Source organism: Trachurus japonicus, chromosome 12 (assembly GCF_045865225.1).
Source record: "Trachurus japonicus isolate A0001 chromosome 12, Traja_1.0".
In the NCBI taxonomy this organism is placed as follows: Eukaryota; Metazoa; Chordata; class Actinopteri; order Carangiformes; family Carangidae; genus Trachurus; species Trachurus japonicus.
The window spans coordinates 19,704,652-19,993,009 of NC_140918.1; the positions used below are offsets into that span (position 1 = coordinate 19,704,652).

Here is a 288,358-nt window from a genome sequence, read left to right on the forward strand (position 1 = left end):
CCCAGCACAGCGCGTCACAGCCACAGTAGTACTCAGCTGCAGTGATTCATTAGCTGTGGGCGGTGAGATTGCATGGCATCGTGGAGAAGCCTTGTATTTACCATGCAGGAGGGAGAATCAGGCCTCAGACCAAGCTGTTGTCAAGATGGGACCTCGGTCCCTTTTAGCTTGATGACTAATCCAGCTGGCCTCATCATCAGCACACACAAACAACACACCGACATGGACACACACATGGTCTTAAGGTCCAGGCCTCTGTGGAAAAAGGGATTGAAGGACAAGATGATAGGGAGCTTTTTTCAAGACAAATTCTTCCCTTTGGGAGATAAAGTACAGAGCAAATCTAAGCTGTTTCTTTTCTGCATTGACCACAACTACATCCTCAGGGGTGCTCCTGGAAATGTTCAAAAGCAGTGAACTTAAGTTCAAGTTCTTCGAAATGTTGAAAAGGAGTGTTTGTTCAGTTCTGTGTTTACTGGAGAGAGTACAAAAGAAGGCATCAGAGCACCAGTGGTACATTTTACATCTTAGGGAATAGTACATACTGTATATTTACAACTTTCTCGCCTCTCACTCTCTGACTCATTCCCACCTTGCAAGGCGAAAAAGCTCACGTATGATTATGTGTATTTATGTTACTGCTTTCCTTTTGTCTTGTAAGGATCCATTAGTGAACCCTATTTTAACATTTGTTGGATGCTTCACACAGAGATAGCTTTTAAAGAGTGTTATTTACCGTTAGTCAGCTTTAGACCATCAGGAAATATAAACATAAAGTGAGAAGCATACAGCATGTCTCTCTATGTTTTTCTCTGTCACAGGGGAGCTGCTGGACGGCCAGCGAGGACTTGTCCCTTCCAACTTTGTGGAGTTTGTCCAGGACAAGGAAAAACTAGCAATTCAGGCTGGGGACGGAGGGGAGAACCTGGGCCCATTGGACCACACATCCCTGGCCTTGGTGCCAGTGGATGGAGGTGCCTCCCAGGATGGCCTCCTGGGTTCAGCTAATGCCTTGGTTCCCTGTAGCAATGGGACCGGGGGGCCGCTTGACCCTGAGGACCTGGCTGAAGATGTTGTGCCTTATCCCCGAAAGATCACCTTGATCAAGCAGCTGGCACGGAGCGTCATTGTGGCCTGGGAGCCTCCACTAGTGCCTTTGGGCTGGGGGAACATCTCTGGCTACAACGTGTTAGTAGACGGTGAACTTCGTGCTAGTATACAGTACGGTGGCCGGACCAAGTGTTTGCTGGAGAAGCTGGACCTGGACGGCTGCGTTCACCGCGTGTCCGTGCAGAGCATCACCGACCGGGGCTTGTCAGACGAGCTGCGGTGCACCTTGCTGGTGGGAGCCAACGTGGTGGTGGCTCCGTGCGGCCTGCGGGTGGACGACATCCAGCGTGACACTGCCGAGCTCTCCTGGTTGCCTAGTAACAGTAACTATGGTCACACCGTGTTCTTGGATGGGGCAGAGCACGCTGTGATGAAGCCAGGAAGGTATAGACTACGCTTTCTCCACCTGAAGCCCCTGACGGTGTACAAAGTGACGGTGGCGGCACAGCCACACCAGGTGCCATGGCAACTGCCGCTGGAGCAGAGAGAGAGGAAGGAAGCTGGTGTGGAGTTCTGTACTCAGGCCGCAGGTCAGCAAAGCTAATTTTTACACATACAGATATAGTATCAATAATATATCCATAGCTCCATGACAGACTTGTCAGTTGTATTTTATTTGTGCTCTTTGTGTTTAACAGTTCTGTAGTCTGTATGTAGGACAGATGGAGACTACAGACCGTTACCACTCTGTTTATGTCAGTCTACTGTAACGTCAGGTCTTATATGTAACGTAATGTCGGATCATATTTAAGTTGTTGCACTCTGCTGCAGTAACACGTTGCCTTACCATGCCATTGTTGTGTATTGTATTTTGTCTAGGTCCAACACCATATTGCAGAACAGGTCAGAATGAAACATCAGTCCTTGGCTGGGTTTCTCATGTGTCTCAGCACTTTCTACAAAAAAAACAATAGGAAGAGATGACATAAGTGCTATTGCACTTTTGAAAAGAGAGTCATAATCATTACAAGACTAATTAGATTCATTAAGGGGTGTGGGCAAAATGGCATTTTGTTATGGTTTTGAGATTGAACAACTTTTCATCTACTAACAGTGTTGTCATTCATACAGTATCTAATGAAATTCACACACACTTTGTTTTTTCAAACCAAATTCAAATGCAATTTTGCCCAAGTTTGCTTACTGCACCAAGCACATCACTAATTAGAGAACAGGCCTGCATCACAAGATACAGATCAGTTATTATTCTGATGAGTCATTTACTCAGCCTATAGCCTAGCCTAGAAAAACCAGTTCTATATAAAGCAGTGCCCCTCCACTGCTCACTGAAATGACCATTTTGTATCAGTGTGCATTTGCTTCTGCTTGAATGCAGTTGTGCATGTTTTATGCAGTGATCCAGGAGAGTGGAAGACAAAGACTGGGCTGTAGTTAGTCTCACTGGGTTGTGTCCTGCATGCTCAGACCACAGTGTTTCTCAATGAGACCCACAGTGAGACCCATACGCCAGCACTTTTTAATTTTAGCTTACCTTTCATCTTTTAATAAAATGTAGAATACGCTAGTCATGGTGAAGCAAGGAAATATTCAGTGTACAACGTGTTGTAAATGTTTATGACATTTTATAAACACAATGTCTTGTGAATGTCCACCACTAGCAATGTTGCATTATCACAAGTATCCGCATGGACTGTGTTTATGTACAAAGCACAAAGTAATGATAATGTCATTATTTCACACATTTAAAAATGTAGGGTAAAGTATGAATGAACCCAGTTTGTTGTTTCCTGAATCCTCCCACCCACTACCCCTTCTTGTATGTGGTGATTTCTGTGCATGGTTGTGAGTGTGCCCGTTTGTGCATTTGATGAATGCATCACACCCTCTCCTCCCCTCCCTCTTTATATGTTGGTGATATCTAAACAGTGAATCATGTTTTTCTTACACCTCTCCTCTTACCTCCCAGGCCCCCCCATGCCTCCCCTCGACGTACAGGTGCTCTGTGGGCAGGCTCCAGGGGTCCTACAGGTCTGCTGGAAGCCTCCAATCCTCTCCCCCACAGGCACATCTAATGGGGCAAATGTCATAGGCTACGCAGTGTGCACTAAAGGACAGAGGGTGAGTTAGCAGGTGTTAGTATTACCAACCAGGACTATGCCCTAATTTCAGCTCAGTCTGTTAAAGGAGATGTGGTGAGGGATGGTGGGGAGCTCATCTCAGGGTAAAGGCCTCACTTATGGCAGAAAATATGTGTCTTTGTACAGTATCAGGCATTTAGAGGAACAGAATTCACAAGCATACGGGGTCCATATTTCAAAGGCCTACATGCAGTATGTGAATCACTGTGTGAATTGTCTGATCCACTTCAAACATGAGAACATATCACAGATGGGCTCCTAACAGTCTCTGTCGTTGAATGTGGCGTTATGTCATCAGGGCTCTCGACACACACAGCAGTGCCACCTACTTGTGATTCAGTATCAGTACAAGTCTCTCAGTGTGGGACCTGTAAAATGTCTTGGAAAGGTCTCTCACTCCCTCTGGTGACTGCCAGAGTAAATCAACACACAATATCTGAATGTGGAAATCAACAGTGGGGTGCAGACTGCTTCTGTGCTGCAGTCAGAGTCCGAAAGTTAAAGTGTTTTTAAGTAGCGTTTTGCCTCCATGAGTGATGAGAGGGCAGGAAATAATTAAAGTTAGGTTCCTCCTTGTTACATGGTTATTTCGGTAAACTCGAGTGCGGAGGCTAGGAATTAAATGATAGGAAATGTATTATAAAAACAGATTATTTGTTGAGAATGGCCAGTAAGATTGAGGAAGGAGCAGATAAACTGAAGAGGATAAGGCCAGAGGGATGACAGGTGAAAAGAGTCTGGAGAACTAGGCTGGTTCACTGTGGTGTCTCAGCAGAGCAGGGGAGTGGCAGAAATCAGCCTGACTGTGTTAGGAAGTATAATCCAGCACTGTGAAGGAGAAGCAGCCTAGTAATTAAAGCAGAGAAGATTAGTGATGATTCGCAGCTTGTCACCTGACATCTGCAGACCTGTAACCAGAGCACAGGAAAGAGAGATGGAAGCAGAGGGCGTGGTGAACCTGTGGGGATGTGATGATATTGTTGTAGTTGTAACCAAAATGATTAAACTGCCTGTGTTGATGCTGACATTTTATTTTCTGTTCCAATGCAGATAGCTGAGGTGTTGTACCCAATGGCGGACTATGTTACTGTGGAGTTGACGAGGATTCAGTGCCTGGAGGCCAGGGAGGTCATCGTCAGGACGCTGTCAGTACAGGGAGAATCCCAGGACTCCCAAGTCGCCACCATTCCAAACAACCTGCTTGTGCCTCTACCTCCGATCCCCCTGCCACCGCCAATGCACCCCCACCCCGGCCCCCCGCCACACCCTCATGCTCAACCCCACGTCCAGTCCCCTCACCTCCCTCACGCCCCGCCCCAGCTTCCCGCTCCGCCCCAGGCACACGGACAGCCGCTCCCACCCCATCCTCCCCACCCTCAACCCCATCCCAGACTTCCCCATCCAGGCGGACCCCCGCAACCCCAACTTCGGCCCCCGCATCCTCAGCCCCAGCCCATGCACCTTCAGCCCCGTCCGCCCCATCAAGGTCCCAGGCCCCAGCACCAACTGCCTCTGCTGCCCCACCCCCAGCCCCACCCTATACCTCAGAGACCAGTAAGTGCCAGAGACCTGGATGCCAAAGAGCATGCGGCCCACCACGGGGGAGCTATTCCACCTGGCCAGCCCGGTTGGGACCCCACGCGCTCGCCCTCTTCCCAGCCTCCTGTGCCCATGCAAGGCCACACCCTTGAAGCCCCTCCCCAAGGAAATCCACGCTCCCCCTCCCCGCAGAGGATTCTACCACAGCCTCGAGGCACGCTCATCCCGGACACCATGGCCAAAGCCATTGCCCGAGACGCGGCACAGAGGGTGGCGGCAGAGAGTGGCAAGGTCTGCTGGGAATGGTCATGCTGAGATCAATCATCATATCATATACATACTGATAGATAATAACGACAGAGCAGATTGTGTTGTCAAACGTGTAAAATCTAATAATCATGATTTCATCAGAATTACTGTTAATAAAAAACACAGTCATTTCCACACCTCTGTCAACTTACATCATTTGTCCTATGTTTTCAGGGGGAGAGGAGGCAGGGCAGGTACGGAGAGCAGGGTCATTCATTCCACCAGCATCACTCTGATGAGGAAGAGGAAGATGAGGAAGGGTTTGCACGCGGCCGTAGGAGAGGACCTTCAGTCGACGAGTTCCTCAGAGGCTCAGAGTTGGGGAGGCCGGTAAGAACAACACGATGAGACTCGACCTTCTTTCCAGCCTCAACCTCCAAATGTGTTTTTCAATGGAAAACCTCCTTATGTGTGTGTATGTTTGAACGTGTGTGTGCATGCATGTCTGGGTGGTTGCATGCATACACTCCTGTGCCTGTGCGTGTGTGGGTGCGTGTGTGTGTGTGTTTACCTATCTATGTGTGTTTGGTGTGTGCATGTATGTTATGTATGTGGACTTAAACAATTGCGTCTGTGTGTTTGTTTGTTTGTGTGTGTGTGTGTGTGCGTGCGTGTGTGTGTGACTACCGAAAGCCTCACTATAGTCACAATGAAGATTATCACAGCGAAAGCAGCCGGGGCTCTGACCTGTCTGACATCATGGAAGAGGATGAGGAGGAGCTGTACTCTGAGATGCAGCTGGAAGAGGGACGTCGACGCAACTCGCACAACACACCCAAGGTGCAGTTCTTTGCACTTATTCTAAACCCAAGAGTCATAACCACCCGAATTGATTATTCTTTAGTGAACTGCACAGGCACAGATACTTCAACTGAGTCTGCTGCCTTGACTTGTGCTTGATATTGTGTTGTTAGTGTGTGTGCTGAGTTTAGATCGAATTTATATCAAAACCAAGAGAGGGAAAAATAAAGGGTTTGGTAGTGGTAGGCAGGAGGAAGTGGCTTTGGCTGTTTCATGAGCACAGAGATGAACAGCAAAAGAATGGGATTGCGTTTGAATGTTTCAGCAACACACAGAGAGAGACAGACTCGGAGTAAAGATCTTTACAGACGGCTTCCATTGTTGTCAGTGCTGCTCTTATGAATACACAAGGTTACTGGCTGCTGAGGTGATGGAGATGATGGTGGTTCAACCTTTTCTGTGATGGCTTGACGTGAGACCATGGCAGAAACTACATGTACACTGAGAAGATAAGCTTATTGAATTGTAGAATTTGAGCTGCAGTATGTGACATTAATACATCAGTGGTGAGAAATGATGCTGTAGCAATAGATAACCAGTGGCTAATAAACTTGCTTTTGACCATGTCATATTGCTAAGCACTGCTCTGTTTTAAGCTACAACTCTCAGTACTTAGTTTTGTGAAGAGGTTTTACAGGCTGTGCTGCAGCCTGGTTGTTAGCAGGATCGGAGATAGCCTGAAGCTGCTCGATGTCTGACAGCAGTTTTTAATGTTTTGGCACCTTGGGGAGAAACAGAGAGATTGAGTTTGAGCACGTTGGAGAGAGACATAGTAAGCAACTATGTTTGTCCAGTTTAGTGTTAATGATGGAGTGTAGAGAACAAACTCACTGATGTCGTAGACACATCCTTTTACCTTCTTTGTTTATTTATTTTTTTTCTAAGTTCAAAGTGAGTAGTGTATTATTAGTATTTGCTTGATTTGGGGAAGTTAAAACTTCCTGTGGGCTCGTGAGTGTTTGAGTGTGTGTCTATGTGTCCGTGTTTCAGCGTGCCTGCCTGTGAGTGCTGCATGATTGTGTTTACATACAAATGTGTCAATGTCAGTTTTTTCACACCCTGTTGCAAGTTTGCCCACACGTCTGTGAGCAACTCATGAATGTCTAATGTCTGCAAATGGTCTGTGTGCTTATGTGCATTTCAGTCAAACGCTCCTTCTGGAGGCGGCCATGACCGGGAACCTGGGAGAAGAAGCCATCATTGTGGTCCCCAACCTCAGAGGCGACCTCTAATGGTCCCATCCATTGGTCAGTATGAGCAGGAGGCTGTGGGGGAAGAGAAGGGAGAATTTCTTAGATTTTTTTTTTTATGTTGTCTGTGCATTAGTGCAGTAGTGTTTGTTCCTCTGTTAAAGCCTCCATGAGCTTCTGTGTGTCTCCAGATCACCTCTGTGTCTATGAACCATGCCCATTCCCTCAACTACATCAACACAAATTCAATCTTTCAGAGATTATCATAACTGCTGTACACAATTGCACCACACAACAATACTAAAATATTCTCTGACACAGTAGTTCTTCACAGCTGCTTTCATGTGTACATTTGTTATGACTTGTGAGTTTTAGGTGGCAACACTTAGTTGACCTTTTTGGGAGGGGAAGTTTGTGCTTTTGCATTGTAACCCCATTACCCTCTAACTGGTGTTTCCCATAGAGGTAACCTCTGAGAATAACAGTGAGGGAAACCTCTCCCCCATCACCGAGGATGTTTACTATGGCAGAGTAGCTCGGCACAGGACGCGGTCATCCCACAGGCACATGGGCGGCACCAGGTCTCCCCATGGTATGTGCCTGCAGTCCTGTTTTTACCACCACAGCATGGCAATGGAAATGCCACCAGCAACTGGCAAATGGAAAACAGTAGCTGTGGACACTTGCAAGTGCCTGTTTCTCTGTCTTAAATAATACTAGTTATTATTATGCTTCCAGTTGAACAGCATGACTGCACTGCACTGAAATGGTGGACCCACTGGCAAGCCATACATGGGGTCCAGGATGAACGTTTTCACAGTTGCCGATGATAAATGATTGATTGACTGCTCAGAGAATGCCTAATTCACTGCACTGAAGTACAGATGCCTGCTAAACCCCTCCCCTCTGTGGTCCAACCACACCCACTACACTTAGAACGGGAGCATTCGTGCATGAAAGGTTGAAGCGATAATAGTGATAGACACTGAAGAATGACTACACTGTCTTCATTGCTTTATGTGTTTTTACATGTTTGAGTTTTTTTTAACACTTGACTTTAATGTGATTTGATCAGCTGCTGGAAATGCAGCTCTGCCTCATACTTCAACACATAAAACAATAACACAGTTACTGAGTCCCAGACCGGCATATCCAGACCTGGAAGCAACACCACATCATGCTTGTATTTTCAGGCATTTAAAAAAAGCACTGGCTCAACAGTCTTATACTTTGCAAGCTTGTGCATTTTTCTAAACATCCACAGCTTCCACAGCAACTCTGCCATTTCTGCTTTAGATCTGCTGCTACAAGAGTTGGCAAAACGTGGAACAATAAATATAGATATGTGCTTTAAGTCTTAGAAAGTGTTTTGACATGAAGTGAAAATAGACATGTGGAGTCGTTATCTTTAGAAGCACTTTTTTTTTGTAGCATGCACATCTGAGTCTTGTGTGTTTGTTGTTGTCACATCCCTGAATCACTTCTGTGCATTGCACCATGTTTTGTCTTGCTCCCCATTTGTCTCTCAGTGCATAGGCAAACTTATGCAAACTTATAAATATAGATATAAATAAAAATGTAAAAAAAAAAAAAAATACATGTGGGGTGTGAGAGTGTGTCTGTGCGTGTGTGTATTTGTGAGTGCATGCAACAGTTAATGATTTGAAATAGTTGACTGAGCACAGATTTCTTCCTGCATGCACAGGCACAAATATGACTAGACAAGAAAATCTAATCTGTAATGCAGCACTGCATGAGCAAATCAATGAGACTTATTAAGATGAAAAATTTCCTTTCATTGATTTCCTCTGATTGAAGCATGGCAAAGATACATCACTTAGACCAGTGGATTTGCTCATTATAAAAGTGGTATATATAGAGGATGTATATTGGTTATCAACTGATTTCCAGGTTTTGTCACTTAGCCCTGAAATCTGCTCCAAATTCATGGCCTGAGATAAGAATAAGCAAGATAAGAATAAAAAAAAATCTCTGATGAAGCAGCTGTTTTGTTGGATCATGTCTTGGCAATCTTGTCTAGAGATGTAGGATGACTTTTTTTCTGGGTTTCTGTCATGTTTTAAAGATGGCTACAGGGATAGGGATCGCCGCTCTCCCACGTACTATGATGAGTCCGAGTCTGAGGAATCCTTCAGGATCTTTGTGGCCCTCTTCGACTACGACCTGTCCATGTCCCCGAACCCAGACGCAGCTGATGAGGAGCTGCCCTTCAAAGAGGGGCAGATCATTAGGGTGGGAGTTTAAAATCCATCTGGCCAGATTACACTCTACACACATACAGACTCACAGAATCTCAACTATGAGCCTCAGAGCGAAGCCAGTCCCACCCAGCTGCCCATTAACTCCAATACAGGATAAGGAGCTGGCTTTTGAAAAGCAGCAGTGTCCCCTGTTTTTAGCTTGCAACACTGTCCACATATTTAACTCAACTAAAATGACATGAATGTGTTCAGGAGGGTCTTATGGCTCTGAGCATATAAACTTTTGCTCATATTAGGTACAGCTTTGTCTTAAATTGGCAGGGTTTGACGACTGCATAGACCTATGTATCCCTGTGTCAGTTCGTAAAAACTAAGCAGTTAAAATCACCATGGCAACATCTGAGGGCAGGCTGACACACATATGGTTCAAATCAAATTATTAGGAACATCTTGGGTGTTTGTGGTGTTTATCATCTACTTTACTGTCACACACCCAAGCAGACACTCACTCATGCACTTACATATACACACTCACACAAATGTGAACAGACAGGTTGACAGCTCCTTGATGTCATTGTTTAGAGATGATCATGTGCCTGTCTGACTAGCTCTGTCTGTACAATATGTGACTCTTGATCGGGGGGTTGATTCCCATGTTGACAGAGATCATGCCCCCTGTGGCACTCTCAAAATTTCTCAGAAGAAATGCTCTAGTTGTGTTTTATCATTTAAGTAACAATAAAAAATGACCATGATAAAGCAGATTCTATGTTTTAAAGCTGGCGGCGTGTGAACTGTGCTCCATTGCTGTCTTTGTTCCCAGGTGTATGGTGACAAAGACACAGATGGGTTTTACCGAGGGGAGGTGCGGGGCAGGATGGGGCTGATCCCCTGTAACATGGTGTCAGAGATCCGAGCAGAGGACGACGAGACCATGGACCAGCTCATCAAACAGGGCTTCCTGCCACTCAGCACCCCCGTGGACAGAATAGGTACTACACCAGCACACTCTTACAAAACTCACACTCACAGACACTAGCATAACAGATCTGTGGGTTCAAAGAGAGTCAAACACAATATTGTAAAAGACAACATTAGATATATTCTTGCTGTTAAAATGTCGTCTATTCTCCCTTCCAGAGCAGAACAGAAGAGTACAACGTCGAGATCAGGCCTCGAGGAGGATGGTGGCTCTGTACGACTACGACCCCCGAGAGAGCTCCCCAAATGTTGATGTTGAGGTATCGAAGGATGGACTGCCAACAACCACACATTAACTAACTACTACATACCTTACATTTATTCTCAACCTTTTCACAATGTTAGAACCTGTGTGATATGTACTGAATATGTTTTTGGACTTAAAACTGTCCAGGACAGACTGTTTAGAGATAATATTTATAAGTACAAGTGAAGGACTATAGATTTATATATAGATAGATTCTTATTTGATCCTAATTTGAAATCAGAAGCATTACAATAAAAACCAACAGCAACTGTAGAAGAAAATAATCCATCGCATTCCTTGTATATCTGTGTCTGTGTCTCTGTCTCCTGATAGGCTGAGCTGACCTTCTGTGCTGGTGAAATCATCGCTGTGTGTGGAGATATCGATGAAGACGGCTTCTATTATGTGAGTGTTGTGTTTTCCAGTCTCATACTGTACAGTGTACGGCATGTTGTGTGAGATTCAGCGCGTTCAGCCTCATTTATTTATTCCAGCGTGTCATGTTTACTGCTCTTCCTCGTTTCCGTCCCCAGGGTGAGATCAACGGCCACCGCGGTCTGGTTCCCTCTAACTTCCTGGAAGAAGTGCCTGATGACGTGGAGGTGTATCTGACCGATACCCCGTCCCACTACCCCCAGGAAGAGCCTGCAAACCGGCCCCCTGCCAACTGCGCCGCCAGCGTCTCAGAGGGCAAACGGGTACATCATCATCGCCGCTCTCAGCGCTAGGCCCTGTGTCCATCCATCCTCCGTCCTCTCTCTTGATTTTCCGTCTCTCGCTTCCTCCACTTGCCGTCTGTGTGCTGTTCATTGTGTGTGTTTGTCCATGTGGTGACAGTGGTGACTCTATACAAACTAACAACCCCCTCCTACCCGCCTCCTCCTCTGCCTCTGCCTCTGCCTCCTCCTCCTCCTCCTCCCCCCTCACCCTTTGGAAAAGGGGACAAAAATCCAGTGTTAACACCTTTCTGAGTCTCAGAGAAAGGAAGAAGCAAAGCCTGACATGGACAGAGAGAGGATAGACTGTGGGAGCTCTGCGGGTGATTTATGCATGTAGCACTGGTTAAGGAGGACTTGAAAAAGGCTCAACTCATTCCTCACACACACATAATTTGGTACCTCTTTGCACTGAAACACAAAATCAAATTGTGGTTATTGTGTATAATAATGGTAAAAAAAAGAAGTGCTTTATTAACACATAAAAATTGCTACCCAATGACACTGAAAGAAATTATTTAAGAAGAAAAGTTTAAAGATGAAACAGAGATAAAGCATGCCTTTTTCAAACTTGATACATTTTCTAATAACTTTCTTGGCTCGACTTGCTGTATTTCCTTAAAGAGGCTTTGTTTCTTTATGTATATTGCACACACATCAAATCTATTTTTCAGCCATGTTGACAGTGGATAATGCCATGTTTGCTCTGAGCTCAAGAGACAGAACTAACCGCAGCACTGAGACATCCATACTGTATTGTTACAATGGAACAATAAAAGAAAAAATTGGATATTAAAAACATTCTTTTTTTGTGCTCTGTGTTCATGTGTTGGTGGTGTTGTTGACGTTGGTGTTGTTGTTTTCAGTTGTCATAGTGGTGTGGGTTGTTTTTCTTTAACCGACGGTGACAATGCTGCCACATCTGATTTCTTTTTTGTTCTTCCTCACCCGCTTGGCAAAACAAAACAAACAAACAGAAGAAGATTGTTCATTTCACACCATAAATGGCTCTGTCTGCCTTGTACAGTAAGTCGGCAACTTGAGATACCAAACTCGCGACCTCTAATGCACACAGCTTGTGGTCACAGAAAAGCCTTTTATAAAAAGCCACGTAATGGAAGCACTTGTGTGTTTTGTTTCCTGATTAGATCACATCCAAAATGTATTCCCCATACTTTTGGTGTTACCAAAAACGATGTGGTACATTATCAAACTTCTACATTTTATTTTACGACATATCTGTGTCCAGTTTGCCTTCCAATTGCTTTATATTTATGGTCCATTATTGACTAGAGTCTGAATGATCCAGACTCAAACTATCATCTTAATGTGTACAGATGCATCACTGTGTATCGACTGCTGCATTAGATGAGAAGCCTGGTATCTACAGTTGCGTCCCTGGGTGTTGTACTGTATATGATCGTACTCTATGTTCCCTTCTGGCCTACTGATGGTGGACCTCTCCAGCTCTGTGGTGTGCTAATGTCGTGCTCAGCATTTGATGGCTTCCTCCTCAGTGTTTCTTCTACATATGTGCTGTGTGTGTGTGTGTGTGTGTATGTGTGAGTGTGTGCGTGTGTGTGTCTATGAAAACATGTGAAAACTGTCAATTTAGCAGAGACTAACAGGCAGACGGATGATAAATCTAGTGTGTTCTGTTTAAAATATTAGTTATAGTTTGAATACTGTTTTAAAGGCCTGATTAGAACAGGTTACAGAGTGGACTTGGATTGTTTGAGAGACAGAGGGTGGATATCATCGCCAAGGCTAAACAGTCTTATTCCAAAATTGTTATTTCATATTTTAATCGTCAAAAAATGTTATTTAACAATCAAAATCACAAGTTATCTCCTTCACAACGACTGTCTAACTAGCTGACAGAGGCGTCTATCAGAAAACACACTGCCCAACTCGTGACTCGTGAACCTTGTCCATTTAAAACCAGTGAGAAAAACAGTGAAGGAAAACTAAATACAAGAACATTTCATGACAAATAACTAAAACTATTTGTTTTTAATAAATACTGAGTTCATGTAGGGCACTGTTGTTCAGAGTAAGAAGCTGATACAGAGAAATATATTTTAAATCCTTCAAAAATGTAATAGTTTGCCCCTGGCCTGACCTTTGAACAATTTGAAGCAGAATCTATTTAAAAGGATTTTCAGGGACTAAAAGCAGCTGCATTACATTGATTCATAACACATTACCACACTCAAGTACAAAGGTACAAACTGCTGCCTGCACCGAAGGCCAATCCACCTTGAAAAGTACTAGTCTTCTGTATAAGAGTCTTGGTTCTGTTGTAATACGCTGCCCCATGCCTCCACACTTCCTCCCCACCGCCTCTCTCCTCAGGTCACCACAGAAACCACAGACACAGCCGACAACGACGCCACACCCGTGCGAGCCCCGTCCCCCATTGTCCGCCCCCTCCTGCCGGGCACCATGAGACCCCTCAGCCCTTCGCGGGCCCCCCACATCCCGCTGGACCCCCGGGACCCTCAAGACCTGGCAAACAAGAAGAAGAAAGGACTACTTTCCAAGGGGAAGAAACTGCTGAAGAGACTCTCCCCTGTGAAATAATGAAAACACAAACAAACAAACATAAGAAAAAGCATAAATGTACAATATGTGCACATGCCAGGCTCTGTATATCGCATCCATACAATCAACTCTGATCCAACAACACATGACAGAGAGGATGTGAGCTTTGTCTCCTGGACTGCATGAGCCTATTTGAATATAACCGGTGATTAAAAAAAAAAATCATACATGTTTGGTGATGGATACAAATCAACTAAATTATGTACAGTGCAGTGCCAAAATCAAGAGACCTGCAGACACAAGAAACATATTACTGTGATGTATTTTAAATCAAAAAAACTTCAAAACAAAACAAAAAACTAGGATTTTCATGACATGTATTTTTTTTCCTCTTTTCTGTATCATTATAGCCAGGAAAAACTTTACATTTATTTCAAGCAGGGTAGCTGTGAAAACAAAGCATCTGGTTACATTTAAGTTTCCAACAGGTTTTTCTCAGCCAAAAAGAAACAAAAAAAAACGATAAAAAATAAATAAATAAAAATAAAATAAAAAACATCACTTTTTCCGGAGTATTGATGTCACTACAAGGAACCAGACATCATACTCCTCCAAGGAAAATCTCAAATAGACTACACTGTTATTGAGGCATTCTGTGAAGTAATGCTGGCTGCTAACACAAAGGCTTTATTCAGTGCAATATCATAGAGGTGGTAGCATATGTGGGGAGGAAAGGAGAAACATCTCCACATGTACCTGTGATTCAGCAGACAGGCGTTTTTCTGATGATGAAAGCAACAACAAACAGGAGAGCAGATCGGCAACAGGGCATTAATGTCAGAAACACCAGGCGAGCTTAGCTGTCTCAGTGGCCTTTCTCAAAAACAGCAACAACAATATGTGCACGACATTCCTCGTTTGATTACAAGGCTGATTTTACACCAGGTTTTTGTTTCTGTGATGGTTTTCGCTCGTGCTTTGTCACTTTTTGAGAATTAGGTAAGAGCGGAGGTATTTTGCTTGTCCAAGCTGTCAAACTGTCATGAAACGCCTAGTTCAAGACTAAATTTGGTGTCTGTCTTCCTATTGCACAAAGGTGGGTGTTTTTGTCAGATGGTTGGTGAATGACATGTTCTGTGTGCCCGTGTGTGTGTGTGTGCGTGTGTATGTGTGTAAAGGCAGTATGCGATGCATTCATGTTTTGCACCTTTCATGTTTCTTGTTCACTAATTTATTTTATTTTATTTCATTTTATTTTTCTGACGGAGAGGCCATGTAGTTATTGGTCCTGTGATCTTGTGATGTGCTGCTACCTCCATTGCCTGTGCACTGTTTAGTTCTGTTGTCCCATGTTGATATAGAGGGCCAATGCTAAAGCCTCATATAGAAACTCTAATCAAAATGGCAAACGCGTGGATTGTGCTCTGGTTCTGTTGCATGTACCTGAGGTCTGTGGAGACAAATACTAACTTATTTAACTTGAGTATACATTTTGTATCTGGAAACATTTATGCTCTACATGACTTGTATACTGTAAGGTCTGACTCTATACCATACAAAGCTTGTATAGGGAATCTGGTACGGATCAGATTTTTTTTTTTTTTTTTACTTCATTCCTATGATCTTGGATAATCTTATGAATTATGTGCTGTAGTGCCACTATGCTGCTGTTGCTCCATTGACTAATTCTTGATATCAAGTCTTGAGAAAAGAAAAAAAAACCTATTTGCATAATGCCACTAAAAGAATTGCAACAGAAAATATGATCAGATCAGGAGGAATTATGTCATATTCAGTCTGTACACTGTCTATGAAATCTGTTTCTTATTCAATTTATTGACAGTGTAAAAGCTCCAAAAAATGTGTGACAGATCCGGCTGCACTGAGAGTGAAAATACAGCACCCAAATCTTAATTCAAGCGTCTATGTGATTAGTGACACTGACTCTTAGCATTTCAGTTCTTTGTTTTTACAACTGTTTGAAAGTCTATTAAAGGTTTGGCACTGATTCAGGTGATAAACCTTATTTGAATTCTGTAATTCAGCATGAATTGGCACATTTTCCATATCTCACACACATACACACGCATCCTGCCACAGCCAGGATTTCAATTTCAGCTACTGAGAAATGTGTTTATTTATTTATTTATTTTTTTAGGTAAACTGGAAATAAAATGAGAAAATCTGCAGCCTGGAAAGTTCACTCAATTTTGTACAGAAACCTGGATGTGACAAAAACTTGTTTTTTTCCTATCATCATTCAAACTGCAATGCTAATCTTCAGTCTCACTGATCACATTGAATGTGTATTTGTTGAATAGCTGAAACACAACTTGCTTGCCTCTTATTTGGCTAATGAGGAGGCTGCTATTATCTATTTTATTATGTAAGATCATGGGAGTACCATTTTTTATATATAACTTGCATTACTGAGAGGAAGAGTCTGCAAACTGTACCAACATTTTGTGCTGTGGTGTGGTGGTGAATAAAAGCACTCAAGAACTCAATTACGAACAGGAGGGATAGCTTTAATAATTTAAATATTCTCTCTGTTTAGTTTTGAATGTCCAGTTTATCCTGTTAATCTCCAGTTGTCCTTTCTGTCTTATTGCACTTGAAGGATGAGTCAGTTCTGAGTTTATTGTGTGAATTATTTTGTTTATATTATTGATGAAATGACAATGATGAGAGAGGGTTGCCAAAAAGGAATGTAGGAAGAGTTCAGGAACAGGTTTACACTGATTATGTTTCCAAAGGTGTTTAGTTTCTCATTCAGTCTCTCACGCAGTTGAAACCATATGGTGTCCCAATACCAAAATCATTCTCTTGTGAATGGGTGTAGTGTCTCTAAACACTGTAGCTCTTTTGTACTTTGATCCATTTGTAGGTAATTTATAAATGTTTCTACTTGATTTTACGACAGCCTTTTTTTTAGTGCACTGAGATTTTTCCTCTCCCTGTAAAAGACTGCAAGCATTCTCCATAGTGTCCTTTGAAATCAGATGTATCAGTCCACCGTATGTGCTTGCTTTGTGAATCAAAGTTAAAAAAAAAGTAAAGAAAAAAGAAGACAAAAAAGAGAAATCATTGGACAGTATTTATGGTGATTAATTGTGTGTGGGTGTGCATGTGGAAAAAAAATACAACTTTTATATCTAAATTAAATTTGATATTTTTTAGAAAATAATTGTTCATCTTCATTTGTGTGTCTTGTTTCTTCAGTATGTTTTCACTGAAGGGACCACGTCACTTAATTGCTGTACATATTACATAGTATGGATTTATTTAACAACCTTTTTATGGAATGCCATTTTTAAAATAAAAAATAAGTAAATAAATAATTAATTCAAATAAATTAATCAGGTAATAAATGTATACATATATAAATAAATGTATTGTTTATTCATTTTCGGATACTTTTATTTCTTACCTCCAAATTTAAAGCAGAAGTAAGCGATCCGTTCGTTTTGGCTAACTTTCTGTCAGCCGATGGAGTTAGCAGTCCCCGACTCCCCGCCCTCGTCCCTACGTCACCACATTCACGCACATTCACGCGCATCCCTTGGCTGCACACACAGAGAGGACCGCCCCTTCATGCCGTTCTCTCTCCTCATTGGAAAGTTTTCTCCTCGGCTTACAGCAGAGCAGAGTGACTGACAGACCCGTGTTTCAGTCCAAACACTCTATATAAGTGATTGCTGTCGGAAGATATAACTATTTAAGACTTATATTAACACAAATATTCCGCTTACTTCTGCTTTAATTCCTAGCTCTTTTTATTTCCATCTACAATAATGAAATGAGGGGGCGTCATCGTCATTGAGAATGTGTGTGTTATTTATCTGCCATAAAGTTAGTTTCAGCTAAAGCAAATAGTAATTCCTTATATGGATCAACATGGAATCAGATTGGTAAAATCTTAAGCTGTAATTAGTTCATAAAAGTTTCTGCAAAGGGAGAAAAATTTCATGTTATGTCTTCAAATCCCTCAATGATGGGCTGGGATTTATCTTAATTCTCTCCAAATCACACAAATTAATGGAGGTAATATTTTAAAATGTGCATTAAATACTTTATGTATCTCAGTCACATACTGTAATCTGGTCAGCCAGCTACCTGAAATGATGTACGAACCTGAGCCCTATATACAGTACATGCTTTATTACAAACATATTTTGTTGTGTCACGGCTTATTTTTTTGTGGCATCTAATCACAGCCATCTGCAGAGTAATATGCTTCTTGTCAAATAAATGAACAGAGAACTGAGACTTGACCGACTATTAGTGGCTCTTATGGGCAGAGGGCTTGTCGATAGAAGCTATGTTCTAATGGGTGCACTCAAATGTATTCCAGCTGTTTCTCTCTCAGAGGATTTTCTGGTAATTGAGGCACATTCACTACATAAAAAGTTTGCTCTAAATGTGTAGCCCAAAAATGGAAGAGTGCACTTAGGCCGAGTGTTTATCACAAATACTTTGCTTTGTCATTGGTTGCATATTACACTTCAGGAAATCTTCTGTGGAGCTTCACAACCAGGATGATGATGAAAAGGTTTCTGACAAAACAGTTCCACACATTACAAATCATCAATTACAGTTTGATGTTACAGTTTTTTTTACAGTTTTTCATTCAAACCTTACTGAGTCTCCTGCAGCAGTCCCCTCACCCCCTTTTCAGCATCGCCTACAACTGCTGAGGGATCTGGTAGCAAGTCAGTGTTAAGCTGAATGTTAATAACTGTTTTCTGTGTTTTGCTGTTTAGTATTCAAGTGCTATTGAAGGATTCAATTTTGTTGGTGAAAGTGGTGTTTCCACTCGCCCAGCTCAGTTGTGGTTGGTTTTTGCCTACAATTGTGGCCTTGATTGTGGCTCCAGGGGAGTGCCCTTCTGCCCAGTGTAAGGTCGTGGATGGCTACATCTACAGGGCCTACAACATGGTAGCACATGTTGGTCGCCTTGGGAACACTCTCTCAGGATGCACAAGTGGCTGGATGACATGTTTGGCTGGCACAGCCACCTCTAATGAAGGCTACTCATAAGGTCTTGTGCCTGGTGAGAGCGGAAAGCTGGGAGATGGTGGGATCTGCTGCTCTGGAAGTACCGGACCACACTGCGAAGGCAGGTGGGGCCAGGCGGCGGCTCGCAAAAGAGTCTACTTCTCTTTTCCACCTACCTGTTGATCTCCTCCACCACCGCCTCTCAAGACTGGCCAGTGACTTTCTTCCCTCTTTGCACCACTTAAGCCTCAGGACTCCAAGCCCGACCACCGTCCTTCCGACTCTTCCAAGTGCCGTGGGCCACGGCGCTAGGGCCACGTGGCTGGTTGTTGGGTGCTTCTCTTGGTGGTATAGTCGCCACCTTGACTCAGGGTCATGAATTGCAGTTTTGACACCGGCTCCCAGTCTTCAGCTGAATCAAGAAGACAGTCATCAATGATTTGGCCAAGGCCCTGGCCTTATCCCAGGAGATGTTCGCCCCCCTGGACAAGGGCGCCATCATATCAGTGGACCTCCTGTTTCAGCCTGGGGGGTTTCTACTCGACCTACTTGATTGTCTACAAGAAAGACGACGGACTCCACCACATCTTGGATCTGGAAGGCTTTAACAGGTACCTAAAGCTCCTGCCATTCCGCTGACCACAGCAGACGCTGTGTGTGTGATAAGTCAGGGCAAATGGTTCACATCCATAGATTTAAAAGATGCAGACCTGCATACATCGCAGATCGTCATCATCCCTTCCTGCGGTTTGCCTTTTGGTTTGCATTTCAGGGCTGCCACTTCAGGGTGCTCCCTTTTGGGTTTCAGCGTCTCTGGCACCTCTGCAGGCAGGAGGCAATGGATTTTCTACCATATTTGGATGACTGGCTTTTGCATGCCTTTCCTGCGTCCAGGTGGTCCAGGATATGGCTCGTCTTCTGATACATGCGGCCTCTTGGTCAACACGGAGAAGAGCTGCCTGGTCCCAACCCTGGACTCAGATCCTATCGGGGCCTACCTGTCAAAGAGACGTGTGACAACATCCTCTCCTTTTCAGCTGTCTTTCGTCCAGTTACTGCAGTTGATGGACAAGGTGACAGCTGCATCAACTGCCATATACCCCTTGCCTTTCGTCATTATGCCCCCTCCAGATTCGGCTGAAAAGCTTTCACCCGGACCCCAACTTACACAGGCACAAGCTGATCAGGATGTGAGAGAAACAGGGCATTCCTGCCAGGGATGTGCCTCTGGGTGCTATCCCTTCCTTTCCAGAGACTTTTATAATAGATGCATTCGCTCAGAGTGGGGTGTAACTAACATTTTCCATTGTAACTGTGGTTCTATGAGTCCTGAATAACAGTGCTCAGTCAATCAGAATCCTTGTGCACTCGTGAGCAGATTTTGGGAGCCAAAATCACCTGCTGACACCTGGAGATAAAGCCTCCCGGAGGTCATGCAGTGGTCACTGGGTGTTGATATTCGTCCTCGACATGGGCTAGCGCGGGTGGAGTTATCCAGTGCTTAAAGCACTGCCTCTGGCGGTCATCTGGGACTCATAGAACCTTAACTTTCGTTAAGTGGTGCTGTAAGCTGCCACTCAGGACAGAACATAGATAACTTTCAACAAGGCATTAGACAAACGAGGACTCAATGCAACAACAAACTGAACTGAGAGTGAACTGCTGTTAAATGAGATCTGAAGTCTAACAGATGGACCGGGTTGTGCTGACTCTCATCCATTACTCTCTGACTGGAGGGGAAAAACTCAGTCTTGGTAAGATACAGTGAGTGAGCCAACATGAATCAGTTCACAATGAGAGATCCAATAGTTTTCTTTGACGCCATCAATTTGTGACATTAATAGAAATCTGAAACAAGACAGACACATCTGACAACTGCATGACTGTTCATCTTTAACAGGTGGAAAATGCTGTATGAGCAAGATGCCACTTCCTGTAATGTAGTAAGGTGCTATTATTTATTTTCTGAGTGCTTCCTCTCAGATTATTAGAACCAGAATAAAACTAAAATAATAATATCATCCCCTATATTCAAAATATAAAAGTGTAAAATATACCCAGTTAATCATAAACAATATAGTGAAGTTAATATCCACATGCCATTTAGAGTCATTTAGTGAATTATGTACAAAATGTTTATCAAATAATTATAAAGGTGATTTTGATTGCACATGGGAAGAGTGAAGGAAAAACAAATACATGATTATTAGTTATGGTGTATGATGAGAAATACACATTCTCAGGTCTGCTTTAGCCTACTAACATGGCCATATATTTATAATTCTCTCATTACAGTATATCTGTATAAAAAGCCAAATTAATTATTGTTTTGTAATTAGGGTTAAGATTAGGGTAAGGTTGATATCACCTCACTCTCCTTGTGTGCTATTTACCGTAAAATAAAAAGTGTATGAAATAAACGACTATCAAAACATCAGCTAAAACATCTACACATTTTATTTTCCACAATCTTGTTATTTCAGTCACCCATTGGTGGCATTGTCTTGCTGTTACACCACAGTCCTCAGGAGGGCAGCAGTGCTTTTCAGTTGTGTTGTGTCGTGACAGTGACTGAGATTGTGAGGACTGTGGTTTACAGTTTTTCTCAGTCGCTTTGGTGCTTTTCTCACATCACTCTTAACATTTGCACAACAGTTAGTGCATTTCTCAGAACAATTATCACAAACTGCAAAACCTAGTGGATAACCTGCAAAAGCGCGTCACTTGCTCAAAATGGATTGTCCATCCCTCAAAAGCAAGTACTCATGTCAATGAAACTGTCAGTGTCGTCAAAATGAGAAGCCCTGACACCATCGTTTATGAACAAGATAGTCAAATGGCTTTGTCATGTTTTCATTAGGACACTTTATTCTCTAAGTGTTTTCCAATGCAAAAAGTGATGATACTACCTGAAAATGCTCAAGACAGCACTATACACTACTTGTAGCCACGTGAAAACTACAGTAAAGTTACACATTACTGTATTTAGTGGAGATACTGAATATGTATGTTTCACATTTCTACTGCATATGCTCTTTGCAATTCTGATTTGTTCACAGCATTGTTCAAAGGAAAAATACACTACAGTCATCTACAACAAACATATAGTAACTGAACCTATAGAGTACTGTAAATCATTCCTGCACATCCAGACGTTCCTGTCACATTTTCATCTACATCACTCTGTCAACTGTAGCGATTGAAACAGATTCAATATTCCCAAAGATACAGTAATGTCATCCTTACATTGTATCTCTTTCAACCTTATGCCATTGTTTGTAATGGGCTCAGTCTCTTCCACCTCTGTGAGGTTGTCTTGTAATCCTATGTGATGCAGAGTAAAATTACAGTAATGTACAGTACATGTAGGCTACTGCATCAACCATTATTACTGTAGTGTATAATACTGTAAAAGTGCTTCCTACTTGTAAAATACTGTAGTACAGTACCGTACTGTAAAGATGGGAAATCTTTACTGTGGTTGCTGTAATACATTACAACACAGTAAATCTGTTCTCTAGTGAAGCTGTAAGTCTAAATGTAAATGTAAAAAAGTTCTTGTCCCACTGTATCTTACAGTAATGCCTGACACAATGACAGCAGTGCAGATTGTTTAGTGCTGAATTACTGTCCAATACCATACATACCTGTTGTTCCTTACTCTAAATGTTTGAATAATTGAATTCACAGTGCTTCTCCCAAAATTTAAAACTAGTTTGACAGATTTTGAAAACTAGTTCAAGAATTTTGTATGTAATGACTCAAGCAATGAAATGAGGACTATTAGTTCTATAGGGAAAGACCATTCAGCGTTCAAAAGTATAGTTCATTTTGACTGACATGACATAAACAAACGATAATGTTGTAAAACAGCAGAGAATTGTATGAGAGCAACTGATACATGTCCAAAAGCATTTGCAATTTGTTCAGAGGAAGGAGAAACTGCTACTATGATGTGGACAAATGACTACATGTTGTGGAGGTTGAACTAATAGTTATGAGAACTTTCATTCTGATCTGAGAATAGCACCAAAGCGACTGAGAAAAACTGTAATAATGAGGGAAATCACGTATGCACTACTAGTGTAAGCCTCGGAAATATATTTAAGTGTCTGATTTAAAAGAAAAAATGTGTTGATGTCACAGTTACCACAAATTTCACATCACAAAAACTCCACAGGGCTGAACTTGGAGAAAAAAAAAGTCCCTACATTTCTTCTTCCTCCCTCTCATCCTTCTCCTCCTGCTTCTTCTTCACACCCTCCTCTATATGCATATTTGTTTTTACCATTTGCTTAATTTTAATGTTGATTTAAGCAGGGAATGAACCTCAGAGACTCAGAGCGGGCCACAGTGAAAATAAGAAAACACTGCAGTCTTTCAGCTGGGTGAAGCTCAAACACCCATTCTGTTCTCAGAGAGGTAAGAACGAGGAGATTGCATTTGTAAATCAATGAATCTTTGTTTTCTTGCCTCTAATACATTTGCACGATCCTCTCCTCTCCTCTCCTCTCCTCTCCTGTCCTTCCTCTCCTCTCACCCTCCCTCCCTTCCTTGTCCCCCCCTTCCCCCCCACTCCTTCTCTTCAGCTGGCTCCTGCCCTTATTTTCCCCTCACTATCCAACAGATCTATATTGAGCTGTAAGTCTCTGGGGTTCCCGAGGGCCAGAGGATGTTTAAAATTCTCGCCAGTTGTAACCTCTCTATCTTGCTTTTCGTCCCGTCTGCCACGCCACCAGAGGGGGGCATGAGGAGACATCCATCTTCTCCTGGCCTTTCTGAATATTTCACAAAACCTCGGAGTGCCAGTTAAACACTCAACATCTATTTGACCCCCCTACCCCGAAATCACAGCAGGGGATCTCCTAGGTAAAATATTTTAATTCGACTTTGATATACAGCGGGAGATTTCGTTTGAAGTCTCGGAGCTTGAACAATTTAGAAAACATCACAAAGTCTATAGAGAGGATGTGTGGTAAAGAGGCTGTGTATGGTATTCTATTGCTTATGATAACTGGACTCTTTATGCTTCTCTGGATACCGACAGGGCTGCGTTAACCAGCCCCAGGGCCTCGGGGGGGCCCCGGAGCCTCCTTTTCTTCCACTTTGTGTCGGTCTGCACTGAGAATGATTTTTCTTACCTGTAACCATATTTTACACAGCAGGAATGGCAGCTTTATAACAGCACGTCTTCCCTAGATGGCTCACATCAACTAGTGCTGCTGCCAGGATAATCTTGTGCATTAGATCATGGTAATGTGATTGAACACACAGTAATGGAGTTTCTAAAAGACATGGACATGTCTCGTTCATAGCAGGTGGTAGATTTAGGCACATGCAATTAATATAATTTCACAATTTAACACTTAACATATGAAACTGTAATTATCACATGATGAATTCTCGTGCAGACACACATGTTCATTAGAAAAATGACATAATAGAAACATTAACATTTTAAGTCAGTCCCTCAAAAGACAGAGCCTGGGGTGAAAATGGAAGAACTGCCTTAAGACCTCCATCATTTCACTTAATATTGCGATGTGTATTTGCAATTAATGAAATTACCACAAACTAATTGCCATGCAGTGAACCTGCAGCCTTTATGCCCCCTTGAGGGTAGGAGGCCCTGGGGCAGTTGCCAGTTTTTACTGCTCGGTAATCCAGCTTTGCATACATAAATACAAATATTTTCTTTTCAGACGTCTATGAAAACAGCAGCAATAAAATATAACCTGATTCTTTGATATGACCTGGAGTTGAGTAGAGTAGAAGAAGAAACAAGTTGGATCACATTGAAAAGTTTACCTGCGTCCATCCATCCACACCAACATTAATTTGTTTCCCAACAGGCAGTTGGAGGCGAACCTCTTAGCTGTCCATCACAGTGGTGTGAGGGTGGACTGTTTGGTGGAGAGATACACCACCTGGCTCCGATGCTCTTTCGAGGCATCCTGCAGAGGTGGAAAACTAAAGTTTACGACGGCCAAGCTCCACAATGAGCCATCATTCGTCATCAGCTGGAGGATGCCGGCTGATGTCAGCGAAGGGAAGCAGCTCAGGGCGCCGGCCTCGCCTCGGTGATTCATCTTCAGCTCTGACCACTTGGAGTGGGAGACGTCTACGGGGCACGGCTCGGCTGGAGAGCCCTCAGAGCTCTAGCACCATGAGTGTTGAGAGGACGAGCTGCCTGACTGGCTGACTGCCTCCTAGCTGGTCATGGTGCTAAGTGTTATTACACAGGTGAGATGAACCAGCAGCTTCATGTTCAGAGAAAGGACTTCAGCCTTTGAGATCAGGATAGGGAACAAAATGGCTGTTTGCATACAGATGCCTTTATAAACACTTTGTCTTGACTCTTCTTGTGCCGCTTTCATTGTCATTATCATCCATTCCATCCATGTGATCGTCAGTGTCGCATCAGCACCATGAACCTGTGCTGAGTTGACCTGACCCCTGTTTGATGGATTGATGAGAGTTAATTTTATAACCATTTGGCTGATGGGGAGTAATAAGAGGTTTTGAGGAATTATTAAGATGGAGCATTTCTATGGTTGAGTATCCATCACTGAGCTGGATTGCTGTCTGTAAAGGTTAATAGATCCACTAATCATGTGATGACCCCGGTCTGCACTGAGCAGTCACAGGCTGGTTATAGTTCATCTGGATGTCAGCGTCCAGGTGAAAGGTTCCTCAGCCGATCCTGATACAACCTGTCCTGGCTTTTTTGCACACAGTGATGAGTGTGTATACAGTATATCTATAATATGGCATATTTAATGTATCCTGTAAAAAGCAGCTTTTTTCGTTTCAAATCAAATCTATGGTGGCCCTGAGAGCTCAACGTACTAAAACACAAACCTGCTACAAATTCAGGAAACAACTTCACCAATTTGACACATGCAAGAAAAATTGACAACGCAAGTTCAGTGTTTCTGACACAAAGACACAAAGAAGTGACAGACTGTTGGGCTTTTGTTCAGTGCTTCTTGACAGCTACCCATTAGTGATGTTTGAAAATAGGGTGAGTTTGTTTGGTTTATTATAATTGATTGAGATATTATTCCAAACATGCAGTGCTAGTGTAGCTGTAGTCTTCGTCCTGGAAACATGTCAAATTGATGAAGTTGTTTTTCTGAATTTGTAGTGCCACCAGCGCTGTGCAAACCACAGATTATTATTAGTAGGCTATATCATAGTATTGAAGAGCACTTTTTAAAAAAAATAACAGCTGACCAGGGCTGTGTTGTACAGCTTTAAGATTTATTGTGTATAAATCCTTTGTAGTTTTCAATTTCTGTATTGAATTATCCATGTTATCATGTTTTGAGGCCAAAACGCTGTTCAGCAGACTAGGAGCAAGTATTGTTCAGATTATTCCGTTCTTTGGGTCATGTTAGGTTATGAGTCTCAGTCTGTTTGAGACTCAAGAGTTCACGTAACACTATAAACATAAAGTACTGCTGAGGCAGATATTATATCAAAAACTATTGGACACATTAAAACCTTAATCTGATGGTGGAGCTAAAACAAATCACCACAACACAACAATCTGAACCAAGGTTCATGGCACTGAAAAACAACACTTTCAGCCTCGTGGTAGCACTGAGGGTAAAGTCATCGGGTTCATCCTCTCAGGACTGAGAATGTTTGTGCAAAATATTAATTGAAACCCGTCCAACGGTTGTTGAGATATTTCAATCAAACTTCTCCTGTATCCCTGACCGAGCTGGCTCTGACCTAGACGCACTGAGGAAATTTCCTTTCCTGTTTATCTGTTGTTCAGCTCAGTCAGGCACAGCTTCCTATTTAAAAAAGAAAATGAATAAATAATTACAGGGATTTGGGTCTTGACCCAGCTTCCTCCACATCAAATGACCTCCAAAAATCTTTGAGCCACCTGGCTGCAGCTCTGTATTGAGTATCGGAGTCACCCACAGTGCACCCGACCACCTCTGTCATCTGTAACAGCACCAACAGCATGCTGCATTTATGGAACAACAACAACAGAGATCTGGAGACGTTCCCAGACTCAATAGTCGGTGGCTTCTGCCTCTGTCAGTTTTAATAATCATATCCAGCCAAAAACATAGACAAACTGCTTCATTTAAAGCTCAGTGACTTTAAAAGGCAATGCATGTCCCATCCCTGCACTGTAAACACCACAGCAAGGTGTTCAGTAAAAATCAAGCTCCTGTCCTGAATAATGCAGACTCCATTAATTCTTCAAAGTTTTATTGGCAGTTTGAGACCCCCAAAAGTCTCTATAAGGCACGTATTTATTTCAATCAGCCTCTGCTGTCAGGAGAGATGTTTATTCGCTAATGAAGTCTGCATGAATAATGCTGCCATCCTGCTCATTCCACCTTGTATTAAAACAGGAAACGAGGCGGCAGGCGCTGTGGTTTGGATGGCAGACGTCTTCTGTCACATTTGTTGGAGAGTATAGGTATTTAGTGCGGTGTGGGAGAGAGGGGACAAGCCCGGCCACACTCATTAAAGCCACTGTACTGCAAATCTGATGTCAGCACTTAGTCACATGTCTCAAGAGTCTCCCGAGCCACAGTGGATGGATGCCACAGTGCTTAAACTGCATCACCCCCTCAGCTCGCTCTCAGTCACAAAGCTGCTCATATTATAGTCTCCCTGGTTGTAGGGCACACTGCAAACAAGACAGCATGTTATTTCAGTTATGGCTTTGAACTCTCACTGATGCTCTGTGTTCCTCATTATAATAAGTGTATAGAATTTTTGTCAAGGCAGACAAAATGATGCACATAAAAAAAAAAGAGAAAAGGCATTGGAAATTAAATGTGGCCTGCAGCTGCACAGAAAGAAGTACATTTTTAATTAACCTCATATACAAATACTGCATTGACACAAATTGTAAATAATTACATCCACATCATGCTGTCCATCAGGAGCCATACAAGATTAAAATAAAGGAATCTGCACCCATGTTTGTTGCCAAATGTATGGCGGTGCTGTGGTGCCACAGGGCTTTAGCTATAGTATATCCAGTATCCATCTGCTCCATCATACACACCAAGTATGATCTCATGTGATTCTATGGACTGGGAGTATGCAGCTGACAGCTGGCCAGACCCACACTAAACTTTTATCATCAAATAGTTTCTGTAGTAATCACAAAGCTGATACAAAGGCCTCCTTTAGGAATAACTTTAGATACAATAAGAAACTAATACAATGAAAATCACATATATAGATGAAGAGATAATGTTTTAATCAATTGGAACTACTATCTAAACTACTATTTTTCATATTTACAGCAAATCTAGCACTTATAATCATCATGGTGCCTCCAGCCCATAGTATAATTTCGCCCTTTGGCCTAGAATCATATAGTTAATTTGTTAAATCAACATTAAAATGACTCGTGGAGACTCCACTGATCCTCTTGACCTCATGTGCATTTAATTTGCGCACAGCTCTTCCCCTACCGGCGATTACCCACGTGGTCCTCGTTAATCTGACAGACGGCACATGTTTACTGATTTCTAGCATGGGAATAGTTGAGCCTGTTGCTGTCCCACCGTGTCAGCCGGAGCCGAGGTACCGGAGGAAAACATCCCTCTCATCAGTGGGAGAAACACAAGCCAGGACAAGAGAAGAGAAGAGAAGGCTCTAGTGTGGATGATTTTTAATTATTATTATTATTTTGCTATTGCTCGTGCTTGATCCTTTAACAGTCAGAGGGAGTAACTTCATCGGACATCAGACAATGTAATGATTTGTTTCCAGCGGTTTCCTCCAGCCGAGTTGAGAAAGTCACCAAAGCTTAGCCTGGTGCGCCCTCGGAGCGCGCAGCAGAGTGACTGACTGACCACAACCTCCAACTTTGCTGAAATGAAGCTCAACTCTCATCTTCGTTTGCGGCTCCTTGTTGTCGCGGTGGCTGTTCTCACAGCTGTTAAAGGTGAGATTTGTGTCTGCTCCTCAGTTCGTGCTAAATAGCTTCTGCTGGTCTGAATCGCCTCATTTGTGTTGGAGCACACCCAAAGAACGTGCCAATTGTGAACGCCTCACATATATGAAGATAATTGCACTGGACTGGGTGTAGCTCAGAGGCTTCAGCTGTGTTTACAAGGCAACGTTAATCGAGATGAAATTTGTACATATGCTCTTGTATTTGCTTTGATGATCTAAACATATTCTGGATATGTCAGATTTGCATTATTGAAGTTGTGGTTTTGGCTTGATATCAAATGTGCACAAGATGGTGTAGCAGGCTGCTGTTTGACTTCAGGCTACAAGTAGCACAAATTTTAAGGAGGCCCTTTAAAAGATTATGTGGTTGGGTAAATTAAGTAGTGTTTGAGAAGTGAGCTTTAAAAATAGAAACAGCTCAGAAAAATGTTCAAACTGGGAAAATGAAATTCATTGCATGATGTGTTCAGGTAATATACGACTGTTATTTCTTATTTTTCTGGGTTTTTCTGGTTACCACCCAGGGCATCGGTCCATTTCATTGTCCCTCTGTGTAAATGAAAGTGGCGCCATACTTTCCACTGTGCATCTGTGGGAATAAAGAGGCCTGAAGCTGAGGTTGCACAGCTGTTTCCCTGGTTGTTTAAAGATAACCTGCACTGGAAGCTGTCTGTCTCTCTATGATACCGATGTCATGCGAAAGACTACTTTCTGAGATTGCCTGGGTTTATGTACAGTATCTGCTCATGATATCTGCATGTGCATTTCCCACCATACAGTACACATGTGGGACTGTCGTCTTCCTGCCACTGGAGGACTCAGCTGTGCAGCTGTGTCCTTAATGCGTGTCTAAGTGATAGGGTTCAGCCTTTGATATCTTCTCTGCTTGGGAGCCATGAATATGCATGGCAGCCTTATCTTCCAGTCCAGTCGCAAATGTACCGCCTGTTGTGTCAGTGAGGCTTTTTGAGGTTGAACTAACATTTACAATAGTAGTCAAAGTATCTCAGATTCACATTTTTCTTGTAGTATTTCAGGTCAGGAAATTAATATGTAAACAATTTCACTGATATTTAATTCATTTTTCGCAGCCTGGTGTTTACGAGCAACATGTGAATGTGATCACATTCTCACTATGAATCATGTCCTTTCCCAGATGCTTTATGATCACACATGATGCCGACTTGTTTTGAACCAGACAGAATGATATTTCCCACTTTATGTCCTTTTCAGTCCGTTAATTGCTTTGACCTGCAGGAAACTGCCATGTTATGTGGGGCCATTTAGTACAAGGGTATATTTTAAGATGGATTTACAACCTTGAGAGAGAGCTCAGGTCGGCCTATTCCAGCACTCAGCTCTTTCCTACAGGAAAAAAGTCCTAAAAAAACCTAGAAAAGGTTCTCTTCCTCACATCTCTCATCCTCTGGAGCAGAACATAGATCACAGAAAACACCAAACTTGACATTTCCTAGATGTTTTGACTTTATATACAGTACGTATATTTATTTTATTTTATTTTAATCTTTATTTATCATATTCAAATCAAATAATTGTTTAATAATCTCAGATATGAATCAGCATAGAAATCTAACTAGTTCTAATATAATAAAAACACCCATGGGACAGAAACGATTTTAATATAAGAAAATAGAAAGTGAAGAACCTCTGGTTTGCTTTAAATCTGCAGAAATCATGGAGATATGATGTGCAGTGCACCAGCCAGTATCAAAATTGGCCCTTAATGCGAAACTCCTTACCACATCATTGTGATCTGTAGAATATATAACACAGCTTCCTGTGTGCTTTTCTGAATACTACATTTTTAATATTAACTCTGACATCTGTATTTTTTTTTTTCACGCAGACTTTCCTTTCCCTTCAGAAAGATAATTGATTTACATATAGATGTTTTCATGAAATATGGTTTGAAAATCAGAAAAAAGAATGATACATAACTCACTCACTGCATTTGCTTTTAGATAAGTTATTTTTGCAAGGAGATGGGGAAGTCAAATAACAAACATTAATTCCAGAGCGCTTCAACATGGAGGATGGCAAAGCACCAAGTGTCTTTGGCAGAACGAAGTGGGAGCCGTCACACACAGCTTTCTGGAAGTTTCAAGAGCCTTTTTAACACCCAGATGTCGTTCTTTTTTTCTGCATTGCGCACAAGTGGTATCATGTAGAGAGGAGGAAGCCTAATTTGTGTCAGTGGACAAGTGTAATTTTGACTTTTTGAGCACAGGAATCAGCGTGATAGTTTACATAATCTACTGTTTTATTTCCAGGAAAGGAAACTATAATGACAAATAAAACGAGTTCAATTCTCTGATAAAGAGTCATTTAGAGTTTCATTTGGCTGAGCATTTCATCTGCAACCTGTAAACAATAATACCACTTATTGCGACCATCTGGTTACTTTGCACAGGCTAGAGATAGAAATTACAACACATGTTTTTTGTTGTTGTTGTTTTCTCCAGCTACAATTGAGTCCCATCATTAGACTGTTAAATGCAGTGGTTTGCTGAGGACAAATCAGCCCCTTCACCTTTGAAGGACAGGGATAGCCAGTGTTTACAGTTGCTTGCAGTGCCCAAAATACGCTGAGTATACATAACTATGAAAAAAAAGTTCATCATTACACAGCAGTTTTGATGATCCTAAAAGTTAATGTTCGTAATTATGCAGTAATTGCTTTTTAAGTTACTTTTCCGCAGATGTCTGATGTGTAAAAAGTTCATCAAATCCAGCACCGTGCAGCACAGCTTTACGAGACGGGATTACAGTCGCCTCCATCTCATTCAATTTTCTGTTCCAGCCTGTTCAGACGTGCCTAACACCAAACACTCCTCACGTTCCTCCACAGTAAACATGTTCTCTGTTTTTATTTGCTTTATCCTCTTTTTTCAATACAGGAACAACATAAGGGGATGGGTCAAATTTGATGCATCATGCATCGTGTCATTGCCTTTACCCTGATTCTCATCACCCTTGGTTCCTTAAGATGACCCTTTTGGTGACAACTCACCCCTCCGTCCTCCATCCTCACCTGTATTTCTCCAGCTGTGATACCTTTTTTAACCTATCATCCTCCTGTCATCCCCACAAAATGTTTGCAATTGCAGTCACAAAATGATTTTGTAAGTGACACATATTCCAGATTTGACACCTAAAAGTAAAATGAAGTCACTGCTCTAACCTCTCTTTGTAAATTATCTCCCTCCCAGTGGCCGAGAGTCAGAAGGTTCCTGAAGATCTTGGGATGTCCTTCACACCACCGCCAGTTTATCCCACTGTGAACTTTCGGGTCCTGAATGTGGACCATGTGATTTTGAGGCAGGACAGCCCAGAGCAATCAGGCAACTCCAGCCTGAAGGCTCAGACTCAGACCTTTCTCATCACTGAAGAAGGCACTGGGATGGCCCAGTCTGCTGTCAACGCTTCATATGGCCCCCTGAGAGTAGACGCCCCGATTCCTCCAGACCTGCTCCTCAGCGGACGCAGGATCCTGCCAGTCATCTTGGGCCGCCAGGTTCGTTCCTCATCTCCCGTTGTTAAGATCCTCTTCCACATGCCCACGGAAAGCAACATCACTGTTGGACAGGAACGGATGGATTCTGGAGAAGATAACGCGAAGAAAAGTGGTGGAGGCAAAGCAAAGGATGGAGCTCACTGTGTGACGGCTTATGCATTCTGGGAGACGAGGGAAGTACGTGGAGCTTGCCTGGTGTCTCCAGGTGGATACTGCGTGGCACAGCTGAAGCCAGAACCGGTCTGGTTCAGCTCCGCCAGCCGATCAGGAAGCTCTAGCAGCGAGGCTGGAAAAACCGAAGGAATTAAGGGGCTTCAGGGAAACTTTGTGGAGGTCTACTTCCAGAGTCGTAGGGACCAGACGGGCCAGTGCACCCCGCAGGATAGCCTGCAACGTGTTGGAGTGGGCAGAGGAAGGGATTCTGGTGGATCAGGGACACCCATGAGGAGGATAGGAAGTGTTAATCTGCTCAGAACTCCACCAGGAAACCCCACCTTCCTTCGGCTGAGGCTGGGAGGCTCTGTGGTGATCCAAACATCTTCCAAGCCCCTGAAGACCACAGATGTGTCAACTTTTTACATTTTCCTAGCCAGCACATCTACTCTGGAAAGTTTCACACTCAGGTGAGAGATCCTCCCTATTTTTGTAATAGATTACTCAATGTGGTATGGTTTGCTTCTGTTAGCCTCAGTCTGAGCTGGGCTTCCTGTTTCACCTAGTTTCCAGTCTGTAGGGAGCGTTTGATACATGCAGCGAATAAAAAATGCACCTTCCAAGGCCCTGTTCATTACTCTGTAGGAAATTTAATATATTTTTCTTGAGCTGAGCACCTGTTTTACACTGACCCATCCTCTCACATTAAATTATACCCTGGCCTCTGATAGTGAGGGTACATTGCTGAGCTGCTATGAGGTCTTTCGGGGCAACACCAAGCCAAGCCTCTGGTTATTTGAGTCGAGTCCAAGCCAAATCTCAAATCTGTCAGTGCAGATCTGAAGTCAAGCCTTAAGTTCTTCAGGGAAAGCCAAGTCACAGTACTCTATGAGCAAGTTGAGATCCCCATCCTCCATGCTTACAATTAAGCCGAGCATTTATACTCTTCTTTGAAAAGCTTGCGTTGATTTTACATGTATGTGTTGTTCTGTAGAGGTTGGTCTGACTTTAAGAACATATTTTATTGGCTGTTTTGCATGCACTGAAAAGATGTTGTTGCCTGATTTGGGTATCTATTTGGGTATCTTGTAAACCTGTCTCTGCCCTTTTAGTTAGAGATTAACGAATATTACACTTAAGTAGTTTAAACACATGCTGTAGCAAGTATACTAACATTGCACTGTGGCCCTTCAGATGGTGTTTAGTAAAAAAAAAAAAAAGAAATCACTTTAATAAAACATTAGAATTATTCAGCTATGTTGCTGAGTTTGCAGAGACGAGAGTTAAGGTGGAGACACATAAAAATTAATTATCACTGAAACGTGTGAAGCAGAAAAAGAGACTGAGACCCAGTTGAATCATCATGATGTACAGTATATTTGAGCATCTTCATGAGGGATAAGCTCCATGCATTTAAATGGTTACTTAAGGCACTTGAATACTGATATGGCTCACCATCAAGGCCACACCGCAAAATGCTTGAGCACCAACATGACTGGTGTTATCTGCCACTTTCTCTGGCTTCATAAATTACTGACATGTTATATCCTGTCTGCTCAACTTCTCAGTTAGTGGGGGAGTTATGGAGAGCACTCTTCCATAAACAGGGAAATAATTGGGAAATGATTCACCAGTTTTCATATCTCAACATCCCACTAACATTTCAACAAGGTTCTCTGGGTATTTGACTTCATAAATAATGCATCTATTTATTGGAGCAGGAAACAAATAAGTATCATCCCCCCGACTCCTTTGGAGAAAAGTGAACTTAATAAAAAAAAAGCAGCCCTGTCACATTGAAACACATGGCTCAGTCTGCTGTGAACATTTCTACTTGCTGCCTTTTGATGCACATCACTGAGTGGAGCGAAATTGTTTTTATCAGCATGTTTCAGATCAGTAAAGTGTAAAGCCACTGCAGTGAGGTTTCCGTTTCTAGTCTTTACTCAGCTTAATGGTTTTGTTTGAAACGCAAGACAAATTTCTCTCTAATCCCATGATTTAGTGATATCATGCTGCAGACGTACCAGTCGCTCGGTAATCTGCAGCGGGATGCAGGCAAATGGAGAGAAATGTTAAGATATGTGTATTAATCCATAGGACACGCAGTTAAACCTGTGGCTGTGTGTCCGGTCAATCCCAGTGCTCCTCACAAATATCACAAACAGTGCACACACACACACACACACACATACACACACAAACACACAGACCCAGTGACCTGAATGGAGCTCTGCTAGCATTGTTGAAATTACGTGAATACAAATCGGTAGAGAGACGCTGACCCTTTAACATCTGCTGTTGTTTTGACTATTTGGGAGGATTTACAGCCTCTTCACCTGATATTCCGCAAACCTGGGCTCACTGACCGTAGCGTAGACGTTCACCCCAGTCAGGTCAGTGATTTCAGTCTGTGTATTCCTGACCCACTGCCACATCCAGAATGAGATTGGACAAGAAGTGGGGACTGAGTCCAGCACTTAAGTCCAAGTTGAAGGCTAGCTCTGAGGAGCTTGGCAAAGTGATTGATTCCTCCTTGGAGAAATCCCTGCTCTACTTCACTCTTTGGCCCAAGATTGAGTCCACTCCAGCAGGGTTAGGCCAGATAATCTGTGGCCCTGATTGAAAATGAATCAGGAGGGTTAACCCTTTGGGGTAGAGATGATCAGGGCTGGCTGCCAGGATTAACAATGTACATCTGTGTGCGTGTGTGTGGTGCATGTGCATGTTTTGCAAGGCCAATATACCCACCTGTTAAGGACACAGGCAGTGCATAAACCCACTGTTCTCACATGCATCATATCAAACTGAATAATAAATATTTTTGCCATCTCGCAAATATGTAGATACAGTATAACAGAAAAAGAGACAAACTATATATTTCTCTACATTAGACTTTCACATTGAATAATGAAAATAAACCATGCTGAAGTGTCAGCAGGATGTTTAGATTCAATATGAGGGACACATAAAGTGCTCTCCGATAACAAATAACCAGAGAAAAAACCTTTCACTTCTGCATGAATGGCTAATGGAATTAACAGGCAAACAACAGAGTTGGGAGCTTTCCAGCTTTCACAGTTTTAAACTAAAGAGATTGAACGAGCTTGGTAAAATAGTACTGAAGGGTTTATGGGTCGATATCCATTCTGTCCCCCACCTGTGGTCATGAACTCCAGGCAGTGACTGACAAAGACAAAGAGTGAGTAGAGAAGTGCCCGAAATGAGGTTTCTCCACAGGGAGGCTTGTGTGTGCTTCTGGGTGAGAAAGCCAGTGATCCGGGACAGGAAGATCCTGGCATTGAGTTAAAGCCCCTTCACACACAACAGGAGCTGGCTGAAGTGGTTTGCACCCATGGGAGGGGGCTGGTCATCAGGTGCTGTTGTGACCGTGACTCAGAGCTCAACTGGCAGTGACACGATACTTTGATCAGAGAAAAAAAACTTGTTATCACCTGTTCTGTATTGTTTTTTTTAGGGCGCAAATCACAAATTATAAAAAAAAATAAAACTGAGTTCATTTTTGGTTTATTATCATGATTCCTTTTTTCCCCCCCAGAGGTTTCTTTATCCAGCATTTTCTCAATTGTCAGTTTGCCAACTTGCTTCAAAGACCAGTTGCACTTTGCATGTGTGTGTTTCTATCCTAAGCTACTTTTGGGGACTAATGCTTGACTAAAGACCAGTTAAATGGGCTCAGCTTGTCCAAATGGGGACTGCAGCTGTGCCTCAGACTGAGGAAAAAAAAATCTGATTTCTTCCTGTCAGTGGTAAAGATCAAGGAAAAGGTTTTGTTTGGTTAGCAAATGGTTGTGGTTAGTCTCCAAGAAATGCATGCAAGTCTATGTAATGTCCCCAGAAGTGACCTATGACTACAAAAACATTATTTTCCTGACAAAATGAGGACACTGGTCCTTTCTTTCTGACACGCCCTCAAATGCCTGTTTGACAGTTATGACTGAGGTTACTGGTGGTTAGGGTTATGAGAAGGGTCTTGGAAATGCATTATATTACGAGTGTCCTCACAAAGATAGAATTACAAGTGTGTGTATGTGTGTGTCTAGAAGCGTGCATGTTTGCTCATGCATGCTGTATTGTGTCCATCAAACAACTCTGACCTTGACCTCAGTCTCAATGGTTATTGATTAGTCTGGTTGCTCTTTGATCACAAATCAGTATTTGCGAGCATGTGTATTTAGACTCGTGTGTGTGTTCTGAGCATGGATATGCATACTGACCCTTATTCTAGTATAAATAGATTTTGTTTGCAAGTGTCTTTCCATCTGTCAGAGTTAATGTTCTTCAGCTGTTTGTAGACAAACAACAGGTTGTTATAACAGGAAATGAGATGCCTCTCTGTAAAATAACCAGACAGCCATGCAATACAAAATTATAATATGGTAATTATGATATATATAATATTCCCAAGTGTTCAGTTTTTAGCTAAGCGGTAGGCTGTATAGATTTAATCTCTCACTATCAGACCATGCGGGGGATGGGCTGGTGTCACAGCGAGAAAGTAGCGTAGAAAAGTTGTTCTAATAAATCCAAAGTTTGTGTGTGAACCGGCTGATGGCAGGAACAATCTTTGTGGTAGACATAATGAAAGTGTGGGTCCGTCCTTCCTGGTATCTAGAGAGGAGACAGGTGACGGAGGTTTAATAGCATTGTGAATGTGTTTACCTCGACTTTCGTGGACAATAAGCATTCTTTCATGGCCGCCGTCTACTTTGTGTGAAGTGCATACTTCCAACACGTCACACTGCCTCTCGAGACTATTTCAGCGACATTAATTCAAAGGCATTCACAGTGCGCAACACCTTATTGAGGTGGAGGTTTTTCAAATTATTCTCAGCATAAATATCCTGCTGACAAATCTGCAGGTGCTGAGTGAAACTCTCCAGAAAGCAAAGGCTGAATTCTCCCTGGATGGTTTCCAACAACTTGTTGAATTTTTGCCATGAAAAAAAAAGAAAAAAAAAAAAAGAATTGGCCTGTTCCGAAACACATGAGCCTCCCACCCTGTAGCTAGGTGTCTGTGTGAGTGCAGATTTGGGAATCGGAGCATTTTAAAATGTGGTTTTATTTTTTAACACTCCTATAACAGCTGCATGACCACATCCAAGGATATTTGATGTGACATCATTATCATTATCAGAGGGCTGTCTGCTTAAAAAAAAACAAAAACAAAGCTCTTGGTGATTATTGGACCACCGGGACTGTCTGGTCTATTCACATCATTCATAATAAGCGTTTTGTCTCTCGCAGCAGACTGATGTGTGTGTCTGAATCAGACATCTGATTAACTGATTCCCAGTTCTCCCTAGGGCTAATGGGAAATAAATACCCCCTCTAATTCTCAGTCAGCCGGCAGCCTGTGCCACATTAGTCTGTCAGCGACTCACCTTGTTTGGCACAATATAAAAGGCAAATTAGGCAAAAACAACATACATACAAAACATTTAACATGCATACACAGAAGCATAACGCATTCTTTTGCAATCAAATGCATGTTGCAGACACTGTGCAGCAAGCATGCAGCAGATACTGTACAAAGTGATGGCTAACAAAGCAGACATATCTGTTCAGTGGACTATACTGTATTGTACAGTGTTGGTGTCATTTGGTTGATGATAATGCATTGTTAATGTATGATGCTTCATTTAGTCTTGCATGAAACCTGAGTTAATGAGATTCCCACTAATAGTCATGATTAAAATGTATGCTCTACTTTGTACTAACTGGATTGTGTATGTGTGCGTATGTGCTGCAGGGCGTCAGTTAAAGCCGGTCTGTCGTTCAGTGCGGCGCGGCCCAGTGACTCAGCGCTGTGGGACATCCTGGTGGAGCCCGGCAGAGGAGCGTCCCCCAACACGGTCTCCGTCCTCTGCCACAGGAAGGTCACCGTCACCGCAAAGAGGTCAGTACAAACTCATGTTCAGTGTATAGCTGCACCATTATGTTTCTTTTCACCAGGCCCTTCCGAAACTTCTTTCCCTTAGTTTAGAAAACAAAAAGTCAATTTCAGTCTTTTATCATGTCTCATTGCCTTTGTTTTGTGAGATTTCAATAATCCCTGCTGCGTAGATGCAGGAATTTGATCAGTTTTCATGAAAAAACACCCCCAATGTTACCTTTTCTCTACATTCTCTTCACAGAGCAGAGACAAATGGACAATGAATACATTCTTCTCCAGTAAAAACAATAATAATATATATTTTTGGCCTTGTTCTATTGTGTAAAATCAGCATTATAAGAAAATAGTTTTGTATTAGATATGTGCCTGCTGCTCTGCCTGCTGCAGATTTCATGCAGAAATGAAATGAGAGAAAAAAGAAAAGACTAGAGACTGACTGACCAGCTCTACACACAGCTGACGTCTAACAATGCTTTCTAAAGTCAGCATGGGGTCTGACTATTGCAGAATATTAAAGCTATAGTGCGTGATTTTTTCATGCCCATTAAAGCCATTACTAGATGAGATGACACAACACAGTTTAAGCCAATCAGCTCTGCAAATCTCTTGCAGTATTTTTCAGTATTTGTTGTTTTGAATTTTCCCGTCGACAGTCGACATTTTCGCAGTGGTGCACAGGAAATGGCGCGTTTTACCTCACAACAGGATGGGAGGGAGAGCAGGATCAGTGAGTCTGCTAGTATAGTAGAAACAAGCGCCCCAGACACGGCGGATTTTCCTACACAGGAAAAGCATGATCGTTATACAGTGACGAGAGGAGAAGACATTTACATTGGTGTTGTTGAAATCAGACTGAGGGCAGACACAGATGTTGCTTTTCTGCCAGTGCCAGCTCTGTATGAACTATCTCTTGGTGTGTAGTCCCTTGTGCCACACAGTACAGCACAATCTAATTGTTGATTGACACTGATTTGCGCTGTGCATTCTGTAACCTTTGGCAACCCTTGCCCGTGCAGTAAAACGGCTGTGAAGTAGCAACATGTGTCAGGAGCATTTCCTGCTGTAGATGTTTAAAAACAACACCTGCATTCATGTTTGTTTGTGTGACCGCAGACTATACAGCCAGACACGACTGGAAGCACCAGTGTAGAATTCCTCACAGGGTCGACAGAAGTTATGCACTATAAGATGATAACTGCAGCAATAAGAACATTGTAAAACCTCAAAGGGAGGAATAAATCCATATCATCATGTAACTATTTTAGTACAGTTTTTGTGTGTGCTGTTTTAATCCTCAATCCCTGGATTTGAAGTTATTTTGAGCCGTATGGCTGTGTTTAGTTTTCACTTGGATGCAGTGAAGCTGATAATTGGATACAGCAATGCTCAGAAATAGGAGATTGATAATTGGGGCCTCCTGTTTTCTCAGCTGGCTCGCAGTTCTAGACACATCAACGTAGTTTGATGTGATGCAGCTGAGCTCTTCTTCGTTGCATCTGTTCCCTCGACTTTCTGTAAAATGATGAATTGTTAATTTTCCTAAAGAGAATGAAAAGAAATCATAGCAAAACCAAAAACAAACATCCACACATAAGAAGCTGTCATAGTATGATGAAGTCGTCTCCTGCCCCTAAGATTGTTAGTGTTGCTCTTCAGATTCGCTAAACTTTACATATCAGCAGTAAATAAATCAAAGTGCTTCTGCTTTCTTTGACATAATCGTAAATGGATATGAAATTTTCATAGCAATTTCGCTGCCTGATACACACCAGTTGATTTCATCAGTCCTGGTGCTGTGGTGGCACACACCAGCAGCCACCTCTGCCCAGCAACCTCCCGCCCACACAGACAAACATACATACAGTACACACACACACACACACACACACACACACACCACCCATCGTCCGTCCGACCCACTTATCCGTAATCATCCATAATCACGGCTACGTTATCCAGGCTTAAGCGCTTGCACGTTCAGAAGAGGAGATTAGGAAGGAGAGATATTCCAAGTTGTGTCCCTTGTACTGAGCTCCCACCAGGACACACACTCACATGCAACACATAAGCACACGCACGCACACACACAAACACACACACACACACACAGATTCTTCTACCACTGTGCTTTGAAGTGATGATATGTCCAGGGGTTTAAAGTCTCCCCTAATACAGTAGACGGATTTCCAGGAAACAGGGGCATTAACCCCTTCTATGTTTCTCCGTCTCATCTCAAGTATACACACTGTTTCCAGTGTGTGGATCACTGTTCTCTCTTTAATACTGTCTGAGTCTTATTTAAGACAATACTGAAAGACAAGTCCAAGAAATTAAGTTTCACTTTCACAGAAACACAGATTTGACTTTAATTCCATATACAATATCTCAGTAGAATTACTTTCTTATGCTTTTGTCTAAATGTTAAGTACATTAGTAAACATGGGGTTCTTGAAGGAACAACTTTGCATCATGGGAAGTATGCTTAAACACTTTCTCGCTACAGGAGTATACAGTATTTGTAGCTACTGTGCATGTAGCTTAGTGTAACATTACTTTAGTGTAGTCTTCTTACTGGAAACAGTGGAAACAGCAGGTTTGGCCCTGTCAGCATTACCGGATCGCATCACAACAAAAATGTGTTTTTGCCAGACTAGCTGTTTTGTTCTGCTTCCTGATTTTACGCTTAGCTACATTAGCGAGTTGCTGCTGTTTTCCTTATATCCAGCAGAAAGACATGGCTGTGGTTTCAGTCTTGTCATGTGACAGTCATCTATTTTGTTGTTTGAGGAGAAATAATCTTTACCAGCTCCTCTGACAACCACGCTAACCCCTCATTGTATCTTTGTGGAACTTTGTATTGCCGGGCCTCTTTTAATGGCTTCATGTGGGTGAGGAGGATCTGAGCCTCAGAGAAGAGTTTTCATAAGCTAAGCCAAAAAACGTCTTGATTGGACTAGTCTTGAATTGTGAGTTTGCAATATTAATCAATCTATGCTACTTTCATCTTTAACCATATGAATACACACACTTGTAAGTGACCTACAGTGCCACCTCCTTTATGTTACTTTTTGTTCATTATCACAAAGAGTTCATTTTTGATAAAGCCAGGCTATTTAAAAATAATAATATTTCCTTTTCATATTTCCATACTTGTGTTTGTCCTTGCTGCTGCTGATTCCAACATGTGTGACCTTTTATTTAATAACATTTGTTGTGACCATGCAGAGGCTCATTGTTTTGCTTTATGCAAAGTTTTACTCCACTTCAAAGTGCCACAGCTCCATTCACATTCAGCTCTATTTTCCCTTTGATCTGTTCATACTGGCAGGTATGCCTACACACTCTCTCCAGCATCAAATAACATCAAATGGCATTTCTTTGACAATCCTTTGACCAGAATACTTGGCTGAAATCTCTGCCAGCTCGCTTAATCTTCCCTTCACACTCTCACCTTATTCTTCTGTTTGCTGATGGAAATGAGACCTCTTTTGTATTGCGTTTGCTTTCGCTTTAAACCCTGCCGTTTGTTTTGCATTAAAGTCGGGGCAGTTTTCTATCTTTCTCACTTTTATAGTCAGTGTATAAGTGTCTTTGCAAATACCTCAGCCCTTATGCATTGGTTGTACTGAACTGCTTCTGTTTCTTGACTCAAGACAGTTCTCTGTGGAAAATTTCAAATACATTTCCTGTGGTTTAATCACAAATATTCAGTGTGTTTCCATAAAAATTGTCTCCGGTTATCTAACTTGAAACAACTTTAGTGATTAATCTAATAATAACAAAGATTACTCTAAAGTGACTCCCTTGAATTGTGTTAACGATCTATAAGCTCACAGTTATTATTCTCCAACTGAATACTGCAGGTGAACATAAACAGCAGCTACTGTCAATCTCGACGTGTATGTGGGTGGACGTGAAGTGAATTATTAATTAACGCTATATTACTCTACACATTTAATACTTGATTCAAATTCCATTTAGTTCTGTCAATTTTATATACTATGCATGCGCAGAAAATCAGTATTGTATGTCAGTGAATGGTCAATCTAAAATATAATGTAGTTTTACTTTTAAAATGTAAATATTTGAATGCAACCTTATGCACTCAGCATATATGGTGGCTGTCAGCATATAAACTCTGCAGTCTCTCTCAGCCTCTTTTATACCCCTGCCACTGCCATTACCCCATAATAGCCACATTCTGGCCTTAGTGGCTCTTCAGCAAATGATACCAAGGCTTAACTTGTCTAAGCTTATTATGTTTATATATTTTTTATCTTCAAACAGGGGTCTTCTGGAGATTTTGCAGCTTGACTTTGTGCCGAAAGACGTTTCAGAACAGGTTGAGAGTCAGACAATCACTTGGCGTCTGGAGTTGCCAGGGAATATCAAGGATGTGGGCACGATGCGGATCTACACCACTCAGAAAGACTACGTGGGGCTGGCACCTCTGGTCATGGTGAGGACAATATGTGTGTTCATTCAAAACGATGGCATGTGTGCTGCATATGTCACTTATACTCACTTATATGAGTCATTGTTTTTGATTACCCATGTTATTTGCATTCATTTGTGCCTTATATAGTTGGTGTTTGTGTGTTCATCACTCAGATTTAGAAATACTGTCTCAGCTGTAGCATCCTTCATTGTCTAACTGATCCATTCTCTCTATTGTAGTGTTACTAATCCTTACATTTGTGGTCATGTGGTTTAGTCACAGGTAGAACATGAGGACAGGGCATGCAATGTCCTACTACCTCACTCAGCCTTAAGGAGGCTGGAATTCATTGCCTCCGTAAAAAGCAATTTTATACACTTAAACTTCCTGATGATTCCCCCGACGTACAAACTCGGCGAGATGGTATCATCTGGGAGGATGTATCATAAATATGCATTATGAATAGTGCAGTCCTGCTTGAGAAGAAAACAAAAAAAAATGTTGTAGCTATGTGCTGGTCTTAGCTGCACAGATGTTCCAGCCTTTGTTCTACCATCTGGTAGTGTTTGACGTTGGCCACCTTAAAGAAATGTCCACTCATTTGCGAGATTCTGGTTGCTTGTTAATTTGTGTTTTATATGATGTGTTCTGCTTTTCATTTCCTACAGGCAGAAGTCTTAGAAAGGAGTAAAATGAATGTCTAACTTTTACCACTAATCATTTTTTTTATTACCTTAAGTACAGCTCCATGTTTATCACAGGTCTGCACCATACTGTTTCACTAAGTTTCAAGTCACGTATGCCTGTTTGCAAAAGACACACTGTGATCACAGCATTATGTGTGAAGCATCAATATTATTCTTGATGCTGAGACTGATCCCCTGCTGCTGTGTGTACTTGTCTCGAAAACCTTTATATTTTGAAAACAACCACCAGAAATTAGGTAGATCTGTGTTTGTCTTTGACAGGAGGTTTATCTTCCGCTACAATAGTCAACATGAAGCAGACAAACACCGGAGAGCAAATATGTTTCATCTCAGTCACTTACAGGAGTCACATGGGGAAAAACAGTGAAGTGAAAAGACCTACTTCATAAGTCGGCTGTGCCACTTTTCCTTTGCACTGGAGCTTTATATTTATAGAGAACACACGTTACAGATGTGTGATGTGAAAGTCCAACACCTCTGGATGTAAACAAATCAATTGGATGTCAATCACAGTAGAACTGTTACATTCATTACAGGGATGAAATGACAGTGGTGAGTTTGATTATCTGACCTTTCTCTGTGTGCTGTCTGTATGCTACACATTACACTCCTTACAGTACATGTGACACTGTGTAGGACAGTGGTTCCCAACCTTTTTTGGCTCATCACCCCTTTTGACATCACAAAGTTCTGGTGACCCATGATCACGTACAGTCATGTGATCATGGCCGTCAATCGTACATCAGCTCAGATATTTTTATATGCTGCATTTTATTTGAACGTGAAAGAATAGAATATAGTTGTTTAAGATTGTGTGTGGTGTTTTCAATCATAAATTTAAAAAGAATAATAATAATTAGTTAAAAGATTATTTTTTATCAATTACGAGACATTTCAGGCGACCCCATTTGAATTCCAGGCGACCCCATGTGGGGTCCCGACCCCAAGGTTGAAAAACACTGGTGTAGGATCTTAGGAAATTAATTGATTAATGAATGAACAGATGAAACCAAGACAAACTACAGAGTGTAAATATAGAGGCAGATTTAAAGAGGAGCTGAACTACTTGAGCTGAACCTGATCGCGGCGAGCGAGATTACTGCAGAGCTTGCGGAAGCATCGGACATCAGGATCTCTCAGTGTGGCACTGGCAGCACCGCAGAGCGTTGATATTGCTTTCTGATTTTGTGCTACCCCTGATCCAGTGGCTTATGTTTGGGCCAGTGTCGCAGTCTGAACTAGAGCATGTCCTTTTGGAATTGCGGTCAGCAGCTGTCAAGCCGACAGAGTTCAGAATGTGAAGCTGCCGGGCAACATCTGCCGAGTGCTGTCTGATGCTTTAGTCCACAAGCATCAGGAGGAAAAACACACACACACACACACACACACACACACACACACACACACACACACACACACACACACACACACACACACACACACACACACACACACACACACACACACACACACTGAGCTTCTTATATACACACACACATAGAGACACTGCGACTACTTTTAATAGATTAAAAAGACGTTTTTAGAGATTCTTACAAACTAAAAGTCGTTGTAAATCCGTGTCGAAGGAGGAGTGGTTTGTAAAAATACAGCTACATCATGCTTGATGACAAGTTGGAGCTGGAGCATGTACAGTATATGAGCTAAGCTGTTGCTCAGCTTTGACGTGGATGTACTGTACAATACAAGGTGGGGGAATGGATTGGAAGATTAGAAATGTAATCAGGTTTAGGTGTTAGTGTGAATTTGAGTCTTGATCTGTGGGTAATACGCAAATAATACGCTTATTTTCATCCAGGTGTGTGAGAGACAGACACGGACCGTATATTGTCATCATCACAGAGATATTACTTTGAGTTTTCTAGCACATCTGTCCAGTTTTGTGTGCCGAGTGTTGCATCAGTGTGATTTTAAATGAATCAAGTTTGTCAGCCTGCTAGTGTTTTAATCCCTGTTAGTCTTGCAAACACCCACTCTCTGTCTGTCATCCCTGCCCCCATACAAATAGTGATTATATTGTATAATGTATTAGTTCAGCTGCTTATATACAAAGTTTTTTTTTTCCCGACACACTGGGCCTGTTACTGTTGCATGGCAATATACCAAATGTGTTCCTTTACTCTGATGACAGGCAGGGGGCTATAGTTTGTTTTTTTTCTATGTTTCATACTCAGAGTTTTAAAAAAAACTTTGACTTTGAATAACCTCTTTCTTTATTTCTCTGAACATACAACACATTTCAAATGTGTTTCAACTACATATTCTGCAGCACTGAGGGAGCCAACAGTATAGCATTAAAAGATTGCATCCACTTGAAATTGTAGTTGGAAAGTGAAATATGCAGTGTAGCTGGAGTAGACATTCATCTTCTGCATATAAAATATTTTATTTTAGCTCACAACTAGCACATGAGCTGGATTTTTAGTCGTAGCTCTCAATCATCAAACTAAATTCATGAAAATAAGAAGCATCCACATGTTTGTCTTATTCTAGCCAATACAGTCCAAACCCTCACTATTATTGTGCATGGTGGTGAATAAACCTGTGACCCTGGCCTGGTGACCTTGTCCTAACCAACATCACTGACCCGCTCTTTCTTTGCCCCTCTCCCTGCACAGACCACCGATATCTTGAATACTGCAGTGCTGACGGGAAAAATGGTGTCAATCCCTGTGAAAACTCTGGCTGTGGAGGCTAATGGTTCAGTCACAGACGTGACCAACTACACCAGCTGTAGGTCCACAGAGGAGGATGTGCTCAAGGTAAGCCATTCCAACTGCAGGCCCAGTCGTCCTTGGCTCTGCACAGTCACTGCAGTCGTTTCCATCCTGCTTGTGATTTTCACAGTCCACACCCTAAATGTAAATGTGTTTTTTTAATTTTTAATTTTAGCAAATGATAAATGAACAGTTCCTTTCTTTTATGCCAGCTATGTAATTCTCCAGTGGGTTTTGCCAGAATTCAGTACAAGGATTTTCAGCAGACCTTGCCTTTAGTGCTTTAGTGCCACACCATAAGATAATCTTAACTAATGTGAAACTGGGCAGCATGGACATTAAGTATTCACTCTGTACGCAATCTGAAAAGCATGCACAAATAATATATAATCCCTTAGTTTTTAAACAGACTAAAACAGCTTTCATATTTTATAAAAACCTAATGCAGCAATTGTTTCTTTCCTATTTAACACCAGTTTGAATTTAATATATCATCCATGTCTAATTTGCATACAAAGCAGGACTGCTGAATGTTTAATGGTAATTAAACAGAATTTGGAGGCATAAAGAAAAACGAGTTATATTCTCTTATACAGTATGACTCCTAGACAGTGCCTGTCACTGTGCCATCATGCTGTGTGTGTGTGTGTGTATGTATGTGTGTGTGTGTGTGTGTGTGTGTGTGTGTGTGTGTGTGTGTGTATCGTGGATAAAAGCAGCCTCTTCCATATGGCATTAGAGACTGAGCTCATGATCCCACCACTCAGTCCATAAGCACAGTGTTTTGACCTTTGTGTAATGGATCCATGTTACTAGAACAGTAGAAACAGAGAGAGAGAGAGAGAGAGAGAGAGGGGTTGTGAGACACAAAGAAAGAAGAGTAGAAGAAAAGGAATTATATTATTTTCCATTAGACAAGACTGCAGTCGCTTATTTTTTCCAAGTGTGTGTTTGAGTGTGTGAGCTTAACAGAGGGAAAAAGAGCCAAAGAGCAGAGAGTGTATTAGTAATGATTTCCTGTATCAGTAGAGAAACATAATCCAATTATTATTGTGTCTTCCAATGGACACCTTACACTTCCTGCTCTCGGTGACCCGTGTTCCACCAGAGCCACAGACCAGATGAAGTTTGCGCCTGAAACCACAGACTTTATCGTTCCCACTTTAACTGCCACAAGCCGAACTGATGCACGCACCGTCTGGAGCCCTTACTCTCAGATTTAGTGACATACACTACTAGTAAAACATCTCTCTTGAATTCAGGACCTGTCCTGCCTCATGTTTTTTTTTTGCTGCATGTGCTGAAAGTCTCTCCTCTAGCATCTTGCTGCACTTTGCCTGAACATTTCCACCTCTCTGCGCTCCTTCCTGGTTGAACAAGTGTTTGGCTTATTCGTTTGAACTGACAGTAAACAAACCAAATGTGCAGTTGAGCCCAGAGAGAGAAAATATTGAGAAAAAAAATTATTTGGTAATCTTCAAACACTTTACCATTAACTGACAATGGCACACAGTGCAGAAACCTGTTTTCCTGCCTCGTTATGCTGACGTAAACTACTCAAACACAGAAAACAGAAAACTTTACAGGAAAAAATATACGTAACAGGACAGAGGTAAAAGTCTGATATAGTTTACTATGAATAAGTGAACTGAATAAATATGTCTATGCACTATACAAACTAAATCTATTGTTTTCTTCATTAACTTCTTACAGAGTAGTAACAATATTATAAGATGAATGTATACGAACACAATAAGATCCTAATTAATGTTGGTTTTTAGCTTTAACTGGCCAAGCACTAATATGGCTTCTCCTCCACTGCAGTATAGACAGGGAATCTCAAATAATCCATAGGGTTGTATGAACATGTAAAATGTTTTATTCGTATGTCTCATTACTGAGCAGTAAAAACACATATTTAAAGTGTGTACATTTAATTTTTCTGCTGTCCTCTGGCCTTACTGTACCTCAGTTACAGTGGAGAGCTGCACAAGACATCAGAGGGTCTGGTTTGAACCAGTCAGCATTATAGGAAGAGGTCTTCAGAGATTGGCCTCCTTCAAACATTTCCACAGGAGTTCAAGTTGACTTACCTTGGAAGTCTTTCCTCCCTCTGCTTTTCCCTCACTTTCCTCTGCCTCCCCTCTTTTCACCTCCCTCTCTCCAGTTCTACACTCTATTCTCCAGTCTAGTGCTCTCCAATTACCTCTGTGGAGCCACTGGTTTGTTAAGATAAGTGAGGCGGCAGCGAAGATAGGCCTCCAATCTTAAATAAAACACACCAACTGCTGTGTCTCACCTCATTGCTCTCACTGGTGGTGACTGTGACGCTCCCACCTACAGTACAGCAGCACTACGGGAGCAGTCGCAAGGCAGAGCTCATTTATATTCGGTAACAGTTTCATAGAGACTGCTGTTGTGAATTTACATGACATGAACAGAAACACAGTGCAATTCCCAGACCAGCCTTTGGAAGTTGTAGGAAATGAATAATACGTCTGTGTGGTTACAGCTTATTTGTGTTGGTGCCTCTGTTCACATTCCCCTTTCTGTCAGTTTCTAACTTAAAACTTACTTATTCATTTTCCATGGGGCTTTACATGGAAGAGCTTCAACAAGCGTGGGTCTGGAGAAAGTCGAATCCAAATCTCCAGACTACAGTTCAGTCCCAGTTCTTGTCCAGTGATTGAAACATGATTCAGAACTTTTAAACTTTTTTTTCTCATCCAAAATCACGACATTTATATTGTCAGTATTTTTCTTTATGAGCCAGATTCAAAGAACACTCTTGAGCTGCTCGTCTCTCTCGTTCTCGTCTTGTCCAGGTGTCAGAGGGCTGTGACTATGTGTATGTCAATGGAAAAGAGACACGAGGACAGACCAGCGTGATGCTCAACTTTACCTATGGCTTCCTGAGTGCCCAGCTGGAAATGAGTGTGTGGATGCCGCGGTTGCCCTTGTTCATTGATGTGGCCGACCCCGAGCTCAGTCAAATCAAAGGCTGGAGAGTCCCTGTTACTACTGGCAACAGGAGGTAAGGCCCCTATTACCCTCGTCTTGACAATGCCATGTGATGAAGAATTCATATACAAATAACTAGTTGTCAGCTGAGACACAAAACAGTGATATTACACTGTGTAAATAATATATAAAATACAGGCCAATCTTCTTCCACAAGGTGGTGGAAACTTGTTTTGAAAATATTTAGTTGACATAAACCAATAACTTTGTACAGCGTTTTTCATCAAGTACTGAAAGTGAAGGTCTGAAATCAGAAAAAGTAGTCCCAAAAGATTTTTTAAGTTCAGATTTTATTGACCACTCAAAGTTGTTCAAACAGGCAACCTGCCAGCTACTACAGTATGTTGCTACCCTGTGATCAAAAGTGTCACGACCCCCTCATCCATCAGGCAGTTTTGAATGCAAAGAACTTTACTGCACCGATTCTGATGAAGATTTTTGTGACCCATGCAAATTTATCTACTTAACTCTCACATGCAGTAGCTAAAATGTAATGAAGATACAGCCAGCAAATAAACAAACAGAAATGCTAGAAATTACTGCATTACCATTTTGCTGATGTTGTCACATCAGGTCTAAAGTCACACACATCTGCCTAACAAAAGTAAATAGGAGAATTTATAATAAGAATAACTACAAAAAAATCCTACATTCATTCATATCCTCTTGAAATATTGTCATATACTCCTCTAATTAAACATGTTCATGTGGCATTTTAATATCCAATCAACCAAGTACTGCTTTATGCAGACGACCTTGCATTGAGCTATTTAAAAAAGCTTCATATGCAGCCCACCATCCTACTGTATCTTTGCAAAGCTTATTACCGTTTTTTGTTGACACAGAGTCTGGGAGATGTTGACTCAACTGTATGGTAATTTTTGAGACTGTAGTTAGTGGTGGCATTGAATTGGATTGTATTATATTGAGAGGTGTCTCATATAAATTCTAATATCCCTCTGAATACTGTATACGTAGTTAGATTCTGTTTGGTGCATTAGTGAGTGGGGCACTGTAGAAGAAACACAGTTGCCCTGGAGGTGAAGGCTAGTGGAATTTCACTCAATACTTACAGTAAAGTCATTATTTTTCACTCAATACTAATGATGATGGTCGACTGATGGGCTGTTGGTTTACTCCAGGGTAAAAACTCTTATGGGCTTTCATTTCCCAAAACATTCAATAACCGGCTCCAGACAAAACCAGATACTAGGTCAAAAATATTCTGTGTTGAAAAAAAGCACTGAGTTTTGTGCCATGCCATTATGTTGGACACTTGCAAATGTGTCAGAGAAGCAGCTCAGATTTCTGTGTTATTGGCTGCAGCACAGACAGGTGTTTAATATAAATATATAAAAAATAAGCCACTAAGTGTGGATCCATGAAATATTCTCACATTTTTGTGCTTTTTTTGAAAGGGCATCACAATATGCAGTAATGTAAGTTTTCAGTGTTATTTTATCTCTGCAGGTTTTGAAAAATAGATTGAAATGAACACTTGCAATTAGTCAACACCAACAGAGTTTAATTAATGCTAATGATAACACTGTATTCATTGAATGGATTCAGCAGCCTGGTAACACAACAATAGGCATGATGGCTTAAGGGTCATCAAAGTACTAATGAGGAAGTTTAGTAACCATGGCAAAGACACTCTACATAAAAACATCAACCTTTGGTGCTGAAGTGTTTTGGAAAATGGATCAGACGCTGGAAAAAAATTACTTGAGCATGATACTATGTCTGCCGCTGTAATCCAGGATTGAAGAAAGAGTTTGTTTGCAGTCTGGTGTTGAGTCACTGATTTAATTCAAGCAGCATCTCCATCACATGTTAAGCTCTGACCGTAGGCTATATAATAATGATGTGTGTTTGGATTGTAGTTCTTGACAGGAGTTTTCTGCCTGCAGTGTGAAAACACATCCAACAATCCTTCAGCCCACCTGAGGTGTAGTGCGTGGCAGGCCAGCTGTGCTTATGATAATTATATGATCATTACTAAAGGGTTTAAGGGTGGTTCGCAACTTAACCTCCATCACCCATAAACAAACCAGTCAGCCGTGGGATCCTGGTTAATTCAACTTAAATTCATTTAGAAGGAAAGGTCATTCAGCAGCAGCAAAGTACACCACAGTTGCTCTTCACATTCACAGTCTCTCGGCCAGCAGAAAACCAGAAAAACGACATGACTTTGCAGCGTCAGTGTTGGGAGTTTTAACAAGGTGAGATCGACTAAATCTTAATAAATGAGGCTCAGTTCATTTTACTGAAAAATAATTAAATTGATTCAAGGACTCATTCAAGCATACCAGTAGCTCATACCCAGGTGAAGTGTTTACAACAGGTCTTTCACAATCACATCACCCTGAATTTTTATACCTCGGTATATCTACATTGTGAATGATTGTGTGTTACAATTTCTGAAGTAACATTCATATTATGGTTGTACATTTTGGAAAACACATTGGTCTCTCTTGAACAACTCTACATCACTATGTTCATGCCTATGTTAAACAAAGCTACAGCCAGCAGACGCTTAGCCTAGTTTAGCTGTTTGCCTGGCCCTCTCCAAACTTGGACAAATTAGATAGGCCTAAAAATAAAAATATCTGTGACTTATTTATCACTGAGCTTTAGAGGTGCTGGCTTGCAGATTAAAACAAACAAACATTTGACCCTGTTTTCAGTCTATGCTTAGGTAAGCGAAACACCTGCTGCTTTAGCGTCATATTTTGCATACGGGCATGTATCAAGCTCAGCAAAACAGTCGAACTGTGGTTGATTTTAATCGTGTTTGTTTGACTTTGTGCGTTAGGTCTACGTGGGACAGTGAGGAAGAGGAGGAGATGAGGAAGGGCAGGGGCTGTATGTTGCAGTACCAGCACTCTACACTCAGGGTGCTCACACCTTTTGTGGCTCAGGCCGGTGCTGAGGCGCTGCCTGACCTGCTAACTGGTGCACAGCCTGTCGAGTACTTCCTGGGTCCTGACTGGCAGGTAAAGAAATGTTTCAAAAGTCACAACACTGTAGCTAGACACTGAGTTAGCTGTGAAAAGAATTCCTTAGTAAGTAATTTTAATGTAAAGTAATGTTTTTCTTTGATTGACAGGTGGATGTGACCAATCTTGTTCGCTACTCTCTGAAAGTAGCGGACCCTGACGTGGCCAGGTTGCAGGATGGGGTGGTGCTGCAGGGACGGGCTGTGGGTGCTACCACTGTACAGGTGAGTCAAGAGATGTGTGTGTGTGTGTGTGTGTGTGTTTGTGTGTTTGTGTAGCTATCCATCTGCAGCGTGATTGAGGTTGCACTTGTTGCAGGTGCTCTCCCCTCTGACGTCATCGGTCCTGGCCGAGCGGAGCATCAGGGTGGTGGACGACAAAGTGAGTGTGACAGAGCTCGGAGTGCAGTTGGTGTCTGGACTCTCTCTGTCCCTGCAGCTCAGCCCGGGGAGCAACAGGGCCATCGTCGCCACGGCAACCACGCGGGAGACGATCACGCAGCTCAAACAGGTAAATAACTGGAAAATTGTTATACACAAAGCATCAAAATGTGGGGGCACATATCGGCTGTCAGGGCCGGTGCTCTTCTCCTCATATGCCTGTTATTTTTATCATTACTCATTTTTAGCCTCGACACATAACTAGTGAAGGACCTTTCAAAAGAATGTGAAAATCACAGAGGGCAATGAAACCAACCTCTGTGTATGATTGTAAAAGTGTGTTTGCGCATTCAGGGGTTGTTTCAAGTGTCTTGTGATCTAAATGGTGTTTCCTTATCAATTTTGGACCAGTCAAAAAAATATTTGTATGGTGACACAGAGACACATTTGGATACTTTTGTGTATAGGTAAGAGGAAAAAAATGTCTACATGCTGTAGCCTTCATTAAAGCACCAGTCTTTGTCAACCTATAGACTCTGATTCATCAAGGAGCATAACAAAGAGCATTTACACAAATCCTGTATTCATGTTTCTATAGGCTGTGATTAAATATCAAAGGTGAAAACATACAGTCTGTTTCACAGTACTTATTCTGTGTAATTATTTTTACCCTCTCAAACAAGCTACAGTATTTCCCTCCTACCACTGCAGCCACGCATTTGCCTACATGTGAAAGTCATAAAACATCCCTAGGTTGTTGTTCTTTAAAAGTGTGAGCATTTAACAAGCAAGCCCCTGGCACTGACAGTTTCCCTCCTTTTATTACGCACACCACTCTGGAAACACTGATGCATGTATAATAAAGCAACAGCATAAATAACATCAGCATCTTCATAGACCCACGTTTTAACACCAACGTGCTTCTTGTACTGTTAGCAGATTAGAAATAATGACTTATGTTGCCTGTCTTTGATTTGCCCTTATGCTAATTAAACTAAGTATAAAAGACCCGAGCATTGGTTTTAGTTTTTAAATTACAGATCTAGCACTTAATCATGTCCTGATTAAAAAAACAGCTCAGGTGCAGCCAATGGATTCTTCATGTTGATTTACTTGTCTACTAAATCTACTATGTTATACACACGTATGTCCAATCATGTTCCTATTAGGTAGGCTACATTATTCAGAATTAACTGAAATAAGGATTTGGGGGATTATAGGTTTAAGTCAATGCTACGGAACAATAATAGAAAGTGTTCCTGGTTTCACTCAGCTTCACTGGATAGAAAGGGGAAAGGATCCCATGTCATAGTTCATTGAGGTTTTTTGGAGGGGAATCAAGCTACACTTTAGCTTTTGGTTGGACAGACATGGAAACAGACTTGCTGGTCTTTACATCTGGTCAGAATAGACATTGAAAAGTGACAACTGGGGTGCAGGGAGTAGTTTCAAGAAAAATGTGGCGGAGAGTTGGGAAAGATGTTGAAAAACCTTGTTTCTTTGAAGAGGGATAAAGGGAGATTTTGCCATCTTATAGTTACCACTGATCTCTGTTGAAGTATATAAAATATGCAATTTATCTTTGGGAGGTTCATAGAGGAGTCATGGTTCAAGTTAGATTATCTTGAATATAAAATATTTTTCTTATATTTGGACTAAGAAATACAATGGTGATCTACCACATGTACCTTTACCTTAACTCCTGCTGTTACAGTATTTTGTTTGGTCTATTAATTCTCTTAATCTCTGTTGGGGTGAATTTGGCATTAAAGAGCATTACTATTTGTAGTACCGTGGACCATTTAAATGAAAAGGCAGTGTGCAGACTTTGTGTCTCTTACCAAGATGCTTTTCAATTACTTAAAGCACAAAAGTCTACGTTTCAAGGACCATAAGCACAAGAGCAGGAGAACGGAAAATCTCCTATGTTAGAAAATAACCTATTCTACATTCATGTTGTTCAAGTGAGGTTCCATTGTTCAAGCATGCAGAGCAGGAGCAGTGTATGCACCACCACAAACAATACAATTCAAAAACATGAAAAGGGAGCTTAATATAACACTTTAAACTTGCCATGAAAAAATTGTGTGTTATTAAAATACAGTAAATGCTATAATTTCCCAGCTAAGATATAATAGGCTTTTACAAGAGAGGATTTGAATTATAAAAGCTGCCACAACAGTGTTCATTTACGCAGCAACATCAGAGGTGTAATATTGTGTGTTTTTTCTTTGCCTCAGAATGTGAACTTGCTATGTTCACAGCCGCAGACCATCATCCATGGATACCATGCTGCGTGAAAGAGCAGGGGAGGCAGGCAGGGCGCACAGATGATCATTTTGAAAAACTCACACACATTTAGCCATGGCAGCGTGCCCATCTGAATCCAGGCATGGGGCAGCAATTAGGCGGTCCATAGTTGCTGCAACGACAGCTCACTTCACCTACAGCACGCTGCCACTGTGGCTGCTCTGCCTCTGTCAATAACAAACTATTAGAACCATGCCAGTGCAGATGACCAGCCAATTGTGTCTGTGATGGCAAGCTGTTAATGTTCTGCTCAGGGCGATTCATAATGTATTCAAACCCAAAATATAGGTTAGGTCTGTGGCGGCCCAGTGGCTCACATTAGCAACAGGAAATAGGTCATTGTGTATTAATGTGATTGGACTGGCTAATTCTGCTCTTAACATGACCCTTATCGCTGTATTGTTCCCGTTTGAAAGACTTCTATTGTGCTCTCTTTATCCACTTTGGTTAAATTATATTTCATGCCATTACTTCATAGAGTATAAGCTATGGAACAGTAGCAGTAGCACCCTACTGAGTGTAATCATAAAGGGATTAGCAAAGGCAATTTAGTGCCATTAACAATCATAGGTCTGTAGCTGTGAGTGAAGGCAGGGGGTGGAGGGTGGGGGGGTGCTGATTTGCTGCATTTGTTCTGACCTGCTTCTCTGCATATAAACAATGTTTCACTGTGTGGCTCTTTCTTTCTTTCTTTCTTTCTTTCTTTCTTTCTTTCTTTCTTTCTTTCTTTCTTTCTTTCTTTCTTTCTTTCTTTCTTTCTTTCTGTCTTTCTTTCTTTCTCTCTCTCAGGAAGCAGTGGTCAGCTGCTGGGTTCAGTTCAGCGATGGTGCCGTCATTCCTCTGGAGCTGTTTGACCGCAGCGTCTATTCTCTGACGGTCTCCACCCCAGACGAGGGTGTGGCCACAGTGCGCCGCACCCCCCTGTCCACATTTGTGGTAGCACAAGGTGATGTCGAAGGACAGGGGGCGCTGGTCAGGGTGGAGCTGAGGATCTGTGAGGAATGCCAGAAGTCCAAGAGGAAGAGCAAACTGGCAGTGGGCACTGGACTCTTCAGAATCAACTTCCAGAGCAGCAGCAGAGCTACAGCAGCAGGAAGAGGCGGAGGTAGTGGCACTGATGGGAATAAAGATTACGACGGTGGTGCATCAGAAGCTTTAGGAGAGCTTAAAATGACGGTAACATCACAGCGTGCCATCACAGATATGAACAAATGGTTGCTAAGAAGCATAGTACCAGAGCAACAGGAGTCCAGCGTGGAAAAAACAACCAGCACCAACACATTTTCTACAAGATCTATGCAGCCGCATGTTGTGTGGATTGGAACAACCAGAGCTACAAAAGGCACTACAAATACCGTCCCTCCAACAACTGCCACTACAACTATGAGCACACAGAGCTTAAACACACCGACTATGAGCACTGCCAAACCTATAGCAACCACTGTGGGTGTTGCGCTGAAAGTTGGTGATGGGCTGAGGAGAAGCTATGGAAACATGCTCGACAACCCCAATTCCCCCCCTAACAAAGACACTCCCAAAGCTGAGGTGACGCCCAAGAAGGAGCCTCCGAAAGCTAAAACTCCAAAAGTCATAGAGAGCGACCTCATCCGCACGTTCAGAGCCATGTCAGACTTGGAAATCGGCATGTACGCGTTGGCCGGGGTCTCCTGTGTAGCGATCCTGGCTTTTTTGCTGAATTGTGCTTCGTATAACCTCTGTTTCCGCAATCACAAGACGCCCATACAGGCCGGTCCGGCCCCCAACAGGGACCCCAAAGACCACAAGCATGACTGGGTGTGGCTGGGGAGCAATAACCAGAGCGCTCCTGCCCCAGGTGCCCCGGTTCAAGTGTCCACGCTGAAACGCGAGCCCCATCGCCCTCTGGAGTCCCGTCATTCTATAGACTCCATGGGCCACCGCACCATGGAGAACACCCTGCCCACTGTGAGCGCCCCCGCTGTCCCCGAAAGAACTGCCACCTTGGGCCGCAGCAGGACCAGCTCCCAGCAGCAGTTTCAGACGAAGGCCATCGACCCCATGGCGAATCGCTCGGCCACGTTGCTGGCCAGGCCCCACCGCAGCGAGCCGCTTCACTCCCCAACCAGTAAAAGGAACCAGGTCCAGTTCACCACCTTCACCACGTTGGACATCAAGCACTTGGCTGCTCTGAAGAAGAACGGAGTGGACTTAAACTGGGCCAACCAACAGGCGCAGCAGAACCAGGTCCTCTCTGAAGCTCCGACACCTTTACCTGACATGCCATGGCCTGTCGTGACGCCTCTAGGAGAGCAACAGTGAGCTTGTTCGAGTGTGTGAATGTGTGTGCATGAGTGGATAAGTCAGAGCGATAGAGCGAAGTGTAAAAGTGTAGATACAGAGCATGTTCTGGTGTAGAATCTCTTTTGATAAAAGATAATTCACTTTAAAGTATGTATTTATTGAGATTACATAAAGAACATTTTATACGAAGGCCTGTAAATAATGTAGTAATTTGTCCATGAGAATGAACATGAGAGATGAGGTTTTCTTCTGTTTGAGGGGGGTGTGCTACAGAGATCGAGTCCTGTAAATACACATATATCTATACTGTTACTCATTTCTACATTTGTAACTCAAAACAAGTGAATTTTCATTTCCTTTTACTTTTGTACAATTCTGTTGCCCCAGTAGAAATGGCTCCAGACGTTGCTAGTTGTCAGGGTAAATGCAGTACCACAGGGATTATTTCATGTAAGTAATTCTATTCTTTTCCAGCCTTTTGTACTTTTTTTTTTTTTCTAGGAGTCCTCCAGAGAATACCTGAAGAGTCTGTGCAATTTGTCAGAGAATATGCAACATTTATCAAGTTATTTGGAGCAATCTGTCACCGCAGGTCTTCACCACATACTTATTCAAATCACATGCATGCTATGCAAATATAGTCTGTGCAGAGTTTGATGTGGACATTGTTTCTGAATTTTTTACAAAGTTACCTTGGGCTTCGAGCTTCTCCTGAGGGCCCGGTTCAACAATTTGTAAAAATGTCTAATCTTAGTATCTTGACTCAGAGCAATACAGTACATATTCAAGTGTAAGATTTTTCATGTGTGAATGAAAAATGATGATGCCTTTTCTATGTAACAACCTCTTACTTTAAAACCAAAACGTGACGTGTATTTCCTACAAGATCCTATTAATAAAGACTAAAGAGAGACGTTTGTGATAGTTTTAATTCAATTTCGTTCACTCATTGTTTTGAAAGCCTTTTAAAAAGAGTTAAGAATCATTCATGGTAAAGCACTGTGAATGGTTTGGATTAAAGGCTAAAGCTCTGCTATGAGTCGGTGAGATTTAATTCTGTATAATCACTATTGAGTGTGATTTAAGGCTGATGTCATCATTCAACGAAATGTGATTCTGACAGCAACGTATTTGATCTGCCTGCCAATACTGGGACTCTGTGCTGCTGCATAAACTGTTCCACAGAGAGTAGATGGGGAAACGAGAGAGTGATCCCTGTTTTATGTATTTTAACAGAGTCCCCAAAGATTTACAGGTGTTTTATCAAAGGCGGAACTTGCACAGCATAACTCATGGCTCATTTGTCTCTTTTCCCTCCATTCACCGATCCCGTGTCTCTGAGGTAACCACGGCTACACTTGTCAAAATCACATTCCAGGAGCTGTGATGCATAAACAGCATCGCCAGCTTAAGGAAACCGGGATAATCTGATGCCCTGCACCTCAGGAGTTGGCAGCCGCCGATATGACAGCATGCATCGTCACTCCCTGCTTCACAACAGCATCGGATGGATTTACAGTGTTGATAAAAGCGAAATTTTTAATAACTTTCTTCCAAAATTCTTCACCTACAGGCTCAAGAGTTTTTTTTTTTCCTCTGCACGTATAAACTCTCTCCCCTTTCCAGTCGATTTATCTGTCCAGCAGCGGTGAGAGAGGTAAACAAACTCGCCTTGGAGATAAGCTGTGATTCAAAGCTGTCTCTGTGGCGCATCATGGCCCAGCATCTCTTGATTGTGGACCTGCTGTATCATCCAGGACGCAGAATTCAGAACTCCGAGTTCAGACACTAACGATTAAGACATAAACGCGGCACAGTTTGTATGACTGGAGCGCTGTCAGAAAATCTCAGTGTGCTTTGCCACTGAAACACTGTTTTCAATACTCACTTTTTTTTTATTACTATGTGAAGTATCTGGCTCTATCACAGCCTTGTAAAGCTCTCCAGTTACTCATACAATGTTAGGTAATACAATGTTTTTTTGTCCTGAGTGGTTGGAGAACAGCACACTCAAGTACAATCATCGTTACTTTATGTTAGCAGTAAACCACTGAAATACAACTCTATAGCCATAGCATAACAGCTACTTTTCATATAACGAAGTGTGTAAATTCTGAACTGTGTGTTTATCTTGGAAAACAACAAGACAGAAGTCGGGTCACTCCGTATCATTACAGCAGGATTTCTAATCTGGAGCATCAGCTTCCCTATTGACAGATTTAAAGGATTGGGGTCATTGTGTTGGAGGATTAGTGTGCATTAGTGGACCCTCTCCATGGCACACTCCCGATAATGTAGGCCAAAAGAGACAAGGTCACTTATTTCACAAGGCTGTTTTCCCACAGGTTGGACACATGGTCACAGATGGAGCCAGGTGTTTATGGGAAGGTGTAGCTGCAAATGGAACCCCAACCCCTAAAAAAAAAAAAAAAACCTCGACTTGTGAAGATGTACTGCAGTTGAGAAAGCTATTTATAGATACTGCAGGGTCTTAAACATAGCAGGGGTAGAAAGTACTGTAACTCAATGTTTAAAAGAAAACATTAAAAGTAATGTTAAAAGTATTATATAGGCAGACAAAGGTACTGTAGACAGGAGAAGACAGACATGCACACACACGCACACACACACAAGGAAGTAAGTTCTAAGACGTACAGGGAGATGATAGCAATAACTCTCACATCACAGGTGGAGGGGAACTCAAACTGAATGGCAGCTCATTAAAACAAAGTACCTCGTGCTTCCGTGCGACACTCGTCGCTGTCATTGCTTGTCAGCACAGTGTCAGTGCTTGGTGTGCATCATATGATAATGTCACCAATTTTACAAAGAAGGGGACAAAAGGCAGAAGAGGAGTTCTCTGAGCTAATGAGACAGATCACAGAAAACAGCTTTGTCAGTTCAGAGGAAAGTCGAACCCTCGTAGACAAAGGAGGACTCTCTATTAGATGAAGCAATGTTTTTATTGCAGGAAATCGAGCACAGACATAATATTTGTTGTGTGTTTTTTTGTTTATTTGACTGCGGAAACAATACACACAAAAGCACTTAATGTTCATCGCTTTGCGTGCAAGCGTAATGAAACTGTAAAATGGGAGGGGAGGAAAAGAGAAGTTTAGAAACAGGCAGGGAGAGAAAGACAGGATGACTCATGACTGCCTGCACCTCAGAAAATGTTTGAATTTTTATATGATCTCAGCTGTGATCTTGTGTTGTGGGTTGGTGAAGGAACTGTACAGGAAAAAAAATTGTTTCCCAGAGTTAATTTTGAGCTTTGCCACTTTGTAACTTCCCTGCACACTGATCCAGATCCTTGTGAAGGGATTGTCTCATAAGCCCAACCATTTGAGCCTCTATGGATATGCCTCAACAATAATAACTGATTAGGTTGTGTGGGTGTATATTCTATATAGTATATAATAAAGGTATAGCCTGTACCCGTATTACTTCTGACGTGCGACCATGGTCACAGTAACCACATTAATGTATTGCTAGTCATGTTTATCTTATTAACTGTCTAATTTCAGCATGTTAACAAGAATTACAGCAGAGGCTGATGGGAATGAAAGCTCTGCATGTATTTAGTGATAAATCAAATTACTGGATGAAAAGAATCTGATGGCTGGACTGGATGAATAGTGAAAAGATTAACAAAGTTATTACATTTCATCAACATAAAGGCTTGCATAAAATAGCATGCCCACTGGCAGAGCAGATGTAGCAGCTTCTTTTTTTTTTTTTCAAAGGCAGACCAGCCAGTTGAATCAGATCCCAGGTTTACATTCTGAAAAAGGGTCAGGACTGTGTTCAGAGCAGGACTGAGGTGGGATTTCTGTCGGAGCAAACAGACATTCTGAATATTTCAAGGCTGGGTGTTGCTCAGGTTCTGCCTCCATAAATAAAAGCTTACAGAAACCCTGGGCTCATGTCACATATTTCTGTGGTTATATCTGTTCCTGTGGATGTGCTGGGTGATAATTTGTGTCAGTCTTCTGTGTCTACCTGAGACGAAACCTTTATGTGGGCATTACACATAATCATAACAGAGAATGCAGTGGAAGTTATTCTTAATGGTTTAAAAGTTTTGCACCACATGTTGATTACAGCGTCTGTTTAAGAAACAACATGAGGTGTAATCAGTTGTCAATTATAAAACAGCTTCTTATTCATTCTTTTTTTTTCTCTTTTGTATTTTGCCATCATACAGTACGTATGCCAAACACACCTGCAGCACATTAAACTGACAAAGAATCAAGATGACTTTGGTGCCAAGGAAACTCTTTCTGAGATTGCTACGGATTTCAAAAAGGTACACATTATTCTCTGTACTCACTGCAGCTGTGTTCACATTTATAAAATCCATGAAACATACAAAAGGTAGATCATCTAATAGTGAATGATGATCCTTGGGATTTTTACAATTAATTTAACATCCAGTTATTATGAAATAAAGTTTGAATAGATCACATCTTTTATTATTTGAAGTGTTTTGCACATTCCTGCAGAGTAGGTTTCTTTCACCTTTAGCACCTTTCCTCTGTAATCTGATTTATTTCCTAAAGTTGTTCATGCACTGCACACATCTAAACTCAGTTTGGAAACAAATGTGAGGGACGATTTTTTAAATGCTCTCTCATTAAGAAAACATATCTGCTGATTGTTATTTGGCCCTTCTTATTAGAAAGTTGCAGCTACTGTAGAAATAATAGCATCGGTACCTTCAAGAAAAATGAAATGATGGGACCGCATAGCAAGTCAGACATACCATGGCGACATTAAAGATGTTTGTAATGGAACAGTTGTATTCATCCCTGAGATAGCTGCAGGCACCCGTCTGGCTTTGCAGTTTTCCACCTCATTCCACATCTGAAGAGCAGGTTGTGCGTGTGCATGCGTGAGAAATATACACATCTGCATGCATACACACACGAAGCAAGCGCACGCTTGACTGTGCGTGTCTGTGTATGTGTGGGTTAAGGATGAAGGTAAAGAAGACACAACTAGTCTGTCAGATGCAGCAGAAGTAAAGAAAACACATGACAGGTTTGCAAAGTTGCTATAGAAGAGTTTGATGTTTGAAATATCTATTTTTGTTAAGCTGACGAACATTTAGCGTTTCATATAGTGTGCCCATTTGTTTTGAAAGCAGTAGACTTGTATACAGTAAAGAGTTCTCTATTAATCCTTGACAACCATTATCCCCCCCCCCCCATTTGCTCTTTGCCTCTCTGCCTTCTTCTCCTCTACTTGATTCCCCTCTTGCTTCACACTTTACACATTCATCTTGCCTACAGCCCTTAAACAAAGACTGCCTGTCTTGCTATTTTTCCTCACGCTCTTTCCTTCCCTCACACCTGCCACTCTCACTATATCCTCTTGATATTTGTTTCCCCTCAAGTTTTCTTTTTGCTGACGCTGCGTTTTCCTCTGGCTCTGGAATATCTCAGTGTCAGGCACAAGGCAAAAGTACAGGAACGACAGGATTCATTCAGGGCTGAATCTTTAATGGATCTTCAACTGCAGCTTATTTCTTGAAGTTTGCTTACAGTGAAGTCGTGTGCTAAATTAGGACACTGTTTCAAACAAGTACAGTAACGATTAATAGTAAATATTTTTGATAATGATGGTGTCTGACAGACCAATGCAAGATATTCAGTGGGGTGAGATACAGTACTACTAAGACATTTTGCCCTTTATGGAAATATCTGCATATATAATGTCCATCTATTCCTTTATTCATTTGTTTCCTTGATTTGTTAACACTTTGAATGCTATATTCTGATTTCAATTGTAGTTAGTGTGCTTTGCAATTGACATACTTTGTTTAGACTGGGTTATTTTAGGAAACTTTTGCATAACTGCCATAGATTTCTGATTTAATAATCTAAGAACAAACTCTGCATAAAACATTGTATTAAGTATAGATTCCTTTTGAAAAACTAAAGCCTAGAGATGTTTGCTCTTTCAGACTGAAGCCAGCAGCCAATAGCAAAACTGCCTCTGCTTTGTTTGTGTTGTTTCACAGACGAATATGTCGAAGTGGCGACATAAAAAAATGTACCCTGGGAAAAAGGGTGTTGCAGAATAAAAGATACAAATAAAACAATGCTACAATGACAAACAACCTGCAATAAAGCCGAGATGAGCATAATAAAATAACATATTTTCTTTCATTATTTCATAATAATAAACTTACTTCACTTTTTACAGAATAATGGCTGTATTGTAACTTGAAAGGCCTGAAGAAGTGAACTACCCAAAAATAGTCCACTTCTCCCCACTTATCTGGGGACTTTGATCAACAAGTATCCAACTGCACAAGGTTTTCTTTTACTAAACAACTTTTTAAATTCCTTGTGGAAGATAAGTATTCTCCCTTCCAAACCACAAAAACAACAACAATATTGATATATTGAAAAAAAAAAATCACAAAATCAAGGCTAGAGAAAGCAAAGTCATTAACATAACATTCAATGCAAATAAGGCACCATAACTGATGAAGGGGGAATCACCAGTCCAGAGGCCCCACAATACAAAACTTGTGAAAACCGCAATTTATTAACTTTTTGCAACTGCACATTATGTCCTGAAAGAAAAACTTCTGGCCAACATCTGTTCTATCTTAAGTTCTCAGTCTGTTTATTGCACTTGAATCATTTATAGCCTAGGGGAGAGCGGGGTAAGTAGTGCCAATTTTTACTTAAATTGCCTTTAAAGCAAGGGGATTATAATAATGCCCCCAACTAATATATGTACATATAGTTTAGGATGTTGTGCATCCCTGGGAACAATCACTTTGAATCTTAAATAAACTGTTTCAGAAATATAGCTTTAGAAAAAAAAAAAAAAATCTGGCACAACTTGCCCCCGGTGCGGGGTAAGTTGTGCCATTGGAGAGAATTCACTGGGGTAAATTGTGCCATTGATAATTGAAGTAAAACAGATAATTGTAATCTCACAAATGTTAATGCTATATAAAAGCAAGACATTCAATACAAAATTAAAGCCAGAAGCGGCGATGATCGGGCCCTCGCTTGTCCCCATGCAGTCGCGGAGGCCTGAGGCACGCTGGGGGCTGTGGTGCAAAGAAACGCAATGTTTTGTTCATCCACCAGGCTACGAGCACAACCAGACTGGGCAGGTGTGTTCAGGGGCGGTCCCTCATCACACATGTTAAGTTTCAAGCAAATCCGTGCCCACTGCCATGTTTCTCCTATACACAGACAGCACTGCCACTGGCACAACTTAACCCAGGCCCTTTGGCACAAATTACCCCAAGCCCAGCATTTTGAGAAAAAAGGATTCCCCAGCTGTTTTGAGCTGGCATCATGCTAACTGTATAGACTCATGGTGTAGCTTAATAAAGCACTAAAACATGTGTGAACTGTTTTCAAAGTTATCTATAATTGTTCAAACATGGCAATCAAAAAACCTTGATCATAGAAATTTTACTTTGGAGGGCAAAAACTTGTTTTTTGAACATAAATGTGCTTTCCTCTCAAGCCATGTGTCTCCCTTCTTGATAGGATGAGTGAAATGGATGCCCCTTCAAAAATATGTGGTCACATGACCAACTTCTTCTATAGTTTTCTAGATAACAGGGGTGGAACTACTTGCCCCATGGCACAAATTACCCCACTCTCCCCTACTCTTTACTTGAATTGAGATTTCATATCAGATATTCAAGCAGACAAAAATAACTTGTATTCAAGTACCAGGAGCTTTGTATTTGCTGCGGATTATGAAAGTTTGATACTTGATGTCGTAAATTGAAATTGTTAAGCACTGAGTTTTTTTTCTTTTTCTTTTAGTAGGCTAATTACACATGGGAAGAGAGAGAGGGGCACATAGTTGCATTAGCTAGTAGCCTATGTACGTAGGCTAATTCTTTATATTTTAATTTAATTTAATAACATTTGTGATGATTTAATTGTTTCCTATTAATTTATTTAATATTGTACACTTAGGGCTTCAATACAATTTGATAGGCTATTGAGAGTGAGGAGTCACGTGCCGATTTGGTCTAATCTGGGCGGGGTTTGAGCTTTTTACAGTCCGGTCGGCCATGATGGAAGGAGACGCTATCGGTTGCCAGGGGCAACGTCATCAGAACAGCACAGAGACGGACTAAATTCTAGCTCTTTTTTGCGCCAACAGATCAACAAATTACAAGAAAGAATAAGGAGAAAGTAAATCACTGGAGCAGTTTTTAACACAGCAGTGATTTCCAGGCATTGTAAAACAGTAAATTACGGAGTAGACGATTTTGTTTTGCCCATAGACTAGTAAGGCTTTTGCCACCGGAATCCTTCCATCATGGCGGAGAAGGGGGGTGGGGCTCTGAGCTGTGACGACAACTCCTCACTCTCAATAGCCTACAGTACAGGTAGGGCAGCTAGCTTCACTTGAGAAAAAACCTAAGCTGCCCCCAGAGCGCCATTTTAAAAATGGCGGCATTCATGGTGACGCTTCCACTCACCTGCACCTGTGCACCTGTGGAGTAAAACGCGCTGCATGGAAACACGTACGTTTCGCTGAAATGGCGCCCTCACGTCACGTTTTGTACACAAGCTACGGTCTCCACCACTACAGCCCTTTGTCAACATGAACTGTGGCCTCCTTCATCTTAAACCCAGGAGTCAGTGCTAACTTCACCGAGGTAAGAAGCAGCTAGATGATGATAAAACGCTTTTACTGGCTTTGTGCGTTTGTTTGAGTGTTTGTCATTGCGGCTTTGTGTTTACTGGTTTAAGTGCGTATTGCTTCTTGCTGTTTTTTTTTTTTTTTTCTATTTCACGATTTGTTTGTTGGAGTTTGTGATGTTGTGTTACTATGCTGTGTTGTACTGTATTGGATTGAACTGGTTATCTCCCTTAGTTTCTGTCTTTTCGTGTGTGCTTGTGAGCAAGGGCAATATTGTGCATTTGCTGCAGTAGACATGTAAACATGGATGCTGTCTGCCTGCAGTCTTTTCACTCTGCTTTAGGCTATTCTTTCCCCTGCAATAGGGTACTGGCTTCATGATAGTCAGACTCGCATTGCCTTCAAACAGTGGATGCTAATGGAGAAATAATTTGTCTTTAAACAACAGGCTTGTTTAATGTTTGTCATGTTTACTGCTGATATGTAGCTACCTGTTGTAGCCTACCATTATACTCATTCTTTACACTGTGCTGCACTTGTTGTGAGCCTTAATTGTGCTGAGGGTCATATGAAGAAACAGTTTCCTCCGTCTTTTAATAAATTAATTTATTTTTCATTTTTAATTCTGTTTAAATTATAATTATCTGCATAGCTGAGGTTGCATATGTCTTGCTGGTTATGGATTTAACCATGCCACTTCACTAGATGGCATATTTGTAGTCTGTGATGCGTAGCAGGTGAGCGTACAGTGGTTGTACTGAAATATAGCATTGGATTGCAACTTGTGTTGGGCTCTGTACTGATGTGATTCTGGCAGAAAGTTTACAGATGTCCTCAATTTGTTGTCTGCATATGTGGGTGGTGATGTGATTGGAACCTAGATGCAAAATAATTTTCTATGTTTTCACATAACAGACATCTGTTGTTAAATGCAAGTTGGCTGACTGAAAATGAGCTATTTTGCTGCAAAATCAAAGAAAGCATTGAATATATTTTATTCATATTCAAGCATTATTCATCTGAGCTTGTTGTGCACCGCTAACCAGAAGGCATGAATGCATAAAGTTGATTTGTAGGTTTACTGCTGCTCAGTCTCTTTCTTCCTCTCGTGCTTTATCTCTTACTTGCTCTCACATTCAGCTGGAGGCCACTGTTAATTGTGCCACAGTGCTAAACTTGTCTTTTCCAGGTCAAGAAGAAAAGGCAATTCTATTTAGATAATACTCATTCAGCAGCAGTCTGTTTACCACAGCAGTGGTCTTGTTTAATTTTTCTGCTGCACTGAGGTTGGCAGTAGCCTACACTTTTATGGCACTAAGGCAGAAAGTCATAGCAGACATGTGGGGATGCACAGTCCAGAGGATGAGTCTACATACAGTACACTTTTTTATTTTTATTTTTTTTTAACTGTAGCACCCTGTAACTCATCAAATTGCACAAACACACTCGGACGGTTACTGTATAAATGCACTTCTGCTTTACCTTTATGGTAACTATGAAAAAAAAAACTATCTATAGAAACATTTTGACATCTTGTTCACTTGCTAAATGATCTTTCCTGCATGTGATACCTTGTGGCTAATGCTGGCTTTCAGTGGCAGGAGAGACTAATACCCCGATTACAGTCAGGACCTGTGTTAAGATTCCATTTCCCAACATCGGGCTGATCTATGTGGGTGTATTTTATATAGTGTCAGTGACCCTCCGTATCCCTGTGTCGAACCATTTATACAAGAGCGGTGAGTCGGCACTACATCATGTTGTTGTCAGCTCTGTGATCATGCAGTCACTTAATTATTCACGCCCTGGTGTGCCTTGTAATATTACAGTATATATGAAATATGAAAGGGACCTAAGCTCAAAGTGGGTGTTTTTTTATGTGATGACTGACCTGTGTTGGCTGCTGGGGCTGCTCAGGGTGAAAGGGAACATAACAGTTGAAGGAACCTCAACAATCCCACACATAAGCTCAGCCACTGTGTCTTTGATCTCTCAAGCGTAACATTTTAATTTTTTCCCCTAATGTCTATAATTAAACATACACAATGTGCACATGCAAATTCCAGTGAGATCTCTCAGTGACAGTGAAATGACTGTTTTAAAACATATTATTGGCATTTCTGTACTTATATCAGTCAGTTTCAAGTTTCTTTCAATAAAAGAAAGTTTGTTTTTGCCCCAGGGTGCAAGTAAAATAACATTAAGAGATGTTATTAGTTCAGAGATGGACAGAAAAACAGGTTAGGTACAAAGTACTGTCAGTTAGATTTACAAACATGATAAAAGTGTTCTGTGTTTGAACACAGCTGTGAAATTCAGGGGTGCAGCTAAAACAAAGACACAGTCTCTTCAACAGAAGAGTTTATTCAGGAGCCCACATGTTCACCTCAGGCTTCCATCTGGCAGTATCTGCATCAGTGCACTTCTCACCAGAACTGATGGGTGCGCTGTCCACGACAGCTTTTAGATCATGAGGATGACTGTGTCATCTCGAGACACGGCGCTCACTAGATGTCTGAAATCGCGCAGGATTGGTTTTGCAGCGACGTGCGGGGGTGCACCCAGCAGGTGGTTGACTTCCACAGCTTTCTGATGTCTTGACACCCACAGGACGTCTGCGAGCCCGGTGCGTCGGTATCAAACGTTGCTACCCCGGATTCAGTGGCAGAGCTATGTAATTACATTGTGTTGCATGAAATATGAAACGAGGGAGACACAGAGAGAGGGAGGTAAGAAGAGAGAAATGGAAAGTTATTACCTTAGCAGTGACGACTCACTGGCAGAGATGGAGGGCCTTTGATGGTGGGCCCAGTGTGTATCTTTTTGATGTCAAATTGGAGATCTGAGGATCATTTATTCATGAGTCTACATGTCTAATGCTTACCTGCTGCCTAAGTTGTTTGTTTTGCTCGCTGCAGGTCTGCGGTGGTTAAATTGCTCCTGAATAAAGAAGATGTATAGCCATTGTTTCAGGTTTATTTGGGTGCAGAGGAAGAAATTGTCACGCTCGTTTGTTCTTCTTGTTGAATCTCTGACCTATTGTTCTCTTCTCACATACACACAGTTGAGTTGTTCCAATTAGAAACAGCTCAGGAATCGCTATGTGCACTGATCCAATATCTTGCAATGTATTGATAAACTTTCAAGTAGTTGTTGGAAACATGGACATTCAAAAATTGATTCATGTCCATGTAGTTCATATATCTTTGAGCAAGGGGTAGCAGCTAAACAGGACATGGACTCTCCGGACTATAAAGTATAGCCTTTATGTTTGGTGGTTGTTCATGCACCTGTTAGTATTTTTTGTGACTGACAGCAGAATAGCAGTCAAACCTTAGTTCAGTTCAGTTAAATAAGATTTTTACAGATGTACAAATTGCTCCTCTCCAACTTCAATAATTATTTTTAAAAGTAACAGGAATGAAACACTTGCATTTGTAAAACATTTTTTTTATCAGATGTGCATAAATGTACTTGAAATAAATAGTGATTCTGAATATTTCTGACCTTCCCCATCTGCTCATGTCTAAACATGAAGAGCTCAGTTTGTTCAGCTAATTGGTGGTAATAAATGAAAAAACATCAAAATGTTCCGAGTTGCTACGGCAGCTTCATCCTCTGTCTGCATCTTCTCCATCTGTCACACTAACCCAATCACCTGCACGTCCTCTGTATGGCCTTACTCTTTTTTTTTACTCTTACCTGGCAGCTCCATTTTCGGCATCTTCCCAAAAATATCCCCACAATCTCCCCTCTGCCCAAACCATTTCTCTTGCTTCGCCTACAAACCGTTCAACCCCAGCTGTCCCTCTGATATACTCATCCTAATCCTGTCCACATCACCCCTGATGAAAATCTTAGCATCTTCCTCCCTGTCACGTTCAGTTCACAACACAACAGAGCTGAAACCTACATTTTTTAAGAGGGTTTTTTGGAGGTTTTTTTTGACAGGACAGTTAGAGAGACAGGAAACGGGAAGACAGAGACAGGGGGAATGACATACAGCAAAGGGCTGCCAGGACAATCAAACCGGTGCTGCTGTGGCTATAGCCTCATATGGGGCGCCTGTTCGACCCAATGAGCTATACGACACTCTGAAACCTTTTTTTTTTTTTTGTATGTGTGTGTTTTGAAATTTAATACAACTTAAGAAATTGAATCTAGCCAACATCTGAAATAATCTTATTAGAAATGTTACATTTCATTGAAGCTGTATTATCTGATCTTTTCTGAAAATGCAAAGTGAATTCAGGACTCCAGTGGGTTTGTGTCATCAGTTGTCTTGTATTCAGCCTACACCTCGTTTTAGACAAAGAAATTGTATCAAGGACATACAAGTCTTCTTCTGTGAACAGAATGTTGAAGTTAACAGGCTTATGTGATGTCCCTGTATGTTCTTTAATCCCCCGGGATTCATAATAAAACATGACAAGTGGGAGCAGCTTGTCTCTGCGATGGGTGTCAGGAAATCCCGCTGACTTCTAGTCATGTACCCGCTCTGCCTGTTTCAGTGGGCAACGTTGGCTTCCCCTCTGCTGAAAATAGTAGGTTCACATATGGAGATCAAACAGCCGAGAACACAGAAGATGCCAGATTTTAATTGGCGCTCTTCTTCATAGTCTTTGCGCGTTTCTCTGCAGCGACGACTTTGTCTAATTCACCATATCTTTGTGATAATTGAGCCCAGCTGAATGTACACTGGATGCAGATTTCAAAGAGTCGAGGTGGGTTTCATGTTGCACAGACAGTGGTCTTAATTTCACACTGCGGTTTCAGCTGAAATCGCCACCAACTACATTTTGTCCCGAAAAAATATCAACCCAGTGCCCAAAACGAACATATGTCTGTCTGGATTGTGAAATTGCTTTACACTAGTCCTGTGCTTTCAGTCTCTGATGTCAGAGTGGGTGGAAGGAGGCAGAGGACACAGTCATTCTCCATCTGAGACAAGCCTGTGTAAAATGTGCATATGATTGCAATAGTCATGGTGGCGTTGTCAGGTGCTGAATCACTTCTTCTTCCCTCGGGTGTATAATTATCTCACTCAAATCCTAGAGGCATAGTAGGCACAGTAGAGACACACCCGATGCATCGGTGCTGAAGTCGCTGTGAGGCAACTTTGTTTGCTACACACCTGTTGAGTTTTTGTGCTACCAGTGGTATATACTGTACACTGATCAATTAAAAGACGTGAATTTAGATCAATACTGTAGGTTTTTATGTAGCTACATATCGTTGTGCCATCACCTCATCAACAAGCTCTTTTGTTGTTTCTGAACCAAAATTTCATAATATTTCTTTCCCGCTTCAGATGCCGGCTTCTAAAACAATTTGGCCGTGTTTCAAATTCCTCCTTAACACTGCCTCTCTGCGTCCCATGTTTTATTGCCATATGCCACATCTCTCTGGATGCTTTCCACAGCGCAACACATTTATTCAAATAGAAATGGGAAAAATGTGATTTCAAGTCAAAGCTTGCCACGACTTGAAACATAAACACAGATTATGTATTTACGTAAACTCAATGTTGTCTCTCTGTATCTTTTCAAACCGGCTTTCTTTCCGCTCCCTGCATTTTGATTAGTCCCCCAACACACCAGCGGCATGCCCACACAGGTATTTTCAATAACTCTCACTTTTCCCTGCAGTGTGTGGGCATGTATAGCGTCTGCTTGATTGACATCTTGCTCACTCTCCTGTTGCACCCGTGACATCTTTCCAATTGTTTTGTTGAATTTCATCTAGTTCTCAGCATGGATCTGGCCTTCCTCAACCACCAGAGGCTGCAGCACGATGACTGAACACACCTGTGTGGGTGTGCAGGGCCGTTCTCCACCTATATTGTAAACATGTGAAGAAAACTGGTTGGCAGTAGTTTCAGGACATACAACCTCATCTTCATGTAAACAAAAGTTATTCAAGCTCAGCCACCTCATGTCAGTAAACCCATTACTGCTCTCTTGTGAAAATGTCCACACTGCAACACAGCAGAGCCAAAGTTAAGTTAATGATTTTTTTGTTTTTAAATTTATTCAGCTTGTAGGAGAAACACTATGATATTAGCCTATCTGTTTTTCTTCTGCCCCATGCCACTTTTTCATTTCCTTGGAAAAATTAAACGCCTTTCTAGGGAATTATTTCAACAGCTGTATGTTGTGTCCTGAGGAATGCAGTCAGTTTTCTTGCAGAAACATTGTCATTTAGTGAAGAAATGGGTTTCATACCACTTGGCACAGGAATTTATTCATGTGTTGGCTCAGGGCAAAATGATCTACAGTATTTCAATCACCAGCCTTTCTTTGTTTTATAGTAGAAAGAGACATTTTGTCAGTGGGCTTGTTGCATGGTAGCCACAGCGTAGCAACAATCCGATTCTTCCTGCAATGTCAAAACAGAGTCATCAGTACATTCTCCTTTGGCCGCACAGGGCACGATTCTCATTAAGAGAATGAATGACTAAAAATAAATGCTGTATCAACTAAACTATCAAAACTATCCAGATAAATCAAAGTCACCAACAATGAAAAGAGTTGTGGGGCAGCACAGTGTTATATTCTACGACATTTTTTGTTGTTGTTGCCTGTGCCAATATTCGTTCACTTTAAGATTCCGTAGAAAATACTTTAATAGTTTATTTATATGTGATTCTTTTCTGCGTAGTTCCCAGCCTGACAGGTGGACCAAACCATTTGGAAGCTGGAGTACTGGGGCATCTGGTGTGATAGCGTAACACAACCCTATGTAGCCCCACACAGAAAATTGATCATGAGTCATTAAGGGAGCCGATAAAGAATCAGACTGATAAGCAGAATCTATAATGGCATTAGATCAATTAAATCTTATCAATTCTCATCTGAAGTATCTATCTTGCATGCATTGTTATAAACATCAGTTAGATAAGAACCCAGGTGCAGATGAAGACAGAAGATGTGACAAAATAAAGCCAATATGCCAATCTCTACTGGACGTGGTGACAATCACTGTCTAGCACAGTTTAAATGGTTATTAACTATAATTAAGTTGGACAAGGAAGCTTTAGTTAATACTCAGCAACCATGACACATTAGTGCAAAGTACCTTCAATACTGAGAACGGGAATAATGGCAGTCTGGAGCTGTCTGCTTGTCTTCAGTATAATGTTGGTGCAGATCAACACTGGTACCTTGGACAGCTCCCCCCTGTGCCGATAGCAGCAACCAACCAGAACCTTGTTCCTACATAAGTTTTTACCTGCTGTTATCATGCAGCCCTTTATCTGTATACATTATGTGGATAAGGAAAACAAATGGTATTGTTTGCTGTAAATGCAGGTAGAACACGCTGGGATTAGAAGGTGATGGAAGCAGTCACATTTGGATCATATGTGATCAGACCTCAGCAGGTGCAAATGCATGGGAATCTCAGCCATGCACTCCACATGATATGAATGTTATCTTATACCAGTGTATTTATACAGTATGCTATAAATTATTGCAGCCATTGTGAAAATATATGAAAATATGTGTTAAAATCTATCTACATAATTAACGATGAATACTTCATTCATCATGTTTTTTATGGTTTAGGTTGGAGAGGTTTCATATAATCAGTTTCCAAAACGGCATGACATTTCTGAAAGGGTGATTCAGCATTGACTCTAATCTTTTGGATTGTTGTCAGTATTTTGCAGTAGTGTGAGAAAATTACCACTCTCTAGCAAGCACACATCCTCTAAACCATAATTCTGGGACAAAGCCAATGACTGCTGTTGTCCCTCCACTCTGACATGAGGTGTGTAGTAAAAGAGTCTCCTGTAAACACCAAAATTACCTATTGTGGGTTGTGTCAATCTAGGACAGCTGGCACAGGCCTGCTCTAGTTCATAGTACATTTGTGTATATTGCAACACATGTGAGGCACCCACTAAGAGTAGATGACTCATTCATGCATATTTTTCTTTTATCAGTTGTATAATTAAGGGAGAAATGCACACAAAAACTCAGCTGGGCCATTTAAGCCCATATTGCAGACAGATGAAACAGTTACTAGTCTCGCGCATTACCATGGTTAAAATGCCAGATGGTATTACAGTTCAAATTATCACCATAATGGTGGTCGATTACTGTGGTAAATTTTTAGTACGAGTATACCGAACAAGCTTATTTGACACTAAAGTTAGGGGTATACGTGTTTTTCAAAGTGGGTAAAACGAAAAAATGTCACTGTCTTCATTTACCCCGTCAGATGTTTGCCTCTCTTTTCAAAGTTGTATCACACGACCACATGACAACTTTCTTCCCAGTGCCTCGCTGCCTTTTCTGAAATATAGGTTATAGCATGGAACATGATGATGATGATTATGTTGATTTTATTCATTTTTGATCATTTCAGCACATTTTAACTGCACTGTGATAATTCAGACAATCATGTTCATTTTGGAATAATCTTGATATAAAACGTTTATCTTTAATTACAGGCTTTAGATGGGAAAACACTAACAGTAAGACACAAATAAACACATATCTCTCTGCAGCTGCCTGTATTGATGCGTGCAGGCCCCATGGTCTGTATCATGCAGCCTCCCTCCTCTATCACAGCCTCCAAACTTCCTGGTGAGATCTCTGAACGCATCATGGCGCTCTGAATTTCACCAGTCAAGCAGAGGGGCCGTGGTGAGAGGGCAAAAGCTACGGAAATATAAATGAGAGAACACACACACATGCATATTAACATACAGTATACAAGAAATTAAACATACAGTAAGAAGTCAACAACAGAGGTGTATGTAAATAATGTGGTGTTAATTACTTTTTACATAACTAACATGTACTTGTTAATTTTTTTTGTGGGCCCCTGAAGTTACAAATACAGAGTAGCCACCAGCTGGTTCTCTTTATCCCATAATGCAACCGTGTGCTGTCAGTATCTGACTTGTGGAGCTCCGGCATCTGGATGGATGAGGGGAGGAGAAGGAAGAAGAGGGGAGAAGGAGGAATTTGCTCCTGTAATGGGGGTATTGTGTCCCCACATGCTCGTTTCCTTCTCTCCAGTGACTGGAGGAGGCATGTGTTGCGCTGGGAGACAGATGGTTTCAAGCAGATTTCTTTCGGAGCCAGGAGGGAGATGGAGGGGAGGTAGCGGGGAAATGAATGAAACAAGTGGGAGGGCAGAAGGAGAGAAATGGAGAAAAAAAAGGGGAAGAGATTATGCTCTTCGTCCGGAGCTCGCCATTGGAAATCCTTTGATTTAAAAACACACAGTAAACAGTAAACCTTGCATGGCGAAGAATCAATAACCTTGCTTAAATTGTTAAAGATGATTAATTATCTTTAAAGGGTCAACAATGGGCCCATTCTTACTACTGGCTGCAACGAGGTGTGGAAGTATGTCTTTGATATCCATTGTCATGCATGGAAGAAAAATCAAAGCATCACCAAAGTTAGAACTAATCCCCTTGGGAGGGTGAATGTCTGCACCTAATCAATATGTCATGATATTTTAATTTAACCAACAGAACATGTCAACATGATGGTGGAACCAGATTTATTGACTGGTTTTTCAAAGAATCGGCTGGTATTAGTGTTCACTTTGAGTGTAATACATATAATACATTTAGATATGCAGTTAAATTAAGGCAACAATATTTGTATGATCTAATATTAATTCACTGGAGTTCATTCAAGCGCAGTAAATTTTCAGGTGGAAGTAGAATAATTGCCTGTAAGGAATTGATACCCTGACCTTTCCAGGCGTTAATAACTAGGCTTACTCCGGCCATCAATAATGGTAATTCCAAGTGAAAGGTGCTAACCGTTGCCAAGTTGAAAAAGTGCTTTATCTAAAAGCCACCACTGGCCAGTATCAGGCCCCTGATTCATTTTCTAAGCTGCACAGCAGATTGTTTCAGTCTCTGGAGTCGCTTAATCGTGCACTCATTTGCTGCATAAGTAAAATGACATTTCGCTGCTGCTGCTTCCTCCCAGGCGCTTGGTAAAAGCGGCACCCAGAATTATTTTCACATTTATAACACTTTTTAATTGAGCTGCCACGTGCTCCAGAAAGCGCCTCGCCCGTCTGCTGCGGAAGGTCCGTTTTTGGTCGTCCATCTGTATTCCAGGGCACATCCGCAGGTTTCCGACGCGTTCACTGGCGAGGTTAAACGTCTTGCGATTTGAGCTACCTACTGTAAGAGGGTTAATTGAATCAGTAATCTATTTACACTTTGCCCTCAATTACAGACTTTATCAAATGCTGAGTCACCGTGGATGTCAGCTAACACTCAGACAGAAAGATAGCACTTATTGGATTCAAACCACAGTCACTCACTTATCAAAATAACAAAAAATTAGCTGCACTTCATCCACTCTCTGACCTACAGCAACTCTAAAACATGTCTTAAACATGGTATGGCTATAAGAAGTGTATTAAAATTGCATTACTTGGATATTAAAATTTTCATAGTTGTCTTTTGTCTTGGTAAAGGGGTCACAAGAAGGTGCAGGCAGCCTTGCAAGCTACCAAGCTGCAGAGTTAGCAGTACAGTAAGCCCAGCTCACTGACAGAGAGGCAGAGGGGGCTTGACAGGGTATGTCAGGGCAGCAAATAAATGTTTGAATGTGAGAGTGAGCCCTAAGAAAGGAAGAATGCACTCGCAGACAGGCTGACACCACCCAGATAATGGAGCTGCCAGAGCCTCTCCCACATTACAGTTCACCTCTATAAACACAATCGCAAAGAAAACACAACCACTTGCACATGCAGACATGGTCCCACGCACAAATTACGTGCGCACACCCTGCACATGTGAGACTTGAATGTACCTGAATGTAAGACCGGTAGAAAGAGAGAAGCTGTGAGTAGAGGATGCTTCATTGCTGAGAGGTTAAGGCATAGGGGCTCAACTGAGAACACCCCCCCTCATGTGTGGGTAATCTCCCCTGTCAGCTCTTAGAAACAGGCTGTAATTTGATAAATCGCGGGGCTCAGATGAAGTGAAAATAGGCTTGACAGTGCGGGGGCCTCCCATCCCCTGACACTGATCATCTGATCCCTTTTAACAGCACATTAAATATAGAGCGCCTCTCTTGCATGGCTTCATGTTAAGAGACATGCTAACACTTTGTGTTGCCAGCAAAAGAGTGGGATTAAAAAAGCAACAGGCTGTGGCTGTCATAACAGAATGGCAGGAAACTACAGGTCTTTTGACACAGCTTTAATTGTTGTGAAATAAAGAAAAGAAAAAGAAACGGCAAACTACCACCTTTGATCACATGGGCTGTCGAGCTAGGTACTGTAAAGATGACATCAAAAGTGTTTACAGTTACTGTAGGAGTATGAGGCATGGATGTAATCCTTCATAACAGTTAATTTGATTTTACATATTATTTTGTCCATCAAAACAAAATAATTTTTTTATGGATATTACACAGTACTCTTTGTCCCAGGTGGGACATAAGGCTGCGACGGTCTGCCTCCATTGGAACCTGTTGTGCGCTGCATGTTGTGCCTTGCCTTGCCCCATGTAAGGTTCATCTCCTTTAATTCGGCTGTCACGGTTCGTCGCCAGGTTGTTTTGGGTCGGCCTTGACTCCTTTCCCCAGCTGGGGTCCATCTCAATGCGACCTTCGGGATACGATCTTGGTTCATTCTGAGTACTGGCCCAGCCATCGTAGTCGGCGGCGTTTAATTTCCATCACAGCACTGGTGCACTTGGTCATCCTATGAAGTTCTTTGTTGAAGATGCGACAGATTTTGCGGAAGCATCCATTATGGAAGGCATCAATCTTTTTCATATCATATGTTGTTGTCACTCGCCAGCATTCTGAACCATACAGCAGCACTGATTTTACGTTGCTGTTGTACAGTACAATCGGACCTTTGTTCTGAGGCTATATTGGTTTGATTTCCAGATCGGATGGATGGAGTCTTGCAAAAAGCATTTTGTGTTGAGTTGTCTTTGCTGACAAGGCTTCCTAGGTAGGTGAATTCTTCAACATAGTTGAGGGTTTCTTCCTCCACTGTGATTGGTGTCTCTAGAGTGGCATTAATGCACATCACTTGTGCTTTGGAGGTGTTGATGGTCAAAACCTGTCGGTTTTCTCCTGCAGGTGGGTGGATTTAGAGGAGAGCACAGAGAACAGCAATCAGGATATTAGACAGTAACTAAAATATATTTCAATTCTTTCTAATCCACTGATTTAAATACTATCTGACAAATTTAGAACTCATCAATTTGATACACTGTAACACTAAAATGCCTTCAATGGGCCAGTACTCAATATTGAGAGGGGCTTATACTTGAGTGGTTCTAAATGTTAACATCAGTATATACATGTTCTCAATGATGATGCTATCTGTCCACCTTAGTTTAGAGCAGGGCTGCCCAATTTGGCTTTGGCCCGCAGCCGATTATTTTTGGCCCGCTGCCAATGCTCGAATTTTTAATTTGAAATTTCTATTTTTTTCCCACTGTGATGTACGTTGCATGTACGACTCCGACCACTAGGTGGAGTCTGTCACCAGTGTTGTGGTTAACGTGCTGGGAGTGTCCATAGAAGAAGAGGCAGGAAGTAAACACACAAGTGTCCAGCAGCCCCCCCCCCAGAGCTCTGAGCTCCAAAGAGCTTTAGCACCTGGAAAGATGACGGTGACGGCACCGGCACCGGTAGCGGCAACGACGACGGCCAGTGCCGTCGCCGGGAGCTTTAGAACTTTCTCCAGAGCTCTGGCGAGCTGTGGAGAGGAGGGGGGGGGGGGGGGGTTATTGGGGGCTTGCCGGCCGTGCAGCCCCCAACACAGGGTGCTGTGTGTGGGTGAGAGGAGCAGGGAGACTGGGCTGACAGGGCAACGGCACCAAATTCACATGATGCTACTCTGCTTTTCTGGGGACGACACAAGTAGCAGAAAATTCTCTACCAGAGTACCAGTAACATTTGCTTTGTTTTAACAGCAGGGCTCCAGACTAACATTTTTCACTACTAAAATTTTAGGAGAGCAAGCAGGAAATTTAGGGGAACACACTTGTAAATTGATTTGCAGGGCAAGTATTCACAATACTCACACACATTGACCTGCCACCTGTAATTACAAACATCAGATTTTTTGAGTCTCCCCTTTCATGTTTCACCAGCGTTACAAAACAAAAGACAGGCAAATTCACTGGTTGCACATGTGCACAAGTAGATGAAAAATTTACTTGCACTGTCCCAAATTTTTGGGGCAAAATGCCCCCATTTAGGGGCAGTCTGGAGCCCTGTTTAACAGTGAAACACAATAATCAATAGTGTTATTTAAAAAAAAATTGTATGAGTGTTTATTTTGCACAATTAACGTTATAGGCATATTTAATTTGAATGTTTAATTTTGGCCCGCGACCCTCTACCCCGATTCGTTTTTGGCCCTTCACTGAGAAGAATTTGGGCACCCCTGGTTTAGAGTGTTGCCATACTAAACACAAGGTGCAGCTGAGTGGTGGTAGGAGTCAAAATGGACATTTTGGTATACAGTCGTGGCCTGAGGGCAGCGTTACTGTCTGTATCACAAATAATGGCATTTGATCTCATGTTGAGTCATTTCACTTCATAAATCCTGTATGATCCACCATCTGGGAACTATGAATGCCAGTGTAAAGAGTTGTACCAATCCATACAGTAGCTTCTGAGATATTTAAGTGCTGGACTGACATTGACCTCCCTGGAGCTGCTTTTCAGTCTTACATCATTGTAAATTCAATATCCCGAGCAACACAAGTACAATGCACTGCACAATACCATCACATCACACAACTGTCGTCTCAAAAGTGCCCATAGTGTGAAATCAACACCCCGCTGACAATCTTTGTGGGGAAACAGGGAAAAGAAAGAAACTTCAAAAGCTTTAAGAAGTGGCATTGTTGCAAAGGTATTGCATCGGATTGCATTTATTTTGTGCAGGTTTTCCAGTAATAATTGTGTCTACCTGCGGTATGTTTGCCATTGTCTACATGCTACGGTAGGGGCCATGGTGTTCTCCTTTGTATACACCATAGTAGTATCAGAGGAGCCTCATGTAGAGCACAATATGATATCTTTTACTTTAAAGAAGTGTCCGCCGGAGTGTGTAGATATGCAGAGTGCACTCAGCCGCAGCAGTGGTCACAGTCGTGGCTGAATCTCCATAGTAACTGTTGCAGCTAATTTTGTGTAACTTGTGTAGTTAAAATGTTTGACCAGCTTGCAGAACCATTACTCAATCCTGGTAACGTGTGAAAGGAGAACAAAACGGAAAATACAGAGTTAGGGCAGTTTGCATTAGCTGGATCGGCTATCGGATGAATGAGGCCGATCCAGCATTCCGATCCAGTCATTTCTTTTTTTATTAATATCATACACAGCAATTCAGTTACAGCGATCTAGTGTTATTTATTTATTTTTGCTGCTAATGTACACTTTGTTATTTGTTAATAAATAATATTCAGTATATTTATATCTGTGTTAATTTGTTTCCTTTTTTTAACAAGACTAAATGTTTATGTCAAGCCTGATGCCTTCACTCACATGGCAAGGTATACGGTTCATTCATTCAACAGTAGTATTGGATCGGTATCGGCCGATACGCTCAGCCCAGGTATCGGTATCGGATTGGATTGGAAAAAACTGGATCAGTGCATCTCTAGTTTGCATGTGTTAAAGGACAATTCCGGGCAAATTCAAGCAAGAAAAGCTTCCCTTATCCCAAGCTCCCCAGGCAGCTTGGCCACAAAGGCAGAGGAGAGCTCCAAACCGGTTCAGAGACTTTGTTGGTCCCTTGAGTGGTGGAAGTAGTGAGACCACATGTTCCTGACAGGGCTAGAATGCGCCCTGGTCTCACTGGAGGGGCCGGTAGTCAACCCGGACCTTCCTAGAAAAAATTAAAAAAGGGAAGGTAGTGTTGACCGTTTGCCCAGTAATGTTGCTTATGCATTTGTCTTCCATGCATAGTGTTGTTAGAATGTCTATTAGTTCTGAGACTAGGCAGTGTAACCCTAACCCTTCCCGGTTAAAAGCCAGACCCTCCGGTCTCTCTGTCAAACGCTGGACTGCAGGTCAGGTCAATCAGCGTGCGGGCTGCTGGTTGGTTTGTAGAGAGTGGGGTGGGGAGCACAGTCTCAGAGTCTGGGAGTGAAGAGCGAAGTTTGTGTGTTGCTGGGTGCTAAGAACATGACCGTTGTATTTAGTTTTCATGAAGTTAAATTAAACGTCTACATCAGAGTTATTCCTCGTCTTGGAAACTTCTGTGAAATGTTACAATATGTGGTTTGTGATATGGCCTTGTTTTGGGTCTCCTGTGTAAATTCTCTCCATTTGGGACAGTTATGTTGGTACAACATGCTTCTGTACTGAGGTCAAACAGTCGACTGAAAAAATACACATTTTTACTACTGAGTGGAGAAAAGGATGAAAACACTGTCTTAAGATGTTTTTCTAGTCACAATCACATGTTCCTGCTCACTCACTATGGAGAAAAAAATATTTGTTACTTTCCACAGAATCCTCTCATGGAAAACAAAGCTTACACATATGCTCTCCCAAAAAGTGCTGATACAAAAAAAAAAAGTGTATGTGTGTGTGTTTATGTGTGTTTTTCTTTCTCCTTCTGGCATTGTTTATACTGTAGGTCTTTTACTGGGAAATTGCTGGCCAATGTTTTTCTATTCTTCTGTGACTACACATAAAACCTAGTTGTACAATGCTGCCTGCTCAGCGCATGAACAATAACAGACAGACACACACAAAAACAATGCAGAACACATTTTGTGTAAGAAGCTTTGTCTCATTATGTTAAAGGTACCTGCTGGCAATTGTATGTAATTGTTTTAACCTGAATTCATCCAAGGAAAAATTAGATAAAAAACAAACTGTGCAGAGTTTTTTTTATTTATTTATTGAAGTTAAATTAGAAGCAGATTTTGAGATACTTGTGTCCATATCTAAATGGAAAATACTGAAACGGAGCGTGTTCAAGGGTTATTATTCTTTTTTTTCCTTTTCTTTTAACCTTGGGTGATGCTTTGCATGAATAACACACCCACTTCATGATGATAAAACATGCAACACAGGGCAAGAGGTTTCTCAGCATTAGGCTGACAGTTCTGGGGAATATATAATTTTAATTATTAAATGTTTTGCAGGTTTGTGGAAACTAACTCTACTTTTTAGAATTTCGACTGACGAACGTTAAGGAGACGCAGGGATATGGGAGAAATAATTGTACAGTATGTCACAGGGCTTGAACACCTGTCTGTAATAACTTTGCAACTTCTCTCATCCCTACTCTGTAAAGTGCATTGTGGTCATGCTTATGTTATTGATTGTGTGCTACATAGAGGCAATAGTGAGAGTTATTTTAAACTAAGCATTTATTGTGCTGCCTGTTTAAATGCAGGATTGGCAAAGCTATGCAGCGTCTTTGCTGACTTCATATTTACAGAACCGAAGGGAGGCCAGTCCTTCCACAGTCCTTTTCTCCACATTCATTTGAATCTGTTACTGAAACCTGAACCAGTTTACCTGAAACAAGCTTTCCTACACATCAGCAGCAGTGAAGACTATTTCCAGGAAACTCTTTTCTGTCTTTCTTTTTTTTTTTGCAGCAGCAGCAGCAGCAGCATGGGACCTCCATCATGGTGAAGTCATCAGCTCTGAGTAGTACTGTAGATATGAGGTGTTGGGTTGAACTGCTCACTGTCTTGACAACCAGACAGATTGAACTTGGGAACACAGACAGACAACAAAGAGTTTCCTCCTGTCATTTTCTTTGGCAGCAAACAGACCAAAAAAATGTGAGCGGGCAGGGATGCTCGTCAAAAATTCATGCCACAAATAATTTAGGAAGTGGCTTTAATTAACTGTCACACTCACTGTTGTTTTTTCTTTTATAGGAAAAGCTTTAAATTGTATTTCTATGTCACTGCAACTACTTTATATTTTAATGCTTCAACATGCAGTTGTGAAATGTGCCAAGATAGCCCGATATTCATTTGCAGAATGATTCTCTAAAGGGGTTGCTATAGGATAAACTACCAAGGCTCTAACATTAATGGTGAGAGTCCAGATGAACACAATGCTCTCCTTGCTCATCAAGTGCAGGCACTCAAACTGTGTCTCAGCAGTCCATTTACTCCGTCTCTATGGTTTCTAGTGACAGAACGGCTCATTTAACCACGCTGCATTAGCAGGTTACTGTGTGTAAAGGCAGGCCAACTGGGCTTTGAAACCAGGCCAAGCAAGTTTAAACCTCTGAGGAGTCACTTGGACTCTGGCACACAAATCCGCACAAGAGGATGTCACAGGCAGTGGAGTACAGGCTTAAGCCAGACCAGGACCACAGACTCGTAGTGAAACCACAGTTCACCAGCTGCAGGGTCTCTACACTCATCAGGATTTAATTCACTCGTGTAGTAAGCGCTGTCATCCTTACCTAATGTGATACTTCTCAAACATACATGGCTTCTGTTTCTGTTGACATCCCAGCATTAGGGCCGTCGCTCACGGCACTCATCACTGAGACCCCCACATCAGGTTGCCCATTTAAGCCTCAGCTGTTGAACTGACTGGGCAGAGGTGGACCATCATCAGCCTATTCATTCTATGTTACTGTCCCTCTGCTGCTCTTGTGGGGCATCGAGCTTATTGTTGTCCAAAATAGAGGCAGCCATTGGCAGTGTGACACTGGTTTTACTAACTGGTTCCATTAATGTTGTTTATCATCCCTGACCAGATAATCACACTTTGAAATATGATGTTGCTGCAGTTCAGTTTCTCTCTTCAGAGATGTGTCTGTTTGCTTTGGTTTTATCACTGAGGGCAGTGAGATAAGACTGGCTGTTTTTATTCAAAACACTGCAGGCAATAGGAATGTGAAATGTGAACATCGGATATCTCCATTGAATTAATGAATGGCCAAAAGTTAAATTTAAGATATCTTCAGTGTAGTACTGAATAATTTTGACTAAGTTTGGTATTTAACTTAAGTTAAAATTTTATCATAGATGATCAGTTCCTTTTGTGTGTGTGTGTGTGTGTGGGGTGGGGGTTCGCCTTTAATGGAAAGCACAGTCAAGAGAGAGACAGGAAATGGGGAGGCAGAGAGGGCGGGGTGAATGATATGCAGGAAAGGGCCGCTCGATGCAGGATTCGAACCGGGGCCGCCTGCAGTGAGGACTGCCTTAAAACATGGGGCAGCTGCTCTATCAACAGATCTGAACGCCGCCCTAGATCGGTTCTGACCAATCAGAAGTAGATATCTTGAATTTATGTTATGCCTAATTATTATTTGAAGGCAGATTATTATTATTATAGAATTGTGCAAATTTTTGAAAGGCAACATTTTACTGTAGACCTCTCTAGGTTATCTCATTCTCCATATTCATATTCTTTATTACAGTACTCATTATGTTTTTTCTTTAAACATTTTGAACATTTGGCAAAGTGTTAACATTAACACATTTGGTGTTCTTTTTTTTCTTTTTTTAATTCCTGAACATTTCCTCTACAAGACTACTGTATTTCCAAGGGCAGATCTCTTAGTCTGGACTGTCAGTGCAGCATTGTGCTGCAGAACAAAGAAACCCGCGAGCAAGCCATCATTATCACTTCAGGGACCGAGAATACGCATTCCCCCTAGGACAATGGAAAGCACAGACCTAAAAACAAAAATACCATCAGAGATAAAGTAAGCAAAAATTAAATTCCAGATGAGAGTAGAAATGGTGCTCTCTGTTCAGTTGAAGGGGGTGTGTTAACAGCTGCAGCCCCATCTCTTCTTTGAGCTCAATAAGGCCATCACCACAGGGAATTTCCAATGATCAACTGCACATAGCTAAAAATGCCATCGTTAATTTTCCTTAATGAACTATTCATTGTTTTCAAGCCTGCATCAAGTCTCTTACTGCGACATTTTCAAAAGCCTGATGCATCTCGCCCAGTTGTGTACAACTATTGACAGAGCTGGGTTGAAAAAAAAAAAAACATTCCAACAACAACAGCAACAAAAAAAAACAGTCTTTGTTTGCTGTCTTTATCCCGACCAAGAGCAGTGTTTCAATGTCAGCAGAAAAAAGAAAACAATACCACATTAAAACCTGCTTTAATTGCACTGGTCTAACCCATAAATCACATTGACGCACACACACACGCACACCAGATAATTCTTCTCAGTTTATCTACACTCACCCAATGACAAGAACGGGATGCCAACAGGAATCCACCCTGGCCAGTGTACTGTGTACACACTTGTGTAAACAATTGTAATTCTTGCAGGCACTCGTACCTCTAATACCTGCTACACCAGACCCAGGCTTGTTTCCAAAATAAATTTGGCTTAAATGAATGAACAGGGCAACAATACTCAGTCATCATGTGTGATACTGTATTTGTGCAAACACACTTAAATGCACGGTTTGGTCGAAGGATGCACATGGAAAGTCGGCAGATAATAAATTGTTTTGTCAGAGTAAAAAGAAGAGTTTTGAATCAGTTTTTGTTTTAATGTGGAATAAAACTGAATCAAAACAGGGAAACCACTGGGAACATGGATGTCGTTTTTTTAATGACTGCATTGGAGACTAGGCCTGACTGCGTTTGGTTTTGGGGGTTTTCTTTGTTTTTGTGTTGTGTGGACTGTTGGTTACCTTAGTCTTTGATATAATCAACACTACAATACAATCAGCCAATCATATCTATACATCCGGTTTGCCTGTTCACCTGCTGGCTTTAATTAATTAACATCCCTTGTTTTCTTTTAGTTTTTTAGTATGTTTTTTATTTGAACTTGTCTTATGAGTATTTTAAACTATTTATTGCACTCCCCGCACTTTTTCTTTTTCTCTCTTTGATATGTGGGCCAGTGTTACTACTGTAATGTATGTATGGTGTATGTATGTTTTTTTATGTAAGTACAAAGCAGCTGTATTATGCCCATGACAAATTTCCCTCCCGGGACAAATAAAGTTTATTTGATTTGATTTTGATAATGTCGACCATAGATTGTGCAATGTCACTCGGGTGGTCCAAAGTCCAAACTATACTAAATATGAATGAATTTCAATGCAGCTACCCACGATGCTCAGAAATATGCTTTGATTTTGCTGGTCTGACATTTCATTTCTTCCAAATTTTACCCATTCATGGTTCCTAGATAATGACTCCTATGACTTTAATATAATTGCTCCAAACCTATTGCGACCTTGGTTTTCTGCAAATGTTCTTTTTTCCCTATACAGTAGAATAGATCAATACATAATACTACAGTGTGGATGCTTAATTGGACAGATTAATAGGTACCAAATAGTGTGACTTTATATTTATATAAGTCTGAAAATTAAGAGTTGTGGGAACAGTTAAATCCCTTTATGAACGAGGCATTCCAGATAGAATAAATCTGCTGTGGACATTTTTTTTGTGGACAATCTCCTTGGGGTTTCCAGACCTGTCCTTCAGAATCATTTTTCTAGGGTGAAAAGCTACATTATGGACAGGGTAATGAGTGCAGCGTAAACCCTGGATGAAGGTCAATTCTCTGCAATCACATTTGGTGTTTTGTCATTTTGTGTCAGTTCGTGAGACGTCACAGTTTTGTCAGCGCTGACAGAGATGGCCTTGAGGTTGGGGATTGATAGGGGACATCGGCAGTGTAATTGCCGATGCTCACCCCAACCCGCATGTCAAAGGAAAGAAACTAAAAGGATAGAGAGTCTCATTGAGGTCTGTTGGCATAGCAACGGTAGGAAAATTTGTGAAATGGGATAACTAGTGTGTTTCCACAGAGTGAATGTCAGTAGAGATGGTTTGTAATGGTGACAGGGTTTTGCTCCATTATACCTGATGGGAGCTGTCAGTTAGTTAGGGTGCTCGTCTGTGGACTCGGAGAACCATGTGTCAGCCAGAGAAGAACCTGGCAGCTCAGTGTCCAGGACACATGCACATTGCACAGGTCTGAGATCTGCAAGAGTGAGGACTGATAGGTGGCTTCAGCAGTGTGGAGTGCCTCAGTGACGGGAAAGAGAAGGGATCAGGGAGGGGAGTTTGTGGTCTGCTGTGATTAGAAGGTTCACAGAGATGTTGGTGAGATGATTTTTGGAAAAGAACAAAAGAAACAACAAAGAGGTTTAGGTTTTACATGAAATACATTCAGGTTGGTCTTTGAAAGATGGGTAAGTGAAGACTACAGGCAGGTAGGAAAGGTATTTAAAAATAGTAGACTAAATTGAGGGCAGCAGAAGACAGTTCTTAGACGGGTAAAAAGAGGATGATGACAGTCTGTGGGGTAACAAGAAGAGACCAGAGGCTCTCTAATAGTATCTGAGTCTTTCACCCTCTGCTTCAACTGAGTCTCTTTATGTATTTCAGACATGCCACTTGTAATTAATAATGAATACCACCAGAAGGCCCTGTAGCATATGAAAGGAATATGCATTGTCCCTTTTCATAGATATATTCACATTAAGAATAATGTGAACTATATTTGTTTGACAGCATCATTACCACTAAAGCCTTCTAGAGTTACACAATTTTTTAATTTTGATGGTGCACAGACTTTCATTTTTTACATCTGCTGTTGACTTCAATCAAAATTACCGCTCTCCTGAGGCAGAATTGTAAATTGTTTTTTTCCCCTCCAAAATAAAATGTTTACAACCTTTAGACTCTCCAGGTAACCTGGGGACATCTCCCGTGCACATGACCTCGGGTTTGCTTTAATTAGTGTGCAAATTTTTACTTCGTAGATTCATACGTACAGTAAGTGGAAAAGACAAATTGCATAGGAAATGCCACATTAACATGTAATAAGACTGAACTAAGTAATCTCTAATTAGATTGCCCTTTTACAAAGGGTGCATGTCTGTGATCCTGTAGATGAAGACTAATTGTCTGAATGGGTTCCAGGCTTTTTCGGGTAGACTTGGCCTGGAACCTTTTTAACAGCAGATTAAGTTACACAAGTGATACTCAGAGGTATTATTACAAACGGTAAGAATACTGGTTAGAACATCATTTTTGAATAGAAATGCACTTGACTTCTTGTGATTAGATTGTTTTTCATTGTAGTTCTCACTGCTTCCTTTTATCTATTTGTCGGGCTCATTAATTATTGAGTAACTCGGATGACAATTTAACACACCTAAAAACCTGGCTCCCATTATAAAGATCATGTAGTTGGCATTTTTGCCTTTTATCAAATTCTAATCACAATGTGAGGTGCAACATCTCAATAATAGATACCTCTTTCCAGACCATTTTCTCTTACGTAGATAAATACCCAACACAAACACACATTCTAGGAACTACAGGTATCTGTATGTGTTAGTGGTTCATAATGGCAGCATGATAGGTACGAGATAAGTTATCTCTTCTGCCTCAGCTGGCAGCTACATCGACTGTCAACAACAACATGCACTTCATTTTGATATTTGAGGAAGCCACTGTCTGTGTTTGCACATAGACCAGGCAGTCAGATTAGCAGAACTGGATGGACAGAAGGAAGAGTACATCAGACAGATCAATGAATCACACAGCAGCATGATGAGAAGAGTCACCTTCAGTTTTAATTAGTCCAGCAGCCAATTTTTTAAAACAGATCAAAAGGACGGGCTTGACTAATACTGACACATGACAAACGTAGTGAAGAGATCAGATTTGGGCTTTCATTTCACAGTTTGTGATCATTTTTCACTGACAATCATACAGTAACTCCTTTTGTGGCAAAGTCAGAGTATTTTAAGAAATGTGTGAACTTATCTCCACCTAATTCAGGCCATATTAACTGTAAACTGGACTGATTTTTATGGAACTTTATAAATGAAAGAATCGATTCATAGATTATTAGTGATTGTCTATTGATTGACTCTTGATGGTGATCGTTGTTTTACTGTTTACTAACTCGCTCTGATTAAACTGTAATAGGCCGTTTGGATGTAAATATAAAAAATCTAGTTTTTGTGAAATATGCAGCAGAATCAAAGGGGGTCGCATAAATAATAACAATCACCTAAGAGGGGAAAATGAAGGGGCTAACAAAAGTTTGTAAACCAATATCAACATATCGAAACCAACCCAAAACTCAGCTCCACGATGAATGAGTGCAGTAATACTAAACTGACATGTCTCCAGAGGTATTGGTAATAGTTATCTACACACTTTCATTTCGAATGCCTGATCAGCCTCCTCTTTAATAACATCATGCATGGATCTGGTCTCTGGAGACAAAACGGAAACAAAACTAAAAAACAAATCCAAAACATAACCAAACAGCACTTTTACAAAATGTTACTATACATATAATACCTCCAAATCAAACTCTGCATTTATATACAATACAAAATTGCTTTGAACTCTCTCCTAGAATCTATAATAGCTGACAAGTGGTACAGAGCATACAGCAGCTCTATAAAAAAAACAACAAAGCGCAAAAAGTACAACAAATACAACATTAAAACATGATGATTAAAAAAAAAAAAGTAAACATAAAAACAAAGTACATGGCGCATAGAAAAGGAAACTGAAATAGAACAAACATTTAAGTTAAGCAACAACTATCAAGTTCACATTTTCCCCTTTTGTAGCTATTCTGTGGTGTTGTGGCAAATCATGTCTCGTGATAGTCTGTTTCTTGACCCACTCCGAGTACTGTCATGGTAACAACAGGGGCTGAACACACTGCCGTCTTGTTGTTGTTGATGAGGTACAGTTTAACAGCAGCCCCAGTCTGTTTCTGCACCCGCCATACTTGATCCTTCCTTTCCTCCCTCCAGCCCTCATCCCCTCCATAATCTGAAGGCATTCAGGTGAGTTTCTCTTTAGTTCTTTGAAAACACCCAGTACCCCCTATGCAATGTTCTTAATTGCATTCTCATTCAGCTTTTCCATGTAGTTCCTCAGATCCTTTGAGTCCCCAAGCTCAATATCGGGACATACCCATTTTATCTCACTGGTCTGCACTAGTGCCAACGGGCTGAGCACAGGACAACCATTGCTGGACTTAACATTGGAAAAGGTGGTGAACTTCACTCTCTTCCTCTTGGTGGTGGGCGAGTTAAGCGACTCATTCCTGTGATCTCTCCCACTCGAAGTACACACTCCCACACCGGCATTGCCACGCTGGATGCCTCCATTTAATAGCTGACTGCCTTCCTCAAGGGTGCCAGTCAGCTCATCCTGCTGCTGTTGCTGCAGACAAAGCCCCTCCTCTTGGCCCAGCCAGACCCAGTCGTGAGCATGAGGCATGGCCTCTGGGGCCTCCAGGGACAGGTGCTTGCTACGGTATTTGTATGCGTAAGAAATGCAGTTAATAAGAAAGACCAGAATAGCCAGGCAGAAGACTCCCAGCAGAGCGTACATGCCAATCTCCAGGTCTGTTAGGCCACGGCGAGATGGCAACAAGTCCTCATCAGTGCTGCGGCTCCGAGGCAGCTCAGCCTGGTCTGAATAGTCGGAGAAATCGCCAGGGACTCTGGTACCACTGTCCGCTGATAGACGGCCCCCATTAGGTCTGACTGGAACATGGCCTCTTATGGTAGTTGCTCCACGGTTGATCAACCCAGTTTCCATGTCAGAGATAGATCCGCCATAGTATGGAGGATCAGGCCTTGTTCGCCGATCTCCTGGTTGTCTGTATTGCTCCTCTGGCTGACCAAACCTTACCTGCACGTTTGCCATGCCGGTGGCCAAAACAGTACGTCGCTTGCCCCTCTGGCACACCTCGGGCGAGCTCATTTCGACGCGCACAAGCAAACCTTGACCTTCACCCTTGGCAACAATGATGGGCCACTTCCATGCTGCACTGCGCTGCACTGCCACAACTTGTTCATCCAAAGAACTGGCCACTAGATTAAAATGTGCAGTGTTGTAGTTGTCCAGAGGAGTCATGGATCCATCGCTGAACTGAAGCCAAGCACTGATGAGGGACTCCTTAAGAGCAAAAAAACAAAAACAGATGCATAGATAAACAGGATTGTTGTAACGGCAGTAGCCCAGTATACATAGCCCTGGAAATAACTCCAAAAACAATAACCTGCACATTTTCTATTAATGCATAAAGATGACTGTAAACAGAGGAACATGGTGAGAGTGAAATTGAGGCTTAATTACAATAGAAGGACTCATTGAAACAATTGGATAGAGTGGATTTCAAACTATTCTCCTGAAAGCCAAATATTCTTTTCTCTCCAAGGGAAGAGACAGTAGCCTTCCTCCATTTGAAATTATAATTACAGGAATAACAGAGCGGTTCAGTGGTAGGATATGCAAATCAAAGAGATGGCTTCCCTATATCAAGAGTGAATTAATTATACAAGAAAAATTACAATGAATAGACTCCATAATAACCCTGGTCCAACCCTGAACTTGTAATCCAAATACAATGCACAGTACAATGCTAGTACAGTTAAGATTAGACTTTCTCTCCTCTCATGCATGGCAGGTTAATGATGAATAATGTCAAGTGCTGAACGATGTTTGGATGTGTGGCACTCGTACCTGTTTGAGGGATTCACTGACTTCCTGTGTGGCTGCAGTGGCGACGATAGCTCTGTTGCTCCCCGGACTGAGCTGCAAGGACAGCGATAGTCCAGACACCAACTGCACCCCGAGCTCTGTCACACTCACTTTGTCGTCCAGCACCCTGATGCTCCTCTCAGCCAGGACCGATGCCGTCAGAGGGGAGAGCACCTGCAACACATGCAAAGACTTGCTGCTCATGGTAGTCTGTTAAAACCACAGATGACATCGTTTCTGCGAATTAGAAGGAAGAGGTCTTTTTCTTGTGGCTATTTTCCTTGTCAAGGGTGTCACCCTAGATCAGTGGTCACCAAACTTTTTAAGCCCAAGATCCCTTACCTCAGCCTTGGTGACAAGAAAGATCTACCTATTGAAGTGTTGAGAGAAAAGATTGTACTTGTAATTTTACTATTGCGCGGACTTCGCGTACATGCACCGGTGCCACACAAACATTGATGTGCCCAGTCGATAACTGACGGCCACACTTTGCTCAGAGCAACTGGTGACAAGAACCCTCAATGTAACAACCACTCTGTGTGCAGCGCTGATCGACTCTGTGGGGCTTCTCTTATCTCATTGGATGCTTTAAGCAGCACCCGTCTGCTACACTGAAAGAAAATACAAAAGCTGGATTGAAAGAGCAAACCGAACATCAATCGGGCATAATGTGTTTCTGAATTTATTATTCTGTTATTTTCGAGAGCTACGGGGAAAGTTTTCAAGATCAAACAGTCAATTGCGATTGACGGGTTGGCAACCACCGCCCTATATGATGACAGTCAGTTTGTTGCTCAGTTTAACTTTATGCTTTGCACCTTTTGATTGAGACTCATGAGTAGTGTGGCCACATTTAAAAGGTCAATGCATGCAGGACATAATTTAGCTCAGTGGGTAGAGCAGGCGCCCCATATGCAGAGGCTATATTCCTTGCCGTAGTGGCCCAGTTCGATTCCACGGGTGGCCCTATGCTGCATGTGATTTCTCTATAGCTGTCCTATCAATTAAAGGCCTAAAAAAGTTAAATGCATGTTGTTTTCGTGCATTTGTGGAAGCAAGGACAGCTTCCCTGCTTCTGGGTATTGAGTCAATAAAAATGTGAATGGGGAAAAATATACAAAACACATTTTCTGTATTCAAAACTATTGTATTAATACCACCTACATGCCATGTAGAACTACAGGCATGTACAGTAGTTCTGCATACAGTGTGATAGCCAAGCATACTAGTGCAAAAATGGTCCTAAACTAACATGCAAATGTATAATCTCCACCCTATCCACCCCTGAGTTGGCAGAAGTGTAAGCATGTAAATTGTTGTGATATTGTTATAAGACGAGAATCCCTCCCTTCCGCTCCAATTAAGACTCCAGTCTCTTCTCCAGCCGCCCCCACACAGCCGCATTTACCAGCCATAATGAACTGTCAGCACCTATCACTGCCTCATTTGTACAAGCCCTTTTGCCTGTTTTCTTCCCTTTGGTTTGCCTCTTCTTCATTTTCCCTTTTGGTTCCCACACGGAGGAACTGTTATCCTTGAATGATAAAATGCAGCCAGAATCATTGCAGTGTCGAGAAGAAATGGGAACTGTAGTTTATCCTCATCTCTGATATGTAGGAAAAGGTTAAAAAATCAGACTGGTGCTGATTGCATAGTTGAGATTTTTATGTTTACAATTAAGTGTGCCCACTGATTGTTGTTTATTTCTTTTTTTTCTACAAATAAAAAGGGAGTAAAAGAGGCAATGGCACAAATTGTTGGTTTTAAAATTAGCTCCATAGGCCACTGGTTTGTTATGAAATGAAATATGGACATACAGACAGGGTAAAATTAAATAATACAGTAGAGCAGCTGCATACCTTCATTTGGCAGTTACACTTCAGGCAACCAGTGATTATTCTAAATCCAGCTTTGGGGTCTCGAGCTTGTATCATTACAGGTGAGTTTTGTTAGTTGAGAATTCATAAGATGCCACATGCTTTACTAAACTTGAACTTAAGCTAGTGAAATATAAACAGGTAAATGGATACCTGAGTATGAGCAGGCAGTTAAAGAGGTGAGGTATCACATTCTCTTAGCGGGAGCTGCTAAGCTCTCAACCTTGAAAAGAATGTCTTTCTCTTCTCAAGATACCAGATTGCACGATCTATAACCTTCCCACAGAACTGTGCACAAAATGTCAGGTGCGCTTTTTGCATTCCTCAAACAGATCAACACTCCCGTCAACCTAACCCCAACATACTAACAAATGTTCAGACTTCCTGCTGCTTTCATCTCAAAGATGTCAAGGCTCCTTTGCGTGATTCTGTGGAAGTAGTGGGTCCCTTCTCCTCCTCTTTATCAGAGTCCTTTGTCCAATTTTCAGAAATGTCATGTCTCGCCTCCACCCCATTACTGTAGGAAGACTGCAGGTGCAGCCTATAGCCCTGAATCCATAGTTGTGAGATTCCCCCCCACTAGACTTGTCAAGTCCCTTCCTCACACCAGTTCCAGAGTTTACAGCCTGCTTCATTCCTCCTCCAGGGATCAATTAAAGATCCCTTCCAGGCTTCCCCCTTCCCATTCAAAGCTGTCAGAGTCTTGTCTTGTATGATTTCTGTCCAAATCTCCAAAGGCTTCCTCTACCTGACCCTACAAAATCCCATTTGCACCTGCATCTAGTCTGGTGCAACCGACAATATTACCTTGCCCAGACCATGTCTCTCTGACTCATCATACTGACACTTTTGGAAAGGTTAATAGCTAAATGTGTTTTGCATGCAAGTAGTCTTTCCATAACATGTCAGAATGATGGTATTTAAAAGGACTCATTCCTTTCTTCAAATACACAATTGAACTTGCAGCCTGGTGTATTAATGATCAAATTGCCAATTCTAGGGCCTCTATGGAATCTTCTACTATATCATTGGCCTTTTGAAGTCCTTGGCTTCCATTTAAATGTTAAATCCAAGTTCTTAATTGCAATTATTCACAGTTTAGTCCAAATACAATCCCTAATATATTATGCATTTAAATCCTAAATACATTTAAGCATAGATCAGCTCTATTAGTGCAGCTATATTTCCTGGATGGCTGACAGTGATTGAGGAGAAAGGACAGAGACAGGGAAATAGCTGCACTCAAATTCACAATATCCATTTCGCAGTGTCCATATTTGCTCATTGTGTGTCTTCTGGGTTTGACTCTCTTGACAGCGTAGCTCATGAAGAAAGTGCCACCTCCCTTTTCAGATTTCGGATCCTTCCAACCAGCACATGAACACACATGACATACTGTAGGTAAGCAGTACAGTCCAGAAAACACTCAGCGGGCACTTTCAGCTTGCACAAAAGACTAACACTGAAAAGGTATACTTCAAATACCTTTAATCTTATAAGACATTGGTGATTAATTTTAGAATTTTGTAAAAAAAAAAAAAAAAAAAAAAATGTTATTTTTGAATTTCAGTAATTATGAATGTCTCTTTCTAGATATTTTGCTCAATGTTTGAATAACAAAATGATATAGAAGAGTGAAAACAGACATTTAAAAATATAAAATAAACGTTTATTCTTCTTACACATTATTTGTGCTTTGCATGATTATCATAGTCAGACCCTGGATTGTCCCCAGTGCTGTTGCTGGAAGGCCAGTGTGTACCTGCATAGATTTTGCTGTATTTTTAATGGCATGACTAAGATGCTTACATGGAGCCAATCAAGAGAGGAATGTAGCTTTTCTTCACACCAACTATGAATTAAATAAAAGGGAAATAAAGGTCACAAGAAATGGTGATATTTAAATGGCTCGCGCTGTTTTTAGGAAAATTAAGAAAGCCACTCGAACATGTAACCCTGGTGGTCCACGTGTTTTGCTTCAAGTGTTTACATGATTTCTCTAGATTAGGGCCAAAGCCGGGTCCTAAATCAAGAGCATGTTTTCATTCAGAATGACTTAACCTTTCCACAGACTACCTGAGCAGCATACCAAAGGCTATGCTGAGAAACATTTTACTTGCACTTTGATGGCAAAATGTTGATTAAATAGTAAAAAATAAAAAGTCACAATCAAATCATCACTACATTCAATGGTACAATTAACCTTTATGTTCATGTAATTTAAAAGACAGTCACTAACCTATTACTTGTAACAGGAATTAAAATTCACTAAGTGAGATCTAACTCAAGCAGCACTGTAGATAAGAAACAAAAGCTTATTTAAAATGGTTCCTTAATTGCTCTAGAGAAACAATATAACACATTTCGTATGGCTTAACACTCATATTTGTATAGGCTGTCCCTGGTAGCTGCAGTGATTATACTTCGATTGCAGTGTCAACAATTGGAAGGCACTTGTGTTTGAAATTGGACCTAAAATTGATCTGAATCAAACAAATGTCTTGGTCTCCTTAACACATTTGTCAATACTCTTGAGTTTAATTGATTATCTAAAATGAAGGAGGTGATGGAGAGAGCAAATGCGGGCATACACTTTATAGTAAGAGAAGGGTGAAAAGGACATAAAAAGCCTGTTTCACCACTTACATGCACTCTGTAGACATATTTAGTCCATTCATCATGAAGTACTCTGGCAATCAAATGGTTTTTGACACTGGAGATGAAAATCTAAAGCTAACGAGGGAAAACGATCCAACGACCCCCCCCCAAAAAACAAACAAACAAAAAAACCAAAAAACATTGTAAATAAATTGTAAGTTAATCTTTATACTGATGCAGTCCTGGCTCAAGTATAATCATACGCATATTAATTTACTAGTGAACTGGCTTGAGTGTTTTATAATCAGTGGTGGATCTATAACTGAGTTACAGCATTTGAGTTTTTCTTTTAAGTTGCTCTTCATGTTTTTGAGTTGTGGTCAATTCAACCTGCACATTGTGAACATACAGTAAAGTGCTCCATGGGTTCACTTCATCTTTTATCATTCCATGTTAGTCTGCTTGAAAAAATATATAGACAGAGCCAGCTGCTTGTAATCATGGTATTAGAGCCTATGACAGTCATATGCTAGGTTTTGACCTGGTCTTGTTTCTGTTTCAATATTGAGCTGAATACAGGGTGATCGCTCACATCTCTCTTTGTGACCTTGTGTCTGTTTAAACAATGTCCTGACCCACCAGTGATCCAGCCCTGTGTTACATATAATCACTCCTGCGCAGTACACACGACCCTTCAATTGATAAATAAAGACTGAGAGACTGATTCCAGTCCACTGCTTCTACAATGTTGTTCTGTGTTGTGCTATCTTGTAAATGCCAGGTTGGTGTTGATTTACAGTGAGTGGGCATGCGTGCCGTCCTGAGTGAGGACCTGGCTGTTGTATTAGATAAATAGTTTTTTGAATATGTGTGTGTGTGTGTGTGTGTGTGTGTGGGGGAGAGGGAAGGAGACAGAGAGACCGCAGAGGTGCAGGCTTTTGTTAGACGTGCCAGGAATGCATGTTTCTCTGTCAACTCATGATGGGGCTTAAGTGTTTGTGCCATGCTGCAAATCAATGTACTTGTTTTTCCAACTCCTTTTGCTTTCTACTGCCAAGCCTGCTCTTTCTGACTCCACATTTTCTATATGCGTAGCCTCCTTCCACCCTTCTGTCTTTCTATTTTTCAACTGTCACTGGCCAGACATGCAAACAACCTAAGCTGCATTAATTATTGCGGCTGGCTGGCTATGTGGGAGCAAAAGAGCCAAACAACTTGAAAAACAAATACTCCAACATATTTGTCTTGCTACAGGATGAAAGTGTAGATGTATGTCCATCCTCCATTTATACATCTATGTAACTGTCTTCACCAATCTCAGTAAAAAATACCATTTTCTGTCTGCTAGACAGGTATTGGGCAGTTTTGCTGGGAAGGAATGATTAAGAATGGGGATAGACTTGTCTTGTATTTGTATTTGTCTTGTGTCAGAGTCAGAAAACTCGTGGTGGGGACTGACTTAGCTTTACAGCTTGCAGTGATAATAAATAAAACAGCATATCTCTTTGACTGACATGATGAGGATCCGGTAACGTGCCCCTAACAATAACCCCTGATCAAGGCAGATGTGTCAGTCACTGCGGACTGGTGATATACTGTAAATAACAATGCAGTGTCATTTTCTGATTGCACATGCACAACATACACATTTATATAACAACCTGTAGCTTGGTGGTTCCAGCGCTCAGTCCGATTAAGACCTGGCCGTCCATTAGCTGGGCAACCCTCGGGTCGTCCACCCTCAGAGAATCCTTCACCAGTTGTGTCACTTCCACTTGCCAGTCACTGCCCAGGAGGAAGTTCTGCTGGCCCAGCCCGTCCTCATCCGAGGCTCCTCTGACCTCTCCTGCATCCGCCACGAAGTGCGTGAGGACACGCAGGCTGGTGCTCTGATACTGCGGCGCACAGGCACTCTCTGTCCTCTCGTCTGATGGATTGCCATTATCCTTATCATCCGTGACCCTCTCGTACCTAAGGGAGCAGGATAACAGGGGCAGATGAGCACTGGGAGTAAAACCAAGTCCGGTTAGTTGCAGCACTGAGGAGATGGCATGAGCATACTTGAGTTTGTTTCTGGGGTGAAAAGTACTGAGAGCCTTTTTGTTTTTGGAGAGGTGTTCAGTAGAAAAGACACTTTAAAGGTTAAAACTATAATTATTCAAAATTTTCAAGGCACATTTTTCTTATCACCATTAATGCCTACATGGTCTAAATCCTCTGATGGTATTAACTGGAGTCAAGGCCTCTACTGTCAGCCATGCTGCAGTCTTTATGGTTTCTTTTCTGACCTCCCAAAAGTCATAGTGTTTTTCAAAAATCCATTAGAACAGCTTGCAGAGACAAACTACTGCCTTGCTTGCTTTCTCATTTTCTTTAAAAGGGCAGCTGATATTTTGCTGTATGACTGCCATTTATTTGGCCCACGGCAAACACTTTGCAGATATAGCCATCTCAGAGGATACGTCAAGTAGCAAATGAATGTTTGTGAACCCAGAAGAGGAATCTTGTGACACATTTGTCCTGTTCTTTTCCTCCTATTTAAGTGCGGCCTGTACGGTACTTTATCACATTAAAAGATCCACATTAAGACTGCAGGCGGCAGGGACGGAAGGAAAGAGAAAATGACTCTGTGTTCCAAAGGATTAGAGAAGAAGGCTAATGGGTACCTGAGTGTGCAAGACAAGACAGTGATATACAGTGCAGCAATAATATGGCACCCAGATGTTTGATACAAATGATATTCTACTTTACAACAAGCTAATGGCTTCCTATAACACAAAATTAGACGTAATATCTTAGATCTATCGATTCTGTTCTGCTCCACTGTGTTGTATTTTCTAAGCAGTTTGTCCTGTTTCACGATTAATGCGCCAAAAGTTCTGGGAACCATTTCTTCCCAGAAATACATTAAAACTGCTTGTAGACACAAACTATGCCCTTGGCTACTGTAATACATCATAGTAAACAACAACATATTGTATTTTTCGGGGCTCTAAACTGAGCTGTGGGAGCTGCGATGAAGGGTAAGACCCAGACTTCGACATAGATCCACTCCAAAGTCTCAATGACGATGAAAAGAATAATGGCCCTGGCTGTTAGTTGCGTATGTCACTCGATCCATCCTTCGCTCTTTATCACGGTATAGGTCTATTATGTTGCTCTGTGCATTGTCACTGTCATCTCTCTCTCACACTCACACATTGTAAGTCAGACTCTCACTCTATATTTCTCACATCAGTCCCTAACATGACTTTCCTGTAATCTATTTTTCTACTCTCTCACTTTGCTTGTTCTCTCCCCTGCCTCTCACCTTTATTCTCTCACTCTTTCAACTCGCTGCCTGCATCTGTCTCTCTACCAGTCAGGTGGCCGGAGGGGAGTGACAGTGACACTTTCCATTAGGTTTAATGAGGCATGGCCGGTCAGGCAGAAAAAGGGGCTGACAGGTTAACATGCTGGGGCCCAATGGCTTGGCTTAGTTCCTGTAACTTCCCCTCCACCGCCGTCCCCTCCCCACGTCGGCGAGGGGACGGCAATCTAAAACCAAGGTGACATTTGTGGCTGGCAACAGAAACATGAGGTCAGGTCATGTTTGTAGCAGTGAGTGACAGGTCAGCCAAGGTGTCGGATTGTAATGAGCAGGCTTGCACGGTTGTGTGAATGAGCGCACGCATAGTCTGAGCACGCTTACACTGATGAGCCTGTGCCAAGAAAACATTTTTTTATTTATGTATTTTTCAATTTGGCTCTCCCTCTTTGGGTTTTTTTGTTTTGTTTTTGTGCAGATGAGCTTCGTGCAGCCTTCAGTGATGCACATGACAGACATGACTGATGTGATCAAGCACAGATAGCAGGGGGCATTTGTGTTAGAGTGCCACCCTGTGGGTTCTTGTGCTAATGGGAAATGACACTGAAGTTTGTGACTTTGTGGCAGAAGTGTAGTTTGACATCGCTTTGATTTATGTCCCTTTTATTAGCATTTCTAAACAGTATATGAACACTTAAGAAATGCTTTAGTATGCTATAAAGTTGCTGAAGTTACAGCTGCAGTGTGGGTGTTTTATGTGTGTGTCCACAACCTTAAGTCGTCCTATGGCCACCAATAACCAGATGGTGATGATAATCAATCACAATATAGTAAAATACAAATCATCATATAAGATTAATGTTCATATTAGAAGTTTTAGTCGTAGACACATAATCTACATGTATTAATGTATAGAATTGTCAATACAGTAATGCTAAATAGATGCAGATGTTCAATAGCAGATGACAGTGGTTCTTTGGACTGTAGTTAAACATCAGCTGGTGATCCTACATGGGGTTTTTGAACCTGAATCACCAGTGTTGGAACCGGTGAACCAGGCTGATACTGTATATCAGCTGCTATTAGCTACAGTGATCAAAGGTTGTATATCATGAATATAAACTAGGTTCGAGGTCATTTAGAAACGTTGTGTCACCATTTTGTAGTGCCATTTAAATGTAAATATCCTGCTTAATATGTATCTTGGTCACAATGAAAACAGGAGCAAATAGAAGCAGTTTGTATATGAATTGTTTATGTAAAAAAAAAAGAAGTATTAAATGATGTCTGTATTAGCTTAGAAAGCATTGAAATATAACTTACAACACTGCAGACACTTGTAACTTGCGCTCTCACTCGTTCGTGTGAAAGAATCGCCAGCAACTAAGAGGATGTACGGCCACGTCACGTAATTACTCTTTTCATTTCCCCTCCATCTACTGTGCCTGACAGGTCCACACGAGTAACAATCTCATACCTTTTTTTTCCATCACCGACTCTCTGCCATCTCTTACTTTCTGTATGATCACTGGAAACAATCATGATAATAGCTATTATTAAATGTAAATTAGCAAGTGTGCTTCACTGATCATCTATATTAATTTGAGCAGGATTATTTCTATTCTAATTAGCCGCTTTCGTATGAGTCGAAAAGTCACTGATTTACATATTTTTATTAGAACCGTCTTGTGCAACTCACAGACCAGTGTGGACTGTGTCACTTTTTTAGCCTCAGGAATTTTGTCCACGCTTTGTAATGCTTAAAATTATTAGTCATTTCTTATTCAGTAAAAGTACCTTTCGGGAAGCCGGTCTAGTGAATTATTAGACACTCATTATAACTCCTCTGCAGCTGCACCTGCATTTTATGCCTCATATGACTGCACCAACAAGCCAAATTATTGTAGCCGCCAAGTGAAGAATGTGACGCTCATGCAGGCGCTGTTAAAAACTTCTCAGGTTAATGACCTAAATAAAGAGATTTGGACTTGTCTTGGGACTATTTTAAAATAGCCAAACTCTGAGGGATATGTATGTGAGGCACAAGAACCGCTCTGCCTCTGCCTCTGCCTCCAAAGCTGCTGATGTAGTACTCCAGTGTTTGCATTATTTAGAGGTTGGTGTCAATTTAACAACAATGCATAACCCAGCACGCTATTAGTGTAAAGATACAGCAGTCAGGTCTCACCTCCTGTTGCCCATGCTAACTGGGACCCTCCAGCCTTTAATCTGGCTGAGCTCGGGGTCGGCCACGTCAATGAGCAAGGGCAGGCGGGGAATCCATACGCTCATCTCCAGCTGAGCGCTCAGGAAACTGTAGGTGAAGTTGAGCATCACTCTACTCTTTCCTCTCGTCTCCTTCCCGTTGACGTACACGTAGTCGCATCGCGGTGACAGCTGGAGAGAAGAGGGGAGAATATGAGAGATGACAGGGTCAGGGGCAGACGCAAAGAAAGAAGAAACAGAATCAGTGTCAAAATGAATACTTGTACAAAAGATGACTAAGTACAGTATGTCTTTCTATAGGAAGAACCATGGAAGAAGTCCTATAAATGAAGTGTGGCTTGAATCAGATTCAGTCATTTTAACTCCTTTGATGACGATTATCTTCTGTTCCTTTGTCCAGCTGAAGTTTATTTTTTTTTATTTTTTTTTTATAGTCAGCAGCCTCTTCTGATGCTGAAGGGTGGAAAGATTTGGCATTGCTTCAATGAGAGTCTCAGGTCTCCTCAGTTTCCTTTGTCTGTGCGTGTGTGTTTTTGCAGATGCATAATTAATGCAAGTGCATGCAGGATAATATGCACGCAAGTAATGTGACTTTGGTCCAACTTAACAGATGGAGCTGAGAAAGGACACAAACCTGCTACATCCAAATGGGGAACAAAACACTCGCTCAGACTGAATTATGATTGGCTGGATAAACAACAACTGCAGTGAGTTACCGAGCTCTCTCAGATGCGTCTCCAGCACACAGAAACGATATAGCAGGAACATTAGAAGTGTCTGTCATTATCTTCAAAGTACCACAATCTCCTCATCAAACACGTTTGCCTTGCGACAGCCAAATCTATTTAACAATCTGTCATCAAATTTTGTTTGTAAATCACTCGCATTTTCAATTCATTTCAATCTCAAATACCATCATAAGCTTGACTGGCACAAGTGATAATTTCAGCACATGTCTTCCACTACTGACAATTGCTTCTTTCTAACAAACCAGTCACAAGAAGACTGTCATCTGTCTCCACTTCTTTGCATATAGCTTGGCAGCTTTACTCACAAATGATGTCAGACCAACCCCTCACTCGAAGAAACAAAACTGACAGCTTGGGATCTGTCAGCACTCTCCTCCTCCTCCTCCTCCTCTTGCTTCCTCTTTCTTTTTCTTTCCCACTCTTTCACCCTCACCCTCACTCTACTGCAGTGCTACTGTACTGTACACCCTACGTGTTAACTCTATACTCCTGTAAAGAGAGCAGGCTCTACTTCAAAAGGGACTGTTTCTTTCACACTGGAATTAACGAGGGTGAAGGCTTGAGACTTTAACTCTGTTTTGTTCAAAGGACTCAGTTAAATAAAGGTCGCTTTCGATCAATAGTTATTCCAGTGTGAGTCACATGAGGAGTGGTTGTTGTGAACATAATCAGTTTAAAGTTTCCTTGATTAAATTGGTGTAATGTGAAGGTGTTGCATGCAAATCATTTCACCAAATCATCAGAAAATGTAATCTTGGGGGGGGGAAACTGATAGTACTGTATAGGCTTGTGATTGAAGTTATTTATTACAGAGAAAATGCCTTCATTCACGCTTTCCTGTGTGAAGATTCTCTGAGTCTGTGTTATTTTTGTTCAAGTGTGAGTCCACTTCTAAGCTCGTTGGCCACTGTCACATACTGTTGGCGCTGCAGGGGAGCAGCAGAGTAGCATTGAGGCAAGGCTCTTGGCAGAAACCATGAACCTCACAGCGTTTGGATTTTCTTGAAAAATTAACTCTCGAGTCCCTCACATAGAAATCAGTTTCTAGGCATTTGTAGCCAACTGCAGTCAGTTGATACATTTTTGCAGGTTGCATTACAATCTGTTCACTCATGGGCAATACAAAAAATAAGTGATTTATACATGTAAACAGTTTCACATTCTCATGCTCAAAAAAGAAAGAAAGAAACTAGCCTGCTGTTGTTTCCAATAAAGTCTCTTTTGGTGTGTATACTCCACACATTTTTCCAAGTTTATTAAGACAATTGTGTTATTTTAATGAAATACTGACTTTATTGAGTCCATATTAAGTAAAAGAAAAAGGTTCTTAACAATTAATTACCACTTAAAGATTTTTTTTTGGTGTACCTTTTAATAATCAAGATGTCATCTAGAGCTTTAATGAAAAACCAACGATTTATTAATTGTAAAAGGAAGAAAATTGACATCATAAAAATCAATGAAAGTACTGTAATCGTCAGCTGCCTGCATGCAACTTGTGTGTTCATATAAAACCAATATAGGTAGTAGAGGGGAGATAATGTAATCTAGAAGAAAGGGGGAAAAAACACATTAGAGTTATTAAGTGTTCAAGAGTGTGAAGGTGCCAAACTGGGGTGAGATGTATTTTTAGGTCAGGAGTGGAGCATCCTTAAAGAAATCCAAAGTGTTTATTACACTCATGTGTCATGTAGTATTTTACAGTGCAGCATGCTATAAGTAGACATGTAAACTGCTATAAATTTAATGGCATACTTATAAAAGACAAAAAAACTAGTGTTTCTTTGTGTGAAGAATGGGAGCTGTCAGTTTGGTGCTCACAGTTAATGCCTGTGGTGCGATGAGAAGATAATTATGGATGATATACTATATGTAAATTAGTCCATTTATGAGTACACATGCATGTACATTAGAGGCACCAATGCACAGGGTTTCCTAAGGCAACCACCCAGAAAGGAGCTGAAAGAACCCACTTCACTCCTCCTTGAGTGTCTTAAGCCTCACTACTATCCATGTCCCTTCTTCCTCATTCTCTCTCTTTCACCCTGATGCTGAAATCAATTTATTTCAAACCGTCTCATCTCTAGTTTTTTTTTCTTTTTCTTTTTTTCTTCCCACTTTGTTTCTCCACTGTACAGCCATCTTTATCTTTCCCTCTGAAAGGTATCGGAGATGATAACCGTAAAGATTTAACTGAGATCTCTGGAAGGTGACATCTTCTGCGCTGCATGAAAAATTTAGCACTTGACTGATCTCTGCAGCCGCCGTTATCACCATGAATTTGTCATGAAACCGCGCACAAATCAATGTCACTTCGCCATGGAAACAATCCATTGTGCTGCTAATCATGCAGGCACAGAATTTATCCGGAGTGACACGCACAAACACAGATAAGGACACTGCAGAATCCAATTGTGGCGTACATGGGTGGGTTTATGACTGAAACCATGGCTGACTAAAAGTGACTGAAAGTCCTGTGTAAGAAAGAGTGAGAGAGAGACATTCACTTCACACAGTGCACTGGGACCTTCCTGCTGTGAGCATTTTGTAAAGTTATGTAGATTTTTTTTATTTGACTTAAAAAAGAAAATTTCTTAGCTTAAATTCAGGGCTTTGAGCATACAGTGTGTGTGTGTGTGTATATATATATATATACTGTATGTGTGTGTGTGTATATACACACACCTTGTTCTAGCTGATGGCAGCAAAATTGATGTTTAATTTCCATCATTCAAAACTTCTAGTGTGAGTCTCAGTGGTTTATTGGATACACCGTAGGGGTCTACATCACTGAGATAAAATGAGAAACATCTAATATCGAGTCATTTTACAACAGAAGATCAAAAAACATCTTTTCTGTTTGTAGCTATTTGTCTATGATGAAATCAATCTGCCTTTGAGAAATAAAGATAATTGTAGTCCCTACCTTTCAGTTCATTTGATAGACATAATAACACTCCCCTGCTGTTCATGCTTTTCCACTTTTCATTTGCGCTGTCAAACAATATTTGCTTGGCCAAGTTGTGAAGCATGAACATGAGCTGGAAGCCAGTGGAAAGCAGTGTGGGTCCACTGAGCTGTGCTGAGTCCTAGGGCCTCACCTGTTAAGGTACTGAGCACCTCCTGACCCTGATATTGGGTAAGAGCTGAACACGAACAGTGACTCCCTTAACCAAACTCATCAGTATGGATCAGAGGAGGAAAGCGGTGTGAGCAGGTCCTATCGCCACTACATCATGGAAGGGCATTTCAGCAGAAAGAGGGCTGGACTTGCCACAACAAAATGGGCAATCTGTAAGATTGGCTGTGAATAACGTTACAGATTGTAATGCATTTGCAGGGAGGAAGCCTTGTTTGTCTTTGCATTCAAGGATGGTGGCCAAGTAGAAGTCTTCTCGTTATGGGATGTGGGCGAGTTATTTTTATTCTATCCACATTTTGTGTGTGATTTTTCTCCAGTAGCATATACTGCCAGTGCCTGGATAGTGAGGCTTTCTTGAATGTCACAACAGAGACTACTTTTCAAAGCAGTCCCTGGTCAGCATGACAAGATCTTGCCAGATGATCTTGTAACTTGTGATCAAAAATTTAAAAAGTGAGCATAAACAAAAGTACAAGTTCTCACTGTGATGGATATGTATGAGTAGGGTTTTCAAGAAACTTTCTCACGCTGCAACTTTTTGTCCATGCCACTGTGCTACAAGAATCTACTTAGGAAAGTCAGCAGATGTTAGGAGTTAGTAATGATTTTCTCCTTTGATTTTTTTTAAAGGAAATAATTAACTTTTTCTAAACCTATTTTGAGATACATTATCACTGAGAGGTGAAACCTGAACAGGAGGGTAACAAGCAGTCTGCAGAATCATTTTCTTGGTGTAAATTATAACATCTTAGGGAATAGAGACAACCACTTCTTAAGCGCTTAAAATATCATAGACTGAGAAAAACAACAGATATTTTTATCAGAAAAGATTAGACAAGATGATTAAAACCATTATCAGAATGATCAACTGGTTGATTAATCAGCTGTGACTTTTACAGTCTATAATAAAAAATGATAGTATGTGATGATGATGGTAACATATCATTAGTTGGTAATCAAAAGAATGGCCTGGTTAAAGTTGGAGTAGCTTTAGGGTACTGACATCCTTGTGGAAATGAGGGACCTCACCCTCAAAGTCTCAGTGGAGGAGCGAGGCAGGATGGAGATACCTCCCAATCAAACAGCGTTTTATTTTGAGTTCCCTTTGAAAACGGGATGGAGGGAGAGAGAGGGGGGGGCTGCGGCTTACTGTTCCCAAGCCAGACGGGTGGGCAGGGGAGTATGCTACCGAGGTCAGCGTCACAATGTGCAGTACTACTTCAGTGGATAATTAAACCCTTTGAGAGATCTGCCTCTTCTCTTCTCTCTGATATGCATGTATGGTACACAGAAACACGCCAAATCAGCGTCTCAATATAACACAGGCGCGCTTGCAACACCGTTCTTTTCTTCTGCCACACACTCACAATTAAAAACAAACAGTTTATTTTCCCCCGGTTCTCTCGTGACATTTTTTTTCGTCTTGTTTTCCTTCTGCACAACAGGGACGTGTTGAAGGGCAGAAATAAAATCATATGTTGTCACAGTTTTTACATACAATACTATACTTACGTACTGAATTAATAGTAAGCCTTTTTGTGTTTTTTTTCAGCAACACATCCCGTGCAATATTTCCCACAGCATTCAGTAGGGTTTTGTATTAATTACCTAAGCTCTCTGAAAGCCAATGAAAATCAAGTTACAGAGGTTTGAGACTGGCTTGAGACAGCAAATCAATGATGGCGAACATGTTGTCAGCTTTATAGTTTGTCAAAGTTGTGTTATTGGCAAGTGGTAATGAAGCTGCAAACAGGGGCTTCTTGTTACAGCAGATTTCAAATCACAGCCCCTTTAATGCAAGAAATTGCCATAACCAATACAGCGTTTTTCATCAACATGCTATGTGGTACATGCTATGCAACGAGCATTATACTAACATTAGTCGCTGGATATTCATGAAGAATGAACAGTCAGCAACAGAATCTGGGCTGCTGTATTTTGGAAATCAAAATCATTGATGTCAGTTTATAAGATGATGAAAAACAAGCACAGACTCGTAGAGTTGATTTTTTTTCTAGTGTTTTCTCACTTCTCTTACAGCTGCTGTTCCAACTCTTTTTATATTCAGTTCCTTCTCTCTGGAAATACCACTCATCTTTTTACTTATTCACCCTGAACATTGAAATTAGGGCAAGAATCATGCATAGCTACATCAATATGTGTACACCGTGTCGATGTCTTGCACAGTTTACATTCATCTTCTGTGTTATAATCAGTGTTCTCTGTCTACTGGGCCTGGCAAAGCAGTTGTAACTCTAATCTATGATGTTCTAGCCTTTGCTTTATCAATACATTTCCTCTCACAGTACATTCTTCCTGTTCCTGCAGAAACGTGCAGCCAGTAAATGAGAATCATTGTGGCAAAAATGCATATAAAGGTCTGCATAATGGGCCACAGGAGGGCACACACACACACACGCTCAACACTTACTGCACGAATACAGGGAACACTCTCTCTACCAGCAGTATGGTCAATGAAGATATCATTAACCCAGATACCTGCTAATTGTTACAAATTTTGTTTAGACATATTGATCTTTGACCTGAGAGAAAAAAAAGTTGAACTCCATGTATACCTTTTAACAACTGCAACAAAAAAAGAATCCATTTTGCTGGAGGAAATTCAGAAACGGTTTCCTCGACTGCAATGCTCAAACCACTGCTACACCAGCGCTAAACTTTGTTCATTCTGTTCACTCGCCCACGTACCACTACGGAGCAGAAGGCTACAGGGATGAATTGGGAAAAGTAAAATAAAAGCATCTGCTCAGAACATCTGCCCCACTAACCTTGATAACCTGTTCATCTGTTGACTTGCACTCCACCGACTCCGTCACATCAGAGACCGTTCCGTCTGTTCCTACGGTGACCACCTTCACCGGCATGGCCACCGTACGGCCAGTGAGGACGGCCGTGTTCAGGATTTCATTGTCCTGCAAGGGTAAACACAAAACACAAACTCCTACTTACTGTGGTACATTTTTGAGGTTTGTTAATATTGGTATTTACATTTTTACAAAAATGTGATTATATTTCAACCAGTATGCTTTTCCCCCACACACATAAAGATCCAGGCTAACCTACACAGTAATTTCTGTTGAGGATTTGATTTTGGCACATTTCGTTGTTATAAAAAGTTATATAGGCTAGTTAGTTCTAGTTAAAGTTATATAAACTATAATCTCTCTTGTGGGGAAACATTGTTATGGTGAGATTTGATGTACAGAAATACCCAGGATATTTTGCGTGTATTTGGCAACAATCACAACATAAACAGCATGAATGAAAGAGATTCTAAGCATTTACATCCTCCAACATGCTTATTTGGCACAGACTTCCACAAAAACACACCACTGGCATTGTTGGACCCATTTCCTCTAATTACAAATCTGTCACATTCTAAAAACAACAGCTGCAAAAACTAATGCAGTTTCTTTTTCTCCCATAGTTGTTGGAAATGTCTCTCACCCCCGCTAAGCTGAAGGCTGTCATTTTCTCCGGTCTAAAATCTCAGTGGTTGTCCTCACCTTGATGCCTTGCGCATTTTCTAACTTCATGTAGCTCAAACACCTCCCCCTGTATTTCTGTCACAATGTGGTGCTGCTCTGATAAGACCTGAATAATTATGGGAGTTGTTGTGTTGCACCAACATTGCTGTCATTGCAGTCAGTTGCATCTGGTTAGGATCCCTTCAGTGTCAATCATTCAGGAGGTTTTTACTAGGGAGCTGAGTTATCCACAGGGGTCTCCTCTTCTCCAAAACAAACAGACCAGGTGATTAAATCTGGTAGAAACACTGACTAAAGCAGCTTTGTGTTAAAAAATCGGCCTGGAGGGGGATGCAAGCCGAGCTGCCACTAATGTATGCTCAGCTTGTTTCTCTGACAACTTATGGCCCAGGTGCTGAGGAGGTTTGTTTTTTTTTTTTGTTTTTTTTTTACCAGGGGCCAAATTATCCACAGAGGTCTCCTACTCTCCAAAACAAATGAACCCAGTCATTAAATCAGGTGAAAACAAGAATTTCATCTTTAAAAATGTTTCGTTGGTGCTGGTCAGGACTCTAGAAGGGGTGTTATGTTGTCATTAAAACCCTTAAACAGCCAACGTGCACCAGGAGATACACCCACTTTAACATCCTGTGGGGGGTGTGCTGGGAGGTTTTCACTAATTAAGTTTGCATTTATCAAAAGTCTTGTCTGGTATTAGCATCTAGATGATATGATTTGGTTCAGGCTATCTTTCATCGTTTCGTCAGCCTGATCTGAAAACATCATGGCTGCCAGTGGTGGAGAACCTGCTTCCTTCCGTGGAACTAATCATATATTAGTCATACTTATTTTCAATAAAACAACAGTATAAATTCCTAAAATGAATTAGAACAGTTGTCTAAACATTCTCATGAAGAAAAAATGTTCCAACTGTGTTTGTGGTGTTACTTAGCAGCTTTTGAAATGTATGTATCCCATGAGATACGTTGCCAGATTAGGGGTAGAAATTTGGTCAATGTTCATTATTCAAAATGTTGTTTCAAACTGGAAGGCATGCTAATAATTACTGCAGTATCAGATATTATCATGCACAGCTTTGCCCATTACAACAGTATAACTGTATTTTACTTAAATAAATATATTTATTTTCAAGCAGGGCATCTCGGCTAGGTCATTTTATGGGAAAAGAAAGGATGTGGTCAACTGCTGTCACAGAACCAGTCACACACAACACAACAATAAATACAGACTATAAATAGCTAAAAATAAATAATAACTGGTGGTATGTATGTAGTTAGGGGTGTAACAAATAGTCAATTCACGATACTTTACGAAATACGACATAGGACTCACGATATGAAATAGTCACGGTATAATGTAAAGTGTGTGTGTGGGGGGGGGGGGGGTGACAAATTTTTGTTGATGAAAAACAATTTGACTGCAAATGGACTTTATGCACAGTTCCATAAGCCAGCTCGTTTATTTCCTGTCTTACATTATTGGACCCACTAATTAATCCAGGTGTGTCTGACCTCACAACAATGGTCAGACACACCTGTATTAATCAGTGGGTCCAATAATGTAAGACAGGAAATAAAGGAGCTGGCTTATTTCAGGAAGTAGTGGAACTGTGCATAAAGCCAATTGGACTGCAAAAGTTGGAGAGAGTGTTTTTATTCTTTCTTTGTGAAGCAAAACACTCCTGCACAGATTTATCAATCTCACTAGTTCGTTTTTATTATTTCCTATACATAGAAGTTTTGAAAGCTTTTGACTTGGGGCCTTTATACTTTTGGCTCAAAATGCACAACTCAAAATCATATCTCTTAGCTTATAACAATTATAACAATTCTGTTTTTAACAAGTAGATCCCTACCTTGCTGAGGCTGAAACTACAGCGAAAAAGACATTATCTAAGACACAAACATAAAACACCTGAGTCAGGCAGCCCACAAGACCTGGTCTTTTTGTTTTTCAGTCTTTTCCCAACTATGTGCACAAAAACAAGCAAGTATTTTTGCCATCTTCTGCCATTTCCCATGTGCAAAATGTTAGAATACAATGTTATTATGAGGTTAATTTAAGATTAGTGCGAAATACAAACAAAAAATTCTGTCTCTCTAAAGGTAAATGCAAAAATATAATTTTTTTAATTTCTCCCTTATGCAGACTTAGAAACATACAAAAGTTTGTTGCCTGTCTTCACTATAAAACAGTGTTTCCACTAGGATTTTTTTTATGGAGTAGCAGCAGTGGCGTGTCACTTCTTTATGAGACTGCTTTCTAATGAGATTACAAAGTTGGATTGGAAAAAATTAATAAAATCAACTTTAAAAGGTCTATGTGTAATGTAAATGACCAAGGAATATAACAATGTATAACTTATCTTCATCAAAATGAGCATTAATATGTTTATCATTTGGGCTCTTTTTATACCTTAATAGGGCAACGTATCCCGGGAGATACAACTCATAAAATCCAAAATATTTAATATATATATATTTTGAATTTTGAAATATTTTTCTTAGGGCCTAAAGAGATGAGTGATAACATTAAATTATTTTTTGCAACTTATTTTCCACTCCTGCCTGTTTAAGGGTTTGCTATTGAATAAAACAGACTCATACCATGATTAAAATGATCGATCTCCCTTTGTTTGGAAATTGCTGTATAGTAGCCGTATCATATTTCTGAAATGAACATTATGGGAATTGAAAACCTTACTGCACCAACAAGTCTTAACAAAAATGGTAGATTTCAGAAAGACTTCTCTTTTTCATTTTGTGTTGTGGTGATGTTTATCTCAAGTAGAGTTCATAGACTCTATAAATCTATGACAAGGAAGTAATGAAGCTGTTTTCTCACCTCGAGGTAAAACAACATCTTACTTAGACATTTTATGTTGGTTTTCCTATTAATTTGTCACCCATCTTTATGTAGCGGGACAACCCAAGCTCTGTAAACAGACTTTGATGTGCATTGGGGTTCCATTTTTAATCAATGCCTTACACTGAAGTAGGATCACGCTACAGTCATTTTAGTCTTTTTATAGATATTCTCCAGAACTCATTTGAAGTGGGAGGCTGGAAAAATAACTTTGACAATAATACTTAATGTCAAATTGCAGGCGCTGACGCTATATCAGAAGATCCATTTGAGAGTGGAATGCCTTAAAGAGGAACTGGAAGAAGATAATGAGATCAATTAAGACAACTTCTGGTAATCCTTCAGCTCTCAGTGTGTTGGCTGTACAGAGGCTTTGCTACAACAGTGGATCCTGTTCATCACAGCTTAGTTTCAATAAAACACTACTAAGAGGCCTAAACCTTTTGAAAGGCAAAGGGAAGCTGGTCTCCAGACAGCTCTTTGTTCATCAAACACGATGCCACTGTTTTGCTTTGTTTCTTCACCCTCGTGCTACTTGTGAGAAAAAAGTTAAACTTCAGATAAAGGAATTCAAAGGCTGTTAATAAGAGGCCCTCTCTGCCGCGGTTCTTTCTTTCTTGTATCATCTGATGTGATAGCTCTCTCTGACATACGTTTGGGTGTTGTTTTAACCAGATTGTCAATATATTTAAAGAACTTTTTTCTTCTTTTTTTCTTTCACGCCTCTCTGCTGAAAGTGTGACAGTTTTTAGTGCAGAGCATTGCTGTCTCATTTTCTTTCAAGAGAAACCTGATATCCAAAATAATGCAGGCGCTATAAATAACAATGGTTACTACAGGCAGTAAAACCTCCGATCGTATAAAAGCAAAAGTGTCTAAGTTGTGAACTGAAATGAAGACCAAAAATATGTGGGCACTGAGCTGTCACATATTGAATATGCCAAACGAATTTAATCACCACATTTTTTAAAAATGCTAAAATGAGTGTGTGTGAGAGAGGGGACAGCACTGTGCCCTTTTTCACTCGAGGCAAAATTTTGAGAGAAGACTAAAAGAAACCTTAGTCATGCTCTGGCACAGGTGGTGTTATTAACCGGCCTCCGTGGCTTTTATATAAAAATCTATCCGGGGTATTTCAAAGTAAACAATGTCAGCCATTCTTAGAGTTTCACTGAGGTTTCCAGGGAAATGTTATTTTGCCTTCAACATGCAGGCAAACCCATCCGTTCTTCCACATTTCACATATTTTAAATGTGTGAATGACTGTCAGTGTTTATCGCCGAGCTTTTCTATCAGCATCTGCGAATTTGTTTGGTCTGCCACGAGGGAAACAAAATCCGCTCCTGAACATTAGGTAGTGGCAGGGGAGAAACGAGGTATTCTTGTGTTCTGGCAACACCGAGCTGTTTAGTGCTGTAGTCTGTACATAGTCAGAGGCAAAATCATTACACGTCTAATACATTTCAGGTTTCGTAATGATATCTTACAAGCGGCGTGGGTGTCTGCTAGATGTCTTTCAGATAATGTGTATGTTTGGAGTTTGGGGAGAGAGAAAAAAAATGGCAAGAGGCAAACACAAAGCCATACGATGCATGCCTCCCTTTCCAGAGTCGAATTGGAGAGTGAATCACATTCTTCTCCCAGACTATATGCAAATGACATTCGCACATTGGCATGCTATAAAGCCAACACTCACCATCTGAGACCTTCGCATTGAGTCTCAGCCTCGTTCCTCAGTGAACAATGAACATCTCCGCTCGTAATTATATGATAAGACAGAACGTACAGCCTCTGGTGACAAATAAAGCACCTATAAAAAAGTGTTGTGTGCGTGTTCTGTACTTTTCTTGGTGTGATGGGAAGAGTCTGCTTTCACTTAATGAGCCATTAACACTGGAACTACATTATGAAAAGAGAGATCTTAATGAGCTCCAGCAACATCTATTATGGAGACTGTTTGTGCCACAAAGAATTGAATATTGAGAGAGCTCGGATATAATACACGCAATTACAAACACACAGTCTCTTGAGTGAAATTAAGTGAAATTTAATGAGACAGCTGGAGTGACGCACGAGGTACAAAAGGCAGAATCTTTTTTCCACGAAATTCCCCCAAGTCTCACCGAGCATCTCGCGGTTGCCCGACACCCTCCTGGGCTCATCACTGGCAGAAACGCACATCTTATTCATGTGGCCAATTTGTACACAACTGCAGATAAACATGTGTGTCTCTGAATGGCTGTTGTGCTAGCCTTCACCTTCATGCTACGTATACCATTCCCCCCGTGCATATGCACATGCAGACATATTAACTTTGACACAAGCACAAACACTGCCACCCAGCTTACAAAAAAAAGGGAAAAAAAAAGAAAAAAGCCATGAATCCCTTCTCACGCAGCAGCTTATCTTAACAACCTCTCATTGCAGTGCAGACAGCAGAGCAAGAAAAGAGAAGAAAGACACAGAGCAAAAGAAGAATCGATAAAAGGCCATTACGCTTCTGTGCAGCCGCGGTACAAGGGTGGAGTGTGTGGGGGCTGATATGGTTGTGGATGAATGATGTGTAAGGTGGCAGACAACCGCCACGAGCTTTGCTTAAAGAATAGTTACTGTATGTGAGCGTCTGCGAGCTCAAGGACAAAATCTGCTTTTGGTCCACAACAGAGCAATATATTCTGGTGGCCATGGCGGATGTTTGAAAGCACTTTTAGATTTGTCTCTTGGTTGGAGCTTAAGAGCTTTGGGGCCCTCAAAACAAACTGCTGCTATTGGACGTCCCCCCTATGCCACTACAAATTTTAATCTTTTTTTAAAGTAGAGTTGAACTGGAATGAAGCACTGTGGGTTGAAGGAGTCCTTGGCCTGGATTCATCCATTTAAAAACAAAAACCCAAATGGGAAAATGATCACAGATGACTCATTGGGCAGTATCAACTTAAAAAAAAAAAAAAAAAAAAAAAAGCTTAAGGCTGCAGTTTGTTTTTTGTCACCTTAAGCGTCTTTGTGTCTCTTTCAGGCAGCTTCAACTTGCAGTTAATTCTGTTTTCACATTTCTACCATTATGTGTCCTTGTGATTCTTCTGACATTTAACTTCAGTACAAAAATAATTTTACTGTTGTGACAATCCATCTGTCAGTCACTATGTGGAAAGGCAATAGATAGCAGTGTTATGCATATGACATTATCAGCTCAGTTGAATCCTTAGTCTTTGATCTCACAGTAAGCAGACAGTTGATAGAGATTTACACATATGAGCAATGTGGCACTGTCAGGTAATAAGACCTGTGTTTGCTCTTCATGATGAAACTTATGACTGTTTCATACTTGATCTGTTTGGTCTGCTTTGATATCACCAAACTCTTGAGCTTTTACTTAGTTGATAGAGGCCACTGGACCGGGGCCGGCTAAAAAGCAAATGGACCAACCACAAAACTGTGTAAGAGCTGAAAGTTGATCTAAGCACGATTTGAAAGGCCAAACTTCTCTGTAATCCACCTAAGTATATTCATAACCCATTCAGTAACCATGGTAACACATGCACTACCTTTTGTGTATGGGGATTTCCCCTCATATTAGAAATTGATAAGGAGATATGAATAGGAATGGGCACAGTTACATGCTCATCAGTTAAAACCCATGGGCCCAAGTTGGGCGATGTTGCGATGGACATTGAGATAAATTACTTTTGTGTTTGAGTCTAGATGAAAACATGCTTTGACTGAATGATAAATACTCCAATCAAACAATCATTTTTTTCTTTATACAGTAAGTCAGGCATAAGGAGCTATTACAATAATTAGAAACCCATCCTTAATTTCTCTGGCTGACACTCCTCCTAAATATTCATCAGCTCTACGGTTCAATCTGATCCCTGAGGGAATCCCTGTAAATAAGTAATAAATAAGAGATAAGTAATAAATATATAATTTTGAATATATCATATTTTCTCCATCCTCTGCATTACCATGTTAGCGTGAGGATTTTTCCTAATATACCAGTGAAGTTTAATCAGAGGTGAGTTAACCCACCTTGTATCATTTCTTTAATAAAAATGAGTTGAGCGCGGTGACCGCTCGGTAATCTCCCTGTAATATTACAGTACAGCTGCCTCTCTATTTGTCTGTATGTCACTATTGATGATATATAAGGTTCCGTCCTAACCCTTTATAATTTCCTTACGTTCCCTTGACAGCAGAGCAGATACACGTACAGTAAAATGCCGCACAACATCCTGTCAGTCATCTGGATTGAATTTCTCCCACGTGAGTCTATGTTGCAATCTTGGCTCAAGGTGAGATCACCAGTGTTGTCCAATTGGCGAGCTACCTGTCAGTCTGAATTACTTTCTTATAGCTTACAATTTTTTTTCTTTGTCAAATGAAAAGCCAGCATGAAAGCAAGTGTGGGTGTAATTTAGCCACCAAATGAACACATGAAGGCCTTATGAAGGCCTTTAACAGTGGTATGAAGACATTACTTATAATTGTGGCAAAATGTGACTGTGAAGGAGACCAGCAGCTATTGATACTTATTCAGAAGCAAAGAGGGAACAAAAGGAGACAAATGAGTTATGTTTAGCTTAGATCAGGGTCGCTACCTTAACACTGGCCAGCGATGTATTATTCGTTCACCGAATGGATGCATCTGACCCCAGTTGAACCACAGCTGCACTATCCACAGAATCGTCTGAGATTGACAATAAGCGTAGTCCTGCACTGTGTTGGCCTACAGCGCTTGAGAAAAAGGATTTACAGCATATTTCCACTGCAGCACTCTCAGCTATTCAGTTCCTATCAATTATCAATAAAAAATCAGTTCCCTCCAGCACCTGCACACCCCGCCACTTGCAGACATCTGAGCATCTTGTTGCGAATGGCGGGGAGATAAAACGAAGGCAAGGGCAGGGGAATCAACACCTCCAAGATTTTTATTTATTTTTTTCCACATTTTCTTCTTTAGAAATAGCGATACAACAGCAGGAGAAAGATGTGTTCGTAGAATGTAATCTCTTTATGGTTATGGCCCAGGAAAAAGGCACAGGAGTTATTCTGCACTGCGAGCTTGAAGTTGGAGAAAAAGTCGGAGCAAGGTGCTGATAGCTGAAATGACGGGGGATGTGACAGACCAGGCAAAAAGATGGAGAATTACTTTTTTTTTTCTTTTCCCTATGAGGAAGATGTCTTTGCACATGCAGCTGTTGAAACTTTTTTTTTTTTGAGATTACTAGCTGTGAAAGATAGGGAGGTGAGCAGAGATGAATTAAACACTATATTATATAATATTTACTAAATCATTTAGCAAGATCATTTGGAGTCACCTGTGCTGCACCTACTTAATTTAAAAAGAAGTCTTCTGTGTATGAAACAAGCTGAATAATCAACTCCCGGGTCTCCACTTGGCCAAGCAGCTACAATTGCAGTACTCCGCCATGACCAGGAGTAAGAAATACCACTATTGATTATTAAATCAGGACCTGCAGTGATTTATACTCTCCTCATTAATTAGATATTGATTTATTACATAACCTGTTGGCCTGACAATCTGTTGGATTTTGTTATCGTGTACTGTGTGCTCTAAATACTTTTAGTGAGATTAAATATTAAGCCTCTGTTTTTTTTTTTACTCCGCCTCATACTTTCTCACTCTTTAACATTAGGAGAGCAAAAGCCAAAGTCAGCAGTGGCGATAAAAGCCTGTCCATATTCTAAAGGACCCTGCTTCTTTCTCTGGAGGTCATTTGATTAGGGAGAAACCAGAGAGCTGCTCTGTGCTGGACCCTGGACCTGGCTGGGTAAAAGCAAAAAAAAAAAAAAGATTCTCAAGCCAGACTGACAGAATGGGGAAAGGGTAAGGGAATGCAAGCTGATGAAAAATGAACAGACACACAATAACAAATTACAGAATGTGCAGGCTTAGCTTCAAAGTAAAGCCTGACTGACACACATAGACGGCTGCGTCCTGGGTCCTTGGGAGAGGGAAGAGGGAGATGTCGGGTGGCAGGAGTGAGGTAAAGTTGCATGCTACATGTGTTATACATCCAGGGAGTGCTGTTCCCTCACTGCAACACTGCCTCATGCTCACAGTTACACAATACCATGACTTGTACTCTGGCTATAAAGGAGCTACAGTGGAGTAAATGGTGGTTACTTGCTAGAAGGAATTTGGCCTCATCTTTTTAAGCAAAGCTTGTAGCTAATCTATGCAGGCTAGAGTCCAAGCCATACATTGGGTTGGGGGTGTTCTGCCTTTAGCCTGCACATTTTTTGTGCAGATCATCTGGAGTCACAGGGGCTGGATGCTGACATGGTTGTTACTTTATGATTTACATATCTTTACATAGTCTGCTGACATAACTCTGTGTAAGTGTATGAATTCACCCAAAGGAGCTAGCCGGGAGGCTACACAGGCAGGGGTTCCCTGGCTCCTGACACACATTAGAGTGGTTGCAATCGATTTTCTTTTATTATTTTGTCTTAGAATAACAATGAATGTGCAACATTCAACAAATTATTATGCTTAATGTGAAAAGAGCCACTTGTAGTGATGAACTCGACCAGTAATTGCGCTGGACTGGAGTTCCTCTCAAGTTTTTCCTTCTGCTATTTTGCCTTTTTGACCCATGACTGCAGTGTCTTACACAATACTAAATTAGCAACTGTCTGGTGAATATACTGGAGCATTTAGAGGCTACAGAGTCACACAATTCCTTCAGAAAAGAATGGAGAGAGAGAGAGCTTAAATCAAAGTGTGAGTAATTGGATCTGGGGTTCAAGAGGCCAGAAACATGGCTACAAATTAAAATTTATATTACTGCGTATTTGCTGGATATGTAACTATTAGCTTAAAAATGTTATGTCAAGAAAGTTTTTATCATGATGTTTCAGTTGACGTCAAATAGCTAAAAAAAACCACAAGTATACATACAGCCTTTACCATCAGAAGATGAATATAAAGCTATGTTAAAGCAGAAGTAAGTGGTCCGGTCGTTTTCGCTAATGCTGCGTTCCAGGCAGGCTTTTGAAATCGTAAATTACAGCTTCAAGTCACAACTTACGACTTTGTAGCGTTCCAGGCAACCCACTCGTGTTTTTCCGACCTGTTTTACCTGTGAAAGTCACTATAACGGCCACTCGTAACTTCCGACCGGTGAACTCGTACCAGATCGAACTGGTACCACTTCACGGTCGGAAAAATACGAGTTTCCTTGAACGCACCATAACAGTCCTCGTCCCTACGTCGCCACATTCACGGCGTCCCTTGGCTGCACACACAGCCCTGCATGCCGTTCTCTCTCCTCATTGGATAAAAACTGTAGGATACGATAAATGTTTTCTCCTCGGCTCAGAGCAGAGCAGAGGGACTGACAGACCCGTGATTCAGACCAAACACTCTATATAAGTGATTGCTGTCGGAAGATATAACTATTTAAGACTTATATTAACACAAATATATCACTTAATTCTGCTTTAATAATTGATTCCAGCTTGTTTTTGTTTTTTTTCAGCCAAATTGATGGAATGTTTCACATTTTATAGATCAAACAATGTATTAATTAATTGATCAAGAAAATAAACAGCAGGCTAAACAGTGATAAAAACAATCAGAACCATTGGCTCTAATATCAATATAGGCACATCATTTGATTGATACAAAACAAGAAAATCAAAGACTATCGCTTTGATCCACAACAAAACATTTGATTTGCTTATTTTAAACTTATATCTGAGCCATCGTCCTCAAAACTCACAGGCAAATATGAGGGAAAGCCAAAAACAACAGCAACAAGAGCTACAGACTTCTACAGCTAAACAAACAACAAACAAGTGTTGTAGGGCTGAGCAGAGTTTCCTCATTCTGATCTCTCTCTCTCTCTCTCTCTCTCTCTCTCTGTTTCTGTCTCCTTCTCAGACTTGCAGAGCAGGATGATCAAGACAGGGAATGAGAAACAAGCTGGTGAGGGAGGCTCAATCCGGCAGGGGTACGAAAGAAAGGGAAAATTAATGGTGTCAAAATGCACAGGAGAAACATCGAGCAGTAAATTAGGGGCCCTCATAAATATACACCGGAGAACTTAATTAAGCTATAAGGGGCATTGTGGCTGCATGCAGATGCTGCCTCGAGAACACTTAGCATGCCAATGGATAACCTCGCTGCACAGCCTATTAGTGCTCTGCCAGGCCATTTCCAAATACAGTTCCTGACAGTGTGAGAGCGTGACTGATGGCAGCCTGCTAGAATACAGCTGGCTGGTCCTGATGCTGCGATAGCACTGTGTGTAAATTACAGATATGAGGACCGCTTTCTTTTATCTGTTCCTCTCGCCTACAGAGGACACAACTCCTGATTTATTCTGTTGTCCTCGTTGCCTCGGTCTGTCTCTGTTTGTGCGGCGCAGCTATGGAGTCAGGTCTGGAGTGAGCAACATTTGGCCAAACCCTAATTATTCTAGACAAAGGCGCTCACCCGTGATGGAAAAAAGAAACATAGATATAAAAAAGCCAATGTTGAGCTTCCTGCTAATGGCCCTGATTATAATGTTGTGTGACCGTGAGCACAAAGCTAATGTTATTGAGTTTGAAATGCAGCGAGTTTCAGAGGCAATGAATAAAATGCTAATGATAGCATTTGGGATATACTGTAAAGAGCTATGGGGGCCACACTGGCTGCCTCTTCTAATAAGAGAACAGAGAGGCACAGCGTGGCAAGCGAAAGATCAAAAATTCATGGGAGGATGCCGTAAATTAGTATTGCGCTCTCAGTCGGCATGTTCTCTACATGTACTGTCTTTCAAGCTCGCTAATGAAACACTTTTCAGCGCCTCTCTTCCCGTCTATCCTGTTGGTTCCAGATTTCCACTTTGTACAGTTTTAAGGTTTGAGTTTCACAGTCTCCTTGTTTTGATTCTCCCCTTAGAATCCAAATAAACAGCATTATATTCAGATAGTTCAGGTGTTTGTCTTCAACTGGAGTTCAGTGATCGTAATATCAAGGTGATGCGGTAAGAGGAAAAGAGAAAAAGAGGGAAACGATGTAAGTAAAGAGAACCTCCTAGTCTATTCTCTCCTATCATTTCCACTTTTGAGAGTTTTTGGGCTATTAAATCTATTGATTTTTAAAAAATCCCAGTAGCTCAAACTGAGGCGCAGAAGCTTTGGGGGTAACAGTCACTAAAAGACACTACAGTGCCGACACGCTTCATCTGAAGACAACACATTGTATCCTCAAAGCGAATCAATGGAGGACTCAGCCCATTTCAGATACAAATCAACTTGTTCTTTCGAATTTCCCAACGTAGTCCAAGTGCCATTTCCTGATATTAGCGCAGTATCACTTATTCTGTCCAGTTGGTAGATAGTGATACATGAGACATCCTTGAAACAAGGGGGAATTGCTTTGAGAACCAGTGTTATTATCTTATCCCAACTTCAGCACTCCTCTTTCATTTCCAGAAATAGTTTGAAGTAAATTTGAAATTACTAGTTGAGATAAATGTTTTGTGCAGCATAGCGAGCGCCGGGCTAGCATTCTAAAAGATCCAGTCCAGTCACAAAAGACACAATATAGTGAATCATTGATTGGACTACAGTATAAATTGCGCTGCTTGACATCCTGGGAAAGGACCTTGAAATGATGTGCTTGATCTATTCCCACAGAATAAATAGTTACTGCTGTTTCCGACTTTTATGCAGTGATTGCAGGAACATGAATGAGTCAAAGAAATGACCCTAATCTTACCAACCTACCACAAACACACACACATATATTTACACACACATACCGTTATTGTCTCTTTAAAGCTACCGTCCTCTCGACTCGATGTTTTTGTACTGTACTTCAGACTCTTTCACTCTGTCCTCTCTTTTTTCTTTTTGAGATCTTTTTGACCTCAGCCTTCCTCCATTGTTTGTGGCAATTTGAGTCATTTAGGATATTGATGACGTGCATGCATTGCCAGGAAAGATCCAATCTATCTGTTAAGACTGCAGATGTATTTGCTGATATCTGATTTGTATCTGATTTATTTCCACATACTGTATAACTGAATCTGATCTGACAATATCTGATTCCATGCGTATTTGTCACCTTTACACATTCTTGCTACAGATCCCATCTGAAGAATAGAGTCCGCACACCAGAAGCTGCTCCCTGAAAATTTAATAAACGTGATGTTTCGGGCACCTGCCATTCATCAGGCATGAAGTAAAAGACAGAGAGGAAAAACCACTTGAACCTTGAAGTGTAAAGACAGCCTTATTTTCAGTTTCACTTTACAGCCACTGTTGAATCAATAGACATGTAAAAAAAAAAAAGAAAATAATTCATATTTGAAAGGCAGATATTCTATGAGTGTGTATATGTCAATTTCTGTGAAGAGGTTGGGGCCAGAAATGATTTTTATAAACACATTCTTCAACTTCTTAAACCTGATGTCTTTTGTCCACTCAACAAAGATGACAAGACGTCTACTGTAGTGTCGTGTTTGTAAAGCTCTATCACCTCATTGCTGTTGTTATTAGACCAGACTAGATGACCTGGAAATATGCTGTTTCTCAATCTTGAATAAAATGTGAATCTCCAGCCACAGTGAACACTCTATTTGGGGTTTTGAAATTCCACCATTTGAACAATTCCATTCAACTGTAGCTTTACAAAAAAGTTACTTTAACTGTGCAAGCAAGAATGAATCCTCTTTAATGTCTTAGAATAACAATTACAAGAAGTAACTCAAAAAGTACAAAAACAAAAAAATTGTGGCAATGTAAAATGAGAAGTTATTCTAAGTAGGTTAACAGGAATGTGAACTGTGAGCTGAGAAACTCGCAGATAAAAGTACATTTAAATAGTCTCCAATGACATGAGGAAATTTCTTAACTTTCTCTTGCTGAAGGTGCAGAAACACACTCACTTCCCTCCTTAATTCTAGATAAAAAAAACTGCAGTGTATTTCAGATGGAGCTGCGTCATCTTCACCTCTTCAAAACGTATGTTTCTCAGCAGTCATCTACAAACCTTCAGGCAGACAACGTGTTGATCTCTTCAGGTAGAATTGTCTGTCAGCTGTGCTCTGTTGTTGTTTTTATATCCTATTTAGAAACCTATTTATTTTCACTCTGTGGTCATTTCTATTCACTATTATAAAAATGACTCAGTCCCTTCTCATACTTTGAGGTTAATAAACGTCAGCGCAAGTTTACCACTGTTTGTCTGAGTGGCAGGAAGCAAACGTGTTTTATCTGGAAGCTTTTCAGGAGCTTCATTTGGAGCAGTGTTGTTAGCGTCCTAAAAACAAACCGGCTGCTATCAATGCAACAGCTTTTATGACCCTGGATGTCATGGCATTTAAAGTTGTGATAAAAAAAATCTAATTAATGTTCAATTCTAAGGATGTTGTTATACCAGTAACAACATCTGCAGGTGTGCAATGAAAGAACAGAATATTGATGTTGTGATGGAAATACACGTACATGTCAGATATTTGGTCTTGTTGATCCTTTTCGTCTTCAAATTTTGTGTCTGTTGCAATAATACTGTTTCTGTGACTTCTTTGGGCTTCAGCAGTCATGCAGTGAAAATCTAATATTAGTTCAATGAATGAAGTCTAATCTGATCTCCACATAGATCAGATGATCTGGACATACTGCATGTCTTTCTATGCGTTGCTGCACACCATGTCATTTACTTAAAGGTGGTTTGTAATTATCATGCAAGTTATAAATCTAACCTGGCTTTCTAATTCAACACTTAATCAATTACCCTTTCTTAACCAAGTGTATATCAGTAATTATTGAATTAAAAAACACTTAGTTTGTTTATTAGGCTAATGAAAATAGTTTTTCAATGCAGACAATGAATGATGCCTTTTTTTTTGTTAATCCATTCAAAGTAGAGAAATGTGGTTGAAGTCTCAAGGCTACACCACTGGCCAGAAACCATAAATCAATGTTGAACTGCTGCTTCCCCCAAATTGCCACAATGAAAGTTTATAAAGTGCTTGAAGGCATCAGATTTTTTACGTGGTCATTATCAGAGAGAAAAATTAAAACTCTACTTATCTATTCTCAGCATACTGAATGGTTTTTCCTTTCAGTTTGGAGAAAACAATTATACAACAATTTATCACGTTTACATAGTAATTATCATAATGCAATTAGCAATCTGAAGCTCCTCGCCAATTCATCCATATTTGGACTGTCTAAATCCAAACTCAATTAACTTCCCAGTCGGCCAGCTGAAGGCCGGCAGAGAAGAACTAAGAGCTGACAGATTATGGACAATTTAAAAAGGGCAAGCTTCGTGTTAAAAATACTTGGGCCAGACTATTTTTAAAGGGACCACTAGATTGTAATAATTTATCATAATTTGCTTCTGTCACCATTAGTAAAAGTCTAAATGCTCAGTCAGAATAATGAACAGTCCATTCTGCACCAGATTTGTCTCAGTGCTTGCAGAAATCCACAACAAGCTGTGCGATACCACATGGTGCAGAGGCTAAAAAGCCGTCAGCAACTGAGTAGAGCATGGTTCTCAGACAAAAAATATGTCTGCTGCTTGTCCCTGAATTTATTTACTGCAAACATACACAATAAAAATAGCTAAGTGAGAGAATATGGTCCTGACACAAAGTTGTAATATTTGTTCACTATCTCTGTTTATCTCTCTGTTATGGTAGTTATTGTAGAAAAATGTAATATAAAAACGTGGGAGTGTAGTGTCTAAATTGTTTAGCTGCTCTGTTCACTCAGTCAAATCTGAGGTTTCCTCCACTTTCCTTATCCTTTATGCTTCTGCCTCTGCAGGAGGTCAGGGAGTCTGAGGTAGTGTTGGCTCTGTGGAGCACCCTGGATTTGAAATGAAACAGTGACTATCTTAGATTTAATCTGCAGGTGTTTAGAACCACATCAGATGATCGGTATAGAAATCATGGATCTTTTTTTTTTTAACCTCCTCCCCCAGTTCTGGCGGAGAGACAATAAGTCCAGACATCAACAGCTTTAAAAATAAAACAATCTGGTGTAGTATTCAGTAAAAATGATTCATTCGGTTCTAAGGTCTGCGATTGCTAGATATTGGAAGACATTGGTATCTTCTTTGGTTTTTGCCTTCAGTCTGGTCTTCAGGAAGTGAAATTATGTTTGGTTACAGTTACTTCGGCTATGATTAGGTATGCTCTGAAACGGCATAACAAAGATTTCATGTGTACAACACTGTTCATCAAGTAAGGATTGATCCACCCTCAATGGATGTTTTCCAATATGCTTGAGCGCGTCCAAAAGACTAAAGTGCTCTGTATGTTTTGCTGACTTGTCTCTGTGATCTTTATTTGGTGTCTTAATGGTTCCACTTTAACCAAGACACAACCCAAATTATATTCACCATTTTGTCCCATTTAGTTGCTGCAGGTCTGAGGTCTGTGAGTCCCTGGTCTGAGTGGACTATCCATCAGCTCTGATTGTGTTCTGTGTCATAATCATCACAGAAGGAAAATTGGATTTTAGAGACTAGATGGAAAGTGTGAATTGTGAAGTGCAGGGAAAATGATGTATTGAAATGTGACTCTTTCGCTTATTCCCAGTGCTGGTCTTCTCTCTGAGTCGGTTTAGATGGATCAGTTGTAGTGATCTTTGGTTAGGATTTTTATTTCAGATGTGTTTAGGTTCTCCATAGGTCCTGTTTGTCTGGACTGGGCCTAAAATATATATATATATCATATCGATATTTGAGTACATAGACTACTACTGCAGTCTTTTTTACTGTATTTACTTATATGTTAGAAGAAGGATGAGGATGCTTTATCAGAAGTGTCCAGTATTTTCAAAATAAAGTGTGTCCAAGCAAATTTCCGTCGGTAGAATTTCATGATATATTTAACATAGAAGAATATTTATTACTGAATGGCCCCATCACTAAACTTGTGTATCGTGCCATGGGTAGGCTGTACAGTGTTAGAATAAAGGCTGAATTTAATTCATACAAACTGTCACAACATTACTATTTATCGTAATGATGGAAATTTGCTTGGACACACTTTAAGACACACTTTTAACCTTCTTGATGACAGACTGGATGGGACAGTCATTGACACACTTAAAGCAGAAGTAAGCGATCCGATCGTTTGGCTAACTTCTTGTCAGCCGATGGAGTTAGCAGTCCCCGCCCTCGTCCCTACGTCACCACATTCACGTGCATCCCTTGGCTGCACACACAGAGAGGACCGCCCCTTTATGCCGTTCTCTCTCCTCATTGGATAAAGGTTGTAGGATACCAGGAAAGTTTTCTCCTCAGCTTACAGCAGAGCAGAGTGACTGACAGACCCGTGATTCAGACCAAACACTCTATGTAAGTGATTGCCGTTGGAAGATATAACTATTTAAGACTTATATTAACACAAATATATCACTTACTTCTGCTTTAAAGCAGAAGTAAGTGATATATTTGTGTTAATATAAGTCTTAAATAGTTATATCTTCCAACGGCAATCACTTACATAGAGTGTTTGGTCTGAATCACGGGTCTGTCAGTCACTCTGCTCTGCTCTGAGCTGAGGAGAAAACATTTATCGTATCCTACAGTTTTTATCCAATGAGGAGAGAGAACGGCATGCAGGGCTGTGTGTGCAGCCAAGGGACGCCGTGAATGTGGCGACGTAGGGACGAGGACTGTTATGGTGCGTTCAAGGAAACTCGTATTTTTCCGACCGTGAAGTCGTACCAGTTCGATCTGGTACATAGACTGTACAAAAAGACGTACTGGTACGAGTTCACCGGTCGGAAGTTACGAGTGGCCGTTATAGTGACTTTCACAGGTAAAACGGGTCGGAAAAACACGAGTGGGTTGCCTGGAACGCTACAAAGTCGTAAGTTGTGACTTGAAGCTGTAATTTACGATTTCAAAAGCCTGCCTGGAACGCAGCATTAGCGAAAACGACCGGACCACTTACTTCTGCTTTAATGTCACACAAATATCTTCATTCACCCCCCTCTCTTACCATAGCTAGCGGCACAATGCCACCCAAGTCCTGCGGTGCCAGTTGAATGAGGGTCTGCACCTCGCTGGTCAGGGTGCGGGTGAGCGGATACTCCACCTGCCACGTCACCTCCCTCACCCCCTGAGTCACCGTCAGCCCGTTCACCTCCAGGTCCACCTGCAGCACTCGCTGGTACCCAGCCCCCTCCATTCTGCAACAGGAGAGAGGGAGAAGATGAGTGTCAGGAGTGGATTTAGATAAAAGCGAAGGAGGGAGAATGATAGGTAGGTAGCAATCAGACAGGCACAAGCGAAAAGGATAACGAGAGGGGATAAGGTGGGGAATAGTTACAACGGAGTGAGAGAGTAGCTGGGAAAATAGATGAAGGAAGGGAGTGGAAAAGAAGAAGCAAAGCTCAAAACAAAGGGATTATGTAAACACAATCAGAGAGGACAAGAAATGGAAGAAGATAAAGACATTCAGAGCAGGAAAAAATAGAGAGGGAGGGAAGATGAAGTGGGTTATAGGAGGAGGAGAGAAAGAGATGGAAGGAAAACAGAAGGGAAATTGGTCTTTATCGCCCATTAACAGGAGTGTTTGTTGAAAAGGGGGGTGGGGTGGGTGTGTGGGAGGGACGGACCGAGAAATCAATTATACATTTCAATCAGGTGTAAAGAAAACATGTAAGACAAACAGTTAATAGGAAGTGGTAATGGTTCTGCAGTGTTACATACAGATACAGTGTGCTATATGGAGATGTTGGCTTTTTTTTTTTACCCCTTCCTCTAAAATCTAAGCAACGCATCCCTCATCTCAGCATCTGATATGAAACTAATCGCAGCGCTATTGAAATTCATTCTCACATCCACACGGAGCCATGATGCTGGCGCAAAAAAGCAATTTATTTTTCCTCTTGCAATATGGAGCCCCTCTTGCAGAGATTGCCAGGGCCAAGCAAATAATTTTCTCTCAGCTGATGGAGATGCAAACAAAGCAGAAAAAACAATGAATGCAAAATAAAATCCCCCAAACTTATTTGATTTGCTGAGTGTTGGGTTTGATCAAGCCACTGCCTGTCTCCCTCTCTCTCTCCCCCTCTCTCCCTCTCTCTCAGGTATTCTCCGTCACAGTCACAACGCGCTGCAACACCTTCCTCCAGCAACCAAGACACACATACAAATACGCATGCTGTCTTGGAAAAACACAATTCACACTTGGGGAAACACCAGTGGTCCACAGAGCTCAGCAGAACATGTGGTGTATAGCACTTTGGCAAAAACACAACTTAGAGGCGATTTTAAAGGCAAGGGATGCTTGTCTGTATATGTTTGAACACGAAAAGAGAAATCTTTAGTATGAAACACTTTTTAAAGTATGCATGGTTTTTACATGTCTGTCTTGAGCAGTATGTTTGTTGTTGGGTTGTCACACAATTAAAACAAGGCTGGAAAGAGCCCAATTTGAACATGAGGAGGAGGAGGAGGAGGAGGAGGGGGAAGCTGAGGGGGTAAGATCCAAGGTTTCCCTTGAACATATTTTGGCCGAGCCTGCATTTAAAACTCCCCCATCTCTCTCTCATGTGTTTGCACTTCAGACACTAGCCTCACTTCAAAGTGCAGATTTAAGGCTCCACTCTGGTAGAAAAGTGTAAGAAAGAACAGTTATGGGAAGCTGGAAATTAGTGTGGATGAAAACAGCTTGAATAGCAATTCTGGGTCGGGCAGAAAAGCTTTTCACTTTCAGTGGGTAATGTTCTGAATTATACTAAATATGTTTCCAAATTACCGCTGAGAAGCTTCGGCTCAGGATGATCACGTGAATATTGATGTGAACGTGGCCACACAGTGAGTGCTGTTGAGATTTCAATTCCGCCGTTGAATACAGGGGAATTATACAGGTATTGCTGAGGTGCCGTTCGGCCCAGCTTGTGCCGGTTCTTTGTGTTATTGTTCGTACTGTTGAAAATGTTCCTGTGACTTTTCTCGCAGTTTTTTTCTTTTCATTCAAACACACACAGATAGCACTTCTTTCCCACCAACACTTTTTCATCACACTGGAATATTTTTCATCCTAGACTAAAGGATAAAGGTGGTGAATGTGATGAGATTTTTGTTTTCATCAACAAAACCCACAAGTTCAACTAATGTAGCGTATTCCTCACCACTACTCAACTGCTAAAAACACATAAATGAGCCACTGTTGTGCTGGGTAAAATGGCTCTGCATTCTGATGGACAAGGACAGGGCAGTTCTGAAGATAGGCTACACAAATGTCATATTCACACATCTTTAAAAGATGTTGAGGATTGAGAACTTGGCAAGTATTGAGCGATAGAAAAAATGGTTGCCTGTTTGCAACAATAGGTTTGTGTTGGATGTGGACTGTAAGAAAATTGTGCCAAAGTGTGATGTAGTCTAATGTTAAGTGTACGTTTAGGATAAAATCAACCCAAAACCTCAAAATATGTTGCTTGAATTTGTAGAGGGTATGTCTCGCTTACCATATCACATCTCCCTCTATACTGTTCTCTACCTGCTGATATTGAACCATTGGCTCATTTAAATTACCAAAACTTTCTTTGGGGATTTATGAAAAAATATTAAAATATTCAAAATCCCAGCAAAGTATTCCTGCAAAATCAGTCATAATGGAAAAACCCAGTCCAAACAAAAAAACGATTCCATTGGAAGCACTTTGTTGGCACTTTTTAAACCATGCTTTTACATAACGTGCAGTTTAGCACTTTCGAGGATAATTTTTTGCTCTTTGAAATCATTTCCTTTTAATCAAAGTTAAACTTCAAAAGCGAAACAGAGGAAATAAACTGCCGAGAGCTAACATCTAACGCAACTCGTACTGTAGATTAGATTCATGTGGTTACTCACATGAACTGATTTGTCGAAAATCCATAGTTTGGGGGGTTTGTGGCTGTGGACTGTGAGAATCAGTTGTTTACTGGAGCTCAAATTCATCCATCACTTTCGTTTCCTGGCGGGTTTCTCTCTCAGACAGAAATTGGGAGGGCTGCAGAGCCACAGTGGGACATCCTTGACTGGCTGACAGCATGCTGGGCTCAGGGGTAGTGACTGCAGTGATTATGTGGTTTACGCTTATGGTGTACAATTATAGCCAGATCAATTATCTGCAGCAGACAGTTCTGCTTTACAATGAAGCTGCAAACAATCAGGGCTTTAGTGCTGAACACTACAATACAATTCCCCCTCTGTGATTTTTCTTTGTTGTCTTTATTATTGTGTCTTTCTCTGGTCGGTGCACTTGCTCTGTCCATCCCTGCCTCACCTGCAGTGTTGCATTGCCTCCAATAGAGGGTGGTGCACCCTCTCTCACCCCCCAACCCCTTCAACCAGTGTGTGCTTGGGATGATAAATGTCCTCAGCCCACCGGTTGGAGAGGTCAGCCCGCTTCCTCCATGTCTCATTAGAAGCACATCTGCACCGTGTGCCCTTTTCTCAGCACAATTACCATACAATTCAATACACTCACTGGCAACCGTCACTTCTCCTGCCCTGTCTCATGGGTGGGAACGAGAGCAAAGGGTGAACACAGAGACGGAGACAAAAAAAAACAAAAAACAGAGTGGAAACAGGGTTAGAAGGGGCTACAATAAAAGCAGAGTGTCTGCCGGGATCACAGAACTGACTGTGCCACTACAAAAGCAGCACGGCGACAATGCCGCGGTATCATAGCAGGTTTGTTGTGGTGAAACGAGGTGGAAAATCGGTCATGTCATTTTGAGGAAGCTTTTGAGGGTGTCTCCATTTGTCAGTCCTATTGTTGGGTGTAAAAACACGAACAGAACAAGGTAAAAGAATACACTCAAGAGGAAAATACGTACACACTTTCAATTCTGTAAGATACATTTCAAGCACACCCTTGTAGCAACAAAGGGAGCCGTGAGTGGGATGAAGCGATGTAACAGCAAAAGAAAAGAAAAAAAAAAGAAATCTTTTATTCGAAAACAGGAAAATAAAAGTAGAGCTCCAGAACACAAAGGCCTTGTTAAACATGCAGCCATCTTTTTTTCTTTCTCTTTTCACCCTTAACACCTCTGTGGATATCTGGCTCAGAGAGAAAGTAGTGAAAGAAAAGTCTACTGTCTCTTTCTGAGACCCGAGGGGGGTTCCTTTCATGCAGAGCGGTGATTTGGTTAGCACTGACAACAATGATATATCAAAGACCCGAATCTGTTTGAACACAGCAAATCAACAGTGAGTCCAGCAACAGAAGGAGAAAGCCAGGGTGTACGCACAGAGATTAATCCCTCAATCAGCTCCGCTCAGGTAAAAGTGGATATATTTTTGTCCATTATTCGAGCCAGAAAACAATGTGATTTACTTCAAAACCAACATGTCTAACCCGTCTCCTCCGCCAGTGTGAAGACGTGCTGTAAATAAACATGTTGACTGTGACTGCACTTTTTTTTTTATGTGCGGTCAGATTTCTGTGATGCTTCTTCATGCCAGTGCGAGTTTGTTTGTTTGATGTGCTGCGGATAAGATGTTTGTTTGTGGTCCCGCACACACATTTTTTCCTTCTTTTTTTATGTTCAAGTGTGTTTTGTCGACTGTGGGTCAGGCAAACAAGACAAAAGGACATCTGCGTCAAAACTTCATTCCAAGGCGAGCGTGTTAGGGTGCATACAAACGTTCCCAGCTAGAGATTTCTCACATTTTTATGTAAGTGGCACTTTGTTGCTTTTCTTATCTGCAGCTGGAATATCAGATGTGTTTTTATCTAAGGTCAACTGCTGGCACTTTATCAGGTCTGTAAATGTCTGGCATTTTACCTTCAAAAAAAAAAAAAAGGATTAATCAATTTTCTGTTGTTGTTTCAACCCCCACCCCCACCCCCTTTATTGAGTAGACTTTTTGATGCAGGGCTGTTGGCAACTGAGAAGTTTTAACAGATGGAAAAATTGTATGGACAACAGTATGCACAGCTGCCTTGGCCATAATTGAATCCTGACATGTGAGCCCAGCAGTAATTCAACAAAGCAGGTGTGACCATGGGCAGAATGAGCAACTCCTGTCGGCCATCTGTCTTCACATAAAGATCCACCTTCTGCTTTGATCTCTCCTGTGTTAGGCAAATTTTTCCAGAAAAAAAGTGTGGAAACTTAATTAGCAGTCATTTGCAGGTCTAAATACTGGAAGGGAACCAGGAGCCCCCCACACTGTAGGTTGCATATGTTATTAGGAAACAGTACTTTGCTGATAGGTGGACCTGTCTCTGGCAGATTTCAAGGTAAATAACTGCAAGTTGTAGAGTTTTATTCCAAACATATTCAACGGAAAGCTACATTAAAGGAACAGTTTTTTTTACGCTTTAGGAAATAGTTTTTATGGATGGAGGGGTCGTGTACTGCAGTTATTTCTGTGCATATAACTTTGAGTGAAGCCTCTATACTCGACTAACATAACTGGGTCTTGGGTTTCACTTCATATATACAGTCATGAGAGATAAGAGAGGCCTTGGTCTTCAAACCTTCGTCTCGGCGAGAAAGTAAATACAGTAAGAATATAGTTTTACTAATCTGTGAAATGATCCCTATAGTGGTATCCTCACTGTGCAGAGAGGGTGGTTGAGTAATTGCTGTTCTTTCTTGTTCTCTGAGCGTCCAGATGATTTGCTTTTGCAGCTGTTTTAATTATTTGTAGCTCACTTACTCTCCAGCTGTGCAGCCGTGTGTGTGTGTTTTCTGGATTTCTGTCTCTCCCAACAGAGGCGCATCTCAATTCTAATTGGTTCCAAGACCTCGAGGGGAATAGGATAATATCTCCAGTGGCTGAAACCTGGTGTCAACAGGATCTCCATCTGCTGCTTGCTACAGTGTAGTTGGAAAGGTCACATTAACAGTAAAGACTACCTCTGACTCCGCTGGCAGAAGAAGCTCACCTCAGAATGAGTGTGTAATGAGGTCATTTAGCCTGTTGTAGTCGGGGGGTCATTAGAATATTACAATTAATAAATTAGGATCTGATGTAGCAGAGACCATATTTTGTGTGTGTGTGTGCGTGCACCTCAAGGGAGCACAGGCTCCTCTCTAATGAGTTTCACTATCTCAGGTCTAATATCTGTCTCTTCTCTACGATGATGCTAATGAGATCCTATTGAAACTAACAGAGCCCCCCCCCTTACCCGACACTCGCCTTTCTCTGCACCGGTGAACAGGGGACCCCGGCATGCAACAGAACGTAATATAGTTTAGAGAAGCTTGTTACAGACAGCAGGGCCATCGGAGGCCCTGTGGGGGTCGAGGGTGAGGGGATGAGTGGGAAAGAATGGCAGAAAGAAGAGGGTCACATTATAATACAAAGTGCTAAAATAGCTCAGATGTTATGTGCAAGTAATCACCATTAATTCATGGTGAAATGGCTGAAATGCCAATTTTTTTCCCCAAAGACATCTCACTCAGCGTCATCAGTTATGTAGCAATAAATATATGACGCTGTACTGTAGTCCCTGCAGTCCTGACCTTGTGCATTCTGGGGGCTGGATGAGGTCGGGGGTTGTGGAGGGGGGTGGGAGGGGGGCGAATGGCAACTATCCATCCAGTGACGGCTGTTTCATCTGTGTGGCGATGGACGTGTTTATGGGGCGATAAACATTGACACATGACAGACAGATAATGAAAGAGATCATAAAGCGAAACCATGTCAAGAGGCAGATGAAACGTAGAATAACCAATTTATGTATGCAGGAGATTTCCCCCAGGATCTATCAAACCCTCCTCACCATCCCCATGTCCCTGTCTGCGCAGATTAGTTTGCTTGCACAGTGGGCCCGCAGAGTGCAAAAGGGTTGGGGGGCAGAGGGTAAGAAAACTGAAGGAGAAATATTGCAGTTCTTCCAAATTGCCTTTTTGGTCTGCCTCTCCTCCGATATTTTCTGAAATGACCTCCCTCTGTTTTGTTCTCCTCCTTCCCTGACCTCTTGTTCTTCCCCTCTCCTCTGCTCCCTCTCCCTGTCCTCCTCTCTCCCTGCTCGCCTCCTGACCAGTCCTCTCCTCTTTCTTAACCCATCTTGCCTTTCTCAACTGCCTGCTAGTCTCTTCTCCGTTTTTTTTTTTCTTTCCTGTGCCACATTTTTCCCATATTCCTCTCAAACGGTGTGTGAAATGAGAGGATTCGGGCTTCCTGCATGAAACAGATGTGGCTCCATGCATCAACCAATCAAAAGGCAGCGTCGCCACTCTGTAGCACATCGTAGCAAAAGCCAATCAGAGCTGAAAAAGCAGCCGAGGAAACACATCTCGCATCTACCAGGAAATTGGAGATATAAACATGGTGCTCTACGGTGTGCTCATCTATATGAGTTGAATCCAAGTCTGTGTTGAAGCAATAACACTCTTCTTCCTCTTCTCTCCTTTCTTTTGTTTTAGCAATGTGACCAACATACTGTAGGATTTCATGTCATTTAAATTCCTCACACTCTCACAACAACAATTTTCAAAAAAGAAGTGTGAAAAATGTAGCAATATTTTCCATCAGCATACTGTTTCAGAAATACTCTGCTTATCACATAGCAACAGGGTGCAAGGAAATGTATGTAAATTGATTTTGAGAAAAAAAAAACATACACACACACACACACACACACATATCAAGGGACAGTTCAACTGTCTCATCAAAATGTAAAACTCACAAATAAAGGGTAAAAACTTTATCCGCCAGACACGTTTCACAAACAATCCTGTCTTACAAAAATGACTCTGTGTAATTTTTCCTATTCATAAACATAGTTGAGATGTTTTTTACTGGCTTTATTTGAATGATGTTCTCTGACAGTAGCCTACATTTTATATACTGTAACTTCCTTTTGGCAACATGAGTAACATTTTATTCTGTGCTAGAATCTGGTTTAACATCACCTGCTGAACATCATAATTCCAGCATTGGCACTAGACTGTTTTCAGTTTATTGTGGAAGTACAGCCTCACACAGTCTTTTTCACGGCTGTGGAGTCTGAATTTTGTAATGATTGTGTGGTTACCGTAAAATAGTCTCTTGACTTGAAGCACAAGATAGAACAATATTTCCTATAAACTTCAATGTTTCCTTAAAGGTCCCATATCATGTAAAGTGATAATTAGATGTCTTGATTATACAGCAGCTCCAGGTTCCATATTAATAGTACAAAAGAAATAAAGTATCAAAGCGCTCAGTCCACAGAGAAATGCACACAGCTTGTGATCAGAACGAGCTGTCAGGACTTCTGTAACTTTGTGATGTCACAACAAAGCAGCCACTGCTCTCACAGCCCACATGGTCCCACCATCAAACCTCGCAGGATTTGGTTTGATTCTTTAGAAAACAGTTAGCCAGAGCCTCATGTTTTAGCCTATAGAGCTCCATGAAGCCAGAAATGAGAACTGAAACTAAACCCAGATGTTTTTTTGTCTATTAAAAGAAGAGAAACTTTTCCTTATATCAACAAAAACATTGTGTGTATAATATGGGACCTTTAACCACAACCAAGCGTTTATGTGCCAAAACCTTCTGCGCTTTGTGCCTAACTATCTCGTCTGTGTTATATCTATTAATTAAATCCAGTTTTATCTGTGTAGCGCCAACCCTAAGACGTTTCAAAGATCAGGATCAAGACCTCACAATATAATGGAGAGAAACCAACAGTTCCCACAATGAGTGAGCTATTGGCAACACTGGAGAGGAAATGTTTGCTGTTACACTTGTTTAAAGACTGGTATCCCTTGTATGGTGTCACTGATGTGCTGTTAAATTTTGCACACAATTGAAGACAGGTGGCAGGTAAAGATGCTTTTTAAAGAAAACACAGGTGAGGCAAATGCAGCCTTTTAAAACCCTTTGAAAACAAGCCTTCCCCTCAGAGTCAGCTGCACTTTACTGGGAGATTAAAGACTGTGTGCAGGTGAGCGAAATCTCTGCGAAATGAGATTTTGAGAAATCGACTTCTTCCCGTCTATCTAGATATGTCATTTTTTTAAACGAGTGGAACACTTGACGGTTTAGGTGTTTGCAGACCACACGTCCGCTTGGGAGCTGCCACCGCCGCCGCCTTTTAACTGCTGGCCACTAAACTGCTTTCACGGACCGGCCGGCAGTTACGAGCCACGCTTAAGACAGTGAATACAATACTACACAATCAGTCGATGCATAAACGCCACCTCCAATTCCCTTATTGATTTCTGTGAGCTGTAGGAGTGTTAGGAAGATTCTCCAGAGGGCTATGATGCTCATCCTCTTATCCCGGACAATAAGATCAACTCAGTGTGACTGGCTAATCTCCCCTTGGAGTTTAAACTCTCCACCAGAAATGACACTTCTTCTTTTCCTTGTTATATACACACAGATGACAAGGGATTAGATTAAGTTGTCCTTTCCATTATTTGCTGCCTGCTACTGTTAAATCTCACGATGTGCATGATTTTTTAAGGCTTTGCGTGTTGCGGTCTGAGGGTTATCTACTGTATTTGATCGCACTTGCTGGGGTTTTCTGGGGTTATACTTCCATCTTTTCATCTCACTTTTTTGCTCTTGGCTTACAGCTCCCCTTCTTTTATATACCCCCATCTCTTTTTTGTGATTTTTCCCTCCTGTTTTTAGTCAATAATGTATTTCTCAATGTGCCATACGTTGTGGGAACAGAGCAAATTTGCCATGTACTCATTACTGCCTTACCCATTTCACTTGCCTTGTCCCCTCTGCTCTAAAGGGAGGGCAGCAAATGTATTCGGTTATACGTACTGTACAGTAACATCTACACAGCAAGGCCAAACAGAAATTTTAAATTAATGAAAAGAAGTCATTTTACCCCCTCATACCTTCGGTGTTTTTGTGCACAACCCCGATCTGTGGAGTCTGGGCAGAATGATCATTTTGAATAGGTGCATACCTCCAAGTCATTATAACTTCTGGCTTTGGAGAGCTTTTTGAATCATTTTAAATTTTAAGACTTCAGTGTTTACTTTTGTAGAAGGGTCTTGCCATTTCACATTTATTCTGCATTAGCAATGCAGGATTATCCAACTAATTCCTTCGGGGGGTGTCATGGTGAAAAAAAATAAAAAAGACAGATTGAGGAGCAAGCTGAATATGGCAAATGCAGCCTGACATGTGGCAAAAACCGTGGCTGAATATTAGAACCAATGAGATGCAGATCCTCTCGTGGCCTCTAGCCGTGGGCGTCGGAGTGTGATCCTCACTATGTTGAAGTTGTAGTGAAATCTTGGCAGCAGTTTTGAATATTGTTGTCGACAATAGTGTGGCGTGTTTTTTTGGGGAGGTGCCTGTTTACTTTCCCATCCTGTTACACTCAAACAAGGTCCCAACCCAAATTACAACTTTCTGCCTTCAAACTGCCAAAATGCTGAGTCAAACCCCACACTATGAGTTCACAAACACTCTGTCCATATTTTCCAACAGTCTGTGGAAAATACGTCATCACAATCAACATACCTAATCACAAATAACATTCATACACACTGGAGAGCACAATGTGTGTGAGGGTGGGGGATATATACGAACAAGTGAGATATGACAACATAACACTGCATGTTAATGAATCATTGCTAGTTACATGCTAATGTAATAAGCCCTCTGGCTATCATGTAAATCAGGAGGCTGTAGGGACTTGTGCTGTGAGGAAAGTATTGTAGCACACTTACTGTGAGCTTGTATTGCACACAGATACTACTGGTATCCCTGTTTTACCTGCAGTAACCCTGCCTAATGAGAATTTTCAATTACTGTAGCCTCCATGATTTTTTTTATTTCCGGGTTTTCATACTGGTGTAGTTCACTGCTTCTGAAAAGAAGATCATGTATCATGTATATATTATTGCATTTGACATTTGACCTAATTAGCCAGTCTTCTTTCACACAAATTTCTGTTGCCAGAATCTTGTTGTTGAGGTCTTATCCTGATGTCCTTGACATTAAAAACACTTCCTTTACTGTAAGATTTGGCAGGTAACAGCAAATTTTTCATGTTCAAAGGGAAAAAAAGAATTTACCAATTTTCTGTAAAAATGAATAAAATCTGACCCCAGCATACCACAAAAGAGTTGATTAAAAAAGAGCTCTTCGTTTTTACAAATTCAGAAAAAATCACATTGAATGATTATCTTGATTTGCTATATTCAGATTACAAATGGTGCCGTCTGTTGTGCCCTTGCTGTAGTGCTCTGTACCTTTGAGTTTTTACTGTTTGTATAACACTTCCAGTGAGGTCCCTGTTCCTCTTTCATTCAGGTTAGGGGCTGTCAGTACTTGCACTCATGCATTGTGGGTTATTTTATGATGCTAATGGGTCATTGTTAGACTGTTTTTTTGTACGTATCTCAGTCTTTGTTTTACTTGTTTCACCGTTTCTGGCAGAGCAAATCAATATAACAGCAGCACTTATTTTCCTCAGAGATCGATTCTGCGGTGTTGTTCTTTTTTTTTTTTTTATTCATTACACTTGTATCACCACAAAATAAAATTGAAGTGCATTTTTTGTCTCTAAATTGTCACTAACTGGACTACATAATAAGAAGGCTGGTGGTGTAGAAATCGTTCCACATCATTAAAATCTGCCTCACATTATTGTAACCTGTGGTGACACCTGCGTGATTACTGCCAACAGATCTACATATCTGAGTCTAGTCACACAAATAACTATAAAAAAAGGCAATAAACCTGCATGCATGTGCACGCCCCAACACAATTCTAAAACAAACAAACAAAGCTGTCCCTCACTGAGTTTATTAAATTAGTGTATCTGGACGGGGTTAATAAGAAAGACGACCCTACCGATGACCCATCGCTGACCTGCAGCCTCACCACTGCTCCCTCGGCTCATTAATCTGTCAAGCAAACGTAGCCCTCTTCTCCTCACCCTTGGGATGAGACTAGGATTTGATGAGAGATGGAGAGGCGCACAGAGTCTTATTTTGCCATCCCTTACATTTCTCTCCATCTGGTGTTAAAGACAGTTGAGCAAACAAACTTTCTATGATGTCAGCCCTGTGGTTTATCTCCACTCTTCACCCAGTACAAACACAGATACACACACACACAAACACAAACATGCACTCAATACTGAAGTCCAAACAATATGTTGAAGACATCACCGCCAGATTCCATTAACACCTGTACGATTTTGTGAAAAATATCCCAGTTTAGTTTGGATCCTAATATTAACCTCACCTCACATGGTGTGTTTAAATTGTTGGTGTAGAAATCCCATAACAAGTTCTTGCAGTACCTCAAATATAAAGTACACCTCAAAGCGAGCTCTAAAGCATTAACAGGGGCCAAGGATTCAGCGGATGATTTATTAGAAGATGAAGTGGATCAGAGGGTCTGAGCCCAGGGTCCCAAGGCCAATAGACCTGCCTTATCAAACACCAGCAGGCTTCGTGGCCAATCTCCAGCATGTCTGTGGGCAACTCCCCACCAGTGCTGGCTATGGTTGCTGATAAAAGTCAGATTAACTACAGAGCTTTGTTAGGAGGAGAGGAGACTTTGCTTTACTTTTACTTCAAATGTATTAATATGCTTAATTCCTAAATAAAACTTAAAGAAATGATAAAAGCTTTTTTTTTTTTTTTAACTGTGCTATACAGGATAAAGCACATGGGAGCGTTGGGACTGCTTTGACACAAACCTTTATGGCCGGCTTCCATATCTGATTGTGCGTTTCTGTTTACTTACTGCTCGCTTGACAACATCGGCAGACCACTTATGAATGTGACCCCAAAACACAACAGTAAAGAAAACCAACCAAACAAACAAAAAAACAAAAACACCACCAAATCGCAACAGACTGACATGATAGATAAGAGAAGACGTTAACCTCCTGGTTGGTGTCCAGCTGATTTCATTACGTCAGCGCCTTTGGCTGGTTTACCTGGATTAGCTGCAGGGTGAAGGCCAGATTCACCGTCCAGAGGGCTCAATCAAGGATGTTTTACTTCACACAGGCAGATATGCTAGTTCATCGATAACATGCAGGTCAAGGATATGATAAGAATCCACAGTAAATGTCTAATTCATGTCTCCAGTTGTTAAGGGAGAAGGTTAGATGGAGGAGAAGGCAGAGCATCTCTCTGAGTCGGGGAGGATGTGGTATAAATCATCCCCCCCGAGATCACATTCATTACATTTCATGAGTGACATCATGTGCATTTTGATTTCCATTAATGATGACGGGTTGGAGGGAATGAATAATATTTGTGTCTTTATTTTGATCATATTAGAGCCAGGGGGGGGTACTTCCTTTATGGAGCCTTTATGATTGAATAAAGCACGAGAAGCCCCAGCAACACATAAGACTCACATGCCACTCATGCAAATTAAATTACGGGCGATCAATACTGCAGATCCATCTAACGATCACATAGTTGCCTGTCTTGGACCGCTGTAGAAATGTTTTCTAATATAAGGGAGGCAGCGAGAACGCATTTCACCAATGCATTAGTGGCCCTACGGGTAAACACACTAAAATAAGATGTCTAGATGATTGCTTTAAAGGATTACAGAGTGGATTCAAATATTTTTCATACCAAATAGTATGCTACCCACACCTGTGATAAGCCAATTGAAGAAAACAGTAGTTCACAAACATACAAATTAGACCACCTGGGAGGGTAATTGCTTCTCCTCACCTATCCATCATCTGTAACATTGTACTTTCAAAAGACTATTGAAACATTCAAGGACATGCAGGAAAATACATTCACAGACACACACACACACACACACACACACACACACACACACACACACACACACACACACACACACACACACAGACCTGCAAATATGTATGAATGTATTTATCTTTTTTCTTTCTTACTTCACATACCGTCTGAATCTCTCCATTTTGTCTGCTAGAGTGCATTGTTTTGAAGCAGTGTTGTTAATTAAGCCGGTTATAACATGAACTAATCACAGCTGCCATGCTCTTCAAGGCCCGAACTAATGGTAGTCCATTCTTTAATTTCCCTCTTAATCAAATACACATAAAAAAGGTGCATCAGTGGGCGCACACACGCACACATACACACACACACACTCACGAAGGCGGCAGAAGTCGGGTCATTAACATCCATGCATTTCACTGATGCATGGAGAGTTCCTCCATCGGAATCAGATTGCACTGACGGGACCTTTGATTTAACTCAGGTTGTAAATGCAGTCCCAGTGGCCTGGCCGTGCTCCGGCCATTGATTGTATGTGTTCATTCCCTATGTGAGCTAAGCTTGGTGCAATCAGAAAGAACAGCACAAGGCCCTCTGACCTCTTCCCTGTGAAGTGAGGAGGAATGAATATTGAACTTCTTTCTCATTCAATTTTCACTCATCATTGTTCTGTCAGTTACTCCGGCTCCTAACGACTCTCCAGCATGGAGTAAAGCTGCCTTATAGACACATTTTCACTAACCCAAACAATGGACATTTGCATGGACTCACAGTTCATGAGGTGTAGTTAAATGTCAGCACCGAATGAACAAACCATTATCTATTATGTCCACACTGTAGCTCTGCAGGCAAATTCAAATACCAAAAATTCCCCCATTACCCAACTGGCTACCATATGGAATATAATCATTATATCCAGTATAGGATGACACCATTGCTCATAATAACAAATGCCTGTGTGAGTGACAAATTTCTACCATTTTCTAATGACAGGATTTCCATAAGAGAAGCCTCATAATAACTGTCTTGCATTTCATATGAAGGGTGGAGAGAGTGAGAGAACCTGTCATGGAGATGGGGCGAAGAAGTGATGAGAGCAGGAAAAGATTGCACCCCATACAAGGCTTCGGGCTATTATTACCATATCAAGAGAACAATCAATCAAATTGGGTTAAAATGTACATGCTGTTTCAGAGCCACTTAGACATGCATAATGAGATCATGAATGCAGCACGGCTTCCGTATGTAGCGCAGAGAGGGGCTGTTCCACTGCCGGGGCCCCAGGTAACCTATGTGTGATTGAACGCAGCATGTAATAAAGGGACCAACATACCCTCATGTGTTTGTAATAGTGAATGTTGTTGTTCACGTTCAGATTCTGGCTGTAAAACCCTGCCGGATGAATTGAAACATGATTGAACTTTATTGTTTCCATTTTAGCCGAGATATGGTCGTCGGAATTATTATCACTACATATCTTCCAATATAGATTTACATAGAAGATGTATGCGAACTGAAACAGATGTTCAAACAATGAGCTGTGCTTGTGCCTGATGTGCTTGTGTTTTACAACAAGCAGCTTTGTTCATGTGGTTTGCCTTTTATTCTTTGTGTCAATATGTAGCACTACAAAGTGTATCTGCTGGGTCTAGGGACTACCCCGGTCATCAGCAGAATGTTTGATTGTGCACATCATAAACATGATTTAACATGGTGACACGCTCAGCCGTTACTTTATTGTTTGCTCGAAAATTGCTGCACCATCATAGATAAGTAGTATTGCTTTAAAACATTTCCATTGCATCCGCCTCTGACCTCACTTCCTGCACCATTCATGGGCTTATTTAATTCCTAAGGAGGACATGCAAGGGCCTAGTTTCTGCTGGGGATGACAGAGACCCTCGGTTTTCAAAATCCTATTTTTTCCTTCAGTTTTATTTCTTCAGCTTGAAGGAGCATTGTTCTCTTCGTGTTCAGCTTCCATAGGCGAGGTGAAAAGAGATCAGCAAAAGATCAGAAGATCTAAAAATGTTGATACACTTACCTGACTTCACTTATTACCTTGTGCACTGGGCACTGACCTTAAAAAGCAGCAGTGAGTGGTGCATTCAGGATGTTAGGGTTATATTCAACATGCTGTTGTGGCTGTTTACAGCCTGAAAGAAAATACCTGCAGACATAACAGCAGAAAATGTCATGTCAACTTTGTCCAACCTAACGACAGGTCACTTTTGTCGACCCTCTGTGACCTTTGTCAGCAAGGTTTTAAAAGTCGAGCTGATAGATCGCTCTCAGATGGGTTAGATTAAGGTGTGTAGATGTCTCACTTAGGTTCAAGGAATATTTGTTTTTTGCATTGAAATACAAGTGAAGATTTAAGGTTGTAGAATGGTCATGGAGATGAAACAACAAGTACTGGTTTCAAACAGGCCTACAAAAACCTTGTGTTGACCCACCCATTTCCTCCTGAGCTTGACTTTGTTACTGGCTCTTTGTACAAACGTCCTTCTTTTCCTGTGCCATACTTATCACAGCCACTAGAGGTTGCCTAACAACGTAAAGCAACAGACAGACAGTCTTGTTTGGGAAAAAAAAGACTTGAATTGAATATTTGTACTTCATGCTCTTTGTAGTAGATATACAATTACAGCACTATCTATTGGGAAGTGTTAGACATCTAGAAGCATCAACAAATACATTTACATAGCAGTTTCTATCTCCCCCTTCCCCAACTCTGAAACTAAACCCATTCCACACAGCCAGCAACTAAAGAGCACAGGAATACATGAAAGGCGTGTGTAGTTGAAAGCAAGGACATTTAATATCCATTCATCCATCCATCTAACCAACCAACCAACCAACCATCCGTCCATCAGATGTTGAGAGCTGTCAACCTTTTGGTGTCTCAAGCTGAAAAGTCAAGAGATCAAAAAAATAATTGGGGTTCATTCATCTAGGGAACATTAATGTCTCTACAAAATTTATGACAGTTCATCCAATAGTGGCTAAAATACGACAACAACCTACTGACAGCCCCAACACTGCCATTCCTAAAAAGAGAAAAACTATTCAAATTTTTTTTTTTGTTTTTTTTTTTGAATTCCAGTCTGCTCAGAATCATTGATCTGGACAGCAGTAACATGATGAGATCCTATCATTGTTATGGGTTTCAGCTGGAAGTTGATAAATGATAGTGTTGAGTTATAGCCCAGCCCTAAGGAACACAACTGTTTACACACCTCAGCAGGTAATCTCACATAACAATAAAAGAGGATGTATGGTGCACTTGAAGGAAATGTTGCACAGCGCTATAACAATGCTTAGCAGAGGCATTCTTATCTAACTAGAATCTTTATGGACTATTTATATGGGAATTGCAGCTTTCTTCTTTCCAGAGCACACAGCAGAGTATATGCTAATCATCTCAGTCTAAAACAAGCGTGGGGTTTCCATTCCCCTCATTGATGCATGCTTCCTCTGTTTCACTGAAAGACCCTCAGAGAGACTCATGTCACCTCCCTCAGCAGATGGCTGGGGCAAACGCAGAGTGACAAGCCTCGATTTCACTGATGCTTAAAACATGATTTCACCTACTGCTGGAAAACAATTTGAATCTTTAACCTATTTTCGCACCGGGACTTGCACACTGAGCAGCCTTTCCTCATCAAAGGCACAGCAGAGACTCTCAGAGACTCTTCATGTAACTTCTATGTAAGATTTATTTATTTATTTAAATCCTATGCTTAAAATAAATTTCACCGCGGCTGCAATAAGTGGAAACATGATGAAACACGCACTGGAAAGCATATATTGTTGGTTCAAGCTCAGCGCCATTTATCTGTGCTGTGGTGTCACTCAGATGCAACTCTATGGGTGGTGGTGTTTTTTAGATAAGCAGCCCCGGGAACTTTGCTCCACATGGCTTTGCATCATTGTGTAGTTGTTGTAAGGCTGTCTTGTCAGTCTTGTAGAGTAAGCCTGACTCCTACTCGTTCTCAGCGGGTGTCCTCTCTAGCAACAGCAGACAAATTGACTATGGTGGCATGTATCATGATCTCGTAGACTTTGAAGGTGAAAAGATGCCGAGGGGAGGTTTTCTTTTTCTGTTCATTTGTTTGTTTGTTTGTTTGGGTGTGTGTGAGTGAGTGCGTCAGACAACACACAGATGGCTCTCATTTAATATTTACAGTAAGAAAAACACTTATTGAATATTTCATTGTATGCATAGACTCTTTCAGACATGCAGGTGATTATAGAAGTGTGGTGGAAGTTTTACATCTTGTGCCTCATTAAGCATCCTTTCTGCACAAGTCAAGGTTAGTGCTCAATACTGTAGTGGGTTTGTTGCACTTATACTTGTGGCACAAGACTCGATTAAATACAACCAAGTTAATGGAGAGGCTGCATTAGCACAAGGTTAATTTAACAAAGTCTTGCTCAGGCTAAAATTGCTGCAATAAAATAATCACTTATAGGAAATTAAACGATTTTAATAAACCATGAATTGTTGTGAACGGACAAACTTAAGGTGATGGCCATCATTACTACATCAGTGCGGCTCACTAAACTTAAAACTTTCGAACTTGCCAGCAGCTCACAGTTTGATTATCCAGCAAAAAATTCAGCATGCAAGCAAGGAAAGGGGAAGGCTGGACGTGACCGTAATCACAACCTATCTGTCTTGTAATTTTTTTATTATGCTTGGCTGCTTTCATAATATTGAATATAGAATTCTACTGCCTGTCTAATAAATGATGAAATTGATGAGGAAATGTAGGGAGCTCACCAGAGAGAAGCATTGATGAGAGTTCTCTGCAGCTACAGAGGTCATAATTAAGTCTTGATATTAGAGCTGTAACAGTTAATCAATGGATTGATTAATCTATCAGTTAAAAAGGAATTTGAAACTCTTTTGTTTCCAATTCTCATTGTTTCATTCACTTTTAAAAGGAAAACAACAACAAAAACTCCTGAGAGTTTTTTCTTTTTTTTGATAGTAAACTGAATCTGTTTAGCTTTGGTCTGATCATAAACTACCAATGACCAATCACAAAATAGAATAAGGGATTTGAAGACACCAGCTTATAATGAACAAATCAATCGAGAGAATGTTCTGCAAATTCATTTGAATAACACCAAAAACATTATTAATCTTATTAATAAAGATTAATAATATCATTTTATCAAAAAGATTAAATCAGTAATGTCAAGGGATTGAGAAAGGCCCTTTGTTTGTCAAATACTTTATTGCTTGTGTCTCTGTGCATGTGTTAATTTGAGAGAGTGGAAGCAGATTAAGAAATGTTGGCCCTTAAATTCTGTTTACTTTAATTAGTTGTTAGATGCCATGCCTCACATCCTGCGATTGCAAATCGAACTCCCATCGCAATTTGGACAAGCTACCGGTTGACATGGAGAACGTAGGGCCACAGAGCCGCTGCCGCTGTAACAAAACCTTCATTTGCTTCCTTTTCTCAACTCTTCCCCTCAGTCAAATGGGAACTCCGAATTGTGTTAGCTTCTATTAAAAAAAGAAATAAAGGAGCCAGAAGCATCTTGAGCACCTGACGTGCATGGCTGATGACTTTCTTTTTGATTTTGCAATGTGATTACCCTTTAGCAACAACTCCATTTACATGGAGAACCCACCCACTACACTCGCTTCGACATGGCAGACACAGGGTGCATGTGTATGTGATTCCCAAGTATGCGTGTTGCATTCCCATGCTTAATTAAGCCAACAGCTGATGGGGATTTTGAATTCAATAGCACTTGCGGAAGAAAAGTGAATATGAATTAGCTTGATTGTACTGAAAAGCATTCTCTCCCTCCATGGTAACAGAGTGCTGTGAGGGCTGTCTGGTGAAGGACACCTCTTAGCATTGAAGTGTCCTAATACATCTTCATAACAGAGCAGACAGAATTGTCTTGATGACCACTGTGCCACTTTGATCTTGCATCAGTCAGCTTTATTACAGCCTGGAGACTTGAACGGACATGCAGACAGTAACCTATCTGTGGCTAAATCTGCTCAACATGGACTGGTGATAAGAGGTGCTATGTGTTTTCTTTTCTTTGATGTTTTATAAAACTGTGTTCAGTGCATTGTTCACAAGAGGAAGACACGCCATCTGTTGAGAGCGGGGGCCGTGGTGCGCCGTGGTCGCTCGCTGCACACAGCACACAGCACACAGCATGCTGCCAAATAGCCTCAATTTGGAAGAACCTGAATTATTTTCTGCTGTCAAGGCACCAAAGGACGATGCTGCTATGTTGATGAGATATTTTTAGGAAAGTTCACTTTAAGTGCATCTCAGTCTAGGATTTCCTTAGAATATTTAGTAACCAACTTTGCAGTCCTTTCTGATTGCATAATTGTTACAGAAAAATGCAACATGAAATGAATTCATGCAAATGTCCAACTAGTTCAACTTGGTACATTTCTCAACCATAGTAACGTAAGGAAACAAATTCAACACCATAAACAAAACTGAAATTTGGAGCTCCTCATTGAAAAAGTGGAACTTAGGAAAAAAGACTCCAGTACTCTCGCATTAGAGCAAGAGCTTGACTAAGAGTCTTTGAAAAATACAATTATACAAAGTAAATTTACAGGTTGAAATTGAAAAGTTCTTGGTAAAATAAAAATACAAAAAAAAGTCCCAATAAACCTGCCACAGATTAGTTAAATTAAATTAAAACAATAAGAGATTCTTATTCCATAAAAAAACACTCTGCTGATCTGTAGTGTTTGCTTTGTTGTGTGGATGAAACAAAATCAAGTATGACTGTAAATGAAGTAGATCATCAAAGCCCTCTTGTTGCAGCAGCTTGTGCATCTTGACTTTTTTCAGTAAGCTATATAGCTAATTGGGAAAGTCAAGTAGCAGATATACTTTCATTTCACATGTTTTCATGTCCAAGGCTTTTTCACGTTCAACTCTCGGCTGCCACTTTATTTTAAGCACATGGTAAAAAACATGCAGCCTAATTTGTAGTACAAAATGTGTGTGTCTGTGCAGTTTTATAGTTCTACAACTGTCCCCCAAGTCTCTGTGTATAGATGATGCATGTCTCCTGTGATTGGCTGATAGAAGTTTAGACATCAAGCCTGTGTCAGTGCCTCTGCCCCCTGATGGCTCCACCTTTGGCTATAAAATCTTTCTACGTACTGTAGAGTCAGAGGAGACCTGCCCCTCTCCTGCTGTTTGTCTTCCTGGTTCTGGCAGTGATGCTGTTTTAATGGATGGTAAAGTGAGCTTCAGTTGACATGAGGAGACATTTAATGTTTTAGGGCACCTATCGTTTCACACTCCTTGGCTTACATCTCCACATATTTCACATATTACCCCCATTGAAATTCTGGCTAATGAAGATCTTTTACCACTTAACCTGACTGATGGGAAATGTTACCCACGGGACAGCAGCTGAATAAAAAGACTCCCCAAGTATGGATCTATTACTGGTGAATAGGGGGAAGTGTGTCAAAAGGGAAATCCTCGCAGGTACCTGGGCGATAAAAGATTAAAATAATTTGGGAGATTACTTTCAAGGCCTTCAGACAAAATCCAAAAAATCCAAGTAAGCGCACCTTTATATTATTCACCCTCCTTATTGTACAATGTCTGAAAAATATATCTGCAAAGAATCGACAGAGCCCACCGGCTGAGCCGTACATGATGAGACTGGGCTCCTCTCACAACTCTTTGTTTTGGTATAAGTGAAACAGGATTTTGCAACCACTTATTAATCTCTAACAACTAATTCAAAAAAACTATTTCTCTGGCCTAGAAAAAGTCAAGAAAGCTTTTTTATTGTTGTTGTTCTGTATTGTAAATCAGAAGCACAAAAACTAATGAAAGCTCAAGAAAGCTCAAACCACAGGGTCACAGCAGGTGTTGCATTATCATTTCAATACTTCAAGGTGGTCTTTTGTCGAGCACAGAGCTGCGGAGATTCAACATGTATGACCTTGATTTGATCAGTCCTGTATAATTCAAAGTCTTCTCTTCTCAGCGGGGCTGTGAAAGAGATGCATGTAAATGATAGATGAGTCGTCATTCATCACTGTCGTCACCTTGACACCGGGGAGGAAATAACAGCCCAGCTGGGGTGTGTCACTTCCCGTGTGCGGCTACTTTGTCTTCGCCTGAAACCATTTAGCTACCGAGTTGAATGTCAAATACGGACGCAGTTATTATTCAGTATTGGACAAACTGTTATGTAAGCGGCAATTATGCACACATGAGCACATATGCTGTACATGCTTCAAATTGCTTTGTCATGATTAGAGAGTTGCAGATGTTTCTTGTGCTTCCTGATTCCTTTATTTTTTAAACTCTAGATTCAGCAGCGTTAGAGCTGGAAATTCTCATATTATACATGACTTTATATAAGTGTCTCAAACTTGTGATACATTACGCTACACTTTCTGCCCTCACTTATACCCAAAGGATGACTTAGTGGCTTTGGTATTTCAGTCTATAAACTACTGTACATATTAGGTGTACTCTGTGCCTCACATTACTGCCAAACATTTTCAAAGCATACTGCACCTCAGGCTTAGATGGATTTCCTGCCTTTTCGAGCAGCCTTTTCATTTTTTTATTCTTTTTATTTTTTTTACAGTAGATATTTCATTTCTTTCTGGTATGAAAAACAACTTGCTTTAGATGTTTAATGCTCCATAGTAAAGAATTGTCTCAATTTTTATGTCAACATTTATTCAGTAATGCAGTTATATGCCACTGGACTCTTTTCTGAACCCTGCTGCTATTCAAAGTCTCCCTGTCAACACAGTTTTGGGTGTCAGCTATTGAATACCCTCCTCTGTGATGAAACAAACAACCAACAACCAATCGTCTTTTCACAAAATACATATAGGCTTATTTTCTTGTCTTTTTATATTTGATTTCTCACAACGTAGCTTATTACTGTAACGGCTCTTGAGTGCCTGGATATTTAAGCATCCTCCGTCATCATGTAAGCATCCTTACACGCATCACCAGTTTTGAAAAAGGTTCCCAACTGCGCTTACCACACCATGATAAAACCCCACAGCGATACACACTCTGATGGATCACCCATCCCAAGCCTCTGCTGGCTGATTTTCTTGCTGCACTGAAATGAAGTGAAATGAATGGCTGTGCAGAAGGTGAAGAATCAGTCTAAAGAGAAATGGTGGTGTGCAATGAAAAATGTTCAGCAGCTGAACATACATGACTTGTGCTTAATAGGATAAAACATGCATAACTGTCAGTAGGGCACTTACTAAGATCTGAAAGCTCGATTTGCGGGACCACACTTTCACTGGCTGCTGTTCTCCTTAAACTAACAATAGTGACACATGTGATTTATATCGGCAGGTCAAATAGTGGGAAAATTCTAATAAGGTGTAACTTAAAATGTATTTAAAACTTTAAGGATCCTTATTTTACATTTAAAGTAACGATTTCAATTGAATTTGATTTAACAGTGGAGTCTTAGGGTGGCATAATTGGTCAGCTAGGTTGACTGTCAGCAAGAGGGTTTGATTTCCGGGGTCTTTCTGGGTGGAGTTTGCATGTTCTCCTTGAACTTGGGTGGTTTCTCCAACAGTCCAAAAACTTGCACATTAGATTGATTGGCATCTCTACATTGCCTGTAGGTGTGAACATAAGTGTGTGTGCATTGTCTCTGTATGTTGACCCTGTTATAGACTGGTGACCCTGCCTTCACCCTATGTCAGCTGGGATTGACTCCAGCAGTCCTCCGACCCTGCACATGCACAGATGGGCTCTATAGCCAGTGGATGGATGAAGAAATTGAACTTTTTTTTTCTTTCTACAGGAACGATTTGTTCTTTTGTTGGACTATTTTCAACCTAAAGAGTCCCACAGTTTGAAACAGCACTGAGGTGTATGTGTAGTTTATGTAATACACTGATAGCTCATGCTGAAGGCAATGAAAGAACAGGTGAGCCAGGGCAACAGTGTGACTTTGTGATGTCTTTTAGTTTGCCGAGCAATAAGCTGTATCAGGCCTCTGGTTTGGTGACAGTAAGAAAAATATAGACTGTTACCAGACTTATCTTTGAAGTGCAACAGAAAGGCAACACTTTGTTCCTTGAACAATACATTTTATTGACTGCACTTGGTCCTGACTGAACACTTGTGTGAATGGCAGAGGCAGGGAGGGAGTGGGTCAGATGCTGAGTCATGTCCTCTTTTATCCACACTCTTTGCAATCGCTCTCCACTGACAGCTGCCCAAGAAATGGACAAGTGTGCTTCTGCTTTCTGGTTGTTCAGCAGAGTGGACCTTTCATAATATTTCATTCCAACACTGATTAATTCTCCAGAAAAAGAGAGGCGGACGACATACCTTTGACTAAAACTGTTGTCCTTCTTCCGACAGTGGAGCGTGACAATTCTGTGACCTTCACTTCTGACATCCTGACTCACCGTCCACAGGACCGGGTTACTGGCTCTGGCTCCCAGGAACGCCACGCCATCCTTCAGCTTGACCCTGAAACACACACATTTGCACAGGTTAGAAGGGGAAATTAATCAGAAATTACAGCCAGAACAGTTCACAAATGTATTTTTAGAGTCTCAAAAACACACATGGTCTCTTTCACTCGTCTTTTTATCCTCACTGACGCACGCAAACATGTCAAAAGAAAGAAAATGAGAAGTTGCTTTAATTGCTCCTCACAGAGGTCACAGAAACTCATTGTCTCACACAGACACTCAACTATGTGATGAACAAAAACATTACATTGGACTGTAACAGATTCATCAAAAATATGATTTAATAATGTAGAAGCATAAAACTAGAGCAAAAACAAAGGAGAAGAAAGTTTGCAGTTGCTAAGTCTGGAGAAAACTACACTTTTCCTGGTTCATGAAAAAAGAAATCTTTCCTACTGAATTGAACGCCATTTTGAGGTGCATACAGTATATAATGACCAAGTGAGGAAGATGGTTTAATTTAGCGTCAGGAAAGTGAATCTGGCAGGTTCAAGCCAAATTATTTCATTAGCAGTGATGCAACATAGCATCAGGACAACAGATGGCATGTTGGCAGAGCTGAAACAAGCGTCAGGGGGTAGCGAGTTCAAATTAACCTCTGTGAAAGTTTGTTTATCACAGTGAGTGTACATATTGAATGAATGAGTAAGCCTGACATAACAAGTCCTGTTGAACATCCTGTAATATCCCAGCATTAAAAGCAGCAGTGAACTCAATTTCAGACTCATGTTCCTCCACACCTAGGGGGTTTTAAAGGACTCTAATCACCACTGCCCCCAATGCCCCCGCCCCACCCTCTTTGACCTCGTATCACTTCCATCACTCGTCGTGGTCACAGTCTATGGGAGGCCATGCCCTCCTCTGCCTCCAGTAGACTGTTGCTCTCCTTCTCCTCTGTCAGATGAAATTACCATGAAGCACATGAGCTTCTCTCAGTACTTCCTTTTCTGACACGACAAACCGCTCTTGTTCAAACCACTGGTACAAATGGGGCAGAATATTTTATGTGGGAGAGGGAGGAAAAAAAAGGAAAGGAGAAGGCAAGAAAACACAGATCTAAAGTAAAACACCTACAGCACAAAAAGGTGAGGGAAAGAAATATTTCTATTCGGTAAAGCACGAATGATGGGTAATTTCCCCCCACATCAAAATAATTGGAGACCGTCCTCATTATGAGACTGTGAACGACTTGTAAAAGATGAAGAAAAAAAAGAGCATTAACATGGGGAAGGGGGGGTGGGGGGGTAATGACATGACAAACCATGCAGCAGTCCTTAGAAGAGCACAGTCATTTCATCTTCCGTGTTCAACCGGTCTTCTTTGATCTTATCCCGGCCGCAGGGCCAGTAATAACTCGCCTCGTGTTGGTCGCTGCTCCTGACGAACCGAGATAAAGGCCACTGGTGTGGTAGATGCAGACAATAACTAGGAGGAGATGACTGATTGCCGTCTGCCCTCCTGTTTCCCAGTTGTCACCTCAGCCACGGCTCAGTAATTACTACAGACTCGCTAGCAGATTCAGCACTGACAGTGGACGGCGGGGGGAACGATAATCACCTAACGGGGACTAAACTATCGCAGTATACTTTATGATGTATTGATCAAACATCAAGTTCCAATTTGAGGGTTGGGAATGCTTTAGGACTCATGATGATGCACAGCAGCTACTTCTCACTCCTCATTTTCTCTTCTTTTCCAAATAAGTCTTGAAAAGTTTTTGTGCTTGCACTAGTGCACAGTAAAAAAGGTGTTTTTTGACAAAGGACAATATTTTTCCATTAATTCTTTCTTTCTTTCTCTTTCTTGTCTTTCTTTCCTTTCATCCTCCTGCTTCATACTCGCTGTATTTCTCTCGCACTCATGCACAACTTGACAGACACACACCCGGGCTGTAACCAACGAGCGAGAGGGCTAAATTAACAAATGGCATTTTGTAAATGAGATTGGTTTGGCTAATATGATTTCTGGTGAGGGAGGACGAGCGGGGGGGTGGGGAGGGGGCAATAAAGGAAAGCAATTTGAAAGAGAGCGCCCCCTTTCACATGCATCAGCACATGAAGCTGCCTCATTAATTCCATGAAACCCTGCATCAGTGGGATGAGTATTTACAGATGAGATGAGGCTCTTCCTGATGGATGCACAGAAATGACACCACTGCATGGCCACTGCCAAATAACATGTCAACACACCTTACACTATGACATGCCTGAATGAAATGCCCTGAGCACATTAATATTAATGTACTTTACACATACAAAAATTACATAGAATACAAACGATTCTGAATTACCTGAAGGTAGGCCTACTATGTGCTAACATTTTTGACACAACACAGAGAAACTACCAGTATATCAAGATAAAAACAATAAAGTAACCATGCAATAACAATACAATAAAAATGATTAAATGCTGTAAAAACTCACACAATGTTATACAGTAAACCTCTTCAACTTTGTCAAACTGTGTTTTAAACAGATTTGAGATTAAGAGTCTACAGCTTTGCACTGTAGTGCTGCTGTCAGCATGCTAATAAAAGCAAATCACAATAGTCTCATTGCTTGCATATTGTAGTCAGTAGTTAGTGAATAACAGAAGTAGTTTTAATGTTGCCATCTTCATCATCTTAGTGCTAAACATACAGTATACCTGAGGCTTGTTTTCAATTGGAAGATAATTCGGTCTCAAACCAAAATGTTAGAGAAACTGATATTTTGACCTGAGGATGGTGCAAGGTGAAACGTTCAGGGGTCACCAAAGTGATTATCATTAATCCTGAGGAGCTGTATGAATGTGTTTACCCAATTTCATGGCATTCCATCCAATAGTTTAGTAGTAATCTGAACCTAATGGTGTAGCTAGGGAAAAGTCAGAGATCAGCTCAGTCATTAGGATTCTGGGTGCCATATCTGCGCCATGTTTCATGGCAGTCCATCCTTGGTTCGGTCTGGAACAAGTTGGTAGACTGACAGACTTACAGACAGACCAACATGTCCTTACATTTGACAGGAAAGACTTGTTCAACCCCAAGTAGGGCCTGAAATCTGTTGCGTTCGTTTTTTAATTACTATTATTACACAAAACTGTACTGCACTGTATTACACTGCAGTGATTGCTAATCTTACTGTATGTCTGTTCCTGAGGACCACATAGGAGAGAGACGTTCTTTAAAAGCAGTTGGGTAAAAGCAGGTAGCCATTATCATGATGCTAATAAAGGACTGTGTCTGGCTGTGTAAGTCTTACAGGCTTGCCAGGTACATAGAAAGCTACAGGAAACAAGCTATGACAAATGCCTGCATTAGAGTCTTTAGAATAGTTTACAATGATAGAAATGACCTATGCCTTGGTATTTCATTGAAAAAAAAAATCAGTCTTATATAATCCACAGGTTAATAGACACAAACCTGAGGTATAGGGCTCATTTGTGCTGCACTTGAGAACAAATGAAAAACAGGAAGAGGAGAAAGCAGCACACCTTTCTGAGAAAGCAACTGCAACCGTGGACCCCATAATGGTAATGACTGGATAGCAGTTACCAAAAGGGCAAAATTACAGGAATAATGCATTACATGCTGTCTTTCAAAAAAACATGTTCCTTGGGGCTCTTTTGGTTCCCATGACAATGAGTGAAGACGAGTGGAGAATGACTCAAGTTTGAAGAGGCTGACGAGCAAACAAAAGGGCGGTGTGTTTGAGGCTGGAGGAGGCAATGCACTATATGTATGACTTCTACTTTTATTTTAGACGGGGGAAGTGGAAGGGTGTTAGCTGCCATTACTTCTGTGGCCTTTGAAAGCAGATATGTCTCCTTTGATGTTGTTTAGCTCTTTTGAATATCTTATTTTTGAATGCTAATCACACAAACGAACAGTTACTGTTTATAGAGCATCAAATCACTGCCCCATGTTTCATCACATTCCCCAATGCTTTTATCACACGTTTTATTAAGGTTGGGTTATGTATAGGTAAGGTTTTATTTTAAAGAAAGATCTTGGTTTTACACAACTTATCTATGGACCACAATCATATTAGCAATAGTTGTGTCACTAAGAGGCTCAAAGTTAAAATGTTATCAATCAGAGATTTACATTGATTTATAATGTAGTATCTCTGATGGTGCCTGAGGTTAATGCTGAACTCACTATACAGGACAAGCCTCCTGGAGTGGCGTTAAAGGGATACAGTAGTTCAACATTTTGTCAAATTCTCCTATCACCCTGTACCTCCTCAAACTCATCAAATACACAGTCCAACAACTCCAAGTTGACAGAGACAGAGTTGTTTTTCGAGGCAAATGCGTAGCCCGAACTACATTCCAGACACGGCTGCTGGGTGGAGTGATTTCAAAAGCACAAGTTCAGAGTATTTGCTTCTTGTGTCGTAATGTTACATAATTATACATGATTATTTCATAGCGTGGTGAATGTGCAGGTCACAACATGTCCACCAGAGCATTTTGGAGTCGTTGGATTGCGTATTTGATGAGTTTGATGAGGGATAGGGAATCTGTACCGTTCACCTCTATTGTGTTCGCTGAGGTAATGAAACTATGACTAGGATTATGGCAATAGGCAAATTTGCCAAAATGTTGAACTATCCCTTTAAGTTTTATTAGGTCGCCCTTACAAACTCTGTTTCCCTTGTAAATTACATTAATTCAAATTCATGAAGAATTGAACTTGTTGTGCTGAACTGTTGTAAAATGTATGCGACTGTGAAGACAAAGTTAGAAATCTGAGGATAGAGGGATGAAACTCCACTGATCCACTGTAATATTCTATGCTACAACCATTGACAGACTGATAAGTCCCACTTCTACACAGCCAAGTGCAGCAAGTGTTTAGTCGACAGTATATCAGAGATGAGACGACAACAATTGGAATATTTATTAATCAAACAAGGTTGTTCACTATTGTTTGTACTCTGGTGAATACATAGGTGATGAGTAGGTGGTTTGAGTGACTCTGCTCACTAGTCCACCTTTGTTTCTTTCAGTCTTTGAGATGAATGTTTATTAATATATTGTTGACAATCCTTTATTTCCAGGCACATTATATAGTGCCTGCCACATTCTACAGTACTGCATGCACAGCAACATCACCATCGTTGGTAAAATTAATCATAGACATACTCATAAAAATCGGACATTCTTTGCATTTTCCCAGAGATAGTGGTGTATTTTTTGGTTTGATTCACATTAACACATTGTCAATTGCACCTATTTTTACTAAGTAGTTTGATTTTTTTTTTTAAAGTAGCGTTTGTTGAGACAGGTACGCTGTAGTTTAACATCTTCCAGTGTGAAGTAATTAGAAGCTTTCAAAACAATGCAATCAAAGTTTCCCCTTTATTCCCCTGTGTTTTTCTATTTCATTGACTTTAGTCATGCACAATATATACTGGTGTATTTTAGGTTTTACCCTCTTTCACATTTGGATGCATGTTGGAATGAAAATTGTTTTACATGAACTTGAGTATTTACGCATGGGCTGGGAAGAATGGATAGCTCGGTGTTAAAGGTGTTTGAGCAGAAAGAGGTGGTTTACAGAGACCTGCTGGGCAGATTAGAGAAGACAGGCGTTGTAGCAGTATGGATGAAAAAGGACAGATGGAGATAGAAGAAAACAGTCAAGAGACATGGGGGTGGAGTTGAAAACAGGGGTTTATTGGTTAAAAGGCTTGAAATACAGCTTTAAGTCTGCTCTGGCATTTAATACCTGTTCTGGTGTTATATTTAGAATAATAATAATAATAAAAAAAATTTTTTACATCACTGTCATTATCAGGAAGCCATTTGCAAAGTTGTCCTCCCTCCTCCCATAGCTATACGCTAAAATAACAACAGTAAAAAGAGAAGAGATCAAGAGGAACATGCCTGTCTGTGTTGGCATCCTGGTGCTAAATCATTTCTGAAGATGGAGACTCAGAACTGAGAGATGCCAATCACTTCTCTCTCTCTCACACACAAACATCCACATACAAAGGCTACACGCGCGCACACCTTGGTCGGTGTCTACATCTGATATAATGGGGAGTGTGCTAGCAGACAAAGCTAACCTTTAGCAGAGATAAATGAAAGCGAGAACAATTGCTCAGATATCTGCTGCGCCACAAAGGAACCACCTTTGGTTCCTCCATCACAGTGGCCTCTGCAAAGGGAAGAGCCACATGGAGCAAAGCTGCAATACAGATGAGTCACAATACACTCATACATAACCTGCACCCTGCAGGTTCTGAGGAGTCATTAACTAATCCCACTGAAAAGCTTGAAACTGCTGAAAAAGAAAAAGCCCCTAGGCTCCAAAATTGGTCCAGTGGTTAGTCAGATAAAAGTGAAACGTGCAATAACTCACAGTTTAGCATATTTTCCAAATTAATTTCAAAAAAGCTTGTTTAGCTGAATGCAATTTTCTGACAGCACACCAGCCAAAATTGGCCAAATCGTATTCAGCTACTTTAGCTGGCCTGCCTGTGTCCCTTAATTCTCTAACACCTGCAGCTAAATCCAGTTATGAAATAAACGCACAAGCTGTTGGACTTGCTTCATGTACTCTCCCTCCTGCTCTATTCCTCCAGCTCAAAAACAAAATAATCTCCATCACTACAGGGTAAAATTAAATTAGATAGTAGCCAGTGACAAGTGAACCGGGCTTTGGGCTGGTTCAATAAATTAGGAAGGTGAAACAGGGCTGAGCTGGGGATGCTCTGAGTCAATTAGCTGAGGAATAGTTGTCGGTGAAGTGTTTTTAGGGGCGAGCGGACACGGGCAGATGTGGAGATAAAGAGAGAGCTAATTCAATTAATGAGTTTGATGCTGTTCTTTCCATTATCTGAGCTAGTTAAAAGTGCTGGTGCGTGGCAACACTGTGAACGGGGGACAAGATTAACACTATCAGATAAAGACGCTCACCAGACAAAGCTCATCTCCACCCATGCATTCTGCTGCGTTCCTCTTACTCCTTCAGCTCGCCCGCCGTCTCTTCTCCTACCTCTCTGCGTCTGTCTCTGTCTTTTCCTTCCTCTACATTCTGCTTCTTTTACTGTACACGCGCCCAAGCCTCTCTCGTATCACTCTCTATCATCCTCATCCTGACCAGAGCTCCTCGTCTAGCCTCGATGCTTTGTGCTGTTTTATTTTTAAAAGCAGTCAAGAGAACCTGCTTCACTCCTGGGCACTGTAGTTCCCTTTATTTAATTACCTCATTTTGGTTGGTAAACCTTCATCAGGTAATTTGAGGTTCTACCAACTAAAAAGTCTTAATTAAGTGAGAACAAGTGAAAAGTGTTTTGAATGTTTTTGAGGCTCAGGGGCCAGCTGGTCCACAACAAACATATCAACAATTTAATGGTTCACTTGGAACAAGAGTTCATTATTCCCAGAGGAGGAATCCGCTCTTGTGAGCCACTGGCTATTCCTGCGGTGCTACCAGCAGCTTAATTTTGGAAGGTCACTACTGGTTATGGCTCGACAAGTTTTTGAAGGACTTCAGTGCACTTTGGAGAAGACAATTTGCAAACAGTTTCTACACTATGAGCACTGTAGCCTTACAGAGATGCTCGGATGGCAGTGGACTCAGTCCTGCTTATTTTCAATAAAGCCCATGCTGTCCTTCTGCTGTCCTTTATGATACTCACTACTGTATTCACCTAAGCAAAAAAATCAAGTAAAAAAATCAATGAACAAATCCATGAACTTGCCACTTTCAGACAGACCTGAAAATACAGGAACTGGACATGTTGTTTACACATGTGCAATCCTGTACTATAACCATGCAACAAATATAACCCTGAGTCAAACTGTAGATGCCATCTGTGGCACCTTGCTGACCTTGAATAACATCTACGGGTTTAAAATTCTCACTTTTTTGCCAACAAGTAAAGTAGGATTAAAGGAATACTTTGCAGTACTCTCAAGCTGGCTGTTGGAAATTAAAGCCCCATGAATCTCGTCCTGTCTTTCACTTTACCCTTGAGAAATGTCAATTTCATTTCTCGCTGACCGCCTCCTCATCTCTCCATTCTTTACAGATCAATATTTGTGTGATCCAGACCAGACAGTGAATGGATGAGCAACATAGTCTGTAAAGGGTTAAAAGCTACACATCTATCAAGGGACAAAGATGATCAAAGGGAGTGCCCCTTAAAGTGCTACTTAGTCATTTTAACCTGGAGTGGATTGTATTGAGTGCTACTTAACTGAAGAAATGCTGACTGTCACCAAACAGTGGACATGTTTACAGTCAGGTGGCTCAACACAGACCAGTGCTGTCCAAGAAAAGAGTCAAAGAAAACAGCGTATGCCTTGCACACATACACACACACAGGAGACGAGTTGACAGCCTTCAGGCAAATTCTCTCTTCATTCATGTCTGGATTCCTGAAAAACACACAGAGCATGGTGATGCCTCATCTAACGTCTTCACATCTCATTCGCAGTCTTTTTTTAATTAAAAGGAAAAGCAGGCAGATGACTGACATGCCGAGCTTGGACCTGAGTTCTGGGAACAAACTCGCGCCTCTTTTAAAAAAAAGAGGAGAAGAAATAACTGTCAGAGGAGTGCGGCTGACTTCAAATGAGAAGAGGTTCAAAATATGTGCTGGCCATACCCTCATGACATGAACGAATCCATGACAGATCAAGAGCAATCATATGGGCAGGAACACTGAGAAATGAATTCGAGCCGAATTCAGAGAAGCCCCTGAGCTTCTCAGAGGAAAGAAATATTTCATTTAAAAACCTGGGCAAGGTTACATCTTAAATGCATCTTAGTGCTGAGAAAATCATTATTCCGCTGTCAGTGAATAACAAATATCATTTGGATCCCAAAGTAGCATCAGTGTTATCTGCACTCACAATGACTAGTTTATTATTTCACTCATCTGCTGAGTGATCAACAGCTGAACAATGAACAAAATCGATAGTGCTGTAAGTGTGAGGAAATGAAAAGAGGAAAAACAGCGGCTGAAACACAAACGATCACTTCAGATTTCAGAGTCTTATGTTATATGAAGAGTTTCACATTAAGAAGACCAAATTAATCCAACACCGGCTTCATAATATTGAACATTAAACAAATGAGCCTATTGGAATCCTTAAAACATAATTTTGTAAGTAACAGCCGGAGGATAGCTATTATAATATGATGATGAGATGGCACTAATGTGGAGCCCATTTCTACATGCTGCTGTTTTTGGGCCAGAATGCAGCCCATACATGAGCCTTGGGAGAGGGAGGGGGTGTAAGATGTAATTAAGACATTATTGTCTTAAAAACAGGAGACAAGGGGAGAGAATGAGACCCAAAATAATGGGGAATGGAATTGCTGCTCCATAAAAATAAAAAATTATCTAAGCCAACAGCTTAAAGCAGTCAGTTACTTTGTTTTCTTTAATCTACCCCGAGCTCTCATTATCGCCTTATGTCACATTATAAGCTTATTTCTAAAAGTGTAAGAAAAAAAAAATGTCACAGAAAACGGCAACAAAGACTGCATGATATTCGGCATAAAGAAACAGGCTGGATGTGGGTGGGTATTGACTGAAATGACAAGGAGCTCCGTGTGTGTGTGCCGAGACTGTGCACATGAAAGCAGGCCAACGGGATGATGACACTGAGGGGCGTGACAGCGCAACACCCACTGTGGCCAAATGCTAGTCACCTCCACTAAATCACAGCCTGGCTCTCCACACAGCGCAAGACTGTAAGAATGTAAAAATCAAGAAACATTCCCAATCTGGTGCCCTACATGTCGGATATCTCGACCCTCGTTGGAGGCATGGGATTTGTAGAGCGAGCACGGGATTTCAGATTAACACAGTTTTGAGTCACGATGCTTTTCCTTTTTATTTTTCGTGTTTGCATTAATGTACACTGAGCAGTGTACTAAAAACTTCCAATTTTTCATTCGCTCTAATGCTGGATTTCAGGAACTCACTGCTAGTGCTGCTGTAGATTAGCTGAAGGAATGAGGTCATGTTGTCGCAGACAGAAGCTTGATCCCTATGGCTGCCATTTGAGTGGAGGCCTAGCCAGTTAAATAGGGGATAGGGAAAACACACGCCGGCACCGCATCCAGTAAAACCTATTTGACATAAGGTTGCATCCAGGGGATAAAAATTTGACTTCGCATTGGCTCTGTTGGTTTGGACAGATGATCTAGGACTGATCCAATATTTGGATGGACACAGAAGGGGACCAAGCAGTATAATCTCAGGATGTAGTGGGAGAGATTATGGCAAATTGATAAACCTGATGTCTGACGGGTTATACAGATTAATTAACACTGATGCTGTCAGTCGGTGTAACAACTGGGCACTTACAGTACACTAGCACTGCAGCAAATTTCTGAATTTCTTTTTAACAGCCCAAAATTGGATATTTGCCTCAAAGGACTCTGCAATTTGTGCAGCATATGGCATCCTTTATCCAGCATCTATGCTGAGCCCCTCTGCACAAGGTGTTTTTAAATGTACTAAATGTTGAAAAATGAGGAAAATATTTTAATGGTGCATTGTGCAAAACAGTGAGTGCTTAAGTCTTTATTACACACACACACCTGCTTTTCAGCCATGCAGGCATCATGCAGTGCTGTAGAAGCTTGTGCTAAACAAGAGCTAACTCAAAGTTCAGTTCATCCAGATTAAAATGAACTAGGCCATGTCCATAGTTAATAATTTTGAATTCTGAACAAAGTTGACAGTTCCAGACGATGAACAAGTTCATCTCCATGTCTTCTTTTTTTCTTTTAATGAGCAGCTCTTAGCTATTCTTTTTCACTGGAACCATCCTCAGCCCTTAATTATTGCCACATTACTGTACACGTCTGCAGACTCACAGACAGAGATTCATTTTAAAGTCCCAGGAATGTGATGTGTTTTACCACTCACACAACGTGCCACAATGTGGGACATCTCAAACCACACTGGTTTACAAATGTAATTTGTGCATAATTTTACATGTAGAGAAATGTTGCCTTTATGCATAATAATAATAATAAAAAAAGTTTAGCTCTAACATCGCTATCCTGCTTTATGACACACTGTTTAATTGGTAAAACATAAACTGGCTTTTGCAGCAATGATAATTGCACTGTTTGCCTTAGCAGCAGCAGCCATGCTGGGTGCATTCTGCGAGCTATAAATCCTTGAGTGCTGCTGTAAAACACTGTTCTTCTTCATCTGATGTTTTTTTGGCAGTTAGCAAACAGCTTTTTGTTGCATTACTGCCAGAAATCAATAGTGATGATTATTCTAAGGTAGGGTTTCAGCAAGTTCTCAGAGCTCAGTTCATGCTTTACAGTTGTAAACATAAAGTTGTCAATATCAGTACCACTTTGTGTGTATTCTGCATCTTTTTCTGACCGTCAACTATGGTGGCCATATAATGACATAATGAATATGAAAGTTTTAGTCAAATTTTTTTTCATGTCAAAAAATTTACCATACCATCAGAAAACCGCTTTTTCAGCTCACACATCAAGGAGAGGAGGAACACAAATTCATAATTGCCATATGTATGCAAATTACATCAATCTGAAGCCATTACCGAAACAATTAATCTTTGGCAATCGCTAAAACATTTTAATCATGATCGTTACAAATGGTTGACTATTCATTATGCCCTCTAATTAGATCATAAATTGTATGAATACACTGTTGTGGGAGGTTTTGAAGGATGTGACACGCTGGGGACAAACACAAAAGCAAGCTAGGACTGATGAAGGCTGCTGCTTTATTGGCGCTGAGAGGCAGGGCTGCTGAGGGGGATTGAACTCACGTTCTCTCCTGACTCCATCTATGAGTGATTTATTGACTCAATCACTGTGGGTTAAGGTGCTGCAGATGTCTGGTCAGGTGATGCAGGTGATCAGGACGAGGGGTCAAATGTTACACTGTGTCATTCAGCCGTCCTGTCGTTGCAGACTATCAGTATTCCTGTCGCCATTGATTAAATGCTGCCCACTGCTGTAAGTGAGCGGAGTGAACCCTGGACACAAAAGCTACATTCTTGGTCTAAGTGTCACGTGCTATTGTATTTGTCAGTGCTGTGAGCAGGCAGTACAGTAAGTGCTGGAGTGGCAACGTGACAGGAAGGATGACAGCCACTATGCTAACCCAACATTTCAAAAAAAAAAAAATGTCTGTCTGAAAACTGTCACAATAGTACCTCAGAATGTTTGCAGGAAGTGAAAGAATTGGCTCTGGATGAGAAAACCCAGACTGCAAAAATTGAAACAAAATCCATGGTCCCATTCATACTCCCAAGGTTATGTTCACATAAAGTCTCAGCGACCCAGAAGCAAATTAAAGCATTTCGCTAAAATGTTCACATATTTGTTTCCTCTGCATTTTTTTTGTTTGTTTGTTTACCATATGCAGATTACAGGAAAACTCACTGGTGAAATTGCAGGTAAATCAATTCAGGCCTGATCTGTAAAAGCTGGCATGTCAACCAGTACATTAGCCCCATTTGCACTTCATTATTTGCACCAGTGGACACTGCTGAACAGACACCGTCAGCCGGCTCGACTACATGCAGGAGGAAAAAAAACAAAAAACAAAGACACTATAGTCATCTGGGCAGGGGGTAACATAACATTTGAGTGAGGAAAGTGAAAGGTGTGATGGAGAGAAAGTGAGGCAATCAAAAGAAAAGATAGAGGAATGATTAAGGGGTTGAATACTTGACTTTGATGAGGAGCCTGGACAGAAAAGCGGCAGATAATCACTGCTGGCTGCTGTGATTTTCTTTTGTTACCAAGGGATGCAGAGAAAGTAAGAAAGAGACACTTTTTTTTGTTTGTATGTTTGTTTTGGAGTAAAATGCTACCTTAGCTCTCTCCTTGCAACCCAAAAACAAAAATCTTGACAATCAAATAGGGATTTACAGATACAGATTTTTTTGTGCGCATGTTGCAAAATGGAGCTCTGTTATCAGTCATCAGGAACAGTGCTATCTCGTCTCTCCCTCTCCCTTCTTTCCCTCAATATCTCCAACTTATTATTTTTCTCCCGGTTTCCCTCACAGGGACCTGATCAGAGACGTGAGACTCAGTAGATCTGTAAAGAACAACAAAGCTTCCTTGTAACTACAGCTCCTGCTATTTTTTGTTTGTTCTTTTCCAACCTGCACAACATGTATTTGTGTCAACACGGGTTTTGCATGTAGCCTTGAGCAAGTCAACAGTTATTGGATCCACATAATACGGTGTGACTGACAAACATCACCATCACCAAGAGAAGATGTGTGCACCAGTAACATTTGGTTTTCATTGGCACTGTTTTCTTCATTAATTAGCTTTTTTTTATTTTTTAAGAAGCTTTTAGACACTGAAGTAAAACTTGTATCAACCAATCAGTCAAAAATATGCATTTTTTTTTTGCATAGCAGACGGTAAAGTGCGATGAATTAAACTAAATAACATCTATTTTCTGTGTTAACAACCATACAGGACAACTCCATCCTTACAAAAATGGTTTCATCATGCACTGTTCATGGTGTGCGTTTCAGCAGCTTATTTTGCAGTCGCTGGAAAGTGCATGCTTTACATCACCAAAGGGAGGGTGAAATTTAGGGCTTATTTGCAAGCTGACCGTGGACTTCATGGCAGTCTCATACGCACTAAAAAAAAAAAGTCCTCAGTTTATATATATGCTTTTTTTCCCTTCCCGGCAATGGTTACAGTCCAATGTGGAGCTTTATTAGATATTTTGGGATTTAATTTCAGTCCCAGTGAATAAATATTTGCTCATAAGTGCAGCTGGTACTCCTGTTGCTCGTTCCTCTCATCACATTAGTGCTTCCAAGAATAGAGATTGTGCAAGAAATGAGTCCATAGCAGTTTATTATGACCAATAGCCACGTTTTATTGTTAGGGGACCTTTAGTGGCTGTAGCAATTACAACGGGAGGAAAGGAAAAAGTCTGTTGCTGAAGCATAAAGAGTGGAAAATGTCAGTGGATGGATGCGTTGACAAAACAGGACTTACTATGCAATATTTTCCTAAACCCAACCAAGTAGTTGTGTGTTCATTATTGTAACCCTCAAATTTCAAGATTGATGAAAAATGTTTGACCCCGACTACCAGTTTTCTATTCCTGCTGAAACTTGTCCATACATCACCTCATGTATGATTGACCCCAGTGCTTCTGTGTGTGGCCTATTCGCATCAAAACACACTCACACAAACTTGCTCCAGAAGTGCAGGCCATGTCATGCCCTTGCTCCACTTTTCACTTCCCCCTGCAGGAGGCTGAGCCTGTCCTCAGCGTGATGCAGCGGCACGATGGCACCGGGGGAATGGGTAGCTGCCGGTGTTTTTAACAGGGATGACCAACTCACTTCTCCCCTGTATGTTAGCAGTGCTTATCAGCCAGCACCATGCCCTGACCACCGCTTCCACTTCACAGGGCCACCAACACCCTGACTGCCACTGGATGTTTACACTGATCCCTTCATAGAGGACTCCCTTGGGCTGCTCTGTGTGAGTGTGTGTGTGTGTGTGTGTGTGTACACACGACTCCCCTGGGCCACAACACAGCTTGTCTGCACTGAGCCTCGTCGAGCAACAATGCCGAGTTTGTTCCTCCAGACCACAGTCAAACACAGAGTGCCAGGGGAGGGGAAAGCGTGACCAAGGACAAGTGGTCATTCAGGCCCCAGCCACCTTGGTGTGAGCTAGAATCACTAAAAAGCAAAGATAAATTATTGCTGATATGCAATTAAACTTGGAAAAACTGTTGTGATACACTAAAGATATCAACTTATTTAGGTTTTCAAAAGAAAAATTATTGCGTGAACACATCTGACACGGCAACGCTCATTGTGCTTTTGCTTGAAAATTGCTCTGACCTTTGTCTACAACATCAGGAAATAACCCCCCTCTGTCTCTCTCTCTGGTGCACCTCAGACTCACTCCAGTGCAGTTGCCTCTTTGGGTTAGTTTATTTTGGCAGATCTGAAAACTATTCCTGAGACCCAAACAGGAATAAAATACAGTCAAACCCATCTCAATGTACACTTAAGTCATGTAGAGTCTATATTTGTACAACATAATTTTGTAACCATGGTAACATATGCTCAGCTGTATCACTACTGATACCTCAGTAAGTGAAAAGGGGTCAAAGTGAAGTAAAACTCATATCCTACATTGCAGCACTCCCTGATAGAAAATGAGTGCAACGATTCTCTCACAATATTATGATTCAACATGCCTCGGTTCCATTTTCATCAGTCCATCAGTATTCATCAGTCCGACCGCAGCCTCGACACAATCGGCTATTTTTTTCATGAGCTCTTTGTGACACCAGAGTACACAAACGCAGCCAGTCATTAGGTGAAGGAAAGCGCTGCAGGCCCTGCTGTCAATCATCAGAGTTTGATTTGACCACCTGCAGAGCTGAAGATGCACGGTGACAGTCACAAACATGTTCAATGAATAAGATATACTAGATCAGAGTAAAAACAAATTGAATACAGTCAGTTTTCTTTTCGTCTTTTTTTTTTTAGGTTCTTTGGCCTCGATCTGACATGACGTGCAGAATCCAAATGCAGAATCCCTACAGATGTAAAAACTACGGTTAAAGCTGCGTAGGTCTTTACTGGCTGTTAGGAGCAATGTGGGTTCATTTTGGTAATTTATGCAGAACACGTACACCAGGTAATTATTATTTTTTGACTACTTATTCATAAAGAAAAGCTTATGACATCTAAAATTGTGCCAGTGGGGAGCCGGCAATGATGTGGGCCGGTGTTTTAGCAGCGAGCCAAACTCGACATATAATAATCGTTTGAGGGTAGTGTTTTTGTTATACATACTGACATCTGCTCTTGAGTCTGTTAAGTAGCACTTAGCTAAGCACTGAGCAAGCAATCAATACGCCGCAGCCGAAATTGAAAACATTCACATTTTTGCTAAAATTGGGACCGTGTTTGAAAGTCCGCCATTAGTCACTCAGCTAAAGAACAGCAAAAAAATAAAAAATCTGCACACAGAAGCAGCACAGAGAGGATTCAGGCAGCCACTCTGTATTTAGTTCCTTCTGCTTCCTGTGGCTCTGCTCCACTCTGCTCCATTTCGCTCTCAGGTCTTGACACTGACCAGCAGGAAGTGGACAAGCCAGACGTGCAATCTTCTTCTTCTCTGGCAATTTTCATTAGCAAAAGCCTCACACAAACAGATCAAAATACAACATCACACAAATAAATCTCCACTTTTACTGACTTGTTTATTGGATTTATGACAGATAAAGAAGTTTGTGTCCTCACATTCACACATCCGCAACTCATTAAAGCTGGAAACAGATCTTGATTATTCTCGAAACCTGCCAAGACACCTCGAACTTAACAGCTCTTCCAACCAAAGTTCTGTTAAAACGAGTTGCTAATTCATGCAGGAGTTTGAGGGAAATGGCGAGGAGGGAAATGCAAACTCTGGATGAGGAGGTGATGAAGGGCTGTAAACTTTGCAGAAGGTGAGGGTGAGTGAATCTGTGAGACTTCAGGTGTCTCTTCACTGCAACCTGATGAACCCAATTATAAAAATAATACTGATACCAAGCACTACTGTATTTAAATGTCCGCTTGGCATTTCAATCAATGTGTTTTTGTTTTTTTTTACCTTTAACTTTATCACTAAAGTGTCAGGACCGACTTAACCAGCCTGGAGCAGAGGCTGTCATGACCCTCAGATCAAAATTGGTATCCTCGCCTTCAACTGGCACAGACACACACACGCACAGACTACTGTTGTGTTTCCAGTGAGTAGTTTCTCAAAGCGCTATCAGGGTGAGCTACATGAAGGTCACTGCAGTGTGGACATGGAGCTGTGACCCTGTCCTTGGAGATGGCTTGTAAATGGACTGAAGAGCATTTCATGGCTCTCATGAATACCCTATAAGCAGCCACTAAAAACTGTTGAAAAGAACAGGGAAAATGATTTGATGTGTTTGTGGGGGTGCGCAGTCTACGCTTTTGTGTCAGTTTGTATGTCAGGAGAGAGAGACAAAGAGAATCACAGTGAGTCCTTGGGGCCATAACACAGCTCGATTATACTGAGAAAAGTGGAGCGACGCTGCCGGATCACCCCCCTTAGAAAAGGGCCGATTGGAGAGTGAGTAAGGTGAAATGGTCGTAGAGGACTTCACAAGCCTTTGTGTAAATGGTGGTAGTGTCAGGAGAGCAGCTAGAAAACATACATCAGCATTGTAAGAGACGCCTCCCTCCAGGGTTTGCACAGCAGAAGCCAGTGCCCGACAGAGACGGCAGCGGAGGCTGAAAGACTGTGGTGCAAAACACAAAGGGAGCGTCACTCTGGGGTGAAGGCACCATTTTCTGTTATATTAGAGTTGAAAATGAGGAGACATGAAAATCATTCAGACTGAAACTTTACCGTCATCTCCATGAAAGCAGAAATGACTGTCACACAATAATGTTTTTTTTTTTATACAGCCTGTACTTACTCATCTGGGGCATGTAGAATGACAGTTTTTGCAGAATTATTAAGTGATCGTCTCAAGGTTGTCATCCCTTAAAATGAGCTTAATATCAGTTCAAAACGCTAATGTAATGGAAAAACATTTACACTTCCACTGATCACCAATGAATCATTTCTTACTTCATTTAGCCATTTTCATTGGTTTTTCTTTTCTTTTTTTCTCACTCCATACAGAATCTGTTAACAGTCACTATTAAGAATATGGCATATATTATAGTATCCTATGCCTAAGATACTATACATAATGATCAATTCATTCATGCTCAGCATAAAGATAATACCTCTTTTGAAATGCAGCAAATTCAAATCCATTCAGAGAAAGAATTAAGACCATCTTTACCACGCATAATTCAACTCGTCTGTTTGCAGGCCTATCTATTTGTACAAGGTTAATCACACTGACTGACGACCCTCTGACATTACATAAATAAAAAATCTTTAATGAGGTTTGATCCACAACGTACTGAAAGGAAATTTCTTGGCACAATGATGAGAAATTCAACAGCACAACATAATGAAAACTGTTCATCTTGAGTTAATATAATATGTTTTATTTATCAAACTCCTGCCACATACCACCCTGATTATATTTAATTTACAGGAAAACGAGAGCAATTCTAAGAAGTCGTCAAATTAGTTCCCAACTCAAACTTACTTTAATCTTTTACCACAAGGGATAGTTGCATCACCTTTGGTGCATTGTTAATGAGAATTTAAGGCAGAACTCGAAATTAATTAACCTATAATGGAAATTGGAAGAAATTAAAAAACAGTTTCTGAGCCCTAACAAATAAAACTCATATATTCTCTCTGGATTAAATCAACAGCTCCAAAATCAGGGCTTTTGTTAATCTAAAATAAAAATTGACACTCACTCTTAGTCAGCACAGATTATTATTATCCGGTGCTGTGTTAAGTGTGTTTTGCCTTGCCATCGACTCTAACCATTTTTGATCACTTGCAGTGCTATGGTACAATGTTTGTTTAAAGAGGAACTATGCAAGATTTTTGCCTTTATTCAATTTTAATTATTATTTCATTAAACTGCTTTGGAGTAATTGTGATGGTTAAATGACTTGTTACAGGGAGAATGGAGGTTCTCTGCTTTCCTAGCGTCTCTTGGCCTAAAATCAACCTTGCAAGATCAGTGCCTCCGACCCAGTGTCCCAGATCTTGTCTCTGCAGTGCCACGACAGAAGCACGCCCCGTAATCCCTAATCTCTTACAGTAAAACTACACGAATATACACATCCTAAAACATATAAGGCTATCCACCGCTCCATGGATTGCCTTCTCATCTGCGTCATTGAAAGCAAATGCACGTGGGGGGGGGTTAACAAGACAGTCAAAAAGCGACCAGACAGTTCCCCTTTTTACTTTGCCACAACATATCTGTTTTTTGTCTCACTTCACTAATCTCAACAACTTCAATCATGTTGAGAAGCCAAAAAAACACTTTCGGCTCCACAAATCAACCCAGTCTTTTCTGACTACAGTATATTCACCTTAAAGTGCTCTTTGCAAATGACCAATCACAAACATGGACATATCTACAGACAGCACAGCTGCACATTTTACTAACAAACAGCAAGCTCCTGTAAAATAGATAAATACAAGAAGTTAAACACATTATTAGGTGAAAAATAAGATATACAAATGCATACATTAAAGCAGAAGTAAGCGATATTTTTGTGTTAATATAAGTCTTAAATAGTTATATCTTCCGACAGCAATCACTTACATAGAGTGTTTAGACCGAAACACGGGTCTTTCAGTCACTCTGCTCTGCTCTGAGCCGAGGAGAAAACTTTTCTTGTATCCTACAAGTTTTATCCAATGAGGAGAGAGAACGGCATGCAGGGCTGTGTGTGCAGCCAAGGGATGCGCGTGAATGTGGTGACGTAGGGACGAGGACCAATAGATCCATGACGAGGGCGGGGGCTGCTAACTTCATCGGCTGACAAGAAGTTATGGTGCATTCAAGGCAACCCGTAACTCGTGTTTTTCCGACCTGTGAAGTCGTACCAGTTCGATCTGGTACGACTTTACGGGTCGGAAGTTACGAGTGGCCGTTATAGTGCACTTTCACAGGCAACAGGTCGGAAAAACACGAGTGGGTTGCCTGGAACGCTACAAAGTCGTAAGTCGTGACTTGAAGCCGTAACTTACGGTTATATCTCACACAGGCTTCGCCCTCTACTGGACTCTATGGGTATATCTCTCCTCCAATCGCGTACGCGCGATGGCCCACTGAAATTTGCATGTACGTAGCCGGCCAGTATGGCGTGCCTACCTTTCCCGCCCTTAGCGGGCTATATAAGCAGATGCACCGCTAGCTGCCCTCATTCCTTTTTACTTCAGTGTCGGCGAGTGCCCACTGTCACACTAGCTCCAAGGATGGAGTCGCCGCTTCAGGAACAACGCCTCTGCCGGCCTGCCCTAACGGCATCATCGCCCCGGCAGACCTACATCTTCTTTGCTTCGAGCGTCTCGGGAGGAAGCGCGCCACCGCCGGGCTGGAGCAGCGACGGCAGGAGGAGGACGCCGCTCCAGCGTACACCACCTCCACGCCGCCTGATGAAGCTTCGCCGCCCAGACCCGCCTCAGCCTCTGCTGCAGACTCGCCGCCGCTACGAGACGAGGAGGATGAACTCTCCCTCTCCGACGGCTCGACGGTGTTTGGCGCCGCTTCTATCAAGCTCAACTTCCCGTAAGTCATGACGACTGCAGCGGAGTGTGTCGGGCTTCCCCTGCCCCCCCCCACTGCCCCCGAAGCCGGTGAGCCGCCTCCGCGTGTGCAGGGCGAGACGGAGACTGTGTTCCCCGGTGTGCCCCCGCTCGAAGACGCTCTGGCTGTGTTCATTATCCCACACTCAGCCGGCTGGTCAGGACACAGAAAGCCACTACCACCGCTGCTGCAGGATAAGGACACGCTGGAATATTTTGACAAGATATTCCAGCTGGGCGCGCAACTAGCAGCAGCAGCAAACAACCTCGGTGTGCTGGGCGTAGCAGCGGCGGCTTCACTCCCGCGCGACGCCCCCCCCTCCCCTGACACTATGGAGTATCTCGGCCGGACCATCGGTCAGATGAACAGGACAGGGAGTTGCTACTGCTGCCGGACGAGTGATGTCACTGTCGGGCGTCGGCTCTCGCCACGTCTGGCTAGGTCTCACCGCCCTCCCCAGAAGGGACCGAGAGGATCTTCTGGCTGCACCGGTCTGGTCTCTTTGGCTCCTCACTACGGTGACGCAGCGGCTAAAGAGGCTGGAGGAGGAAAAGGCGCAGCTGAGCCGTCATCTACCGCTCGCTGTCGCCGCCAAGCAGAAGGGAGAGGTCAAGCTGCCCCGCCGCTACGCTACGGCGAGGCGGAGGGATCGCCGCCAGCGAAGAGGCTTCTCCGCGGCGGATCCCCCAGCTGACCCACAGCCAGCCCCAGCGGGCCCGCCGCAGCAACGCCCCGCACGGGACCCCAGCGCGTCCCGTCCCGCGGCGGCTCGCAGCACGCCCAGGCCGAAGCTGTCCTGGGGCACACAGCGACCAAAGTGGCAGTTAACGGGAGGGACGGCACCGGCAGACTGCCTCGCCGCCCTCCCTCATTGTTCATATGGTTCTGTATGTTCTGCTTGTGTTCACTGTTCTGTGGATGTGAAAAATGTTTTTATTAAAACATGTTACTTCACTAACAGAGCAAAAATTCCCCCTCCCACCTCCACCATGCTCCCTGCTTGCCGCGCAGCCCCGGCCGGTGTAGTCACCGCTACACCGTCGGTCAGGCTGCCGGTGGCTTGTGTTACACCGTCACATCCCCGCAGCGGGCCCGGCAAGCAAGGCCCCCCGGTCACGGTTTCACAAGCACACTCACACAACACACCCTCTACCGTCCCCGTTGTGGGAGACGCGGTAGAGCGGAGCACCGTTGTCAACCGGGTAAAAGCTACCGTTGTCCCTCTCTATGAGCGCTACAACCGGCGAGGCTGCACAAGAAAACATCGCTCCCCACTGGTTGTAGCGACCACACAGTTAGCCCCGCGCGCTGCTAGCCGACACCGTGTCACTTCCACGGTGCGTCCGGCTCAGCGTGTTGACCGGCTGACGAGCGATGGTTGTCACCGCCGAGCTAACGGCTACAGCGGTGACAAGCATCGTTCACAGCAGCACGGCAGGGCTGTGTTTCCGGACAACGAGACGGCTGCCTCATGCTCGTCTTACCCGCGCCGCTCCAGTGAAGCGGCCGGGCTAACACGAACTGTCTCCCCGGTAAACAGCAGTGGAGCGATGGTTGTCACCGCCGAGCTAACGGCTACAGCGGTGACAAGCATCGTTCACAGCAGCACGGCAGGGCTGTGTTTCCGGACAATGAGACGGCTGCCTCACGCTCGTTTAACCCACGCCGCTCCAGTGAAGCGGCCGGGCTAACACGAACTGTCTCCCCGGTAAACAGCAGTGGAGCGGCCAACGTGTCTGACCGCTCTGGTCCTGTGGCTGTTATTTCCACGGGCGGATCTAACAGCAGCAGGGACGTCATGACGGTGAGGTGCCGGGCGGCGGTGGTGCGTTCAGGTGACACCACGTCGGCTCGGACAACAGAGATGCGTTCACGGACGGCCCCACGAGCTCGGACAACGGGCCTGGTGCGTTCAGGGACGACTCAGCCCTTTCACAGAGGGCCCCCCATGGGCCAAACTCCCGTTTATGGCGGGTTTGGCGGCGGAGAGGGCTGAAATTGTGTACCACAGCTTTCTAGAAGCTGCTCCACAGCTGTCTGCGCATCCTCTCACGTGTTTTTACGAAGCATGGCAGAGCAGCTGCGTACTGACAGACTGGCTGGACAGGACCCTCAGACTAGGATATTCTCTCCAGTTCTGCGGGCTCCCCCCAGCGTTCAGGGGCATACAAGAGATGAATCTATCCTCTCAACAAGAGATAGAGTTCCTCGAGGGGGAAATTCAGGACCTGCTATCAAAACAGGCCGTGTCAATTGTCCCTCTTCACGACAAGGAACGAGGTTTTTACTCCCCATACTTTTTGGTTCCCAAAAAGACAGGGGGCTACAGACCCATCCTGGACCTCCGTGCCCTGAACACACGTATCGGTCGCAAAACGTTCCGCATGCTAACCACAAGGAGGCTGCTGGTACTCGTCCAACCAGGCGATCGGTTCTCAACCATCGACTTGAAGGATGCTTATTTTCACGTCGAGGTGGCACCAAAACACAGGAAGTTCCTGCGTTTTGCATTCCAGGGAACAGCCTACGAATACAACAGGCTGCCATTTGGCTATTCCCTGGCCCCTCAGCCAGGGGATGAGGGTCTTCTTTTATCTGGACGACCTCATCGTGATGGCCAGGTCCAAACAATGGGCCATTTTTCACACAGTTCAGTTGATACTTCACCTGACCAAGTTGGGTTTTGCCATCAACTGGAAGAAGAGCAACCCCCAACCAAACCAGCGGGCCGAATACTTGGGGATTGTGCTCGACTCTGTCAGCCTGAGAGCCACTCTGTCGGAGTCCAGACGGACAGCCCTACAGCAGGAGGTTCTCAAGCTGCAACAGGGTCCACGTGTCACAGCCTTGACCGTCATGCAAGCACTGGGGCACATGGCAGCAGCTCACCCGGTGGTTCCACTAGGACTGCTGCACATGCGTCGCCTGCAGAGATGGTTCGCCAGCCTACGCTTAGACCTCAAGAGGCAGAAGTTTCGGCTGCTGACGGTCCCCCCAACAGTGCGGGGCAACCTGCAGTACTGGGGGTCCCCACGACATTTGTTGACCGGGACACCACTAGGACGAGTGACCTCGTACACGTCGGTGTTCACGGACGCCTCCCTGATGGGGCGGGGAGGCACCTGCCTGGGGAGGGCGATAGGTGGTGTGTGGCCTCCGGGGGAGGACCGCCACATCAACCTCCTCGAGTTACAGGCAGTGTTCCTGGTTCTCCAACACTTCAGTCACCTGTTAAGGGGGAGACACGTGTTGGTGAGGACCGACAATCGCACCACAGTCGCTTACATCAACAGACAGGGCGGTGTACATTCCGCTGCCCTGTTAGCGATGGCGGAGAACCTGTGGTCATGGGCTTCAGAGCACCTACAATCTCTGAGAGCCCTCCACGTTCCAGGAATCGAGAACAGGGGGGCCGACCTCATGTCAAGGGGCGGCCCCCTGGAAGACGAGTGGAGACTGCAACCAGAAGTGGTACAGCAGATCTGGACACGATTCGGGAGGGCAACAGTGGACCTGTTTGCCAACAGGTCGAACACCCACTGCCACCATTGGTTCTCCCTGAGCCCGCAAGACCATCCACCCTTGGGGGTGGACGCGTTTGCACACGCTCCATGGCCAAGAGGGCTACTTTATACTTTACTATACTATATACTTTATGCCCCCCCCAACTTTTGGTTGATAGAGGGCTGTCTCACGCGACTGTTAAGGTTTACGCTGCAGCCATCTCATCACGCCATGAAGGGTTGGGCGGAGGTCCAGTCTTCGCCCACCCTCTGGTAAAACGGTTCCTGCAGGGGGTCAGAAGGCTACGACCAGTGGCACGCACTTCTGTACCACAGTGGGAATTACCACTGGTACTCGAGGCCCTCACAAGGGACCCCTATGAGCCTTTGGAACGCTCCTCCTTAAAGGTGTTGTCGTTCAAGACAGCGTTGCTTCTTGCTCTGACGTCAGCCAAGAGAGTGAGCGAATTGTGTGCCCTGTCAGTCCACCCGAGTTGTTTACTCCTTCGCGGGGACCGCAGTGGTGCCATCCTTAAACCGAACCCCTCCTTTCTTCCTAAGAACATAAGGAGCTCATTTCGGTCCAGAATCATCCAGTTGGAGGCTTTTCACCCTCCCCCTCATGAGGATTCGAGGGAGGCGAAACTGCATGTCCTATGCCCTGTGCGCGCGTTGACATACTATGTCGACCGAACAGCCACTGTCAGGAACACCGACCAGTTGGTCGTGTGTTATGGTGACGGGATGGCTGGCAGAGCCCTGTCCAAGAAACGCTTGGCGAGGTGGATGTGTGAATGCATCCTCTCAGCCTACAGTCAAGCGGGTCGAGAACCGCCCACTGTGGTCCGGGCGCACTCCACAAGAAGTGTGGCGACGTCTACGGCCCTGTTCAGTGGTGCGAGTGTTGAGGACATATGTACGGCGGCATCGTGGTCTTCACCCTGCCCGTTCATAAGGTTCTATCTCTTGGATGTATCAGGCTCCTTCTCCAGGTCTGTGCTCACTGTAGGGTCACAGGACATGTGAGAGGAAGGATGTGTCAAGTGTTTTTTAATACTTGATCCCCACAGGGTGTCATACACCTGCATTGGACTGTGCTCTGCTAGGACACTGTCAATGAGGTGCGCAGGAGGTCTAGGGTTGAGACCCCTGCGAGGTTAGACCACAACTTCACCCAGCCTAGTCAGGTGCTGCTAACTGGGATGAAGTTGGACCCGTTATCACTCCATACGGTGGTTAAGATTAATAAAGTGGTGACTGGGTCTTGGTACCTAACCGGTAGCTGGTGTGGTCAGTGGGCGGAGCCTCTCCCGCGGCAGGGAGTACATAAATCGGGGCTTCGCCTACTGTACCCATAGAGTCCAGTAGAGGGCGAAGCCTGTGTGAGATATAACGAAGGTTACGATATTGTAACCCTAGTTATATTAACACAGGCGGAGCCCTCTACTTAGGGCCCTGCCGCTCTTTCGCCTTACGCTGAAGTTTGGTGGAATGAGGGCAGCTGGCGGTGCATCTGCTTATATAGCCCGCTAAGGGCGGGAAAGGTAGGCACGCCATACTGGCCGGCTACGTACATGCAAATTTCAGTGGGCCATCGCGCGTACGCGATTGGAGGAGAGATATACCCATAGAGTCCAGTAGAGGGCTCCGCCTGTGTTAATATAACTAGGGTTACAATATCGTAACCTTCGTTTCAAAAGCCTGCCTGGAGCGCAGCATTATCCAAGACGACCGGATCGCTTACTTGTGCTTTAAAGGGGAACTTTTCACCTGTTTTGTTAACCCTCCTCCCAGCCATATGCATTTGTTGTCAACGAAGCCGGCGAGAAAGCAATCCATGAAGCTGTGGATAACGTTATTTATCATATAGATACAGAGTTTGTGTTGGGGTGCGAGAGACGAGAGCAGGAACACCGGGTCAGAGGTGCTGATCTTGCAAGGTTGGTTTTCGGCCAAGAGACGCTAGGTGAAAGGCAGAGAGCCTCCATTCTCCCTCAAAGCAAGTTACAAGTCATTTATTTTACCATCACAATTACTCTGAAGCTGTTCAATTAAGGTAAAAATATACCATACTTAAGGTAAGGCTCTAGTTCCTTTTTAATCGTAGATTTGTAGCATCACTCCCTGATCATAAGGTTACAAGTGACCTGACTAGAATAACATTTTTGTATTCCATTAAATGATACTTAGAATTGATATGATTATAGCAGGTAGGACAATTTTAGCCTCATTATTTCAGCTGCTGGTGTCAAACAGATTTGGGAGCACATAAAACCTAAATGTAAAAACATAATTTAAAGAAATAAGTGCTTCCTATTATATCTTCGAAAAAGCTTTAGTGCTTCAATCAGTCTCTACTGTATGGAGATATCAAAAGCACAATGGAATAGCTTTGACATTGCTTGCAGCCAACAGGGTAAAAATGAAAAGAAGAAGACAGGAGGGGGCCCTCCTACACAGGACTACACTCCTGCTGAGGAGCTGGCCCTCTGCAATAATGGGGGTCACTATAAAAAATTGACAGGGAAAGCCAAAGCGGTTTGCCAGGCTCTGAACACTCTTGCCCTCCTAAAGAGGGAACCTCTGCGAATGAAGATGCCTTTTACCAAGAGAATTGATTGGTCCGGAGGCTGTGCTTTTATATACGTTGATCTGTTATTTCAAACATAACCTGCTCCAGAGGAGGTTAGGTGTGCAGCATAAATTACAATGACTTTCCACCTAGGGAGAAGTAAACTAAACCTCCATCTTAACCCTGAAAAACACACACATGCTTAAACATCTCTCCATATCCAACATTTTAATTCACCAGGGAGAGTTGAATCATGTTCTTTGCGATGTTGATGTGTATCTCAGCCAGCACTTGAACATCTCACTGTGATGGAAATAGGCAGGAAAAGAACATCTATTTTACAAGCGTAGATTGAACAAAATGATGAAGAGGAGAGGACACTCATTTTCAAGTAACTAAATCACCTTAAAAAAGGAGCAGCGCACAGCTGAGTCATTATGTTGAATGGCAGTTAACAGGAGAAACTTGTCACTTGTCAAAGACACCAAATGTTAACATCAGTCAAAAAGAAACGAGACACTACAATTTTTTTTCAAAACGCAGCCCATAAATTCAAGTCAAAATGTCCCAGATTCTCGACTATTTACTGTCAGCTCTCCCTCAGAAATAGATGACATCAACCGTGGTAAACTGAAGTTCACCCTGTCAATTAATCACCAGCTCTCTGTTCCAATACTCTATGAATTTCATCTTCTGAGGTTTATTCTCATGGATCTAATGATTGATGTTTACTTTGTTAAGTCTGAGTTGTTTTCCAGATTTGTGCACACACAAAGTGCATTTAATGAGAGCGTCATGATCGGTAACGCAACCTTCGCCTTTTTGTATTTTCTTTCCTAACCTGTCATCCTGTTTTATCTTTTCATTCCCTCTTTTCTTTCTCTCACTCTACCCGGCGGGGCGGCCACTGATATAAAAGGAAACGTACGGCGCACACGTATCGCATACACAAACACAACACCGCCACATCTGTAAACATACGTGGACGCACGCAGTCACTTGCATCTTTCTCTCAACCTGTGTGCGCGTGCACACACACACACACACGCACAAATCCAAACCCCTGAGCAGATCAAGGCTTATCCACCCACAGTGGTGGTAACCCTGCAGGATGATGAAGGCTTGGATCCAAAGTACCAGCTTATATCTGCAGATCAATGGCTGACCTCCCAACCAGCTACAGCCAGACCGACCGACACTACACAGCTTAAAGCCCAGCCAAAGGCACTGCTCCAAGCTGCATGCTGAATATTATATCAGTCTAATGATTCTCCCCTGAAGCCCAAACTCTTGTCAGTTTGTCAGTGTGTTTTTTTTCTCTGTTGCTCTCTCTAGGTCTTTGTCACTACTTTTTTTTTTTTTGTCACTGCCTCAAACTCTGTATTTCTGTTCGAAGGCGACCCGCTTTGGGAATGAAAGCAAAGAACATAAAACGACAATATTTTTGGAGGAGCAGAAGGTGAATTTTAACTTTCTGTAATGTAACTATCGGCCCCAGTGCAAGTGCTTTGAAATGCATGAAACCGGGAATGATACTGTCACTCCAGGAGATGGGGTAGGGTTTCTGACAGACATTAAAATGACTCAGACCTCTTTGTCCAAAGGCATTTGCTGACCAGCTAGAGCAAATACAGTTTGAAGAAAACACACAGAATGACCACGGATAACAAGAGAGGGGGATGTGGTGGTGAGATTAACCCACTGTGACACTTTGAGGCGTTACAACATAGAGGCCCTGTTGATTTCTCTGAACCTATAAAGGTGGGAGTAATGCTGTGCGCCATTCAGTCGTCCATCTAATGTGAGACTTAACAGAAGAGATATGCCAAAGTCTTCATTGGTGCAGGTGTCTATGAGGAGACCGTTAGATCATGAAGAACAGTATCAGGCATTTACATTTTTACTTTGCAGTGGCAGAGCCCTCTGGCTGCTATAGCGGTGGAGATGGGAGGAGAAGAGAATAGTGATGTTATTAGTGACGTCAACAATAATACCACTTGGAAATGCTAGAGGCTGGAGGAGAGGTGGGGGTTGTCTTATGTATACAAAATACGTACATAAATCAAGTACATATCACAGTATTGTGGCTGAAATGATTCAATATGCAGACACTGCAGCAGCAACTGCTGTGCACGTATGATTCTTTCCTGGTGGTGGTGGAGTTATAGCCACTGTGGATTGTCCCTGTGGTGTAATAATCTTATTCAAAAAAACTCACAGATTTGTCATCTCAGATTAATTATTATTCTTAGTATGGTTTTTGTGCATCATCATACTTCTTGGGGAGGTTGTTTGCCATGCTAGCCACGTGAGTCTGTCAGTGTTAGCCTGTTGGTCTCTCTAGTGCTTTAATCACAGAGTGGCTTATTAACTCCTATAAAAGAGACCTGAACTCCATGGAAAAAACAACATTTAGGATTCTCTCTTGGTCTATGACATCATCTTCTGGCAGTAGAGTCTTAATCTTGTCTATCATTATGTCTAAAAGGATTATTATGGTACTGTAATTGCATTGCATTTCATTTGCTTTCAGAAATAGCGGTACAGTATAAGATAATAGAGTGTATGACTATTTTGAGTATAAGGTAGAAAACAGTGCCACAAGCCCTCAGTCCATACACAGGGGTCTACAGGCTTGCACAGATAACACCCGACCAACTGCTACAATCAGGCAATACTGAGGTCATTGCACAAATACATTCCTGCTATTTACTGTAGACGGCTCATGGCTAGTTTTTTTTACTTTTTAAAAAAAAATTCACAACAAAGCACACACTTTCTTTTTAGTTCAACAGAATTTTTGATGTCATCTAGGGCTAAGTTTCCTTCCTTTGTTTGTTAGATGACGTTTTAGAGGAAGATTCATATAAAACCAGTTGTGGCATTGTTCATACTGTATGGGGTAAGTCACGATGACTCAGACTCATTCTGTTACCATGGGGAAATCAACAAAGGTTTTTTTATTTTTTTTTTATTTGTTTATTTATTTTTTACTTTGGATTAACTTGTAGGGAAATCATTTTCGGTTGCTTCCCTCAGTTTTTGTCTCTCACACCCTCTCCTCTACTCTGACACCCTTGTTTGCCTGTGTTTCAATCTCTGCGCATATCTCTAACCACTGTGGATGAAACAATTTCTTTTATATCTGAGATGAGTTACTGCATTTTGTCTGTTTTTGTGGCTGAGTGTTTCTAAAACCAACTCCCAATGTATAGCAACCACAACATTTCATCATCTCCCTCTCCCTCTCTCTCTCTCTCTCTTTATTTTGTTGCCTCCAGTCCACATTAAAATATGCATGATTTTGAGTTTGTGTTACAGCTGTCAAGTCTGCAGGATCAAACTAATCAAAGTAAATCCTTATGAGAAACATGAAGGATAAACAAGTGATTAGAAGGCCAAGCTTATGATTGTCTGGGAGAGAGTTAGAGACGCCAACCCACAGTTAGCCAGCAGAGCTTATTCTGCCAGGACGGCTTCACTACCTAATCCCGCCCTGTTTGTCACTGCCTGTAGCCCCATATATATATCATCTGCAACTCACATTGCAGGAGCTGGAGTTATCTGTGTTGCAGAAGTTGGAGTAGAAGTGTTGCCTGGAGATCTTAACAAGAGCATTATAAGTTAAGGTATTGCATCAGCAGTCCCAGAAAAAAAAAAAAAAAAAGAGAAAGATCTCCTCTGGCTCATGACAACACTATTAAGTTGGTACTCTGGGAGATTTCTGATCAAATGTGATATCTGTTTTAATCTTCAGTGTGGTCCTGGAGCAGTGTCCCATTTGGCTTTAACAAAATTATAAAACAATTCTCAATTGCAATCCAGATTGGTTGGGTTGATGCTTTAGACGTCAAGGCTGATGTCTGGTCATGAGCTGCGCAGTACATTCAGAAGATAATGGCCATAATGGCAGTCAAGTCAAATGAAGATTGTTTTCACAGCACTAATCATAAATTTGTCCTAAGGGCTTTGCAACTGTACAACACACACCATGCCTTTAATGGCAGTCTGAGAACAAATTTAAGAGCAACCGTTTATTATTTGTTATTTGTCATTTTAGCTTTGAGCACATTAGCACTGTGTCAATTTGTTTTAAAGCATTATTTTGTGAGCGCCTCATTATATTTAATAGGAAACAATCAGTTAGTGTTCAAGGACAAAGTGATTAGTTAATTCTTTGCCCCACTTGTGAGAGAAAATCCCACGTACAAACTGCAAATTTGTGTAAATGTGGCAAAACAATTTTTATTTTAGATAAAAAATAAAACAAACAAACAAATAAAATAAGAAAATTACCAGGGGTTCAAATTGTGCTGTCATGTGCAGATTGACTTCCAAAAGAAATGTTGGAAATTCCCAAAAGAAATTCTCTCAACTAATATCAAAGAGGCTTAAGATCTTCTGAAAATGTGAGATATTTTATTCTGGTTTATGTACACATCAGTCAAGTTTTAAAAAAAAAAAGAAAAAAAAAAGGTTGTTCAGTTTGGCTTCCTCTGAGAAACATTTCTGCCAGTTAGTGATAGAGATGTCTTGCCTTTCTTTGCTGTTTCTTACACTCCTCTTGTCTGAGTCATGGAGGTTTTCCATCACAATGATTAATGAGACCTATGAGACAAAAGTCAACCTCCAGATGGAACTTTCCTCAATGAACAGAAGCACATTAAACGATTAATTGATATATTTTCTAGTGCTTTTCAAAAAGGTTTTTCTGTACAGAACCACTGACTTTGCTTCTAAGTTTACATTGAATATACAGATGACTGATTCCAGTCGTTCCTTTGACTCTTTAGGCTTCCACTATGTTGACTCTATAATGTGACTGAAACAGCCTTGACTCTTAGAAATCACATTTATATCCCACAAAAAATGCAAAAGCAATTACATTTTGCCAGAAACTTAATGAAGAATTGTTTTTAATTAACAAAGTCGCAAATTGTTGATAGCCTGGTGAACGCTTCAACAAAACTGACAACGCGTTTAATTTGTTTTCCTGGTAGAAAAAAAACAAAAAAACACTGTCTTGTTCATGGTGACAGTCATGTGGTTGAAACTGGTTGAGATAGTATACAGTAGCTGCCATTTGTTGCCTCAACACATAATTGGAAAGTGAATGAGTGCTCCGTCGCTGGGCAACTTGAAAGAGGCTGCGGAGAAACTAACTGTTCTGGAAACCAAACCCATTGCCAGTTCTTGTGTATTAGTGATTTTTATTGTTTGCACTTGTTACTAATTTCCACTTACTGTAGGTCAAAGCTGAAATATTTCACCAAAACTTTTAAAAGACATTGGTGTTTTATCAGGAATAAGTCATTTATACACAGTGGCTTGCACAGACTTTTTGAAGGGCAGGGTCTGCGATTCTGGGCTCTAGTTTCGTAGACCTGGTGCACCACACCAACGGGGTGTGTCCAGGCACAATTTGCAAGTTTCGTGCACGGCGCAGCCTGGCACAGGTACTCACTCCTCTTGACCCGCCGACCAGTGCAAGTGGGAAAGAGGGAGGAGAGAAGACGTGAGTGGGTTTAACACAGCCGACTCAGATTTTCACCAATCAAATGCGCTCCTCTCCTCACCTTGAAATGCGCCGTGGGCGAGGCACACTGCAAATTTTTCATTTTATATTTGGACATGGACGAGGGAGACAGCGACACCAGACGGCCAAACATTTTACAGGAGGAAACTGATGTTTTGGTCTGGGAGCTCCAAGCTTACAGTTGCCGAATATACAGTATGGTAACACGAACAGACCTACACGGACAAGGCTAAAGTAGGAGGAGGTTGTTCATCAGATCATCAGAGCCAGTGAGGGAAAAACAACAGAACAAACAGAAAAATGCACCCTTTTACACTAATAAAGACGCTCACATTTGGCAACCTATATTTAAACCCTGTGTAACAAAGATGAGTAGTGTGCATAGATCACAACATAAACAACTACCATGCGTTGCGCGGGGATGAAATCAAAAGCAGCTGTGCGTAAAGGATGCATTGCTGAGCTCTGTGGCCGTCCCATGTTTCTATCTCTCTCTCTTTTTTAATTTTCAGAGATGAGAGATGCCGAATATATAATCACTCTCTGATGCCAAGGCTGTTTGTGGTTGGCTGAGAGAGATGTGAACTTGTTACTTTGCATCACATTTTAATTCAGTCTGGTTGAGTTTCCATTGCGTGTGCCAACCGCCTTTGATCTGATATCAGATGTGACGGGACAATCGATATAGATATAAATTTACGTGCTGATTCCATTAGTTGCATCAAATAATGTTTGTTGTGATTATTTATTGCATTTAAATGTGTCTGGAACAGTGGAAACCTGTCTGTGAGGTCTTGGTGACCTGTGTGCACTGTGCGCCGGTCAGCCAAACTACCACTGCACCAGCTGCGCTTCGCCTTACGCCGAGAGTAGACCAGGTTGGAGCTAGCGGGCTTTCGGCGCAGCTTTTTGGCAGGAAACTTTCACTGCGCCAAATTTAATCTGTGGCACCTCCCCCTGCTGCGTCGCCACACCCATCTTGGCGCACCTCGGTCTACCAAACTGACTGTGTGTGATGCTACGCTGGGCGAAACTTGAACTGCGCGGGTTGCGCCACCTTGAAACTAGGACCCCAAGTGTGGCTTTCACCAGCTATGGGTATAAATGTTTTAAGATATTATACTCTGTTATTTTAAAAATGTTATTATTTGTAGCCATAATGTACATTCATGATTGTATTCCCTATTCCTGGGTGTCAACATTAAGTGATACGCATCAGATACAGGTTTATCAAAAATAATTGAATATGATCAAATTGTGTATTTTTGTACTGTTGCATCGTATTGCATGATTTTTGGACTGTGTGGAATGTGTACCCTGATACAAGCCGGATTGTGTGTAACGGGCACATACAGTACCTACACTTTAAAGTAATTCTAACGCAGGACCAGACATGGAGCACTGCTCTCTTGGGAAGGCCCACTCTAGCTTCCTTCATTCTCTCTGCTGCCCTTATAAAAAAGCCTGCAAGACATTCACAAGTTCAAAGCAACCAGAGAGAAAAAGCGAAGCGACCTCTGGCCCTGTCAGTACTCAAAGTCTTGCAGGCATGTGTCACTCTGAATAGGCGGCACATTTGTATGACCCTCTGCCAAGCTGTGGAATCACTAAAAATTCCTCGGGGACACGCAGCCTTTCCAAAGGCAGATGGACAGAGCAAGTGCAGAAGCAAAAAAAAGAAGAAGACAGGCAGCAGAGAAGTGGGAGAGCAATGCATTCTGGGCCTCCAATCTCCAATAAATTCATCAGTTTAGACACAAATTCAAGAGAAGAGAAGTGATGGAAAATCATTATGGTAGAAAATACAAGGATTCAAATGACTTGCTGCAGGGAACTGGTGATTGCTTTGTGGTAGCCCGGCCCAGCAGAGAGCAGGATCTACATAGTGAGCAGTCTCCGCAGGCCACAAGTCGCTAATTACTTATTAATGAGTGAATGAGTGCTTTCAAGTAAACACTGGTGAGCAGGTCAACTGAGCAAAAGGAAAGAAAGAGCTGAGTAAAGAAGGGCAGAAGATGAAGAGACGCTGAACTTCACACTGAGGCAGGACTGAATTTTAGTTGCAGGTATTTGTCTTGTGGATATTTAGATCTCAAAATAGAGGAAGTTTTTGGTCAATGTTTTCAGCACAGAGAGGAGGAACATGCCGGTCCTGGACAAAGCAAAAGAAAAGGCGAGCACATGTAGTGCAAGAGAAAGGTTAAACAACACAAGAAACCAAGACAGAGCAGCAGATACAATACAAGAAAAAGTACAGATAAGTACAGAAATGGAAATAGAAAAGAGACATACCTATCTTGGTTGACCTTTACCTAAGAACTGAATCACAGAGGAATGCAGTCAAGATAAGGCTAATACACTGAGGAGGACATCTTTATTCTAACCTTTTCTCCCGCTGATATTTCAACAAACAACGGCCAATAACAATCACCAGGGTCACACGACCTGTAAACCTGAACTGCGTTAAGGAGCAGAATCTGCTGACATGAAGCCCCGCTTCACGTCCGCACAACATCTGACGTATCGGTCTCAGCTAAATCCACTTCTTTATTCATAGCCCGACACTGAACCTGGCTCCTTCACCTGCTCAATCTCTGAATAATAAAACAACTCATGCTGGCTGTTTGGGCTAGCGCAGCATGAAGAATCTCATACTTATACCTTCACACGCTCAGATATTAGAAATTCATTTGCATTCATCAGCAACACTGGCCCCCGAGGGGGGGATCTGTGGAAATATGTCGGATTGTTTAGTCAAAATTACAATACAGCTGGGGCAATTTATCTATTGAAAAGCCTGTTAATTTGTTCAGGAGGAAATGGTGTTTTCATTTGCATGTTGAATAAGGAGTAGCTGGAGAGCCCTTTCCGAACCTGCTGCACCACTCTCTCCATGGCTAATGAGGCAGGGAGCAGGGAATTACTGATTCCAGTGGGAGCCTTTAGCTTGACAAACACACCATGACTTTACAGTTGGCACAGACCAGGTCCACACATGTACGTGTGTGAGTGTCTGAATGCGTCTTCAAGTGTGTATATGTGAATATTCATGACTTTGTGTGTGCTAAAATGTCATTTTTCAAGAGGCAGGGATTAAAAGCCTCTAATTGCATTCCAAATTATTACATCAGATTAGTTCAAATTAGATAAAATACAGCCAATTACACAATAAGGCAGATGGAAGAAAAATGACCAATAAAATAACCCTTTGGCTAAGTGGTTTGATTTCGCTCCACAGCCAAAGTAAAGAGCTGGTGAGGCGTCGATAATGTACTGTATGATAACAAGGACACGTTTTATTGTCATCACTCAAATGTTACACCAATTTTTGAACTCGGCATTATGATCTGACTTCATGGTTTCGACTTGAAGCAATGGGAACACATCCGAGAATATTTTGATACTTCAAATCAGTTGGAACTAATGAAAAGCAGAGCAGCACTGAGCAAAGTCTGAAGATACCGACGCATGAAGAAAAAAATCTACTTAGGATTCTTGAATGACTGAAAAGAAAACAGAGAAAGTGAACAAATGGATCGACAAAACACTGGACTTTGACTTTGGACTTTGACATGGTTGTACCTCCCATTTTATTCCAAAATATAACCTTTCCCCGACACCAACCAAATGTGTTTTGTGCCCAATCTTTACCAAACCATGGTTGTCCCACAACTTTAACCTTGTCTTAATTGTTGTAACCATGACAACACTGGTCTTGCACTCTACAGCAGCTGGTTTTGATAAGTTATTAGCCTTGATTATATCAATGAAAAATTTTAATCCAGCTAATGAGGAACATTTGAAAGTCATTAAATAGCGACATTAATTCATGGAAGTATTTAAAAACTGGCCAATTGTTAAGTTCCCAGTTTTAGGGAACACATTAATAGTTTTTTTTTTTACTCATGGTTCTTTTCTGTTTGTCCAACCACTAGCTCATTGTCCAACAGTGAGTAGCCTATGTTGGAATAAGAACTGAATGACTTGGATTGAACATAAAATTAAGGTGTTAACACAGATTGCAGCGACATGTTTTTTCCCATAAAGTTGTGCTGCTTGATAAATTGAATCCTCAAACTGCTAAATATGTAGAAAGAACAAGTAGCAGCTGTCAGGAGACACCAGTGGAACATCAGAGCAGAGAAGGAGAAGGAAAACTGTCAGCGTTCAAGTTCATGGTGTCGATGCTCAGACTTAATGTCTTAGCCAAAGAACATGGAAGAGAAATATTTTTTTTTCACCAACACTATCCGCGGTCTGCCTTATGCATAAAAGTACTGCTTTGCATTTGGGTCACTGTGGCCTTTTTTTGCACATGATTTAAACTCTGAGACATTAGAATAAAGCTCACACTTTACAGCTCTTCACTCTGACCTAAAAAATTGATTAGTTATTTAGTTAAATGAAGTGACACAAGCGCATGAAGGCCTACTGATTGTTTAGGAGGCTCAGAAAACAAAGCAGACTAATAAATCGTTACCTAAATTGATGCATCTTTGAATTGAATTGATGATTAATAGCTCTCTCAGTCAAAGGGAACCACTTGATTTGTCTCATTGTATTGTCACTCAGCAGTAGCAGTGATGTCTTATTTTGTCTTGTCATTTGAGAAGAGCCAGCCAGTTAAATTAAATGCAACGTCAAAACTGTACATTAATTTACCGGCGCTTCTTGTTTCACTTCACGTTTTGCAGGGATTAATGGACAACGTGTATAAAATTCAAGGTGCTCTGTCCAGGCAGGTAATCCTTTGACAATTAATCTGATTGTAAACAATACATTAAGAGGATTATACACTGTGTAATTTCCCTAAAGTCCGACAGAGTTTTGCAGTTTTATCAAAACGAGTGTAGGAAACAGTAAATAGAGTGAAATGTGAAGTATAAAAAAAGAATATCTGACATGAGCACATGTAGGAATACAGACTGTCCAGAGAGATTCTCCATATTCTTTTGTCACAAGTTACTGTGGGGGAGGCAGGGGAGAGGGGATAGATAAGGGTGAGGCTGGGGGAGAAAAGATAATGTGGAGGAGAAGGGAGTAACTCCAGAGAATATGAATAGTTAATGATGCCTTTGCTGCTGGGAGAGACACACGCCAGAGCTACTTGTAATGTAAGCTGTCCATAAACACACCCACACCCAGCGAGTAGACTAACACTGGCCGACAGTATGCAAACACAAACAGTGAGAGGCAGAGTCTGGGGCGTGCAAACACCAAATGACTCAAAACGTCCGTCTTGAGCAAGGATCAGCGTGGATGCACGCACTGTGAGGCTCCCTCCTCCTCCCGTGGACACGGAACATGAATTCACAGCATCATCTGGAGGATATCAAACGCTTAAAGGGTATTTTAAAGTGAAGTTTTGCTTTATCAGGAAATCCAACAGCTGACGCGCGATTAATCATCAGCGTTCGGCCGTTCAGTCGTTGAGTTTGGTAAGCTGGCAGTCAAGTACTGTAAAGTAGCCTGTGATTTTCAAACACTTTGAGGTTTTAATCTTTTGGTTGCTAATGAGGTATTTTGGTTGAATTTTAAGTCCGCCCCATCCCAACGGAGGACATAAAAAAGATGAACTTCTGAACGATCGGGGTGCAACAGTGGTGGAAAAAGGCGCTAAAGGAAAAACTACCGCCTTTAAAGCCCCCCCATTTACACACATGCTGACAAATGTGATAAACACACACTGTGAACACTAATACTTCACGGGAGTTCATCATCGCTGGAGTGAGAGAAAAAGCAATGAGGCTTTTTGGCAGATTTCCTGCTTACCCAGGGTTGACAAATTGCCAAGGCTCTCTGTCACAGCTCCACTTTGAGGCTGCTAACTGTTTCATCTGCCATGATTTAGATCTCAGGCATAAAAGTAGCCCAGTGGAAATGCATATTGCTTACACCTTAATTTGCATCAAACAACATGGAGCAATTACAGTCACTTTGAATAGTAATTTGTATGAGACAAACTCAATGAATCAATAACTACTTTGCTGTTGTTGCTGTGTGGAATCACATAATTATTTTGCTTCAGACAGGCAATTTTGAAAGTAAGCACATGAAACATTTTTTTTTATAAATAACACAAAGCAGTAATTAAGACATTATCCAGCCAAAACTATCCCCTCCAGACTGTCATAGATGTGGTTTAGTTGTCCAATATCTGTCTCTTTCCAAAAATAATTTGGAAAACTGCAATAAGCATGAGCAGAACTTCTCAATAAAACATTTTATCCACTGCAATTATGAAGCACACAGCAAATCCCCTCTAAAAGAAGCTCGGCTAAATATGGTTAGCCAAGTGTGTATTTTGTCAGAAGATGATCATACATCTACTGTAAGTAAATGTTAGGGTAAAACTACAAATAGAAAAAAAAACACAATATAATGTAACCCTTCGCCCGTAACAGGCTCTTCTTCTTCTTGCAGAAAACATTCAGATAAATTCCCTTTTCATTCATCAAAAACAAAACACAGCATATACTGTAGGAGGTTAAGGACCCGTGCATTGTTTGCCTGTGTCTGTGCATACACGATGAAGCCACACTAATTGATTGCATGAGAGCAACCTGTTACTGTAGTTGCCACTCTCTAACATCTCTTTTCACTTGTGACATTATGACCTAAATAGGCAGGATAAATAAGCCGACCCCTGCTGGGCGGTAGCATGTAAGTGTCACGGCAGCGTTGTCAGTGGATGCTGCGTGGTGTGGCAAATCAAAACGCTTATCATACACACATTTTCTAATCTCCAATGCCAGAGATTAATCCCTGACTTTTCCAAGTGCAGATCTGATTTGATTAAATGAGCTGTTAGAGGCTGAGTCTCAGTGCTACCACAGCAGTGGCTGACAAGGAAACACAAAGACTCTACTGCTAATCTGTGTTGCCTACAGACTTAACAAAAAGCCATGTTTGACCAGTTTTCAGTAATGTAACTACATACTGTACAGGATTTTAGAAACAAAGAGCCATTGTGCAGGATTAGTTATACCCAGCATGATTCATGTCTATATGCAGCATGACTCAGACAAACACTGACTAAGAGTTTCTAGAGAAAATTATAACTGCTGTAATGCCTCACTGTAATTTCACTCTGAAGTGATAGACAGTAAGCATTTTATGCACTGTAGGATGGATTGTTCTATAAAATCTGCCCAGTTTCTTTGTTAATAATGCATCAATGGTGCCAGAGGGTGCATGGATGAACATTATTGGAGCAGCAGAGTAAACTGTGTTGACCCAGAAGGAGTCTCACTCACCTGAGGGTGAAGATTTGGACCGAGGAAAGCGTGGACAGAGCCAGAAAAGTCGAGACGGTTTCCCTCTGTCGGATGGGTTTGGAGGGCGCCATCACCACAAAGTTATTGTCCAGCTTGAGCTCCAACAGTGGCTGAAACAGCCTGACACTCCCAATGCGCTGCATAGGCGTGTGCCCCGCAAAATAGCCCATCGGCCTCTGCTGGTCCGTGCGAACGGAGCTGCCCTTTCTTGAATCCTCGGAGTTGCAGTCTCCATTGTCCGTGGTTTGGACCATGTAGTAGAGCTCCACTGGGGTGCCCTGGGCCTGCTCGGAGACCCTCTGCCTCCCTGGCCTGATGGTCGGAGGGCTGAACCAGCTCGCCAGGGGCTCCAGCTCGGCAACACATAACCCCAACTCACCTTTTAGCCTGCACGTGCCACGCACTTCTTGAGTCTCGTGGAAGGCGAACATCCTGACGCAGGGCAGCTTGTGGATGGCGCTGTAATCATCCCAGTCCCTGCCTGCGATGTAGAACAACACTTGAACCTTTGGCCAACTGGGGTGAATCCTCTCGCTGATAATATAGGTGTGGACCTTCCAGTTGAACGTAAACAGGGGCAGTGACGACGACGACGACGATGATGATGCTGCAGATGTTGGCACTGATGAAGCGAAGGAGGGGGTGTTGAAGGGCCCCGGCAGGGTCTGCAGCAGCTCCAGAGGCACAGGCTGCTGCACAGACAGGGGCCCGTAGCTAGCGTTGACAAAGGGCATCTGCCGAGCCTGGTGGATGAAGAAGGACTCTGTGCGAGCCTGCAGGCTGGAGTTCCTCATTAAGTCCTGGTTTGCCTCCTGTAGAAAGAATGCTGACTCTGCGTTGAGGATCCGGTAGCTGACAGGCAGATAGATTGGCGTGGGGCCGTACCTCTGCAGGCCCTCCAGGATCACTTTGCTCTCCACCACTGAAACAGAGAGAGGAAACCACAATGACTACCCGTTAATCTTCGTCTCAACAACTTAAACTCAGCACACTTGCGGTTATGCATCATTTTTACTTGTAGCGGCACCAGAGAGACTCATTGTTTGAACCTTGCAAACAAAACCCGAGCCAGGTGTGAAATCAAACGGCAGAATGAGAGAAATTGGAGGAAATAAATCACGACCTGGACGGCGCAACTTCACATTTAACACCACATTTGCATGCATTGCCTGCAACCTGAGGCAATCATATCTACAGTCAGTTCCAGCGGTGAATGTTAAATGGTTCGTTGGAACCATTTCCATATGATATCACTTTCATGAGCCGCTGCTCTAATTTAAAAGAATTTGTTAGACTCAATTCCAAACATTGGCGTCTTTCTGAGTCACTTGCTTATCAGGCTTGTCCACGTTCCTTCTTGCTCTCGATCCTTTTCATTACGACACACTAACTCCATCTGTTTTACGCCCTCCTTCAATTCTATCATCATTTCATTTTTTCCCCCTCATATGACTTGATCTCCTGCCTCTTTATTAGGTTCCTGCATCTGTCATTCAAACCTTCTCTCTCTTTTCAAGTATGGAAAGTTGTCGTGGAGTTCCTGGTCTGGTTCTTAAGCTGTGCTCTCGGCTCATACATCTGAAATCCTGATGAGGTTTTGTGTTCACGCTGGAAAATTAAAATTACATTGCAACAGTCAGCTGTGAAACAACAACACAAATCGTGTATGCTGGTGAGAAGCTCGGGGAAGATCTCAGACACCAATCTTGCTCTGTCTTTGTGAAGCTTAATTGGCAGACTTTCTAAATGCCATTGTTTGATTGATGTCGGTTGGCTCACATAATGCATAATTTCCTGTTAGTGCAACTTTATTACTGCAAAAATCATCATACCTGTGTACCCCGACAATTATAGCTAGTGAATAGGGATTTCTGATTCATAAATAATGGTTTGTGGAAATACTGATAACTTACCCTATTATCTGTGCTTATGTTTTAGTATTAAGACAATATTAATCTCTGTGGCAGTGAGATCTGATATACAGTGGAAACAAAAAGATAACTGTTGCCAATAGCAGCAATCATAAAAAGTTACAACATCATAATAACTATATTGTTGTCATTGAATCATCGTTTTATCACCATTTAAGTATGTTGAATTAGCTGCCCCTGTTTGTAATGTAACATAATATAACTTGATGATTCATACAGTGTCTGTTTTGTTTTTATTATTATTTCTCTATTTTCTATATAGGTTTATGGATGGGTATTGGGTACTCATGATGGACATATAATGGAGCGTGTAAATCAGACTGGAAATAAACATTATGTGTCATGTCTGTGTTTAGATTGGACTGAGTTACGAGATTGAGTAAGAGTTGTTTTCACACATTGATTGCTGGTGGTTTTTTAAGCACCATAATTGCCTCCATGAGCCATGCGTCACAGCCGGTGTAGTCACACATAGTCAGACGTATCTCCTCAGCTCTGTGTCAGTGCAGGAGAACGGTCCGGCTGCTTCCATTATCATGCATAACGCGGTGGTTTGTTTGTATTTCATTAAACTAATTACAGTCATCTTGGGTGGTGCTGAGCCCACGATGCAGTGACGGTGCAAAATAAACATGGGGGGTGGGGGGTTCGGAGGCTGTTGTTGCTGTTTCCTGTGGTGAAGAGGATTTTAAAAACAGTAACAGGTTGTGAACTGAGGGGAGGAGAGTGCTTGTATACCCACAGCCTATATCCGGTGACTCATACTACAACCAGTGCTGCTGCTGCTGCTGCTGCTGCTGCTGGCCTTGTTGATTAGCATGAAATATCAATGGGCCAGACTACGATGACTAACATCCTATTGTTTTCAGGACACAGAAGCATACACTTCCTTGCTTCCCTTTCAGTCATAAAAGCCTGTAGGGAGACATCTAATTGAAGAAAAAACATGTTCATCCACTAACTGGTAAAGAACCAATTATACTAAATGATACCTGACTCATCATCATTTACCTTTTGTCTTAAACCAACGTGCATGACCATCCAACCTCACCAGACCCTCAAACCTGCTCCCATCCCTGCCATTCTTCATCCTGCAACCCCACACCCCCCCACCCCTTCTCCCTTTGCCATCAAACTCCAGATATTTGGACTGATTGAGGAGCCCATGAGAGTCCATTGATTTTCTGTCCCTGAACCCTGCGTGCTGTGGGAGATGTGGCGTGGCAGTGATTTGTGACAATCCATGGCAGCAGAGCAATGACCATCTGGCCTGATGGACGGAGCCAGTGTCAGGCTCAAGAGCAGCACTTCACACTGGACCGTCCCAGCTCTATTTAACTCAGATACAAGTTACAAAATCTAGGCTAGGAGTATAATTGCTAAATCTGAGGTCAATCAAAACAATGACAGGTTCATGATAAGTTCATCACAATAACACACACGTCAGAGCTATGTAAACATGATATTTACATTATTAATCAGGACAGGGTAGTGTAAGCAAGTAGCTTTTTGGTTGTGATTTAAAGGCAGCAGCAGATATCCAAATTCACTGTACGTACAACAACATGGCGGCTGACTATGATTAAAATGGCACTATATATATCGATCTACTGATCAATAGCGCTGTAAGGAGACAGATATGGAAAGGGAAACTTATCTTTATTTTGTGTCATGCAAAGGGCAAAACAAGAGTAATAGGTTTTCATTATCCACATTTTATTTGTATGTTTCAGAGAGTCTTTTATCAAGACCCATTGTCTTTGACTGTCACCCGGCCTAATAGGGGGTCTAATGAAGCGACTGGAGAGTTAATATCTAATCCATCTTCATCTCTTTTAACTGTTGAGTGTAGATGCACTGGGGCAGTCGGGTGTATTTTGGTATATTACACAGGTCAGGACTTGGATTGAGGCTCCAGTTGCACAAAATCGGAAAATAGTCCTCCCTGAGTCTATTATTTTCAAAAATAAATATAAGAAAATGTTGAAACTATTGCCTTGCATCTCTGTGCTAGCCGTCCAAATGAAAAACAGCCACACAGCTGAACCTAATTACAGACCGCTCTGCTTTATAATCATATGCATAATGGTAAAATGTCTGACACTGATAGGGGTGACAAATGCATGGAAATAATGAGAATTATTCATAAATATAAATTAGTTGCATTATTCTCTAAGCGGTTGCTTTTATGTTTGTATTCATGTTGTGCACCTTCCTCAAACTACTCGGACTCCAGACTTAAACTGCATTTTCATTCACCCCTGCATCTCTGATGAGGAAGGAGGAATACTAAAAGATGCAAAGGCCTTCACAGCGAGAGCGCTGGTGCACGGCTCTGACTGAGGGAACAGTGTTTACCCTTAAACATGACAAAACAGAGAGCAATGTCAGGGGAGCAGGTGCTTAGTTGGTGCTGGATCATGCTTACAGCACAGTGAGAGGATTTGACTGTCTCTTTTTCTCTGCGGGTTGTGGCACACTGTCCTAGTTTCAACTTACCATGACACAGATGAAACTAAATACCTCATTACAGCGGCAAAACGTTGTAATTTGTAACTTCGGATTTAGAATATGTCCCATTCTATGACACCAATAGGACGTCATAAATAGAGATGGCAAAGCCCCTGTGATTTGTAGCCCTGAGTTGCCCTTGGATTTCATGTCCGCAGCTACTGTACTTGTAAATCATCTCCGCAGGACTGTTTCTGCAAATGAAAAAGGGGAATGATTTGCGCAGATAACTTAACCCCTGTGGTAAATCCTGGCTGTAAACTCTCGGAGAGGATTTCTTGGCACTGGTAGACCCTCAGGACTCGGGCCGAGGAGTCGGATCACATAGCAAACTGGACTGGCCTCATCATTAGACAGATGTTAGATTCAGGGTTTGATGTCTTGATGTTATATTCATGTAGAGAGAGCCAGGAGGCCCGCTGCAGAATGGGACTCCGAATGAAAATGCATTTAAAGCAGTTTCCCCGGTATTCCTAAAACATGCAGAAAGCAACTTCTAAAATAAACTCTCAAAATGAAATTAAAGCATTCATATCCCTAAGAGAGATATTTGTGGCTTCAAATCAAACCGTTTCCCATAATCACCTGTTCTCATCCCTGGCGACATAAGTAGAACTTTACCCAAGAAATGTAATCCCTCCCTCCTACCAGTCCTCCTCCTCCTCCTCTCATCTTATCTTTATCCTCCACCATGTGTGCATCTCACAACCACTCCCTGATCAAACATATTAAGTTGGCTCGGCTTCAGTAATATATTAATCAAACAGATTTGTTTAATATCAGATCTTCTGAGGGAGATAGGTGAACGAGGTGAGAGGCGGCAAGACGGACTGACACCGGGGATGAAGTGAGAATGTGTGAGGTCGTGATGGTGGCGATGCTCAGAAAAAGTCAAAAGATTACAGCACAGCGAGAGATTATGCGGATGGCCCACATGCCTCCTTCACTGTAGGATTCAGTTTAAAATTAGACTTGTTTTTCTTGCAGCACCATCACAAACATGGCAGAACATTGCTCCAGCCTGTTTTAGAAACACCTGTACAAGAGTTCAGCTTTCCAACCTGCTGATGTGACTTGCTACCTCTTCTCCTCCTTAAAAAACAACAACAACCAGTGGCCACAGATGAAGAGGGCATCTGAAATTTAAATCTGGTCCATCTGCCTCTGCATCAGTCATTTACCCCAGTCTCTGCTCCAAAGAAGGCTGATTATATGTTTTTCTTTACTGGTAATAAATCCCTACAAACAAGCAAAGCCTTGTAACAACTTTTTCACCTGTGTCCTCGAGCTCCATTGTTGTCTAAACACATGAGTTTGCAGCACGTCTGCACTGTGACCTTATTACCATGAGTATGGGAAAGGTAGTTAGTCATAAGAGACAGGCACAGGCCTGTTGCCCAAATTAGTTTAATCAACAGTGGGAAACAGATTGACTATTTCTGTTTGTTTTGCTACAAATAGGAAACTCTCTAACCTGTTTGGTGTGAAATGTCTGTGAACTGTTAAATACTATCATGAACTGTTAAAAGTTGTGGTCATCCCTTAATTTTCCATCTAGCACCATCATTGCATTGGAATTTTAATTACTCAAATTATTATAAAAAAGTCAAGAGTAAAGCTTCAGGAGGTTAGCATTATCATTGCCACACTCTCATCACCATTCAGTGACTTAGGGCTGCACCCAAATATACTCTTACAAAGCTGTTAACATGGATTCACACTCTTTCGGAGTGAGTCTGTTTGTCAGCCCGTTGATTCAAAACTGAACTTGGTGGAGGGATGGATCTCACTTATGGCACTCTGAGTGCCATATTTGTTGGTTTGTTTTTTGTTTGCTGAAAAAAAAAACTAAATGTTTTGAACCACACTTGGTGGAGGGACAAGGAAGAACTCATTAAATTCTGGTGCGGATTTGATTGGAGGAGAGATACAGGATTTATTTATTTATTTTCATCACGTTTTGGTGGAGCAAACTGTTTGGCCTTGGCATGTGTGAATGCCGTTCTACTGTAGCTGGCTTTGTGTTTTTTCACTGCATCCTAACAGTTATCAAAATACAGAGTTACCCTGACTAACTAAAATCAAGGAAGTTATTTCCAAACTGAGATATCTTTCAAAAAGATTGAGTTTGTAAAAAGTGTATTTCATGCAAACATTAATCCTTCAATATCTAACAAAACTGTACCTTTGCAACTTTCACTATCAAGCAACCGCCGTCTTTCAAAAAACCTTAAGGACTTAAAGGGAAATGTTACTTAATGCTGTCATTTGTTCCACCTTGCTCTCACAGTTGTATCAGGTAGTGCTGAAGCTTTTTGCTCTGATGATTTGGGGCTCTAAGGAAGAAAAGCACATTTTGTTTGGTGACTTCTAATACTGACATTTAAGAAAAAAAGCTTTTAGAAATCCCAAATTTTCTCAAGACCACCAGGGAAAACATTAAGATGTGATCTTTTTGTGGCATTTTCTTTTGTTAAACATGAGCTCCATGTGGTAGGCGAACAGCTTTGGGGACCTTGAAGTCACCATCAGTGGACCAACTGTCGGTCAGCGTGAGAGGTAACTTTTGCCCATTTTCCACCACAGAACAATGAAACTGAAAGGGTATTTTGGGCTCTTAGAGGGCTGGATATAAATGTCAGCTGCTGCTTATATGAAGAAAATGCCACTGGCAAAGTCAAAAAGTTTAAAAATCTTATCAAAGATGGCTTCTGTTAAAGTCTTGTATGCACACAAATTGGAAGGAGGCTGGATGTCTCCAAAGCCACAGCATCAGCTAAGCTACTGAAAAACCAAGATCTGTTTTAACTTCTGTACTGACTTGTGATCATTATACATCTTTTCGGTCCAATACTTTTATTTTTTTGCTATCTAATCTGTACATCTCAAAACCACTCCCAAAAACCTGGGCCCACTTCAATTCACCACTACTACTCAGTAGGGAACCGTTGGGTGGCCAGCAAGATAATCCCCTGGTTAGTGAAATGTTCTAGGTGATATCTCAACACAAACAAAACACACACAGGAGCCCTAATCGCTCTAAGTGCCCATCACATGCACCCTGACACTGCAGGAGAACCAAGGCAGAGCAGAGACTCTGCTCCCAGCTGGAGGTTAATCGGATCACATAAAAGCAAAGCACACCTCATCTTTCATCACTAGGCAACACATGTATGCAGCAATCGATAGGTGGAATTATATTTTCCCCTTTCAGAGAAATGAGGGAAAATGAAGTATTGTGACCCGACCAAGATTGATAGGGCAAGGCTTCATACCTTATATCAGCAATAACTCTGGGCCTCGCGTTTGTTCAAAACTTGACTTGTTTTCGTCTCTGACAGAGCTTATGGCCCCTTTAGTTTCAGAATGGCCTGCGGGTCATTTCTGTCGATAAATTCACTGAGTCCAAACATAAGGAATTTAATACATGCTGGTCATCTCTCTTTCTCCCAAGCACCTGCCTCTTATCTCACCTTCCTAACCCACATCACACACACACACACACACACACACACAGAAATGCACACACAGATAAAACCACATCAATACACATATATTAGCAGGAACATGTGCTGAATTCCTTTGGGGCTGCATGAGGAGAGTGAGAGCCATTTTCATATAGGCAGTCACAATCTTCTAAATGAGCCGCTGGCAGAAAATGTACATTGCCTAACAACAAAGAATGATTCATTACAAAGGCATAATTATTCATTTGCATATTAAAAATAGATATTTCAACATGTTCTGAGAATATGAGTTGGGATAACATTGAATATGGCCGTGAAACAAAGAAAAATGATGCCTTTGTGAAATATGCTAATATATTTGATATTAATGATCATTTTCCGCCTGTTGCATCCTTTAATAATTACTGTAAGTAAAATAAATGAACTGAAAGAGCCGGAAAAGAGGGTTAAAATGCATCACTCTTTAATCATTCCTTCTGCTGTTCGGTGGGCTAATTTTTTTTATTTTTTTTATCTTGGACAAATTGGAAACTTTTGTAAAGAGCAAATCAAAAAATTTCAACATTAACATGAAAGGCAGAGAAAGAAAAATAAATCTAAATCCTCCTGTTCTCTGCTTGAATGGAGATGCAGAGAGTAATTATACATTACAAGGTCTAAACAATGCTAGAAATTGGAGTTGTTTGTAAGCTGGGTCAGTCTTCCTGAAACAGCCAGTCCATTGCACCACATGCTGCCACAATTAGATCTGAAAGGTAACTACTGCTAAGAATGACATTTCCAATCCAACCTCCAGTTTTAGCACTGCAAACCTTAAAGGGATAATTCAACATTTTGGCGAATTGGCTCATTGTCATAATCCCTATAGTTTTAGCAGTAGGTTCGTTACCTTTAATTGTCGGTGCAAACTATTTTAAGAATGGCGGAGCGGAGCCGCGAGCTACTCAGAGCTATGCTATGGAGGCTCATGGAATTTCTTGGTTTCCCTCATCAAACTCATTAAATACACAATCCAACAACTCCAAAACGCTCTCGTGGACAAGTTGTGACCTACACATTCCCCACGCTATGAGATAACGGAGTTGTTTACGAGGTAAATTCGTGCAAAACCGCTGATGCGCGTTCCCGTCGTGGGCAGTTTTTCGGCAAGCAGTCTCTGCATTTGCCTCGAAAACAAATCGGTCTTGTAATGTTCCGTTATTATCTCATAGCGTGGTGAATGTGCAGGTCACAACTTGTCCACGAGACGTTTTGGAGTTGTTGGATTGTGTATTTGATGAGTTTGATGAGAAACCAAGGGAAACCAAGAAATCCCATTAGCCTCAATAGTGTAGCTCTGAGCAGCTCGTGGCTCTGCTCTGCTGTTCTAAAAATAGCTTGCACCGACAATTAAAGGTAACGAACCTACTTCTAAGACTATAGGGATTATGGCAATGGGCCAATTTGCCAAAATGTTGAACTATCCCTTTAAAGAAACACTAATGGCGACTGGGGAAAACTTCTAGCAGCTTCCAAACATTTCTTTGTCTGCAGAAAGAATATTTTCCCACACATTCTGCAAAGCACCACGTCTCCCTGGTGGGGGTACCGAGCAACAGCAACGAACAGCACTGCAGCAGTTGTACGGAGAGGAATAAAAACACTCAGAGCTTTCTACCTTGAAGTCACATTTGGGACATGAATGGGTCTTTTATGACACTTCAATTCTGTCCATTGCCTGTGGGCCCGGTGTTGTGCAATATACAGCGTCGGGAGGGGAGGAGGTGAGCGGCGGAGCAGGGGAGTCACTACGGTGCTGGTGGTTGTTTAGATGAGATGGACTAGGAGATGAGAGCTCTTGAAGGAGCAGGGCCAAATGTGCTGAGCAGAGCAGAGCAGCAGTTAGCCTTCCTGTGAGGACACCCACAGGGGTAATCGAAGGCTTCAGCTTTAACTATGTGGGCTCTGCTCTTGTCATTTAAGACCGCAGCATTGCCTCCATGAGCTTATGAATGTGGCCAGCTCTCTTTTGAAGTTAAGTAACCCACAGTCAAATGAAAGTAGTGACAGTGACGGATAATGCGGTGGTGTTCTTAGACCGGGGGTTGGGTTTGTGTGCGGGGAGTTTTGTGGGGGGGGGGGGCAGTGTCATAAATAAAAACGACTCTCGGCACATGGTAATCATAGCCAAGTGAATCCATTTCAGGTATACTGTTTATTATACACTGGGGGTGAGTTTTTTCCTTCTCCCTTTGTGCAAATATATGAAATCAGATGCAGTTAAGTGGGTAAGAATAATGCATTGTGTTGGCAAAAAAGGAGCAGGGTGAGTAATGTCCTGGCATTTTCAGCAAGGTTACATTGTAAGAAAGTCAATGGGCCCTGGACATAAGACACTGCAGCTGCTCCATGAACTTTAAATACAAATGTAAGCATGGTGAAATGGTGACACAGTCTTGTTCCACAATTTGCATAAATCTCCGCTCACACACTTTCATTTTTATATTAACAAGCCAATGAAATTAATGTCAGTTAGACGATTTAATATGCTTTAGGTGCCATGGCTTCATTTAAAGCACGAAAATGTGTTAAAGATAAAGATAATAAAAAGAACATCCGCGATATTGAATATGAACGATTGCGGTTGCCAGCAGTGTCATGGGCAGGATGTTTAATCTCCTCAGCTATTGATAAGAGGTCATTCCTGCCAAACATCTGCACATCCACAAGCCGATAAGCCCATGTAAAGATTGACATTAATCATTAGTTTGATGTTTACAAAGTAGTAGCCAAGGCCGTGAAAGCTTGGGAGGGAACACACACATTGTCCGAGCAGTTGATTCAGGGAACAGGAAAATGATTAGGATGCAAGTGAGCTGATCCAGATAAATGTTCAGAAAGTATTACCGCACTCATATGAAGACTAAAAACAGACATGTGCACAAATGTGAGAAATACAGGACACTTGACAGTCGTCTCTTCCCCAAACGTGTTCTGGCCAAACTATATTTATCCTTTAGACAGGTAGAAGAGTAGAAAACGACAGTGTGTTATTTCACCCCCCTCAATAAAAGTGTTTTCTTTCTCCCCTCTCTTATCACACAGGCAGGAAGTCCAACTCTGTAATAACAGCTTTTTCAGATGTAAAACAGGGAAGTCGAGGCATGACTGCGAATTTGCCTTGAGTTGCTGCTGGTCTAAAAGCATGATGGGTTCACATGCCAGTGCTGGAGAACAGTATAATGGAAAACATGACTTCATAGTTATGTTGAAGTATTCAGAGATGTTAGCAGTGCTGCCTTGTTACAGCTCAAGGATCTGTGTCTTGGTGCTTGGTGTAATGTGGGGGGGAGGAGAACATGAAGAGGTGGGTGGGTGGATGGGTGATGGGGTTGTGTGCTTCAATGAAATGAGAGCTATACGTGCGACTGCATATGTGTTGAGGTTTATGCGGTAGGAAGAGGAAAATCCAACGATCAGACCATGCATTGAAGACATGCGACAAGCTCGTCTTAACAGGCCCGTGCTGTAAACGCATGTGAATGAATACGGAAGTCTTTCTACTTTACAGTACATCTGTGTGTGTTTATGCTTACTGTATGTGAGTGAGTGAGCTGAGTGCGTCTGCCTAAGCATGAACAGCCTTAGAACTCCTCACAGACGACTGTAACGCCGCCTCAGGCAAACAACATCAGTAGACGTTTAGATTTAGAGCCAGCGTGCACCCCACTGGTCAAAGTATGAATGATCAAAAGCCCAAATGCATTCTCTTTTTTTGAGTGCGTAGTGAGCTTCAGGCACAGAAACAGTGGACTGTGTTGATCGGTGGCACTGGCGGAGAGCCACGCACACCTCTGACAGCAGCGAGGTGGTAAACAGCATGGAAGAGAGGAGCCTGGTCTCACGCGGCCCCGAGGACGTCCACTGCACGCTCCAGCAGGAGCGCGGGGAGAGAACAGACAGTCATTTCACTGCTGCTCAGAAACTCTGAAATGAGATGAACTCAGAGGTCTCTCCCCGCAGCAAGCAGCGCTCACGGCGTGCATTTCTTTATCCATATCCTCCCCCAAAAGTGCCACAGAGAATTTTGAGTCTTTGAGTGAGCTCGGTGTTTAGGGGAATAAGCGGTAAATGGAAATAAAGATGCCAAGAGAAAGGCTGTCTATCATTTTCACTCAATGCTCAGACCTAGTTTTATTTGTCAGCACCATCCTTCTCTTGCAAGTTTTTGTGACTAACAGAAGCTGTTAAAGGTTTAGTCAGATAATTACCTTGCGATCGCCTTGGGTTTTTGCTGAGAAAAAGCTTTTGAGAGAGTTTCTTCATGTTTTATAGCCGGTCATAAAATAAGATGCCACGCATCATAAAATGTCTTTACATCACCGTGGCAGTCTTTAAAAAGCTGTCTCTCTTTGGTACATCACTCATGGTAGAAATATGTGCAATACAGCGACCCAAGGTTACTCATCCTATAGGCAAGCAGGATAAATCTGGAATAAATCTGAGCAGGAGATTAATATTGTGTTATTTCATCTTCTTTTATGTGGTAAAACTGAGAGTGTTGCTCTTTGTTCCCATTTCACACCAACAACTCTAGGGGCCTTCTGCAATAACAGGTTGTGGAAATCACAGGAGAGGAAAACGCTGTTGAGAGAGGAGAATCTTAAGTTGGAGTCACACTCCTGAGCTGAGCTTAAATTTCCTTGAACAAGGGTGAGATGTCTGACGGCACAGTGAGGTTGGCAAAAGTAAATTACCCTGTCGAGAAAGAATAAGGGCGTACAAATGTGGAGCACCTTGTGCTTCAGCAGCAGAGTAGAGAGAAGATGAGTGGCGGCTTTGCTCTCAGTGTGTCCTCTCGCCGTAGGCATGGAATAAATGAATGAATGAATAAATGAATGAATGTGTTAGGGAGTTATGCCCTCGCTTTATGCATCCAAAAAAATCTTCTTTTTGTTGTTGGCTCGAAAAAAAACAAAACAAGCAACTCTCTTTGAACCACATGTTAAGACAAGATTTTATGAAATTTAAATCTAATACTTAAAATACAGATACAGTAAGTCTACCTCAAACTCAATATATGACTCCTTTCTTAGTGAAAAAGGCTCTTCTTCCGAGATGCTTGCGAGCCCAGTGCCAGTCTGAAATAACCCTCATCATGATGCATTACATCAGCAGCATAACCTTTAACACTATTCACTCAGGTTTTCTCAAAGATGGGTGTCCAATAAAAGTGAGTGGGCAACAGCAAACTACTGTACATCTTGGACAAGGACAGAGAGAGGTTTCCCTGCAAAGTAAGAAGAGGAAAGTGCAACGTTAGAAGAATTCAAGGCAAAACTGATCCAATCCTCTCTTTACTTTTAAACCTGTTTGTATGCGTGTGTTCTGATTGCCGGCTGCTTAGATGTATAGGTGGGCACTACAAAACAAGGTCATGTGGTCGTACATCACAGCTGCAGGATATTAAAGCACTAAACTACAGCAGATCGTATACAAACCACTGCAGCTTGGAAAACCAGATATTATAATCTCTATAGGGTTGGTTCTTGTGTTGCTTTAGTTTACAATTATCGACTGGAGAGTTGTCGTTTCCTCTAATGGAAATGATATTGAGGTTGTTTAATTCTAAAAATGGTTTGTGTGTGTGTGTGTGTGTGTGTGTGTGAGAGAGAGAGGGAAAGGTAATAACATGGGTAATTTTGCAGGTAAATTGTACTAGAACTAAAATAGAAACTTCACACAATGAGTCGACTATTAAGGAGAGGAAATGTCTTTCTAAAAACATTAGTTTTTAAATCCCCTTGCTTATTTCTAGCAAGTATCATCATTTTTGGCTTTTTGTAAGTGGAGAACATTGGTACTTCTTTCAATATACTGTTAAGTAGCTTTGAAAATAATGACACAATAAGGAGCCCGGCATGCTTAGTTTAATACCCGCATAAAGTGTCCAGAAAAAAAGCCAGTGTACTGTAAGATGAGGATAAGTGGTTGTGGCAAATGTCTCTGTGGATTATAACAATGGCCATAATTGAGCTATAGTGTTGGGCTGTGTGCAGGTTATAATCAAGCTGTTTTTTTTGTTCTGAACTTTCATAATTACATTTTACTAACCTCATTAAAGTGAGTGTGTTAAGCACTGACAAACAAAGCTCTGGTTTAAAGGTATGATATGAGTTTCTTCTACTGTCACAAAAAGACTGGGATGAGAGCATATAGCCAGCATGTGAACTACAATGTAAAGACACACTTTTGCATCATTTATTGCAACAGGACAATAAAATTAAAAAAAGCCATTAAGTTGAATCCAATATAATGGTTATTCGAGCTGAAGAACAACAACTTCTGATCTTGACAGTCTCCACTTCACTAAAAAGATGCCAACTGCTTCTAAGCTCTGTCCAACTCTTTGAGTACGGACTGAAATATCTTGACACCTATTGACAGATTATGAATAACTATTCATAGTCTCCAGAGGATGACTCCTACTGGATTTCAATCAGAAAACATTCATAGTTAGCCAGATGCAAGGTTGACATTTGTGATTTTGAGTGATATGAAATATATCAACTGTTATTTAATGCCAAAATTCCCATTATTCATGGTATGAATGTTCTCTCCCATGTTCTCTAAACAAATTGTAATAACTTCAGTGATCTCTGAACTTTTCCTCCAGCTTTATCATCAGCTCAAGGTTTCATTCTATTTTATGATTTATGATCAAATACAATGTGCTAAGATAGTGCTAATTTAAGACACTTGGAAAACTTAAAGGGACAACAAGGAGTTTGTATTTGGTTATAAAAAAGTCTCATATTAATGTGGATGAATCTACGCTACCTAAACTTGTTAATGGGTCTATTTTCGATAAATATATCGTATTGTCTCTATCATTATTTTGTTATTATTATTAGTGGTGGAAATGCTGGGTGAGCCACCCAGCATTTCCTACTTTCAGTTTTGCGGAAACTGCCCGGTGGGTGGGAATAACACTGTCAAATTGCTGTTTATGGTCAGAACTATACGGTTGGCTATCTGATCGTCTTCGAACCTCTGACTTTCATTCTTGATGAATGAAAACATTTTTGGCAAGACGTCCATCTTGCGCTGGTCCAAGAATTTCACCATGCGCGTAGAAGCTCATGGGAAATGTAGTGTGAAAACACTTTGCTTTCCAAAACTCCTCGTTGTCCCTTTAAGAATAAAATGTCATCATGTAAACATTAGTATGTTGTTAGCAGGTGTTAGCATCCTGATGAGCATTCAACTCAAAGTATTGTAGCTGCTGATCTATACTAGAAACCTAATTTTCTCTACACGTGCCCAATCATGGCCATTGGTCAGGGTTGGATTGGGTGTTGGATTAAGTTTAGCACTGACATGCTCGCACATTTGTGATGGAGATCATCCACCGAAGCAAATTGTGTAACGGCAAGCATGCTGTGCCTAAAAATATAGCCTCATTAAAGTGTAGTGCTTTAGACTCGGTGTGTTAAGAGCTAAGTTCATTTCTTGCGGCATGTCTTGGTATTGTACTGTGCTTCCATGACTGACAGGCACTGATGTGTGGATTAAACTGAGTTATTGGAATACAAACGTGTTGTTGCTGGTTGCCTGATGTTGCTTGACATGCAGACTAGTGGCTAGACCTTTTTTCACATCTATTTCGAGCTCAGCTGTCACACTGTCACTTTAGTTTTTTCCTGTTCTTTCAGGTCTCAACAGTCCCTGCCTCCCTTATTTTTGTAGCCTATGCTTTCCTGACATATAACAACTTGTAGCCACATTGACATTTATGTCACAAACTGGCACTTCACTATCGATTGGTATCCTTGGAAATCAGTTTAAAAGCATGTACTGACCACATTTGTGTTCCCTGTTGGGATTGCGTTTATGCTGTTGATCATCCAGATGTTATCAAGCCCGTCATCTGGGCCTCACTTGCCCTCTTTGCCATTCTTGTTATTAACAGTAACCTATTTATCAAGGGGTAGTGGAGGTTATCTCTTTTGTTCATGGAGATAAGAAAACTGCTGTTATGAAAATTAGCAGAAATTGGTGCAGTGAGAAGAGCATCATACAGCTGTAATGGCGTGTGGTTCACCAAGAACTATAATGAGTGCACTTACACTTCCTCTCTAGATTTTCTCCATTAGCATGTGCATGAGTGCGTTTGTGCTTCCATGCATCAGTATTCACATCACATGTCGGGCTGTCCAGAAAGCAGAGCGGGCTCTTAGAGAAAAGCAGTCTGTTGATGAGGGCAGATCAATATCTAAGCTGCCTATTATCATCTCCAACCAGACTGCGAACCCAAAGTGATTCTCTATCCAAAGTTAATGATGGTTCCTAAATACCAGCACAGGTGAACTTGCTCATTTATGCTAGTTTGCATCGATCTGAGACAGAGTGTGTGGCTCTGGATAGATGCACTGCATTTGCACAGGCCCTGTTCAAACAGAGACTCTCTCTGAGTTTGATCATGGCTCCCAGGACGAAATGTAAACCAGCGCGAGTGGCCAGCCAAGCGAGACAGGAAGTCCATCGAGGAAAAAAACAAAAAACAAACAAAACAAAGCAAGTATCATTTTTTTCTCATCAGTAACTGCAGCTGATTTACCAGCAATGTCTTTACTTAAGACTCACTTTCACTGGCTGCTTGTGGTTTAACAACCCAGCTGAGCTGTTCATGAGCATCATATTGGGCATTATGCCCCGCAACTCTTGGCAGCTTGGCACCGCTCCCATGGCCACCAGCAAGCTCTGCTTGTTTTTATATTCACACTTCAGCAGCAAGAGCCATCAAAGATAAAAGCAGTAGGTCTCTGTCACACAGAGACAATAGTCATGAAATTTTAACCGCTAGAAGTACTGATCGAGGAGTAGAAACGGAGCTGGTCCCCGAACACAACTCCAATCCAGTGACACAGATGCGAGCAAATGAAATGCACAAGTCAGCCTGTTGATAGAGGGATTAGGTTTTGTTGTGAGGTTTCCCAGGACGTGTAATTGCGCAGGAAGGTTTGGAAATTATATTATGACAATGTAAACGAATTTAAAAACAACAACAACAATTCATCCAGCTGTCACTTTCATCTTTGCGTGAGTTTAGTCTATTGTGTGGATCAGTGTATCCCACTGTGCTGCATTTATTTTCCTCTATCAATTCATTCACTAATTGGTCTACAACAACTGATTAATGTCCAACACAGTTTCCCAGAGTCCATGTGACATCTTAAAAGCCTTTGTTTTATCCAGCCAAAAGTCAGAGCCCCAAAGATGTTCAGCTTATAACGACATAAAACTGTGAAAAGTACTTCATTCTTAAATTTTTCAGAAGAGCAACTCTTTGGCATTTTGCGTGATGAATGACTGAAAGTCATAATCAATTATATAATGCGGTTGGTTAATTCTCAGTCTGTCAACTAATTTCACAATTTATTCAGCATATTAATTTGTCATTACAGAAATGAAAACGGAAACAGAAGAGGAGGAAAGCAAACAAAGGAACAATACAGGATCTTTTTATATCTATATTTCATGAAAGCGGCTTCAAACAGTGCATATACAGTACCGTCCAAGCTGCCTATCTATCACAGAATATTATGGTCTGTTGGTAGCTGTACAACTCTGGCCTGAAATCCGCCCCCCCACAAGGATGCTGTTCATAGCCGGGCAATCTCTCTAGGGCTCTCATTCTCAACTCGGCATAACTGTGAACTCATTTCTGAGCCACACAGGATGTTTCACGTTCCTCATTCACTCGGAGATGAGATGGCTTCAAAGGTCACTCTGTTTTCTGTGTGAGGGGGTCCGCTGTGCTGGAATGGTGTGTGTGTTTGTGTGTGTGTGTGTGCCGGTGTTTGTGTGTAAACATACCATACACAGGTTAGCGCATGTACCAAATGTGTGGCATTTATCAGTGTTTGTGTAAAAGTGGGTGTGGATATCCTACAACATATCATGGACCTGTTTCATAGGACTGTGTGTGTGTGTGTGTGTGTGTGTGTGTGTCATTGTGGGTGTCTATGTGTGTGTGTGTTCCAGATCTGTGCTCAGCCCCCTGTAGAGATCAGTGAGCCATGTAGAGGAGTGCCTGTTCCTACCAGTACACACACTGCTGCTGAGCTGACAGCACACTCTGTTCAGTGGCTTGGATATGAAAAAGAATATTGGGCGGCTCAAGGGGGGTCTCAGAATTTCACACACGCACGAACACACACACACACACACACACACACACACACACACACACACACACACACACACACACACACACACACACACACTCCCTGTCCCAGTGGCTGCAGTGTCTCTCTTAGTAGTGAGACGAAATTAACAGTGGACCTCTCTGGGGTTCCACAGTCACTCACAAGTAACTATATGAGGATCATCACCTAAAAAGAAATGCCCAAACCTGTCTGCTCACTTTCTGTCTCTCCAGTTCTACTTCAAAATCTCCCTCTTTCTCTTCTCATGCATCATTTACTGTTTCCTGTTAAGGAATTTTTCAACTCGTGTATGTGTCGACAACCATTGCAGAAAACAGTAGCGGAGGCACACACGCGATGAGGGCAGGTTTTCTGGTGCAAAATGAAAATTTGAATTAACTGCGTGTGTGACCTCAGTCTGTAACTAATGATTATTTTTGTTATCTTTTCATCTCGCAATTATGTTCCATTAATTGAATGAGCGTGCCGTGCATATCATGAAAATGCATAATGCAATTTCCTAGAGGAAGGTGGCGTCTGTAAATCAACACACTAAGTGAGAGAGAGAGTCATGCTGTTTGTTAATGGCTGTGACTAGAATTACTGCCTTGTTGTTGTTGTTGTTGTATGTCTCTGCCAGTGATGGATAGGAGCATTTTCATGTGTCAGCCTCTGGCTGTTGAGACGTTATGTTCTGAGGTTGTCCGTCTGTAGAATTGGACACACATCCGTCCCATTTCTTGTGAACACATATGTCAGTGATACCTGAAGGGAGTTGGCACAAACATTCACTTCAACTAAAAGATAAACTGATTAGATTGTGGTGGTCAGAGGTCACGGTCACTGTGGCTGCAAAAAAACCCCAAAAAAACACCATTTTGACCTGCTGGATGTGATGTCTGAAGACCACCAGAGGGGAATGTTTCAGATTTGTCACAAACATTTACTTTACACAAAGTTGAAATGATTGGATTTTAGGAGCAAAGGTCAAAGTTCAAAGTCATTGCGATCTCATGTTGTAGTGAATGCAATAGATAAGGAGGGGTGACTTCATACAAACATTCACCTGGAGTCAAAGATGATCTGATTTGCTCCATCCTGCAACTTGGCTGTTTGATGGAGGCAAAGAACTCAAGGCGAGAAAACTAGTGTGATCTAGTGCTCAAATGGACGGTTGCTTTCCAACATGTATAGAACTGATAAATGTGTCATATTTTTTTGTTTGCATTCTTCTTCCTTGACAAATCCTGGTGCATAATTTTCCCACAATGCAATATGCCCCCTGCAGTTTGTGTGGATATCCTAGTGTGATATGAGAAGCCACAAACAAGGCCCTAAGCCATTTACCTCTAGGCTACAGACGTTGAATAGACTCACATATATGATCCAATTCTGCAACTCCAAATTCACTTTCAAACTTGTTGACAGACAAAGCCTACATGACTCAAATGACATCATCATATGAGGCAAATAATGAGTTCTTAACAGTTCCCTTGATTATACACATAAATTGAGAAAAGTGATGTGATGCTACATACACCTGGAGATCCTTGTCAAGTAAATATTCCAGAGCAACACAACACTGCCTTTTTACCTGCAGGCTGTTGCACATGTTATGTGTATGTTACACCATGAAAGTAAGCCAGAACACAGAGCAATGTAAGGTTAGGTGAGCCTAGTGCTTGAACACACAGAGACACTGACAGGACTTTTGAACCAATGCAGTGGCTCACTGGGATTTGACCCAGGCATGCCTAGTGGTCATTTTGACTGTGGCTGGTCTTGTTTAAATGGCATTACCAAGAATGGGGTGCTTGCTGAGCTGCAGCTCATTGATCCAAGGCACGGAGGTCGATGAAGCGTTTTAACCAACAGATGGTGCTTGTGAGGTTTTTGACCATTAAACATGCTCCAACTGAGCAGAGCTAAATTCCCCTAAGCTTGGGCACAGCAGGTTTTTGGAATACATCATTGGAAACCCATGGAGATAATGAATGCATCATATCATATGTTCTCTAGTTCATGTGGTGACACATCAGTTTCTCTCCTTTGATGTCATAGTGTCACTGGCTCTCTATCCCAAGAAGACCAAGTGCAGCCCTGGATGAAACTGAAACCCTTTTGATCGCACGTCTCGCAACTTAAAGTCAAGAAGTTAGAGAATAAATTTAAAAGGTGAAGCTGAACAAAGTTCAGTGTTCAGTGTTTTGTGTGATACTCATTGTAGCCATTGCAGTATTGACCTTACATCACAAGCAATCAGTCTTAGATATATATTTTGCCTTAGTCTAAAACCCAATTTCCAAAGTTACTGATTTTACATTAAATGAAACAGTCTGAAACTCTAAATCCAACAACATGACACTATTAACCTTTATTCTAAGTTGCTCATTAATTTTGTTAGACTAATAAACAACAGGACTAATCTATAAACACTTTCAGAACTAGTGTTACTCTTCCAAGTTAAGTACACAATGCAAAAGAAGCATACTCTTTTATTTGTGATGACTTTTGGTCATTAAAATTATAAGTTCTGATATTTATCTGTAATAGCTCTAATTCCCTTGTGAGTCAAGCATTTAAAAATACAGTGTTTGCTGACATCAGGGAGAGGCTGAAGAGGATATGGGCTTAATGAAGATACATACCAGGAGATCAGATTAAGACCATCCGAGTCTTTAGTGTGATTGATTATGGCAGCACACCAGCAGCTAAATGCGAATGACAGCTCATGAGTCAGGCCCACATTTTTTTCTCTGCCTTTCAGGTGCCTCGCTGAATTGAACAAGCTCATATTCCAGTGGAGTTGTGACATATAAATAATACATGGCCAACTTTACTGTGGGTGTTGTATTTAAAGAAATATATTTAGTTTTGCAGATAGATTCAGACAGGAGGCATTTACAGCAGGGCATGGTCTTTGAGAAGCATTGCTCTGTTAAAAAGAAATATAAATCACTACACTCTGCCGGTTTTACAGCTGACACTTAATTAAGTCTATCTCTGTTTATTCCATAAAGCGCATTATTTTTTATCCATCCTGAAATAAAGTTCATTTGGCGAGTTCAAGCAGAGTAAATATGAGCACTTCTTTTTTTCAACAACGTTTTCTTAATTCATCTGTCACTTCTTTCCTCCTTTCCTCCCTCCCTATGAATTTGATTCATCCATCTTTTTAAAGTTTGCCTCCTCTTTGTGTCTCTCCTTTTTTCATCTTCTCCTCTTTGTCTTCCTCCTCTACCTCAGCCTGCAGCTTAACCCTGGAGAAACAGGAACCTGACTCCCTCAGGTCTCCTTCGACACCACATCACAGAGACTTTGCAGTGACCGCTCTACAGTGCAGCCTGGCACCCCCCCCCCCCCCCCCCCCACACACACACACACACACACAGGCAAACAAAAATGCATCTAGACTCATGCATGTGCGAGTCTGTACGATACATGTATTGAAGTCAGATGTAAAATGTGCACACAGACTTTAAATGAAGCACCTCTGGCGTTCCCATGAAGCCACTCTGCGCACACAGAACAGCAAAGAGAGCCAGACAAAAAGGCAAACACACACTCGCGCATTACACAAACACAAACACTCACGGTGGATCTTTCCTCAAACACAGGCGACACTGACTCGGCATGGCAAGCTGGGAGGAAGTGTGCAGCGGCTGTCGCGGCTCCCGTCACGGTCAGCTGCCTTCCCCCGCTGCACCCTGCTCACTATACGCCCAATCTACAACAGTCAATATTTACAGCCCGCCAGAGGAGATGCTCCCCGCTGCCAAAACCAACCATTTTGCTGCACCTGCTGCCTGGATAATTAGACACATTTGTCTTTCATTTAGCCAAACTTGAAGTGTGGGAAAGGCATCAAAGGCATGCAGGCAGCATCCCTGATTTTCACTTTTCACTCAGAGCTAGTTCCAAAAAAAGAACACCTTTGTTTCGCAATTTCTTCATCTGGGAGAAGTTGGTGCTTAGGCACTTGTCTTTTGTCTGTTAAAAATGATTAGATGCTGATTTTAATGCCACAAATAGGCTGTCAAATCTACATTATCCTTTTCACAATGTCCCTGTTTGTTGATTGCTTGCTTGGTGGTTAAACAGACAGCAGCGCTTTGTGGAAACTCTTCTGAAGTCTGGACTTTTAAGTTTTGTTTATCCAATTCAACAGCATTACCACTGAGTGGTTATGTAACTTTGACAAGAACAAATGGTGTCAACATGTGATGGATTACTTGTGACAAGAATCTTTTTTTTGTTTTAATCTCCAACTAGGTGCTTATTCATTCAGTTCATTCTCTTGCCCTCCCGCGTCCAAACCCTGGCTATCTATCTGTTGTGTTGATGCTGCTCTCTGATTTCAGCCTCGGTGAATCTGGTGCCACTTCACACTACACGAGCCAGATAAAATCAGACATGTTTGAAAACATTTGGTCAGCCCGCGGTGCTGCACTCTGCGGTCCTGCAGACTGTTCACACTACAGGATAATCTGCCCAGGATGCTGGGATGGTCAAGCCAGTTGCAGAATTACTGTTAAAATCGCCCGGTGTGACCTTGGCTCTGCAGCACAAATGGGATGGTTGTGTTGTGCAGTAATCACACTGAGATTGTCGCGACTGCAGTCTCTTTCACAACTTTTTTTCTTCCCCAGCTCTTTTCATTCTGTTATCTCTCCTGGTCTGTCACCACACTCCCAAAACTCAACTGCTTGTTTTTCTTTTCCTTTTACATTTCCAGTGCAGTTTTCTCTAAAAGGAGCTGTGGTTACTACCAGTTTATATACAGTAGATGCCTGAGGGTACAGTTGGCCTTTGGACAATTTTTCTTTTATAACAGAACAGTCCCTGTGAATTTACCTTATGGGAATGGCACAAAAACTTTAAATTAAATTCCTCATTGTTCACGTTGAATGTGTTCAAAAAGGAACAATTAGCACAGGGTATTTAATTGCTGCTGGCAATTAAAACTGTGAAATTACATGTTCAAATGGTGTTGGGCAGTGGGATCACACTAGGAACATAATTTCATTTAATTGCTCATTATTAAGGAAATTATCCAGTGTCCCGAGGTTATCAGTCAGTTAAGATATGCAGGTATGTAAGACAACATTTTACATCAGTTCTAAAGGATAAACTCCTTTTTTTTTTCCCTATGTTGGTGTTTGTTTTCAAATATACACCTCTGCCTTATTGTTCCTTGAATATTAATTTGTTCTAATTGTGTTTCAAGCTGTGAAAGTTGCTGAAGTTCACACTTCAAGATGGATGCTTGCAAAAGGATGAGAACATACTAATGAAAACACAAATCTCACATAGTTCAGCTCTGAAAGTGCACTGATGAGGGTTATATTAATGGAAAGCTAAAAACAAGACACACAGTGTAGTCATTAAGTGGACAGCCTGAAACGATTGATGCCGACCATTGATGTTGTAAAATTTCCATCACTTTCATTTGGCATCTGTGGAGAGCATACATACAGTACACACACACATGCACACGTGAGGGAAGGAAGGAAAGATGAAGGGACAGGAGGTGTGGCACAACATGCAACAGTAGTAGAATTACTGCAGCGACCAGGCCATCTGTTTAAGATACAGTCCACAGCTACAGTAAACTGACAGCACCCCATCCTTCGATCACTGCTCCTAGTCAATATCACAGCCAGCCCTAGAAATATTTATTAAATTGGGGGGGAAGAGTTGATTTTTTTTTTTTTGCTATGTGAACGAGAGAGGGTGGGTGAAAGAAATTGGCACTCTCACAAACCTGGATGGATTCTGCACAGTTAATTAAGATAAAACGATTCAATTCTAGAGAGATCGAGGCAGCGATTCAGTGTGCGTGGCACGTGGGGGCCATTCTGATTAGTAGCCAGCCAGCGCATTCCTCGACATTTTGATGCGAGACAATCTTTTGCATTTTCAATTACACACTCCAACAACCCTCTAACTACCAAAACCAAGCTCATTTGCATGATTGAAATATAATTATGGTGTACCAAAAACACAGTTCTGTTGTGGTTCCTGTTGGAATCCTTTTCACCTTCTCCTGTTTTCTGGCTGAAATCAATCTCCAGTGACAGGCCAGTAAGCAATAAATGTATCAAGATAAAAGTTACTTTTCATTTTTTATTTATGGGCAGAGCTGATTCCTTCACTTTTATGATTAGTCTACTTTTCAAAATCCATCTCACCAAATCAGTTTGTACTTTTTTTTGTATAACTGGAACCGGCTCAAAGTTTGGACTACTTGTTTGATTTTTCTCAGATAACACAACAGAGTTCTGTCACTTTTAAGATTTTGAGGAAAGTTTTATTTCTTCGCTGTTAAACAAACCCTCCAAATCAAAGTGGTGGAAGACAAAAATCTGAATTATTCATAAAGAAAATACTCCAATATTTGAGGAACACAGAAGGCGTTCTATTCTAGATATTTTGGGGGAGCCATGCAGCCTCGACGCGGAGCCCTGAGTCATCATCAGTGCCTCTGTGGACGAACACAACGCCTCAGCATGCACACATGACAGCTGGTGGGAGAGGCAGTAAGTGTGTGTACGTGTGTATGCCTATGTGCGTATGAGAGGGAATGAAGAAGACAGATAGAGAAAAAGTGCGAAAGAGAAGCTTTTGACATGTAACTCTACCGCCTGCCCCGCTCCGCTCGTCTCCTGCTCTGCTTAGTCAGGAGATTTATTAATAGAAGCAATAGAGGCAGAGCAGATGGCTGTTATGACACTGTCATATCTTTTCATGGGTCACTGAGCAGCTTCTGGGCATTAGTCTGTTGTCTGTTAGCAGCATGCCGGTCATTTCCCTGCAACACACACTCGTTGCAAAGGTGAAGTTTTCTCACCTGACACACAGATGGTATTTACGCATCCTCTCAATGATCAGCAGCTGGGGCCCTCTGCACTACCATCATTCAGCAAGAGGTCGCTCATTTATGTGTTTGGATGTGTGGGTGTATGTGTGCAGTCAAATATTTTGAACAAGTCGGGTCAGCCGTTTGCTTTTGTTGTGTTAGACCACAGTTATACGCGCAAAATGAGCAACCAAATGCTGCCTGTTAATCCTCGGCTTGTGACAGCAGTGACCTGTGATAAAAATGATTAGCCCACAGTGTTATAAATTACACCATGAAAAGCAGCATGTGAAATAAATACGCTCTGCTACATCCTCCCAGATAACCTGGAGTGAGATTTAGGAGCAGAATCAATTGTTGAGGAGTCCACAAAAGAACTCTTCTCCACTGTGGATGGTTTAAATGTTATTTTTTTCACGCTTGCTGCTCTTTGTTTATGTCTGGCAAGTCCATTCTAATTATGATGTCTGGCTATAGCACTTGTAGCCCAGGACACCATGGTGTGTAGCTCATACTAACATAAATCTAAAGTATTTAAACCATTTTAGTGGGTGGTGGTGATTGTTGCTTGACAAGTGCTCCGGGCATCATTATTGTTTTTATAATAAAAGACATTATAATACACCTCTGAGTTGTGCTACATTTTCAGAGCAGACTGGAGGCTACATGGAGTTGTTATTGGAAAGTGAGACAGGCCAGGGCTAGCTGGTTAGCATGCTAATCTGTAGAATAAAAGATGGTTTCCATCATTCGACACAGCTCTTTGCAAGTAAAGGAATGAAATGTGCTGCCACACTCACAACATTTCTTCTAGACTTGCTAATAATGCTAACATTTGCTATATAGTGGTTGAAAAATTACAAACTAATTCCTGCAGTTGACAAAGTTCATAAAAAAGTGTCTTCTCTTGTTGCTTTAAAAATTGTGAGTGTCTTAAACTAAAGTAGCTAATCTGTCATCTTGCAAGGCGTTTTCCTAATGGTCGACATCTCTTGCAAAGTATGCACTAAAACACATGCTTTATTTGGCTTTTAAAAGCTCTAGTCACTGCAAGCACTTACAGTGAGACATACTGTACGTTAAGGCAAAAAAAAAAGTATGGATTTTGCTGGTGACAACTGATGCTGAGCAAAATGAGCAGCCATTAACTTGTAATAGTGTGAGCAAGTGCTGCAGTCTTAACTTAAATCCTGGCTCAAAGTATCCACATGAGACTTGTCTCTTCGCCTACACATTTAAAAAGCAGCAATTTGTGAGTCACCTCTTGACGGAAACTGCATTTCACCCTAAAACACTGGATAAAGCAACTGCTACAATAGGTGTAGTTACAGTAGCCGAGTGGTAATGTGCTGAGTCGCAGTTGGTCTGTAGTAGTTTGCCATCTGGGCAAACTCAACAAAGCGACAAGAAGTGCTCTGACAGGAAGTGGTGCACAGTCCCTTCATTAACGCAAGAACATCGTCCACATTCTGACTGGATGCCCCCTGGCGATCCACATTGACCTGACTCAGCAACAACAGGCTGTGATGCCCCATCACTCCAGCTTCAGCTGCTCCACTGTTAAGACAAGGCACAGCTCATTTTTCCTGAGAGATAAAGGAAGTTCAATCCTTTATGTCACAAAGTTATACAGATAATGAAGTGTTCGATGAGTAAATTTCTCTTTGTGGCCTGTGCGGTAGGCTATGTGGCAGACTTAGATGTATTTTCTGTGGCGTTTTGATGTTGTTGATATACTACAGTTGGGCAGTGAAGACAGGGCAAAGATCCAGGGAATGACAGCAAGCGCTTGCAGCCAGATTTGAAATCGATCATGACTTTACTTTAACTCTGGCCATAAGCCTTTGTCTGAGAAGTTCACAAACAGTTTGTATGCCAAGGACACCCAAAAGGCCTTCAAGGGTAAAACAAAACAATGCTGTGGAAAGCACAGAGCAAATTTCCCATTCCCATGTTCAAACGATTCAATTTATTACTCAGTTTTTGTCTGAGACTCACTGTCCTCAACACAGGCTGCCTCTCAGTGGAAACAGACCTTAAGCAGCTGTTTTATTTTTAGTCCATTTTCTTCAGACAGATTTTTATTTTTGCAGATTGTTTCCGAATCTCAAAAGCAACAACAACATTGAATATTTTGATAAACTCTGTGCAGCTGCTGTTTCTCTATTCCAATCATGCATGTACCAGCAGCAGAGAAGCTGGATTTAGAGCCGAGACTAGAGACTGTGGAGGACTTAACGGTGCACAAGACTCAGACGGCTGAGTCCAACAAATGACTGATTGTCGTAACTCACTCTGCAGCATCAACAACTACTGCATTTTCTCAGTATTTATGTTGTTTATATGCTGTCTCCTCGTCTATGGACAACAGTGGTGGAATTCCTATTATTTTGTCCACCAGGATAAGTTACAAATCTGTAACAATATTAATACAAATATAAAAGAGTAATTTTATAGTAGTCATTTTACTTCTACCTGAGTAAAAGTTCTTCTGATCAACAGTCCTTATACTTGAATACAATTCTCTAACACATTAAACATCTGTATTTGAGAGAGATATTGGTAAGTGTATTGTATCCTCCATAAACTCCTCTGTATGTGTGTGGTGTTTGTGTGTGGGGCGTGAGAGCTAAACAGACATCAATGTTGCCCTCTTACCTGCTCGACAAATGAAAACAACACATCCTTGATCATGTCACACGTGCGGCAGGTTCATATTTGTTCGTATTTGTCTGCTTATTGGTGCCTCGACATCACAACGCTTCGTGCCACTGACCCAGGCTGTTGTTTTCATCTCACATTTCATCCAATCACCGCTCATGATTTCATTACTCTGCCCTCTAATTTCCAACTTAATGGCACAATGCTTGATTACAACCATCTGAATATGAATTATGCTTTGAAAAAAAAGACACTTGAACATTACAACAGAAGCACTGTTGTGTCAAAACAATTTGTTTCTCATCTCATAATGAGATTTATTTTTCAACTATGTTTCATCCGTCTCTCTATCTGCTATTGCACACCAGCCTCTTCAGTGTGTTTCACTCACATTTTAAAATGCAAATCACAGGCAAATAGTGGCTGAGATCTAATGGTCTCATTTGTTTGCATTAATGTCTCAACATTAATGTGGCAATGATTTACTGATGCTAAATTTGCTAAAGCAGCAATTTCAAAGTTTTCAGTTCCATTTAAAGTTTCAATTTATGCTCATTGACGTCGATGGACACACACGAGCAGTTTCCTTTCTCTCCTCGTCCGTTAGGTCGCCTTATTGTTTCAGAGGTGAGCAGGAACAAACCCCAAACTTCAATTCAAAAGTTTCGCCTGTGCTTTGTGGAAAGTAAATGGGTGAAATATTTAACATACACTTAACATACATTTAAGATGCAAAAGTAGTTTGTGTGTGGACACATTTTCCAAACAAAGTACACTGTTTTGGCTTCTATTGTTGTGGCAGCCTTTATGCATATTTAGTAGTGTGTGTGTGTGTGTGTGTGTGTGTGTGTGTGTGTGTGTGTGTGTGTGCGCGCGCATGAATGTGCATAAGGTGCCTCAACGCTTGAATAACTACATAAGTCTGGGCACATGTGTTCATAGGAGCGGATTTGTATGCATATGTCATGATGCTTGTGTGTTTGTACATGTTGCATATACACTCAATCAGCAGATGTGTGCAAACACATCCCAACTCACATTAATCATTACTTGTTTTGAGCGCTCTTTCCCCATTATAGACTTATTTCCCATTCAACAGCGAGCCGAACCTGCCAGGGGCATTTTAATGTTCCACCTCCTCAACATTCTTCAACATTCTTCTTCATTACAATGCCACAACCCCACAAACATGACCTGCACCAATAAAATGTTCCATTAATTTCATCACAAGCCCAGAATAGATTTCCTGCAATCCTAGTGCTGAGGCAGGGATTCGTCTCAATGCAATGTACTGTAGCTGGCCTAAATTATCATACAAAAAAACAAACGAAAAAAACATATTAGGAATAAGATTTCTTTATTTCACGCAGCCCCTCATCAGATACTTGTGCAGGCAACACAGTTGCATCAAAGCAAGAAATCAATTTATTTTCTGCTCTGCCTTATTCAGTCACTGCATGGAGTCCCCAAGTTTATGAAGACACACATTATAATTAGTCTACAAAGACTCACTGAATATTCAGTGGTCCAGATCCACTGTCTCATTTTACCACAATGTGGAATGAAAATAGATGAGTACATAACATAACTTTGCGGCACTGTAGCGCAAAAATAGATGAGTATACATAAAGAAAACAGATGGAAATAGATTCATTTCACTTCCACCGTAGTGCATTGAAAGATGATCCATCTAAATGTATTACTTATCACTAATAATATATAATGAGCTTGTTTGAAGATAATACCCTATTTAGCGGGATATTAGTTTTGGCCACATTGAATCATTCAGTGCAGTAAAATTGGACGTCTAAAGCTTATTCTCCTCTAATAACATTATCACCATCATTTGTGTATCTTTCTCTCTCTTTTTTGTGTGTGACTTAACACTGAGTGGAAGAAGGAAAAGGCCTTGACGTCAGCCTGGAAAGCGTTTCTCCCTGAGCAACAGCATCACACACACACACACACACACACACACAAAAAAAAAAACACGATAGGCACTCTTGCCCCCCTCTCAGTGGCTGCTTGTCAGTGTCATACTGCCAAACAGACTGTGTGCCCTTCACTTTGTCCCAGCTCACAGTTATGGGAAAGTGCACTGGGATTATGTACAGAATGCTCTGCGCAGTGCAGGAGCTTATACTTCACACCACAAGTCTGATGCCCATTGAGAAGCCTGTAATACCACACCTGCAGAGCTAGATAAGCCCTCAATCCTCCCTTTTATTCTACCACTATTATTCTCTTGTGTAATATCACATCAGCCAAAAAATGAAAGAAATCATTATGAAAGAAAATCTGCGAGCAAATGAAAATACAGCCACAATTTATGGTGTTAATATTTATAAACATACCTTTTCTTGCATGTTTTGCATGCTGTCTGCAATGCAGGCTTCTGCCGTGGCTTATTCGTGCCTATGTTTTGAATGGTGAAAGTTAATCGGCGTATACCGCAACACTAACATCATAATCAACTAGCCAATCATTCCTCTGACAGCTGGAAAGATAAAGTGTTCTTTTCCTATAAAACTGCAGTCGGGGGTGGCGTGATGCTGCAGAGGTAATTTGACAGTGGGAGAAACGGGGGTTTATGATTGATGGCCACCACTCTAATTTTTTTTTTCCTTCCCGCGATTAGATCCACTGCTTTCTTTAAACAAGCTAACCTCAAACAGTCAGTCATCCTGCAGATACATCCCATAGACAGTCCGGCTCAAACCCTTAAGCAAACTTAAACAGAGATGGTGATGCAATGACTCCAGAGATCTTCATTAAAAAGTATCAATTCAAATTTCAAAATAAAAGATTTATTCAGCAATTAAAAACAAAACAAAAATGATTTCCACTTGAGTGAAGTCAGACTAACACAAATTTAGTGTCTTGACTGTACACAGGTCCAAAATACTCACTGTATCTACCAGAGCGCAGCCTTTGATCTGCTCTCTGACCCACTTAATTAACCAGCTAGACCCATTACAAAACCATGAGAGTGTTTAATATAGCAAAGTGAACCATGAATCTGAAAGCAGCATGGTGCCATTTCCCAGCTTTGATGAGCAGACATGACTTTGTGATGTGTGATGTGTGCAGCGCTGCGGCTGTGGAAAACTGGCCGGGAAATGTCAGGTCATCAGAATCCTGTGATTGCAGCGCTCGCGAGAGGTTTCAGGGGGGACGGCGCACAAAAAGATCTCTAAATGTAAATCCAATCTAATGAGCTCAACCCCGGCATAATTTAATCAAATCTACATATGAAAGATCCTCTGCCCTGTACAACACCAGGATGGAATTAGCTTTACAGATTGAAGGTATATTCCGGTTTGTGCGGAAATCCAACCTACATGGCAAGATAAATATTTGCAGTGCGCGTTGGAGATAAACCAAACACGTTGTAGAGTAGAAAACAGAGAAGTGTTTAATGCAGGAGCTTCAAGTCACCGGGCTACTGTACAGTTATGGAGAAGCAACATTTCCTCAGTGTGATGAAAGGCAAACTGTATTTTTGTTTGTCAGGCCGTTTTTCACTGTCTTACTCCTCCGTTTTTTATCTGCTACTGACGATTTTAAGATGCATATCCTTTTGTTTTACCTCAGTAACGTTAATCCTGCTTTAAGTTTTTGCTTATCCGCTGCATTTGGAATCCAGGAAAATTCTCCAGTCTTTTTCTCCATATACGTATATTTCAGCTTTAAAGGATTTGCAAACATTTGCTTCTTCGCTGCACTGTCGGATTTTCAAACAGCATTTAATAACACACACCTTTATATTAATGATGGCGCTATTAGGCAACCAATCAAATGACTAAATTAATTTAAAGTGGATTGGTTAATAAATTTAGACCATGAAATTGACATCATTCAGGGGATCCCCAGAGTCATTTGACACGACGCACTCAATGTCTACCACTTATCCGTGCAGGGTCGCAGGGGGGCTGGAGCCAATCCCAGCTAAGTGCGACTGCGGGGTACGCCTGGACAGGTCACAAGTCTGTAACAGGTTCAATATATAGAGACAAACAACCCCTCAACAACATTCGTATTCACAACTACAGGCAATTTAGAGTCACCAGCAGAGGTGGCAAAAGTACTCATATTCTGTACTTAAGTAGAAGTACAGATACATGTGTAAAAAATTACTCTGGTAAAAGTAGAAGTACTGATTCAACTCCTTTACTCAAGTAAAAGTAAGAAAGTACAGGCTCTGAAATGTACTTTCAAAGTAAAAAGTAAAAATGAATTTTTGCCGTTAATGAAACCTACATCATTTGATAATTTTGTTAAACAAAAAAAGTTCAGACAGAATAATCCAGATTGAACTGACCAGAGACAGTGTTTCCCAACGTTTGGGCCGCCACAGACTCTCACAAAATAATAATAATAATAATAATAATATAATAATAATAATTTTTAAACACCTCTCATCTCTGTCAGTCAGCCCACCTGTCGTCTCTCTCGCGTGCGGTCGCACCCACATACACGTACGCGCACACACACGCACGTGCGCGCGCACGTAGCCTACACAGACACGGGCACATGGACAGGTTGCGCTTTTGCCGCTCGTAAACGGTAAATGCGCTGTATTCAGATAGTCCGACCACCATTGCTTCCTTCCTCCATGCAAGCTGCCTCCATGTTGCAGTATACAAGTTGGTAACTCAGTTCTCTCTCTACCGCCCCCCCTCCCTCCTCCCTCCCTCTTCTTCTCCCTCTTTCCCTCTCTAGTTCACGTCTTTTACCGGTATGCTTTTACGTCGTGTCAAAAAAAAAAAGTAACGAGCCTGTTTTTACAATGTAAGGAGTAGAAAGTACATATTTTTGCGTATAAATGTAGGGAGTAAAAGTAAAAAGTCGTCTGACAAATAAATACTCAAGTAAAGTACAGATACCTGAAAAATCTACTTAAGTACAGTAACGGAGTATTTGTACTTCGTTACTTGCCACCTCTGGTCACCAGTCAACGTAATGTGCATGTGTTTGGACTGTGGGAGAAGGCCATAGGTCCAAGAGTCGAACCCAGAATGTTCTTACCATGAGTCGACAACGTGCCACCCTAACTTGAGAACCATGAGTATGTCAATTTATTTTTAAGTTGTTTGTATATTTTGCCTGATAAGTGAAAGTGTTGAGCTTCTTTCACACTAATGGAAAAGTCAGGGAATCTCCAGAGTCAATCTTTTTCACCCTGTGGGGTCTGTGCTAAATCTCATAGCAATATGGCTGAAAACATTTTGTCAGTCATTTATCGAGAAAAGATGCTACAGTTTGAACAAACTATAAGCAGTTTGCATTATCACCTTGTGCTCAGGGCTCAGCTTGTGATTGCCATTTCCTGATATCCTATAAAGATAGATTAATCATTTAATTGAGAAAAATAATATTTCAATGATGAATATAATCAATCGCTTTTAACAGTCACATCATACGTTACAGTGTACCAATGTTTCTGCTACTAAATTGGTGATATCTCTCTGTTCTAATACTGTTGTGATTTAAACAAAGCCTGCACATCTGCTGTTGCAGATAACTGTGTATGCCAGGCAGTCACTGTGTAGAGAAAAGCTATCTGATCCTGCACCCTGCCTGCGAAATATGCGCTGGATCACAAGGACAAACATGTAAAATACTGTAGTGTCAGGTTCTGTTTACTCAACAACAGTATATCAGTATATCAGAGGATTTCTCAATGTTTCTGGCTCCCAAGACTATTTTTCTGGTCCAAGATATATATCATGACCCAAGCAAGTCAAGAGTTGGCAAGTGGTCAAATTGATCTGAGCTTGGCGTATTTCTGCATTTTTTTTTATAAAGCATGAGGGAGCTCCACAGAGATTATGCAGAGACGATGATATTCCCCAACCTATTTTTATTTGAAATTATTTAAAGTGAAAATCAGTATCAGTCTTTGAATCTCCTGGGAATCCACGAAGCAAACCCACATTGGGACCTAACCAGAGAGATGAGAAGCTAAAGAAAATGAAAGTGCTGATAGAAATCACACCTCAGGCTGTGAGTATAAGGACATATAGTACAGTGAGTGGACCACATGAGTCCAGCTGTCTGCCTCATCAGTTACCTTAAATAAAAGTGGCATGTGTCTTTCCACGTCTGCTTTGGAAAGTGAGGGGCCTGTAACCTCATTGTATCCGTGGAGATCACACACACGCGCACGCGCACAAACACTGGCTCAATTACCTGCTGGAAAATGCTGGCACCCAAGAAGCCCTAGACTGGTACCAGGAGCCCACACAAGGCTCGCTCACTCAGCCTCATGCCCACAGCGAAACAAAGGGGATTTCATGTCTCTGTTTAAATCCTTGGGCTTTGGATACATCTCAGCTTCCCTCTATATGGACCTTTTAAGAACTGATTTATCATCTATTACTGAGGCACCGGGCCCAGATCTGGCCCTGGGCATGCTCAAAGCAGCACAGTATATCGCTCATGTGGGAAACGAGGACAGGATGACTAAATAAGAGACATTGTAAAATCACTGTTATTGCCTTGGATGGGGCGCAGACACGTGCTAAGCATAGATTAAAGCACTGAAAATACAAATTACGGCCTATAAGTGATCAGATATTTGGGGTAATCTGATCAACCAGTTCCGAAGCCTCCAAATCTCCTGTGTGCTGACAAACGTTGGAGCAGCATCCAGATGAGACAAAAGCCTCAAAAACAGAGGCACAGATTTAGATTCTTTATGTCGCCTACAACTCGGCGGACGTTCACTGGAGCCATGGAGGGTGGGAAATTACAAACATCACAGCTCAGGGGCTGCAAGCGCTTCCCTCTTCACTTTGTCTTTTGACGGTGCAACCGGACAAAATAGGCAGCAGATTGCCCATTCGTCTTCCGTTTAGATTGATTCTGGTGACAATTCCTGTTGGTTGGTCCGGTTACCCATGGTAATTCAATCCTGAGGAGTAAAGGCCATCGATGGCGGGAGAGTCAAAAGGAATGAGTTCATGGAGACAAATAGGTGAAAGCAATGGGCAAAGAGGGAACGTGGATGAAAGATCTTACTATGGATTGCAAAAATAAAGCACCACCAACAAGTCGGTAGATTTTACCCCATGAACTGCCCCTTAGGTGATAAAATGAGGGGAACTATTTACAGCACGGCTGAAACGGATCATATAACAGTGCCGGGAGACGACTATAAACACTAGATCACCGATGACAACAGGCGGAGAGCTGCTGATGGGTAATGGGTAGTTTAAACTAGCAGATTTTCACTAAGCGAGAAAGAGAGTGCTGTGTTTTATACACCATAAAAAACATGCAACAAAGCAAATACAATATACACACAGCTTTCTTAACTATCTATTTAAAAAGGAGCACTTTAATACACATAAGATTTTATTTGTCCCATGACAATCACCAAGAGGTAGATGAGAAAGCTGTCTCATGTCTGTATGCTGACAGTTAGCTTACCTTGCAGTGGGAAGCGCTAGTGTTGCTAACTGGCTGGAGACTGCAGCTTCATTCACATGCAGACTTCAGAGTGGCATCAATCATCTCACATAACTCTTGCCAGGAACGATAAAAAGATTATGCCCCAATATGTCAAACTATTCCTTTCATTCCTTTGAATTCATATTTGATATAAAAAGTATTGGAAGGAGATCATAATAGTTACATTCTTATTTTTAAATCTTTCTGCTTGGTATTCCTTAATGTAATACTGGTACATTGAGAGACAGCATGCAAAATTCCTTGCTGCCAAAACTTTCTCTTGAATAAAAACGAAACATCTCTATTGGTCTATTCAGCTTCACTCTGGGATGAAAGAAACCGGAGCATGTGAGAATAAGAGATTAAAAGAGAAAACAGTAAATGAAGAGGGAAAGAAAAAGGTTGCTGGAGATGAGAGGGTGAGAAGAAAGATGATGAAGATGTGAAGCTGAGGGGGAGTGTGGCAGGTGGGCACAGGAGAGGGGAGGCGGCGAAGAGATGAGAGGGGGGGGGGTGAGAGGCTAAGAGAGGACCATATGTGTGAAACCACATTTCTGATTATCCTGAATTTGATTACAGATTCGGTTTTCTAGGGCAGGCTACAGCACAATGAGGAACTAACACTATGTATGTCAACATTGCTAATACACACACATCCACAAACGCCTCCACACACACGCACACGTACACACAACACTCAACTACTGAGCCTCAAAAACTGATTTTTTTCTCATTTCGTGCTGACATCTGTTCCACCGTTGCACAGATTGCAATTTTCTGACCTAATAGGGCCTACCAACTGGTCATCAGCACATTTAATGTTAACTAGAAATTGACCAATAACAGTTTTTTAAGGCTGCTCACAATTTGTGCTCAGCTCTGGCCTGTAGTCTGCAGATCGATCGATAACTTCTGTCTCATTCTCTGTGCCGAATAAACCATAGGTACAGAGAGCCACTGAAAAGCAATCTACAAAAACACAGTGGTGTATGAAGCTCAGTCTCAACCTATAACCTCCTCCTGCCTCACTTACATTACGGTATATACCATTGAAATATCTCATAACATAATGCATATTAGCACATTAACGTAAAGAATACAAACTTTATTTGGCTTCACCATCTTGTGCCATTCTGACCCATCTTTTTTCATCAAGTTTGAAAAGTGCAGAGACTATTCCAGTCCATTTATCACTTCGGCTGAAGTGCTCTGAGCCTCACTTGGCTTACTGCATCAAAGTATTAACACCTATACAGATATAGGTTTTGGAAGATGGAAGACCTATTGCTAATACATTTTTTTATTGGCTGGAGCTCTCAGCAATGTTTACCTCTCTTGAGGCAGTGTTGCTGAAAATTGGTAAGGGAATTGAGTCTTGGTTTGGGAGCCACATTCCTGAAGGTGTGGAATAGTTTCCCCTCAGGTTTCAATTCCGATGTGTCTATCAAGTTTGAAATTAAAATTCACCTGTCTGAGTTTTTTTTTTTTTGTTACTGTTGTTGTGCCATACTGAACTTTTGATATAATAACTTTTGATATTTTCTCATAGCTTAACATCTGATGCACCGGGTGGTAATTCAATCAGTGAGGAGCGGCTCTTAACCAGAAGAGAGACCCCGAGATGAAAACCAGGCAATTATGAGAAATACAGAGATGAGTTGCATGGCGTGTCTGAGGAGACAAACAGAGACAGAAAAACAACAGAGACTTCACGACAGTGCAGCCCATTGGGCCATTTCTACCGTTATCAATCATGTTTTCCTGTCGAGAGGAAAAAAAAAAAAAAAACATAGCTCCCTCCTGTTCTGACCTGAACTGATAACAGCAATCCCAGAAACTCTCCCATAACCACTGTCATCATCTCTACCTCTATACCTGCAGAATCCACACACAAACACTGCCAAAAAAAAAAAAAGAAAAACATGAAAAAGGGTAAGTGGGTTTCTCCGACAACTAACTGCAAAACTTCTGCACTCGTGTGTCTGTAAAGTGATGCAGTGCGAGGCCGGCTCAGCAGGGGGTTGAAGCCCCAGTGACAGACATGTAAGGGAGAGGAACACGTAACTGTACCTCCGCTGACGTATGGGACTGGAGTTAGCGGAGCGAGATAAATGTGTGATCTCTGCCTGTCAATCTTTCCTACAGGAAGTGACAAAAAAACGCTGTTAACATTCTTTGTCTGCTCTGATTGTGGAGCTTCATTTTCATTTCCCTCTGATTTGCTGGGTGTGCACTGGGTGTTCTGTTAGTTATGCTAATTGTCTCTAGACCTCCCGCCGAGTGCGATCCTTTCCCCAGTTGGATGGCTGTGAAGTTGTTTGCCCAAGGAGATGAGTCTCTGCGTGTCTCTCCGTGTGTGAGTGTCTGTTTACAGTGTGCATCTCAAATGTGTCACAAAAGCTTTAGCGATGCCGTGCACGTGCATTTGTGTGTGATTATGTGTGTCGGGGTGCATCAGCACGGATCTTCATGCGCCAGCTATGGTTAGGCGCACTGTATTCCCAATCCTCCAAACACTCGGAGTGAAGAAGCAAAGCAGGGCAATGTTTCATCCTAATGCTGTCATATATCGATTATTCTCCTTTTCATCCTTCCCAGCTTTGATCCTATTAGTAAAGCAAAACCTGTGGGAAAAGAAGGACACTTTTAATGTTTTTTTGTTTTTTTTCACCCATTGGATTACGCCCTATGAATTTCTGCAGAAGCAAATGACCATGTCGTACAACTGAGGAAATAGTTAAGGAGTAAAATTCCTTCATTTGTCATGCTGTCTAAAGCCCACGCCTTCCTGAATCCTCAGGTTTAACTCAATATATGCCTCTGTGTTTTCGTAGGAGTTGAACAGCCCAAAGCCTTTCTGCCTTCTTTTTGTCACCACTATCTATACTACTTGCAATAAATTAATTTCACAAAAATTGGTTATTAGGAGTCACAACTAATTAGGCTTCTTCACACTAGACACATTTTGCTGCCTTGTTAGCAGCTTCATTATAGATGTGGTTTGAATACCCCGCACGCACAGAGACGTGAGCTGGACCGTCCTTGTGCAGTAAAGTCACTGTGCAACATCAAAGTCAGTTCCTGTCAATCAATCAGCTTCCACGGCTAATGACATTAGCTGATGCCATTAGTTTACTAAGGAAAATAAACCCTTGACATCCATTTCAGTTTAAGTGCAACAAGCCTGATGCTGTTTATATCATCCTCTACTGATGAGACAGACACCTCTTCTAAAATGTGTTTCTAAATGAAGATCACACAACAAAGGCAGGCCGCTATTTGTATTAAATTAAAAAATAAAAATCCCTTAGAGACGTGGCCTGTGTTTGGATGCTCAAAGCATTTTTCCCAGAAAACATAAGGTGCGCCAGGAGGATAACAAGATGCATAACAGAGGGAATAATCACCGCATACGGTGTCTGTTTAATCAGTTAACAATTCATTGTCCAACACCTGTACGAAGAGCTGCTTATCTGCGTCATCCAGGCCAAACTCATACACACTATGCCTGCCTTACAACCTTTTTTCTCATTAATATTTCACTTAAACTCTTTCTAAAGATGTATGGATGTTGCAATAAACAGCTCAGATGTTGCAGGATGACCACCGCTACGCCCGGACAGTTTTCTGCTAAGGTGCTAAAAAATATCAATGAGCCCAAAATGATAGAAAAGTGCTCTGCACACTTTAGATCTATGGAGCGGGTTCGCTTTACTTTCTAAGCTTCCGATCTATAAAAGCAAACAACTTAGAAAATCTTCCTTATATTTGATCAAATATTGAGTTTTTTCCTCCCTTCAGTTGCCATGGTAAGGCTCTTTGTGCGAGCTTTCTGTCATGATGACATTTTAATATGACCCTGTCATCTAGAAATGGCTTTTTAAATGCAACCAATTTCTACATAATTCTGGCTGGATCATGTTTTTTCTTTTTTAAATCAACATAAAATGTTAACAAGATTCAACACTCAAGATTCAAAATGTTGTTTATGAACTGCTACTTTGAAAAATATTCATAATGTTTAGATAGTTATGTTGATGCACAGCACTTGTTTAGAGTGGAGAGAAGAATGTGTTCCTGCTTTGATAGTAAAAAGGTGAATAAGGCATTTGACTGAGACTATAACCTTCACCAAAATGATTTTATACTTAGATGCTGATGCTGGATAAATATACGAAAATGGACTGATCTACAGTACAAGCAAGAACAAATCTGTTTTGAGCTGCTGAGCTCTCATGACTCCAACCAATCATCTCTTGCTATCAGCTCCCCCTGTTGTACGCTGCTGTTTTTATTCTGCAAAACTGTGACTGACCTTTTATAGTTAGGGATATGGAGACTGAGAGAGCTCTTTAGGCCACAGTGTGAGTACTCTAGAGAGGTGGACCTTGGAAAAAATGTTGTCTCATCGTCAGAGGAAATGGCAGTCTAGTGAGTTGGTTGAAAGTAGGATTTTGCTTTTGTGCGACTTTTGTGCTTTGTGGTATATTTCAGCTGCACTCGCCTAAAAAAAAAAAAAAGGAAAAAAAAAACAGCCTTTGAGGCATTTGAGGAATGTTAACATTTTCCCTTCTTTCATGACTGATTTTAAAGCCGCACTAAATATTTATTGCTAATACTTTCAGAGGTATAAAGTGGCTGCTCATGATGAAAAATTGGACAAAAAATGATCACCCAGATCTGCAGAACCACTGAGTTCTTCAGACATGTTTTGCCTTATGTTGCTCTTTTTTTCCTTTCTACATTAAAATGGGTTTAACCCTCTATTTTTCACTATAGGGCAGACCAGTCACTCAGAAGGAAAAGGGGTAGGCTACAATAATGTGATAATAATTTCTCTTAGGAGTTACTAATCCATAAAGAGCATATGTGTCACAAAACTGTAAAATCAATTCTGAGATCATGCGTCATTATTTTTCCCACAGGGTTCCTTTAAAGTCATTTCAATACTGTTCTTTATCAGGTTGTCATATTACACATCGTAGAAGAAAAAATAGTCCCCATTTGCACTTGAGCATTGCTTGACTCCTTCATTAAATCAGGCAGTACTGTATAAGCTTCCTTCATACAGACCCGGCTGGTTTATAGTCTGTGTCTGTTAGACCTACTAGAAACTCAGTTCACTGAAACTAATTCAATTCATTTTATTCAGGACCATGGAAGCTTTGTGAAGCAATTTTTTGGAAGGTTTGGACTTCAGATTTTACTCAACATAACTTTGCATTACCTTTCACTTTATGACTTGTGTCTCTCTGTTATGACCCACATAATATGACATATGGCTCCCTGGTGCAGCGTTTCCTTCTGCTGCTCTCTGGAGTCCTGCATGAAATACAGTGTCACACAGGGCAAGCCAGACTTCATCCATCACTTACTAATAAAGCATTTCATTCAGTGATAGTACATTTTTGCAGTGCAACTGCCGAATTGTGGGTTTGTCTAGAGGCCTATTCCTTTACGGGCAATATGTTGTGTTTTTCAATGTGATAAACTTTGACTTTGCCCCTAGAAATTCAAACACTTTGTTCTGCTTCGGGGGAGAAAAACCCACAATATGTAAGAGACAAATTTTTTGGCTTCCTGGTTGAAGCCTCCTGTAACAAGTACCCCGGTGCTTGTATTATGGTAATGAACATTACTGCTCCTAGAAATACCTTTTGAACCACTTAAGGAGAAAAACGGGTGCAAAACGAGAGGGGAAGAGAAAAGTTCTCATAAGAGAGATTTCTACAAAGTCATCTTATTATCGCCCAGAAGCACACAGCCCTGCCAACCCCCCTCCCAGAATTAAACCAGGAGATGCTCAGAGCCAACAAGTAATATCCCGTGAGACACTGCTCTCCTGGAGGTAGATGCCAGTTTAGATTTCACAGCCTTTAGCTATGTGCAGGGTCACTCTAGGCTCTTCCTCTTTCCTAACATTGGCACAGGATAATCTGTTTTACGTTTCTTACTCATTTCATCACTAGACTGTTAAAAGCTTTTTGTGGAAACTGCAGGAAAAACAGTTGACAGAAATGACTTCAGGATTGTGAAATCCGCCGCAGCCTCCGAAAGGGTATAGATGCTGATTGCAGCAGCTCCGGGAATTCAAACATATACTTTTCGGTAACCTTTTGAAAAACTTGATTTGACCTGTTCCCAGGAGTCAGCCTGCTTTAGTGTGAGTTCATTATTGGTGACTTTCCAAATGATGAAAAAAGAACAAGAACTGGGGAGGAGGGACTGTTATAACAAAGTGCAAACACTGTAAAAGCAAGAAATTCATCAGCGTAACAATGGAAAAGGCGACTGAAAAAAGTGAATGGAAGCAATTAATTTACTTGGTTTCGTTTGTGCCAACTGCACTCAACAACCTCTAACATCACTACCACAAAGGTCCATAGATGGATTTTATGGAAATAGCATCAAAGCTTCGCAAGCTCCAGTATACAGGGCCGCTCTCAGCCCTACGGGAGCTTGTGTTGGAACTTGTTAACTGGCCTCATTAACTCTTTCTCATTTAAGAATCACCCATCAAACATAAACTCCCCACAGTTTATTGCAATGGAGCACAGCGTTCTAGACTGACGATCTGATACAAACCTGTGGCGAAATGACCACCCAACAGAAATCACTGGTGTGTAGTATTAGCTCTGAAGCATTAGCATTGCTTAACACTGCATTTCCCTAACGCTCATCAAGTGTTTTAGTTAACCAGCACAGTCTTCCCATAACCATAGACACTGCAGTGCATGCACAGGTAGCCAAAAGTGAATAATCTGTTGCTTTGCAGAATCATCCAGTAGTTCCATTAGCATCTCCCGCACTCTGCAGCACTCTGTTTAAATACTGTAATTAAACTGAGACGTTAAGATTGTAACAGTGTGTGCATGGCCTGATGGGTTACAGTGATCACACATCCTGAAACTCCAGGCTGCTCTCACCTCCTCCCTTCAACATCTCCGGCCTCTGTGACTGTAGTTATGATTCTGTGTGTGCTGAGGTGAGCGTGTGTGTGTGTGTGTGTGTGTGGCTGACTGACAGAGACCAGGAAAGCTTTTATTAAATAAAAGATAAATGTGGTTTTTGGTTTTGCAACTTTTTAACTTTCCATTTCAGTCCACACCGACACATATAAAAAGGCCCCCACACACATAAAAGAGCAAGAAACGCCGAGTGGGAATCCTCCCACACTTGTTTAGCACAGTGCCCTTTATACCAGGCATTTAAGTACTCTGTGGAACAAGCGATGAAAACCATACTGTGAGCAGAAAGGACAATTACATATAAATATAGAGATAAATGTGTTTTTGGTATTTCTCCAACCATTCAATAAGAATTCATTAATACTAAAATCATTAATGCTTCACATATGAGCGGTAGGACTATTACATTTTCATACTTACATAATATTCATTTGTTAAAAAGAAATTCTGCAACTTTTAGGCAACATCTAACTCCTGAAAACTTTCCTTACTTCTCAGGTCTGCCTTGTTTGAAAAAAAAAAAAAAAAATCCCTGTATCACATCCCATAGTGTGCCAGGATACACAGTGTTTCAGAATGTCCTGATGGCCAGTCCTGACAGCATGTGCGCGTGTATAGGTATCCTCTACAGTATGCGCCTGTCAGTGCGTGTGTCTCAAAGAGAGACAACCTCTCACTGAAAGCAATCAGATGGCTGGAGAGGTATAATATCCTCTGAGACTGTGCACACCAGGGGGTTGACTGACAGGATTTCCTCCTCTCCACTTTCACCTGCACCAAACCTAGTGAGATACGGATCAGCCGTTGGCCTAACTCTATATTTGCGGAGTGGCTTTGTCCAGAGTTAAAAAATGTTATTTTAGGGCAAAACTTTAAAGGAGAATTGTGGATATTCAACAGAAAAAGATGATCAGACAGGTTTCAATTTAAACTTTAAAACGGTGTTGCAGCTTATAGGTTAAAAGTTGAACCATGAAGTAGGCCCTGCAGCCTGGGGATGTTTACAGCAGAGACTTTGGCTATTCTTCTTTCTCTATCCACCTCTACAAAACAGTGCTTTAGATAATATGGCTATACCAGCCATTTGTTCAATCTGTCGCATCATCTGGCTGCTCTTGTTATTATTGGACCCAGGTTTGTGGAGTATCTAGCCATTTTGGCACATCCCCCAATCTCAGCAGTGACATTTTAAATTTCAAATATTATCAAAACCACATGGAAGGATGAGCAGAACTAGAAAATGAAAACCTACCCACATTTCCAGCATTTGTCCCATCTAAATACTAATGTGTGTGTGCATGTGTGTTTATGTGTTTTAACTGACAGGTATCTTTCTTCTGGTGCCACAACCAGGTGTGAGTGAGAATGGAAACTCACAACACACTATTTACAAGTCTGCATAAGCCAAGCAAACACTCTAGCACCCCCCAAAAACGTAATCACACTCCCTCACGCACAGAAACTGCACAAACTTAAGTGAGGAGACGCACTTTCTCCCTCTTTCTCTGAGGTTGTGTCTGCAGCCTGTTGTTGCTGCTGGTGCTCTGCAGTGCCACACTCACACACTGCATCCCAATTCAGTGCTGCTACAACATCCCAAATCCTCTCTCTTTCTCTCTCTCTCCCTCCCTCTCTCTCTAGGCAACTGTCACAGTTCATTCATGTTAATATTACAAGTCATTTTGTATTCTGCCACAACAGCTTACAGCTAATTATATGTTTCATAAATTATATATGTCCTTTTGACTGAAAGGAAATAATTTGCATTTCATTAAACGCCCCACGCTGAATGGAGTAACTCCATGGTTGATGCATTTACAGGCGTCGCTTATTATGTGACCACTGGCTTTGGTTTCCGTTTATTCTCATCCAGCTGTGCGTGGACACAAGTGCGCACGGATATTAGCGGAGGTTTCTCGTGGAGGTCTTACCTGCGCACAGGAGAAGCGCGGTGGTGAGTCCCACGCACCGGAGCGGCCCCGTGTCTCGCCGTGGATTCATGTTTATGCAAGTCGTGGAAGGTGGGAGGGAGGGGGATGGAGCGGGGGAAGCCGCAGGAATAACTCCCTTCAGCAGAAAGCCGCACAAGTTTGCACGCAATTTATCCTCTCAGAGCAGTCCCCCATTTGGAAAAAAGCAGTTGTATTCCGTGCGCCGCCACCACCTGCCATCACAGACACAACACGGTCAGTTAACGCATCACCCCACCACAGATAATCATCATCACTCAAGGAGCAGATCTTAAAAGAAAGGCAAAGTCTGAAGTCCTCATCCTCTAAAATAGGTGGATTTTACACACTGAATCAACTTCACACCGCGTCTCTCTGTTGTTGCGCTCAGTCTCCACAGCACGTCTCGGCTTTAACTGTTAATTTCTGAGGATAAAACAGGTGCCTCGGGGTGCGTGGAAACAAACCGTCTGCCACCAATCACGCCCTACGGCACCCAGGGGTGTTAAATGTTTGACAAATGCGCGCTCAACAGTCAGAGATTTATTTACCACCTACCCAACAGTATTAATAAAAAAAAAACATGTACAAACTAATCAGTGAGAATGCTTTTTTATAAGAAAGCAACATTTAAACGTCCTTAAATAGAAATCATGATAAGTCTAAGGAAACTGATGCAGTGTTGGACTGTTTCCTTCTTTTTTGCTTCTTACCATGTCTCTTAGTGCACAGGAAACGGCGCTGAGGTCTCGACCACTGTTGGCACCTGACATCAAAAATAAAGACGTCTCCTCTTTACCAGGCTGCGATATATATATATTTTTTTTCCTCAGTGATGAGAGCCAGTAAAAAATAAAGAGAAAAAAAAAGTCCTCAACAATTTTATGTTTTCCAGAGAGATCTCATGGCACCGCGCGCAGCTATGTTATTTTCTTCTTCTTCTTTCTCATAGAGCTGACGGGTTTTTGCAGCAGTCCGGCTTTTTCTTTTGCAGTACTATGTAAGGAATAGTTAAATCCTCCCTTAACTTTCCACGAGGCGTGGGGAAAGGAGCGTGCACAGACCAGAGGCTGACGATGGAGTGTTTTTTTTTTTTTTTTTTCTTTCCCTGAGCTGTTGCACTGAACAGCTCTGCGCCCTGTGGCTGTGTGGACCGGAGAGTGCTGGTGCAGAAACTGAGGGTGGAAGGGAAGAGAAGGGAAGGAGGGTGGGGGGGTTGATGGTGGTGGAGGGAGAAGGGGAGTGGGGTGGTATAGGAGTGGTATCGTGTGGGGTGGGGAGGAGGAGGGGGGGTTGACACGCGCGCTCCCGGGGCTGGATTGGCAAATTAGAGGGGTGTTTCGAGCCAGTCACGTCAGCAAATATTGTGCCATCCAATTCCCGCCGCAAATCACACGGGGATTGTGCAGTTTTGTTTTGTTTTATTTTGTTTTTCAAAGTCCCAACACCCTTGATAATAATAATAATAAAAAGTTGATGACCAATTAGACAGGAGCTCCACTCCACACCACACCTCACCACTATGTGTGTTTAATTACATGGCAGGTTCGGAGGACAGGATAACAGTGGAAACATTACTGCGGCAGTTTTGCATCTTTGCCGGGTGTAGACACGCTGAATGGATGTTTGCAGCACTGTTTCAACTGCACGTAATCAGATTCTTGGCAGGTGGAGCCCCCTGTAGTGTAGCTACTCCTCCTGTGCAATCCACAAGACGCAGATGTGAGGTTTGTCATGCAGGCTCACATCTCTATTCAGGGGGTTTTACATCCTAAACTCAGATAAAAGTGATTGAAATGAACACAAAACAGCACAGAGTACACTTCCATTTTACCACTTCCACAATCTGTGTGTGGATCATTAGTGTCCAATCAGTGAAGGCAGGAGTTGGAGTATAGTGCAACCTGTTGTTTCCTTGGGTGGTTCATGAGAATCAACAGTGCCCCCTATGGGACACCTCTGACTGCAAGTTGCTGCCCTCGGTGAGCTTCCAAAGAAGACTGAGACATGAGGAAGAGCTGTATCAGTCCCAGTCCTTCTCAGAGCAGCTGCAGCCTTAACACAGAGATACACATAAAGACGCAGCATCACGCCTCAGTCTAACTGCCTTAAAGACACAGCTGATAAAAGGAAATGTAGACCGACAGTAATCACTGGGAGTGGCTTCTATATTTTCATCAAATTGTGTTAGAAGTGTTCAAATATTTTCCTCTGTTGATCTGCTTTAAGAGGCTAGAATACTATCTATCTATCTATCTATCTATCTATCTATCTATCTATCTATCTATCTATCTATCTATCTATCTATCTATCTATCTATCTATCTATCTATCTATCTATCTATCTATCTATCTATCTAATCTTGATGCATCGTGGAACCCAGCTGTGAGTCGTTTTTTCTTCCACTGCACCCTGCTGGGTGTAAAGCCCAAACTGCCAGCGTACATGCTCACTATACAGAGTGAACAAGCCATAAAGAGACACACAAACCGGTGACATGTTGAAAGGGAACCAGAGGAGCCACCCTGCAGCTGAGGCCTCTCCACAAGAGCGCTAAACACCAATTACAGGCCATCAGCAGCAAAGTGAAGGGACCCAGTGGGTTTGGAGGAGAGGAGCTCCTGCCTTCATTCTGTCCTTTACTTCCTGCTTTCGGCTCCACCACCGCCATTGAAGTAGAATGAGATATCAAAGCCCCAAAAAAATCTGGATTTCCCGCTCAAATGGCGGCACTCGGGGGACAGCTTCCCAAAACACACAAGAGCCAATTTGCGGCGTTGACATAAAAAAAAAAAAAACGAATGAATTGCGTAAACACTGATTTTCATGATAAGCATTGGCCTCAGCTGCTTTCTGAATCTTGGCCCTGTCGCATTTTCACTCAAGCTGATAATCTAAACATATAATTATTATTTGTTCCTGCCTCATATTTAGGGAAATTGGTGCGTGGCCCGTGACATGTTATTACTTATAAGTTGCTGCCTGAAATGACACAGAATAATACTAAATTAATGTTTTGTGACAGAGGGTGGGTGGCTATTAATATTTATGTTAAAACAGCAGCAATCAAGTGCTTTTGGCAGCTAAAAGCATTCCTCAACCAACCAGGCTCTCATTAGGATAACATTGGCCCACCTTGACGTGCTTAAAATGTCTCATTCATTTATCTCTATTTCTTTTCACAAAGCTTCTCTGCCACTTGATGATGACTATTGATTTTAAAGTCAGAGAAATATTCTGAGGACACACCGTGCCTCTGACCTTTACAGTCCTTACTCGCTGCTTGTAATGTTAGTGAGCTAAGTTTATTGCAGTCAGTATAAGTTCCACTGATGAGAACATTAGCTGCATGCTGAAAATACCAAATGTTGAAGGTCTGTCCCGAGCAGCAGAGGAGGAACAGGTAATTCACCTTTTTCTCCTTCTCAGTTTCTTTCTCACTTTGATACAGAAAGGTTGGATTTGCATTGGATTTGGATTGGTCAGGTTGGATTTCTCTGTTTGTCTACTTCAGATACAATGTACAGAGCTTGAGTCCAAGTGATAAATGTACTGTACATGACTTCCTAGGAGCTGCAGTGGATTTCACTGGGCTGAAGTCATTCAGTAGCCTGTTTCACCTCACACTTCCCACAGTGAGCATTTAAAAAGTGACTGATGAAAGAAGCAAAAGTAGACTTAAAACAGATTATCTGATGGCAGTGTCAGAGTGGGGCGAAGTCTCAGTACTTGACCTGGAGCAGACACACATTCCCTGCCTGACAGTGAAATCTTATCTGGCGTTTTACATCCTGGCGAGAACTTGGCAGAGTCCCATGGGATTTTTTACTTGTTGGCGCCCCTGCTTTCTTTCTGGGACAGGTTGCTACATCTGCACATGTCCTGGCAGCTGCTCAGCTTGCAAAATGGTGAGAAGTTTATAGAATGAGCTGACTTTGTAGAATTCTCTCACATACAAAAACAAAAGCTCTCGCTCTTCTCTTCCCTTCAGGGGTATAGTCCTTTGGTTTGTGATGTTCAGTGTCCTGCGAGAGACATGACGCTAAGTGTGGCAGCGGTGACATAACCGCTTTATGTGTCTGTGGTTCATCCGAACTAATTTGCGCACATGAAGAGTCTGAGATTATATAATGTGTTTCTCTCTTCAAACAAGCTACAGAGGCAACGAGTAAAGTTGTTTGCTCTCTCAGATACTGCAGTTTTGTGTTTGTAAGAGCTGTGCAGGAACCCTAACATTGTACTTTATGTCAAAAAGACTCATTTCCTGAGCTCCTTCCTAACCCTCACAGTATATACTGTACTGTAGGGCTTTGTTAAGTGTTATGTCATATGTGTTATTGCTCGACTTGGTCATATTGAGTCCAACCCAACTTATCTTGTTAGAATTGCACCCTCGTCCATTTCACGTATTATGTCACAGACCGAACAATCATCAAACCTAACCAAGCAGCTAAGCTTCTGTTACTCATTTTGATTGACTTGTAAGTCAAAGCCCAGGATAGGAATAATGGAGCGGCGGCCCTAAGCTATCTTGAGTCTGATTGTGGTGTACATGTTGTTAATTAAATTCACAACAGCATTATCTGGGTGTGTTAGTTTGGCTTTGAGAAACTAAATTTAATATCATCTCAGTTGGACGAACGTGTTTATATTTCAAAAGTCCATTTTTTGTTGGACTAACATAGTCAATAGGACCAACACAACGCCATGTAAATCACATGAGCGTAATGCCTCCTTCACATGGATTTACTACAGCAAGGCAAGGCGATTTTATTTGTATATATGCAATTTTTACAAACAGATTGTCTTAAAGGGCTTTACATAGCTTCATAACAACATCCTCTGCCCTTACACCCTCACATCGACTAGGAAAAACTCCCAAGGAAACTCTTAACTGGGAAAAAAAAACAGAAGAAACCTCAGGCTGAGCAACAGACAGAGGAGGGATCCCTCACCCAGGAGGACAGGCAGACATGTGTTAGATGTTGTGTACAGACAAGAAAACAGTTCACAACATAGAATAAAGAAAAACATGCAAATGGAATTGGTCAGTTAACAAGAACTGATGAAGGCAGCTTCTGGTAGGCAGGCTGGGCCTTAAACAGGAACGGCAGGGAGAGCAGGCCAGCTTAATGGGAGTAATGGATGGCAGGCTGCATGGTTCATGAGCAGGGAGGGCAGGCTGGTTTAGCAGCAGGGGAAAGGAGGTGACGTAGGTGCTGAGGGATGGAGCTCTTGAAAGATCTGTGGAAACACAGAAAGTGTGCGAGACTCCGAGGAGGACAGCAGTGACCAGCATCTCTGTTATTCTTTTGTGTTACCACCAGCTGTAAACACCTCTCATCGGAGATCACTGATCCTGTACGTCAAGGTGCAACTGTTCTTTTCCTCTGGGCAGGTGTCAGGGACTTTTGTGTTATTGTGAGTGTTAGGTGACATGGCCCAGTAATGTTTCCTTCTTTGTCCAGTGTGTATGACAGGTTTGTACTTTTGCACCTCCATTGTAGACTTGTCTTTTTTGTCAAGGTGCGACTGACTAAGCCCTGTCTGGGCGCTCTCTATCACTGTGTGGACACTGAAAAGCTCAATGAAGCACATGTGTGCTTTGTCAGTGGCAGGAGTCATCCTCACTTTGTTCTAGTGTCAGTGAGTTCATACTGATAGTTGCTGAAAACCAGACGTGGTATTTTTCCAGCAATGAGCTCATTCCATACTCCAAAACAAACTTTGGTGAGCAGGACAGTGAGATTTCAACCAGTATTTTTTGAGGGGTTTTTATTCCAGGGAACTGACTTCCAGGATGAAGACTGTGTTGTTTGGTGAATGTACTGTACAACTAATTAGGCGGTTTCAACAGGTTAGGTTTAGGCTTCGTGCTCCAAGGTGGAAGGATACAGTCATGGCATTGACTTTTTGTTTCTCTCTTATTTATGTCCCGATTGTATTTAATAAAAATCACCATATGGATACGTTAACAATGCTAAAGCTCTCAGAGGAAACCATTTCATCTTCTGTCAGAACAGTTAAGCTGAAATCTGGTGTTCACTCTTCAAAGTAATCTGGTGGTAATGATGCAATGCTGGATGGTGTTGTTTTGTGTAATTATGCAGGGGATGAACCTGTTTATATTTCCATCTGACAGCCCTCCATTGTTTGGTGTCAAGTATGTGCTTGTTTTTGCCCCCTCTGCTCCCTATTTATAAGAACAGGAAATTATGAATACAATCTAATTTGTGATTTTAGTTTTGATACTGCGTTGAGGAGTCTGCCCAGCTTTGTTCTGACACCCACACCTGCAACTGTGAACTGATCAAATGTAGGTTTTTTTTTTTAGTTTTTACTGTAAATCACTCAGGATGCTTATTTCCTCTTGCTGTTTCATTCTGAGGATCTTTCTGGTCAAGTCTTCTCCTCTCCTTACTTTATTAACTCTTCCATCTGGCATGGACACCATTAAAATGAACAAACTTGAAGTTGCAATGGGCATGCAGACTCTGTATTTCACAGCATCCCACCAGCCTTGGACAACACACCATGTTCGATCTGTTTGCCGAATACTGCTGGCATTACAACTAAAGAGTCTGTGCGCAGAGATCTATGGGTAAACATCTGCTATGTTATTACTTTGGGCGAAGTTCACTAAATGGTGTTGTCAGTTGAGCTTGTCTGGTCTCTTACGCTGCACTGGGATGAACATAACGTCTCCGCCGCCGCTTGGCGATACATCATGTGGTGACATGGAATGCATCTTAAGGGTTGAAGTATAAAGGCTCAAGGCTGAGTGAAGCATTAATCACGTTGCTCTTTCTCTATAAATGTTAAACACAGGTTAGCTGGAGGCTCAGCTGCACTGTTAGGTTTTTACAGCAAACGATTTAGCTGTTAAACTGTTTTCTTCATCATGCAGGAGGTATAGAGAATGCACCTACATGCAGAGAGCAGAGTAATGAATCAAAAGATGCACCACTGATATAATTAAATCTTTATTTTCCCCCTCCTTCTCTCACCCACACACAGACACACACTTGCATACATACAGAACATACATAAATATGCTAATTAATTACCAGAGGCTGACCTGATTAAGGATTTAAAAAGAAAATTGTTTCATGTTCGTCTTACAGCAAGAGCAGGGCAAACAAAACAATATCATAATGTGCTGATGAATTAGAGGAGAAAGGCAGACGCACAATGACAGCAACGTGTTATGAATAAAAGATCAGATGCTGCTGGGAAACACACCTTTTTTTCACGGTGATGCTGCTTTTAGATATTGTTCCGTGCACACAGAAGGCCCTAAGAGGTCAGAGACACTGGGTGTCACTGAAATTCACTGCGAAATGGGAGCGGTTGGAGAGAACCATTAGTGGAGTAAACAAGTTGTCAAGCATGCTGATTTAGCTCACCTCAAAGCTCTATTAGTATATTACATGCAATTTATTTATAAGACTGAGCTGTAAAAGGGAGTAGAGAAAAGCCTGCAACTCGCTGATAAATTGGCTCACGTCTGGGTTGTTGATAATGTTGAACAAAATCAGTTTCCTGTAGACCCACCGTCAGAACAATCACGCCCAGAATCAAGACGTTTTGTAATTACACATCTATCGCATACTATAATCTTCTTGCCAGCATGCATTTTACAATTACTGAAGGTCCAAGAAGCCAAAGTTTCCATCTGCTTATAGCGGGGCTATAGAAAATATACATTACTCACCGGCAAACAGGTTTTCATTACAACATGGTGTAACAGTACATTTTGGATCCAGAATCTGCCGACAAACACCTCTAAAGTTCACTAATTAACACCTTATATCTTATTAGTTTACTGGTGCAATAATGTAAAAACACAACGTGTGACTGAACCAGGTGTGGTGTTTTTAATGGAGCTCTGGCATCATTGTGAAGTTTCCTGACAACAAACAGCACTGACGCAAATGAGCACAGATCCCCAAACAGCTTTAGGCTCTGTGATTGTTTTTGCTCCAATGAGTCATGAGGCCCCATTGCATGTGTTGTAATGCGCAATTCTGGCCTGTGTAAGATTGTAAGGTAAACACTTCTAAGACAAATGTGATAATATCTGCAGTGATTGATCTAAAAGTGGCGTCTAAGATTGTACTGAGACATGTCCACTAGAGGCCAATTTGGAGCTTTGGCAAAGTCATAATTGTACCTTGACTTTTTTGTTACAACATTAAGATATTTCCTTGCACTGATGCTTATCTGTGTAAAAGAATCTGCAATGAGATTGAATGGGACTTTATTTTCAAAACACTGGACACCCAAGTTAAAACGTCCCACTCCCAACAGGTAACTATTCACCTCATGTTCCTGGGTTTCACTTCTTCTTTGTGTTTCAACTTCTGTATGCCAGCCTGTTGGTAGCAGGTTTTTGTTTGATGAGTAGGGTGGACTTGTGGGAACTGTTAGCTACAGAAATCGTGAAACAACAGTAGTTTTGCATAAAATTGTGTGTAACAAATAGATGACAATCTGAACATATCTTTTTTTATCTGCACCTCCGTTTACTCATGAAACAAACATGATACAAGTTGTACAATATACTACAAGAGTGCTGATATAAAACAAATAACTGACTGTGTGCTGAAAGCTCTATTTCACTGAATATTGTTGCATTTCCACTCTTTTATTGTTACACTTCGTTGTGTTTATAACCTACATTGTTTATGAAAAGAGGCATTTGGACTGATTACAACCTGATTGGCAGCAACACATTTAACCAAATTGTTCTCAATATTACTCCCTCTTTAGATATTTTCTTTATAAACATTCATACACATGACTCATCTTTTTGTCTCATTGTCTCTGTTTACCACTCTAATTGTCTTTCTCTCTCATACACACACACACACACACACACACACACACACACACACACACACATGCACTGCTGGCTGCATCAGACTGTGAGATAATTTGAAGAAAAGATTTCTCCTCTTGTGATGTTAGCTTATCTCTGATTAGTATTTCTTGAGGCTACATCAGCTGGTTCACACACAGAGCATGTGTTCTCTTCCAGGCAAAATCACTGAAGTATTGATTAGCTGTATTACACCCTTGCAGCTGCCATCGGGCGGACTCGGAGTGAGGCTGTTAGCTGATCTATATTGATTAATCAGAACAAATGTATGGAGGATATGCTGATACACCAAATTAAGACTTCTTTTGTTGTCCTGTGCATGTTTTCTTCAATCATTCACTTAAATCGTTTCATTTGAGTTTCTGACACACACACACACTCCTGCTGCACTTGTTTTATGAACAGTCTTGTAATGGGACACAGTTGGGAAGACAAAGTTGAAGACAAAACACTGGGACAAATATCGACAGAGGGAAAAAAAAACATGATATGCAATAAAACAAACTGATGACCAGATAGGGAGACACAAGCAAATACTTCCCTTCACTGGTCTGGCACTGCTGATTCAATTCTTTTAGACTCAGAAAATGATCAAAAATAATAACATACAAATTGCGGCGGAGAGTGGAAAGAAAAGCTCGATCCATAATTTCCCTCTCGCAATCACCAGGCCCTCGTCTGGCGGCCTGGGCTGCGTCCTCTGCTCATGTCAGGAAAGAGTAATTAACATTTATCAGTCTCCAAGAGAGACCTTTCCTCCACCAGGGGAGAGTGATGTGTAACCTGCCGTGGTCTTTACTCGCTCACTGCACCGCTTTCTCAGCCATTACCAACAACAAGGCAGTCAGAGGGAGGGAGTAGGACCGGGGCTAAACCGCCATCAGCTGCCATTATACGCTGCATAGCAGGTAATAGTGAGTAACTGGCCGATTTGATACGGTGATTTCTGCTTGGAGAGTTCCTGACCAGTGATACAGCCTGTAGATCTAATGTGCACCACCATAGTGTGATGACATCTTTGCAGCATCATAATGAAACTCATAACCAGTAAACAAAGTAAATACTTTGTGACCACACTACCATCAGTGTATAGTTCGTGGGTCAACCACCTTTGAGTAACTGTAGTCAGTGTAACACAGGTCCGTGGGTATAGTCACAGTCACGAGGTACCAGTAAGGAGAAGTGACAGCATGTGGTGGTTGGCGGTACTGAAGTTAAACTCACTCATGCATAAAAGATGCGCTAACCCACTTGGCGAAACAGTTAGCATCGTCACCCATGGTGCGGTCAGAACAATCGGGCACATCAGTATGAAGTTTTGAGCTGGAAAGCCTTTGGATTGTCCAGTGATGAGCTCTGCTGTATTAGTCCTATGTGCATGAGAACTATAGTGGCTCAAAATACTGCAACTTAACCCTAGAACACTAACGTCGGGTGATTTTCACCCATGAAATTATTGTTTCATAATTTTCATTATGTTGCTGTTGTCTGAGTTTCGTGGGTCCCTGGGTAGCTTCATACTGCTCACTGACGTCATTGAAGGTAGGCATGTTACCCTGCTCCCATCCCTAGTTTTTTCAGCAGGCACATGTTCGGGTGGATTTCACCCGACGTTAGTGTTTATGTATCTAAATCTGGCGACCATTTCTGGTGATGCTGAAAATTCTTCTTTTTTCTTTTTACTCCACCAAATAAGGCTCAAATGTCCCACAAATGGGTGGTCTGAAGGACAAAGTCCCAGCTCCATTAGTTTTTTTTTAGGGAAGTTTTTGTTAAAAAAACAAAAAAAAATCACAAATTTTGGACATTTTTTTATAGGGTCACCATGATACCTTTTTTTCATTTTGTGAAACATTGTACAGTGGAAAATTAAGGAAGTGTACTTCAATTTGCCATGTATTGTTGTATTTTAATATACTTTGGTGAGAAATATTTTTTTATGGGTATATTATATCGGGTAAAAAATACCCGGCGTTAGTGATGGTGTTACTTTTTGTAACGTTAGTGTTCTAGGGTTAAGAAAACACATGACAAGACACTACAGGTTTCGGAAAACCACTTAATCAACATGCACTGCAAAACCCCCAACACAAGAGAAGTGTTTCCATTGACACAAAAAAGTGATGGAGCTGGCTGGGGCTCTCTTTTGTTCAGCACTTCCTGTTAGGGATGTTTCAAAAATAAAGTGAGTTGTTTGGTTTTTAATAACATTATTCAGATTGCAAATATGCACTATTATCTTAGACCTCGCCTCAGTTTGTCACTTTTTTGTGTCCTTGGTAACATTTCTTTGCTGTGAGTTTTTCCAGCACACATGTTGTCAAATTGCTTCTGTCATTTTCTGAATTTGTAGATTGTTTGTGGTTTGCATGTGTTTCTTAAGCTTCAGTGCATTGGGCTCTCAGGGTCACCATTAAGGGCAGATTGAGCATCTTAAAGTTGATCACATAGGACTACTGTATCTGAATTGAGTACAATTATATAACTATATTTGCTTTGGTTCAGGCCATGATAATTACTTCTCTCCATTGCCTAAGTCTTTTTTACTCTTCTTCACATTTGTAGCTCCAGTTATCTTCTGCATGGTCAGGATATAAGGATAAGGATTGGTTGTTTGCTGTTTTCTGATAACTTTATTTGTTCCTTTTTGTTTGCCCTTGGTTTTTAGTTTGTTAGAATAATCCTCCATATTCCACAGGAACACTTTTGTCAGTGGTTGTTAAACACTGTACCTGCCAGACATCAGCATGTTGCCATTGTGAGCATATTGGCAGCATGCTAATGTGAGAAATATAGTGCACTCCAGCCTCACAGATAGACTCTTGTTTATAACTGGATGTTTTCATCAAAAGCAAACATTCCCTGGCTGTGGTGCTTCATTTGAGCATCTCCCTGAAATTCAGCCCGACACAGTCGTATTAGTCGAGGAAGTGTGAATTGAAACAAGGTTTGGCTGCACAGTATGAGTTTGGTCCACCGGCATTGCCACTGCTTATTAAGGGATCGGATAGTACAACTAAAACAGGGCTCTCTCCTCTGATTGGCCTCGCATATTGGTAATTATGAGAAATTATTGCTGTGCATGTAGAATCCCAATCTCTCTGACATAGCCATGCACCATGGTACAGCTTCCATGTTGCACTTCACGCTTCACTTCACATGTTGTTGCGGAAATTCATGCAGGCACTATGACGGCGTAACGGTAGTTAACAGCTTCTTTATTTTTTCCTCATGAGGCTGAAGGCTTATTCACAGAGAGGTGGAGAAGGTGCAGAAAATCAGATTTCTGCTGTTGGTTAATGAGCACAAAAAGGTCAGTTCAAAGCTCTTTGTCACATTGATTAGCACAACGGAGGTGAGCTGCTGGTTGATCCTGAACGAATCATTAAACATATTATTTAGACCCTTCTCTCCCTATATAAACAACTGTATATCTGAATTGAAGTGCTACTAAAGTGTCGGTGTTCAGACACAATGTCCATCTATTATTCTAGTGATTACGCTGGTAATGCATGGTTATTGCTAAACAAGAGAGAGATCAGACGCATGTGATAATCATTAGCACTGGTTTTATTGTTTTCTCACATGCCTCCAACAATTCGTGCAGAACAACTAAGTGATAACAAAGAAATGGCATAATAAACTTTCTGTGACTTCCATAATGAAATTGCCATAAAGTAATTTGATGAAATCCTCACATTTGTGTTTAATTAACATATATTCACCTGAGGTTCACATAGCTTTGTCTTAAGAAATTAAAGAAAAAGCTGCATTAATTAACCAGACTGGCAAGGGTATCAATTTTGGGCACAAAGTACCCACCACTATTGGAATTAATTTATAATCTTCAGTTGGAGCCAGTGAATTGCGTCTCTAGACTGACGCCATACACCTTGAGACAGAGACAAACATTCCTCTTCAATTAAAAGGAGCTTGATGAATCATTGTGATGAAGTGACTCACAGTGATAAAAGGAAACCTCACATTGTGTAACATCAGACAGGAGGAGATATTCATCTGTATTTGATTTGCATGCAGTGCAAGTCAGACACTCTGACAATGTTACTGCGTCTACAAAGGCTGCACAGCTACAGCTACCTGGAATATATGTTAATAATGTCTCAACAACCTGACAGTATCGTGGAAGTGCTTGTCCCTGCACTGGGCGGAATTCTGAAAATGGAGGAGGGAAAAAAAAAAAACATTGGCTGACATATCTGGTAATAGATCAACAGGAACGTTTCTGCCTCTGTTGGTGGCAGTGAGCGAGAGAGGTTTCCTTTTTCAGCCTTGTGACACAGAGGAGAGAACTGTATTTGCCCAGGTGGCTAAAGCCCTGTTCAGTATCTGTGTAATCCCCCTTCTTTGCAGCACCGCCAAACATTGGCTTCCCATTGCAGTCCCCGACTAAGTGGGATAGACAGCAACAGATTGTCCTGCAGCCCATTTACCTCCTGTACTAAAGGCCTCTGTGATCCACTCATAGTCATTTGGAAAGCTAACTGCAACACCTCCAGTGCAAATCAGTGACGCACGCTCAAAAACTGAATCAATTACCTTTCCGGTTGCTTCTCAGCACCAGTGGCAACAGGCAAACATCTTCTCTGACATTACAGGACAGCCATGTTTAAATAGTTTTTTTTTTTAAACTGAAATGATATTATATGATATTGTGTATTATATAATATGTTATTATATTATAAATTTGATTATTCATGACAAAATCTGTTCCATATAACAACAGTCATACTGTCAGTCATGCGTCAGTGGACAAGAGACTATTATCTTAGTACAACCAGTAGACAGTATATTTATCTACTCTTTGTAGTACTCCGCAGACAGCAGCAGCGTCACATTGCACAGTCCACGATGTAACCGTTTTCCAGATGAGCCCTGCATTCAAAACATGTCAGAAGAGCAAAAAACAGAAACCCATGATGTGAACAAGAGCTGTTCTAAATGTGGCAGAGGATAATGTAATCACACAGGAGCCAATCACTCATAGTTAGAAGATGATTGAGAAAATGTGTTTTCAGGGCCTTTACATCCGGTGTCATTATGATTCTCCATTATTTTGAACCAATCATGATCCAATCCCGAATAAGAACCACAGACAACAGCGGCGTCTTCACATTTTCTTCTCATTTGAGTCTGCTGAAAGATAATGATAAGAGCATTATGAAGCTCAGGCAGATTTACAAAATGCATCCAATGAGACATGCCTGTTTAGAGATCAGACTAAGAGGCCCTCAAGGACCAAAACAATGCAATGCTAGTTTAGCTGTATTTTTATGTCCCTGCTCTATGCAGAGTGACAGCACATTTGTACTTACAGGGTACGTTAAATATTGTCACAGTGGATCCCTGACCACCTGGCAGTTTGTGCAGACGGATCACAATCTGTGCCTTGGGTGCACTTGCAGTCTCTCTTTTTTTATGATGTGCCCGCATGCCGATTGCAGACCACTCACCTGAGATGCATGTTAATGGTCTCTACAATCATTTCTAGTCTCATAACAGATGCTTGGGAACAAGCAGATCTGAAAATGTGTTGCAGCTGCAAAAACAGACTAGCACTAGCTTCACCCTCTGAGATCTAAGATGTGTCCAAATAATCTCAAAAGAAGATGTTAGCAGGGGGGGGGGGGGGATGCAGCGCTATGTTTGTGTCAAGTGTTTCCAAGCAGGCTGATACAAGGCCCGTGTGTCCACCACACTAATCATGACATCAGAGTCAAGGTGTCAAATGAAATATCTCCTGGTGAAAGCGATGGCCTGTCCAGGTGTTTACCCTCCAGTCCCTGGATGTGTCACTGTGACATATGAAAGTGTTTAAAGTCCGTAAAACTCAAGGAGGCGGTGGTGCCATTCAAGAGGAGGTTGGGGAGGTGTTCAACTGCAGGACCAGCATGTTTGTAATGAGCAGAGAGCAGATCTCACTGCAGCAGCATAAAGAAAGAAGAGTTCTATTGCACGTTAAAGTCTGGAGTGTTTTACAGGGGGTAATAAAGCCCCCGGCTAATCACATTCACCAGGAGAGCACGATCCTTCACCCAATGACCATGTACAATTATGGAGGTTTACCTTCATAAACAGTATCTCTCTTCATCTTCTTCTTTTTCTTCTTCTTCTTCTTCTTCTGGTGTGGGAGAAAAGAGAATGAAAAGGGATTTTGGTGTTGCCGTAATAGATTTTAAGTGCGGCTCTCATCTCGGCAGATATAAATGCAAATTACTTTGATACAGACATGCTCGATCTGCAAGAAATTTGCATTGACGGTTGCTTTTGGAGGCTAGTTTTGTCACAGAATAAAAGGAAACATCAAGTAATAGTGCAGCAGTGTTTTACAGTACATGTCAGAAATGAACATTCACTATAATCTTCTTCTAAGGGCAGGGCCATTGCATAGGGGAGAAAGGTGATGATAATTCTAGGGGCCCAGCGCGCAGTAGCCCCCACAAAAAACCCCAGTAGTCTAATCTTTGTATAACTGATTTATTCTGCATAAGACCCTGACTAATACTCATAGTAATGCTGCATTTGCATCAAAACAAAGTAGGCTAAATAAAAAATTAGAATACATACATAGTCTAAAAAAGAAAAAGTGGAAAAGTCAGGGGGTAGGGGCTATTCTTTCAGGGGGCCCAGAATTCCTAGCAACAGCCCTGTCTAAGGGTCTAAGGGCAGAGGATGTTGTTATGATGTCATGTGAAGCCCTTTGAGACAAACTCTTTGGGCTATACAAATAAAATTCCCTTGCCTTGCCTATAAGCAGGTTTAATAATAACTCCTGCTGGTTCTTCTGAGCTCACCAATCAAAGCCTGTGTACAATAAATATCAGCTCAAACATCCTGTAACCAGGATAAATACCCAGCAGCTCAACCCAGGAAAACCGAGAAACAGTCCAATGTCTGTCTTCTGAATAGGCTCTGTCAGCTCATTAGCTAACAAGTTACTATGCAACCACTCGCTATGTCACTGTGATATAAATATGGCCAACCTAGCCTATTGTTTAGTCAGCACTGTGGTGACACAATCACATATGGATGTATTTTATAATTCATTTGGCTCTGGAGGACGCGGAGCAATTAAGAGTCTCATTCATTACGAGGAGCATCCTGCTGATACCAAACAGAGGCTCTTTGGGGAGAAAGATGAAACAGGTTCCCAGTTTTAGACTGACACAAACACAACAACAAGATTTAATCAGACAGTTTATTCAGTATCCAGTGCAATTATCACCTCCACTGGTTACACTTTACTTTCCACTGGCTCTTTTCAATTACTTCCATTTGTGTACCAACTTATGGTTTTATCTACTTCCATAATTTCATATTCTAAACAGCAACAACACATTCTTGATAAAACATTTCATTACAATACACAGCATATTGAATTTATTTGGTCATTGCCTTGGATTTAACTTTAATTATGAAGCTCTGTTTCTCCCTCTCTGTGTTGTTATATTTCTTATGGTTTGTTGCATTGGAGAAATTATCGATTAAAATACTTTCTGTGGCATGGATGTTCGTGATGTTGTGAAAGTAGAATGGGATTATGGGAGTTACAGAATCCTGGTGTGTTGGATCGACACTGGAAAATTTAAATACTCAATACATAGAAGCCCAAATTCTTCTAATGGACACATTTACCAGAGATATCAAGATGACAATTGCTATCTCAAATTACAGTTTTAGTGAGAGTTATGGAGTAGAACTACGTATTTTGCTGCAATTACTTTATCCTTCTGCTCAGTATTTAAACAGTTTCTCAGCTTCCTGCCTGCTGACATCACAGCAACATTTTTGTTTGGGTTTTACAGCATGTCAGTGATCGGTCTTCAAATGCTGCCTCCAGTTCAACATGGTGCTACTTTTTACATGTTAAAGACTAAATTGAGCAGGTGTAGAGTGAATTAAGTGATTTCAAGTTGTTTTCTGATGGAGGAAATTCTGAGTGTTACAACTACCCTGTACTTTGGTTTATGACCAAATGACCTGCCAAAGCAATTGCATTCTCATCCATCACAGCTCGTGCTTAGAAAATGTTAACATATAACAGAGTATATCGATACAAGTATAAATGATGATCATAAATGGCATGCCTGTTTTAGCATTTACCTCAAAGCATCACTTTGTGTTACAGCCACACTATAGTGGCAGCTTCATCCTTGTTGAGGACATGTGCACTATCTTGTCAACCCTCATGAAATCTTAAAACACTTCTCTGTAGGATAGTAGATTTAATTTAATGTTAGTGTAGTGTCCTCCTGAGCAGGCTTGGTTCATAAAGGCTTTTGCCTGCAGGTTTGGTACAAAAATCATAAAGTTTCAAATGTATCTCTATCTCCTTATCCATTTTTCTTCATTTATTTTTACCTTGTCATTGCTCCTCTAATGCTCGCTCGCTCTCCTCCCACTCTTGCAGGACAAGTCTTGCAGTGTCCTACACATTTCATCACCTCTCAGTCTTGGGTGAGTACACTTATTTTTTTGGTCTTTTTGAAGACACAACTGAAATCCATCTTTTAAATAAGCTCTTCCTCACACTTTTTAATCTGCATAAAAAATGCATCTGGTTATCCTTGACAGATCCTGTTTCTGTTATTTCAAATCCCCTCTTTACACTGTTTCCTACTGCCTGTTCATATTTGTTGACCTTTAATTGTGATTTGCACATGTCCTCTCATGACTGACTTTGAAATGAGGTTTTGAATCAAGAGGTCTGATTGTTGGTCGAAATTGTGATGTGGAAATGTTTATGTTTGCATACTTAAGTTCCAGGATACCGAGGGACCGCAAAATAATGTTTTTCATCAGGATTTTTAAATTGCAGTTGTCTGTGACATGTACCAATGCAAAACAGCACCATACATATTCTTATCCAAGACATATACAAACAAATGACTGGTTTCAGCATTCAGCACAGCTCCTGTATAATTTCATGCAAAAAAATGAAAACAACCAAGCAGACAAACTGCAGTAGAAAAAGGGTGAATCATACAGTCAAATGTTTATCAGATACTATTGATTTGAAGTTTGCCTTGTTCTTATGCATAGTGGTAAATATATGCCTCATTTATATGCCTGTGTAAAAAAGAAAAAGAAAAAAGAAAGTATGACTACCCTTGTGACATTGAACCAGCAGTTGTGACTCAACATTTACTGAGAAAAAGAAAAGAAATCCCACCAAAGGAGCACCAACCCAAATTAAGTCCTGTGCTGCTTATTCAAGACAGAAAAAAATAATATAACATACCATGACGGTTAACATAAAGGAAAAGGTCTGTTCAGCTTAGTCGTGTTTATTGTGAGAGGTAGGGGACTCTTTGCCCTCTTGATACTAATATAAGATGACGTACGTTGATGTAGCCAAACCCTAGCATACATATCAGCTCACTGAGTAGTCAAAACATAAATAAACAGGGTTATTTTCCAGAATTTTACATTGACAAATGAAGCAAAAAAAAAACATGGCTTCATGCCAATGTGGCGCAAACTTGTGGAATTTAACTCTGTATCACATATCTTCTTGAGCAAGGTTTGGCCTTCTCAGTAAAATGAGGAAAGGCAAATCATATTTTATGAAAAAATTCTAATGTGCATCACAACAACAGAGTTCAGCACAGAAGGGCAGCATCTGTATGTAGGCATCAAGACAGAGTGAACAATCTCCCCTCCAGCAATCATTAGGGCATCACAGTGGGTTCAAGGCAGAGAAGAAGCTACAGCAAGGGGTGCACCTTCCACCCAGCAGGGCGTATATGATTAAATCATATCCTATGCAGAACTTTGTACAAAAGCTTATTAAACAAACCGGATGAGCACTGGATGTAAATCGGGCCTAGAAATTGGATCATAGCCTAAACCTTTCCCGAACGCTAAGTCGAGCAGAATGAAGAGAACTGTTATCTCATCACCTCTAGTTAACAAGAAGCGGTCAAGTACAAGCTCTACATAGGAGAGAAAAACAAATTCCAGCCATCACAGACAAGGCAGTGTAAAGCTTAAATGACAAGGAGAGGTTTCAGGAGATCAGGCAGGAGACAGTTTGAGGAAGAAAGGGATAATTGAGGGCATGGACGTGTCAAATCCACCTGGCAACTTAAAGGATTTTTTTTTCCATTACTATAATACAGTCTGGGTTTTTTCCAACATTGCTGCTTTGAGTTATGTAATGTATTGATGTGGGGATGCATCGCTTTGTGGTGTCCGAGTCCAACAAGGGCAGGGTACACAAGTCATCAGATAATCAGACAAGTTCTTTAAAAAACTGGTGAGCAACACAACGCTCACCAGTAATAAGCAGTAAAGGAGGGGAGAGAATAGATATAGCCTGGAAGAGCAGTTACTTTATGGACTAAGAACTTGTGTGAAGTCCAATCTCCACAGTGTCTATGTTTTGGCAAATGACCGTATATCTACAGTAACCTGAAAGAGGACAACAGTAAGATTGAACACGCAGCAGAGACAATTTAAAGACCGAGCTGTCATGAGAGTAGTCCAGCGTGTAAACAAGGTCGGATTCAGCCCGCTTTGATTGATGGGTGCAGTCAAGATGTTTGGGGGGGGGGGGGGGGGTGCGAGGCAGAAAGAGAAAACAGTGAACTAACCCATCCAGGGTCCTGATTACAAAATACATTTCACAGCGATCACGTCAAAGTGGCCCAGATGTGTTTGGTCATGAGCCAGTAGAATGGATGGGGCTCGCTCTGATGTGCCACTGCTCAGTGGTGAGCTTTGCAGAGTTGGCAGGGCCCCAGCCTCGGCTCCAGAGCAACTCTGCCCTCTAGCTGGTGAAGCTCTTTTGTTAAACTGCTCTAATGAAATAAAAGCAAAGTCCAATAATAGTAATAAGGCTATTACTTTGAAAACAAAATTAATGGAATAACATTTCATGTGAGTGTTTTGACTTCAATTCATTTAACAATTTAATTAATTGCATCACTAGTTATTTGTTAATTTATGCCTTTAGTTTGTATTCATACATATTATTTGTTTCATAATGTCTTATTTATTCACATAATATTGTCTATTTAGTAGTTTGACTCCACTGTCTTTGACAGTATCATGGATAGTGTTCACCAGTGCACTACTACAGCTCTTGTAAGCAATGTGATGTTTACACAGAGTGAAATATTCAACCCCACAGATCATTTCACCACTTCATCAAATCCATAGCGTTCTGGATGCCTCGAGCATCGTCATTTCCTGAAAAAAGACATTTGGTATTTTTGGAAACACTGCACAGCAACTATTGGAAACAGAGTTTTGTGGTGATGAATGTTGATGGTTCAGCTGTACAGAATGAGTTTGCATTGATTTTAAAATAAGAAAAGGAAATTAGGAAATTATCAGGTCAGCATGACAATGTCAAAACAACCCGTTCTCTACTCCTCCACCAGAGAAAGAGAAAAAGCCTTAGGAAAGCATTTAATAGGACTCTTGTGTTTATTCTTCCCCTCAAATTCTTCCTCTCTATGTCAATTCAGGGCAGTATATTAGAAGATGTTGTTTGAGTGTGTGTGTGTGTGTGTGTGTGTGTGTGTGTGCAGACTACAACAGACTGTGAAACCAAAGTCCATTGTGTGTAAGTGTAGCCTCAGCAGTGCAATAATAAGCCGGGGGTTAATCTACTGATACTGTTTTATGTACAAGCTAGACTCTGTCAGTTGAAACTCTCACTCTGGTGAGAGATGGTTCACAAGCACTATTGACTATCTAACCCAGCACTAACATTAGATCTCTTCCAGGAAGAAAGTTTATTTTATTGAAATGTTAATACAGGAAAAATTATCTTTCCTAGATTTGAGGAACATTCTTGAAGCAAATTGAGATGAAGATCTAAGAGATAAGAAGGCTTCATGAATCGATAAGTTTTGTAAATATGATTTCATACCGGCAAGTTTGAGTTTGTGCCACTGTGATCTTGTTTTCAATCCAATGAGAGGATATGATAGACTTTTGTGACTGTATTATTCATGAGTCCCAAAGCTGTCTGCAGAAAATAAAGTTATTCATACTAAATTCTGAAGATCACGCTGTGGTATGGTGAATTAAAGTCAAAGAAATGCATAGAAATGAAATTGTATGTATTCAAAACTCTGTAACTTTCAGACTGACGTGACGACAACGGTATGCAACTTGCTTTTGTTGCGCTTATTCAACTGTACTCAAAGATTAAGGTCCCTCAAAATATAATTATTAATCATCAAAGATGCTGACCGTGAAATGCCGGCATTTAAAAACACATACAACAACAAGGTTAGAGTTTCAATGTGAAGTATCTCAACATTTATTTGAACGTTTGTCACAGACTTTTGTACAGACACATCCCCAGACAATACACTCAACTTTGTTTGTGTTTTCTCCTTGGGCCACCATGAGTTTCAGATTTGTGATTTTCAGGGCGAACTGTCATGTCATGTCATCCCTCAGAATGAATCGCAGTAACTCACAGTAACCCATTTCATATGTACAGTACACTACCAGTCAAAAGTTTAAGAACCCAATTGTTCAATTTTTTATTGAAATTCGAACAGTTAAAGTCCATGGGACAAAGGTAAGTGTTGAACTGTTTGAGGACAAATATAAAATAAAAAAGAATCATGCCTGGGCCATGAAACACCAATGGACTACAGAAGACTGGAAAAGGGTGTCATGGAAGAATGAAGAATTTGAAATCTTCGGTTCATCTTGCAGGATTTTTGTAGATAGATAGATAGATAGATAGATAAACTTTATTTCGGTGTCACTCCACAACACACAATAAAAATCCAGAGACAATATAAAAATACAGTATTGATTACAAAATTACCCGTTCCCCCTTGACAAAATTAAAAGTGTTGGGGACCACTCAAAAAGAGAGTTGTGAGACACCAACTAATAAAAACATGAATAGAAACGCACATTATGGTACCATACAAACAAAACAAACAAAACAAAACAATTGTTTTATGAACTAGAACTCATGAGAGACAGTCTTCTATTGAGGATGAGGTGGCAGGCTTTAGCACATTCGTTAATGCAATGTTTGCCAGCTAAAATTACACACAATTTATTCGTATCATCAAAATCATTAAAATTAAAATAAAACTTAGAAAGTGTACTAAATAGATCAGCACGAATGTCCGTATAAGTAACACAGTGCAAAAGAACATGGGCTTCTGATTCAATGGAGCCAGAATCACATAAAATACAGTAACGTCTCTCCAATGGGGTGTTTGTGTATCTACCAGTTTCTATTGCCAAACGAGCGACTCCACATCTAAATTTAGCAAGGGAACTTCTATGTTGTCTTGAAAGTATATTCTTTACATAATGCTCTGTCTCAAATGTACCCTTAAATAGGCAATAGGTGCGTAATTTATTCCCTTCTGGTTTATTTATTAATTGTAGCCAGTCCTCATCTGCCTTTGACACACCCACATCAAAACATTTAAGGTCATTACTAGAATAAACCATATCTGTACAAGCAAGATGAGGTAAATTCATAGTGCTGAAAAAAGTTTTTACCGTTTGCACATAATTTTTTACATTTGTCAAATGAGCCGCCCACTGAAAAACACGTTTACATAATCGACTGTCAGACATTCCACAAAGTCTTTGCCAGTTTTTAAAAATACAGGACCACTGACGTTGCCATGGGGTTTTCCAGCCCATATCACCTTGAATAGCAGCATTTGGGGTGTATTTACCCACACCTAGATAGAATCTACATGCTCGATTAAACACAGCATTAATAGGAGAATAACTTTTGTATCCCCAGACAGCAGCAGCATAGGTCAAAATAGGCAGGACTAAGGATTCAAACAATTTAGTATAGCATTTAAAAGGAAAACCACCCATACATTTACACTTGGCTATGATTGTACGCCATTGAGTACATGGAGTGGCCAGCACAGTCCCCATCGAACTTCTGCAACAGAGTTGGGAAGAACATTCTGAAAAACTTTTGATTTCCATTGAAGAAAGAATGCCATGAGGGGGCGGTGCGTGGCGCAGTGGGTAGAGCGGCCGCCCCATGTAGAGGCTACAGTCCTCGCCGCAGGCGTCCCCGGTTCGAATCCCGCGTCGGGCAGACCTTTCCTGCGTGTCATTCCCCCTCTCTCTGCCTCCCCATTTCCTGTCTATCTCTACTGTCATCACTATCAAATAAAGGCAAAAAAAGCCGAAAAATATACTTTAAAAAAAAAAGAAAGAATGCCATGAGTGTGTTTAGCTGTGTATTTGCCAAAGGTGGCTACATTAGCCGTGTTTCCACTGCAGGAACTTTGGGGTAATTTTACGGGGCCAGCCCCGTTGGTGCGTGTTTCCACTGCAGGAACCTCCCCTACAGGGCCATTTACAGGAACTTTTACAGGGGCCAACGGAGTACCTACTCCAGGGTAGGTACTCCGTTCGGCCCTGAAAAGCTCCTGGGTGGGGCTCGAGATTAACCCGGCACTGATTGGCTAAAGCTAGAGCAGGCTCTGACGCCACCAGAAAGCACCAAAACAACCGGCATTTTTAAAAGGGGGAGCAGAAGGGGAGCATTAGCCTAGCAGACACCGCTGTAAACAACAAGAAAACAGCAGGAAGATGTACACAAATGGACCGACGGTGAGGTGCAGACATTGATTGCAGTCTACGGCACCGAGGAGATTCAGAGGGGGTTTGAGTCATCGCGGCGAAATGAAAATATCAGCGCACCTCGACACACTGGGGATCCATCACGCCGCAAAACAATGCCGTCAAAAGTTTAAAAAAAAAAAAAAAACTCAAGCAGGATTACAATCAACCGCCATGTGCATAAACACACAAACCAGAAACGTGCCTACCGCCTCAGCTCCTTCCACCGTCTTCGTTGTTGTTATGATTTTTGTGCATGTGCTTGTGACCTGCCTGGGTGACGTCACGGTTGAAACTGTCGCACGTACGGCGATTAAGCGGCGATCGAAACTCATGACGTCGCCGCGGGGTGACCGGGGTCCGACTCTGCAGTGGAAACACGGCCACTGAGAGGGCCGAGTGAGAGGACGGTTCCTGTAGAAGTTCCTACCCCCTCCCTTTACCAGGAACTCCTGCAGTGGAAACATGGCTATTGATAAATCAAAAGTTTAGAATACATTTTGGTTTACAAATTGATTCTGTGATTTCTTTTTTTTCTTTTTTTTTTTTACTTCAATTGTTCTATGCTTTCATTTCATTCAGAGTACAATGAGACATTAAACTGCATCATTTTCAATACAAAACTAAAAATCAACGTGTTCTAAAACTTCTGACCAGCTGTGTATGTGTAATTGGGCACTCTGCTGAGTCCTTCCCTCTGAATCCTCATAAAGTACATGTTCACTGTGCTCCAAGTTAAAAAACACAAACTCTTTCATCTGGAACGTGTCATTGCCTGAGATGGATGACTTCTGCCAAATACAGCCAACCCCTGTCTGAACTATGGCCAAGATCCCACCTGAATTACATGAAAGCAGAGAGGAACACCCCCTACCCCTCATACGTTCTTTTTTATTCCCCCCACATGGACACGTTGAGCACCTCCCTGATTCCCTCCTGACAGCCTTCATGTCTTAGCTGGGCTGGAGCCACAGAATCCATCATCCATTTCTAACTCTGCCGCTCCGACTGTCTGATCAATGATACCACTAATAATAACTGCCACGCTGTCACCTCTGTCTCATCATCCCAACTGGCACAGCCAGGGGCAGCTCTCTGCAGATTGCCTCCACAGATTAGGACTCCATTAGAGAAGCTATTTACCCACCTTTCCTTCCCTGAGGCTCCCCTTCACTTTGTTTGCCCACCAAAAGACCCCATGGAGGACATCATAGCCTTTTTTCAAAGTGAAAAATAACTGCTTCATGTATATTGCTCCAGAGGCATCTGATAAAACCGGACTGTGGAGTTCTTTCAGGAGTTTCAACTTTGGGGCTTATGGTGAGGAGGTGCATCCAGCTTTTCTCTCTGAGAACCATTTGTCATTTTGCCAGTACACGCCTACCTGCCATCACCCACACTCTCAGTTAAAGGTTAGCTGGGAACAAGGCCACTCCTACCTTTTACTCTGTGATAAGTATGCAGAACCACACTGTCAGAAAGAAAATTAGTAATATACTGTATATAGATATATAATATATATATTTATCTTTTGTTATTCTTTCAAATAGTATTGGCTGTGCTCTCTGGTCAGCCCCTCAAGGCTGCCTCATGTGGCACGACGACAGGAAGAGGTCCCGTAAATCAACAGCCGTGACACCCGAACCCATTACAGCACTCACTTAAAACAATCATTAGAGAGAGAAGACCTATTGCATCCCTGCCCTCCTCTGCCATTACCACTTCCATATTAATCATCTGCTTCTGTGCAGAAGAAGCTAAGACAGAACAATGGCCCTGATTTGCCCCCAAAACAACCTTACAAGGTTCTTTTGGCCTTTTATCTGCTTGGAGCTGCGGGGTAGGAAGGTACTGTTGCTCTGAATATAAACCCACGTAATACATTACTGTGAAACCCTAATATAAGTGAACATATATAACGTTTGGGGAATGATGAACACAAGCTCTCCTTGGCTCCTTTAATTAAGCGCAATGAGCCTTGTAAATCCAATATTCATAGGGAATGATTTGCGGAAGAATGGCTTCTATTACACAATAGAAAAATAGGTATTTAAGCAGATACAAATGATCTATTATGATAATGTAACTCCCCCATCCCTCAAATTTCCCAAAAGGCTGTAAAAGTGTTTTGAATTTTCAATACCAATCTGCCCTTATGAGGAGAGAGAAATTACCAGAGTGAATCTCGTCTCTGCCAGTCCATTATCGGACCAGCTTCTCTCCAGGTAATTTCACTGGCAAGCGAGTATAGTCCCGATAGACTGAATGGAAAAGAAATGTCATATTTCCTCCACCACTCTTTAATTCATGAGTCCTCTGCCTTATCAGACCACTGGAGTCCTGACCTGTTTTACTTTCTGCAGACGTCTATTGTGTGTGTGGGTGTTCTTCCCCCTGAAGACTTCCGTTTTTCCTTCCCTAACACTGTGCAGGCCAAGGTTCCCCGCTTCCCTCAAGGGACTGATAACACCTCACACATACTGAGTCAAGGGGATGGGCTGGGATAAGGCTTTCAGAATTCAGAATTGGTTTTCCTAAATTTGATTAGAATTTCATGGTGTTCTATTTTCTTGCCAAGGGCAAGCGGTGGTATTATGAAGTGTAGGCTACTTCATATGTGTCAGTAAAAGCAGTGTTCACAAAATAAAAAATAAAAAAAACTTTTTGATAACATTTCAAACTGCTGGTAGTTTTGTGTTGGCCGCACTGGAACATACAAGCAGAATCAAGCCAGGTGTACTGGGACTTGAGTTTTAGTTGTTGTGGCCTGTGGCCAGAGTGCTGCAGCATTGTTAAAAGGAAGTCCACGGGGTGAGGAACTCAAGCAGTCAAGACAATCACACAGGTTTTAAAACCATCAGGTAAGCCATTGTTATTTGGAAAAGAAGCAATTGTGAATGGCAAAATGTAGTTTATGAAAAGTGTTTCTTAACCCCCCCTGAGTCAGTCATTTCAGTACAATGTTGTCACATAAATGGTGGCCGAAACTAAAAAATAAGACGCCGAAGTCATCCTTTGAATTTCCCAAATGCATAATTTTTTGTCGATGATTTTCTGTTGTGTGCGGCGCCTCCAACGCCTTCCTGTTAGACAAATGTCGCCGAGCGGGTTTATGTTAATGAACCTACAAGTAAAGATAATATCCCTGCCTCTGATTGAGTATGAATAATAAAATCAGAGTGGGTTAATTGCACTGTGATTGAATCTAATCAAATAAAAGCCGAGTAGTTAAAACACAATTAAGAAAGGGATTAGATTGTGGATGGGCTTTTAGTTAAACCCATAAGTCATGAAATTGATCAGAGAGAATGGGCAAAGACTCAGGATGCTGGGGAATGCTGCCAGTGAATGATAGATCAGGGGTCCGTCTGATCGCTCTGTTTCGCTGTCATATGCACTTCTGTGATCAAAACTTGTCGACTGGAAATTTTCTCATAACTTTTGACCTATTGGTAAATGGATGTTGATGCCAATATGAGTCACTGCAAGTGGGGGAACCATTCCATTAGTTTAGTGTATGTATGTACAATAAAATGTATGTTATTCATAGCAACAGCAACATGCAGCAGGATTATTCTAGACAGGCAGTCAAGATATCTTGCCATTATGGATAGCTGCTTGTGTGGAATATGCCAAGAGTGAAGTATTACCTGAATATAGCTTTCCATCTATCATATCAGGCACGGTAATGTTTAAAACTGAGGAGGCACAGCTGACAGTGCAGCATCCATTTGTCTCACCCTTCATTATGGCCTTTCTCTATTTGCATTGATTGGCTGGCTGAAAACAAATGTGGGCAGGGAGAGGAAATAGTTTTTGAGGGGGAAATGCTAAAAAAGAGGCAATGTACATGTGTGATAGAGAGAGAGAGAGAGAGAGAGAGAGAGAGAGAGAGAGAGGGGGCACAAGAGGAAGATGAGGAAAAAGACAAAGACAGACAGACGAGATTAGGGGGTTAGAAAAACTCGAGCTGGAACCGGAGCAGCATAAGCAGAGAGGTGAAAAATGGACAGCAGAAGAATGTCAGGACTGAGGGAGCAGCCAAAGACAAAGAGTCTCTGAGAGAAACAGAATCAAACACATGCATGCAGCCAGATAATGATCCAGGTTAAGCACAGGTTTGGCCCTTGTCCAGCTGCTCCTGGTCACAGAGAGGTCAAGCAGGCCACATCCATCAGCAGAGAAATGCAGGATAGACTCTTAAATGGCCTGGTTCCTCTCCTCCCAGCCGCTACAGAGTGATGACGGCCTTGTCTGAGATAAAGGCCGATCCATTGGTCTGATTTGTGGCTGGTGGGGCAATTTCAATACCCGTCTTTGGCTTGATAGATGAGGCCCCTGTTTGATAAAGGGCCAATTTGCCACGGGGCCAATAGGGATGAAATTGCAGCAGTCGCCTTTATTTTGTCCTTTCCTCAATCCACAGCAAAACAAGGCTGGAGGGGAAGAACCACATAATGCAAAGTAGGCACAGTAAAAACAGAGCTGTGTAGAATATTGCTCTTTTTACTTGTTGCAGAGACTGAGGCTGTCTTTCATCAGGAGCGCACATCCTGTTTCTTTAGAGAGCAACAGTCACATTTTAACATAAGAATCTCAGGAAATAAAATGAAAAGGGCTTTGGGAGAGGACTTGGCTGTTCAGCACTACACATGGAACATTAGCTTTTAGATTTGTTAGGCCTAATTCTACTGCAGTATAGGACACAAAAACAACTACCAAGCTACCTGTCAATCCTCCCTATAGACTGAAGCTCACACTGGATAACTTAATGACTTAAAGTGTCAAGCTTAGGCTGTCAGTCAGAAATCTCAAGATTCGATACATGGTGCATCCTGTGTGCTGCAGAAAGACGCCGAGTACACCCTGCCATTATCGTTAAATTACCAGCATCAAGCCGCTGGACTCCCAATTGCACTAAAAGCACCAGCACATTGGCTGCGATCTCTGGAGAAATGTATAGTCTAGAGGCTGCATATGTATCTTTTCAATTTCAAGAAGTCAAGTGCCCAAAATTGCCAAAAAGCCTTTGGGAGCTATATCTTCTTCTTTGTTCAGTCCCAGAATGTCTCTATAGTAATTAGGACCATATGTGCTTTAACTAGCAGAATTGAGGACAAGGAAGGCTAGGACACTTTAATGTCATGTATCACTCAAGTGCGCTGAGTACAAGTGGAGGAGAATACAGAGTACGAGAGGCTTGTACATTTATGTCTGCACCAAAGTTCCCTTTTTCTTACCTTTGAGTTTGTTCAGGTGGTTTCAACTGCATACACACCACAGTAGACTGTGTAAATCAAGTCAAGGTTTTGACATGTGAGGTAGAACATGCAGTTGATGTGGACGAACAGGGTTTGTGTGGAATCTTTGCCTGAAATAAATAAAGAACACAATGTTGTGTATCGAGTTGAAGAGAGTCAGCTGGAGACTTTCCAATTTACACATTATTATTAGTTTCAGTGTGGCCTTGGGAAAAGGAAGAAAACAGACAACTTGTCTGTTCATGTGCATCAGTAGCTCCCAACCTTTATGGCAGACATTTCACCAACATCTGTGTCCTCCAGTGCTTCATCAGTTTCAACCATCATATTGCAAATGTCTTAATTAGGACAGATTTCAAGGAGCTTTTAGCCAACTCTTCAATCACTATTATTTTTGTTTATCTTTTACCTATTACCAAGACGGCCAGGCAGCGTCTTTACCATCCGAGGCAGCTGAGGAAGTTTAGAGTCTCCAAACAGATCCTGAGTACCTTCTACAACGGTGCTGTGGAAAGTGTCCTGACCCAGAACATCACCTCCTGGTTTGGTAGCAGCTGTGCCCAGGACATTAGGTGTCTCCAGAGAGTGGTCAGGGCTGCAGGACACTGCACAGGACTGGTCCTGCCATTCCTGAGAGACATCTATACCAGGAGGTGCAAGACCAGAGCCACCAGGATTATTAGAGATCCATCTCACCCCTGCAACTGCCTGTTGCAGCTGCTGAGATCAAGTAAACAGTTTAGGAGTATGATGGCCAAAACTGAGAGACTCAGGAGGAGCTTCTTTCCTCAGGCCATTAGACTCCTGAACCATGACTCATTTAGGAATCTTATTTATTCTATCTATAAGGCCAATTTAGGAGCAACCAGGAGCAATTTCACTGCATGTTACTCTGCATCTATCTATCTATCTATCTATCTATCTATCTATCTATCTATCTATCTATCTATCTATCTATCTATCTATCTATCTATCTATCTATCTATCTATCTATCTATCTATCTATCTATCTATCTATCTATCTATCTATCTATCTATCTATCTATCTATCTATCTTTTAGGCCCAAAAGACTAGAGTGCACTGATGAACTGCTTTTACAGTAAAACGCAAATGAGCAAACTGAAAAAAAAATAGAATAAAGTGATAAATGAAAGATGACAGAGATATATTAGGCATCTGTGAGGAATGTCAAAAACGTGAGAGGTGTTGAATGAAAATCTAAATTTGTGGTGAGCAATATGATATAATCTGATACCAAAATGTATGATTTTCATCAAATTTGCCCAAACCTTATGAAGTAATAGTAGAAGAAGGAGTACAGACACATTGAGGCAATAGGGTAAATAGAATTATACCAACCATTGTGCTGCCTGCACCACCTGTCTGCATTGCAATCATGTTGCAGAGTGATAAATCAAAATTCAGCATCTCAGACAGAGATGATCAGAAACCTTGTCTCTGCCTTCTGAGTCCCATTGCACTTGAGAATTCCCAAAGTGTGCACTAAAACATCAGTCGTAAATGAATTTTGAGGGTCTGGTCATTGAGCCTATTTTGGTGCAAATAAGTCTTAGGCACATACAGAGAATGGCTTTTCAAAGAAGAATATCTCAGAACAATCATTAGCCTATACCACTGGAATAAATGTCTGCAGAAAACTGCAGCAAAAGCAAAGAATATCATATTTCATCTCTACTCTCTTTTACAGTAACTGCAATTTGACCTTAAACACTTGCAGCAGGAAAAAAAAAAAAGATGAAAACTGAAGCCCTCAATTTAAAATCGATGGTACTTGTGCACCCTATATCAAGAGCTTTCCTCCTCAAAACCAGATGTGTCATGACATAATCATACTTTTCCCAAAAGTAGATGAATATATCAAAGTGTAACAGTCTTCAGGGGGATATTAAACTAATTCTACACACCCAGGATCTCTTTCAACCCGTTTGCGTGTGAGTGATCTCTGTTAGATGTTGAATTATTGAGGCCAGTCCAGTTTTCATCCTGTAATCTTGTTACAGTAATCAATTCTGTTTTCCTCCACGCCATTTGCCTATTTGTACACATATAGGTGAATAAAAAGAAAATTGATGAACACTGAACACACAAAGCATTTCATTCATGGCAGCCAACTGAGAGGACAGGACAATCAGGACAGCAGCTATTCCTGGTCATACGCCTGAGGCGGCCCTCTGTCTATTACTTTACTGGACAATATTCAGTAATAGGGCAATTGGTTTTTATGAGCACAAAGCAAAAAGTATTGTCCTGGTTTTCCACAGTATGTATTTACAGTTTCAAAGGTCCTGCTCTGAAATGTCAACAGGCAATAAAGAAAAAACAAGGTCTATTTGCATTCAGGTAATATTCATTTACTTTGCTGTCATTTCCACCTGTAAACTATACAATTATCTTCAATTGAAAGGTCAAGCATCAGACATCAGTCACTCGCAAGTTAGACTCAGTTGACATTGTGCCTTTAGGTTTGTAACCCCTAAAGATGAAGCTTGTGACCCCTAATCATAACTTAAGGTTTACTGTAGACCTCAATTGTGAGGAGTTCACCAAAAAATGACATTTCCCTTTCAAACTATTTCCTACTGAGTTTGATGAGTTTTAGAGAGTCAATGTTATAGGTAAAAAGTTTTAGATGAAAATTAACAATCTCATGTCATAGGGCTTCTTTTGTCTTTCTTATCCTTGTAATTCAAAACTGACCAACAGAAAGCATATGGAGAGAAAAAAAATCAATGGTCTTTGAAAGATTCTTCCCTTTGAAGATTTCTGTGAATACCAGGGAACCATTGTACATGTCTTTTATATTTGTGCTGTAATGTGGAAAGGCAGGGTGATATTGGAACCCTGAGTGCGATGTGTCGCCTGTACAGTGACAAAATTAGATTTATTTACCAGCCATTTATTCATCATTTTGACTGGCCTACTAATATCCGGGCAGAACCAGGGGGGACTCCAAGGATGTTTGTGAGGGATGAGTGCATTTAAATCAAAGCAGGATGTAATCAGCCATGCAGGGTGTTGAGCTGTCCCTGGGGGATTTAATACCCCATTATTTAAAGCAGGGCACATCAATGTGAAAATAAAACACACACTGCCAAGAGTTACACAGAGCTGTCAAACATCAAACTATATAGCAGAAATCCCCAAATTTGTGATTTCACAATATATCAAATTCAGTTTTTTAATTAGTTTCTCGTTGTTCTGGCAGGCACTTTGTTCTGAAAAGTATTATTTTCTCTGACTTTTTATTGTCTTTCCTCTGCTAATGCACTTGCTGTTTCGTTAAAGCTTTCATTTACACAGAAAAGCATTAACACAAAATCACACGGGTTCAGCCTAAATAAAGGTTGCACTCCTATAAATCCAGTCTAAAACTCTGCTGACTGTGTCCAATAAAAATATGTTGCTCCCATTAGAGTTGCCAGACATACTGTAGTGAATAATTATTGTCTATTAAAAGATAATAAGGCTGTAAGCCCTGACCTGCGGTAAATCATTTGAATGTTTAGTCTACAATTCAGAATAACAGGGCAGTCTGTGTCTTTGCAACTGGGCTTAGTAGCTGTTCTGTGACTGAAATCTGCTGTGGCAGTTTCCCAGATGATCTGGAAAGATGTTGGACAAAGACATTTCACACATTTACTTTGGTAGATGCAGACATGAGAGGTAGAAAGCATGTGCATAACCTTGCAAGCTCAGCAACTTTCTCTTCAAAGGGGAAAGAGGTAATAGGTAAAACTGTCAAACAATTCAAATCACAAAAGTTGCAGGTTGCATTGGTAAACTCATGGGGACATACAATGTTTCCATTAAAAATGTGGGTCACACTGCCATCTATTGAAAGCCAACACTAACAATACAGTAGTTATACTGCACTGGACCTTTTGATAACTGGACACCTTTTTATATGAAAATACTAATTCACCAATACACACTTTACATATCAATATTATTTTATCAATTCTTTACCAACTACAGATGGGATTATAAAAACACCATCATAAAAACATGACTGCTGCCTGTTCCAGGTGCTGTTTGTTTTCTTTGTTGGAGAGTGGTGAGGTAGGGTACATAAGTCCAATAAATGAATTTCACACAATATATAATTTCCCATTCAAAGGAAATGCAATTCCTTAAATAAACCACTGTAGAGGCTGAAAGCAGCAAATGAGCCAATCTGAAGTTGTTGGAGAGGTGTGGGTGTTTTATGAAATATGATGGTGTTTACTGGAGCTAGTACAATGACTGATGACTGTTATGTCTTTGTGTGATAACAGACCAATGTAAAACTTACATTCGTCTAATTTGAAAGATGATTATTAACCAAAATGACTTGAGGAGCACTCCTGAGAGTGAGAAGATTAGACTGAGAATAATGTAGGAGTACTGACACTGCTTTCTCTAAAAGTCACACTGTGAGATAGATGTGAAATTGCTGTTAGACGACGCTTCACCTCTCCGTTAAAGAGCAGAATGATGATCAGTGATGAGAGAACATGATTGTATATTCTGTGGAGAATAGTGAAAGACGGGGCAGTCCAGGTAAAACTAGCATCTCCCTCGCCCTCCATGTTGCTGAAACAATCAAACAAGAGAGAACAAGAAAAAAACAAAGTGCCCTTCCCTGAAATGACCCCCCACAGTGATAACATTCAGGTTGTGATAACAAGTTATTCCTGATTAATACATATGTATTTCTCTATTTTGACCACAAACCAAGAATTGTGCTATATTCAACTGTTGTTGAACTGGCTGTTTTGTAAATACACCATTTAGCAACATCCCAGAAAAATCAAGTGGGTGTAAAACTCAGAGATTATAAAACTAAATTGTCGTAAAACACAAATTACATGCAATTCTCACTGGCTCAAAATAGCTCCCAAAAACAAGTAAAAAGGAAATAAAATGTGGAAAATATTACTAAAGCTCAAAATGTTCCACCAGCACAACCACAACAAGCACATTTCATTTGCCAAGGTTTTTAAAACTAGTACAAATGAGCTTCAAACGAAATGAAAACATGATGAGATGCTTGATGAGATTAAATATTTTGTCAAAGGAAAAATGAAGATGTATTGTCTTGAGTTAAGATGTTTCGTCTTTGTTGTTAATGCATTTAATGTATTTAAAGTAAAAATATTCTCCCTTTTCAGCAGAAGCCATTGATTCAATAATGGTGGTGCAGCTAAAGAGGGCAAAAGAATTAGTCCATATTGATCAGGTTTTTCAGACCAGAAATGCAGTTTTCTACATGTCTTCTGAGACATACTTACATTTTGCTCTTCTGTGCTGCTCCAGAAATAGTTGAGACAGTAATTGGGACTCCATGATCCTGGGCCTAGGAAATATATTACTACTACTACTTGTAGATGTAGTTAACAAACAGGAAGAGTCACAGGGTCACAAAAATCAATTGTTTTCTCGATGCTGGTGTTTGGATGTGTACAGCAAACAGTTTTCAATACTTTTTCATAGATAGAAAAAACAAACAAACAAACAAACACGTGAGCACATGATCCCTCCACTGCTGTGGTTATTATCTATTAATTACTTCACTTTATCAGAGGGTTTACAAAGTTCAAGATCCCCAGTTGTTAAAACAAAAACAAAAAAAACATGCTTGTTGGTTCCAGGCAGCAAATCATTGTGACCCTCTTTTACAACTATCATTGTCCCAAGAGAATAAGTAATCCCAACAGATCCCTGCAGCTAAATGCAATAGTGGTAATAACCTTTTCACTAATTGCTTTGGCACCATGACAGTGACTTTCTACCACTAACACTAGTCTGCATGTGTTGTGAGTTTCTCTCAAGCACTTATCCACCAATATGAAATGTTTCTTAGTTGCAATTATAGATTTACAACATAATGCACAAAGGCTGAGTTTGTTTAATGAAAGACATCACTGGTTATGTATACAAACGTTATATTAGCCGTGAAACACTTGCATCTTTCCACTGCTACAGCAAAACAACATCAACAATCAGGCAGCAACAACCACCAGGTTAAGTATGGGAGACTACAAATACATCGTAAGCACATTTCCTCAATATTGCCTCACTTGATTACTGCATGCATGCGCAAATTAATGAAAATAAACAAGCCACCTGGCACACGTGGACATGGTTAGGTCAACTGAGATTTTCAGATCAAAACACATTAAAAATAACAAGGTCACATTCACAGGTGAGACGCTGGAGCATGTAACAGTTTGTGCTTAACCTTGGGAATGAGATTCAAATTACTTTCTTGAATGCTGTGTTTAGCAGTACTAGTACAGTATCAGCTCCTGCTGGTCAACCAGGACTATTTTCTGTAAACTGCAGTGCCTGAGGCTGAAAGTTATATTTGCCTTAAAGGGATAGTTCAACATTTTGGCAAATTGGCCCATTGCCATAATCGCTATAGTCATAGCAGTAGGTTCATTACCTTTAATTGTAGGTGTAAGCTATTTTCAGTACGGCGGAGTGCAGCAGCTGGCTGCTCAGAGCTACGCTATGGAGGCTAACGGAATTTCTTGGTTTCCCTCATTAAACTCATCAAATTCAACATCCCAAAACTCCACAGCGCTTTTGTAGACAAGTTGTGACCTGCACAACCACCACGCTATGAGATAATGGCGGAACGATACGAAACGGAGCCGTTTTCGAGGTAAATACAAGGTAAATACGGAGACTGCTTGCTGAAAAACTGTCCCTGAACGCAACGCGCATCAGCGGTTTTGTATGAATTTACCTCGAAAACGGCTCCGTTTCGTATCGTTCCGCCATTATCTCATAGCGTGGTGGTTGTGCAGGTCACAACTTGTCTACAAAAGCGCTGTGGAGTTTTGGGATGTTGAATTTGATGAGTTTAATGAGGGAAACCAAGAAATTCCGTTAGCCTCCATAGCGTAGCTCTGAGCAGCCAGCTGCTGCACTCCGCCGTACTGAAAATAGCTTACACCTACAATTAAAGGTAATGAACCTACTGCTATGACTATAGCGATTATGGCAATGGGCCAATTTGCCAAAATGTTGAACTATCCCTTTAAATCACTTATTGATTTCAGAGAGTCAAACACTCCATGAGCACCAGTTAAACTCTTGAAAAATTACACATAGATTTTTTTTTGACTGGATCATTGAAAAGAATGTAAAAAAGTAAAGGTTTGGGACACGGACACGGCAACATGAAGTTGTTGGTGTGAAAGAGATTAGCGCCACAATATTCATATTACACTTGCCCAATCAAAATGTTTGAAAATCGATTGTGGGGCTAGTAAACAGCCTTTGTTGTTAAGTGGAGCCCAGCTCTGACAAGATCAATCTCCAACCAGGCTGAAACGTGCATAAATAATGAACAGTCTGCCACATAATTTTTTCTCTCTTCTGAACCTCAAGACGTTTCAGTGAACATACGGTGACCATATATTCGATTTCCCCAGTTTCAATCACGGGCACTTTTACGGCAGTCTAACCTTCCATTTCATAGTAAATTCTCAAGTAAAGAGATGCAAGTCAGCAACTCATTCACTTTCTCGGTTTAAAGAGTATCCATAGCATTCTCCGATGCAATTTCGACCCCAGAACACCAATGAGACAGCTGTAATCAATGCAACAAATTACCTGCTATTAGCCACTGAGCAGGACTCTGTATCTTTACTGTGTCTGGTTTCAGTGCAGCCTTTGATAATATGCAGCATTTTCAACACCAATGTATTATTATTTTGTATTGTATTATTGTATATAATGACACAGTATTAAGTTTACATATATGTATAGCTTCTGTGTGAGTGTTAGCAATCTAAGTTAAGTGCACATTTCCCAAAAGCCTCATTACATTCTGTTATAAAATAGATGTTTCTACTTCCTGCCTTAAGTCATTCCTGTCCATCCATCCATTAGCTATCCCCCCTGAAGAGGTCGCCCGTATATCACAAGACAAACAACCACTCACAATCAACTCACACCTTTGGGCACTTAATAGTCACCAGTTAACCTAATGTGTAGTGGTTGGACCATGGGAGGAAGCTGGGGAACTCATGGGAGAATCTATGCACAGGGAACGCATGTAAATTTGAACCCAGAACAGTGATACCCACTGCACCACAATGCCGGTGTCCTTCATTCCTGTTGTGTTGTGTCTTTATTTATTGCTCCATCCAAGAGAGAAATCTGTTAAAAGAGATTTTTTAATCTACATTTTGCCTACTACATCATCTGATGTGACAACTTTGAAAAGCTTTGGTTTGTTTACATGTTACCAACTGAGGCAAATACAGGGTGAAAGCTGCAACAGACCAAATTCTGGATAGTGCTTTACCATTCTTAAATGAAAGGATGGTTGACAGACAGGTACATACCAGGCAGTATTACGTAAGGCAAAAAAAGAGTCTTTTATGATATTGACACTGGATTTTTCTTCAGCTATCATAGAGTTTACTATGAGGCTAGACGGCATCTGGACCATTTTACAACCACAACATGCGCACACATACCAGATCCAACAAATGTCAGTTTCAGTCAGAGACACTTTCATCAAGGAAATGAATATTCATAGTAAATGCTTTTAAAGCTGGAGAAAAATAATTTCTCTTTTAGTAGCGCTCTCCTCCATAATCTGACACATACTTGGTGTACATTGACATTTAGATTCATGTAAATCAACAACAGCATTGATTTTAAGGTGGAATTTGGGTTTTGTAAGGAGCGGTGTCAGCATACAGCAGTGACATGAGTGTATCAGAAGTATAATAGTGCAAATGGATCATGCTGTGCACCTGCATCAGTGTGACAGTACCTGTCAGTTCACTGCCAAACAACTGAAGACTGAGCCAGTGACTTGTAATGCAGGAACATAACAACTGTCAATCATCTAATGTGAGTTAATTAACATTATTACACCATTGTTTATCGAATAGAAGAATCTACACATGTGTGTACAATTTTGAGGTGATGTGTGAGGGAGCATATGAAAAGATCTTTTCTGAGGGTGACAGCAGGATCTGTGAGTGTGTGAGGGTGTACCACCCTCAAGACAAACCAAAGTAGACACTCCTGATTTATATTTGATTAAAAACACTCTTTTCTCTGCATTTATGATGGGCGCCTGTGGGCAAAAGTCAAACAAGTCAGTGAAAGATCTGAGGTGACTGGAGTTCTGGTTGAAGCAGCAGAGAAGTTTGTGGTTATCTGAGTGCAAGGGGCTTTATCAAGGCAGATCCACAGACATGAGTGAGGATGTCAGCGGGGATGCAAAAGAGTTCAAAGCGATATTTTGTATGGGTATGTTGGAGTTTTTGACGGCAAGAAATTCTAAAAAAAAAAAAATAGTTGCATCCATATGGGCCTCTATGGGTTTCGATTGAACACGGGGCAAATTAAGTGAGGATTCTGGGGGATGTTCCCCATGAAACTTTAAACACATCTTCATTACCTATATAAGGAATTTTATGCACCAATTTGTGAATCCTCTACATCACTTTTTGGTGGAAATGTCTTTATTTATGAGAATGAAAATACAAAATTCAAGCACCATGTGACAATTCAATTTATAATGAAATACAATGCAGTAAGGCTCTCAGATTCAAATGTCCCACACTGTCAACAAATCAAATGCTGCCCCAGCTGCTGTGCAGTTAATGCTGGATTAGCTTCTCTGCAGCTATCTTAGCTAGCTAGCCAGCTTTTATGGGCAGGCAGCATTACCTTAAGATTAGACATTCCCTTCTGGCTTCTCCATGGTTATCAACTTTCCTGCGTGTGCACGGTGCCAGAGGAGAGGAGGAGACGCTGTGCCGCCGCCGAGTGAAATCCCAACAGTGTGTGTGTGTGTGTGTGTGTGTGTGTGTGTGTGGTGGGGATAATTACATTTGCCTCAAAAGATTCCCTGGTTGTATGAGCTCATAATTCATATTCATATTTTAGGAGTAAAAAAAAAAAAGGCCTGCCACTGAAGAAAATAGACTTGCCCCTGCATGTGTTCAAAATATTGAGGGGGAACATATCCTCTGCATCCTCCTAAAATGGTTGCACCACATTATGCAAAAAGAAAGTTGTAATAATGCATCAAGTGGAAAGTTGCTCTGGGAAAATCTAGTATGATAAATATAAAACTAGAAAAAACATTTCCAAGAATGGAAATGGTGTGAATGCTTCCAGCAATGCTGAATGAGCTGAAGAAATTGTTGAAAGAAAGAAAGAAAGATTGAAACAAGAGAGAAAAAAGAAAAGGACAGAAAGAAAGAAAGAAAGAAAGAAAGAAAGAAAGAAAGAAAGAAAGAAAGAAAGAAAGAAAGAAAGAAATGGAGTAAAAATAAAGGAAGAGAAAAGGAGTAGAAAGAAAGAAACAAACAAACAAACAAAGAAGTAAAAAGACAGAAATGGAGTGAAAGAAAGAAAGAAAGAAAGAAAGAAAGAAAAAAGAAAGAAAGAAAGAATCAAACAAACAAAGAAGTAAAAAGACAGAAATGGAGTGAAAGAAAGAAAGAAAGAAAGAAAGAAAGAAAGAAAGAAAGAAAGAAAGAAAGAAAGAAAGAAAGAAAGAAGAAAAAGAGAGAGGGGGATGATAGATAGAAAGAGGTAGATGGATGGATGGATGGATAGAGAGGGAAGGATAGAAAAAGTTACGTAAAATACAAATGAAGGAGTAGAAGAAAGAAAGAAAGAAAGAAAGAAAGAAAGAAAAAAAGGAGACAGAGGGGTTGAAAAATAGGGAGGGGTATAGATAGATAGATAGATAGATAGATAGATAGATAGATAGATAGATAGATAGATAGATAGATAGATAGATAGATAGATAGATAGATAGATAGATAGATAGATAGATAGATAGATAGATTTGACACATGTTAAAAGCTGCATCCTATGTCCCAGGCTCCACCTGTAATTGTACTACTATTAATAGAGTTGGAAAGACTAAACGTCTGAACTTAAATTCATGAGAAAAATATAAATTGTTGGAGATGTTTACATCAAAAGTATAAAATAATTGAGAGCCTGATGAATTTGAGCTGAAAACCTGTGTGTGTGTGTGTGTGTGTGTGTCTGGGTGTGTGAGTCTGACGGTCTCTCTGTCTGTGTGTACATGTGCAGAAAGTAAAACTGTTAAGCGCCACAGAACTCCTCTCTCCCTAATGATCTGATTGATTAGACCTGTGTGGCAGCCTGCCCTCAGAAGTTACCATGGTGACTCAACTAACTGCTTACATTTTACTGTGTGGAACAGTGTTGTGTTTGTGTGTTTGTCTGTTTGTGTATGTGTGCATGTGTGACTGTGTGTGAGTGTCTGTGTGTGTCTGTCTGTGTGAGTGTGATGCCTGTGTTTGTGCGTGGACATCCTCTGTCAGTCTGGTTTATCATGTGTGTGTGTGGGGCTGTGTTTAAAAACATCTTAACGAGCGGCCAGGCTGCACCTGCACTGTTCTATTAATAGACTTTGATAACGAGCTGGCCACTACAGCTGGACCAACTGCACACAGAGCAGAGCAGAGCAGAGCAGAGCAGAGAGATTTGAGCTCTGTGCAGCTTCCCAAAACAGCCCAGAAAAAGAGAACCGTAACTCTTATCAGAATGTGGTCATGACTACTGGGAGAGGAGACCTTCCTGAGCACATTGATGTGCATTAAATGTTTGTAGGGCAAAAACTTTTCTCAGGCTCGCAAGGTAGAAAAGGGGGGCATTTCTGTTTTTCTAAAAAAATCAGCTCCTACTTTTATATTGAAGTGGATGAGCCACTGGAGCGGGTCTAGCTGGACAATTAGGCTCACTGAGACAATTCTGTAAGTCTGTCTGCTGTTCTGAGCACATTAAATGAGACACGACAAGTGTGGCTACAAACCGGTGAGGAAATCATGTGTCTAGAGTTTAATTTGTGGCCGTGCTGGCAATTTATCCAGAAAAAATCCTGAATGTTTTTTCGATCCCTCTCACTCTAACGATGATGTCACTCACTCTAAGCCCTGCTCGTTAAGCGCAATACACAACCATTATAAAGTTGAATTTTGTGAAAACTTTTAATGATTTTAAAACAGCCAACAATCTAAAACTGTTGAAGATATCAATAAGATGAGTCATACGGGAATAGATTAAAAGTTTGTCTACAATTTAAAAGACAAATGGAGTCTGTGGGAGAAAGTATGCTGACGTTTTAGAGGTTCAAAGAAGTAAGAAGATTTTAAAAGTTTGAAGACGTTTTCAATGCATTCCTATGGGAAAAAATTTGCAGAAAAAGTTAAATATTTTAAAAAGTATAAATAGTATAAAAGAGAAAAGTCATAGCACCCTTGTCCTGAAAAAGCCACACGTTTTGATATATGAATGGTTGAAATAGCACAAAGTATGAAGGAGTAGAAGATGTCTGAAAAAGGGTGAAAGTAGTAAGAATAATAACTAGAAAAAACATTTCCAAGAATGGAAATGGTGTGAATGCTTCCAGCAATGCTGAATGAGCTGAAGAAATTGTTGAAAGAAAGAAAGAAAGAAAGATTGAAACAAGAGAGAAAAAAGAAAAGGACAGAAAGAAAGAAAGAAAGAAAGAAAGAAAGAAAGAAAGAAAGAAAGAAAGAAAGAAAGAAAGAAAGAAATGGAGTAAAAACAAAGGAAGAGAAAAGGAGTAGAAAGAAAGAATCAAACAAACAAAGAAGTAAAAAGACAGAAATGGAGTGAAAGAAAGAAAGAAAGAAAGAAAGAAAGAAAGAAAGAAATGGAGTAAAAACAAAGGAAGAGAAAAGGAGTAGAAAGAAAGAAAGAAAGAATCAAACAAACAAAGAAGTAAAAAGACAGAAATGGAGTGAAAGAAAGAAAGAAAGAAAGAAATGGAGTAAAAACAAAGGAAGAGAAAAGGAATAGAAAGAAAGAAAGAAACAATCAAACAAACAAAGAAGTAAAAAGACAGAAATGGAGTGAAAGAAAGAAAGAAAGAAAGAAAGAAAGAAAGAAAGAAAGAAAGAAAGAAAGAAAGAAAGAAAGAAAGAAAGAAAGAAAGAAAGAAAGAAAGAAAGAAAGGAAGGAGACAGAGGGGTTAAAAAATAGGGAGGGGTATAGATAGATAGATAGATAGATAGATAGATAGATAGATAGATAGATAGATAGATAGATAGATAGATAGATAGATAGATAGATAGGACACATGTTAAAAGCTGCATCATATGTCCCAGGCTCCACCTGTAATTGTACTACTATTAATAGAGTTGGAAAGACTAAACGTCTGAACTTAAATTCATGAGAAAAATATAAATTGTGGGAGATGTTTACATCAAAAGTATAAAATAATTGAGAGCCTGATGAATTTGAGCTGAAAACCTGTGTGTGTGTGTGTGTGTCTGGGTGTGTGAGTCTGACGGTCTCTCTGTCTGCGTGTACATGTGCAGAAAGTAAAACTGTTAAGCGCCACAGAACTCCTCTCTCCCTAATGATCTGATTGATTACACCTGTGTGGCAGCCTGCCCTCAGAAGTTACCATGGTGACTCAACTAACTGCTTACATTTTACTGTGTGGAACAGTGTTGTGTTTGTGTGTTTGTGTGTTTGTGTATGTGTGCATGTGTGACTGTGTGTGAGTGTCTGTGTGTGTCTGTCTGTGTGAGTGTGATGCCTGTGTTTGTGCGTGGACATCCTCTGTCAGTCTGGTTTATCATGTGTCTGTGTGGGGCTGTGTTTAAAAACATCTTAACGAGCAGCCAGGCTGCACCTGCGCTGTTCTATTTATAGACATGATAACGAGCTGGCCGCTACAGCTGGACCAACTGCACACAGAGCAGAGCAGAGCAGAGAGATTTGAGCTCAGTGCAGCTTCCGAAAACAGCCCAGAAAAAGAGAACCGTATAACTCTTATCAGAATGTGGTCTGACTACTGGGGCAAGGAGACCTTCCTGAGCACATTGATGTGCATTAAATGTTTGTAGGGCAAAAACTTTTCTTGCCGTCGCAGGGTAGAAAAGGGGGGCATTTCTGCTTTTCTAAAAAAATCTGCTCCTACTTTTATATTGAAGTGGATGAGCCACTGGAGCGGGTCTAGCTGGACAATTAGGCTCATAGAGACAATTCTGTAAGTCTGTCTGCTGTTTTGAGCACATAAGATGAGACACGACAAGTGTGGCTAGAAACCGGTGAGGAAATCATGTGTCTAGAGTTTAATTTGTGGCCGTGCTGGCAATTTATCCAGAAAAAATCCTGAATGTTTTTTCGATCCCTCTCACTCTAACGATGATGTCACTCACTCTAAGCCCTGCTCGTTAAGCGCAATACACAACCATTATAAAGTTGGATTTTGTGAAAAATTTTAATGATTTTAAAACAGCCAACAATCTAAAACTGTTGAAGATATCAATAAGATGAGTCATACGGGAATAGATTAAAAGTTTGTCTACAATTTAAAAGACAAATGGAGTCTGTGGGAGAAAGTATGCTGACGTTTTAGAGGTTCAAAGAAGTAAGAAGATTTTAAAAGTTTGAAGACGTTTTCAATGCATTCCTATGGGAAAAAATTTGCAGAAAAAGTTAAATATTTTAAAAAGTATAAATAGTATAAAAGAGAAAAGTCATAGCACCCTTGTCCTGAAAAAGCCACACGTTTTGATATATGAATGGTTGAAATAGCACAAAGTATGAAGGAGTAGAAGATGTCTGAAAAAGGGTGAAAGTAGTAAGAACTAGAAAAAACATTTCCAAGAATGGAAATGGTGTGAATGCTTCCAGCAATGCTGAATGAGCTGAAGAAATTGTTGAAAGAAAGAAAGAAAGAAAGAAAGAAAGAAAGAAAGAAAGAAAGAAAGAAAGAAAGAAAGAAAGATTGAAACAAGAGAGAAAAAAGAAAAGGACAGAAAGAAAGAAAGAAAGAAAGAAAGAAAGAAAGAAAGAAAGAAAGAAAGAAAGAAAGAAAGAATCAAACAAACAAAGAAGTAAAAAGACAGAAATGGAGTGAAAGAAAGAAAGAAAGAAAGAAAGAAAGAAATGGAGTAAAAACAAAGGAAGAGAAAAGGAGTAGAAAGAAAGAAAGAAAGAAAGAAAGAATCAAACAAACAAAGAAGTAAACAAACAGAAATGGAGTGAAAGAAAGAAAGAAAGAAAGAAAGAAATGGAGTAAAAACAAAGGAAGAGAAAAGGAATAGAAAGAAAGAAAGAAACAATCAAACAAACAAAGAAGTAAAAAGACAGAAATGGAGTGAGTGAAAGAAAGAAGGAAAGAAAGAAAGAAAGAAAGAAAGAAAGAAAGAAAAAGAGAGAGGGGGATGATAGATAGAAAGAGGTAGATGGATGGATGGATAGAGAGGGAAGGATAGAAAAAGTTACGTAAAATACAAATGAAGGAGTAGAAGAAAGAAAGAAAAAAAGGAGACAGAGGGGTTAAAAATAGGGAGGGGGATAGATAGATAGATAGATAGATAGATAGATAGATAGATAGATAGATAGATAGATAGATAGATAGATAGATAGATAGATAGATAGATAGATAGATAGATAGATAGATAGGACACATGTTAAAAGCTGCATCCTATGTCCCAGGCTCCACCTGTAATTGTACTACTATTAATAGAGTTGGAAAGACTAAACGTCTGAACTTAATTTCGTGAGAAAAAAATTAATTGTTGGAGATGTTTACATCAAAAGTATAAAATAATTGAGAGCCTGATGAATTTGAGCTGAAAACCTGTGTGTGTGTCTGGGTGTGTGAGTCTGACGGTCTCTCTGTCTGTGTGTACATGTGCAGAAAGTAAAACTGTTGATAAGCGCCACAGAACTCCTCTCTCCCTAATGATCTGATTGATTACACCTGTGTGGCAGCCTGCCCTCAGAAGTTACCATGGCGACTACCATGCTTACATTTTACTGTGTGGAACAGTGTTGTGTTTGTGTGTTTGTCTGTTTGTGTATGTGTGTGTGTGTGTGTGACTGTGTGTGAGTGTCTGTGTGTGTCTGTCTGTGTGAGTGTGATGCCTGTGTTTGTGCGTGGACATCCTCTGTCAGTCTGGTTTATCATGTGTCTGTGTGGGGCTGTGTTTAAAAACATCTTAACGAGCAGCCAGGCTGCACCTGCACTATAGACTTTGATAACGAGCTGGCCGCTACAGCTGGACCAACTGCACACAGAGCAGAGCAGAGCAGAGAGATTTGTGCTCTGAGCAGCTTCCGAAAACAGCCCAGAAAAAGAGAACCGTAACTCTTATTAGAATGTGGTCATGACTACTGGGAGAGGAGACCTTCCTGAGCACATTGATGTGCATTAAATGTTTGTAGGGCAAAAACTTTTCTCAGGCTCGCAAGGTAGAAAAGGGGGGCATTTCTGTTTTTCTAAAAAAATCAGCTCCTACTTTTATATTGAAGTGGATGAGCCACTGGAGCGGGTCTAGCTGGACAATTAGGCTCACTGAGACAATTCTGTAAGTCTGTCTGCTGTTCTGAGCACATTAAATGAGACACGACAAGTGTGGCTACAAACCGGTGAGGAAATCATGTGTCTAGAGTTTAATTTCTGGCCGTGCTGGCAATTTATCCAGAAAAAATCCTGAATGTTTTTTCGATCCCTCTCACTCTAACGATGATGTCACTCACTCTAAGCCCTGCTCGTTAAGCGCAATACACAACCATTATAAAGTTGAATTTTGTGAAAAATTTTAATGATTTTAAAACAGCCAACAATCTAAAACTGTTGAAGATATTAATAAGCTGAGTAATATGTGAATAGATTAAAAGTTTGTCTACAATTTAAAAGACAAATGGAGTCTGTGGGAGAAAGTATGCTGACGTTTTAGAGGTTCAAAGAAGTAAGAAGATTTTAAAAGTTTGAAGACGTTTTCAATGCATTCCTATGGGAAAAAATTTGCAGAAAAAGTTAAATATTTTAAAAAGTATAAATAGTATAAAAGAGAAAAGTCATAGCACCCTTGTCCTGAAAAAGCCACACGTTTTGATATATGAATGGTTGAAATAGCACAAAGTATGAAGGAGTAGAAGATGTCTGAAAAAGGGTGAAAGTAGTAAGAATAATAATAATAATAATAATAATAATAATAAGTATAAAGAAAATGGCCGAACTGAATAACAATAGTGTGAATGCTTCCAGCATTCACACTAATAATAAGTATAAAGAAAATGGCCGAACTGAATAACAATAGTGTGAATGCTTCCAGCATTCACACTAATAACTAGAAAAAACATTTCCAAGAATGGAAATGGTGTGAATGCTGGAAGCAATGCTGAATGAGCTGAAGAAATTGTTGAAAGAAAGAAAGATTGAAACAAGAGAGAAAAAAGAAAAGGACAGAAAGAAAGAAAGAAAGAAAGAAAGAAAGAAAGAAAGAAAGAAAGAAAGAAAGAAAGAGAGAAAGAAATGGAGTAAAAACAAAGGAAGAGAAAAGGAGTAGAAAGAAAGAAAGAATCAAACAAACAAAGAAGTAAAAAGACAGAAATGGAGTGAAAGAAAGAAAGAAAGAAAGAAAGAAAGAAAGAAATGGAGTAAAAACAAAGGAAGAGAAAAGGAATAGAAAGAAAGAAAGAAACAATCAAACAAACAAAGAAGTAAAAAGACAGAAATGGAGTGAAAGAAAGAAAGAAAGAAAGAAAGAAAGAAAGAAAGAAATGGAGTAAAAACAAAGGAAGAGAAAAGGAATAGAAAGAAAGAAAGAAACAATCAAACAAACAAAGAAGTAAAAAGACAGAAATGGAGTGAAAGAAAGAAAGAAAGAAAGAAAGAAAGAAGAAAAAGAGAGAGGGGGATGATAGATAGAAAGAGGTAGATGGATGGATGGATGGATGGATGGATGGATAGAGAGGGAAGGATATAAAAAGATACGTAAAATACAAATGAAGGAGTAGAAGAAAGAAAGAAAGAAAGAAAAAGAAAGAAAGAAAGAAAGAAAGGAGACAGAGGGGTTAAAAAATAGGGAGGGGTATAGATAGATAGATAGATAGATAGATAGATAGATAGATAGATAGATAGATAGATAGATAGATAGATAGATAGATAGATAGGACACATGTTAAAAGCTGCATCCTATGTCCCAGGCTCCACCTGTAATTGACCCTTTGTCAAGGCCCCGCCCCCCACGGTTACTGTTGCTAGGTTGGACAAACAATGGTCACGGAAGGGTTAACTCCCATTGGAAACCATTGAAAATTAGGCAGATTTAAATTGCTTGTAAGGAAAATTTGAATTAACTTATACATCAGAAAAATAGTGTCCATGATAGAGGACAGACGTGGCTCAATAGCGATTGAACGGGCATTACCTGACTTTTCCGAAAAATGGGGTAAAATCATTGTTTTGGTCACTCACTAGCTAGTAGCTAACGACGCTAGCTAACGTTAGCTACAAGCTAATCTCCGCCGATCTCCCGTTTTTCCTCGTAAAACTTCACAAAGTTCAAAAGACATTAGTAGCGGTAATGTTACGTTTGCTAGATAACTTTGAAGGTATTAGATCTTCTCTGTTTATGAACACGACCAGAGAGTGGACTGGAGAATGAATGAGCTTCAATAGCACTTTAGTAATACAGCCAGGGAAAAACAGGCTCACTTCTCATGAGGACTGCACACAACAACAAACAAAACTTTGCAGTTAACTCCTGACCTATGTCTACAGCTCCCCCTAGTAGACCACCCCCAAACCCTATTATTAAGCTCAACTAAATACATAACAGAAGGTTAAAGTAATATGTATACAGTAGCCTACATGTTTATTGATGTCTTAGGTTTGGGGAATGGGATAAAAATGACTCCATGAATACGTTCCAGATATCGTGAGTTGCTACTGCAGGAACCCCAGGCACATTTTAACTATATTGAAAAATTATAAAGTAGTTTTTGCCGAAAAACTTGCTGTCTACCTATCTTGTTTCATAGGGTTTCATTCCAGGGTTGTCCAACCTTAGAATGTTGTGCAACATGTGACATGGGGAGAAGCGCTCTGATTGGTGGATCAGCAACCAATCAGAAGGCCAACAAAGGGTCAATTGTACTACTATTAATAGAGTTGGAAAGACTAAACGTCTGAACTTAAATTCATGAGAAAAATATAAATTGTTGGAGATGTTTACATCAAAAGTATAAAATAATTGAGAGCCTGATGAATTTGAGCTGAAAACCTGTGTGTGTGTGAGTCTGATGGTCTCTCTGTCTGCGTGTACATGTGCAGAAAGTAAAACTGTTAAAGGGATAGTTCACCCTAGAATGATATTTCGCTCATTATCTACTCACCCTCATGTGGACTAAGGGCTGGAAGAATTCTCAGAGTCCACCGTCCCTTCTCTGAGTTACAGGGGGTCTTGGCGTAGCAGTGCATGTCCATATAACGGTTGCAAAGGGACACCAGAGCTCTTCGTAAAAAAAAACACAAAAAAACATCCAAATACCTCCATGCTGCTCGTATGTAATGTCCGTCTTGTGCTGAAGCCCCAAATTGCGTAATTGTCCCGAAAAAAATTAAATAAGTCTATATTTTAAGCTTGTTTGTAGCGGAAGCTTCTCGAAGCTCCTCTTCCTGGTCCGTCCAAATCTCGCGTGATTTGCGCCGGCGTCAGTGCGGTTACTGCGAATCACGCGAGATTTGGACGGACCAGGATGTTTTTTTGTGTGTGTTTTTTTACGAAGAGCTCTGGTGTCCCTTTGCAACCGTTATATGGACATGCACTGCTACGCCAAGACCCCCTGTAACTCAGAGAAGGGACGGTGGAATCTGAGAATTCTTCCAGCCCTTAGTCAACATGAGGGTGAGTAGATAATGAGCGAAATATCATTCTAGGGTGAACTATCCCTTTAAGCGCCACAGAACTCCTCTCTCCCTAATGATCTGATTGATTACACCTGTGTGGCAGCCTGCCCTCAGAAGTTACCATGGCGACTACCATGCTTACATTTTACTGTGTGGAACAGTGTTGTGTTTGTGTGTTTATCTGTTTGTGTATGTGTGTGTGTGTGACTGTGTGTGAGTGTCTGTGTGTGTCTGTCTGTGTGAGTGTGATGCCTGTGTTTGTGCGTGGACATCCTCTGTCAGTCTGGTTTATCATGTGTCTGTGTGGGGCTGTGTTTAAAAACATCTTAACGAGCAGCCAGGCTGCACCTGCGCTGTTCCATTTATAGACATGATAACGAGCTGGCCCCAACAGCTGGACCAACTGCACACAGAGCAGAGCAGAGCAGAGAGATTTGAGCTCAGTGCAGCTTCCGAAAACAGCCCAGAAAAAGAGAACCGTATAACTCTTATCAGAATGTGGTCTGACTACTGGGGCAAGGAGACCTTCCTGAGCACATTGATGTGCATTAAATGTTTGTAGGGCAAAAACTTTTCTTGCCGTCGCAGGGTAGAAAAGGGGGGCATTTCTGCTTTTCTAAAAAAATCTGCTCCTACTTTTATATTGAAGTGGATGAGCCACTGGAGCGGGTCTAGCTGGACAATTAGGCTCATAGAGACAATTCTGTAAGTCTGTCTGCTGTTTTGAGCACATAAGATGAGACACGACAAGTGTGGCTAGAAACCGGTGAGGAAATCATGTGTCTAGAGTTTAATTTGTGGCCGTGCTGGCAATTTATCCAGAAAAAATCCAGGATGTTTTTTCGATCCCTCTCACTCTAACGATGATGTCACTCACTCTAAGCCCTGCTCGTTAAGCGCAATACACAACCATTATAAAGTTGGATTTTGTGAAAAATTTTAATGATTTTAAAACAGCCAACAATCTAAAACTGTTGAAGATATCAATAAGATGAGTCATACAGGAATAGATTAAAAGTTTGTCTACAATTTAAAAGACAAATGGAGTCTGTGGGAGAAAGTATGCTGAAGTTTTAGAGGTTCAAAGAAGTAAGAAGATTTTAAAAGTTTGAAGACGTTTTCAATGCATTCCTATGGGAAAAAATTTGCAGAAAAAGTTAAATATTTTAAAAAGTATAAATAGTATAAAAGAGAAAAGTCATAGCACCCTTGTCCTGAAAAAGCCACACGTTTTGATATATGAATGGTTGAAATAGCACAAAGTATGAAGGAGTAGAAGATGTCTGAAAAAGGGTGAAAGTAGTAAGAATAATAATAAGTATAAAGAAAATGGCCGAACTGAATAACAATAGTGTGAATGCTTCCAGCATTCACACTATATGCTTCCAGCATTCACACTAACTAGAAAAAACATTTCCAAGAATGGAAATGGTGTGAATGCTGTAAGCAATGCTGAATGAGCTGAAGAAATTGTTGAAAGAAAGAAAGAAAGATTGAAACAAGAGAGAAAAAAGAAAAGGACAGAAAGAAAGAAAGAAAGAAAGAAAGAATCAAACAAACAAAGAAGTAAAAAGACAGAAATGGAGTGAAAGAAAGAAAGAAAGAAAAAAGAAAGAAAGAAAGAAAGAAAGAAAGAAATGGAGTAAAAACAAAGGAAGAGAAAAGGAGTAGAAAGAAAGAAAGAAACAATCAAACAAACAAAGAGGTAAAAAGACAGAAATGGAGTGAAAGAAAGAAAGAAAGAAATGGAGTAAAAACAAAGGAAGAGAAAAGGAATAGAAAGAAAGAAAGAAACAATCAAACAAACAAAGAAGTAAAAAGACAGAAATGGAGTGAAAGAAAGAAAGAAAGAAAGAAAGAAAGAAAGAAAGAAAGAAAGAAAGAAGAAAAAGAGAGAGGGGGATGATAGATAGAAAGAGGTAGATGGATGGATGGATGGATGGATGGATAGAGAGGGAAGGATAGAAAAAGTGAGTGAAAGAAAGAAAGAAAGAAAGAAAGAAAGAAAGAAAGAAAGAAAGAAAGAAAGAAAGAAAGAAAGAAAGAAAGAAAGAAAGAAAAAAAGGAGACAGAGGGGTTAAAAAATAGGGAGGGGTATAGATAGATAGATAGATAGATAGATAGATAGATAGATAGATAGATAGATAGATAGATAGATAGATAGATAGATAGATAGATAGATAGATAGATAGATAGATAGATAGGTAGGACACATGTTAAAAGCTGCAACCTATGTCCTAGGCTCCACCTGTAATTGTACTACTATTAATAGAGTTGGAAAGACTAAACGTCTGAACTTAAATTCATGAGAAAAATATAAATTGTTGGAGATGTTTACATCAAAAGTATAAAATAATTGAGAGCCTGATGAATTTGAGCTGAAAACCTGTGTGTGTGTGTGTGTGTGTGTGTGTGTGTGTCTGGGTGTGTGAGTCTGGCGGTCTCTCTGTCTGTGTGTACATGTGCAGAAAGTAAAACTGTTAAGCGCCACAAAACTCCTCTCTCCCTAATGATCTGATTGATTACACCTGTGTGGCAGCCTGCCCTCAGAAGTTACCATGGCGACTACCATGCTTACATTTTACTGTGTGGAACAGTGTTGTGTTTGTGTGTTTGTCTGTTTGTGTATGTGTGCATGTGTGACTGTGTGTGAGCGTCTGTGTGTGTCTGTCTGTGTGAGTGTGATGCCTGTGTTTGTGCGTGGACATCCTCTGTCAGTCTGGTTTATCATGTGTGTGTGTGGGGCTGTGTTTAAAAACATCTTAACGAGCGGCCAGGCTGCAGCTGCACTTGTTCTATTAATAGACATGATAACGAGCTGGCCACTACAGCTGGACCAACTGCACTGCACACAGAGCAGAGCAGAGCAGAGAGATTTGAGCTCAGTGCAGCTTCCAAAAACAGCCCAGTAAAAGAGAACCGTAACTCTTATCAGAATGTGGTCTGACTACTGGGGCAAGGAGACCTTCCTGAGCGAGCCAATGTGCATTAAATGTTTGTAGGGCAAAAACTTTTCTTGCCGTCGCAAGGTAGAAAAGGGGGGCATTTCTGTTTTTCTAAAAAAATCTGCTCCTACTTTTCTATTGAAGTGGATGAGCCACTGGAGCGGGTCTAGCTGCATAATTAGGCTCACTGAGACAATTCTGTAAGTCTGTCTGCTGTTTTGAACACATCAGATGAGACACGACAAGTGTGGCTACAAACCGGTGAGGAAATCATGTGTCTAGAGTTTAATTTGTGGCCGTGCTGGCAATTTATCCAGAAAAAATCCTGAATGTTTTTTCGATCCCTCTCACTCTAACGATGATGTCACTCACTCTAAGCCCTGCTCGTTAAGCGCAATACACAACCATTATAAAGTTGGATTTTGTGAAAAATTTTAATGATTTTAAAACAGCCAACAATCTAAAACTGTTGAAGATATCAATAAGATGAGTCATACGGGAATAGATTAAAAGTTTGTCTACAATTTAAAAGACAAATGGAGTCTGTGGGAGAAATTATGCTGACGTTTTAGAGGTTCAAAGAAGTAAGAAGATTTTAAAAGTTTGAAGACGTTTTCAATGCATTCCTATGGGAAAAAATTTGCAGAAAAAGTTAAATATTTTAAAAAGTATAAATAGTATAAAAGAGAAAAGTCATAGCACCCTTGTCCTGAAAAAGCCACACGTTTTGATATATGAATGGTTGAAATAGCACAAAGTATGAAGGAGTAGAAGATGTCTGAAAAAGGGTGAAAGTAGTAAGAATAATAATAAGTATAAAGAAAATGGCCGAACTGAATAACAATAGTGTGAATGCTTCCAGCATTCACACTAATTAAGAGCTGTAACTTTAATTAAGTGTTGCAGCTGGTGGATTCATTGCTGGTCAAAGACAGGTATTAGAATACACGTGTGAGAAGATGGGGACATGGACCCAACATGCCATGGATGAATGACCTCAGCAAAAGGATGTTTCACAGAGAACCATACAGCTATACTGTTTCTACTTTAAAGCCATGAAAGAACATCACATGTCGTTCATAATAGCTGGAATTTTAAAGATCACGGAGAGGATAGTAAATATTTACAGGCTGGGTTGGATGGCCTTGTCCTATTTTGTGCACTACAGCAGTATATGATGAAAAGAAAACTATTAGGGATATCAAAACCTGATGTATGAATTCTGTTTTGCATCAGGAAGTACAAACTTCAGCCTTTTGCTCCCACAGAGGAGCAGGCTGTAAACAAAAAAGTTGCAGTCTGGGGAGGGAAGTGAACAGCTGGGGTTGGGTGAGATGAAGAAAGGTCACACAAGCTGTTGGACCTGAATATCAACGTGGCTGTAACCAAAGCCTGAACCAGAGCTCTATCAGCTCAGGAGAAGATAAGGATGGAGGATTGTGGAAAGCCAGTGATGAGGTTATGAGAGGGCTACAGGAAAAATGGATGTTTGCACCAGCAGATTTTTACAAATGGATTTCTAGTAGGGTTTTTTTTTTTCAGGAAAGGCTGCTGCCAGAGTAAGACAAGTAACACAACAGAATGGGTATTCTTTTGTCACCTGGTGCACTGACAAAACTGCTGGGGGATGATCTTTGGTCAAGCTTGACACCATCTCAGAGCATTTTAATGGCACTGTATTGAGTGGCAATAGTAAATGCTTTGGTATTTCAAGAGATTCAAGCTTTGTTTCGTTGCTATAAAGCTGTAGGACCACTGGTGTAACAGGTGAAGAAGCAAAGTGAGATGAGGTGGATTTGAAATCTGCCTCACAGAGATCTAATGGTGGTGTATAAAGTGAAGATGCAGGGAGAGTTGGAGATAGGGAGCAGGGTATGCCATCATTTCAGCGGGGTGTGTTTGTGGTGAGGTGATGAAGATGGAGATGGAGTTTAGCTCAGAGTAGAAGGTGTAAATGATTTCTTTTTAATATCACCCAAATGTGAACACTCGAACATCTCTCCCATTAATGTGATGACTGAAAATCTGTTCCAATCAAAAAAAAAAAAGGGCCGTGTGTGGAGCTGAGATTGCTGCATTCAGGTTTGTGGCAAAAACATACTCACACCTGTCACTCAACTGTGCATAAAGCCTTAATACAGTTTAAATGGGTGAGTTATAATTTCTCCCATTCATTTGTTATTGAGAGCAAAAAACATTTTTGTACCTGGCTGTTGACATGTTTATTCTTTCTGTTAAATTGGACATTATAGCATGGGAGTCAATGGGGATTGACTCAGGGTGTCACTCTTAAGCAGCCATTTGAAGAAGTCCAGATCTTGGCGCTTCCAATTTGGCTTCATGTTTCATCCCCCTGAAATTGCAGCTTGCAGCGACATTACTGATGCAGGCAACCCAGAAAATGTACCGTATTGTAAATTTTCTTTTTAATGGATAATGAATAGACTGTATTTATTCATCTGTATTTCTTTTTTTGTCTTCATGCTCGTACACCATCCAGAGATGTTTGGCTCTGAGTCATGGCATCTGTGTGAGGTGGGTTGGCCGACATGATTGGGCCAGAACCAGTATAGAAAACTAGAAAATTTCCTCTCGGGAAATTTTGAATGGGCCACGGGAGCTACTGCCGGTTGTGCCATCTCTGTCAACATGGGAATCAAACCCACGATCTTAAGGTCAAGACAGAGCTGATCAGACAGACACATGATCATCTTTCTATAAGCACTGATATGGAGGAGCTGTAACCACATTAGGTTAATTGTGTGTGTGTGTGTGTGTTTATCTTGTGTAATAGGGCCAGGACTCAATTAAAACAATTAATCTAATTAATTAGAGGCTTTGTAATTAATGAATCGCAATTCATTGCATTTTAATCGCATATAAATATTTGACCTGAGAACAGTGAGAAGCATTTTTTTCACATGGATTTTAGTATACCATTGAATGACTGAAGGTCTGGTTGAAATCGGGCCGGTGGTTTTGGAGAAAATGACCAAAAACCAAACAGGCGATTTAAAAAAGACGACAGGCGCGCGGCTTACGTTTTTTTTTTTTTTGACCAAAAATTAAAATTTCTTCAAATTTCTCCAAACTCGGATATATCATC

General features: G+C 41.3%; 3 protein-coding genes across 16 annotated transcripts in view; 2 read left to right on the forward strand and 1 right to left on the reverse strand.

The window, feature by feature from the left end:
* rimbp2a (RIMS binding protein 2a) overlaps positions 1–14,314 on the forward strand; it is a 59,948-nt gene extending 45,634 nt beyond the window's left edge. For 4 of the 14 annotated variants that reach the window (XM_085793791.1, XM_085793789.1, XM_085793790.1 and 1 more), the window contains 12 exons: positions 822–1,640; positions 3,038–3,189; positions 4,260–5,039; positions 5,232–5,387; positions 5,691–5,837; positions 7,003–7,105; positions 9,135–9,301; positions 10,094–10,262; positions 10,411–10,511; positions 10,832–10,903; positions 11,032–11,196; positions 13,570–14,314. In XM_085793791.1, the coding sequence (XP_085649917.1) occupies positions 822–1,640; positions 3,038–3,189; positions 4,260–5,039; positions 5,232–5,387; positions 5,691–5,837; positions 7,003–7,105; positions 9,135–9,301; positions 10,094–10,262; positions 10,411–10,511; positions 10,832–10,903; positions 11,032–11,196; positions 13,570–13,797 (3,059 nt within the window). In that variant the 3' untranslated portion in view covers positions 13,798–14,314. Of the gene's footprint in view, positions 1–821; positions 1,641–1,929; positions 1,954–3,037; positions 3,190–4,259; positions 5,040–5,231; positions 5,388–5,690; positions 5,838–7,002; positions 7,110–7,511; positions 7,641–9,134; positions 9,302–10,093; positions 10,263–10,410; positions 10,512–10,831; positions 10,904–11,031; positions 11,197–13,569 lie in introns of all 14 variants that reach the window. The other 10 variants (XM_085793796.1, XM_085793797.1, XM_085793794.1 and 7 more) reach the window with 5 other exon arrangements.
* Positions 14,315–28,269: 13,955 nt separating this feature from the next.
* LOC146977499 (transmembrane protein 132D) lies at positions 28,270–57,294 on the forward strand. The gene is made up of 10 exons (XM_085793800.1): positions 28,270–28,693; positions 31,935–32,862; positions 38,166–38,312; positions 42,597–42,768; positions 46,091–46,234; positions 49,015–49,223; positions 52,026–52,206; positions 52,320–52,433; positions 52,528–52,719; positions 55,689–57,294. The coding sequence occupies exons 1-10, from the start codon at positions 28,624–28,626 to the stop codon at positions 57,195–57,197; spliced, it is 3,666 nt and encodes a 1,221-aa protein (XP_085649926.1). The 5' UTR covers positions 28,270–28,623; the 3' UTR covers positions 57,198–57,294.
* A 31,047-nt stretch (positions 57,295–88,341) lies between these two features.
* Positions 88,342–234,988, reverse strand: LOC146977500 (transmembrane protein 132C). Its single transcript, XM_085793801.1, has 9 exons — positions 233,829–234,988; positions 189,835–190,777; positions 150,597–150,740; positions 126,570–126,759; positions 107,998–108,141; positions 101,280–101,488; positions 97,446–97,755; positions 91,292–91,483; positions 88,342–90,724 (listed from the first exon to the last, which is right to left on the reverse strand). The coding sequence occupies exons 1-9, from the start codon at positions 233,896–233,898 to the stop codon at positions 89,642–89,644; spliced, it is 3,285 nt and encodes a 1,094-aa protein (XP_085649927.1). The 5' UTR covers positions 233,899–234,988; the 3' UTR covers positions 88,342–89,641.
* Positions 234,989–288,358: the final 53,370 nt, after the last annotated feature.

Coding starts and splice junctions, on each gene's coding strand:
- LOC146977500 (XM_085793801.1), bottom strand. CDS start 233,898: ATGAATCCACGGCGAGACACGGGGCCGCTCCGGTGCGTGGGACTCACC. Junction 126,760..150,596: donor GACAACAGTTTTAGTCAAAG/GTATGTCGTCCG, acceptor CTCCTGTTGCAG/AATGGAGGGGGCTGGGTACC. Junction 91,484..97,445: donor CTGGAACCACCAAGCTACAG/GTTGTTATATAA, acceptor CATGTGTTGCAG/GTGCTCTCCCCTCTGACGGC.
- LOC146977499 (XM_085793800.1), top strand. CDS start 28,624: ATGAAGCTCAACTCTCATCTTCGTTTGCGGCTCCTTGTTGTCGCGGTG. Junction 49,224..52,025: donor GTTACTACTGGCAACAGGAG/GTAAGGCCCCTA, acceptor TTTGTGCGTTAG/GTCTACGTGGGACAGTGAGG. Junction 52,207..52,319: donor TCCTGGGTCCTGACTGGCAG/GTAAAGAAATGT, acceptor TTTGATTGACAG/GTGGATGTGACCAATCTTGT.